The 288,358-nt window shown below is 43.4% G+C and overlaps 2 protein-coding genes across 3 annotated transcripts; one reads left to right on the forward strand and one right to left on the reverse strand.

Moving 5' to 3' along the window:
• The first annotated feature begins 54,786 nt into the window (after window positions 1-54,786).
• On the forward strand, window positions 54,787-121,727 carry CHD1 (chromodomain helicase DNA binding protein 1). 2 transcript variants are annotated; one of them, XM_056849246.1, is made up of 36 exons: window positions 54,787-54,914; window positions 71,926-72,127; window positions 73,395-73,502; window positions 79,060-79,127; window positions 80,889-81,038; window positions 85,719-85,987; window positions 87,909-88,134; window positions 89,994-90,094; window positions 90,472-90,650; window positions 91,105-91,232; window positions 91,946-92,162; window positions 93,149-93,238; window positions 93,880-94,070; window positions 97,415-97,603; window positions 97,752-97,914; window positions 99,172-99,324; window positions 99,440-99,511; window positions 99,851-100,000; window positions 102,195-102,343; window positions 103,334-103,430; window positions 103,516-103,611; window positions 105,088-105,264; window positions 105,399-105,556; window positions 106,346-106,387; window positions 108,924-109,054; window positions 110,345-110,483; window positions 110,962-111,112; window positions 112,184-112,306; window positions 112,581-112,712; window positions 113,753-114,010; window positions 114,208-114,348; window positions 115,153-115,331; window positions 118,355-118,451; window positions 118,637-118,691; window positions 119,822-120,032; window positions 120,766-121,727. In XM_056849246.1, exons 1-36 carry the CDS (start codon window positions 54,862-54,864, stop codon window positions 121,109-121,111), a joined length of 5,391 nt encoding a protein of 1,796 aa, XP_056705224.1. In that variant the 5' UTR covers window positions 54,787-54,861; the 3' UTR covers window positions 121,112-121,727. The 2 variants fall into 2 exon arrangements, with proteins under 2 accessions (XP_056705224.1, XP_056705225.1); XM_056849247.1 differs by having other exon boundaries at window positions 118,640-118,691.
• Window positions 121,728-130,471: 8,744 nt separating this feature from the next.
• RGMB (repulsive guidance molecule BMP co-receptor b) lies at window positions 130,472-163,847 on the reverse strand. The gene is made up of 3 exons (XM_056849002.1): window positions 163,514-163,847; window positions 153,014-153,522; window positions 130,472-131,687 (listed from the first exon to the last, which is right to left on the reverse strand). The coding sequence occupies exons 1-3, from the start codon at window positions 163,845-163,847 to the stop codon at window positions 131,025-131,027; spliced, it is 1,506 nt and encodes a 501-aa protein (XP_056704980.1). The 3' UTR covers window positions 130,472-131,024.
• Between the last annotated feature and the right edge of the window lie 124,511 nt (window positions 163,848-288,358).

Below are 288,358 nucleotides of genomic sequence, written 5' to 3' on the forward strand. Positions count from 1 at the left end.
ACTGGGGCGATGTAACCCAGAAGTGACATGGACTCTCTAGCAATCGCTTCCAAAAACTCTATGGTTTCCATAACGTTTGGGGGGAGTGTCCAAGAGTTCTGTCGAAAAAAATCATGTGGAAAAGTTATGTAACTAATCCCTTGTGTAGATGCTAATCCTTCAATTTGCAGTGTTACACGGAAAATGATTCCTCATTTTCAATGTGTCTTCTTCAAGGAACAATTGTAAATGTTATTTGGGATCATCTGCTAGAAGGGATATAAAGCATCATAAATATTCATAAAAACAAGCATAGTTCACATTTTGCAGTGATTTGGAATTTGACTGATTACCATATAAAAATAGGTTCACTTGAAACAGATTTCTTTCAAGTTAAGGATTGATATTTGGAACAACTCCTCTGGCAAAAAAAAATGTACAAGAACTGCTTCAAATTTCAGTGTCATCAGTTTCCGCTGAGTAAAAAGGCAAATATGTCCCCATTCAAAGAGGTCAATGAGGTGGTTTAGAAATAGTAAAGGATGCAAGATAATCAGATCCTGTGATGAATAATCACATAATTTGATGCCAAAAAGTCAAGTGTTTTGTAAGAACTTTGCTTTGATAAATTAAATAGGACAAAAAGTAACAAGTAAAACTTGCAAATTAAGGACATCATTCTTTTCCGTGGGGAGCCAGCCAGGCACCCAGAGTACCTATTTTTACAAGCAATTCAACTGACAGCTCTTCAAGTCAAACCACCCTGTAACAAAGGGTTACCCAGAAGTGGTGCCTGTTAACATTATCTTTTATTGAGATGGCATTAAAAATAGTTACTGGAAGTCACAGAGATGCGATTCAGTGAGTAGGTCCCAGATTCCCAAATTCAGCGCCCAGCATCTCTGCTTAAAAGGTCTCAGGTAGCAGATGCTGAAAAAGTAGCTGCGGCTAGCATAATTTTGGTAATTTTTACTCAATGTAGTGGATTTACAAGGAAGAATGGGGATGATAAAGGCTTCAAAATTGACACGGGCTGGTTGTTAATGTTGAACAATATCTGACAGTTTCTAAGGCCCAATTCATTTGATACTTGAGTGGCACAACTGCTTTCCTTGTGTTGCCAGTAAAATATATAGTAAATGATCCAATGGAAGGGCTGTCTGATGTGGTTACCGCCCTTGTCAATGACCGCTACCAGATCTAACAACAAATGGCCAAGAATGAATATAGACATGCAGAGGCAAGCAATGATCAGAGCAGTCACTCTGTGGGCACACAGTTGCGTGAGATATAAGATGATGGGGGAAAGGGGCAGGTTGGGACGTTAAAACAGCCCTGGAGCAAATGGAGGGAAGTGACTGGTAGTACCACAGGGTCTGCTTGGTTTGGACCTGAGCTGCAATTGTGATGACAGTGGGTATAGGCATGCCCAATTAATTGTCATTGTTGCTGTGGCCAGGATACAAACCAAACAAATCGAGCAGGGGAGGCTGCTGGCTGCCAGTGGCCCTTCGGGTAAGCAGCCCACTGAGATCCATGGAAAATGTGTCCTCTTTGCCAGGTGTGAACTGGCCCTTCACTCCTGGCAAAGAGGACACATTCTCCATGGTTGTGGCATAACAAATTATTATTTTTTTTAAAAAAATCTTTGTTCATGTTGTAAAACACAGAAAGTCAGCAAAAACAGGGAAAGGAAGTTGGACTTGGCTGACACATACCTGCTTACTTCTACCAGGCTCCAAGTTTGAACTTAGTTCAGAGTAAACTCAGCTTCTAGGACTAGGAGAGGCCTTTCTAGAAGAAAGCTAGTGGAGCATTGAACTATGACATTGGAAACCCAAGTTCCACTTTTACCATAAGGTGGCCTTAAACAAATCACGATTTCTCCGCTTAACCATTAAAAGGCTTACTTGTTTTTTATGCATCCCTACTGAATGTCTCTTGCCTTGAAACCCCTACAGGGTCACCATAAGTCAGCTGTGACTTGACGGCAAACACACACACACATCAGACCAAAATGTGACACACACTCTCTGAACTGCAAATCAAAGCAAATCCGAAATGTGGCTTCATGAAAGTCATTTTTGTGTGAACTGGTATAAGTTTGTCACGATTTTTGGTGCCTTATTTGATTTTCATATGTTTTCAATTTTTATTTTTAAAATGGCTAGGGACCTCAAAAGCTGGAAGTGGCCCAGGCCCTCTGGGACTCTTAGAGGGCCTGTAAACAGTCATCATAATGGAGCAGGCATGAATTACACAGGTCCATGCCAGGTCTGAATTTGACACTGTACTATGGATAAAAGCTACTCTCATAAAACTAAACATGTGTTCTGACAAAGCTTTATTCTTCTGATGATTTACATGGGCCCTCACCACACCTTCCTTTCTATTGCCATTTGGAGTGAATGGAGCACCAGTCATCCCTCTCATGCTTTTGTTGAATTCAAGGACAGCACATCTAATTTATGGCACTCCTTTAAAATATTTTATCTTTATGGGGCACTCCACTAGGACAACATAAAATAGAGAGTAATTTATTTCTCGGCAGTAGTTACAACAGCAAATGCCTTGATTGATGGGGTTGAATGCTGGGACAAGATATTTAGCAATCACTAGTGATCTTCATGAATAAAGTCCACTTATGGCTAAAGCAAACATTGCTATCCACTATAGTTATGCCTCCAAATGTATCACTCTAGTCCCAATGAAGTCAGCAAGTATCTAATATAATTTCTTGCAGAACTCCATCCAATGATCCATAAACAATGTGAAGCATGAAAGGTAGCCATGCAAAACCTTTCGTATTACCATACATAGACAGGAAGATTATCCGTAACTGTATGCGGACCACTATTTTTCTGTTCCGCAAGTCCAGAAGCAACAGATAGTTGTATACATTTGTATTATAATACAATTCTTCCTTTCTCTTTACAGGAAACCAGTTTCTCCATTTTACAGAAAAATGAAAGAAGAGAATGAAAGCCTTGTTTGGACTCTCATGTTTCCCCCCCTGCTACAGGAGGGTCTGTGGCTCAGTGGCAGAGCATCTGCTTAGTATGCAGAAGCTCACAGGTTCAATCTCCAGCATCTCCAGTTAAAAAGGACCAGGCAGTAGGTGATGAGAAAGACCACTGCCTGAGACACTGGAGACCCACTGCCAGACTGAGTAGACAATACTGACCTTGATGGACCTTGGTGGTCTGATTCCGTATGAGGCAGATTCATGTGTTCGTGCATTCAGTCATGTAGCCTTATATCTTGTTATATTGATTTAAAAAGTTAAAGGTCCCCTGTGCAAGCACTGGGTCATTCCTGACCCATGGGGTGACATCACATCCCGAAGTTTCCAAGGCAGACTTTGTTTGTAGGGTGGTTTGCCAGTGCCTTCCCCAGTCATCTTCTCTTTACCCCCAGCAAGCTGGGTACTCATTTCACTGACCTCGGAAGGATGGAAGGCTGAGTCAACCGTGAGCCAGCTACCTGAAACCGACTTCCGTCAGGATTGAACTCAGGTCGTGAGCAGAGCTTTTGACTGCCGTGCTGCAGCTTAACACTCTGCGCCACGGGGCTCCTTACTGCATTACCATAATCCTCACAAAACCCTCTTTCCATTGCAGATGAACTGTAAAGGGTCAGTGACCACAAAAGCCTTTCCCTCTCTGCTTTTGGTTTTTGCTACGCACGGCTTTAGTGAAGTTTTTTAAAAAATTTCCCCAGAGGTGATGGTTCTGTGTCCCAAAGTCACACCAAACATATAAAACTGGATTATAACCTCTGAAATGAAAACTTCATATCAAAGGTGATGCCAAGGATGATTCATGGGTTTCACTGCCCTCCCCCAACCGAGACAGCCTTAGGTTATGTTCCCAGCATATTCTTCAAACTGAAAGTCAGTAAGAAGGAATTAATCGGTGTCCCCAGTTTTTTTTTTGGGGGGGGGGTTTTGGAAGAGGCACACGTTTCTTAAAGATGTCTATTGATGACTTGAGTAAATATTAATGATGGGCAAATCTTAGGAGATTTGTGAGCTAGGTTTGGCCAGCTACACTAAGCTTAGCTAAAAGAGTATGCCTACTTTGATGTGGAAATCAGGCCGAAATCTCTGAACAGGCTAGCCAGAAATTAATGCTGATTTTTAGCTTCATTCACATCTGAGATACAATGAACATTGTCAAATTACTTTCCTTTTCTCATGGATACTGAAAATTCCAAAGAAATTCACTTTAAAAAAAACCCAGTTTATTTTTCAAATGACATTTGCTTCAGTACTGAATATTGAAGAATACAGAAATCTAGTGAGTACTTTCACATTATATATTTTTCAATCCAGTGATACCAATGAAGATTTCCCCAGCCCCCCCTCACTCTAGGCTAACTTTTGCCCCAGGATTATTATGGAAGAATTTAAGCCTGCCTGAATAGCTTGATCCCAAAGGCAAATCCTCACATTGCTGTTACTTATCCACATGGACATGGGAAAGTGTGTAAGGACATGGATGTTAAAATTACATAAAATGATCCCATGGCTTGATGAAGTGTGAAAGGCTGGATGCACCATTGTCTGTATTGGAGCCTCTGTACCATTTTCTTTTCCAAAAAAGTAATTCAGCAGAGGAAGGTGGGAAGCTGAGAAGCAGCAGAGGGCAAGAGGGGCCCTAAGCCTTTCCCTACTTCTATCTTCTCTTTGTCAGATACCTCAACCCCAAAATGCTTTCCCCCCCAGAGGGTGAAAACACATGTTTTTAACCTAAGCTGGAGCCATTTGAGAGAGCAATTTGGAATACTGTAGAAAACCAAGTGCTATAGAAAACCAGGAGCCATCAATTAGAAAGTAGTTGATCACACTAGCTCCTTGTGGGGAAACAAAAGTATTATCTCCAAAAGGAAGAATAGTATTGTTTCTGTTAATGACTATTAATGAAAGTTCAAATGTCATACTTAACATTTTGGCCCCAGAGTTATCGATGCCCTTGTCGATGGAGTGGCAAAATCCTCTTGCAGAATCACAATAAAAAAGACTGTCGTTCCAGAATTTGGAACAGAGCAGATCGCCATCATTTGATCCAGTTCGCCACCCACTATCGTAACGCCTTGTAGATAAGTATTCTGCAGATCCAACAAATAGTCCTTCAGGGTGTCCCACTGGGTTTTAATATCAGCCTTAGAAGCTTTAGGAGGAAGAGATCAATTGTACCAGCAGGATTGTCTTTGAATTGATGGAAATCTTGACTGCCATTGCCAAACTGGAAGGGCAAGATGGTTGGGTGGATGCTTTACCCAGTTTGTTGGAGGCAAAACAAATCCCTCTTTAATTTCACTGCAGGTAGATGAAAGAAGTTAAAACTGCCCAAGTCATAGGAATTGCTGAGCCAGGATTCCTAGTTGATTAAAAGAGAAAAAGTTCCAGGGTCAGAGATGTTCATTTTCCAGCTAGCTATATTCCAACTGAGAATCGTTAATTGTCTGAAATTGGCTCTAGATGTGGCTCTTATCTCAATCAGTCTAAATCAGTGATGGCGAACCTTTTAGAGACCGAGTGCCCAAACTGCAACCAAAAACCCACTTATTTATCGCCGAGTGCCAATGCGGCAATTTAACCTGAATACCACCCCCAGAGGGGGCCCAGAGGGAGAGGCTAGGGTTGCCAAGTTCCTCTTCGCCATGAATGGGAGGTTTTTGGGGTGGCGCCTGAGGAGGGCGGGGTTTGGGGAAGGACTTCAGTGCCATAGAGTCCAATTGCCAAAGTGGCAATTTTTTCCAGGGGAACTGATCTCTATTGGTTGGAGATCACCTGTAATAGCAGATCTCCAGCTAGTACCTGGAGATTGGCAACTAGTTCCTTAGTGTTTTCTCTCTACATATCAAGACAAATGGAAAGGTGTTTGGAGGATGGCTTGTGGGCACTTCAAAGGTGGAATAGGACTGCACGCCCCTCCGCCCGCACAGACCCAGAGGGTGCCGGAGAAGCCGCTGGAGGGAAAGAAGGAAGGAAGGAAGGAAAGAAGGGAAGGGAGGGGGAAAGGGAAGGAAGGGAGGGAGAGAAAGAAAGAAAGAAAGAAAAAAAGAGAGAGAGGGAGAAAGAAATGGGGCAAGGGAGAGAAAGAAAAGGACAGAGGGAGACAGAAAAAGAAAGAGGCCATTTATGCATGGGAGGTTTTGCCTTGGATTTGCCACTCGGTGGGGCGCGGCGGCAGGCTTGTGAGAGGCGAGCAGGGTGGGGCAGAGGGCGCCTCCTTCGCACCCACCGACCAGCCATGCCCCTCCGCCCGCACAGGCCCAGAGGGCGCCGGAGAAGCCGCCGGCCATGCCGAGTGTGAGTGCTCGGCTTCTGTTCCCCGCTCTCCTACCCGCCTGGCTGGCCGCGCACGCTCCAGCGGCGGCAATGGCGGCAGCTTCTGTGGGAGAGTCCGGGGGCCACCGCCAATCATGTCGGAGGTTCCCCACCCCTGGGCTACAGCCTCCCCCATCCGGGGTGGGGCAGAGCCGGAAAGGCCAGCGGCTTGGAGGAACCGTGCGTGCCGGCAGAAAGGGCTACGCGTGCCGGAAGTGGCACCCGTGCCATAGGTTCGCCAACACGGGTCTAAATAAATCAGTCTTCGCGGCCTCTTGAATAGGGATGGAAGCATTAGAAACTAGTGCTGTAATTTGGAACACTGAAAGTGGCTTTTTTTAACCCCCTCCCCCCAAAAAACACATATGCATTCAACATGTACTTGTCCATTCCAAGACAAAGCAAAACAAAAGGCGCACAAAGAATCTTCAAATATCTAAACAATATTTATTCGATGATCCTGACACGTTTCGCATCAAATCGCTTCCTCAGGGGATCAAACCTCGCTTTCAACAGCAGCTCAAAAAAAAAAATTGGTTGCTGTTTGAGAAACTTTTGAGCTGTTCTTGAAAGCAGGGTTTGATCCCCTGAGGAAACGTTTTGATGCAAAAACGTGTCGGGATCATCAAATAAATATTGTTTAAATATTTGAAGATTCTTTGTGCACCTTTTGTTTTGCGTTGTTTACACCTTTGCTGGTGCAGCCCATCTGTGCAGTTCTCCATTCTAAGACACACATTTGACAAATCTTTCTGCTGTTAATCCAGATAATGGGCTGGCTCTACTGATCATTTTTACTGATGGAAAGAGCAGATTTCTGTCAGCAGAAAGGGACTTTCTTGCCCCCCACCTCCCACTGCATCCCAAAATGCTCCCCAAAATCATGCCTGTGGGGCTCAGGGGACATTCAGGAATGGCATAAAGGGCAAATTGGAGGGCTGCTGTGGAAGGGGCAGCTTCCATTTTTGGAATTCCACCATTGGCTCCAACCAAATGTAGTACATTCAAACATTACAAAGACTACCTTTAGCCATTTCTGGCCATCTTGATTCTTTGGGCTGTTTATAAGCATGAAAGTGTTTCTGAAGGATGAAAGTGTTCACCAAAGTCCATTGTACTTCACAGACATGCCATGAACACGACCCCAGGCTAAGTACAACTCTTAGGAATAGGCTTTTTGATCAAGGAAAAGTAGTCTTCAACAGCTTAGAAGCAACTTTCTAACAGAATTCTTCTTTCATCATCTTAATTTAAAAGAGTTAAATTGGCCTGAGGCCAGGAGAGTAAAGAATTGCAGGGAGCAGAATACATGGTAACCACAAAACAACAAAATAAGAATCCCCTTCTGATATCAATAGGAACTCAATGTGCTTGCACAAGACAGAAGCTTGGTAAGAATTTCAGCTGAGAGAAACTGCACATTTTGACCTTGAAAAGACTAGTTTTTTTACTGTGCTAATTATACACATGCCTGCTGTCCTTGTGTGAAATGAATGTTAAGATAAACAATAATGGGTTTTGGAAACCACTAAAGCTTTTGACAAATGCTGTCCAAAAAAAAAAGGCAATGCCAAATCCTTGTTACCCATTGTTTGCATTTAAGGTGATTTTTACTCTTTCATTGTTTATACTACCATTTGGCATAATTTCCATGAATGGGATCCCTTTTATCACGTTCATAATTATTTCACTGTACAAACTCATGAGAAGCACCTCTTTTCTTCAGCTTGACATGCTGAATATATGTGGCTTTCATTGTTCTGTGCTCAACATGAAATGAGTAGAAGTCTACCACAGATGTTTCCAAGGGCATTGTTTTTTTGTTTTTTTTTAAAGGTTCTTTATTGAGAGAAAGAATTAAGACAAGACTATTTTCCCATGGATATTGCAGTGGTATAAAGGTAGAGCTAGATCGAAATTTTCCAATAAACTGAATTTATCAGCATTTCACATTACACTATTCAGATTTCAAATCTGAATTTTGAATTTGAAATCTCATTTCAAAATATATTAGATGGGTTGGTGTCTCTTCATAGTGTTGATTTTGTCAAGTATGTAGCGTGAAAGTGCACAAGCTGTCAACTACTACTACTCACAGTTGCATGATTTAAGAGTAGCAGTTCTCTTACAAAGGGATTTCAAAGGGAGACTAGAAAGAGAGACTGCTAAATTACAACTAATAATGAAGATCAAAACAATGCATTCTCCTGGATTGAATAGAGATCTGAGATTCCTGTCTCATTAACAATGCTAATTTCTCTACGCCTACTTACTCTCTGCATACCACATCTAATCCAATCACGCCTGCTAATGTCATTTACTTGCTTTTGACATTTAAATTGCCATTGTGTGACTAATTCACAGTTCTCTACTTAAGGATAAATGGATTCACATTCTTGCTATATATGAAGAAGTGAGCTGTAGCTCACAAAAGCTCATACCCTGCCAGAAATTTTGTTAGTCTTTAAGGTGCTACTGGACTCTTGCTCTCTTCTACTGCATGTAATGAATCAGTCATCCAATTGCTATAGGACACATTGTCTTTACGCTGGGAGTCCATTAATTGGTAATTAGTACTACTACTATTCAAGTTGTTCCTGGAGAAGGAGGAGGCAGTAGCAAGGGGCTAGGAGATGGAGTATGAGGGCTCCTATGTTATGTTTGTTTACCCATTTGTTTCTTTATGGGTTGTCTCTGGGGTTAACTGCATTGATCAGAATCATATATCAGTTCTAAGATCGTTATTTTAAAAGCCGCAGAAGCTGGTTTTGCTGGTGAGGGGCAGCACAGGTGGAGCAGGGAGCTCTTGCTCCTGCCCCCAGACATTTCCCTGATCCTAAAGAACCCACAGTGGGAAGTTATTCACATAAATCAGGAGTTGCACATGGAATAGTCCAAGCAGACTTGACACAGACTCCACTACGGTAATTCCTTCTCTGGGGCTTGTCTCCAAAGGTGATTGACTGGGAACACTCACCTCCTGATCCCTTAGGTAAAGGTAGACCCCTGTGAAAGCACCAGGTCATTCCTGACCCATGGGGTGACGTCACATCCAGACGTTTACTAGGCAGACTTTGTTTACGGGGTGGTTTGACAGTGCCGTCCCCAGTCATCTTCCCTTTACCCCCCAGCAAGCTGGGTACTCATTTTACCGACCTCAGAAGGATGGAAGGCTGAGTCAACCTTGAGCCAGCTACCTGAAACCAACTTCCGTCGGGATTGAACTCCAGTCGTGAGCAGAGCTTGGACTGCAGTACTGCAGCTTACCACTCTGCACCACGGGGCTCCTCCCTGATCCCTTGCAAGGATTCAAATGGAAAGGAGAAATTCCATTGCCTGGCAAATTCCATTGCCTGGGAATTGCCTAGGAGAATCAAAGAAAAACAAGATTCCTGCTACTGCTGACAGTAAGTACCTGAACATGAAACAGAACATGGATTTTTCATGGGTGCATTTGTCTTAATGGCTAAGAATCCTGGATTGATTCTGTAATGTCATGTTAATGACCCCAAACAGTGATTTTCATGTATATTTTCAGCTTGAGAATCATGGAATGCATACCCCTACCAGTCATGTCTATCTGTGTTTTACATTACATTACAGGGGTTTGATGAATTTCCTGGTTTTGCACCCTGTCTGGAAAAAGCGAATAGGCCACAATATGTGGCAGACAGACTGTGGATCAAACTACACATTATAATTTTTGACATGTTTTGTCTCAATTTCCCCACCTCACTTTGAATTAGTCATACATCGACTGCAAATTTCTTTTTAGGAACTCATTTCCCAAACATGTGGGGTCCCACTTCAGTTTGGGACCATGGCACAGGGGTCAAAGGGGTTTTTCCCATTCCTCTCCCTCCTGCACCCTTTACCCAACCACAAATGCTCCTATCACTCAGTACATGTGTAGCTTCCAAAGGGGTAAATAGGACCCCCAGGTCCATTACAGGTCAGGAAAATGGCATTAGGATGCAAACTGAAGCACCTTCTCTCTATGTACCATGTTCCTGATCCACATTGGGGCACCACACACTTAAGAGAGAAATTCCCAGGAACTCTCAGCTGATGTGTGAGTCATTCAAAGTCAGGTCAGACATAATATATTGAAAACTGTGGTGTGTAGTTTGGTCCTATGTTATACTGGTAAGTCACACAAGTTGTTCAAGACTGGCTTTAAAAGGAGTAGACAAGATGCTGATTCTTTACACCAGGTGACCTCAAGGCATTTTTGCATCCTTCTTCCCTTGTTCAGTCATTTTCACACGTAATGTGTGTGCAAGCAAGTATTCTTCTGATTGCAGTAAATAATAATTTGCCCCTGGATAATAGAAAGCGATATGGAAAGTCTCTGTCTGGTTTTCAAACTGAAATATAAAAGAAGAAAAGACACAGGGAAAAATATAGGGCATTTCCTCCAACTCTTTTCTTTATAATACTTTCTAAAAACTTTCCTTTCATCTCTCCCCCCAATTTTCCATGAAGCCAACATAAAAGGGCAACTTGCTCTGAAAATAATTATAACTGAAGTATCATCTGCAGGTAAAATCCACTTAATCCTCTATCAAGACCAAGATGCACTGACCTTAGTCACAGGGAAAAATGTTCTTCATGCTCCGTTATAAGAGCAAGAAGAATGCAGGGGCAGAGTTAATGAGGCAAAGGTATTCTAAACAGATAACTCATTACAAGCTTAGCCAGTGTCAACAACAAGAGAAGAGAGCTGGTCAGCTTCTGCTCAGAAGCAAACAGCACTAGGACTGATGCCTGATTAAAGAAATGTCATTCAACTAATGAATCTATTAAATCTGCACTCATTTGCATTTGAATACAACTGTTTTGAAGCAAAATACAAGTCATCTTTGTTTACTGCACGTATACATGTCTGGTTCACAGCATGCACCACTGTATTAGTTATTACATTTTCATCTTGTGCTTCCTCCAAGGAGCCGAGGGCTCCTCCCCCATTGCAACCTCAGAGCAACCCTGTGAGGCATGTTAGGCCGAAAGAAAATGACTGACCCATGGCAACTCAATGAGCTTCATGACAAGGTTTCTCTGGTCATAGTAGCCCGGTACGGACACACCCAACCATATATATTATATGATTTATAGATATTATTATAATCTTCAGTGAAAAGGGTCTGGTAGTAGATGATGTGAAAGCCCTCCAACTGAGACCCAAGAGATAGGGTTGCCAACTTCCAGGTACTAGCGGGAGATCTCCCGCTGTTACAACTGATCTCCAGCCCACAGAGATCAGTTCCGCTGGAGAAAATGACTGCTTTGGCTATTGGACTCTATGGCATTGAAGTCCCTCCCCAAACCCCACCCTCTTCAGTCTCCACCCCCAAAACCTCCCACTGGTGGTGAAGAAGGACCTGGCAACCCTACCGAGAAAGCCCCTGCCCATCTGAGCAGACAGTACTAACTTTGATGGACCAAGAATCTGATTCAATATAAGGCAGTTTCATGTGCTGGAAGAGGCAGGAAGAGCAACCGTTCCCTCCTCACTGCAGCCCACTGGCCTGTGTGGCCATTACTTCATGTGGGTCCCATGGCCATAAGAATCACCTTTCCTGGAGTTGGAAATGGCTGCTGGGGTGTGTAGAAAAGAGAGGATGATCTGTGATTGTCAATTGTTTCTGCTGATGGAATGCTAGATTCAACCCATGGACTAGATCGATGTTTTTAAAAGCTGAGTGGTTGACCATTATGCACCAAAATAGCTTAATCTCTCTTGAGAACTTTTGATATCTCCCTAGAAAGGCTTGCCTTAGGACCACTTCACCCTTTATGCAGTAATAAAGTTTTCCATATTACAGCTAGGGTTGCCAGTTTCCTCTTCACCAGCAGCGGGAGGTTTTTGGGGCGGACCCTAAGGAGGGTGGGGTTTGGGGTGGGAGGGACTTCAATACCATAGAATCTAATTGCCAAAGCGGCCATTTTCTCCAGGTGAACTGATCTCTACCGGCTGGACATTAGTTGTAATAGCAGGAGATCTCCTGCCACCACCTGGAGGTTGGCAACCCTAATTACACCAACATCACACTTACATTTCTTTCTTCAGTAATCACATACAGTATGAAGTGCAGACCCTAGGTTTTAAAGATACTAAGGAGTAGCAGTCAATCATACCTCCCAGTGTGCAGGGCCTGTGTCTACTTTTCACATTTTATGCAAGGGGAAATGTTGCAGAGGAAACCTAATGCCTATAAAGTTTGAATGGAGCGCTTTTCAGTTCTGTTTTTTAGCTCTCCTACCCCATATACTAGGGGAGCCCACACAGTTGTTTCAGTACACATGATTACCATTTTGTGTGATCAGAAACCCAAGTTTGTTGCAGGTACAAGTTTGTGTTTAGCAATGCTTGTGGGGGGGGGAGGTACACTGCCCTATTCATTCACAAAATAGTGATATTATGTAACAGGAGGACTATGAGCAGTGCACTTTTCTCATGCATGAGATACGAGTGCCAAAAACATCAAACTGAAAAAGTTTTTGGAGCTCATACTGTGGGAATTTCACTCCAGTAACACCATAGAGAGAAACTTCAAGGGGAGATTACAATGTGAGATTGCTGAATTTGAGGCTGAATAGGGATGTAGGATTATCTCACAACAGATGCTAATTATCTGCCCCACTGCATTTCTCCCCTGCTCTAATCAAGCTGATTATATTTTGCTGGTACCTTTGCATCCTGACTACCTTCTTTACAATACCGCTAGCACCTTTGGACTGGGATAAAAGGGCTCAGGGATCTTCATTCCTACTTGTATCTCATAAAGGGAGCTTTGACTCTTGAAAGCTTTGACCTGGAAATCTGGTTGGTCTCTAAGACACTACTGGACTTGACTCTAACCATAGAATGTGGTCATGGATGATTAAGGGTGATCACTCCTGCTTTCTCTATATAACTTCTGCTGTTTCCAAGGATGTATTCCTAGTTCTTTGTGATTCAAGCACCTGACCCCATCCCATATTATTTTCAAGACAAGATTCACGTCATTATCTTTCAGTGTATCCAGACTCTCCCAACCACACATTGCATTTATTCATTCTTTCACTCATGCCACTTTTTTGTTTTTTTGGGTAACAAACACTTATTAGCAAAAAGGCTTGATAGGTTAATGATACTTTGTTGAACAACCGGACATGATGTTATAACTTATAATTGGAATACAGTGACAGCTGTTCTGATCCTCTGAGATACATCCTAGGTTGCTGCTTTGAAGTTTATTCTATGTGTCAGCACCACCAAGCTCACTCAGTGGATAAAACACTGATAAGCAGTGGAATTGCTGCAACCGACACAGAGATATGTTGTAGGAAATAGAAGTACTGAAATCTTTGTTGCTATGACAACAAACCCCTGATTCCATTTCCAAGGGGAAACCATTTCCTAGGCGGAAACCCCCCCCCCCCGCCTCTCCAAACAAAAATAGCATATACTGTTTTGGGGATCAATACATTTCAAAAATATAGAGAAACTGGTGCCATCTCTATATATTAATACCTAAAAACAAGGTGATTTTTCTCTTAATTATTATGCAGATATCAGGTTATGACAGAAGCGTAGTAAGTTCACATGTGTTCAGAAGCTGTATTTGAACAGATTCATTTCAATGTACCTCTCGGTTCTCGTAAAAACCCAGATTATCACCAAAGCATGGAATTACCGATGCCGAAATAAGCCATAAACTATTGAGACAAACCCAGAGTTTATATTGAATTGTGCTAGATTTTTAGATATAGCCCTTAAAATTCGCAAAGATAAAGTGGTGATCTAAGTGAAGGGCTACCTAGTAAAGATAACTTTATTTAGGTGATTTGCTGGGCTTTATATGTGTATTTTATATTTATAGTCAGCTTCAAATTTTATTGTGGGATGTTGTATCCCATCCATTGCATTTGGATGGTGGACAGATATACCTGTATATTAGACTTTTTGCAACTTTGCTGGTTATGTACCGAATAAAGACTTGAATTGACAAAATTAGAAGAAAATACTATATTAGAATAAAATATTAAATTTGTCTTTTTTTTTATTTCCAAAAGCTAATTGCACTTTTCACTAGATCGTTTTAACATGGGGAATTTGCTAGGATGGGAATCCAATCATTGCTTCACACTCCAAGAAACAGGTGGCCTGTTTTGGCTCCCACTGGTCCAGCAAATGATCGGCATGGCTGAAACAGGATGTGCAGCTGGCTTTCCTGGATGTCCCATTTCGGAAGTGTTAGTGAAAAACACACACACACACACACCTGCCAGTGCAGGGCAGATTTTATTCAAATCAAATTCATGTAAATCACTAGTCAGGAAGATTTGCTTTCTGCACAGTTCATTCTGTTGGTTGTTCTAACCTTCATATAAATTCTTCACAACTCCGTTTTAGAATGCTATACGTTTTTAAACAGTGGTTCCTTTCAAAATAATTCTGTTTGAAAACAGATTGGTTTCACAACTATATTAGAAAGTAAATTATTGTTTGGCTGTTTCGTTTACCAAAGGTAATTGAGGCACATTCATGGAGTCATTGGGAGGCGCGCTGTCTCCAGTTCATCAGATTAATCGTTAATATTTGGATTATTTTCTCACTATATGCTGTATTAGGAGGAGAATATCCATCACTCAACTTTTAAATTGTTTTATTAGTTTCTTTCCGAGACTCCTCGTTTCTGACTGTGCAATAAAAGGCCAGAAGAAGAACTGTTCTGCATACTTTGAGAGCTCTTATGTGAAAGCAATGATACTGTGACTTGTATCAGGGTCCAGAAAAGTTGTAGAGACAAAGAGAGTAAAGCAAAATAGAGTAGGGAAGACATTATAAGCCTAGCAGTTTGATTACAATTTTTTTTCTATTTCGCACCCATTAAATAGGCCCGGGGTGGGGGGGGGGGAGGAATGATAGGACAGAATCGCAAGCTCGGTTTAATTACGGTACAAGAATACCCAAGTTCAGTAGATTCAGGACAATCTAAAGCAGGGGTGTCAAACTCAATTGTTACGAGGGCCAGATATGACATAAATGTCACTTTGTCAGTTTGGGCCATGCCTTGCCAGCCCAGATTGAGAATGGGGGGTGACTGCCTCAGCTGGCTCGTGGGCCGGATAAGAGCTTTCAAGGGGCCAGATCTGGCCCTCAGGCCTTATGTTTGACACCCCTGGTCTAAAGGAAGCACATCACCAAAGGCTTGTGAAATTTGCTGGTGCAGCATGTGGTGATAAGTCACTAATTTCATTGGCTTTAAAAATGGATTAGACAAGTTCATAGATGACATGTCCATCAATGGTTATCAGTTACAATGAATAAACGGAACCTCCATGTTCAGAGGCAGTATGCCAGTGTTTGGGGTGACCAGGGGGAGGGGACTTGAGCCTCCATGCTCTGCTTATAGGCCTTTTGGAGGCACCTGGTCAGCCATTTGTGTTGCCAACCTCCAGATGGTGGCTGGAGATCTCTCACTATTACTACTGATCTCCAGGCAAAAGAGATCAGTTCCCCTGGAGAAAATGGTGGCTTTGGCAATTGGACTCCATGGCATTGAAGTCTCTCCCTTCTTCAAACCCCGCCCTCCTCAGGCTCCACCCCCAAAATCTCCAGGTATTTCCCAACTTGGAGCTGGCAACCCTATCAGCCATTGATGGAAGCAGAATGCTGGAATAGATGCATCACTGTTCTGATCCAGAACTGCTGTTCTTATGGTCTAACATTCAAGTTATTTTTAGTATAAGTATTTTAATTTGGCCAACACAAACTCTCAATATGAGTTTCCTTTCCTCTCAGAACCCTCAGTCCACTGCCTGTTCTCTTTTGCAGCCTTTTGACCTAACCTTTCTAAAATTCCGCAGTTGAATTTTCAAGAAGTTAACGCAGGGTAAAATATAAGATTACCAAGAATTTTTCAATGCAAGTGACATGCCCTTTTCCCTTTCACTTCAGCCCTTTTATCCTTTTGCTTTCTATTGCCTTGCCCTTTATTCGTCTGTCAGGCAAAACTGCCTCAAACTCTCAATATTACTTGTAATGTACAGGAAATATTGTTGTGGGAAATGTATTAATTTCCATTTTGACTTAGTGGCACCTGAAAGGATCCCCAGTGAACTAGAATTGGAAGGTGCTCCAGCTAATTACAAGTAATTGGCTACAGGAACTGAATGTTTCACTCAGAAGGGAGGAATATGATACAATTTGAAGACAAATAGATAGGCTGCTTGGAGAGCATGATCATAAAGCATGGAACTGAGGACATCTACTGACAGCTGGAGAGAATGTTTTTTCCCTCAGTTAAACAGGGCCACCGGTGAGATAACAAAGAGTAAACCTCTATTGTCTGTTCATGATTTTTTTTGTCTACTTAAACCCATGATAAGATTCTCCAATGCTTACATTTGCTTTCCGGCCACCATTTTAGTATTCAAGCTGCAACTGCTTTATCTTTTTCCTCCCTCTTCTCTTTGATGGAGATGTGAAAAAGATCATTTTATTGCAGGTTTGTACTGAGAGAAGATATAAAAGTTCAGAAACGGAAGAGATTTCCTGATGGCCATGTTTATTTCATTTTCAGCGACATAAGGACTTGACCAATATGCCACAGATAATTCAGACTTCTACTATTTTCTAAATCCAGGAAATGCTGCAGCTCAGGACTCCATGGTGTGAAGCCGTCAGTCAGGGGCTGCTTCTCCACCTGGACATTCCATCAGTCTCCAGACTCTCCAGTACCAAGCTGACACTAAGGGGGTAGGTCAGGCTGTAGTTTATCGTTGTTTCCCCAGAGTTCCAGGTTCAAATACTTGATTACAGATTGGAGGTCTGCCTATCCCCTTTTCTTCTCCACCGGTCTAAATCAAGACTCTGCTCATACTCCCAGGCCAGGGTTCTTGCCTAGGGTTCTTTGACTGAGGCCTCCAGCTACTGAATCCCCTCCACAGGATTAGGCTTTAAGGCTATCAGGCCTCCAGAGAGTAATCTGTGGCTCTCTTAGCCAGGAATACCACCTCCTGACCTCACAGATTGTTTTAGCTTCCCATCTTCCTAATGTTTCCAGAAACTTCTCTTTCTTCTCTCACCTGCCTCCTGCTTTGGCCTTTTATTCTCCTTCTTCCTGACACACCCACTTCCTGACGTTCTTGGCCTACACCTGAGCAGGCTTTTATTACCAAGGAGGTCTCTACAGTTGAGATGTCAGCATGATATCAGTCAGGTAGGTCCCTGCTCTCTGAAATCTCTCAGTGGGGGCCAGGCCTGGGTTAACAACCCTAAATTAACCTAGCTTTGGCAATGCAATTCTCTGCTCGTTTCCTTGGGAGCAATCTATATGAAACTCAATGGGACTTGGTCTTAAGAAAACATGCATAGGATAAAGCTATTAACACACTTCTTCGCCATCCTCAAAACGAATGCCATGAACTGTGAGATGAATCCTATCGAGTATAAAATAGACTCTGGTAGATGAAGGAGAACTTTCCAATTGGCCTCCTCACACAGCAACCTGCTGTGCACCCCCCCCCCCCAAACATGCTGGGCAGTAGACATCTGAGAACAGCATGGAGAAAGTGATAGGGAAGTGAGAAAAATTGCCCCGCTTCTGTGGATGGAAGGACATTCCACAAATGAAACGGAGGTTAGGACTCAAGCCAGAACAACCATTGGGGTTTGTGTGCCAAGTGCACGCTGTTGCACATTTATGATTGAAAGCCTGATTAAGGCACAGCTGAGCCAAAGGAACATGTGGGGCTGCCAACAGGCTCATAGTGGCTCTCTTTTGAGCTGCCATATGATCACACAAATAGCTTCATGCCATCCCCCCATAGAGATGCCAGTTCATATAACCAACACCTCTGTGTGATCTTGGCCAGGCCAGTGCAACTCTACACTATTGTGTGGTAGCCAAAATGTCAGACTCAGGGGTTTGTCCTTAGCATCCCTCAAGCAAAACTCATTCAGGCAAAGGCCCTGAAGCAGTTTAGACTTTATTAGGAGCAAAATTAGACAAAGTAAGAAGCTGGCTGCCTCCTGGGCATACAAGACTACTAATGAGGAATCAGGGTGAGGATACATGGTTAAAATGCATTGCAGACTTCAAAGATGGACAGGCAAAGGTAAACAGGCAAGTAGACTCCATGATAAGCTTTCTCAGGGTAGGAAGACATAACATGGCTATGCAGCTGTGGTAGTTGTGGTAAACAGGATAGACCTACCATACTGGGCATAGCAAGCAGGATACAACTACTGTACAAAGGCATGAGAACCAGGAGCATGTGACCAGGGCCTAGACCCAAACTCTGGCCTGCTCGGATCAAGAGCCAGCAGGGAGCTGTGTCAGGCTAAGGCTGAGAGGTAAGGCCTGACACAAAAATTGTATGAAATGAGGCCTGTTTTATTCTGTGCACCATTTTCATCACCTAGTTAATCCCTTTAGGGTTGCCCATAGAGCTACATGTTGTTGTTTTAAAAAAATTAAAAATAGTTGGCAATCATTGCACAGAAAAGCTTAACAGTTCCTTCAGACCCAAGGCTTTGACCTGTTACTGTATTATATACTACAAGCAGGGGACCCACGAAAACTTGTGTGGGCATCTCATTTTCCCCAGCCCTTCCCTGAAAGCTCCCCATTTTCTTCTCTCATTTTCTTCTCTCTCCACCCACCAGCCAACCTACCTTTATCTGCCTCCACCTTTAACTTTCCTTCCTTTCTTCCCCCTGGAAGCCTCTCCCTGGGAAAACTCTGGCTGCACTGTAACAGCTCTCCCTAAGTACTGGCTGAGTCAAGCCCAGTTGTGCAGTGGGGAGAATGCAAAGGCACACCTATCTTTCCCATGCCCCCTCCCCACACAATTCTCTCTTTCCATCCTCCTGGCAATTAAGGTTCCCATTGGAAGGGAGCCTGCCTTGCAGCCCCGGGCTGGAGAAATGAAACCGGCAGCAGGGAGGGGGAGCTGAGACATCGGGGCTCCAGGGCCACGCAGAGCCGGGCTGCTGCTGCATGCCAGGCCTCGTGCTGAGGTGCTTGCCTCCTCCGGCCAATGGGAGCTCTCCTCTGAGGCTTAAATCAGCCAATGGGGAGTCGGCTTGGGCCGGAGACGGGTGTGGCAAGCCCCGGAGGTAGGGCTGTCGATTCAGTTCGTCCCAAACAGCCGAATTTCCCCCGATTCGGCAATTTTCAGTTCAGATGGAACCGAATTCAAAAAAAGGTGGGAAAATGACAAGCCAAATTCGGCGAGTTCGGGGCGCGCCGAATAAATTTGGCAAATTCAGGGGCTCAGAATCAGCAGCTTAACCATCAGTTAGTAAGCAGCATTCTCCCGTGGCCAATGGTGGCCAAGCTGGGTCTTCTGGCCAATCAGAGCAGGGATTCTCTTTTGAAATGGCCAGGAAAAGAGTCTAAAAACTGCCGTCCCTCCCCTCCTGTCCCGACTGTATTCATTGCCTTCCAATTTGGTGGCGGTGCTGCTGAGAGATCCGATTCCTGACTGGGCCAAGCTGCTGGTGCTTACCGGAATAGGATTGGGTTTACTTCTCCTCCGTGCTTCTGTTGGAAGACATCCACACAGTTTGATTTTGGGGTTTTTTCTCTATACCTTTTCTCCTGTGTGTGTGTGTGGGGGGGAAGCAGAGTCTGTGTGTGTGGGGGGGAGAAGTTTCTGTGGGGGGGGGGAGGCCAAAGGGGGCTTTTGCCCGTTCTGACAAGGGGTGTGTGCCCGCTTGCCTCTGCGGGAGTGTGTGTTCTGCTTTTAAAGTTTAAAGTTGAGTCTGTGCGGCGGCTAGCGAGTCTCTCTCCTCTCAGCACCTGAACCGCGCCTCCTCCTCGTTTTTTTTCCCATTTGGGGTTGAGCCGAGCCGTACTGGTTTGAGGGGGGGGCTTCGCCTGTTCTGCCCGCTTGTCTCTGCGGGAGTGTGTGCTGTGCTCTGCTTTTGTTTTTTGCCCCTAGCCTGGGGTTGAGTGCGACGGTGCGGCTTGTGTGAGTCTCTCCCCGGCGCCACTTGGCACCCGCGCCTCCTCCTCCTTGTTTTTTTCCCCGTTTGCGGACGAGCCGTACTGGTTTGAGAGGGGGGACCTTTATGGCTTTATTCCAATGAGGGAATGGAATAAAGATGCACATTAAGGATGGGGGGACCCCTTCCGGACCCCATAATTTCAGATCTCGTGACCCAATCTTTACAAAACTTGGGGGTTCTTGCAAAAAGGGTCCACCCAAGCTACGCTGAAATTTTGGGACCTCTACCTCCAAAAATGCTTGCCACGGAGCCGCAAAAAGCCACAACTGTGCTTTATGGCTTTATTCCAATGAGGGAATGGAATAAAGATTCACATTAAGGATGGGGGGACCCTTTCCGGGCCCCATAATTTCGGACCCATGACCCAATCTTCACAAAACTTGGGGGTTCTTGCAAGAAGGGTTCCCTCAAGCTACGCTGAAATTTTGGGACCTCTACCTCCAAACATGCCCCCCCCGGAGCCGTGGAAAGGCGCAAATGTGTTTTTAATGGCTTTAAACGGACGAATTTTTCCCCGAACTCTGAATCTCGTGCCGAATTCCATGGATCCGAATCGGGGGAGTTCGGGCTTCAGCATTTCCCAAATCAAAACGGGTCGAATTATGCCGAATCTGAATTTTACCGAATTTTTTTTTCAACAGCCCTACTCGGAGGTTCAGAGTGGGGTTTTTCACTCTGGTCTTCTCTGGGGGCTTAAAAAGAGCGCAACGTGCTCAGGCAAACCAGTCCACCCCTGGGTTTTGTCCCCACCCTCCCTCCCTATATATATATTGGATAATATATGTCATTCTTTTATTTGTCACAACTTGGGGCGGTATAGCATGGGGACTGCTGGCAGTTTATTGGGGGAAAGCGGCTTGCATGCCACTTTCTTCCATCCTGGGGACCCCAATAAGGGGTTTTGGGAAAGGCTGTAGGAAGATAGGTCCTGATGGAAGGGCAGGCAGCCTCTTCCCAAGTGGCGGGGGTATACCTAGTGGCTCACGCCCAGGTCACCATCCCGTAACCGCCACCCTTGTTGCCCACAGTGGAGCCGCTGTGGGCAGGCCAGTACGTTCTGCTGTATTGGGGTCAGCCACGTACCTGTCTCAGTCCCCATGTGGCGCCAAGGCTATTGCAGCTGCTTCCAATCGAGTTGTGGCAGCATAATTTCCAACAAACGTTTCTGAGTTATTCCAACAAAAGTTTCTGAGTTATTCTAATTGTTAAGAGTTAGCTAATGTTAATAATAATAATAATGTTAAATAAAGTAAAATTGTTGTAGCTGGTGTCGTCTGAAGTTTCTCCACAATGGGCCGTGGGGTGGCAATGCCATATCCTCATCTTTCCCTGTTCTCTTCTTTCCTTACCATCCTAACTTTTGTCTGCCCTCCATCCTAATCTATATTTATTATTTATTTACTTCATTTATATCCTGCCTTTCTTCACAATGGGAACTCAAAGCTCTTTACTGTTGTAATGAAAACAAGCAGCCTCAAAGAGGCAAGTTTCTGCTTTGCATGACCTTTAGTTTTGGCCCTGTGGGGCTCCTGTATGTGAGTGGCTGAGGGAGCTGATTGAGAGGCCAACTAAAAAAAGGCCAAGCTAGAGAGAGGGGGAGAAAGAGAGAGAAAGAGAGCTAAATCAAAAGCCTTCCTAAGTTGAAACAAAACTGATGTGTCCTGTTAACGACACTACATATGGCATCAAGGATAAACTGAAGGCATCTTGGCAAATGAGCGGCCACAGAAGAGTGTGCTTTAATTTTGTGCATATTCCTGAAACTGGGAGAAAATGGCTGCCACCATGGGGACTGTTTCACAATTTGATCAGCAGCAACAAACATGGGAGGAATACTGTGAAATTCTTGCTCATTTTTCACTGCAAATGATATCACGTATGAGGATAAAAAGTGAGCAATTCTGCTCAGCAGTGTGGGACCTTCCAATTATAGTTTAATGAGAAATCTCTTACTACCTGAAAAAAAACAGTGGTAAAACTTTTGGAGAGTTAGTCGATCTGTTGCAGAGCCATTTTAACTCTGCTCCTAGTAAGATATTGGAAAGTTTTAAATTTAATGCATGATTCAAAATGTTCAGGGAGTCTATAGGGGAGTTCGTAGCTGAACTGAGGAAGGCCTCTCAGAACTGCAATTATGGTGCCGTGTTGACACTGATGTTAAAGGATTGGTTAGTCTGTGGAGTAAATAGCAAGAAAATACAGAGGCCGCCACTGTCTAAATCTGCCTTAACCTTTGATTCTACATTCATGTTGGCCCTGTCTATGTGTTCTGTTCTGCCTGCCAGCTGGTGTCAGGTTACAGCATCTCTTTCACTCTCGAGGATAACAAAGCCAAAAGAATGCCCGGAAGTGAAGTCAATCAGTCAGGAGTCAGGGAAACCAGAGAAGTTGCAGAATTAATAGCCAGTCCAGGGGTCAAGGTACACAGAATCAATCAGGTGAGGTGTTGGCAAGTTCAGCCTCTATCAAACCACGCCTGATAGCTCCTGTCCGGAGGCTTTATAGCTACGCTGGGCCATGCCACTTGCCTCTCAGGAACAGTCCTGCTAACACTCATCCTCACTATCACTTTCCATCTGCAGCTAATGCTGAGCAGTCAGGCATGCACTAAGCCTTTGGGTCTGCAGTTCTAATCTCAGTCATCTTCTGTGGGATTCCAAGGGTGCTGGTGACCCTGGAGAGCTGGGGCCCGGGTGCTGGGCTACTGCCTCAGGGTCAGGGGGTGGAGGTGGCTCTGAGCTGACTGTCGGCTGCACCTCCAGGAGTGCCTGCACTTGGTCTCTCTACTAGTTGTATGTTGTCAGCTGTGGTTTTGTTGCACAGGGTCCCTCCTCCTCTGTGAAGTCCTCACTGTCACTGAGCTCAGGCTGGGTCATAGGGTTGCCAGGTCCCTCTTTGCAACTGGCGGGAGATTTTGGGGGCGGAGCCTGAAGAGGGTGGGGTTTGGGGAGGGGAGGGACTTCAATGCCATAGAGTTCAATTGCCAAAGTGGCCATTTTTCTCCAGGTGATCTGATCTCTATCGGCTGGAGATCAGTTGAATTAGCAGGAGATCTCCTGCTACTACCTGGCAGTTGGCAACCCTACTGGTCCATGACACAGAATCTGCAACTAAACATTTTACAGGATTTGCAGGCACTACCCCTATGATAGGGGAGAAGGACCTCATGCAAGGAATGCCTGGACAAGTTTTGAAAATTGTCTAAGAAATCCCAAAAGCAAAAGAAACTTAGGGAGAGCTGTTACTATTGTGCTGGATTCCATGCCTCCTCAACCTGTAGATTTCAAAATGCAAAATGTTACAGTTGTGGTCAGATTGACCACATTAGAAGAGTCTGTAGGCCAGTGAAAGCCAGACAGACATAGAGTGCTGCCACACAAAGTAATGTGAAACATCACTCCACATCTCACAGGATGTATGTATGAGAACAGGAAAGTCCTGTAAGTGCAGATGAAGAGGTGACATTTACAATATACAGTCTGACTGGAGCAAACCCTATTTGCATTACTTTAGATGTAAACAACAAGAAGGTATCCTTTGAATTGGACACAGGTTGCAGTGTAACTCTTACAATAAATACACACAAAGGTATCATCGCTTACCTTTCGGAGTCTCTTCTGCCCATGAGATTTTTCAGAGGACATTGGAAGAATTATTTCAAGAGATTCCTCATGCAATTGTTTGTATGTTTGTAAAGTGTAGTCAAGTCGCAGCCGACTCATGGCGACCCCTTTTTGGGGTTTTCATGGCAAGAGACTAACAGATGTGGTTTGCCAGTGCCTTCCTCTGCACAGCAACCCTGGTATTGGTGGTCTCCCATCCAAATACTAACCAGGGCTGACCCTGCTTAGCTTCTGAGTTCTGATGAGATCAGGCTAGCCTGGGCCATCCAGGTCAGGGCTGTAATTGTTTACTTGGATAATTGTTTACTTGGATAATATATTAGTCACTGGAACCACAACACATGAACCTTTACAAAATTTGGCTGAAGTTTTAAACCGACTGAAGGGGGCAGGATTGCACCTTAAGAGAAGTAAGTGTTGTTTTTTAAAACCAGAGGTGATCTATTTAGGATATAAAGTGGATGCTTGAGGGCTGCACCCTGTGATGGACAAAATCCAAGCGATTCGGAAAGCTCCCAGACCAAAGAGTGTTTCTGTGTTGAAAGCATATTAAGGATTGCTTAATTATTAGAGTAATTTTTTTTGCCTAACTAGTCAACACTTCTCTGGCCTCTTTACCCCTTACTTAAGTAGAGTCAAGTGGTACTGGAGAGCTTCTGAGGAACAGGTCTTTGAGAACTTAAAGCAACTCCTGCAGACTTCAGATGTGCTGGTTCATTATCAACTGGATAAAGCCTTGGTTTTGACCTGTGATGCTTCCCCTTTCGGGATTGGGGAAGTTCTAGCTCAATGGATGGAGGATGGGTCTGAGAAACCCATAGGATTTGTGTCACAAACCCTGTCCTCTGTGGAATACAATTATTCACAGCTGGATGAGCAAGGATTAGTGGCTATGTTTAGAGTTCAAAATTTTCAAAAATATATTTATGGGGAGAATTTTACAATTTGCACAGACCACAAAGCTCTGATTTTGTTATTTAATTAAATGAAAGCGGTATCATGGCAAAGGATCCAGAGATACACTGTCACTTTGTGAGCCCATGAATATAATATTGGGTATAGAGCTGGAAAAGAACTAGGCCATGCAGTTACCTTGAGCCACCTACCATTACCTGAAGTGCTTACAACTGTGCATGATGATAATCATGTCTTACTAATGGATTGCCTTGCCACTCTGCCAGTGACAGACAGACAGATAAAGTCAAGGACTGATACAGATCCCGTATTGGCCAAAGTCAAGGAATTTATATTGAGGGGATGGCCACATTTGTATATGCTGAAGAAATGATATTATTCTACCAATGTCAATGGGAACTGAGCATCTATGATGGAGGTATATTGTGTGGCGCCTATGTGGTGATTCCAAAACAAGGATGGGGGATCATATGATGAGACCTACACCTGCCCCGGAATCACTAAGATAAAAGGCTTAGCTAGAAGCTACCTGTGATGGCTGCGAAGGGACCATGAAATTGAGCACATGGAACAGGCTTGTGATGTGTGCCAAGAAATCTGTAAAATGCCTGCTGTGGCTACCCTCCATCCTTGGGAATGGTCAGATCAACCTTGGAGTTGATTACATGTAGACTATGCAGGTCTCTTTCTGCATAAGATGGTCCTCATATTGGTAGATCTGCTTTAAAATGGGTAGAGAATTATCCTATGTCTACATCAACTGTGTGTGTGTGTGTAAAGTGCCTTCAAGTCGCAGCTGACTTATGGCGACCCCTTTTGGGGTTTTCATGGCAAGAGACTAACAGAGGTGGTTTGCCAGTGCCTTCCTAGAATCATAGAATCATAGAGTTGGAAGGGACCACCAGGGCCATCAAGTCCAACCCCCTGCACAATGCAGGAAATTCACAACTACCTCCCCCCTCCACACCCCTAGTGACCAGAAGATGGCCAAGATGCCCTCCCTCTCATCATCTGCCTAAGGTCACAGAATCAGCATTGCTGACAGATGGCCATCTAACCTCTTCTTAAAAACCTCCAGGGAAGGAGAGCTTACCATCTCCCGAGGAAGCCTGTTCCACTGAGGAACCGCTCTGTTAGAAAATTCTTCCTAATGTCTAGACGGAAACTCTTTTGATTTAATTTCAACCCGTTGGTTCTGGTCCGACCTTCTTGAGCAACAGAAAACAACTTGGCACCCTCCTCTATATGACAGCCCTTTAAGTACTTGAACGTGGTTATCATATCCCCTCTCAGTCTTCTCCTCTTCAGGCTAAACATACCCAGCTCCTTCAACCTTTCCTCATAGGACTTGGTCTCCAGACCCCTCACCATCTTTGTTGCCCTCCTCTGGACACATTCCAGCTTGTCTACATCTTTCTTAAATTGTGGTGCCCAAAACTGAACACAGTACTCTAGTTGAGTACTGTGTTCTCTGCACAGCAACCCTGGTATTCCTTGGTGGTCTCCCATCCAAATACTAACCAGGGCTGACGCTGCTTAGCTTCTGAGATCTGACGAGATCAGGCTAGCCTGGGCCATCCAGGTCAGGGCCTACATCAACTAGCAAGCTACCATTGAAAAGTTAAGAATGTGTTTCAGTATGCATGGGCTATCTGAAACACTTGTGATGGTTATTGCAAGTTTTTTTTTTACCAGTCAACAATTCAAACAGTTTATGGAACAAAATGGCATTCAGCATGTTACATGTTCAGCAAAATGCACAGTGAAGTCTTTTAAAGATAGATTTCGTGGATACTGGGTGAAAGTCTCAGTATAAAGCTTACTCATTATTTGTTCAATTATAGAACTTTGCCGCATTCTACCACAGCTTTATCTCCAGTTGAAATGTTAATTGGCAGGAAATTTAGGTCCAGGTTCAATTTGTCACACCCATACCTGACGGGATTTATGCATCATAAAAAACAGAAATGGCAACAGGACAGACAAGCAAAATGATATTTTGTAATGATTGGAGATATAGAATCATTGTTTTGCTTGTATGTCTTGTTGCCATTTCTGTTGCTACTGTTTATGATGCATACATCCTGTCAGGTATGGGAATACCAGCGAGAACTCAATAAAATAATGAAGATATTACCAAAACATATACAGGAACAAATATATACGGCTATACCCCAAGAACCACAACCAGCCTAACCAGGCACTTTCTACCTCCTGCCAAAGAAACATAAACCTGGCAACCCTGGACATCCCATTGTCTCAAGTATAGGCACCATCAACGTAGGAATATCAGGATATATGGACTCCATCCTGAGACCATACATCATTAATACTCCCACCTATGTCCATGACACCACGGACTTCTGAAGGAAACAGCAGACCATTAACCATCGAGCCACCATGGGTGTTGAGTCTCTGTACACCAACAGCCCCCATGAGGATGGACTACAAGCCATTAGAAACACCGTTCTGACAACCCCACAGGAGATCTTGACACTGAACTCTGCAGGTTTGTTCTCACCCACAACTACTTCAGGTTTGGTGAGGACTTATACCTTCAAATCAATGGCACAGCCATGAGCACTTGCATGGCTCCACAGTATGGCAACATTTTCATGCCAGATCTAGAGCAATGTTTTCTGAACTCCTACCCACTGGCACCTCTCCTTTACTTGAGACTAATTGATGACATTTTTTTTTGTCTAGACTCATGGCAAAGAAGCCCTCAAAAGACTTCACCAGGCTTTCAACAACTTCTATTCCACCATCAATCTAACTATGAATTACTCTAAACAAGAAATAAGCTTCCTGGACACCACAGTACGTATATACGAGGGACACACAAGCACCACATTATACCGGAAACCAACAGATCGGCAAACATCTACATGCCTCCAGTTACCACCTCAACCATATCAAACAGTCTATTGTCTATAGCCAAGCTCTATGCTATAGTCGTATCTGCTCCAACCCCTCAGACAGGCATACTGAAAGATGATTGGAAAGGCCAGAATGATACCCAGGCACACAATGATAAACTACTTATCAGTAGCATGGACTCTGCCACCAAGGCCTGCAACAAACCAAGGTGCCCGCTTTGCTCTCATATAGATCCTAGCAACACCATCACTGGGCCCAGCAACATCAGCCATATTATCTCAGGTTCATATTCCTGTTCATTTTCTAATGTGATTTATGCCATCACATGCCAGCAATGCCCTTCCACCCTCTACATTGGACCAACAGGCCAGTCCCTGTGACAAAGATTAAATGGACCTAAGTCTGACATCAGAAACCACAACATTGAAAAACCAGTGGTGGGACATTTTAACCTTCCAGGACATTCTGTTGCTGATTTAAGAGTAGCAGTTCTCTTACAAAGGGGTTTCAAAGGGAGATTAGAAAGCGAGACTGCTGAATTACAACTAATAATGAAACTCAAGACAACGCATTCTCCTGGATTGAATAGAGATCTAGCATTCCTGTCTCATTACCGATGCTAATTTCTCCACGCCTACTATCGCTCTGCATATCACATCTAATCCAATCACGCCTGCTAATGTCATTTACTTGCTCTTGACATTTACATTGCCATTGCGTGTCTAATTCACTCTTCTCTACTTAAGGATAGATGGACTCACATTCTAGCTGTATCTGAAGAAGTGAGGTGTGGAAAGCTCACATCCTGCCAGAAATTTTGTTAGTCTTTAAGGTGCTAGTATACTATTATGACACTGTAGCAATTATAATATTTTTTAAAGCTGACAAAAAGACTACCAGTAGTATGGGGGCGGGGGGAGGATGAGAAGCAGACACCGATACCAAGGGAAAATGACACCAATGTAAGCAGGGAGGATAAAAAGACCACTTTTCTGCCCAGATGATGGGCAAACCTGCTTTAACTACAATCTTTCTGGAAATATTGTACTGAAGCAAACTTGGGAAAGATGGCAGAAAAGCAGAAGATAACCTGGAAGGTAGACAATGGCATAGTAATGTCACTCCTCACCGCCAAAGCCTTCAGTTTGGGAGGCCATTAAGAACAAAACGTCCATGTGGAAGCAGCCAAAGAACCAGCAAGCATCTCCCTTTTGAGTAAACTTAGGGTTTGTTGCTTTCAAGTGAGTGAAGGATCTGGGCCTCTGCAGTATGTGCATATAGATCTGGATATACTTATAAAGGGACATGTAATGAGATACCTCATTAATGAGATATTATGATGGCCAACATTGTAACAATCAAAAAGGGAGGATAGCTCCATTACTCCAACATATTAACTTGCTTGCACTGTCAGGCTTGTCATTGTATAAATGCCTTTTGATTTTGGGGAGTCATTGTCAGGCCCATTTTGTTAACTTATTCCATTAATATCTCTCTTTTTGTAGAACAAAGACTAATAGTTAATAGACCAAAAGAAGTATTTCACTCCTATTCCGATGAGTGGGGAATTGCTGAGGGTTACAACTTTTTTCTGAGTAGCTGTGACGGCAGGGAGCTGCTTTAACTACAATCTTTCTGGAAAGATTGTACTGAAGCAAACTTGGGAAAGATGGCAGAAAAGCAGAAGATAACCTGGAAGGTAGACAATGGCATAGCAATGTCACTCCTTTCCATCACGTCCCCAGTAGCAATGACCACGCAGTTTTGGTTATGGAGTGTTTGAAAATGGTCAATGAGGCTAAATATAAAATAGCCATGCTGGATAACATGAGGGGAAGGAGGGAAGGGGGGTAGCACAGGTATCTGAGATAATTTCTACTTCTCCCCCCCCCCGTCTTCCCATCTGCCCATTGGAATAAAGCCATTAAAAGGGATGTACTAAAATGAATGACAAGTCAGCCCATTGGAAGCAATGGGAGAGGCTGCCCAGCCCACTGAAGATAATGGGAGAGGGGAATGTCGGTTGACTTGCATTGACTCCACTGAAATACATTACAGGGGATGTACTAAAATGAATGACAGGCTAGCCCATTCGAAACAACAGGAGCGGCTACACAGCCCATTGGAAACAATAGGAAACATCCAGAGAGAGACTCACTGACCCACAGTTGACTCCACACGAAGTTGGCAACCGGTGAAAACAGTAGAAAGCACAGTCCCACACAGAGGCAATCAAGCCCACCCCCCAGCAGAACAGGTAAACCCACCCTCCTTTGGCTTCCCCCCTCTCTCTCTCTCTCACACACACACACACACAGAATCTTCCCCCCCACACACACATACACACACACAGGAAAAAAATATAGTGAATTATAGAGAAAAGCCTCCAAATGGGTCTTACTGTGGATGTCTTCTTCTCTTCTATCAGGAGCAGAGACTGGGAGGACTCAGGAGTAATCCTATCTAATACGATTCTAGTAGACTCACACACATACTCTCTGGCACGGGAGGTTTTGCCTTGGATTTGCCGCTCTCTAGATGCACATTAAGGATTGCCTGCTCCCATTCATTCCAATGGGTGGATTGGGGAGGGACCCCATAACTCGGGATTAATTGCCTTTTCTTTAGAAGAACTTATAAAGAGTAACTAGGTTGGCAAGTAAAGGGGTGTACCAATGTGGTAACTCTTTACAGCTAAGGGGAGCCAAAGCTCTGCTATAGAAGAATCTGCAGTAGCACACACTCAAGGTTACAGAAATGACTAGCTGTTCCTGTGGGAGACAGTGATGGATGGATTTTACTTCGAATGGCTCGCTAAGACCAGGAATCTTAGGGCGAAAACGCATGGTCGCTTTAGCCTCCTTTATTCCGTTTCAGCCAGGATCGAACGCATGCGTTTTTGCTGAACGTGCGTTCGATCCTGGCTGTGGGTGAAAAAGCATGGTCTCTTTAGCCTCCTTTCTTCCCTGTTTCAGCCAGGATCCAGCCAGGATCGAACACATGCGTTTTGCTGAACGTGCGTTCGATCCTAGCTAAATCCTGGATGAAACAGGGAATAAAGGAGGCTAAAACGACCATGCGTTTTCGCCCTTAGACTCCTGAAATAGTATTAGCTTGTCTCTCAGGATTTTCCCTCAGACCCCTCACAAGCCATGGACACACTGTTTCTCTAAGGTAACCTAACCTGCTTATCACAGGATACCTAACCCAATCCTGCCTCTCTATAGGCGCTTGAACCCTAACTACCTAGCTCTGTCCAGGTCTGAGCCCAGTGTTTTTTTGTAAAGAAAGGATGCTGGTATTTACCTGCCAGGTGGGAGGGGCATCTGGCCACATCCCCAGCTGTCAGTGGGCCCTCCATACCCTCAGTCCATTTGCCACCCACCTCCTTCTGGAATTTCCTGGCGTGCTACAGTGACAACGCTTTCTGTGCAGGCACCATGAAGTACTCCATGCCCATGGGGCCAGAAGTGTGCAACAGTGTGGAAGGTGACAGTGGCACATGAAAGCAACAAGGGAGTATACACCTGGGTGTATGTGAGTGATTATGCCTGTCTACATGACTGTGAGTGGCAGTGCATGTCTCTCCCATCTGCCGCCCAAGATGCCTCCCCTCCCCAGCTTTTCACCCAAGGTCAGGTTCTGCCAGTGGCTGGGCCGGGCCTAGGGTCGCCAGGTCCCTCTTCGCCACCAGTGGGAGGTTTATGGGGCGGAGACTGAGGAGGGAGGAGTTTGGGGAGGGGAGGGACTTCAATGGCAGAGTCCAATTGCCAAGGTGGCCATTTTCTCCAGGTGAACTCATCTCCACCGGCTGGAGATTAGTTGTAAATAGCAAGAGTTCTCCAGCTATTACCTGGAGGTTGGCAACCCTAGCCGGGCCGATTGATCAGGCATGGCTTGGCCTGTCTGTTTTGCTGGGGCCCAGGCTGATTGCTTGACAGCTGCACCTTGGCCTTCTCCATCCTTTCCAGGGCCCGTCATCTTCACATTGTTGTTATTGCTGATGACATCAGCAAGTGCAATGTAGATTGGCTGCCCTGCTACTTTCTTTGCCGGCCCACATGCTGCCTTGTCTGTCGGCCTCTGAACTGTGGCACCAGTTTCCACCAGCTAGAGAGGTTGCCAGTACACTGTACCAGGGTGTACCAGCAGAAAAGAAGTTTTGTCTGAGTCTTATTTATCTAGCTCTATTGATGTCTGAGTCCTAGGAGGAATTTTCCCATTATTAGCAATTTTGCCACTAATTTCCCCCCATTCTTCTCTCTCTCTCTTTGACAAATCCACAACCTTCCATTGGTCAAATATGCTAGAGATGTGCATACATAGCAGGGAATCAGGGGTTGGAGGTGATGCAGGGAGGGCAGAACTAGAAGACACCCATCATGCTCTGTCCCCCCCTTTTTTGCCACCAAGCTGCAGCCCACTTATGGAGACCCCAAAGGGTTTTCAAGGTAAGACACAATCAGGGTAGGGTTGCCAGCTCTGGGTTGGGAAACACCTGGAGATTTTGGGGGTGGAGCCTGAGGAGGGAGGGGTTTGGAGAGGGGAGGGACTTCAATGTCATAGAGTCCACTTGCTAAAGCGGCCATTTTTCTCCAGGTGAACTGATCTCTGTTGCCTGGAGATCAGTTGGAGGCTGGCAACCCTAAATCAGAGGTGGTTTTTCATTGCATGCTTAGCTTCAGAGATCTGCCAAGATCAGGCTAGCCTGGGCTATCCAGGTAAATGCACTTTCTTCCTACTAAATGTGAACAACTCAGCAAAAATCTGTTTTTGTAAGTGTGAGTAAAAATAAGACTCCTGATGCCTCTCAGATGTGGAGTTCAGAGGGGCCTCTTCTGCCCTGACTTCATCTGCAGCTCTTTCTCCTCTGTGTTATTGTCAAATATGATGTAAAATACTACAGTGATCACGGTTTTATAGGGCAGTTGCAGAACTTATCGTAAAATGGATTGGCAATGTTGGGTAAACAAGAATTAGCTTTCTCTTTACCACCCCACCCCACCCCCACATACACACCACCTCTTAAGTTGCGAATTAGTTTTCATTCTACTCTGCATACCAAAATTAATGAATAAAAACAAAAAATGATATTTGCCTATTCTGACACCAACAGATGAAGAATAATACAGTCATCATTTTTCCAGTCAATTTCTCACAACCACAAGACTACCCATATACATAAAACTCAGGACAGCTTTGAATGAACCTTCACCTAGCTATGGTTGTCAGATGCTCGCTCTGCCTTGAATGTTATCATCTTGCAGTGTTGACCTTTATGGCCAATAGCCATGGGTTCCACAGAATTCAAAAAGATATTTCTGATTTTAGATATTGTGTAATGATTGAACTCTGTGGACTGGGAAAGAGACACAAGGGGCAGGATTTATAGCCCCGTGAGTACAGGTGCTTCCTGTTTTCTTCTGTGAAGGATTCTACACAGCACGCAGAGAGTGCTGTTCTACAGAGCAGAACTAAGAACCGTCTGAACAGGAAGAGCTCCGAGGATGCTTGACAGCCACCAGATCACAACCATGGCTCTTCATTTGGAAATTTATGTATAATACCTTTAACTGTCAACATGCTTGGACAAACAAGTCCATTGAAACTATACAGATACAACCCACCTGCTTCCCATCTTATGATGCAAGGTTATACAGCAGCATGTTGAATAAAGGCTTCTAGAATAGATTTAATTACATTTACCATTTGTTTCCAGTGCTACCCTGATGGCCACCAAATATATTTCATTCCTTCCATCTTAGTTCTTTTTAGGTTGATTAAAATAATTCTGTTTTGGCATGCCATTGATTTCGTGGCTGTACTGCTTCTGAACTGTTTTAAGTTTTATTACTCCATAGATTTATATTGCTGCTAGCTGGGTTTAATTTCTGTCTTATTTAATTTTATTGTGATATATTATTATTTTAACTGCATTATTAGTATCATACAGTGCCTTGGAATCTTTGTTGAAAGAGAGGGTTAGAAATGTAAAAAATAAATAGTTATTAAGCATTTGCCTCTCAACCAGTTCTCAGATAGATCATTTTAGAAGTCATTATCTTCCCAGCAGGCTGCCTATCTGTGGTTTAGATGCTACATCTCCTTTGATCTCTGGCTATACCTTTGTCTGTGCCTTTGAGCTTTTTAAAAATTCCAGGCTAACAATTGGCAATATACCATCTGTTCAGAGCTACTGGAACCAGAAACATTAATGTCCATGCACCTGTTGGAAGAGCCGCAGTTTGAATATTTATATTTACTTTTATTTGAGTTGATTGTTCATGTGACGCTGCCCTGGTGAAATTGAGTCAATAATAACTCAGAGATTTGCCCAATTACTGCTTAATTGTAGCTATTATAAAATCAATAACTCTTGTATTTTGATCCTAAAATCTCACACCTGCAACAGTTATTTGCTGTACGTAGGGGCTCATTTTCTAGGTGAATGGAGATCTTTACTGTGTAAATCATTAATAATAGTGTTGGCTGCTGTTTAAAAGCTTCCGGCAAATCTGGAACTGCAGAGATGGAAACAAAAAGAACAGGCTGCAAATGAGGGCATACATATTTGTTTTCAGAAAAAATTAGATTTTGAGAAATAGGACTTAACATGGTGAAATTTTGCCTAACAAAATGGAGTGTATCTGCTCATTCATGCTATATACCCGTGAAGAGAAATTCAGACAAGTGTACCTGCTTCTATGCAGTGACATCATTATTAAAGACAAGAAAACACCAATCAAGTCTTTCCCCCAGCCTGTATAGGGTAGAAAGAGCTGCTTAATAGCCTATGTTTCAGGGGCATACAGAAAGCGGTACTGGGAATGGAATTCGGCAGAGCATTTCAGGTTCGAAGCCACACTGGTATTCTGCCTGGCACAAGGAGCAGAAAGCTGGGTTCTCTGTGGCAGCTGATTGCAGAGAAATCTGGAGCTGAACGAGTTTCTTAATGGCATCTGCTGTTTAAGATGTATGCAATTAGCATCAATCATTGGTTAAAGTTAATTAAAAATAAAACACAGAAACTGCTGGGGTGGGAGAAAGGATACCAATAATATAATTACCCTACTAGGAGGGGGGAAAGCATACTGGTGGGACCGAATGTGCTTTACTCAATTCCACTTGCTCCTCTTCTGAGATGACCACTAGTTTGAGTATTTTTCCTAAGGCTACACCAAAGAGAGTTGTAATGTCAGCATGGAGCCATGTGCAGACTCATTAGTATAATATTCTGACTAGCACAGAGCTCTAGCCAGCTAATCTATATCTTATGTGCAAAACAAAAATCCCATGTGCTTTAAATTAGTGGAGCAAGACCATGGCATTAACCTCTCACTTAGGAGCACAAATGACACACAATTATATTGATATAGTTCAGCTTAACCTAGCAATTAAACCTTAATGACCGAGACACGGGGGCGGGGTGGGGGGGACTTCCTGGGGTTTAATGGTAAATGAGTGGAATTCACCTCAGGTCAGCAGTTCTCTTCAGAATAGACCCCTCATTGAGGAAGCTGTTTGCCTTTTAAGAGGATCACACAACTTGGCCTTTTTTCTGTGGGAGTGCATGTTATTTTATGAGATGTGAAAGGAGGGTGGGAATCCATATTTATTCCAACAATTATTTAATGTTATAAATGTTCACTTTGAATCAGAGCTGCTATGTCACCGCTAATTCAGAGGTATGCACACTTGTTTGAAAGTACCAAGGAAGCAAGAGATGATGCAGCCAGCTATGTTCATTCCCACCCTGATCATTCCCGGGGGCCCTTCACTGCCTTGATCTACTTGCCATGGGCAAAACTGGAGACCTATTTGCAATGGCAAGTAGAGGAGAACGGTGGGTAAGGTCATTTGAAGAGGAACAGGGCATAGGGTTGCCAACCTCCAGGCGGTGGCTGGAGATCTCCTGCTATTACAGATCATCTCCAGGTGATAGAAATCAGTTCCCCTGGAGAAAATGGCTGCTTTGGCAATTGGACTCTATGGCATTGAAGTCCCTCCCCTCTCCAAACCCTGCCCTCCTCAGGCTCCACCCCAAAAATCTCCAGGTATTCCCCAACCCAGAGCTGGCAACCCTAACAGGGCAGGAGACATCATGGTAACATAATCTCTTACTTGCTTGTCACTTTTAAAAGAACTTAACAGCAGCTCTAATTGGTGACCTGGCAACCCTAATCAGAACAACCCATGGGAACCTTTCTCATTACATCAAGAGTGAAAAGCATTGGGGATCATTTGTTAAAATGCTCCATGGGGATTCCAGTGCCAAGTTCAAAGCATGAATGTTGTAGACATGGGAAAGCAGTCAGAAGGGCTGAGGGGGAGAAGCAGTTTGGCAATGCTGCTTTCTCCAAACCGAAAACCATGTTACGCCCATGGCATTGAAGGCTTTGCTTCTTATTTCATACAAATTAACTAGAAAAATGCCATAGGTCTTGTGGTAAGAAATATCAACACAAAAAGTGCTTATTAGCATGGCCCATCTACTACTAATACTGGGACTCATTAATAGATGAGGAGGAGGACAGCCTTGAAATAGGAAGCTCCACCAGTCCATACAACTCAACATCAGAAGAAGATCAGTTTAGGGCCTTCCTTTATGGAATCCCTCAGCAGGAAACTCCGATGACAACTCTACAGAAATTTCAAACCAAGTTGGAGAAGTAGAGCTGTCTCTTTCGAGATTCCAGGGCTTATCCTGTCTCCTCCCCATTACCTGCTGCTGATGCCATACAATGCACACAACACAGAATAGGAAATAGGCTCCAAGCAAAATCTGTACTCCATATCAGCAGCTGGGAGCCAGAACAAGCCTTTCTCTCTGTTATGCATAAAAACACTAAATACAGAACTGACCTTTGGTGGAGCAATGTCTTGGGTACTACCAACCTAAAGTACCTACATTTTAGAGACCCATTTGTCTTCCTTTTTATGCTTTACCAGCGGATTCACAAAGCCCTCAGAAACAATTCACACTCAGTTTTCCTTTTAATAGGCAAAGTAACAATGGTTAGGAAAGGATTAGGACTATGCTTTCTGAGGGATGAACCATTTTGTGAGAAATTGCTATATTCTTTGTAAGGAAATTCTTATTAGGGCCTTATGAGAATGAACAATTGTTGATTTAGGAGCATAAAATATTTGCTGTTAAATATGCATATTTGACAAACTTTAGGACACATGAGCTGATGAATTCCAGGAAAGAGGGGAAGGAAATAGGAGAAAACCTTCTTTGCCATGTGTGGCGAACCCCTTCCATTGATATTGAGAAGGGTGGAATAGCCATTCTGGCCATTTATGCAGGGCTGTTTCCCCGCAGTCATCCCTGCCGACTGCTCTGGTGCGTCGTTTTGATTATGTATGCCTTTCCCGACTGTCAGAGGTCGCTCTCCCCGTGTGTTTTGCCCGCATTTTCCAGATTCACAGCAAAAACGCGTGGGGAGAGTGAGGTGACCTCTGACAGTCCGAAAGGCACGTGTAATCAAAACAAAGCGCCGGAGCAGTCGGCAGGGTGACTGTGAGGGAAATAGCCCTGCATAAATGGCCTATGATAGAACAGGCTGCAGAGCTGGTCCACAGATCAATGGCAGTCTATAGTAACATGTATCCTGTGATGGATAAAGGGTTAAACAGAGAGACTTGGTAGCCAATGCCAGCAAGCAGTGGGCGGAGTCTGGAAAGCTGACAGGGTTCTTTTTGGGTGGAGAGAGGAGATCTTGAACAGTTGGCTCCTTGGAAGCATAGAGTTCTGAGCTCCTGATCTGTGTGGTGAAAATTATCCTAACCTCAACTGTGTGTCTGTGTAAAGTGCCTTCAAGTCGCAGCTGACTTATGGCGACCCCTTTTTGGAGTTGTCATGGCAAGAGACTAACAGAGGTAGTTTGCCAGTGCCTTCCTCTGCACAGCAACCCTGGTATTCCTTGGTGGTCTCCCATACAAATACTAACCAGGGCTGACCCTGCTTAGCTTCTGAGATCTGACAAGATCAGGCTAGCATGGGCCATCCAGGTCAGGGCTGTTCACATACTACCTACCAAACCTGAGTGGTGACAAGGGGAAGATTGTGGCAGTGTGTGATAGCCCTTTCTTCAGCCACTTGGTGGGAGGTGGCTTCTGAAACAGGGAGACTACTGACTCACTGGGCACTTTCACACAGCCCAAATAATGCACTCTCAATGCACTTTGAAGGTGGATTTTACAGTGTGAACTGGCAAAATCCACTTGCAAACGATCGTTAAGGCGCAGTGAAAGTGGATTGAAAGTGCATTATTTGGGCCGTGTGAAAGTGACAGTGTTTTGGGGGAGAGTGATTTGTTTCCACAGGAGGTGGGCAAATCTAAGGAATGGGAAAGGTTGTGGATGAACCTCCACTCACTGGAATCTTGTGTGTGCTAAGTTAGTTTGAGTCTACACCAAGTATTTTGAGTCTGTGAACATCTTGAATAACATCTAAGTATACTACTGGTAAAGCAGCAGTACTGCAGTCCAAACTCTGCTCACGACCTGAGTTCGATCCCAACAGAAGTTGGTTTCAGGTAGCCGGCTCAAGGTTGACTCAGCCTTCCATCCTTCCGAGGTCGGTCAAATGAGTACCCAGCTTGCTGGGGGTAAAGGGAAGATGACTGGGGAAGGCACTGGCAAACCACCCCGTAAACAAAGTCTGCCTAGAAAACGTCGGGATGTGACGTCACCCCATGGGTCAGGAATGACCCGGTGCTTGCACAGGCGACCTTTACCTTTTTATATTACTGAGTATTCTGAAGTAGCTGAACTGAGAACTAAGAACTGTGCCTTGAAACCAACTAAGATTGTGAACTGCCTGTAACCATTTAAGCTCTGTGCCTCTCTGAAAGAACAACCTACAATCTAAAAAACCTTTCCTGTAAATAATATACATTTTTTTATTCACCTTTTGAATTCAGCCTCTAAGCCTTTCTATTTCTACTGGGAGAAAGGTAGAGAAACTCTCCTCACAAAAGCAAGGGTGACTGTGGGGTAGAAAGAGTATTAAATCCTCCTCTCATCTACTGGTAACTGGGAGAAATTTGTGAGGGTACATAAAAGTGGGGAAACAAGTACAGAAACTCATTCCCCCCTCCCTCACATCTCCCCACAGTACTTATATTAAATAGTCTTGTGCGATTGTAACCCTGAATCCATTGTTTGTGTGGGGCTAAAGAGTTGGAGTATTCCATAAAAGGAAAAAATGGCACAACCTTCCCAGAGTGGTTGGAGGGCCTGAAGATGCAGGTAGCTTACATCAGAAGGACTCCAGCCTCGTTATAAAACTACTTATTAATATTCTAGGGCTACATGGAACTCCTGAAAAGAAAGAACAGACAACACACCAAGGCAGAGCAGATCTGCAAGTCTATACATCTTTAAGGGACTGGCTGGACAGAAGTCAGAAAAGACTGAGACCCTGGTCTGCTTGAGCACAACAGGTCTGAACTATTACATGTTAATTATTGTTTTACATACTTAATTGTTGTTCTATATATTATTTTTTTATGAAAAAAGGAAAGAACTAATTTGAAGTCTGCTTATTGTTATTTCTATAAATGTTAAGAGTCACAAGATGGAATCACACTGCCAAAGACATGAACTCCCTCAGTTCTTAATTGAAAAACATTATTTCTTTGATATCTCTCTTTGAATTAAAAATAATTGCACTATGGCCATTTATGCATGGGAAATTTTGCCTTGGATTTGTGGCTCTCTAGGTGCACATTTCCCCCATACAAATTCTCAAAACTCTGCATGGGGGCTTATTTTTGAGTTTTGATAATTCGGTTAGGAAAAAAGTGCATCTAGAGAGCAGCAAATCCAAGGCCAAACCTTCCATGCGTAAATGGCCTATGTTTCTTTGAATCGGCATATTCCCTTAATCCAATATTCACATTATTAATCAAAATCCACTGATTCCCTAAAGACCCACAGAATGATTGTGGTATAAGCTTTTGTGGCAGACCAGAGCCACTCTATGAAAACGTCTGCCATAAGAAGTGTTAGTCTTTAAGATGTCTCAAGACTGGCATAGCCAGTCCTCTGGAATCTCTTGTCTAAACTACATCCACACTCCTACTCCCCCCCCCCCCACTGCACATATTCATCAAGAGACCAGGAAACTAACGAGCAGTCCTTAGCATAATTACAACTTTCTAAGTAATGACTGTAATGGACAATGGTAATGGTCAATCAAGGTAACTATTAATGAACAGGTAATTGTCAATTAAGTTTCAAGAACATCTTGCTTTTATTCTATTTGTGAACATATATGGTTTGCACACACAGCTGATATTCTGCACTTATATACAACCATTTTATTCAGCAGCACTGGAGCATGTGAGAAGATTTCCCCTCTCACAGTTCTAGCTGATCTCAGTTATGCATTAGGGGGAAATTCCATTACATTTCTCCATTAGATGGAGCTAGATCTGCTACAACTCCAATGATAAAGCAACAAAAAGAATTATGTTTGAATACTGGTTTTATAAGCCACAACCCCTTAAATCATGAAATTACTTAGGAATTCATAACTTCAGTACGATTTGTGAATAGGGTTGTGCATATCAATACACCTGAACTGAAAATAAACCCAAAATTAGCAGTTTTGGTACTGAACACCAAAACCTGGGGATAAAGCCGAAGCTGAATAGGCAATTCCTGAAAAAGCCAAATAGGTATTCAGCTTTTCAGGTTCGGCTATTTGCTTTTGCTCAGAGGCATAGCTCTGTGCTTTCTCCCTTTTCTTTTTTTTACTGGTTTTGTTAGGTCGGAGTCGTGTAATCAGAGCCAATTTGGTCTGGCCAACTGACAGCAGTGAGCTGAAATTATTTGCACTTTAAAAGATGGGGCTCACCCAGTCCAGAGAACATTAGTTTCTGTCAGCTGCTTATGGCCCTTCTGAAGAAGACTCCCTCACCTGCATGGATGAGCAATCTCCTTAACATGAGCTGCCTTGGTCATGACTTTGGCTGGTTCTGATATCGTTTTCCCACACCGTAACCATCTCTTGGAATCTGATTTTTCTTGACCACAATAAAGGACTGCTCACAGGATGTCATTTGCCACCAAGAGATATGTTTTCCATGCCTTATTTCTCTTGCATTTAAGCCTTTTCCCTCTGTTTGGAAGCTCATTTGTCTGGACATCATGCAAAGTGACCCAGAAACGAAGGCAGACCCCAGACTTTGAGCTGCCAGCCTGGAATCTGCTCTTTCTGCCAGTCCTTGGCAATGCTGAACTTTTGAACCTGAAAACCTATGGACAGCTCGGCTTGCAAATGCCTGCAGGATGGGGGCGACCCCTTTGCGGGCCCATAAAATTGGACCCCCTGTCCCAAAGTTCACCAAACGTTGGTGACCAATGACCATCAAAGGAGAGTCCCTTGCAGTCATGCTGCCAATTTGGGGACTCTACCTCCAAAAATGTCTCCCAGGAGCTTTGAAAAAATCTCCATTGACTATAATGGGCCCGAATTTTTCAGGAAACCTGAAAATAAGCTGAATTCTGAAATTTACCAGTATGGGTATTCACCTTATTTTGGGTTTACCAAAAAATATCGGGCCCAATAAACCCAAAATTTACCAAACAAATATTTTTGCACTATTTGTGAACAGATGATTAATTTCAAGATCATAACATCAACAATTAAAATTTAAAAAAACTTTCTTTTAAAAAGTCAAAACAAAATTGCCTTATGAAGCCATGTTGAAAGGCAATTTGAAAATATAACAAATAACAAAGCAACATAACTTTCTGAAAGTTTGATAGAAATTAAGATAGGTGCATTGCAGTCATCAGTTGTCTCATAATAATTTACTAGACTACATGGGTATTTTGTGTCTCCAACATAAAATGAGATTAGAAACCAGGATACAGGATTCTTATCTTATATGTTCAATTGAAAAATGATTAAAGAATGGTTTTCTTAAATTACCAAATTCTAAGTCAGTTTTGTCACCTGAACTATTACTTCTTTAAATTTATTTTTGACACTTCTACTTTTGACAACAGTTCTAAAAGCATTAGTTAGACTGGTCAGTATAAGACACTTCGGCTGCATTCAGACACCACAACAAACCTGTCAAAAACTGGTTTAGGAAGGTTTCCCTCAACCTCCACTTTGCCATAAGGGTTAATCCCAGTTTAGAACCTGGTTTTAGTCCAGCTGTCTGCACCAGGATGTCACAGAAAACTGGAGCTTGACTGAAGCCTTCCCAAAGAAGCAAGATTTCAATCACACAATTGAATGAGCATAGTAACAAGCTGTGTTTGGGCCTGTCAGGAGGGCATGGGTTTGCCATGATGCCTAATATTTTTTTTCTTCCAGAAAACCTTAACTTCAAATTGTTCTTCTCAATACTATAGGCTGATCACCTTATAAGCACTGTAAGAGTATGCTTGATTAGACCAATGATCCTGCCATGGGGCAGTCCCTGGAGAACGGTCCTCCTCAGAGGAGGAACTCTACCAGGAGAATTCAGCCCCAATGGAGCTGCCTCTGACCTCGCAGCCTGAAGTGGGGCCTGATTCAGCACAGCCTGGAGAGGAGGCTGACAGCCCTGAAGCTGGTGACTCTCCAGAGCAGGCACAAGACTTACAGTCAGAAGTCACGGCAGAACCAACCCCGTCCTGCTCAGAGCCTGGACCCAGTGGCCCAGCTGTGAGCCCTCAAGCTACTAAGGCAGCAAAGGCTGACAGGTGGAGGCAGCAACAGAGAAAGGCACTGGTGGCTAAAAGACATAGTGCCCGGCTGGAAGCCTACCGGTGTGTGCTGGAACAGCAGCAGAACAGTGAGTCCTAGCAGGAGGAGGACTGACAGAAGCCAGATAAGCCTCAGCTGAACAGCCCAGGGTCGAGGAAGTAATGCAGTGCATACCTGAGCAACTGGCCGCCTCCCATGCCTGAACAATTCTCTGTGCCTTTAGACCTTGGACTGGCTGTTTGGACCTCTGACTCTCAGTGACCTTCGACCGGCTACCTGGACTATGAACTGTAATCCTGATTTGGCAAGTACTGGACTCTGACTTCCGGCTTTGACAAACGGACTCGTTCTTTGGACTCTGCTTTACCCTCTCCCTGCTGTTGCCAACCGCCTGGAGCAGTATCTCAGAGACATTGCAAGTGGAGACCTGAGCATTGGCAGCTAGCCAGCACAGATCTGCCTAGTCTAACATCTCATTTCCAACAGTGGCATGTTAGTTGTCACTGTGAAGTTGAGAACCAGGCCCCACTGGCAACAAACCTCAATCGCTGACTGCTCCCAACATTTTCCAATCAGAGGCAATACTGCCTCTGAACCCAGAGGTTCCATTCAGCTACCATGATAATAGCCAGCAATAGACTTATCTTCCATAAAGCTGTCCAAGCCCTTTTAAAATACACCTACTTCACATGGAGGCTGTGTAGGTGAGGTGCCAAAATCCCTCTGGGTATCATTGGCTTTGGCAGCCTGGAGCCATGTAGCTGAGTACTCTGTAAAAAGTGGGAGACACCCTGAAGTTCATGAGCAACTTTTCTTAAATGTACAACTTTGTAAGCATGGGCTTTTAATGATATCTTGTTGGCACAGATCAATGGGATAGTTTTTAGACCCATTACATAAAAACAGCAGCTTATTGTGAATAAGAACTGTAGCTGGAAACAAATCCAGACGGTGTGTATAGAGACTAATGCAGGTTTTTGCAACAAATACTATACTGCTTCCAACAGTAAAACGTACATCTACCACCCCCTCTGCATATTTGGCAACATTTTAATAGAGGTCAGTGTCAAGTGGCAGATTTAAACGCAAGTTTTTTTTTTAAAGGGTGCAATATTTTCATGTTCACATTTGCTATACTACTCTCATAGCAACTGTTGCCTCCTTGGTCACTTGCTGGAGACCGACTTCTCTTCTTCCTGTGGGGCAGCCATCAGAAGCCAGGTCCCAGTGGATGTGGGACCAGATGGGAGTTGGATTCTGCCCCCTGGCAGGGAAATTTTGTTTTGCTCCCGGTGAAGTTTTTTTAGGGGAAGAGGTTTGGGAGAAATCAGCTGGACGTCAGGTTGTTCTGATCTCCCATCCTGGAAACTTTTATTGCCTCTTGGACTTGTTGAGATGCAGCAAATTAGGGAAGGGGAGTCTGAAGCCCAGCTGATACCCTTTCTCATCTCCCCATCCCAAACAGATCCACAAAAGTAAGGTTATGCTTTCATGTCTCTGGTGGGCTAACCAGAAGAAAACATGGCTATATTGAAGGTGACAGAATAGGAACCACCCTCTCATCACTGCTACAATTTAAAAGTTGGGTGCACATCTTGGGTGGGTGGAGGAGACCGAACAGATGCAGAGTCAACATGAACAAGCTCATGAACCCCAAGTGACCCAGCCCAGGAAGTGAAAGCTGAAGTCAGAGTTCCCAGTCAGGAATGACATAATAAAAGAAGCATTCTTACAGTGAGGCTTCACAAGCATTGTTGACAAGTCCACAGAAAAGCCTCAATATTTTATTTGAAATAAAAGAGGAGACTAAGAAACCCTGCATATTAAAGGACCACTTTGAACAAAATCTCACAGAAATAAAAGGAAAAGATATTGAACTCTTTAAAAAGGAACACATATTGAAATATTCATGCATAGATTCAATAGAACACTTGCTCAGACAAAGCAAGCTGTCTTTGAAACCACCTACGGCATTGCTGAATGGAAGAATTCACATGTATTTGGAGTGGACCTTGTCAAGCCACATCTAATAGAAAAGCAGTGAGGCTCATCTTTGGGGAGCAACAAAAGGGAAAGACGGACCTGATTTGACCTTCTAGTAACACCATGCAAAGCTGAATCTTCGGTATTTTTGCAGATCCTCTTTTGCACAATTGGTTGTATATGTCTAGTACCTGAAAGGCAACCCTGTGAAAAAGAATTACCTGTTCTCTTAAACAGTGACCACAACTACCCACAGAAAATATGTCTTCAGGATAAGTTCATTGCCCACAAGGAGGTAGCATAGATGCTGACGGGGCACCATCGATGATTAGCATTCATTCTGGGTTCCAAGAGTTCAGAACGCAGGTTGCCCAGGATGGTATACCACACCCACTTCATGTTTCACATGTAATGCTTTGGTCATTAAAATTAATCTCCCTTAGCTCATCAATGTCTATTTTAAGGTCATTAAAACAGTTATTTACATATGTGTCCATGTCACAAACTCCAGAATTTTCAAAGTATTGTGTGAAGAGGTCAGAACCAAATTCAATGCAGTTCTGACTTTCAGTGGTTATCATGGGAGAAACTGTGTTGGATCTAACAGAATACAGATTAAGAATTTAACGTAACAATGACAGATTAAGGCTGGCCTATTTTGTAGATTTTTTTTCATAGAGATCAATCAGCTGAATCTCAGAGAATATGGAGAATATTCTCATAGTTTAAAATAAAGTCGCCAGCTTCCTCCAGCATCACCAGGGTAGGTCAGGCTGATGATATCTCCACGTTCTCAAAATTAATAATGAGGCCTGAGATGACAAAAGAGATGTATTCATTTATTGATAATATAGTTCAGATCCTACTTTCCATTGCACTGTCTGTCAGGCGATACTTCCGTTGCCTTAAACACCATGGGATGAACAGATAAATTCTGAAACTTTTTTTCAGTGGAGGAAGAATTCAAGTATGAGGTCATAACAGCAAAAATTGAATTCCTATTGAAATACACTGAAAGCAGACCATGCTAGAACTCTGCAGCTCAGCAACAAAGTAAAGAAGTTGTCTGAGGGTATCTCACAAAGGATGCTTGTAAGATCAGACCTTAAGACCATCGTCTAAGAATTCTGCCCTCTATCCTTTTAAATTTTGTAACATTGAGCCTGATGAAGAGTTATGGTGAGCTCAAAAGCTTGCACAGTGTTTTGTGCCAATTTGGTTCGTTCTAATAAAAGGTATTAGACAGATTTTGTTCTTGTCATAATTTTGACCAGGTAACCTTTTGGCAAAATACTCGAGGTGAAAATCCAATTCTCTCTGGCAGAGTTCTCAAAGTCTTCATTCTACTTGCCACCACGCATTACTGTGAGACTGGCTTTTCTACAGTGGTAGCCATTAGGGCTGTCGGTTCGGCCCGAACCGAAAAACATCCGAATTTCCCAATTCGGCGGTTTTTTGGTTCGTATTGAACCGAACTCAAAAAGGGGGGGAAACGGGGAGCCGAATTCGGCAAGTTCAGTGTGTTCCCGAATAAATTTGGCGAATTCGGGCCCTTTAAACAGATCTGTGCCTTCCAGCTGGAAGGTGCAGATCTGTTTCCCCCCACGCATGCCTTCAGAGAGCTTCCCTGAAGGCGCTTGGGGGGCCCTTTAAATAGATCTGTGCCTCCCGGCTGGGAGGCACAGATCTGTTCCACCACCACCCCCGCATGCCTTCAGGGAAGCCACCTGAAGGCGCGGGGGGGGGGATTTGTGCCTCCCAGCCGGGAGGCACAGATCTATTTAAAGGGCCCCCCGCACGCCTTCAGGGAAGTCCCGGGAAGAGGGGCGGGGGTCTTTAAACCCCTCTGCTCTGCCTGCGCAGACAGCGCAGAGGGGCTTGACAACCCACCACCCCTCTTCCTGGGACTTCCCGGGACTCCCGGGAAGAGGGGCCTTTAAACCCCTCTGCCCCCCCTACGCCTTCACGGGCTTCCCTGAAGGCGAGCGGGGGGCCTTTAAATAGATGTGCACCTCCCGGCCGGGAGGGACAGATCTATTCCAAGCCCCCCCCCCCCCCGCACGCCTTCAGGGGAGTCCCCTGAAGGCGCGCGGGGGGGGGAATTTTCCCCTGAACTCCGGATCTCGCCCGAATTTCGGGGATCCAAAGCGGGGGAGTTCGGACTTCGGCACAGCCCGAATCAAAACGGGCCGAATTTTGCCGAATCCGAATTATACCAAAAAAAAATTTCAACAGCCCTAGTAGCCATTAAAATCAAGGCAAGGAATAGATGGACTTTCACTCATGACTGCCAATGTATTCTAGCTGTGACAAAGTGCCACATCTCACCACTCATCAAAAAGCAATCACACAATACTTTCACTTACTTGTTCATGTGTCTGATCATAAGAATTAATCAACTTGGTTTAGCAACCTAAACGCTATTTTTATTAACAACTATCTTAAACAAATGTGGAAAATATAATTATTATTCTTTCTTGATTTTCCTTATTTGCCAATTATAAAGAGAAGCAGCTTATGATGGTGTTACAGTTCCCCAAAGATTAAGAACTAACTGGAATAAAATAGAGTGTTTTGGGCACAAGTCTTGCCTTACCCAGTATCTGACCATCAGTTCCTTAATGAAGGCCTTTCAGCAATTAATCACCATAAAAGGAACTAATATTGATCAATGGGAAAACTGGGAAATTTTGAGGAACACTGAAAAACTCTTCCTCACTCTCTCATCTTTCAGTATTTTTAATGTGTCCATCTATTTTTAAGAGAAGAGTGAATTAGACATATAATGGCAATGTAAATGTCAAAAGCAAGTAAATGACATTAGCAGGCTGGATTGGATTAGGTGTGATATGCAAAGGGCAAGTAGGCGTAGAGAAATTAGCATTGGTAATGAATCCCAGCTCTCAACTCAGTCCAGGAGAATGCATTGTCTTGAGCTTCATTATTATTTGTAATTCAACAGTCTCTAATCTCCCTTTGAAATCCCTTTGTTAGAGAACTGCTACTCTTAAATCAGCAACTGAATGTCCTGAAAGGTTAAAATGTTCCCCCACTGGTTTCTGAATGTTGTGGTTTCTGATGTCAGACTTATGTCCATTTAATCTTTGTCACAGGGACTGGCCTGTTTGTCCAATGTAGAGGGTAGAAGGGCATTGCTGGCATGTGATGGCATAAATCACATTAGAAGATGAACAGGAGTATGAACCTGAGATAGTCTGGCTGGCATTGCTGGGCCCAGTGATGGTGTTGGTAGGATCCATATGAGAGCAAAGTTGGCACCTTAATTTGTTGCAGGCCTTTGTACCAGAGTCCATGCTACTGTTAAGTAGTTTATCATTGCAGGTGAGAAGTTGTTTTAGGTTAGCAGGCTGTATGTAAGCAAGAAAGGGACAGAATGCCTTAGCGAGAGATGTGTCACAATCCAGCATTGGTTGCTGGTTGTTAATAATACTTTGGACTGGCTTGAGTTGTGAGCTGTATGTGACCACCAGAGGTGTTCTGCTGTTATTTTCCTTGGTCATGTCTTGCAGCAAGCTGTGCTTGGGTATCATTCTGGCCTTTCTAATAATCTTTCTTATCATATCAGCAGGATATAAATGCTTGCTGTAGGTCCTTTAAGTGTCAAATGGGAGCTAATCGGTCATCCTTATATGGTTCATTGTTAGAAGTGTGAGGAGGTTGCTCAGCAGTAGATTGTTGAAGCTGCGAGGAAGCTGTCTGTTCGAACATGTTCTGTTCTGTGGTGAAAGTATTCCTTCAAATGTAGTAGGAGGAAAAAGACCTCCAGGTCTCAACAGAGTAGTACTTTCTGTGTGGACTTAGTGGGGCAGAAGGATAGGCCTCTTGAAAGGACAGATTCCTCTGCCAAGCTGAGAGTATGCTGGTAAAGGGTGACAATATTGTTGGTGGCATTGTGACCAGTTGTGCCTTGCAAAAGGCTGGAATTTTTTTTGTCTTTCTACTTTTGTTGGGAAGTTTGTTGCATATTGTAGATATCTCATCTCCTGTTGTGAAATGTTTATAGAAAAGGTTGAGTCTAGGTTAGTGAGCTTTTCCTTGATCTGTTTCTGGTACAAGATGCTAACCAAATGTTTCAGTAGCTTCTTGGAGAATGTATGACACAAACCTTCACCATAGTTTGTGGGGTTATGTAGATTGTAGTGGATTCTTTATTCTTAGTCCCTTAGGTATAATGTTCAGTCTTCTGCGTTTGGTGAGAAAGATGATGTCTGTCTGTATCTGTGTAAGTCTCTTTACAAGGTTTATGGATTTCCATTCTGTGCAGCTAAATGTGGTGCCTTCCATGGAGATAGATCACAATGGGTAGCTGTGTTAGTCTGCCTGTATCAGTAGAAAAGAGCAAGAGTCCAGTAGCACCTTAAAGACTAACAAAATTTCTGGCAGGGTATGAACTTTCATGAGCCACAGCTCACTTTTTCAGATACCCTGCCAGAAATTTTGATAGTCTTTATGGTGCTACTGGACTCTTGTTCTTTTCTGCTGCTAGACAGACTAACACGGCTACCCATTGTGATCTGTCTACCAATATTCTTTTGAAATGAGTGAAATGAAAGACAAGCTTTTACTTGAAATGCATAGTATGAAATTGTTTGTGTAAGACAGTCTATAGCATGCCATAAAATAATGAATTCCAACGGATAATGCAGACATAGGGTTGGCTCCACACTAAAGTGGTAATTTCAGCTGATTCTCCATTCCTACTGCAGACCCCCTCATGGCATTTCACAGGATCACCTGTCCCCAGGAACAGCATTTAGTGAAGATCGGGGGGCTGCAGTGGAAAGGGGGAGGCAGGGCAATTCCATTCTGCTATTGGAATAATAGCCTGGATTTAACATATAACTTCATTTGTTTAAATATAAATAATTTTGGTAACAATTAATAGGCTATAATGTGTTTAATGGTAAACACATTATGAAAGAATTCAGTGTTTTTAATTGTTATAAAGTATAACTTAATATCCAAATTTATGTTGGTAGTCCTACCTACTGTGATTGTTTGAGAGTATTTCTGTCCAAATAATATACTTTATTTTGTTTACAATAGTACAAAATAAGATACAATGAGGTGACAGACCACTCAGTGGTAGAATGGACTATACCACTTCCCTAAATGTGACAAACCAACACATCATGATGGGCTACAGTAACATGGTGTAGTGGTTAAGAGCAGCGGACTCTAATTTGGAGAACCAGGTTCCATTCCCGACTCCTCCACGTGATGCCTGCTGGGTGACTTTGGGCCAGTTAAAGTTCTCTCCAAGCTCTCAGCCCACACAGAGGCAGGCAATGGAACTTCCAAACCTCTCTTGCCCTACGAGGTCGCCATAAATCAGCTGTGACTTGATGGCACTTTCCACCACCACAACACATCATGATAGGCTACAGTAGACTCTTTTTTCCTGATGTGTTAATTTTGTTTTATAAGTAGAGAGTTTTCACACGCGTAAGCATTAAAAGTACGACCCCTTCCTACATAGTCTGAATTGGTGCTACATATTCTACTACCCCAAAATTCTGCCATTTTATTTTGTATCATGTGAAGACCAGTCCCTAGGTTTGATACAACTATGAGGCAGATGAGGCAAAAGAATATCTTGTTTAAACTATGTTGAAACCTATACAAACAGCTACACACTTATTGTGTACACTGGAGATCTGTGTCCTTGTGGATATATTACACTGGCATGCTAAGCAGCCATAGGTGCTACGCATGGGTTATACCAGAGTAACTTTGCCTTAAAAATGCCATGTTTAAACAAAACCTTAGAGACACAGTAGACCACGTATAATTCAAGATCTTGATGTTTCTGAGGCAGCTGTTCTATAGTGTGGCCTGCAGCATGGCCTGGGAAATTGGCTGTCCCTGAAAGCATGTTGGTTTTCAGCCAGGCCAAATGGAATGCAACTTTCCCTGCATCTGTTAGTGAAGAACTGCTAAGCACAGATATCTGACGGATAACTAGAGGTAACTATCTAGATATCAGACAGAAAGAAATAGGAAAGGTGCTAGACCAAATAAAATATTTCCTATGATTGATTACTGTCTTTTGCCACCACTTGGGCAGGGGGAAAATCTTCTCTTGATTTAAGAAAATTATGAAAAAATTTCCTGTCTGGGAGGAAAAGATAAATTGAAACAGGAAATAAGTTTGTGTTGTGATCCTGAAAACCCTTAACACTTATTTCTTTTAACCCTCTGGTGGCATCATAGAGCCCACTCATCAGCGAGCACATAGAAGTTATGTGACATCACAGTCACATGACAGGAAGAGGAGGGTTCACAGTTAATATCTCACAGTTAAGCAAGGGGTCTGCACTGCAGGTATACAGAGCATTGGAGAACTGATTGGTAGGTGGCCAGTAAAAAGCTTTACAAGGAGGGGGTGGGGTATCTCTGGTTCTCTCCACCAAGTGGCTATGCCTGGCTGTTTCTCACAGCATGTGTGCAAAGAAAGGCAGGATGCCTGGTGCCCTCACTCTACACATATACACCAGTAGCTGGTCCCTTCCAAAAATCAGCTGCAACAACAAAAATGCAGCTGTATCCTGGATCAAATCCATCTGAGGTCATGACCCACAGGCTGAAGACCAAGGTAAGGGATCAACCACCAAAATACAAGTGTGTACTTAACAATGCTAACAGCACGCAGGCTACATTCTCAACCAGTTTTAAGTTTCCCAACATTAATCATAATTGCCTTGAAGTTAACCTTGTTTCATAACCTTACATAACACTCTATTACTCAATTCCTAGAGGAATACGGTGCTTGATTAGTAGAGTTTTTCCAGCATCAAAACTAGCTTACAAAGATTTCAAGTTGGAACATAAGCATTTTGGCTTTCAATCGCTTCCTTCAAATCCACACAATTTAAACTACTGATGATAGTGGACACAAAAATTTGTTTTGAAGCCTAAAAACAAAGATATATAAAAGGCTTGTTTCAGTTGGGCAAACCTGAAGGCCTATAAACTGGCCCTACACTTCCTCGGAGTAAAGAGTTGGAAGAGACTGGGGCCATTTATGAATGGGAGGTTTTGCCTTGGATTTGCAGCTCTCTAGATGCCCATTTTCCCCGCCCGAATGATCAAAACTCAAAAATAAGCCCCCATGCAGAGTTTTGAGAATTCGTATGGGAAAAATGTGCATCTACTAGAGCGCGGCAAAACCTCCCATGCATAAATGACCTTACTCTCAGGCAAATATGCACAGAACTGCAACCCTAAACTTCTGTTATCACAACGTCCCCATCGCTCACCCCCCAGCAAAAAGCATTCGTCTCACAAGAGGCAAAAATGGTTTCAGTGAACAAGATTTAGCTTGGAAAGAAGGCGGCTGAGGGGAGACATGAAAGAAGTCTATAAAATTATGCATGGTTTGGAGAGAGTGGACAGGGAGACGTTTTTTTCTTCCTCTCCCATAATACTAGAACGCGGGGTCATCTGCTGTAGCTGGAGGGTGATTCAAAACAGATAAAAGGAAAAATTTCTTCACGCAACGCAGAGTTAAATTGCGGAACTCCCTGCCCCCAAATGTGGTGATGGCTGCCAACCTGGAAGGCTTTAAGAGGGGAGTGGACATGGTCATGGAGGAAAGGGGTATTCATGGCTACTAGTCAAAATGGATACTAGTTATGATGCATACCTGTTCTCTCCAGGATCAGTCACAGCAGGCAGCCGTGTTAGTCTGTCTGCAGTAGTAGAAAAGAGCAAGAGTCCAGTAGCACCTTAAAGACTAACAAAAATATTTTCTGGCAGCTTTCGTGAGCCACAGCTCACTTCTTTAGAAAGCTCATACCCTGCCAGAAAATATTTTTGTTAGTCTTTAAGGTGCTACTGGACTCTTGCTCTTTACTACTTCTCCAGGATCAGAGGAGCATGCCTATTATCTTGGGTGCAGTGGAACACAGGCAGGATGGTGCTGCTGCCGTCGTCTTGTTTGGGGGCTTCCTGGAGGCACCTGGTTGGCCACTGTGTGAACAGACTGCTGGACTTGATGGGCCTTGGTCCAATCCAGCAGGGCTTTTCTCATGCTCTTAAGATGGGGGTGGGGGTCAGTTTCAGACCCGAAGGAAGAAAATAAAGAGGCATAAATAGTGTAAACGATTGATCTACAACCCACTCTATCAGGGTTGCGAAGAGACTTCCGGCAACATTCAGGAGAACCCGGCACCCGCTTCCCCTCGCCCCCGGGCTGCGGCCACCGACAGTCGAATCCCCACACGCGCCGTGGCCGCCGCCGACGCCGCCTCCACCCCCCGGGGCCTAACGCCACCACCTTAGTAGAAAAGGGCAAGAGTCCAGTAGCACCTTCCAGACTAACAAGGACGTTTCCTGGCAGGGTGTGAGCTTTCGCGAGCCACCGCTCCCTTCTTCAGGCGCCACTACCTTGGTCTCGCCGCCTCGCTCCTCGTCCCTCGCCCTCAGCCAGGCGGCTGCGCGCGCCCCAGCCTCGCTCGCTCGCTCCTCCTCCCCTCCCCTTCCCGCTCTGTCCCAGGGCTGACATCACGCCCGGGGTTTCCATCGGACGAGGGAGGGGGAGGAGGTTGGACTCGGTGATGGCGGCGGCCGGGAGGACTTAAAGCAACGGCGACGCGCGGCCGCTTACCTCGGGGTGGGCTTTTCTTTTTAAACCCGTGCTCCCCCCCCACCCCCACCTCTTCCCCCCCCCCGAGGGAGGCGGTTGAGATTTAATTTTCCCCGCAGTCGGCCGAGCGGGGTGAGGGGCAGAGCCGGCCGAGCGCGACATCCCGGCAGGCCCCGGAGCGGCTCCCTCCTCATCTCCAGCCCCCGAAGGCCCGGCTGCTGCAGCAGCGGCGCTCGCCGCGTTCTTCCTCTCGGGAAGGCCGAGGCAGCCGGGCAGGCCTGGCTGGCCGCGCTCAGGTAGGGGAGGCCTGCCGGAGACCGTGAAGGAGCCGGGGGAGGGAGCGAGCGAGCGAGGCCGTCCCGGCCGGCAGAACGCGGGGCTCGCCGCCGCCGCCGCGCTTTAGACTGCGTAGCCTGCCTGGGCGCCCCGTGCAGGCCTCGGCAGGGCGAGGGAAGGGCAAGGAGGGAGTGGGGGGGGGAGCGGGTTCTCCGGGCCGCGCGAGCAGGAAGCCGAGGCGCAGGCCCCGGCCTGGAAGGAGGGCGGAGGGAAAGCGGCGGAAGGGCCCGGCGGAGGCTGTGCTTTTTCGCTGGCCGTTGGGAAAGGGCGGCGGCGAGGGCACCGGCCGCGAGCGTGGGAAAGAAGCGCCGCTTTTGTTCAGCCCCCGGCGGGCCTCGCGCCTCCGGGTGAGCCGGCCACGCTTGCTCCTTGCACTCGGCTCCTCGTTGTTTTTTTTTTTTTTTTGCCGCTTCTCCCCCCCCCCCCGGCCATCTCCCTTTGTTTACCAGGAGGAGAGGCAGTGAGGAGACGCAGCGGGGCTTTCGCAAGCGGGCGAGGGAAGGACTGGGCTGGAGCCGTCCTGGGTGGCAGGATGGTGATACCCGATTAGAGGGGGGGGGAGGAAGACACCCTGCAAGGAGCTTCAGAGAGACCCCCACCACACTAAGGGGGAACCGAGGGGAGGGGAGAAAGCCCATTTGTTTTGGCACCCACTAAATCCACGAGGCCCGTTCCTCATTGGCTGACAGGCCAATCAGGGACTCTGTGCGGTGCCTTCCTGCTGCTCTTAACCGTGGCCCCGCCTTTTGCCTGTGGTTCCCTTAAAACACACACACACACACACACTTGCTCATAGCTCAGCTGACTGAGGCATGTGGGAATGCACTTTGGTGCTCTGGCATGCTTCTGTTTGTTTGGGCAACTTAGATGGCAAAGAGCCTGTTTCTTTTGATAAGCAGCTTTGGTTTCCGAATAGCGGAGCCGGCCTTAATGCCACTTTTTCCAAGGTATGTTATAGAAATCCTAGCCACGGCCTTTGATGATGCACTTGTTCTGGTTCGAAAGAGGACAAGTGAAACTCCCATTTTGTTCCAACTCAATCATGTGTGTGTTTACCTTATGGAAGCAAGCCCCACTGTGTTCAGTGTAAATAAACAACAGGATTTTAATGGGGCAGTTTTATTACATGTATTATATTACCATATGGGTCTATTCAATGGCACGTATATGGTTTATTAACATTGTGGGGGGGGGGGGCTGCTGTAGGAAGAAGACCCAAGACCCTTCATATAATTTATTCCTAGTTTCTGCAAAGATCATAAAATGACCTAAGTGTTATAAGTACATCTTATTATTTCTCCCCCTCCCTTTCTCTCTCTTTTTAAAGATAACTTGGACAAAAACTGCTGAACCCAGTGGAACAGGTTACATGTGAAATATCAAACGTGTGCAGGCGGAAAGGATTCTGTTGACATTTTATATCCAGCTTGAAAACTGGGGGGAAAAACTTTATTTATATTTTTATCTTGGTGAATTTTTACAATGAATGGACACAGTGATGAAGATAGTCCACGGAACAGCAGTGGAGAATCAAGGTAAGAACTTGTGTTTAAAGACGGTCTGAAATTTTACAATTTCTTACATTTTTGTGAACGTCAAATCTAAACCCCCCTCCCAAACTTAAATTATCTGTTTTGAAGTCTCAAACCACAACTATTTACCTGAAGAATGCAAATTCACTGACTTATTTACAGTGAGGATCTTAGTCCTTGTTGTAGTGGATTCTTTTTATTGTATTGCTTCAAATAATTTTTTTATTGAGAAATATTTTGTGGTGTATCTTCAGAGAACTTACTTGAGGTGGTTTGATGGTATGGATAAAGTTGTAATACCTCAGATCAAATCAGGTCTTCATTTTGATACAAGGTCAGCTCTGAATAAAAATTAAAAAGTTAAAATAATAAAGTATTCTTATGACTCTGGGAAGGATGGTTTGTAGAGGGGGAGGAAGAATCAGCAAGTCAATACCTCAATTCAAATATGCATGTCTTTGCAGCAGTGGTATACTGGTAGTCTAGGTGGGAAATTTGGTAAACCCTGCTGTGTGCATTTCTGCTGGCTCAGTGCTAATAAATTGTACAGGAGATGTTCTTGGTTTTTATTCCAGACAAAATATTGTTCCGTTGCTGCTGTCATCTCCCTTCATCTGACTCTTGTTTTCTGATGCAGCCATGCTTTATATCCTGCTTTGTATTATAGTTTGAGGAGAGGGATGTCCCCCCACATTTGCATGGGAGAAACAAGAAAAGGATGCATATATAGTAAAAACTAAAATCAGAGTAGCCAGTTCAGTTATGTTGTCCCCCCTTGACCCAGGTAAGATGTCTCTGGTCTAGGGTGTGTTATTGTATGTACAAAAAATAACCCTATATGTGGGCACTGACTGGTTAACTAAAATATTGGGGCTATCCTAGCTGAAATTGAATCCAGAAAAGATTGGGATAGTGCTGGCTGGGAAGACAAATTATTTGGGGGGATTATATGTATATTAATCTAGATGAGGTCAAACTCTCTAGTCAATTAAAACATTTAAGGTTACTCTTGGACTCATCTCTGGTTTATAAAAGGGGGTTGGAGCAATTACTAAGAATGCCTTTTCCCCACCTGTGCTTAATTTGAAATTTGTTGTCTTTGAATCTTGTGATTTAGCCATACTGATCTATGCTTCAATAATGGCAATATTTGGCTATTGCCATATGCTTTGTGTGGGGCTGTCTTTGAAGGTAGTCAGAAAACTTCAACCTGTGCAGAATACAGTAGCTCACCTTACAACTGGTACTGGGCAGCATTTGCATGTAACATCAGTTTTGCAAGCATTGTACTGGTTGCCCATCGGATTTTGGGCATAGTTCAAGAAGTTTCATGACTTGAATATATGAAGGACTGCCTGTCTGTATATAGGCCCATCTGCCACATCTCCTGTTGAAGGTTCCTTCCCTTAGGTGGCACTCCTAGTTTCCTTAAGATCTTTGGCCTTTTCTTTGATGGCATTCTTCTAACGGATTGTTTCTGATTAGGTCATAGTACTTCAGCAACTTTTTGAGTTTATTGTTCTGTTTCTAGCGTTATAGCAGTGTCTGTTTTATTTGGAACTTAAGAACATAAGAAAAGCCATTCTTGGTCAGACCAAGGCCTGTCATGTCCAGCAGGCTGTTCACACAGTGGCCAACAAGGTGCCTCTAGGAAGCCAACAAACAAGATAACCTTGATGAGCTTGTCGTTTTTTAATTATGTTCAGTGGTGGTTGTTTTTACTTACTTTGGAGGGTTACAGCATTTTTTAAGATTGTGTTTTTTTGCGGTTTAGTAGTAAGCCACTTTGAGCAGAGGCAAAAGTGGGATATACATTTTTAAAATTTTGACCCAGTTTCTGTGGATCCTGAGATCTGTGATGGCCAATACTTGTACCCTGGATCCTTGCGCATCCTGGCTGCTAGAATCATGTAATGACCACATCAACAACCCTTAGTATGTATTATAAACCAGTAATTAACTCAGGGCATCTTCCCTGGGTCACTTAAAGAGAGTTATCCATCCGCTACTTAAAAAACCCCCATCAATTCAGAAAAAATAATGTGGCCAATGATTGCCCAGTCTCTATCCTTTTTGGGCAGAGTGATTGAGAGCAGTAGGGGACCAATTCTGGAGTTTTCTTGGTTAACTCATCTGCTCTAGACCCTTTTCAGTCTGGCTTCAGGCCAGGGTAAGGGAAAGCGGTGGCTCTGCTAGCTTTAGTTGAAGACTTCCATCTGAGTGTAGACAAAGGGCAAGCCTCTTTGTTGCTCTTGTTGGATTTATCTACAGCCTTTGATGCAGTAGATCATGTCATCAGTTGTGGTGTGTGGAGGCAGAAGTCGGTGTCAGGATGTACATTGAACTGGTTACAGTCATTTCTAGTTGATGACTAGTTGTCATCAGTGTGGGATTTATTTTATGGGGTCCCACTGGGCTCCATGCTTTTCAATCTCTATGTAAAACCCTTAGGGCAAATCATTTGTAGTTTTAGGGTTGATTGCCATTCATATGCTGATGATACTCAGCTTTGTGCATCCTTATCTAAATCCCCTGGTGATGTGGTAGAGTGATTACTAGTTCTGACTGTGGTTAACTGGCTAAAAGTGAACAAATTGCAACCCAACCCTGGTTGGTAAGGCGAAGTTCTTGAAATACATTGTTCTCCCCACTTTTGATGGAGTTCAACTGACCCTTGCTGACTCAGTTAAAAGCCTGGGGGTTAGACTGGATCCAGCATTATTACTGGAGAAGTAAGTCAATACAGTTGCAAAAAATGCTTTCTACCAACTCTGCCTAGCCCATAAGATGCACCCTTACCTTGATACAGGTGACCTGGTCATCTGGATCCATGCCACTGTAACACCAAGACTAGACTATTGTAATGCACTGTACATTGATTTCCCCTCAAAATCAACTTGGAAACTCCAGCTGATCCAGAATGCTGCTGCTCAGCTATTGGTGGGAGCTAGACAGAGCATGCATATTGCGCCCGTTCTGCCAACCCAGTTCACCAGATTAGCCTCTGCCACTCATGTGGAGGAGTGGGGAATCGAACCTTGTTCTCCAGATCAGAGTCCACCGTTCCAAACCACTGCTCTTACCCACTACACCATGCTTTTATGGGGTGAGGCACTGATAATTGATAGGGCCCACCCTCAATAGATCAATGATGTGAACTGCAGGCTACATGAATAGTTGCCCTCTCACCTAGCCCTGCACCCCAAAAGCTTTGTGCTGTAGCACAATTGCCATATAGTGCTGACTGCTGAGCAGGAAGCTGTTAATACAAACCCAAACTTGAATTGTGAGGTGAATACTTACCCCTGGTGTATGGGAGATCTTGTCTAGAGGATTGAGGTTAAACACACTTTCCCCTAAACCTAATGTCAACTGCTATTCCAGGATACTTTAAACTTTGCAGTTGTAGAGAGGAATCAGTGAGGTTTGGAAGCAACACCTTCTCATCCTAATTACTTTCCCCTCTTCCTCTAGAACTCCTGTGATTTGTGATCTTAAAAGTTTATATCATCAAACAAATATTTCCTGTGTGCTTGGGGATTTTCCCAAATATGTAGAAACCTCTGTCTTGTGTATAAGTGGCTCAATTTTATTGCTATACTTATAAGGTCAGTATAAAGTTTTGAGGGCAGGCTGTTTTGTTTACAGAAAGCAGAGTACATTGGTAAGGAGAGTTACGGCCTCCCCCTTAGGGAGAGCATTTATCCACTTATAGTGGGAGGTATCCTGGTGGTTGGGCCACCCCTCCTTGGCAGGAGAAAAGGCCTGGGCTGGAAATGACATCTGGCAATACGTGACATCTCATCCACTCAAAAACCTGGATGTGACGTAAGATGCATTGGGCGATGCTCTGGCCATCCCTGAAAACTTCATGATATTTACCATGGAATTTTGGGGGATGGCCAGAGCATTGCCCAACAAACTTACATCACATCCAGATTTTGGGGTGGATGATATTAGCAGGCATTATGGGTTTAGGTGTGATATGCAGAGGTTAAGTAGGCATGGAGAAATCAGCATTGGCAGTGAGACAGGAATCCTAGATCTCTATTCAGTCCAGGAGAATGCATTGTCTTGAGCTTCATTATTGTAATTCAGCAGTCTGTCTAATCTCCCTTTGAAATCCCTTTGTAAAATAACTGTTACTCTTAAATCAGCAATTCAGTGTCCTGGAAGGTTAAAATGTCCCCCCGCTGGTTTTTGAATGTTGTGGTTTCTGATGTCAGATTTATGTCCATTTAATCTTGATCGCAGGGACTTGCGTGTTGGTCCAGTGTAAAAGGTAGAAGGCCGTTGCTGGCATGTGATGGTATAAATCACATTAGAAGATGAGCAGGAGTATGAACCTGAAATAGTATGGCTGATGCTGGGCCCAGTGATGGTGTTGCTAGGATCTATATGAGAGCAAAGCGGGCACCTTGGTTTGTTGCAGGCCTTGGTGGCAGAGTCCATGCTACTGTTAATCATTGTGGGTGAGAAGTTGTTTTAGGTTAGCAGGTTGTTTGTAAGCAAGAAAGGGTTGCCCCCCCCCCAGTGCCTTAGCAAGAGAATTGTCACAATCCAGCATTGGTTATAGGTCATCAATAATATGTTGGACTGGTTTGCATTGTGAGCTGTATGTGGCCACCAGAGATATTTTATTGTCAATTTCTTTGGGCTTGTCTTGTAGCAAGCTGTGCCTGGGTATCATTCTGACCTTTTCAATCATCGTTCAGTATCCCTGTCTGAGGGGTTGGAGCAGATACCACTATAGTGTAGAGCTTGGCTATAGACAACGGACTGTTTGATATGGTTGGGGTGGTAGTTGGAGGCATGTAAATATGTTTGCCAATCTGTTGGTTTCCGGTATAATGTGGTGCTTTTGTGTCCCTCGTATATCCGTATTGTGGCGTCCAGGAAGCTTATTTCTTGTTTAGAGTAATTTATAGTTAGATTGATGGTGGGAGGAAAGTTGTTGAAAGCCTGGTGAAATATTACGAGGGCTTCTTTGCCATGAGTCCAGATGAAGAAATCAGTGGATCTCAAGTAAAGGAGAGGTGCCAGTGGGTAGGAGTTCAGGAAATGCTGTTCTTGGGTGGATGTGTAAGCCTGGTTTCATTTCCAGTTATCGCCCCTGTCCAGAAACTGGCTTTGCCTAGATGTTTCTTGGTTTTTCAGACACATTGATTCAGGCTTTGGGCCTAGCAAAATCATTGAAGGCCTCTCCCTGGGAACTTGATGATTACATAGTTTGTAAGAGAGCGTGATAAGAGATGGAAGCTAGGCACAGGTGCAAGTGAGATCATTGAGACTTCACGTGCAGAAGACCAGGAGGGAGTTTTGCCTCTGTATTCCATCTGATTAGCACAAGGAACTCTGGATGGGAAACAGTGGCTTGTTCATTGTTCCTGTGTGCACAACCTCTTAACATTACCAGTGGTAAAGTATCCAGACGTGCCTTAGTAAAGGCCTTTCTATGCGCACAATTTTATACACCAGTAAAAATTGGCCAGGAGGATTAAAGGGAGGGGGGAAACTGCTTATGAAGAGAGGCTGTTCTCTGAGTTCCTAGTAATCCAGCATCCACTTGGACGCTTATATTCAACAATCTTTGTTTTATTGAATGTTTAGCGGCAGAGAAACCAATTCCTCTGAGAATCCACGTTTGGCCACTACATTCAGTATATGACTTCTCCATGAGTTAGTTTTCATCTCATCATAAGCCAAGGTATTAAACCCAGAAATGGACAGAAAATTTTCATCCAAAAATTAATAGCAACTTTATGGACTAGAGTCAATATTGGGAGCAAAGACAATTTGGATCTAACTATAACTGATACTATTGAATTAGGAACTGCTAATAACATGTGGGCAAATTTATTTTGAATACCTTCTAGTGGCTGTAAATTTCCAAAAACCCTGATTGGAGATCCATACAACAACTGAGAGAGAATTTTTGTTCTATAAATTTCCAATATTGGGGGCACCAAGCATCCTCTTTTTGTTCTATAAAAGCTGAGGAAGCTGTACACTAATCCAGTGAGAGCTTTAATCATATTCTGGCTATGGCAGATTATGTCCATATTTTAAGAGTTTCTAGACCAAATAGTCAATACTATTTAAAGTAAGCCTGCTAACTTTGTCCCAATAACTAAAGAATAGCAGCCAAATGTGACTTTCACTATGGCTACGTTCAGTCATCACAATAAAATAGTATTTAAACCTTGGTACATTTAAATTTTGGAGGACTTTCATTCGTAGGGTCGCCATGAGTCGAAAGCGACTTGGGCACTTAACACACACACACGATTAAACTCCAGGTTAGTGTGCTCTTTGATTGCAAGGATGCTAGACTAATTTTCTAAGCCATTGTTTGAATATAGCTTGATCAATCTATACTAACGTTTGCTGTGTATGAGTCCAGTAGCACCTTAGAGGCCAACAAGTTTTTCAGGGCATGAGCTTTCGAGAGTCAAAGCTCCCTGACGTCTCTGCCGAAGTGAGCTTTGCCTCTCAAAATCTTATACCCCAAAAATCTTGTTAGTCTTTAAGGCGCTACTGGATTCGTATCTAGTAAAGCTTCCTTTGTTTGACTCTCAAAAGCTCATGCTTTAAAAATGTTAGTCTCTAAGGGTGCTACTGAACTCGTATCTAGCTGTTCTACTGCAGACCAACACAACTACCCTCTGAAACCTGTCTGCTGTGGTAAATGAATGCAGAAATCCCAGTTTATTCCGTTTATCACATACAGAGAAGGAAGCACAGAGCAACTGAAAACCTTCCCACTCCATTTATTGTAGCCAGCAGATAGTAACTGGGCTGTGTGCGCAGTGAACCTTTGTTTCGTCAGCAGCCTGGAAATGCAAGGGATCTTAAGATAACATCTGGGGATTCTGCTCGGAGATGAGAAAGGAGGCAAGCAGCAGACTCTGGGATTTGCTGACTAATGGAGGTCAGTTTATATATGGTAGACTTACCAGCATCTTGGATGCACACTTCAATGTGGGGAGGGGGTTTGTGTGTGTCAGCGAAGCTGAGAGCAATACTGTAAGGGGCCTAAACTCTGTCAAGAGGCTAAACTCCTAGCAGACTTACTCAAGGCGGAATGGTCAGAGCTGAGACACCAGACGCATCTACCCCCTTCAGGGATCAACAGCCACATCAGAAGAGAAGGGACAGTTCCAATTGTAATGGTGGCAGAGGAATCGCCGAAGGGTAGCTACTGGGCCTGCATCAGTAATGGAAAAAAATGACAGTGGTGGAGGATCTTCCATAGGCAACGGCAGTGCCACCTCAGCTAACCCTAGCTAGTTCTGCACAGAAAAATTCAGTTATAAACCACTTCTGATACACTCTTACCTTGAAAGCCCTATGATGAGAAAATCCAAAATGAATATGATATAGTGCTGGAAGATGGAATCCCTAGGTCAGATGGCATTCCCATCAGCTACTGGGGAAGAGCAGAGAACAACTACAAGTAGCACTATTATTAATGACACAACTGGGCTAAAGCTGAAAGGATGTTCATGTTGTTGACGTGAATGGATGGAAAGGTAAAGTCCAAAGCTGTTCAATGCAAATAATAGGAACATGAGAAGTATGAAACGAGAAATGCAGCAAAATATTGTCGAAGGCTTTCACGGTCAGAGTTCATTGGTTCTTGTAGGTTATCCGGGCTGTGTAACCGTGGTTTTGGTATTTTCTTTCCTGACGTTTCGCCAGCAGCTGTGGCAGGCATCTTCAGAGGAGTAACTTCAGTGTTACTCCTGTCCTTCAGGAGTAACTGAAGGTGCCTGCCACAGCTGCTGGCGAAACGACAAGAAAGAAAATATCAAGACCACGGTTACACAGCCCGGATAACCTACAAGAACCAGAGAAATGCAACGTTTAAACATTTCAATCTTGGAAGTGAGTGAACTAAAGTGGACTGGATTAGGACATTTTCAGTCCGAAAATTACAAAATGCTTTACTCAGGGAATGACAAACACAGAAGAAATGGAGTTGCTGTAATAGTGAGGTAAGATGTAGCACAGGCAGTCGGGATATAATGCAAAGTCTGACCGAATAATAATCAGACTTCATGGAAATCCTATCAATATAACCATCATTCAAGTTTATGCCCCAACTACAGATACAGACGAAGAAAAAATTGAAAGGAGAGGAGGAAATTGATCATATACCGACTGATAGGTCTATGAGCATTGAATAAACGATCATACACCTAAACAAGGTGTGTTGATAATCATAGATGACTGGAACACACATGGAAACGGAAGATTTGGGCTAGGAGCACAAAATGAAGCTGGAGAGTGACATAGAATTCTGTGAAGATGACAATTTGCTCATTACAAACATGTTTCAGGCTACCAATTGTATACATGGACATCACCAGATGGTCAATAGAGAAATCAAACAGATTACGTCATTGGAAGCGGAAGATGGAGAAGCTCTATTCTTTCTGCCAAAACAAGACCAGGAGCCAGTTGTGGTACAGACAATGAATTGTTGATATTGAAAATTAGAATAAAGCTGAAGAAAATCACCAGAACATTCATAGTACCAAAATACAATCTAAGCAACATTCCTAAAGAGTTTAAAGACCTTGTAACGAACAGATTTGCATTACTAAATTCAGGTGAATGTGAACCAGAACTATGGGTTGAAAGCAGAGATATTATCAAGGAAGAATACCCAAAGATTATTGTAGCCAAAATAAATGAAAGGTCCCAATGGATGACTGAGGAAACTCCTAAAATTGCTAAAAATAAAGAAGCAACAGTAAAAGGTGACAGAAATAGATTCAAAAGTCTAAATGCAGCTTTCCAATAACTCGCACGTAGAGATAAAGATCACTATTATAATTAAACCTGTGTATAAAGAAATACAAGAGAACAACAACAGCAACAAAAGGAAGAACAAGAGATCTATTCCACAAGATCCAAGAAATCAAAGTGAAATTTAAAGCACGGTTAAGCATGCTGAAAAATCAACACATAAATACATTAACTGAACAGGACAAAATAAAGAAAAGGTGGGAACTATACACTGAAAAACTATACAAAAGAGATGAAAGGGTAACAGATTCCTTCCAAAAAGAATCTTTTGAAAAAGAACCTGCAATTTTAGAAAGTGGAGTGAAAGCGGCACTGAGAGCAATTGGGAGAAACCAATCACTAGGAGTAGAAGGGATATCAATAGAGCTATTCTAAGCCACAGAAACTGTCCATCAAAATCTAACAAGAATATGCCAACAACTATGGAAAACAAAACAATGGCCCACAGACTGGAAATGGTCAATTTACCTTCCAATTTTGAAAAAAGGAGATAGCAAAGACTGCAGCAACTATTAAATTATCTTTGGGTGAACAGGGAACTGGAAGCTCATAATGAAGTGCAGTGGGTGGGAATGTGAAATAAATTTATAGTTAGCAGATAGCAGTGAATTTCAATTAGAGATTTCTTATTGGCTGATACAACAATAAAAAAATGGCATCTTCTCATCTTGCCCCTCTCTACCTTCCCATTCTACCTTGCCTGCTGCCCCCTGCTCATCATCCTTCCCCCAACCTGTCTGGCTGTTTCTCCTCCCTTCCTTTGGCTTCCTTTATGCCCAGTTGTATGGGGTTGCTGGGCATGAAATATCACTCAGCATTTTTTTAAAGGTTTTTGGAAGCTTTTCAGTTTGTGGGAAGTTTTAAACACCCAATTTTAAAAATAAATATATTTGGGCTTTTTCTACAAAGCTAGGGATTCCCACAGGTTCGTAGAAACATCTCAGTTTTATCTATCTGGCCCCATTGTGTGATTTTTTTTTTGTAGTAGTAGTAGTTGTTCTGTTGTCTGGCTCCAAGTTCAGATTTAGATATATGAGACAACGTAAATAGCATTAAGATTTTAAACTGGTAATGACTGAGTAATTGGTTAAATCCAAACATGATAAGACCTTCAAAGTTAAAATTTATGTATTTATTCACTTGATTTATACCCTGCCTTTCTCCCCAGTGGGAACTCAAAGTGGCTCACATCATTCTCCTCTCCTCCATTAATTAATTCTGTTCATTCTGTTTCTCTTCTAGCAAGTGGGTATTTTTTTTTAAGTTAACAGACTTTAACATGGCAAGCAACAATCCACTTAATCTATATTGTTGTACCTGCTGATAAAAATTGCACATGAGAATAACTAAACATCTAGAACAGTGGTTCTCAACCTTCTTAATGCCGCGACCCTTTAATACAGTTCCTCATGTTGTGGTGACCCCCAACCATAAAATTATTTTTGTTGCTACTTCATACCTGTAATTTTCTATTGTTATGAATCGTAATGTAAATATCTGATATGCAGGATGTATTTTCATCACATAGGGAGACATTTTAGATGTTATGTTAGGTTTGCGTAAGGCAGCTAATTGTGTTCATGAACATTCAGCAATTCAGGGGAACCATATGCTCCGCCTGGGATCATTGGAGAAGCCAATACAGTAAATAGAAACAAAATACACCAGTAGGAAAGAAGCACCCAACCCAAATTCATTCACAATCAAAATCTCCCTGCCCTTGGAAGAAGTGAGCCATGAAGAAGGTGAGCTGTGACTCACGAAAGCCCATATACCCTGCCAGAAATATTGTTAGTCTTTAAGGTGCTAGATTCTTGCTCTTTTCTACTGCTACAGACAGACTATAAGACCCATCCCAATCTACTTGGAAGTTTTGCAAACGCACAAAGTTGCCTTCTACTGAATCAGATCCTCAGTATTGTCCACTCAGACTGGAAGCTGCTCTCCAGGGTCTTAGGTCAAGGCCTTTCACATCACCAAAATTCTGATCCTTTACCTCAGTTGTTTCCTAACTGTGCTCCATGGAGCACTTGGTGCTCCGCAAAACATCTCCTAGTACTCCGTGAAGAGACTGGAAAGAAAAATGCTACTGTCATTGCTAGGTGAAAATTAATGACTAATTTCTCTCCTGAAAAGTACTCCATGATGCAAAAGGTTTGGGAACCACTGCTTTAACTGAAGATGCCGGGGATTGAACCTGGGGCCCTCTGCATGCCAAGCAGGTGCTCTACCACTGAGCCATGTTTTGCTCTTCCTGAAGTACCGAGACTTTGAACAGAATGTCCTGAGGGGTTGCAACGTCCCCTTTTGTGAATGCTGCCATCGCCCCCCACCTCCAAAGACAGTTTTCAATGCAGAAACCGCTGCAGGGAAGAGAAGGCAGAAACCAAGCACAAAAGCTGAGCCCGACCTAAGCCTCTCTCACGGAGCCCACAACGGCTCCCCCTCAGACAAGAGACCCTGGGGAGGGGGAGGAAACGCCGGGCTCCAATTTGCCCATCTGAGCCACCTCAGAGGGCGAAACTCGTCCCCGGCATCCCCAGCGCAGAGCAGCCTCCGGTCCCCCACGCTGCGTGAGGAAGAAGCCACCGCAGCTCCCGCCAACTGCGCAGGAGGGGATGAGGGAGGGAAGGGGGGGAAGGAACGTTGGCCTCACGTGACGCGGCGTGGCCAATGGCGAAGTGGGTTTCGGGCCTGGTGGGGCGGGAGGGGGAAAGGGTGAGAGAGCAAGTTGCTGACTGAGGGGGCTTCCTCCCTTTCCTCGTCTGGGGAGCCTGAGAAGGGGGGGTGGGAAGGGAAAGAGCCCTGCGCGGGGTCTGAGGGAGTTTTCCGATGGTCTTAGGCGACCCCTGTGAAAGGGTCGTTTGACCCCAAAGGGGTCGCGACCCACAGGTTTAGAACCGCTGATCTAGAAAAATATGTAATATTTGTTGTAGTATTTTGTGTGGGTATGTGGGCTGTTTCCTATTGTATGCTGAGCTTAACTGTAATATTGTTCACTTGTTTTCCTATACCAGTCCATATTAATTAGAAAATGTATATGCTACTTCTCCAAAGAACTGTATCATAGTAACACACTTGCAGGGAGTAAGCCCCATCTGTGTCTGTTTATTCACAAATCTAGTACAGTAAGTGCGCTAGATTTGGGCTGTCTTGATTTATTTGGTTTGCTTGTAAATAGAACTTAACTAGCTATGTGGATTATTGGTTCTGTTTTTGTTGTATTCATTGTAAAGTAATGGGGAACTCATTTTTAGTAGCCTTGGATTTTTGCAGACTTGTTAAAAGGAGCATAATAGAAGGACAGACCCCTGGAAGAATGCTTAATAATCTCAAGTAAAGCCATCCCTTGCTTAGAGAAATTTGAACTAATTTGAGTTTTACTTAGGGATGCCAGACTCCAGGTAGGACCTGGGGTTCCCCTGGAATTACAGCTCATCTGCAGAGTGCAGAGATTAGTTCCTCTGCAGAAAATGGTTGCTTTGGAGGGTGGACTCTATGGCATCATACCCTACTGAGGTACCTGCCTTCCCTAGGCCCCAATCCCCAGGAGTTTCCCAAACCAGATCTTTCAACCCTACCACCCCATCCCCTGCCAGAAGGTATCTGGTGACCCTAGTTTTACTTGATTGGTCATTTTTAATTGTCTGATGACTAAAAGTAATACTATAGACAAACATACTTTTTTTAGATGATGGCACTCAAAATCTTAGTGGAGGAATCCCTTTCTATGCAATTTAGCTGCTTAATCAACTAAAACTTGGCGGTTTTAAATTTATTACGTGCTCATAAATCTGAAATAAAGCTATTTTGGACTTATTCTAGAAAATAGAATACAACAAGTGGAAACGCGCAAGGTCTTGCAGGAGGCATTTCATTTCCCCCTCCCCTACTATTTCCTTTTCCCTTTTCCTGAAAGCCCCTATAGCTTTCCTGAAAGCCCCATACCCTCTTCCCTTTCCTTGCCTCATTCTCTTCTCAGCCATTCACCAGCATAACTTTTATCTATCATTTTCAGCTATTATTATATTTTATTTACTTCCTTTATACCCTGCCTTTCTCCACAGTGAGAACCAAAGCAGATGACATTATTTGCCTCTCCTCCATTTTATCTGTACGACAACCCTGCGAGGTAGGTTGGCTGCTGTTGAACAGTAGCAAGCAGCCAGCCCTAGGTGAGTCATGGAAGTTGGGTGGTATCAAGTCACCCAGAGGTTGTTTCCAGATTTTCTGCAAACCAGGGACCCTTTTCAGGTTCATAGAAAGATCTGACTTGCCCTTTCACAGCTCCAGTCACTAGATTTAAGAACTTTGGCCGACTTTGTTGCTAGTATATAAGATTTGCTATTTGAGAACTTGTAAATCATTTTCAGTTAATTCAGAAAAACATGAACAGGACTGTCTTGGAGTCATGAACTCAGCTTTCCTTTCACATGGTCTTGCAGAAACTGCTTATGTTGCAACCACACCCTGTTACTGTGGAAAACATCCTTTTAAAAATATCCGTTTGCGTTCTTATTACAACATGTGGTGAGAATGTTTTTTTCTTGTATTATATACCTGTTATGAATTGAGTGGGCCAGAAAACTTACTGATTTAACAGTCTCAATAGTTTTAATTTAAAATTTTTTAAAGTTCGTATGTTTCAACTCTGTTTTTCTTTAGGCACAACAACTTAATCAGTTTGGTTAATTAAGGGAATTACATTTTTTATAACACTGATACTTAGATTATCTCTTAACTTAGAGAAATGTTCAGAAAAATAAAGATCTGAATCTTTATTTTTAAGATGAAATGTCTAGTATAGAAACTAATAGCACTGCTTTTTAATATTGTGCAATACTTTATCTAAAACACAAAATCCCTGTTGATATTTGTCGTAATAGAATAAGGTAGGTAGATACTTTTATGTTCTTGCAGTTTCTTCAGAAACTGTTGGCTTAAGTTGGGGAGCCACACTTTCTGCCTGGGTTTATTAGTCAGTTGTTATTTGTGTCACTGCTCCCCCTTCCCATTTGTTTCACATGGGGCTTTAGAGAAGGCAAGAAACTGCAATTATCTCGTTGCAAGAAGGGCCCACACTGTTTATTTCCTTATCTAAGTCTTCAGCATAGGCCAGAAGATCAGGAAGAAGGTGTTAGATATACTCCTCCTAGACCAGGGGTCTCAAAACTGCGGCTCCAGAGCCGCATGCGGCTCTTTGGCCCGTTGAGTTCGGCTCTCCGAACTTGGTTCGGAGCCCCTGCTCTTGTGCCCGCTGGCGCCGGCAGCCAGGCTGCGGAGCCGGCGCGCCTGAGAGAGAGAGAGAGAGAGAGTGGGTCTCCCTTTCCCTTGCCCTCAATGGTTGGGAGGCTAAAGCCTCCCCTCCCCTCTAGCCGCGCGATTGCTGGGCGGGCGGCTCGGTGGTTCCTGGCCCCCACCCCGCCTATCAGCTGTTGGGCGGGGCGGGCTTCCTTTGGTAGACCTGGCCTCCGGCTGAGTCCCATTGGGAGGCCATGTCTATCCACTGGCTTTCTTGGCGGTAGACCTGGACTCCGAGGAGGGGAAAAGTCCCCCTTCAGAGGCCAGGTCTACCAATTGGCTTCTATGGGCCTCTGGAGGCCAGGTCTACTGCCAAGAAAGCCAATGGGTAGACCTGGCCTCCAAATGGGACTCCGCCGGAGGCCAGGTCTACCAATAGGCTTTTATGGCGGTAGACGAGTACTCCGGATGGGGAGGGGGAAATGGCAGGGACTTACAATTAAATTTTTATCAATAAATAAGATCACTATTAAGTATGATATCAAGTTTTATTCAGTGTACCCATAGTTTAATTAAGACTTAAAACTTTAATTAAAGTTTATTAAGTTAATAAACAGTGTACCTACCTATATAGTTTAAGTTTAAGAAATTTGGCTCTCAAAAGAAATCTCAATCGTTGTACTGTTGATATTTGGCTCTTTTGACTAATGAGTTTGACGACCCCTGTCCTAGACTCTAGCTTTGGCTGAAGACTAAAAGAGCAAAACTCTTTCTACTGTCTTCCTCAAAGCCAGTGCAAAGGGAGACAGATCTGTCTACTTCCCCACACTGTGTGCTATTCAGTATGAACTTGAGGAAGGGATTCTTGCCCTTGGAGAGCTGGTAAGAGGAATTATAAAACCCTGCTTTAAATTTTAGCTTTGGTAGAAGAGAGGTGAACCTGCCCTCTGTAGGTAGAGGGCAGGTCGCTCAGTATCTAGCATGAAGGAAGACCCAGTGGAGGTGTGTACATTTCCAGCACAATGTGAAAAAGTGCAACCACTTACAGTGGGCAAAATGTAGGGAATGCTGAAAACTCACCCACTCACTTTCATTGCTCTGTGGCCTCTTGATTGGAACTGCAGTGAACTGAGCTAGACCAGTTTTGCCTGTTTTGGAAGAATGATTGAGTCCACACTTTGGAAAAAAGCTTAAAATTAACTGGGCTTTCAAAATATTGTCGAAGGCTTCCACGGTTAGAGTTCATTGGTTCTTGTAGGTTATCCGGGCTGTGTGACCGTGATCTTGGTATTTTCTTTCCTGACGTTTCGCCAGCAGCTGTGGCAGGCATCTTCAGAGGAGTAACACTGAAGGACAGTGTCTCTCAGTGTCAAGTGTGTAGGAAGAGTAATATATAGTCAGAAAGGGGTTGGGTTTGAGCTGAATCATTGTCCTGCAAAAAGTATCAAAGGTAATGTGCTAATCATTGTCCTGTAAGTATCAAGATAATGTGCTAATGAGGGTGTGGTATGTTAATATGGAACCATTGTATCCTGAAGTGATCTGTCAATGTGTGAAATCCAAAGCTAATCCGCATGGCTATTGTGGACTGTAGTCTTTGTTAGTCTGGAGGTTTTCAGGACAGGAAGCCAAAACTTATTCATTCTTAAACTTTCTTCTTTTCTGTTAAAGTTGTGCTGATGTTTATGAATTTCAATGGCTTCTCTGTGCAATCTGACAAAATAGTTGGTAGAATTGTCCAGTCTTTCAGTGTCTTGGAATAAGACCCTGTGTCCTGTTTGTGTCAGTCCATGTTCAGCCACTGCTGATTTCTCAGGTTGGCCAAGTCTGCAGTATCTTTCATGTTCTTTTATCCTTGTTTGTATGCTGCATTTTGTGGTCCCGATGTAAACTTGTCCACAACTGCAGGGTATACAATATACTCCTGCAGAGATGAGGGGGTCTCTTTTGTCTTTTGCTGATCATAGCATCTGTTGTATTTTCTTGGTGGGTTTAAACACTGTTTGTAGGTTATGATTGTTCAAACGTTTCTCCATTCTATCAGTGACTCCTTTAATAAATGGCAAGAATACCTTTCCTGTGGGAGACTGTTTTTCCTGAATTTTCTGATTTTTGTTTGGTTTAATGGCCCTTCTGATTTCATTTCTGGAATAGCCGTTTGCTAGCAGTGCGTGATTTAGATGATTAATTTCTTCCTTGAGAAACTGTGGTTCACAGATCCGTCTTGCATGGTCCATTAATGTTTTGATTATCCCTCTTTTCTACCGGGGGTGGTGGTTGGAGTTTTTGTGTAAGTAGCGATCTGTGTGAGTTGGTTTCCGGTAGACCTTGTGACCTAATGAAAGTTTGTTTTACGGATGACAAGGGTATCAAGAAATGGGAGTTTACCCTCAATTTCCTTTTCCATGGTAAACTGAATGTTTGGATGGATATTTCTCAAGGAAGAAATTAATCATTCCTGAAACGTCAAGAAAGAAAATACCAAGACCACGGTCACACAGCCCAGATAACCTACAAGAACCAATTAACTGGGCTGTTTCCCATTAAAAAAGCAACAACAGTGTGTCAAGCATAATTCTGAATCAAAGGGGGGGTGTCCCCTTATAGCTGTCATCATCAGTGAGGATCTATCACATTCCTTGGTCCCACATAATTGCTATGGTGCCCAATTGCTATACCGTCTTCCATCTTTGTAATTTTTGCTCGTATACGAAAAGCTTATTCATGACTCCTGAATATGGTGACTTGCATTTTGAGTGATTTATAGGAAGATCCCCAACTTGCAGGTGTCAGCATTATTACAAAAATTGAAAATCAACTAGTCATAATAGTGAGCAGGCAAATTCGGTTTCTTAAAAGCTAACATTGAGTGACTTATAAATGATGAATGGATATCTGGATTGGTTGCCATCTTTTTACAGCCTGTTTGATAACATTTGCTCTTAACTTGTAATTGCAGCCAGTCAGATGATGATTCTGGTTCAGCATCAGGTTCTGGATCTGGTTCAAGCTCTGGAAGCAGCAGCGATGGAAGTAGTAGCCAGTCAGGAAGCAGTGATTCGGACTCTGGTTCAGAGTCCGGCAGTCAATCAGAATCTGAGTCTGATGCCTCTAAGGAAAAGAAGGTCCAAGCTAAACCGCCAAAGGTTGATGGGGCTGAGGTAAAACTTCTGTATATTACTGATTCTTTATAACATGGATATTTTAAGTGGGTATCTGCTCAAATACTGTAAATTCTAAAACACTTTTCTAGAACTTGATAATGAAAAGTCTGAGTGTATCCCAAGAAACACCCTAAGTACATAAGTTAAGACTGTTCCCAGCTTGGGGTATCCAATAGCATATGTCTGTTTCTGTTTAATTCAAAATGTTCAGTAAAGAAGAACATTGCTAACTTGAGACCATACTTAGTGCTTTGCCTTACTAAACCATACACCAAGTTAAATTTACTGTGTCACTTTTTAGGGAGTTTGAGAGGGGCATGCCAGGAAAACAGCTGATTGGAAAGGGTTTTGTAAATACACAGAACTTCTTTATCGCAAGATAAATATGCCTGCATAAATTAGCTTGTGATAAACAAATTTCCTGTGTTTCTTTTAACTTTTAAAAATGTTAAAATAATTTTAGAGGGAGTGGGGGAATTCAGTTTGCTTGTACTTAGTCATTCACAAGTACCTTTTAACTTGTGGAAGAAGCTTTCAAAATTAAACAGTCATGTCCAGATCCTGTGAATGAGTAAGCTGCTTCTTAAAACATTTTTCTCATTCAAAATGTATAGTTATAAACAAATCTGAGAAGTTTTTCAATTTTTCCAATGGAAAATATAGGACATTTTGAAGAGTGGTGGAAAACATTCCTGTAATTTTTTTCTCCACCTTTTGGAATGAGTGGAATCTTTCCAACTCAAGATTTTACTCAAACTAAGGAGTATGAATTTTTTTTTAAAAAAAATCTACAGTGTTAGATCAGGATAATTCCGATATGTACTGTAGACATTTCCAATATATCTTCTGGAGATTTTACATCTCTATGTATCACCATTCAAGATCTGATCCAAACAGTAAATGTTTCTGTAACAAAAACTAAGGCTCTGAAATCTAGCTTAGGCGTGCTAGAACGCAGTGCTCACTGTTAAGTGATACCACAGCATGGTTAAGTAGCCCCCTGAAAGATGCCAGATATGGATTACTCTTTAAAGTTTTTTGTGTGCATTGCTGTGAAGGAAAATAAGTAGCTGCTAGGATTCTGTTTTGTGGTGTGTGTGATTTTTTTAAACAGGCTTGTGAGTAAAATCTGACCAGTGGTTTTGATAACATTTCTTATAAATTGTGGTAACAGATTGCTAGTTAATTTAGCAAAGTTAGAGGTATATTAAAATTGTCTGTGTTTTGTGTGTCTACATAATTTTTTGTCTAAATTGCTCTCCAGTTTTGGAAGTCAAACCCAAGTATTCTGGCTGTACAAAGATCTGCAATGCTCAGGAAACAGCAGCAGCAGCAGTCAAAAGCAGCATCCTCAAACAGCAGCTCTGAAGAGGTGAATAAGTAATCATAGATTCATTTTTAAATACAGATCTTTATTGGCTAGCATATTACTGTAAAGAAAAAAAATTTGATTAAAAGGTTTCTCTTACGTGATCAGTGATCTGTGAACCTAAATCGATTTTGGGTCTTGGGACAGGGACAATTGTTACATACATCACATATGTCAATATGCAAGAATTATATATATATATATATATAATGTATATATATATATATATATATATATATATATATATATGTGTGTGTGTGTGTGTGTGTGTGTGTGTATGTATATATGTATGTATGTATGTATATATATATATGTATATATATATGTATGTATGTATATATATATATACACACACACACACACACACACATATATATATATTATTTGACAATACATCCTATATATCAATCTTTGAATCAATAATTTTTTAAAAAAGTTATTAGGTGTATGTCTTTTATATTAAATACAATTAATTATAATTGACTTCCCCACTGACTTTTTCCCTCCCTACATTAATCTGGTATCTCCTTTGTATTAATATTTTCTAATCCTAATAGGTTATTATTTTAATGTTATATTTTCCCCTTATTTAATACATTTCGATAAGTAATATTAATATAATATTAATAATATAAGGAGAAAAAAGAAGAAATTATTAAAAAAATAAGAGGCAGAACAAAACACATTGACATAATTTTCTCCAGTCACTCATCTCTGTCAAATTATAATGGATTAGATCTTAAGAAATTTTATTTACCCCAAAATAAAAAATTAGTTTAATATTGTTATTCCTCTACTCCCCCCCTTTCCCATATTAAGAGTCAAATTGGTATTCTTCTGGCTTTCCTAGCCCTTCTTTTTGAACTTTTTCTTCTGTCTGGAGTTTCTGTTGCCATCTGTATGCTTTCTTGAAGTGGTCTCTTGTATATAACAATCTTCACCTATTGCTTCTTGGGCTATTGATGCTTCTTTTTGTATTCCTGTATTAGGGTCTGTCAACTCATTACCGTATTTTTCGCTCCATAGGACGCACCTTTCCATAAGACACACCTAGCTTTTAGAGGAGGAAAACAAGAAAAAAGCTTTTCCTCCTCTAAAAACTTGTGTTATGGAGCGAATGCCAGCTGGGCGCGTGTGCGTCTGGACGGCGCGAGCCTGTGTTCCCCACCCCGACGGCCAGCTGGGAGGCGGGCGGGGCCGCAAAGAGCGAGCTGGCGCACGCGCCCAGACAGCTCTGTGCGGCCCCGCCTGCCTCCCAGCTGGCCGTCGGGACGGGGAACGCTGGCTTGCGCCGTCCCGACACGCACGTGCCCAGCCGGCTCTGTGCGCCCCACCCGCCTTCCAGCTGGCGGGGCGCAAAGCGCCTGCTGGGCGTGTGCACGTCCGGATGGCGCGAGCTGGCGTTCCCCGCCCCGACGGCCAGCTGGGAGGTGGGCGGGGCCGCACAGAGCCGGCTGGGCACGTGCGCTGGCTCGCTCTGTGCGGCCCCGCCCGCCTCCCAGCTGGCCGTCGGGGTGGGGAACGCTGGCTCGCGCCATCCCGACGCGCATGCGCCCAGCCGGCATTCGCTCCATAAGACGTATGGACATTTCCCCTCACTTTTGAGGAGGAAAAAAGTGCGTCTTATGGAGCAAAAAATACGGTATTTATTGTCAAAAAGTTTTTAATATCTTCCTAGGAGTTGACAGCATGTTTAACCTGTTTGTAGGTGAAGGTAAGTCCTTGTGGTAGCAACCAGCTATATTTTATTCCCTTGTTTCTTAATATCTCATTAAGGTCTTTATAGATGTTTCTCTTTGCAATCAAGTGACGAGGGATGTCTTTGAGAATTATTAACAATGTATCATCTACACATAGATGGTTCTCCAAATGTATTTTCATAATGATGCTTTTCATCCTGATGTCAAAGAAGGAGATCAAGATCTCTCCGGCTGTTGTTTTCTGTACTCGCGTTGACAAGGGGATTATGTATATTTTATTTATTGCTTGGTTTAATTCTCGTTCATTTAAATGAAATATATCAGCCAGTGATTTTATGATGGTGTCTCTGGTGTCCCCAAGTCTTTCGGGCAGATTACGTATATGCAGGTTGGATTCTCTCAGTTTCAGATCCAAAACAGCTAGTTGGTCCTTCGCTCGCTCTTCCTGAAGTCGTATTGCTTCAGTTTGTTGTGCTTGAGATTTCATGTCCATTTTAACTTCTTTCAATTCTCCAGTGATGTTTTTAACTGTGTGTTCCATCTTGTTCATGCCATTTTTCATTACTGTAATTTGATCTTTTATTTCCTTGATCTCGTTTATTATGCCATCAAATTTTTGAGTGATAATTAAAGTCATTTGTATAGCTGACTGTTGTATAGAAAACTTCAAACTTCTTCTTAAATAATTCCGTTTGCGTGGCTAACATTTCTTGTATCTTTTGATGATTACTTTCCATGACTGTCTGTGGCTTTTGTATTTTCCAGACTAGTAAGTTTAATATAAGCAGGCAGCTCCGTGCAAGACAGCTACTAAGTTGTTAAAAGGCTCTGGCTCGGCTTTAAAACTTATTCCAGGAACTGTACAAGGAGTTGTAAGGCAGTGGACTTTCCGTCGCTCCCACTCTATGATTAAAGAGGGTAGGGTTTATTTTGCTGCTACACTGAGTGGGGCACATCCAGCCCAACAGCCCGCTATAATTTCCTGTCTTCCTAGAAAGACCACTTCCTGAATGAAAATGTGGCTGGAGGACTCTCCTAAGGTAAAGGAATGGAGAATCAAAAGTGAAGGATTTCTCCTCCCCCCTTCTACACCGCAGCCACTGATTGGTAGCTATTTATGCCACTCAGTTCTTTCCGATTGTTTTGTTTGCCTGCTAGTTCAGTTTATAGTTTCAGTAACCTTTTTAGTCGGAAGGTCACTTAAAATCCTGGGCGAAGGGGTATAGAGTCTCTAGCCGATTTTGAGAAATTCCAGTCGTTCAAAATCAGATTAGTAGACAAAGGGAGTTCATGTAACTTACTCGGATGTTGGAAGTCGGGGTTCTCTGTTGTTAGATTGTTCAATGTTCAGTTAAAGATAGAGGAGATCGAAGCCTATTTCCATGAAACGTTCATGGCGATGGAATTCCTCCTCGGCCGGCGGGACTTCATCCAACCCTCCTCCGCAACAAGTTGCTCTTGTGGGAGGGGGGTGGGAGTCAAACCGCTCTTCTTCGGCAGCAGGGGGTTGCCTGCTTTCCGATCCACCATTTATGATCGGAATCGGGGCTTTTAAAGGGGGCCCCGGCTCAGAATGCCTCTTGGTTCCCTCGAGAGATCTCGGGGGACATGGCGCTCGGATCAGCTCACTACCGGAAGTCTATATGCAAGAATTCTTGAGATTCTAATGTACTACTTGGTCCAGTATGGGGACATCAGATTCAAATGAGAAATCAGACTTCCAAGCAGATATTAACTGGCCATATCTGTAATTATGTACAAAAAAGTTTTGATGGATGTGCAATTCAAACTGTTCAGCTGCACCAGCACAGCTTCAAATGCACAGTCCTCCCCCACCTGAGTACCCATCTGAAGCCTGTCCCTGTCCTCTAAGCCAACTCCCTGACCTCCAGAATCATTTGCTATGTCAAAACAGTTGCCACCTCCCCTTCCTGTCAGAATATTCCTATCATTGCCTAGAAACTATCACACTGTTTCACCTTAGCTGCAAAGGCTGACCAGTTCCAGATTACATATTTTCTATACTCCTTAACACCTATGCTACGAATTTAAATGGAGTGGAGGAAAGGCTATAACTGGTATGCAGTAGCAGCCAAAGCTAGACCGGCTCCTTTGCCCTACTAGCACAATTTCTTCCTAGCTCTGAAGATGATTTAGTAACTCACAGGGAGTACGATTGGGTGCAGTGAGCCAGAATGCCTGATAAGTCAAGTCAAGGTACGAGGCCATCTTATCTAGCTACATGGATCCATGCTATTCTTACCTTGAAGCTAGACTACTGTAATGCACTCCACATGGGTCTTCCCTTAAAGACGACCCAGAAATTCCAGTGTGCAGAATGCTGCAGCCCCGTCACCATTGTACACCAGGTGAGGCACACATGTCATCCCATTCAGTAGGCATTAAAATTAATTACCAAGATAAATTCAAGGTTCTGATTATCACATATGAAGCCCTGGATGAACTTGGACCCACGTACTCACAAGACTGCCTCTCCCCACTATACTCCTTTGCAACAGCTTTGCTCATCTGAGCAAAACTTTCTAAAGGTGCTGCCCCTGCTTGTGCATTCTCAATGATGGTTCCTACCTTATGGAAAGGCTTGCCTAGGAGATCAGGAATGCTTCCACACTTCTTTCATTCCACAGAATATTCAAACCGGTAATTTTCAAGAGGCCATTTTAAAAAGCATATTAGATCTGTAGTGGAAGGCACCTTTATCATGAAATACTCAACTAGAATGATTATTTCCGTTATCACCCACTTTTCCTGTGTTGTCTTTACCTTGTAATCCACTTTCTGTATTATTTATAAATAGTTCATTGTTAGTATTGTTCTCTAATTTTGGAATCCTGGTCCTATTGCATGGTTCATTAGTGGTCTCGTGCTGTCTCTGTTTATATCCTGTAATCCACCTTGAGTCTCAGTGGAATATAAAGTATATAAAATAAAAATAAATAAACAGTACTTGATGTTATTGAAATAACAGCTTTTAAGAAGTATTGAGAGTGTAGTCACCATCTCTTTGTTGCCTGTGTTTGATCAATGCAACAGTTCTGCAAGCCCATTCCACTAACATACCAAGGTATCTCTTGCAACATGATTTTCATCTTTCTGTGCTATTCAGCTGTGAGATCTTTGCCACAAATCCTACTCTGTATAGTTGTCTTTTGCTTTCCTCAGTGGTGCAGTTCAGTGCTGCCCATCCGCTTAAACTGGGTGACCCACTCCGGGTGAGGAGAATTCCTCTGTGCCAATGAAAGAGGCTGTGGAAGTTGTTTTAGAAGAAGCCAACACATTCTGTGTTATACTTTAACAATTTTTAGAGTGTTAAATTAGTTTAATTAGAGAAAACACAATTTCAGTTTTCATTTAGGATAGTATATGGCATTGAATGAGTATTAATTTGTATACATTATTTGTTAAAAATAAATTCTGTTACTGAAGAAAACGTTCAGTCTTCTTGGTGCAAATTTAAGATATTCCTTACAGGTAGCTAGAAATTTCTAGGATTGTGTTTTTTAAGGGAAAACTTTCAGTTTTTGATAAACCCATTCACTTCTGTCATGCAGTGGATTTTATATTGAATGTTTCTTAAAAGTTATTTCACTTTTCCCAAGCTCTGTCCCTTTTTCAATGTGCAGGAAATTATGGTTCATAAAGATACCATAATCTTCTTTTGTTCTACATATATAGGTAGAATTGATATATTCAGGATTTTATCAGATGTATTTCAGTTGCCTGCTATTATTGTATTAAAGCACCTTTCAGTAAACAAGAGTACTCTGTAGTACTGAATTGGGAAAGCACTACTGAGAATTAAAATGTATCTAATATATATATATTGATTTTCAATGCAGGACTCGTCAAGTAGTGAAGACTCTGTAGATGACTCATCCAGTGACATCAAAAGGAAAAAACATAAAGAGTAAGACATTAAATTAAAAATAGAAAACCAAAATGTTTAGCATTTTCTTGCAAACCTTATTATTCCTAGTTCAGATCTGTTTTTCTCATTAGTATTTGACAAAAAAATTTTGCCTTTGTATCTGAAGTGGTATTTTTATTTTTAATTGTATATGTGCGTTACTTAGTGGCTTGTCAGGGTTTCTACAGTTAAGTCCTTTGCAAATAAAGCAAATTTAGGAGAGTAAATGGCTAGAAAATATCCCTTTCCAGCAACTTAAAAGAGCATTAAGCACAATCTATTGAGATAATTTCCTCCACAGATTTTGAGCAGCCTTGGTAGTCAGCCAACAGTGGTTATATGGACCCGGTCCTTCATACACCAAGGGAGGTGGCTCTTATATGATGTCACACTGAGGTAGGCAGGTGCTCCAAGTGCCTATGAAGACTCCCCCTTCCTGGACCAACCTTGGGGGATGGGTGGGAACGGCTGTGCTTGCCCCTTGAAAGCACAGGTTGAAGTGGATAAGACTCAGATGGCCTCTTGAGCCCAAAGCTGGGGGTAGGGGACACCTCTGAAGTCACATTTTTTTCCAAAGTGTTCCAAGTGGCCTTGAAAGTACAGTACAACAGAGACAAGCCCTGACTCTCCTCTTAAGTGTAAAATGGGGGTCCACAACTTGGTACCCTTTGTCTGGTGCTCGCCAAGTGTTTTGTGAAAATGGGTGGGGCCAGGTAGGGCTTTTGCCTACCAAGGCTTCTGATTGACTATTGGAGATTTGATTGGCTGTGCAACTTCTTTTAAATGTTGCTTTGGCAGCAGCTGCCACCACAGTGCAAGGATCTGCACTGCTACTGAAGTTAAGCTATTGCAATGATTTTGTGGCTCTCTCCACCTCCTGTGGCAACAGTTTTGTTGCTGTGCCCACCATGCTGTGTCAGAATTCCAAACTTGCTAGCAGGCTTAAAAAGGCTGGGGACTCGTGGTGTAAACATTGGTTGGAAGTAGTAGATTCCTGCAGTCATGTTGCCATTCTAAGGTACCTCCAAAGTGCAGCACAGTATGGACAAACTCCAGCCTTCTTCCCAAGCATGGCCCTGGGAGAGGACAATTATCCCTGTTGTCTGGAGGCTTTTTATGAAAGAAAAGTGCACCCCCAGAGCACAGCACAATGGTGAGAATGACTCCTTGTCCCCAAGGTTGGAAGGTGAGAGGAAGATTTACCTTGGCAAGTGCAATGAGCATGTTTATGCATCCTTGCAGCTCTTACTAAATTGAGTGGAAATTGTGGAAGATCAGATGGTGCTCTTCAGCATCTCCTTACTACTTACCGTAACTGGGGTTTTACACAGGAGAGTTTCCCAGTAGATTTTGTCTTCTAACTTGTAGATCAAATTTAGTTTGGAAAATTTATAAATCCTGATGTTCCGGTGGGTGAAACATTTTAAACAGGTGGCATATGAATGCTCCCAAATGTTTTATGAATACTTGTCAGAATTTTTAGTGCTCATTTCAGTTAAGCTAATTTATATATATATATTGGATACTATAAATATTTTGTATCCTTTTTCTATAAATTCTTCCATTTTTAAATTACGCTTCTAAATTGAAGCATTCTAAATTATGCTTCTAAATTGAAGAATAAATTCTTCTAAATTGTTACTTCAAAATGTTTTAGAATAGTGATACCTTTTTTAACATCAAGCAGCATTGTGCTTGATAGCAATATTATTATTCTGTCAGTTTAGCTATATTATCTTTTCATTCTTCAAATTTGTGTAGTGAAGACTGGCAAATGTCTGGGTCAGGATCTGTATCTGGAACTGCTTCAGATTCCGATTTGGAGGAAGGCAGAAATAAAAGTACGTGCGACGAGAGCGAATCTGACTATGAGCCAAAAAACAAAGTAAAGAGCAGGAAGCCTCCAAGCAGGTATGGCACAAGTATTTTGGAATGTAAAAATATCTTACTTAGGATGAAACTATGAATATTCTCCCTACTTTTTGCCATCGCATGATCCAAACAGTGAGTGTACTCTGCGTACTCTAGAAGGCTGTGGGTTCTTCAAAAGAAAGGCTTGGCTGGGGCAGACTGGAAGGAAAGGCATTCTGTTTCTTCCACAGATCCAGCATTTCTCCTGCCACCACTGTCAGCAGTCACCAGTTCAGTGTCTGGTCTGCTTGCCTGATTTAGGCCAGAGTTTGCCTTTGTTTGCAGGCCAGGCTGAAGAAAGATGATTTCGAAACCCACAGAACCTTGTTGGGCCAAATTTCTTTCAAGCACATAATCCCTGTGTGCCAAGGATGGGCAGAGTTAGCTTCTCAACTGACTGTAATCTCTCTCGCCCATGCACTGAAGATAGCAAAGAACGGCAGGAAATTGCAGGAGGGGTATGTAGTACCTGGAATTTGGCTTAGACAACTGTGTGTAATGAACAAAGATTACTCAGTAGCAGAATCACTGGAGAACAAATAGAGATTTCACTAGTAAGCCAATTCTGTTTTACAGTATTCAAAATGTACTAGTAATTTCAGTCAGCAGCTTGTTTCATTCCTTGTGAGATACTGAAGTAATTATGACCAGTGTGGGAAGTATGGGGTTATGTTGGCAATAAATTGGCTAGGGTGAAAGGGCTCTGTAGCCTCTGAGTTTATTTGCAGAAAGTCTGTAAAAATCTTAACTGCACAGCAACTCTTGGGGTTCTGAGCACAATTATTGGTCACTTATTCCAGTCCCAGAGGCGGATCTACTGTGAAACTAATGAAGCTTAAGCTTCAGGGCCCCCAATCCTGGAGGGCCCCCCGAAGCAACTTCCTTTTAACGAGTGAATTTCTCTACAAAATCGATGGAGTTTTTTAGTGGTAGAATCATAAGCCAATGGGTTGAAGAACTTAATATTGACTTTAGAACATGCTCTTATACTAGGCTGACCATACCTACCGTTTTGAATAGGAAAGTCCCGTTTTTGTTGTATTTCCTGGCCGTCCAATCTTTTTAATTAAAATGTCTATTTTGTCCCGTTTTGAATAAACCAAGCCAGTTTTGTTGCCTCGCCCTCACCATGCAGTTTTTTTACACTTGGAAGGAAAAGGCACAACTTTCCAGTTATGGGTGGAAGCAAAACGTGGCCTGTCAATCAACATGTTCCCACCCGCTGTGCTGTTGTGAGCCTCTGAAGCAGCATGCCAAAAATGCACAAGACTTGCCTTCCCCTCCCCTCTGGCTACCTCGGGATCATTGCAGCTACTTTCTGAGAGTGGGTGAAAGCAAGGAGGTGAAGGTGGGATGCACTAAAACGAAAGACAGGCTAGCCAATTAGAAATAATGGGAGAGGCTGCACAGCCCATTGAAGATAATGGGAGCCTGGATTGCCAATTGGCTTGCATGAGCTCCATTGAAATACATTACAGCACAAAAAGAGTTGCAAAGAAAATGTGGAATGGATTTTCCAGTAAGGTCCTTAAACCCAGATACACTACTCTGGGACTGGAATGACAGCCCATGGGACTAGCACTCTGGGATCAGAATGACAGCCCCGAGAGTGGAATGACAGCCCCTGGGATGAGCAGATGTGTTCTAGAACTGGATTGACAGCCCCTGGGACAAACAGAAGTGTTCTGGGACTGGAATGACATCCCCCAAGATGGAATGACAGCCCCTGGGACTAGCACAAGTGTTCTGGGACTGGAATGACAGCCCCCTCCCAGAGTGAAATGACAGCCCCTGGGACTAGCAGAAGTGTTCTGGGACTGGATTGACAGCCCCAGGGGTGGAATACATGGGTCACAAAATGCCTCGGCTACACCAGCAGTTTTAGTTGTGGTTTTCCACGTTAAGGTGCCTAATTCTGCTGTTACTTGAACATTCAGAATACAGTTGATCATGTTCCATGTTCTGCTTCAAATTCCTTATTGCACATAAGAACAACATTAGAAAAGCCATGCTGGATCAGACTTGCCCATCAAGTCCAGCAGTCTGTTCACACAGTGGCCAACTGGGTGCCTCTAGGAAACCCACAAACAAGATGATACCTCAGCATTCTCCTGCTTGTGTTCCAATGCACCTGATATAATAGGCATGCTCATCTGATCCTGGAGAGAATAGGTATGCATCATGACCAGTATCCATTTTAACTAATAGCCATGAATACCCCTCTCCTCCATGAACATGTCCACTCCCCTCTTAAAGCCTTCCAAGTTGGTAGCCATCACCACATCCTGGGGCAGGGAGTTCCACAATTCAACTGTGCAGTGTTTGAAGATAAACTTCCTTTTATCAGTTTTGAATCTCTCACCCTCCAGCTTCAGCAGATGACCCCACATCCTAGTATTATGAGAGAGGGAGAAAAGCTTCTCCCTGTCCACTCTCCCTGTACCATTCATAATTTTTTAGACCTCTATCCTGTCTCCCCCTTAACTGCCTTCTTTCCAAGCTAAACAGCCCTAAGCTTTTTAACCACTCCTTATAGAGCAGTTGCTCTAGTCCCCCGATCATTTTAGTTGCTCTTTTCTGCACTTTCTCAAGCTCTGCAATATCCTTTCTTAGGTGTGGTGACCAGAACTGTACACAGGATTCCAAGTGTGGTCTCACCATAGATTTGTACAGGGGCAGTATGATATCAGCAGTGCATTAATATTTATCATGTTGCTGTAAAATTATATACAATTATTACAATTAAATACTTTTATTTACTAGAATGGATATTTTCTATATTTTCCTATTGCACATTACTTTTTTGAATATGGCATCCATGTACCCGTGTTCCTATTGCTGTATAGTTGGGACATATTGAGAAAACATGGCCATACTGAGAAAATATGGGACATATTGAGAAAACAGAGCATAAAAAATATTTTCATTTAAGCTCTTGGTTTGAGAAATATAGTGATTAGCTAAAACAACTAAAATATAGTGAAATATAGTATAAAATAACAGTATTATTTTTAAATTTCTCAATTTGATTGAGTCCCCCTCTACGTCTGCCTAATGTTTTGTATGGGTTCTGTCACTGAAGAAGCTCAATATGTTTGGGTACTAAAACTTTTTTTTATCATCTTGCTTTTTCATGATTACAGAATATTACATAACCCCTGTCCCGTTTTTGCCATCCCAATGTCCCGTTTTTGTCTCAAGGAAATATGGTCAGCTTCAAAATGTCCCTGTAATTGGTCAAATTTCAAAATTTCCTTGGGAGCTTGCAGTGCTTGAACCCCCAGCTGTAAGGGCTCACTGAGCTCACCAGAATCTATTCATAGCCTACATTTTGGCAGCTGGATCCTCAAATCCTTTGTTGGGGCACAGCTTAATAACTCTATAGCTCAGCCCTTAGGCTAGAGCCAATCAGAACCATAAAAAGACATCTGAATTCTCAATTCAGGCTGCATTCATCTTGCTTGTGCATTTTAACTCCAAAAGATCAGATTTTCACCTCTTTATCCCTCTGATGACCCCCTCCCTATTATTATTATTTATTAGTTAAATTTGTAGCCCACCCTCATTCCCGGTCAAAACCGGGCTCAGGGTGGGTGTCATGATCCTAGGCCTTAAGTGCAGCCTATAGGCCCTAGGGAGGCCTATATTAAAGTAGTTACCAGGCCTACATCTCCCAGGTACCCTCTGGCCGTTGTGATTGGTGGAAGAGGATTTGGAGGGAAGGCTAGGGCCAATCGGGTAAGGGAGTGGTGCCTGGGAAGAAGGAATAAAATGCCTTGCCTGAAAAGGGTGGGGGTTCACTCCTAGGGAGAGGCTGCTGCAGATGGAGGGATCCCTCCTCCAGGAAGGGGTGAGTTAGCCTGAGGCCTAGTGCCAGGAGATGGCTAGGGACAGTAAAGATAGATGTGTTAGGGTTTTTATTTGTTTGATTGCCTGCCTTTACTGGTTTCGTCGTCCTATTGTGGCTTGAGTTATCATTATTAGACCTTTTTAATAAACTGTTTGTTACTCTGCCCTGGGTCCTCATGCCTCATTTGGTCACCTAGAAAGTATACCCTGTTGGGAGAAGAAACAGCCAGGGGCAGGCAGAGTGCTCTGGGCCTTCTTGAGTTAGGCTCACACCAGAGTGGTGGCAGCTACTGAAGATCCCCATTCCTCTCTCTTATCTGACAGCAGGTAACAACAATCATAATAAAATCATATATCTAAAATTCATAACTAATCAATAAAATTCATAAAACCATTCAATACAGTTAACAAGATGGTATTCATATAATTACAGGGCCATTGGAGGCCCAGCCAAGCAGCCAGATCCTCATGTCAGAAGCCCCGAGGGAGAGGAGAGGGAGGCCAGTAATGATGACAACCTGTGGTTGCCCTCAATTGTAGGCCTGGTGGAATAGCTCTGTTTTACAGGCCTTGCAGAACTTCTGAAGGGCCCATAGGGCCCTGATGTTACTTGGAAGAACATTCCATCAGGCTGGGGCCAGGGCCTTGTTGGATGTTGTCCTATTTTTGCTGGTTGCGAAGGGGCCCCCATAACAGTTCAAGCTTCAGGGCCCCCATAATGTAGATCCGCCACTGTCCAGGACACTTACTGGTGAGTGTTTTTAAAGCTCTCTTTCTTTCTGTCTCTCTCTCTCTCTCTTTCTCTTTTGGGGGGTATCCTTAATGCTTAAGAATAAAACAAAAAAGTAGTAAAAAAAGCACTGGGCAGAAAAAAAGACAACTTGAATCATCAGACGATGATGATGATGATGATGACGATTATGATAAAAGAGGATCTCGCCGCCAGGCAACAGTAAATATTAGTTACAAGGAAGCTGAAGAAGCAAAGACAGATTCCGATGACTTGCTGGAAGTCTGTGGAGAAGATGTCCCCCAACCTGAAGAAGATGAGTTTGAAACTATAGAAAAATTCATGGACAGCCGTATTGGACGAAAAGGAGGTAAACTTTATTTAGATTTATAAACTTTCAACAAAACACAAGAATTTTAAAAAATGTGACTACAAATGTTAGTAGGATATGAATGGAAGAAGGAAGATTCTCAAATTTTTGATTAGGATCTTTAGTTGTCTAAAGTTTGCTAGAACTTGCATCCTTATACTGCAGCCAGCCACATTAACAGGCTATAGCTGCATTCAGATATAACAACAAGTTGATGTTAAACCAGATGCTGTCATTAAGCATGATATTTGAATCCAGATGTATAGATGAACGAAAGTTGGCTTTCTCCATACAAACTAGAAGTCTAAACCTGTAGTAAACCTTCTTTTAAAATTCTGGTTTGTGAAGGGTAAACAGCTAGTTTCCAACCGAACTTTTCTGTTAGTAAGTTCCAAAAATTCCAAACTTTTCTGTGTGAGAAAGAAGGAACACCCAGCTGATCAGTAAACTTAATATCGGATTATTGTAACATCTGAATGTAGCCTTGTCTATTCATAATTCTAGGTTTTAACGCTCAAAACTTGCATTTTGAACTAGAAAGGACACAGGTTGCCTAATGCTTTAAAAGCAAGCTTGACTTCCAAACTGGGTTTTTTTTTTTTTTTTTTTTTGCAAACACCCAAATTCATTGCCCTCTGTGATGATATTATTGAATCATCTGCAAGTTTCCCCTGCTAGGTGGCCAAGGCTAATGTGTTCAGTTGGGCTTGCCAGCCTTTGGGGCATTTGTGCTACTCTCACTGGATGGGCCTATCCATTTAGCCATTAAGTTTTCTTGCCAGGCCTTATGTTTGACACCCCTGGATTAGAGGATAGATAAGCTGTGAGCCTCCCTGAGCTTGCAGGCCTTGCATCAGTGATGGAAGTAAAGAGCCATCCTCTCCAGCAACCTGCCATTCTTCTCCACAGTCTCTGCACTCTCATTCCAGGAGTTCTGCAGCTGCTGGGAGGACAGCAAGCTGGCTGCAGAAAAAGAGTAAAACCACCACCAGGAAAAGAACAAGTTGTCCCAGGGAGTGTGTGTATTGCACTCCCATTCCCCCTTGGCCAGGTTGCTCTCCAGCTTGGCATTCTCATTCCCCCACCTGACCTACTGTGCCTCATGTTGAGGAGTAAGTGTGAAAGTTGAGAGGGTAAGCCCTTCATGGCTGGATAAGGTTAAACAGCGATAGGGACAGACAACTCTGTATGTGCAAACGTTCTCTGATAAATTTTTAAAAAGTTATGGTTGTGTTCGTGAGTTATGCCTTATTCTAGTTATGCCTTATTGTATGTGTGGTGGCATGGTGCGTAAGGCACATACAGTAGTCATGTGGCTGTTTTGGTTGACAGTAATTGTGAATGTCGCTCTCTGCGAGCCACAGAGAGAGTACCACTGACCTAAAGCCTTGATTGAGTTGACTGAAAAGGGTCAAGTATGCATCGTTACCTCCCCTTAATATACAGAGGTGAGAAGAACAAATTAAATAAACTTCCAAAACTCTTTACTTCTCTGAAGCTGGTATAGTGATTAAATATCATTCTTTTAAATATATTTCAAAAGGGTTTGTTTTGCTGTTTAACTTCATTGATGCATATGCTGCAGCTTTATTGAATATTTAATAAAACAATACAGAATTTAGGTTACACTATATTTTTAAATTGACACAGCAATAATGAATTCTAGCACCACTTCATCAAGAGCTTAAAAAGTTTGTATCTTCTGAAAACAATTCAGCTTGTCCCCTTGAAAACCTTTAGGTTGGAAGTAGAGGATAGAAACTCTAAATAAATGTGTCTAAACAAGAAGGAAAACCACATAGCCCACATATATGAGGAATTTTTGATCCCCACAGGTGTGGGGTTGTTAAATCTGTCAATGGCTATTACATAGATGTATGTAGTAATGTAGCTGATGCTTTTGCTGTGTTGTCCTTTTCAGCTACAGGTGCTACAACCACCATCTATGCAGTTGAAGCTGATGGAGATCCAAATGGAGGGTTTGATAAATCAAAAGAACCTGGTGAAATGCAGTATTTGATTAAATGGAAAGGTTGGTCTCACATCCATAACACCTGGGAAACTGAAGAAACCCTGAAGCAACAGAATGTTAGAGGAATGAAAAAGCTGGACAACTATAAGAAAAAGGACCAGGAAACAAAACGATGGTGAATGTTGTCTATAGTAAAATTCTATTCTGGGGGGAAAGAGGTAGGTAGGTAGATAGGTAGGGTCGTTAGCATACTATCTATCTATGCAAGAGCATAACTGCAAAATGCAGATGTGATTCATGTTACTTTTTCTGATTTCAGTGCTGTTGATTCTCAGTTTCAGAGCATCTCTGGCTGTTGAATATTCAGCCCTATGTAGGAAGTTTATTAGCTTATATGTTACTTTTCAGTGTTAGAATGAATTTGTATACATAGCTTAGGTAAAGCACGGGGATTATAATGGCTTGAGTTTATCTTTATGCTTTGCATGGGAGTATGTATCCATGATAATTTGTAAATATTTTCTTAAACGTAAACTATTAAATTGATTTCTAACAGTTACTTTTCTTAAATATCATGTCCTTGAATAATCTGTAGAACATTCCAGCACTTCAGTTTATCCATCCTTCTGATTGTTATTTTCATAGAGCTAAATAGACAAGATGGCTATGTATGTAGAGCAAGTGAAGTGAGAATAATTGGGATTCTACGTTATTTCTTTTCCCACTCAAAACAATTCTGGTAGTAATTTGGATTTATGTGATCAACTTATATTTTACTGTGCTCTAAAATCAGAATTGTTATCAATTCTGATTTTAGAGCATAGTAAAATGTTACTGCCACTATAGATTGGATCAATAGAGATATAACCCAGCATTCTGCCTTGTTAACCGCCCACACTTGGTGATTCAGAGAAAAATGATTGATTTATAAGCAGTTTAATCTACTGGCTAATTCTGCTTCTGAAAACCAAATGGCCTAGGAAATTGAGAGATGACATGTTCCTTGACACTGATGTATGTCTGTGCTGAGCCAAAAATATGCAACTCCAATGATAATTGTACCATAACATATAAATACTGGCATAACCAGACATTTTATGGCCATGTTTTCTACCCATAATTGACAACAAGTCTATGTTTTATTTATTTTCATTTATCATCTGCTTTTCGCACTGGCACAAGGCAGATTACAAATATGATAAAACTAATCAGTCAGTCATTAAACCAATTACATTTGGATTAGCAAATACAATGACATTTGAGTCTGACAGCAAAGATTCCTACTAAAACAACATAATGCAATGGGGTTGAAGAATTAGAAGGGGGAAATAACACTTTATCCCTAATAAAAGTAATCTCCTGAGCTCATCCATTACATTACACCTCTATTCCTACACGAATATCCTCCCGAACAATTCCATTTTACACATTTTGCAAAATGATAGAGGTGTAGGGGCCTTCCTAATAATTCAGGCAGAATGTCCCATAATGTGGGGGCTATCACAGAGAATTATTATGAATGGTGGTATGCTATTTAAACGTTTAGCCTAGAGAGATTAATCTGTAACATGGACAACTACTTGGGTTTTTGAAGCAAAGAGATGCTCAAAAGACATAATTGTGGCTGAGCTCTCTTTGTAGTAATGGTCACATGGGCGCAGATCTTATCCTACTGGAGATCACTGGCTAGATTTCACACATATTTCTCTATGTGTGGGAGTAGGAATGCTATTTTAACTTTCAACTATCCTTTCATGTCATTTTGAATCCTTCTGCAAAGGGGCCTCTGACCTTCAGGAGCAGCATTTCAGGCAGCACAAAAGGAGGTGATAGGAAGGGGGAGGGAGGGGGAAAACAGTTTATGTATGGTCTGTTGTACACCAGCTGCTTGAAACTACAGTTTTAGGGGAGGGGGATAATTCTATTTTGGAAACAATGTTTGTAAACAGTCTTCCTCTAATGTTTCTGTTAGACTCTATAAATTATGTAACTCCTATGATAATATGATAGAAATTGTTTGTAATTACTTTACAGGTTAAAAAATGCTTCTCCAGAAGATGTTGAATATTACAACTGTCAGCAAGAACTCACAGATGATTTACACAAGCAGTATCAAATCGTAGAGAGAATAATTGGTAGGTGACAGATTTTTGGAACTGATGAGGATTCAGCATACCAGCATAGTTCGTTTATAGTTTTCTTTATTGGTAATATGCTGGAAGTAGTTTGCAGTTTATACGCTTTTTATAAATTATAAAATACATTTAAACTCATTTCCAGAGACATAGCCCTGTTAGTCTGTTGCAGCAAAGTTCAGCAGAAGTCCACTGGCACTTTAAAAAGCTTTTGTGAGTCAGAGTTCTAGATATATGTGGATGATCAGGACATATTCAGCAGTTCTTTAATATATAAAGTGCTGTCTTAGTCATACTGCTCCCTAATCCAAACATAATGAATGTTTATAGTTCAGTTATTTGTTAACGACTGTTTCATTTTTAAATTTATTTCACAGCCCATTCTAATCAGAAGTCCGCAGCAGGCTATCCAGATTATTATTGCAAGTGGCAGGGTCTCCCTTACTCAGAGTGCAGCTGGGAAGATGGTGCTCTTATTGCAAAAAAATTCCAGCCATGCATTGATGAGTATTTTAGCAGAAATCAGTCCAAGACTACTCCTTTTAAAGACTGTAAGGTAAGTGCAGTTTCATTTTTTTTAATCTTTATGAACATTGAGGCCAACTTCTCAAACAATATGTCAGGAAGTAAACCTGTATCTGGACACACTGCACATGAGTCAATCTTTGTGGACTGAATATTCGTCCATTCTGCCCCGGCCCCTCTCCCCCCCGCCCTGTGCATAGGATAAGGATTCTAGCCTAGCTTCTCCCTGACATTTTTATGTACAGGGATTTGTTTTTGTATGGACAAGCACTCAGTCATATGTTACCCTATCTGTACCCTCAAATCATGCAGCCCAGACACAGGTTTACTGCTTCATCTGTGAGAACTAGGCCACAGGTAACACAAAATATAAATTTTAAGAGTTTCAGTAATTTAAAAGGGGTTTCCAGAAGCATCAGTCTATTTTTCTTTGTAACTGTAATTACAGTTAGCAGTAAAACCAACCTACTTTCCCCTTTTACCAGGTTTTAAAGCAGAGGCCGAGATTTGTTGCCCTAAAGAAGCAACCATCTTATATTGGAGAACACGATGGTTTAGAGCTAAGAGATTATCAGCTAAATGGGCTGAACTGGTTGGCTCACTCCTGGTGCAAGTAAGTACAGAAGACCATACTAATGACAGTATTAAAAGAACTAGATATACCTATCAGCACTTCTTTCAGTGAAAGAAATCTGTGAATTATATTTTAGAGAAAAAATTATTTTCAATAATAAGTGACAGTCCTTTATGTACGTCCACTGCAAGCTGTGTAGAACTTAAAAAATTGACACCAGTGCTTTGAAGTAGATGTAAAAATGAATTGTAAGCCTGTGACGTTGAATTAAAACTAGTGTTTGTGTAAAGTGCATCAAGTCACAGCCGACATATGGCAACCCCAGCAAGGGGCTTTCAAGGCAAGTGAGAAGCAGAGATGGTTTGCCATTGCCTTCCTCTGCAGAGTCTTCCCTGGTGGTCTCCCTTCCAAATACTGACCCTGCTTAGCTTCTGAGATCTGATGAGATCAGGCTATACTATGCTGCCTTTCCTCTCAAAGCTCGTATAATATGCTAAAAGCCCTTCAGTAAGTGAGCAGCATGTTCTGAACCAGCTAAAGTTCTCAAGAACTTTTAAAATTAAGCCCCACACAGCACATTTCAACACACCTGTCAGTAAGTTACCAGGGCATGTGTAACAGTGGCTAGGTCATACTTCTGTAGAAGTCACACAGTAGGGATACTAGCCCAAGTTTGAGTGTATGTGTGAACTTACTTATATAATTTGTATTTATATATGTCGTGTTTGCATGTTTTATTCATCACTTTGCAGGGGGAACAGTTGCATTCTTGCAGATGAAATGGGCCTAGGCAAAACAATACAAACGATCTCTTTTCTGAATTATTTGTTTCATGAACATCAGTTGTATGGCCCTTTCTTGCTGGTAGTACCACTTTCCACGTTGACTTCTTGGCAAAGAGAAATCCAGATATGGGCTCCTCTGATGAATGCAGTAGTTTATTTAGGGGATATTACTAGCAGAAATGTGGTAAGTATATATGAAATAAAAGACTAAAAACAATGTGTGTATACTTGATATTCTTGATAGGTGCCCTGAATTGGTAGCATATAGATGCAGTGGTAGGGGAACTGAGATTTATTCACATTTTAGATTAGTGTAAAATGTTGTAATGGGCTTGTTTGTTTAATATCTGATGTTTTTCTGTTTTTTGTTACTTTAAGCAATAATTGTTTTATCAAAGGAAGTTGACAAAATTTAGTTCGTATTGCCTAGTATTTTCATATTTGGTTGAATAAGGAAAAATCTAAATATTCATCTGAAATACTAAGCAAAATTATACTCCATAGTTTTGTTATTGTTTAATTCATGCCCCAGGTTAGGCTATACAAAGAAAGAGAATTTAAACATGCATTAAAATAAAATCTTTGCTGCAGTTAAGGACAGTCTATAAGGGAGACGGGGTGACTGAAGGAATGGAAGAGGCTATGCATGTATGGCATGTATTGCCTGTACCCAAAGCCGGTCCAGCCCTTTTTCACTCATAGTAGCTTCAAGGAACCAGAAAACCTGTGCTGGATAAAAGGAGGTTGATTTGATTTAGATAGGCATGATAGTCTATTGGTGTCCAGTGGCACCTTAAAAGACTAACAACATTTATTCTAGTATGAGCTTTCGTGAGACAGCTTTCTTATACAGGTACAACAGGAGAAAGAAACCCCTTTGCCTCAGTTTTACAGAAGATTCTAAAAGGGGACAGGGAAAGAGGGAGGAATTGAACAGAGATCCCCTTTGGTTTTAGTACAGTTTTGTAGTACTGCACAATGAAAATGCAGTATACCACTAAGGGTATTGCACCCCTTACACACATACACCACTGTCACGTTGATGAGCACTTAATACATTACCATGTATGCATGCTAATATTCAGCAGCTGAAGACACTAGATATATTAGGCACTATGTAGAAATATTTGTGAACTGCATAACCTACTATCTCATGAACTTTATTTGTAGATAAGAACACATGAATGGATGCATCTACAGACCAAACGATTAAAATTTAATATCCTTCTCACAACCTATGAAATATTGCTGAAGGATAAGGTAAGTAAGCTGACTGCCAATCACTTCCAAAGGTTAAAGGACAGTATTCAAGCCTTTCAGTGCTTGTCCTTTCAATGAAAGAAAACTGTGAATTCTATTATAGAAAAAAAATGATTTTTCAATAGTTTTCTTTTGTGGAAATGGGTGGAAAGTTTGTAATAGTTCAAGGACCAAGTGGAAGAGACCCATAATTGGATCTTCTCAGTGTGCTAGATGGTTAAGAGTTGCTGCTAATAATGGGACTCAGTTCAAATTGAGGGTGGGGTGAGATGTAAAAGTACTGCATGGTTCTGATGCTTGAAACACTTCTCCAGTCTTTCCCATTCTCGCTCTGGAGGAGGAGGTCATCTGCAAGATGGGTGTATCATTAGCCATGGAATGTGGGGAAAATAAGGTGGGCATATGGGCAGGTACCAATTTCAGTTTAGCAAAGCTATACAATTCTACTTTGCAGCCCTTATCCAAGCTGGCATGTGCCCGGTCAGCTATTGCCCTTTTACAATGCTTGGAAGATTGTAGATCTCCCAGTGTTTTGATTCTAAGTGTTACTATTACTGCAGCATAATTTGATTTAAACTGCCTTGTTAAATGCTTTCTCTTTGAAGCAGACTGTCATTAATACGTTCCTTTTTTTTCAAAAGTCATTCCTTGGTGGTCTGAACTGGGCATTTATAGGAGTGGATGAAGCCCATCGATTAAAAAATGACGATTCCCTCCTGTACAAGACATTGATAGACTTTAAATCCAATCATCGCCTCCTTATTACTGGTACACCTCTGCAAAACTCTCTGAAAGAGCTTTGGTCCTTACTTCACTTCATCATGCCAGAAAAGTAAGTAATCCTAATATGGCTAAACACACAGTTGTATTTTCATGATCACATCCTAGAATTTCCTTCCGCTAAGCGAAGAGTCTTGTTCTGGAGGAAAAGACCTTTCTACTTAGTAGAAAGAAGCTTAGGTTCATTGTGTACCTGTGTAGTCCCACATGGGTTACTGCACACATGCAGGCCTTCTGCAGAGAGATTTTGAAGCTTAAAAACTCTAGAGGGTGCTCCTTCCTCCCTCTTCCGTGCGGCTTTCCCACCTTTTCAAGCCTAAAAGGAGTGGGTGCAATGCCCTTCCCTCAGTTCTCTCTCTGCAGCTGTGGAGAGAGGTCCTTCCTTTGGAAGCTCTGTTTGCGGAAAATTGCGGCCTTTGGGCTTTTTTTGGCCTCCAGCATACCATTTTCACTACAAAAGTGAATTAAGATCAAGCAGCCTCAAACAATATGGCCCAAAAAGCTCTTTTTTAAAAAATGCATGTCTTGCAGGGCAAAAAGTCCCTATATGGTTGACCATACTGTGTGTCTACTATGCCTTGGTGAAGAGCACGTATCTTGAGGGGCTTGGTATATAGACATTTCACTCACAAAGCGAGCCATGACAGCATCATGGTTGAAAGCTCTTGTATGGAAAAAAACTTGGTCTAGCGCTGCTTCCAACAACAGTTGGAGCATGACGCCAAGACTGAATCCAGAGAGATGGAGCTGATCATCATTGGTTCTAACAAATCTGAGACTGGTTTCAGAGGCCTTGGCTCTGGCCACAGCGCTGAAAAAAGTGTGGTCCACTACCACCCCAGCATCTCCCAGGAAAAGTGCTTCAGAGTCTCCTCATAAAAAGGCTCGTAACAAGTACAAGCATATAATAAAAAGCATCATTGAAGTAATCCAAGTCATCTTCCTCCTCCCATCGTAAGTCCATGGTTCTGACATGGCCGTCCCTCAAACCCGTTGCTGAAACCACCGATTCTGTGAACCCCTTCACCTTCGAGCCACTCTCACGTTGGCTCTGTCAGTGCCAGAAGCTGAACCTATAAATTCTGGACCATCCTGTCATCAACCCTTGTTGTCCAGTCGATTGGAACTGGAACGACAGTCAGACCTGACAGTGCACTCCACCATTTCTTCCTTGAAACCTCTGTTAGAGGGTCTGTACTTTGCATACGATGATGACGATAACTTGGACCCATATGCCTCTCTCAGTTCTGGTCCAACCAGTGTCATGCAAGATTCCCCCAATAACATTCAGAGGGTACCCTGATTCTCTGATGGCACTGGGATTGGACTTTCAATCCTATTGTCACTACAATCAGTCATTGTATAATGAGCAGGACTTTGACTTTGCCTCAGAACTATCCCCCGAGGACCAGTTTCTGGAGCCATCCATTTATTCCCCTACTGATGACTTTAGGCTCTATAGCAAGTAACAATCTGCATGGCAAGATGACTCAAAATCAACGTCTCCTGTGCCTCCCCCAAGGGCCACAGATCTGGTTTTCAAGGTGATGCATCCCGTTGGTTCTGTCACCTTTCCTGTCATGAAAGGAGTGTTAGAAGTAACTGCAGGGCCCTGGCTTAAACCTACCTGAGTGCCACCATCAGCCAACGGAGCCCCTCACTGGTGCTGGCCAAACTGATGGGCAAGCCCTTTGAACCTATGGCCACATGCTCATTCTGACTGCTTTCTGTGAAAACTATATTCTTGATAGCCATAACTTCAGCCAGGAGAGCCAGTGAACTCCAGGCCCTCTGTTAAGCCCCCCCCCCAAAAAAAAACATGTTCAATTTGAAAGTAATTTTGCAGCTACCTCTTGAATTCTGGCCCAAGATAGTTTAAAATTTCACCTAAATCAAGATATCATCCTGCCGGTATTTCTTCCAAAGGCCACAGGGCTTTACTGTTCTACCTGGACAGAACCAAGCAATTATTCCATGGACATTGACGCCAGGAAAGATGCGGCAGTTGGAAAGGAGGTACTCCAAGCAATATTCAAGTAAGAGCTCACACCCACTTTTCAAGACTTGGTAAATCAGATTGCTTCTCTCCCATATGGGACTGCACAGGTACCACGGACATGAAAACAGGGTTGCACTTACCTGTAACTGTTGTCCATTGAGTGGTCGCCTGTGCAATCATGCATCCTCCCTTCTGTCCCGCTGAGAACTCTAAAACTAGCTCTGTTCAACAGGGGCAGTGAGGAACTGAGGGAAGGGCATTCTGCCCCCTCCTTTTATGCTGGAAAAGTAGGAAAGCAGCGTGGAAGAGAGGAAAAGAGTATTGTCTATAGTTTTTGAGCTTCCGAATCTCTACAGCAGGCCTGCACATGTGCAATACCTCATGTGTGATTGCACAGGTGACCACTTGATGAACACAAGTAAGTGCAGCCCTGTTACCCAACCTATTGTGAGGCCTACATTATTGGTACCGTCTCTCTTGCTCTGTTTTCGATGATGACATTAAATACAGTTTATTCTCTGCATTTCCTTGTTTCAGTTTTTGATATTCTGAGACCGACATCAAGACTGTTATGAAATCACTGTCTTTACCTTACTGTTAGTGCATTTACCAGTTACTCTTTGAGAAAATTAATAATAGCTACAATTAGCCTAGCTGGTTTGACAGTATAAAATTAAAATGAGTAACATATGTTAGCATTGCCTATTGCAAAGATAGCTACCTGAAAATATCGTTCTGTTGGAAATCGTTCTCCTACCTTCTTAATACACTTGTTTTGTATAGTAACTGGATGGGGAGCATTAAGGCCTAGTATCTTCACTGCAGACTGCACAGTTGCAAAAGGAAAAAAATTCAAGGCCAACCATAACTGCCAGATTTTGAAATAAATCCTTAGGACTAATGCTCCTGTAGAACATTACTGTTAAATAATGTGTTGCTAAAAAGATCTCATTTAAACCATTATATGCTTGCAAGGGAAAAGTGAGTGTTACAGGCCCGAATTATCTTTCTGGATATTGCCAATTTCCTATTCCATAGGCACCATGGCATCAGTCTCCGGCATCCAAATGGCACAAGGGTGATAGCTACCCCCTGTTTGTTCTTTGTATTTGGTAGCTGGAGATATGCTTATGTATGGACATTTCTTGTAATTTTTTTAACCATACTGTGAATCACCTCTGCCCCACAGTATGCGTGTAATCATAGTTGAGCCATCTGTTTACCTGTTAGCTTGATAGAACACAGAAGCAAACTTTTTTTTAAGTCTAGATATTTCTTGGGTTTGTATTTTAACTTTCAGAATTTAATACATCACAGTGAAGCTTCTTATTGGTAATACAGAATGTATGCTTATATTTTAAATCTTACAATTTAGAATTTTATGTTTTATATTGAAGGTTTTCTTCTTGGGAAGATTTCGAAGAGGAACATGGTAAAGGGAGAGAATTTGGCTATGCAAGTCTTCATAAAGAACTTGAACCATTTCTGTTGAGGAGAGTTAAGAAAGATGTAGAAAAATCTCTGCCTGCCAAAGTTGAACAAATTTTAAGAATGGAGATGAGTGCATTGCAAAAGCAGTACTACAAGTAAGTAATGTACTGGGAAGCCACTACCGAATGCATGGATTGATATGAGTGCCATCTGCAATAAAGTGTTTCCTTCCTATCTGTTGCTTGTTTTTGTTTCATGTTTTCAACAGTCTGATTGTTGACAACACATATTTTTATATCATAGGTGGATTTTAACAAGGAACTACAAAGCCCTAAGTAAAGGTTCAAAGGGCAGTACCTCAGGCTTTCTGAATATCATGATGGAACTAAAAAAGTGTTGTAATCATTGCTACCTCATTAAGCCACCAGATGATAATGAATTCTATAATAAACAGGAGGCCTTACAGGTAAATATTCATTTATCCTTATTAAACCAATTTATATGTGCCTAGCATATAATTTTTTGTATTAGTTTTCTGTTGCTTATTGCCTGTTAATTAGTTGTCTGAGATACTGATCTCAGTAACTATAGTATAACAGTACAGAATACTTGATTTCAAAACAATATTGTGAATATGTAGTATGGCTTCTTGAATTCTAGAATGTCCCTGATGCTGGATGACTGCCAAGTTAAAGGCAAGATCCATCTCTGTTCTCCAGTTTTAATTTGTACTCTCTTCCAAAACAAAAACTAAAACCGTTGACCCAACAATACCTTTGCCTAATTTTGATCCAGCAATACCTTTGCACCAAATTTGCAGCATAGCTGCAGGTGAATCTCCTTACACTAACCCCTGAGTTTGGTGAAGATTGGATCAGGGGGTCCAATGTTATTCTCTCCACTTTTCCTCCATTGGAAACAATAGAGGATGGATGGGGGCACCCTCTTTGGGGGCCCATACAATTGGACCCCCTGACCCAATCTTTACCAAACTTGGGGGGTCTCCTAGAGAGAGTCACCTGCAGCTATGCTGCAAATTTGGTGCCTCTACCTCCCAAGAGCCCCACAAAGATTCCTGAAAATTTTCAAATATCTGGGAGGGAAAGCAAAAAAAAAAGTGGAGATTCGGCTTTTTCAGATGTTCCAAAAATTTACGGGTCCGTTAAACCAGAATCCAACCCCCCCCCCCAAAAAAAATTGGGGGGAACACACTCCTACACATGACCAGAAACACACTTTATTAAATAATGATGCTGAGTCTAGAAAGCAATAATAATCCAAGAAAATTATCAGAAAATCTCAGGGCTACCTCTTACATTGAGTTCAACTAACTTTCTTACAGTCATGACATCAGAGAATACTAGTGCTGAAAGGGGTGGGAAGGGATAAATAAAATGAACAACTCCTACCTCTTTGTGTTTTATACTATAATCTGTTGCCTGCTTGTGTACACGGTTGCTGTTGCTCAGTTAATTACTTGGATTGCAAAACTGTAACATACAGAAGTCACTATCTGTCTTCCTAAAAGAAACAGGTTAACCTTAGACATGTGATCTTTAATTGTGTATTGAAGCAATTACAGCTTTCTAACTTCAACAAATGCTTGATTTATGTTTTCAGACTTTGAACTGCTGCTCATTCCTTTAACATTCATTAACAACACACCCTGCTGTTGTGGCAGTACAATGGTTATGTTTCTAAAGTCGTTCTTTCTTTCTTAAAGAATTTAATCCGGAGTAGTGGGAAGCTAATTCTTCTAGACAAGCTGCTGATTCGCTTAAGGGAACGTGGCAGCCGAGTGCTTATATTCTCTCAGATGGTGCGGATGCTGGACATCCTAGCTGAATATTTGAAATATCGCCAGTTTCCCTTTCAAGTAAGATTTGAGTTTTTAAACTGTGAGACTGCTCATATATTTATTCCTGTTAATGGCAAATGTAGGGTACACACTTGAGTAATCTCAGTCTAACTCTACTTTTCCCCCCACACAGAGACTAGATGGGTCCATAAAAGGGGAACTAAGGAAGCAAGCCCTGGATCATTTTAACGCAGAAGGTTCTGAGGTATCCCTCTTTTGTTTGTTTTTAGGGAATGTACTATTTTTCTATTCAGGGAATGAAATTTACTCTCTTGTTACATATAGCTATAACAAAAGCCTCCATGGTAACATCTGTAACTTCAGATTGCAAGGGAACTTACACTATCACTTCAACTTTAAGCAATTGATACTTGCATTGAAGACAAACATATTAATGTACATGAATTACTAAGAACCGGTTGATGGAATTCATCTTTTTCTTAAGTGATTTAAACAAGTACCTTGCCCACAACATCAAAACATTATTTTCTGATGTACCTCTTGCAGTTTTTGTTTTAAATCCATTCCTTTGTCTATATTTCAGGATTTCTGCTTTTTACTTTCTACTAGAGCTGGAGGTCTAGGTATAAATTTGGCATCTGCTGATACTGTAGTTATATTTGATTCTGACTGGAACCCTCAGAATGATCTGCAAGCACAGGCTAGAGCTCATAGGATTGGACAAAAGAAACAGGTATGTATGTTTTAACTTTGGACTCTAATCTGGTAATTGGATGTTCCACAGCGGGAGTAATTTGCTTCTTATGCTGTCCAGTTCTGTTTGGAACAAGACTCCTTCTCTCTTTAGATTTGCTTATTTAACTGTTAATGATACCCATGAAACCTATGAAAAGAAATTTAATTGCTAAATTCTCAAAGTGATAATCGGAGCATTGACAGTTTATATTTCAGTTCTGTGAAACATAAATTTTTTAACAAGTGATTTCCTGTTACAATGATAGTTGAAAAAACTGGGTGGAGTTTTATAGCTATATTAAGTTAACTTATATCCAAGTTTTTTTTTTATAGCTATATTTAACTGAAAGATTCAGCTTTTCAGTATGAAGAATGGAAAGTTCCCTTACATCAGTGATAACTCAGTGGCTTGGGAGCCACATGTTGCTCTTTGACAATCCACCTGTGGCTCTTCTGATCACTGTTCCCCAATGTGGCGCCTGTACCATATTTTAGGGAAGTGGGTCAGGCACTTGTCTGGTGAGGCTTGTGGTTGGTAGGTCATTTCCACTTTGAAATAGCTGCTGCCAGAGGAACGGGTAAGCTGCAAGCATACCAGGTATGGGAGTAAATGTGGCTCTTTTGGTTAATGGTACCGTATATACTCGCGTTTAAGCCGAGTTTTTCAGCCCCAAAAATGGGCTGAAAAAGCCGGCCTCGGCTTATATGCGGGTCAATACCGGGGGAGGGAGGGGGGAAACTTACCGCCGTTGCCGCCGCCGCCGGGCCCGTGCCGCTTCCTGCCGCCGGGAGCGGCCTGGGGCAGCCTCCTGCAGCCGCAGGAAGGCTGGCCCGCCCCCCCCGTCCCCGCCGCCATTTTTCCCGGGCGGGAGGGGCCTTGGGCAGCCATCCTGCGGCTGCAGGAGGCTGCCCAAGGCCCCCCCCCGCCGCCATTTTTTTCGGGCGGGAGGGGCCTTGGGCAGCCTCCTGCAGCCGCAGGATAGCTGCCCAAGGCCCCCCCGCCCCCGCCGCCATTTTTCCCGGGCGGGAGGGGCCTTGGGCAGCCTCCTGCAGCCGCAGGAAGGCTGCTCCGGGTCCCCCTGGGCCTCGCTGCCGCTTCCTCCCGCCGGGAGCGGCCTGGGGCAGCCTCCTGCAGCCTCAGGAAGGCTGCCCAGGCCCCCCCGGGCCGCGCCGCCGCCAGACCCTCGCCGCTGGAGAGCCCTGTCAGGTAAGCCTGCGGGGGGGGGGGAGGGGTTATAAGCCGACCCTCGGCTTATACGCGGGTGCCTAATTTTTCCCCATTTTTGGGGAGAAATTAGGCACCTCGGCTTATACGCGGGTCGGCTTATACATGGGTATATACGGTAAATATGAATGTAGCTGTTCACAAGACGCAGAGTGAGTGCCACTGCCCTACATCCAAAGGCCAGCATAAAGGTGGAATGTAACTACAAGTATGTCAACACATTTTTATATACTATGGCTGCAATGTAGTAATAGGTACTTACACATATTCCTACCCCTGCAGAGAAAAAGGAGAAGCTGCAGATGAAACACACAGCAAGCATCCTGAGAAGAGTGGCAGGTATTTACCTAGCCACTGAATCCTGGAGTCTCTCCTTCAGTGTATTCAGTCTCCCTTCTCCCAGTAATTACATAGGGCAGGGTGTTTCTGTGTCCAGCACAGTGTTTCTGTGGCCAGAAGGATTTCCATCTGTGGAGCGTGACTTTCTCACCTTTTGAAATGCTGTTCCTGAGGAGCATTTTGAGTAGCTGTAGTGGGAGGGGAGAAGTGAGAAAGTCATTCTCCACAGGCAGAAATCTGTTCCCAAGTGTATGTTCTTGTGGCTGCTCTGGGGTGCAGAATGCACTTAGCAAAGGAGGTTCTCCATGATTCAACAGATAAGCCTTACCTCCTGCTTTGCTTGGGTTCTTTACTCCGTGAGTTACATGGCTATCGCAGCTATCCTGATTCTATGAAGTTGGGCACAGCTATGGTTCCTTGTCGGAGGGTTGCAGCTCCTGACACTATTCCAGAACTGAAAGCAAAGATATTTCAGTTGTTGGATCCAGATGCTTGTTTGAATATTGAAATGCATCTAAGGATTGATCCAGTTACAGATTGACAGCCCTATTCCCAGTCTTAATAAAACTGCACACTTATTATTTTTGTTACTTTAAATGTTTTTGTTTGTTTCTTCTCTTATGCATAGGTTAACATTTATCGGCTAGTCACTAAGGGATCAGTTGAGGAAGAGATCCTGGAAAGAGCCAAGAAAAAGATGGTTTTAGATCATCTAGTGATACAGAGAATGGACACTACAGGAAAGACTGTGCTGCATACAGGTTCTGCTCCTTCTAGGTACATTATTTGGAATGATCTGTCTGCATCTGAAAGGGAGGTCCCTGTATACAAACCAGTAACCCTGAGCACTTTGGATGGGCTCTATAGGCAAATCAAGGCCTTTTACTGGGTAGTTTTCCAAAGACTGAGAAGAATAGGGCAAATTAAATAACCCCCATGCCAAATCTGGATACTAGTAGCTTCTGGTTGTTTGGACTAAATCTCCTGGCTTCTGAAGCTAGTACTTATTGAGGAAGAGATTTGATGGTTAGTGGTTGGCTTGCCAGCAGCTTTCCTGTGCTATTTTCTGCCATCCTGTAGATTCTACAACACATGCTTCACCTTTTCCTGGAATAATGAGTCTTTGCTTACCACATATATGCTAAAAACATCTTGCTGTTTGCAAACTTTACTCATCCTAGCAGCTGTTTGATGTTTGATATCAGACAAGCAGCTTTGGCATGAGACAAATGAAAGTACCAGGTAACAAGAACATTAATAAGAGTCAGCATGCTTGTGATAACAGAGGCACTGGGCTGAAAAGCAAGAGATGTGAGTGAGAGAAGTAAGCAATTAAATAAAGAAGGAATCCAGGAAAGGAAAACACACCATGGTTCTGCGTGCTATTGATAGGAAGAGAGTGGACAAGCAAGAGTGTCTTGAAGACTCAGGAAGGGTGGGCCAAGGAACAGAGTAGGGTTGCCAGATCCAAAACAAGCAGAGGCTTCTATAACTTTTAAATTGTATAGGAAGAAGTATTCTGCTAGGGAGGACTTTTCTGGTTACTGCAGTATTTGCTTTGGTGACTGGAAGGATCCAGGGCATAATTGGGGACAAAGCAGATACATTTCCAACTAGCCACCTCTTTGTCGTCTTATCTGACAAAGAAAATGAACTGTTACAGTGAATTGGATATGCACTACAAAGCCCTTTAGGTGGATAGGATTATTATTTGACTAAAGGAGTCCTGTTAAGAGTAAAAATGAAAACTGTTCCCTTCCATTTTAGTTCTGCTCCTTTTAACAAAGAGGAACTGTCAGCTATCTTAAAGTTTGGTGCTGAGGAACTTTTTAAAGAACCTGAAGGTGAAGAACAGGAGCCACAGGTACAGAGAGTGCGTCATCTATACATTTGCTTTACTTGTCCTTTCACATTAGCAGTTGTAACGATATCTTTTTATTTTGTTACAGGAAATGGATATAGATGAAATTTTGAAGAGGGCTGAAACCCGGGAAAATGAATGTGGCCCGTTAAGTGTGGGAGATGAGTTGCTTTCCCAGTTTAAGGTACCACACTTTTTTATTTTACAAAGCAGATCAAGCATATAGATCACTGGTTCCCAACCAGGGGTCCATGGACCCCCATGGGTCCGCGACAACTAAATTAAGGTCCGCGAAACAAAGTTATAAATCCATAATACATTAATATTTTCAATTAAAAGTTCTCTATTATAAAAATATATTCAAATATTATTCTAAGTTTAATGTTTAACTAACAGTTATGATTAAAGTTTATTTTCAAATTCTCTGAATTTTTATTTTGAACCTTGGGGTCCCTGCACCGAACAAAAAAGTCCTAGTGGTCCCTGGTCAAAAAAAGGTTGGGAACCACTGACACCCCTCAATCTTATACATTCCCCCCTTGCCTACCCCAAGCATTCTTCTGCTTATTTGTTGGTGTAGGTAGGCTGATGATGGCTCATAGTTCTGTTTTTCCTTAATACGTTTAAAAAATGGAAAGATGTTGAAATTATTTTAGAGGCTGTGCCTAATGTGATATCCTCCATCCTATTTCAGCATTAGAAATCTGAGGATGTTTGCTTCTTCAGGAAGCAAATACTGTAGAAACTCATTACTCCAGTAGTTAGGTGAATATGACTGTAGGAAAATCTTAATCTACAAAGCTTTAGGCCAGGACTTCTTAACACTGACAAGAAGAATGTAGTGTGTTTTGTCAGAAGTGCACAATTACACATATTAAATAACAGATTATCAAATTTCTTGATGGTATCAGTATGTTAGTAGCTGTGTCCTGTTCAGAAGGAAGGATCTTGTTGCTTTCCTCAACAATATATCTCAGTTGTATCTCAATTGCATCACGGTAAGTACAGTGTAGGGTGGAAAGGGATTGCTTTTAGAATATTCTGGGCCTTTACCAGCTATGCATTATGACAGCTTCATGGGGGCCTGTTTTTCCCCATATTTCTCCATATTGCCATCTTGCTACCAGTTTCACCACTTCTGATCCAAAGCTTCAAAATATTTAGGGTAGATTTATCAAGATTTTGTTTTTTCTTAAGAGAATGAAACTGCAGTTTTCCACAGGATTTCTGCTGACACTCTTATTTGGTCAAAGGCTATAGGAATTATTCCCATACTATGAACAGAACAAGTTCCAGAGTTGTCAGTAATTTCAATGATTCTGGCAACCATGGAGCATACCATGTTTACAGCCCTTTAAGTACATCTTAAAAGTTTGATTAGAACAGTTAGAATGAGAAATAGTATTTTCCCCTCTTTAAAAAAAACAAAACAGAGTTTAACAAAAACTGTTCTGAATGATATTCGAAAAAATCAACTGCAGAAGTTATATCCATAGGCTGGAAATTGTACTCTTTGTTTGGTTGTATACGGGATCACTATTGCGACAGATGTGTGTCAAGTGTATTAAGCAAGGGGAATTTATTTGATTTTGCTTACGCATTACTCTGTCATGATAGTTGCATTTGTAACTATTTCTGGCAAAACCAAATGTTTTGATAGGTGGCCAATTTCTCCAATATGGATGAAGATGACATTGAACTGGAGCCTGAACAAAACTCAAGGAACTGGGAGGAAATAATTCCAGAGGTCCACCGACGAAGATTAGAAGAAGAAGAAAGACAAAAGGAACTGGAAGAAATTTATATGCTTCCAAGAATGAGAAACTGTGCAAAACAGGTAAGCTTTACCTTTTTAAGAGGTCTTCTTCCAAATCTTATTGGGACTAGATCAAATTACATTTAAAATGCTGGAAATGTTTAACGTCAAATTTGGGCCCTTAATTTTTATATTCTTTGTTTTTTAATCTATAGATCAGCTTTAATGGAAGTGAAGGGAGACGTAGGAGTAGAAGATATTCTGGATCAGATAGTGACTCTATCTCAGATAGAAAACGTCCCAAAAAACGTGGAAGACCACGAACTATTCCACGGGAAAATATCAAGGGATTTAGTGATGCTGAGATTAGGAGGTAAGAACCAAAAGGAAAAGATTTACATGTGGAAATAAGCAAAATAAGTTTCATTGGACTGTTATCAAAAAGTATTTAGGAACAAAATGCTCCTAAATAACCCAAAATCTCAAAATTATTTCTTATTAGTGTGTATTTTAGTTTATTTTATGTTTGTTTTAGTTCAGTGTTTATATTTTCTTTTCATTTAAAGGAAGATCTCTTGATAATGGTATTGTATTGAATATTAATTTGGATGGGTTTATGTTACACTGAAGAGAGCTACTGGAATAAGTTGGTTCCATGCTTGTTTAAATACAAGTACGGTGGTGAAAACTGATTTGTGTACGTGTTTGTTTTCTGCTATTCCAATAACTCTTTTTGGGTGCTAAAACAGGTGTTTCTAGAGGCAGTTCTCGGGGAGAGGGGAGTTATTGTTGTGGTGGGTTTTGGAATTGCCAGAATAATACTGTTTCGTATTTTAAATAGTAAGCGCTACTAAACACAGATCCAGGTTGATGGTTTTCCTAATTCAAAAGAATCTGTCTTGATTTTTCATTACCTCATTTTTACAACATGAAATATCAGTTTTTGAAACTTATGTAAATCTGTATAAACCTGTGACAGATCGTATGACCGGGTGTATGTTTAACTTCTGATATTTTGTCAAAAGAAAAAGTCTGCCACAATTTTAATTACAACAGTATGTTGCTTATTTTGTTTGTACACTATGCATATTCTATAGACATGTCTTAAATGAGAAATGATAGTTAAAACTTGCTGTTAACGTATCCAATTCTTTTCTGTTAGATTTATCAAGAGTTACAAGAAATTTGGGGGTCCTCTTGAAAGGTAAGCCTACCAGAGAGCCAGGACGTTTACTTTTTCACTGTACTGAAATATTAAACTGAAACTCAATATAATTATTACTGAGGTTCTGGTGGTTAGCAGCGGGGGTCTGAGGTGTAAAACTGCTCCAGATAGGGCTGCACTCCTTTTGAAAGAGCAAGATCATAGCTTGGGGAAGTTGGATCCATGCCTATGGTGGGAGACTTGGGTCTCATCTGTGCATACAGCTCCTTAACCAACTTGGCTGGTTCATTAGCTGTGACCCTTCCTGAAAAAACCTGGTTATCCCCATGCTGTGATCTCTAGTGATGTGTAAATCAAAAATTATTGTTTTAATTCCAAATCAGGAGGTTGGAAGGGGCATGGTTATTGTTTCCTTAAATATCAGGAATAGTGTTATAATTCTGAAAAGTCACATTGGGAAAACGTTCTGGTTTAATAAATGTCAGAATACCACCCCCAATTTAGTGAAAGCAATAATTGTGTCATTTCTGGAAAAAATTAAAACAATAACTTTTGAAGTAATTTTCCTCTCCTGAGGGAATAGGGAGGGAGTTTTAAAGTTTAAAGTGCTGAAATGTTGCAGACCAGCTGAAGGCCAGGGCATGCTTCCGCCCCCTCCTTTCTTCCCTACTTTTGCTGCTTTCCCATAATTTCCAGTTCCCATATTATCAGGAGTGGAAATATCAGAATCGTAGAGGACCTTTTGCAAAGTCGAATATTGTTGATCCGATACCAGAAATATCAGGCATTTTATAGTATTGGTAATATCCCATTGGGCACCCCTAGTGATCACATCCAGATTAGACTAGAGCAGTGAGCTTTAGGCTGCATCTGAGGGCTGGTTGGAAACAGCTGCTGGTCCAGAATGCAACAACAAGCCTGCTGACTGGAGTAGGGAATGTCTCATCCATTTTGAAAGAGCTTGACTAGCTTTCAAGTGCTTGCCACTTCTTTCCCGCTAAAGCCCTTGTTTGAGAACAAGGGCCATCTATTCCCATTTGAAAATGCCTGATTTTAAGATGATGCTCTGCATTATCTAGTTGTGTCCACCTTCTCGGGTAGGGTGGGTGGCTACTGGAGGCCAGATTGGTAGTTGCTGTGGCATCCTCCATAATTCCTTACATGAGATGCATTTGGGGAGAGGTAAGGGAACAGAGTATTCTTTTTCCCTTGCCCACTTTAATACTTGTTGCCTGTATTTTAATTGCCACTTATTTGTGTTTGCTGAGAATCAGCATAACACAGTAATATGGTGCTAAATTTGAAATTATTTTAGTGAATGATCACTGAAACTATATTTAGTTGTTGTTTTCCTATCAATATATCTATTTCTCAACATGGTCAAATCTGCAGTCACTTAAATCTGCTAATTGGGGTGATGTACAGACTTCTGCAAACTTTGAGGGGAGGGGGAGAATCCCTAGGTCAGAAACCTAAAGAAAAATCAAAGTGGGCAAAATCACCCAGAACAGAGGAGCATTTGCACATGCACACACAATGCATCTCTGTTTGAGCCACAGTCAATGCCTTCCTCTCTCCCCCTTTCTCTGAGTGGGGGGAGGAGGAGAAGCTGCTCACCGCAAGGCCAAGATCCAGCCGTCTGCTGGGTCAGGCGGTGTTGCCACTTCTCCCTCATCCCCTGGCAGGCCTGCATCTGAGCAACCTGTGGGTGGAGCTAAAATGCTGAGCACCTCCTGAGAATCTGAGGCAGCTCTGCTGCCATGGCGGGCATGGGACAGAGGGGGTTATGTGGAGCGGTGAGGAGGTTGCCTGTCTGTATGCAACCTGTCGACGGGCAGGGCAGTGAGATCAGACTGAAGAAAGAGGGAGCAGCAGAAGGGTAAGAGGACTTAGGAACCAATTTTGGGGTAAGGGGGAGGGAGTATAGTGTGAGAAGAAAAAGATGGGAGGAGGAGGCAGGAGTGGAAGGAAAGAGATGCACAAAGGTGGTGGGGCAACATCAGAAGCCAGAGGAGAAAGCAGAGACCAGTAAGGCAATTTTTCTCTCATGTATAATTATATTCATAGAATAAATAACCATTTAATGCTTCTCGTTTTGTATTGATTCTGCTTCCTATATCTACCTAGAACCAATTGGAGATTATTACTTAGTTCCTTAGTTTGGTTTTACTAATCTGTTGAAGTCAGTAAACAGAATGAGCTAATATATAGTCCCTTAGCAAAAGAATATATGAGCTCAGACACAGAAGATGATTACTTATTTTATTTAATGGGGGTGGGGGAGCTTCTGCCAGAACAAACGAGCAGGAAACAGGAAGCCACTAACCAAGAAGTGCTCTTGGCCAGAACACTAAGAGAGGCAAAGGGGCACCAAGTACTCTTGTAAGCACTCTGCATCCACTGCCACCTGTATTAGCAACCAGGGAGGGACCCTGTTCAATTCTACAGCAAGTGAATAAAGATGTGCCTTGGCTGCATGTTTCCACATTGAGTTATACAAATAACCCAGCATTGATGTTTTTCTGTTTTTGATTTCCGTTTCTGATTTTGATTTTGTCATTGTGTTCTGTTACAGGTTGGATGCAATAGCTAGAGATGCTGAACTAGTAGATAAGTCTGAGACAGACCTTAGACGGCTTGGAGAGCTAGTGCATAATGGATGCATCAAGGCTTTAAAGGATAGCTCGTCTGGACAAGAAAGAGCAGGTATAGCTTGCGTGAAACAATCAGAAGAACTACAACAGATATTGAGAGCGACAAGAAAAGAATTTGACCAGGATTTTTTCTGTCCACACATGCAATGGCCACTTTTGGCATTCCGCTGAGTGAACAAACATAGCATCTTAGATATAGCTGGTACCAACTGCACTTTTGCCAGCCATTTCTATGAGCCATACCCATATGTAATCATTGTCTATATCAGTGCATAATTAGGGACAGTTTGGACTAGTTGTGCAGATAAAAATGTTTTGTGAATTAGCCCTAGAAGTCTGAAAGGATCAGGCAACTTCCTCAGCAGCTTCCATCCCACTGCACTAATTGTCTCAGGGTGGAGAAGCTTCCTTAGTAGTCTGGAATTCTATATAAAACATGGTATGTCCTGCTGTTTACAATATCATGCAAAATAAAACTTGCATGTCATTAAAGGCAAACGTAGGCCAAGCAGGAGACAGCGCAAGATGTACTTTGCGCCACAGATCACAAAGTACCATTTCTTAGTTTGGTGGTAACTTATTGGGTTAGATACTGTTATTGCTCACAATATATGAGAGAGGTACAAATTTCATTTTATTGAACTGTTTAAACCTATTTGGCCATGTAGGCAGCTCTTGCTACCTTGTTAGAATCTGGTAGAAAATTGTCACACATTCTTACAGTTCACTTACCGTATTTTTCGCTCCATAAGACGCACTTTTTTCCTCCTCAAAAGTGAGGGGAAATGTCTGTGCGTCTTATGGAGTGAATGTGTGTCTTACCATCCGGGACTCCCAGAGCCGGGCGGAGGGACCCCATCCCCTCCCGCCCGCTGGCTGGGCACGCTGGAACGACGCGTGCCAGCGTTCCCCGCCCTGATGGCCAGCTGGGAGGCGGTCGGGGCACACAGAGCCGGCTGGGCGCGCTGGAACGACGCGAGCCGGCGTTCCCCGCCTCGATGGCGCGCTGGGAGGCGGGCGGGGCGCACAGAGCTGGGCGTGTCGGGAGAGCGTGAGTCGGCGTTCCCCACCCCGACGGCCAGCTGGGAGGCGGGTGGGCCCTCACAGAGCCCACTGGGCGCGTCAGGACGGCGCGAGCCGGCGTTCCCCGATCCGACGGCCAGCTGGGGGGGGGGGGCGTCTTATGGTCAGGTGCGTCTTATGGAGCGAAAAATACGGTACTTTGATTGCCACTTCCTTACTGTGATCAAATATATCCTGTTCCTTGATACTTTGGGTTGTTTTGGAGCAACTGGGTATAAAACAAATGGAATATTTATCTGTACTGTATTCTTGTTTTAAGGGGGCAGACTTGGCAAAGTTAAAGGCCCAACTTTCCGAATATCAGGAGTCCAGGTAAACGCAAAACTAGTCATCTCACACGAAGAAGAACTAGCACCATTGCATAAATCCATTCCTTCAGATCCGGAGGAAAGGAAAAGGTTAGTTGATGACTTTTTGGTTTATGATATATGATAGAGCCCTGTTAGAACAGTGTATAATAAATTAAAATGTTTCACCTACAGATAGCTAGTGTAACGTAGTAGTTCAGAGTGTTGGTCTAGGCCTGAGGGGAGCCAGGTTCAAATTTTTGTTTGCCATGAAATTGATTGGGTGGCCTTGGACCTGTCACTCTTTCTCAGCTGAACCCAACTTACAGGGTTAGCATAAAATGGAGGAAGGGAGAATAATGTGTGCTGCCTTGAACTCTTGGGAGGAAGGATGAGATAACAATGAGCTAAAAAGTCCGTTGCCCCTCAATTTTGCCCCAACATATTCCTGAACTAGCCCCTGGTTGTTGCCACACTACCTAAACTTGTAGAGATCATTCAATATTTTGTAATTCTGTAGACCCTATTCTGCATCTTTTTAATAACTAGTGGTAAAAGCTAATGAGCTTGTGCTCTAATTTTCATTTAGATACACCATACCTTGTCATACTAAGGCAGCTCATTTTGATATAGACTGGGGTAAAGAAGATGACTCCAATCTTCTAATAGGCATCTATGAATATGGATATGGTAGCTGGGAAATGATAAAAATGGATCCCGATCTCAACTTGACACACAAGGTAAGTCCTATTTTCCATCTCTCCACCATACTGCTACTCAGGAGATGATTGTGGAAAGATCACTGGAGTATCACTGTACTTTGTGAGGTTAATATAAATGCTATGTCCCCTTAAGGCACATTTTCTGGACTCTTTTCCTCCTCCCTTCGTTAGTATTTCTGTGATTTGAAAAGTGTTGCAGTCTTTTATTTCTTTAGAAGTTTTGTCCCTCTTCAGTGATGAATTATGCACTGAAAGGGACCCTCCTGTTTGAGGCAGGAGTGAGTCATGTAATAGAGACCAGGCCAGCCAGTGATAAGTGACAAAAACTACAATAAATAGACAAAACTTTAAACACAATCAAAACTAACACATAAAGCCAAGAAGTCTAATATCGTCAATGCACAAAAAAGCAGAGAACAAGAAATCTTAAAACCAACTAACCATCCCATGTATAATAAATCAGATAGTATAAAATACTGGAACACAGAGGGAGAACATGAAAGAAGAATAAAAAAAATTATCAACAGGAATGTTTGAAAAGTGCCAAAAATGTAGGTGATTCTTTGTTGGATGAATGGATGCAGCTGGGTACCACAACTGAGAAGGCTGTCCCTTGTCGTTGCACTCCTCACGTCAGAACGTTGACACAGCCAAAGTATACCATCCAAAGAAGACATCAACAAACAGCAGGTTCATAAGGGTCCTTTATGTACCCGGGTCGGAGACATTTTAGGGCTTTAAAGGTCACGGTGAGCACTCCGACTTGGAACTGAAAGCCAGTTCTTGTAGAACTGGTGAGAACCACCACATTTTGTACCCAATGAATCTTTCTAAGCACAGTTACCCAAAACAATCTCTGTGTCAGGCTTGTCATGTAGTAACCTCCCCTACATATGAAACTTAGAACACATGTTCTGGGGCCAAGTCTATAAGAGGCACTCCAAAATAGAATATAGCTGGGTTTCAAGCACCTAGTTGTAGAATTAAATTGGACTTAAATTCAACAGCCTTCCCTAGTCTGTTACTATTTAACAAGGTGATGAAACTTTGCATATCCTTCAAAGAAAGCTTTTGAAATTGCATTTTCAGATTCTACCAGATGATCCAGATAAAAAACCCCAGGCCAAGCAGTTGCAGACTCGTGCAGACTACCTCATAAAATTACTCAATAAGGATCTTGCGAGGAAGGAAGCACAAAGACTTTCTGGAGCAGTAAGTAATTGCATTGTCAGAAGAAACTAATTGCAGTATTTCCTGCGACTTCATCTTATCTAGATCTAGTATATCTGTACCGTGCTTACTCCATCTTGCAATTAAATGCAAGGCTGTATTGACATAAATATATCAAATCATAATTTTTTATAAAATGGTTTTTTTTATTCTTTCTGCTTGTGTATGTAACTTAACTGGAAAAATAACTTGAGAAAGAAGCATCAGTCAAGACTATTTTAAAATAATTTGACATGCTGAATTTATTGTTAATCAGGGAGGCTCAAAGAGGCGAAAGATGAGGCTCAAGAAGAACAAAATGGTAAAAACAAAAATGAAAGAGGAGATAAAAAGTGATTCTTCACCACCTCCCTCAGATAAATCTGAAGAAGAAGAGGAGGACAGCAAGGTAAACACCTCATAGTTGTATCTGTAAAAATCAGAATGACAGTGTTGGTATTTTTGCCTGTGAAACATTTTGAAGTTTTGTCACCCAGATAATGTCCATATCGCGAACTGAGGACAAAGGCACAAAGAATAACAGATTACCAAAAGCTGTTTAGGGACTTCTTGCCTGAAGTGTGATTTCAGTTAGTGACATCCTGATTTATAGCGCAGATGCTGAAGCTTGATTGATTATCAGCTCTCTGATCTGAAACCGCCATGTATAGAAAGAAGGCAAAACATCATTGCTTAGGCAAATTACGTTTTACCCCCACTCATTTTATTGCATTACATAAGCTTCCTATTAGAAATATTTTTTTAGAGTTATTCATGCTGGAGATACTGCCAGTTTGCATTTCTGTAGAACTTTTTGCCTAGTACGTGTGATAGCACTTGGCAAATTTGCCAATCTAAATGTTGTCATAACTTACCAGTGCTGACCAGAATTGAAAATGAATTTAGATTTTAAAATGGAATGCCTCTTCTCCAATCAGTGAGTGAGAAGATATCCTTGTCTCTGGGTTTTGCCTTCTTGCTCCGTGGGCAAGGCATGTGCAGTTTTTTTGCAAAGGGGACAGTATGTCCAGTTGCGGGTAGGACAGACTGATATGCTGAGAGGGCTATGCCGAGATGAGTCCATCTTCTCTGAAGCTTGGCAAGAGTCGAGCTGGGGAGGTGGAGTACCTCCTTGGGTTGTGGAAGCCTTTTTTTTAAAAAAAAAAATGCATATGCCCTGCCCATGGAACAAGGAGGAGGCACAACCCACACAAGGATATCTTCCCATCCACTGATGAGAAGAAGCCTTCATGGTAAGCTCAATGTTGCATTCTCACCCCTCCCTCAATACACAGTAATGGTTCATCAGAGAAGAATGAATAGATACTAGTGTGCAGTCTGCAAATTGATGGAACAGTAGTTCAGAAGAAGTGACAATGAGTCCACAGTTTCTAACTTGAGACATAATTTGTTTCTATCTGAACTTTGCATTGTGCTTGTATATTATAGGATGAGGTGGCTTCAGTAAAACATCCAAATAAAAAGATAAAAACGGAAAAAGAAAATGAAGAAAATCCTGATGCAGATCTTGGCATGAAAAGGGAGACAGATGAAAAAAGAGAGACAAAGGAAAACAAGAGGGATCTTAAAAGGGAGAAAAAAGAAAAAGAGGACAAGAAAGAATTAAGGGAAAAAGACATTAAAGAAAAGAGGGAAAGCAAAGTAAAAGATTACAGTCATAGAGAAAAAGCAGCAAAGGAAGAAAGGGTAATTGAGTTCTTCCAGCCACTCACCTGTGGCACATTTGATTGTAATACCTCTATTTTATACCTCACTTTGCATAAAGGGGTGATAAAATCTGTACACAAATCGCTTTGTTCCTGTTTTCTTGTTAAAATTACTTTGTGTCCTTGTTTATGGCACAGTCTATTTAGGAATTGTTTTCTTTTCTTTTTAATTTATAGACAAATGAGTCCAAATCTGATAGCAAAGATAAACCCAAGAAAACCCCATCTCCTGACACTCCTGTTCATATAACAGCAAGTAGCGAGCCAGTTCCTATATCAGAAGAATCTGAAGAGCTGGATCAGAAGACATTCAGTATAGTAAGATTTGTTCTTTGCTGCTAATTAAGATTTACCAACACTTTGTGCTTAGGTAGCACTAGCTAACTGAAGGTATTATGAAAAATGTGATTCGCCATCTGTTGCATCAGGAAAGGGATCAGCAACTTGCAGCTCCTAGCCAAAATCTTGCCCTGGAAGGGAACTGCCTGGCCTCTCAATAGGCCACAAAAGAGTGATGGAAGAATGGCAGCTGCAAACTATACTTGGCAGCAGGGCACTTGATATGAGGCTTTGGCATTCCACGCCCATTTTGGTTTGACACCAGCCTTTCAGGAAGCTCGTTGCCGTATAATGTACAATAAGTGGCATGGCTGTTTGTTGAGCAAATTTCATATTTATTTAGCAAATTGTAGGTGTATTCTGAGGAAAACAATATAGTACTGGGTTTGTTTCCCCACTCCTACACATGAAGCTAGCTAGGTGACCTTAGACTAGTCACAGTTTTCTGAACTCTCTCACCCCACCTACCTCACAAGGTGTCTGTTGTGGGGAAGGGAAGGAGATTGTAAGCCGGTTTGATTCTCCTTAAAAGGTAGCGAAAGTCAGCATATAACAACCAACTCTTCTTCTATTCAACAAAGAATTTTTTTGAGCAATTAAGCCTGTTATTCTGTACATTTCCAAAATGGAATTTAATTACATTTCTAGATCAAACAGGCTATAAAAGGAGGTCAAAGTTTTATCATGGTCTTCAGGTTTCCTCTGTAAATATTGCCTTATTGATAGATAAATTATAGCATTTCATTCTCTGAATTGTATGGTACTGTTTCATTATTTTTACAGTGCAAAGAAAGAATGAGGCCTGTCAAAGCAGCTCTAAAGCAGCTGGATAGACCTGAGAAAGGTCTTTCAGAAAGAGAACAGTTGGAACATACTAGACAGTGTCTTATCAAAATTGGGGATCATATAACCGAGTGTTTAAAAGAATACACAAATCCTGAGCAAATCAAACAGTGGAGAAAGTAAGTATCCTCCAAAGGAGGGGGGAAAGAAATGTTAAAGAGTTTTTGGTTTTTAAACACTATTTATTAGTAATATTGTGGATAATAACTATAACATTAACAGTAATAGCACATTATAAAACTATGAACAAAACAGTTACGAAAGAAGGACTAATAATAATAGTTACCAGTGGTGTTCCAAAAAAGGCATACTTGGATCAATGGGTTTTATGTAATCAGTTCTTTAATTTTCAAAGAGGTTAAGCAAAGTTAATATGTATTCCATGTTTCTGCTCATTCTGGCGCACTAAGAGTTATGTTCATTAAGAGTTTCTAATAGCAACCGTGAACCAAAACTGTGCATTGCATAGAGGTCCGTGGAGGGAGAAGGATGGGGCAGAGGCTCTGAGGCAGTAAAAAAGCTACACATGCATTGTGCCCAACTCAAGATTCCACACTCCATTGTGTGCTGTTCCTTGGGGAGGGCAAGGTGTCTTGTTTTTTATTGGCAATGTTCTCTTGAATATTAAAAAATGTTTAGAAAAGATTCAGGATAGATTCATACAGATTTGTTTTTCTGCCTCAGGGAACAAGCCTGTATGATGCAGGCATCTAGCTTGCTGCATGTGGTGGAAGTGCTGCCTGGCAAGTTTTTTAATGCCCAGGTTGTGCCTTTATTTAAATAGTCTTTTGGTTAGGGCCTTTTTTTTTTTTTTTTACAGGGGTGGGGCAGTATACCTAGAAGGCAGGCACAGTGCTGAAGAGAAATTGTGCCTATTGACCATATAGAAGTGTTCTGTGAGGGTGTATCTCAGAATGAAGGAGGAATGACATTTTGAAGAGGAAGTTGTGCTACTGTGTCGTAATGCAGTCTGTACATTCACCACCAGATGGGGGTTGCCCGTTAAATCACTATGGTCATCCTCTTCCAAATTCGGTGAATATATGTTCGAAATGTAATGAGACAGCTTTATTATCTAGGCCAGGGATCGGCAAACTCATTAGTCAAAAGAGCCAAATATCAACAGTACAACGATTGAGATTTCTTTTGAGAGCCAAATTTCTTAAACTTAAACTATATAGGTAGGTACACTGTTTATTAACTTAATAAACTTTAATTAAAGTTTTAAGTCTTAATTAAACTATAGGTACACTGAATAAAACTTGATATCATACTTAATAGTGATCTTATTTATTGATAAAAATTAAATTGTAAGTCCCTGCCATTTCCCCCTCCCCGTCTGGAGGCCTGGTCTACCGCCATAAAAGCCTATTGGTAGACCTGGCCTCCGGAGGCCCATGGAAGCCAATTAGTAGACCTGGCCTCTGAAGGGGGACTTTTTCCCCTGCTCGGAGTCCAGGTCTACCGACAAGAAAGCCAGTGGGTAGACATGGCCTCTGAGGAGGGAAAAAAGTAAGTAAGGGATCCATAAAATTAAATCATTACAATGACTGACAAACACTACATTTTCCCCATCTGCATTCTCAATAAGCCCCCCTGCAGAGTTTTGAGTTGTGCATCTGAGTGGAAAATCCAAGGCAAAACCTCCCAATGGCCAATAAATGGCCAATAACCCCCATGCAGAGTTTTGAGAATCTGGATAGAGAAAATGTGCATCTGAGTGGCAAATCCAAGGCAAAACCTCCCATTCACTGGCAGGGCGAAGGTCTCGCCTGTCCGTGCCGACCTCCGAGCCACGGCCCCTCCCAAGAAGCCGGCTCCGCTATCTATCTCCCCCCCCCCCCCGGTCAGCCAAAGGTCCACCCACGCTCAGCCAGGGATGAGGATTTTGTCCCGAGTCGGCAGACTTACTGGCCGACGCAGGATGACAAACCGACGACTCCGACAACTCTTCCACCCCTCGCAGACAACGAGAGGAGCTGAGGGAGGGGGGCGGGCTCCCAGCGGAACAGCCGGTCGGGAAAGAGGCGCGGGCAGCCGGGGAAGCAGGAGGCGGGGCAGGGAAACCGCCCGGCGCACCCCGCCTAACAGCTGGGCAGGCGGAGCCCCACCAGCCTCGAGATGGCCCAGCGCAAGGCGGAGCCTGCCTCTCCCCACCCCCTTGCAGCAGCAGCCTGGGCGGCCGGCCGCCGCCTCTCCCCACTGCCTCTGATCCCTCCCCGCCGGAGAGAGAAAGAGGGGGGGAGGAGGGGAGGCCAGGGGAGGGGGGCGCCGCCTCCTGCTCGCCTGCTGGCTCCTCCCGCCTGGGGCGCTCTGGAGCCCGGCGGGAGCGTGACACCTCTGCCTGGCTGGGCTCAAGGATGTGGAGGAGCCGCATCAGCCGACGGACGAGGGGGTGGGGAGGCGGAGAGCTGCACTCAATGGGCCAAAGAGCCGCGTGCAGCTCGGGAGCCGCGGTTTGCTGACCACTGATCTAGTCAGCAGGCCTATTTAAAACAAAACTTAGGAATTGACAGTTCTTTCAGCAACCAGGATCTAGTCCTAGAGGCTACAATCAAAAAGACGGCCACTTTTTCAGTAATATGTATATGCTGCTCAGCAAGAATGGTAACTAGCTGTTGAGCTGAATGACCTCTTACCATAACTAAGAGTGGAGCAATGAGCATACTCTAACTCTTTTATAATAATTACAAAAGATTACATGGGATACTGTCTCTACCTCCCCTATAGCACAAGGGCATGGTTGATCATTTGAAGGGATGTGAAGATGGAAAAGCTGTCCTGTAAATAGCTTGCACATCTCTTAAATACTGGAAAGTGTAGATCCAAAGTTAAAGGTCTGCATGCTACAGAATACATACTCTAATTAGTCTATATCGCAAATTCTTTGAAATGTTATGGTCATAAAAGATCTCACAGAACTGCTGGATATATAATTTCCTGTGTGTGTGTGTTTAATGTAGTTATTGCAAAATTCAATATAGAAATTTTATTTTTGGTTTTTAATGTTTCATAATGGACCCCACCATAATTAATCCAAATTGCGGTGTGTCATTGCATCCACACAATGGAGAACCAAGTATTTGCATTAACATTTGAAAAGACTAAAAAACTAAATCACTTTTTTTCTTTCCAATTCTAGAAACTTGTGGATTTTTGTTTCTAAATTTACAGAATTTGATGCCAGAAAACTACACAAATTGTATAAACATGCAATTAAGAAACGCCAAGAAACTCAGGTAATGGTTTATGTGTTACATGCTCTTAATCTGGATTAGTGGATTGCAGCAAATAAACAATTACTGTTGAATATTTCTAATAAATATTTAAGTGGTTATTAAACTCTCATCAAGCAAGATTTATTTGAAGTTGTAATGTTGCAAAAATGAAAACTGAATAATAATTTCCCCTTTTTTTCTTTCAGCAGTACAGTGACCAAAACAGCAGCAGCGTGAATACGCATTTGCTAAGAAATCCTGGTAAGAACCTCTTGCAGAGAGTGTTTTCAGATGTTTGAAGAAATCCTATGCACTTTGAAATAAGAAATAACATGAAATGAAATAAATAATAAAATAAGCCGCCTTGAGCCAAGAGGAGAGGCGGGTATAAATACCTTAATAAATAAAATAGAGTGAGTGTGTGTTCCATGTAGAGATTGTATGTAGTATTCTATTTCTACAAACCTGGGTAAGTGTATCTGTGAACAACACCAGTCAGTATACTATCAAGGTATAATAGTTTTCTGGTGCCTTAGTGCAAAGAAACAAGTAATTTTTGAAGCAACAAGTTTTAGAAGTATTTTGTAGGTTTTTTTCAATAATTAAGAATGCATAGAAAAAACATACTAGGTCAGCTCCATCCTGGACAGGTGCATTCAGATTGATTCAGATTTATTAAGTCTGAACGCACCTGTCCGGGGAGGAGCTGACCTAGTTCAACAGACAGTTATTCAGGAGTATTTAATAGATCTCTGCAGCCCCTCAAGGGACAGATTCCTTCTCTCTCCAGTGTCCAAGAAATCAGAATGATGCTTATGTTCCAGGCAATCAGTCGCCTGCTAGAGATGCAAGCAATAGAGCCAGAGCTGTAGAAGGAAAGATTTTCCAGTACTTATTCTAGCTTATTTGTTGTGCTCGAGAAAAAGAGCTACTGGACAGCAGTTCTGGACTTAGAGCATCTCAACACATTAGGAGGCAATTTCATGCGGAGGCCCTTGAAGAAGGGGCTTTCTAGACTCCATAGACCTCGAGGCTTACATTGATGTCACCATTTACCTGTCTTCCAGACAATACCTCCCATTCAGTCTCTCCGCCTCACAGGTCTTCACCAAGCTGATGGTTGCGTGTCACCCACATGCTAGGTTTTTTTTAAAAAACCTTGTAGTAAATTTTGTCCTACATCTTTGCACTGAAAATCTCATCCCCACTAGGTTTTTTTTTATTATGAAGCTGTCTGATTGTTCTTGTTCCTTTGTATATATTTTAGTGTTGTAAATTAGACTGCTTAGTTTACATAAATGTCATATTTGTTTATTTTTTTTAAAAGAGGCTAGTCATTTATGTTGTCTAAATGTCTGCAGTGAACAAACCTGTATTTTTTATGCAAGCAGATGTGGAACGACTGAAAGAAAACACAAATCATGATGAAAGCAGCAGAGACAGTTATTCCTCTGACAGACACTTATCACAGTATCATGATCATCACAAAGACAGACTTCATGGCGATGCCTACAAAAAAAGTGACTCTAGGAAAAGGCCATATTCTGCCTTCAGCAATGGAAAAGATCATAGGGATTGGGATCACTACAAACAGGATAACCGGTGAGTTCACTTGTCATTCTCCTATGTATCTGTCCTTACCCCATAATCCCCGTCCAACATTTCTCCTCAATAAGATGTAATTAATTTTGAGTTCATAAAACATTGGCCTTAAGAAGGGCAGCATAAGAGGAGTTTATTGTCTTACTGTTTCCTGCTTCACCCCCAAAGATTTTAGAGCAGAGAAGGGGTTTCACAAGTGTTCTGAAGCTGTGTTAGGCTTTCAGCTTAGCTTCAGGCCATTAATATTAGATCATGAACACAACGGTCACCTAAGCAGTGTCACTCCCTTTTAAGTCCATTGGAATCAATGCACGTAGAAGGGGTAACTCTGCTTAGGATGCACTGTAGATGATGGAATAGTAGTATTGTGCTGGACACACAGCTCAGGCCAAGCTCTGCAAACGATATGTCTGGTCATTCAGGTAGTAGGAGTAATAGTTGTGTAATAAAAAGAAGCTGGGTATATAGACAAGGAGGCATGGTCCTTACAAGTCACAGCAAGAAATCTGTGCTTGGTACAGTGCCCAGTAGTGGCAAGCAGAAGCCAAGAATGTGTATTTAAATCCCATTCCTGGAAGGTGTTGCCATTTTTGCTTCCCTCTACATATCGAACAACATAGCCTTACTTTTAAGGAACTATGTAAATTATTATTAAATTAAATTATTGGTGCAGTTCTTATGAAATACTGTTTTAAGCTTGCTTTCTCTAGTATTATTTTCTTATTTTTTTCAGATACTACAGTGATGGTAAACACAGAAAGCTAGATGACCACAGGAACAGAGATCACAGGTCTAATTTGGAAGGAAGTTTAAAAGACAGTCGATCGCATTCAGATCATCGGATACACTTAGATCATCGGTCCAGTTCAGACTACAGTCATCATAAATCTTCAAGAGACTATAGATACCATTCAGACTGGCAAATGGACCACAGAGCTTCTAGTAGTGGCCCCAGATCACCACTAGATCAAAGATCTCCTTATGATTCAAGATCTCCCTTAGGACATAGATCTCCTTTTGAACATTCAACTGATCACAAAAGTACTCCTGAACACATGTGGAATAGCAGGAAAACATAGCGAAAACTAACAATTTCTGGACTTTTTTTTTTAGCCATACACAATAAATTAACACAATTGCCTTACATGACTTGAAAGACATGGACCGGATGTGCTATCAGTAGCAGTATTGTTACTACTTTCCAGTATGCTAGTTCTATTATCCCAACAGAAGAAGAAATATTTTTGTATTTAAAGTTTTAATGCTGCACTGTGCTGCAAATGTTGCCGCACATTTTTTTAAAGAATTTAAAGATGTTTACTTTTTACAGGGACCTCAACACTGCCCCACTCAGACTGGATCTTAATCTGAACTCTTGTCAAAGTGGTTTTATCTTGAATGCAAGTTAAATTATGTTTGTAGATGAGCATTCACACATTATTAACCTGTGATCATATTCCAGGAAGGAATCAAGAGGATTAAAAAAAAAAAAAGACTCAAGGACTTTGTTAACTTTCCAAAGCTACTTGTTTACATTGTACACTGCAACCACCTTGCCGCTTTTCATCACAAGCTTGAATATTTAAATTCTGTTCCTAGATAATTGTAAAATAGCCAGGCGTTCTCCAGGTTGATCAGCTGTAATGCCTTTTTACAAAATGGCTGTAAATTATTGTAAATTAATTAAATGAGTTTTCCCCCTCAGACTTTTCTAATTTGATTGCCTTAATCAAATTTAAAAAATATTATTTTAAAAATAACTGATGGATGTGGTGCTCATATCATAAAAAAGGAACTTCTTTTCCCTTTCTGTTAGCAAATTTAATTTATTTTAAACTGAATTACTAATAAACTGAAATTATGTTCCTGTGAAGTATATACATATATATATTGGTATTGTATTTAAAAATTTACCTTCTGGTACTACTGGAGTTTAGTAATACAAACATCTTGCGAAATGAGCATGGGTTTAAAGATTTCCACATGAACAGTAATATGTCTTTATAGAGTCACACACTCTGCAGAGTCATGAAGTATTCTTTAATAAAGATAGAACTGTTAGAAGGCTTTCTCTTCTGATAGTTCCCCAAGGTCACTCACGAAAGGACAACTTGTTCAGTACTGAATGTCAACGTAAAATGTTCCATAAATGGAGGGCTGCATTTAATTTATATATGTTGACACCTGCATCATAATTTGACCTATCTTCTCTGAATATTTAAAATAATTTATGAGTACAACAGTGTTTGTCAAGAGATGTGAGGCCCTGGAAGAAAAATGGAAAAATTCAAGGTGGGGGGGGGGGAGCCCCTTTTTTCTATTTCTTTTTCAGTGGAAACTTCTCGAATTTAATCTTGGCAGAAATTAATATTCTAGAATGTGTTTAATGATAATACATTATTGAAGAGTTTGGTGATTTCAGTGTTACGAAGTTTAGCTTAATATCCAAACATGCTAGCAGTCCTATTGTGACTCTGAGAGAATTTGCCCAAATAATAATTATTTTGTTTACTACAGAATTTGTTTTCTCCCTTCAACTTTTTTCTTTCCTCTCAAAATGGCAAAAAATAAAGATACATGTGCTAAGGATAGTATAAGATGCAGTACTGGAATCAAAACTATTGGATACACTTGATCTTTTTCTCATAGAAAATGAAGAGATTTATACTTTTAAATTCTGAAAATATGCCAAATAGTACATTTTTATACGCTAAGGTACAAATGAAGCATTTATGTTGTTCAGTAAAAGTAGTTTAGGTGTGACAGGAAAGCAAGTACTACATATATATATTTTTTTTCAAAATTTCACTGTTCTTCCAGGGGAGAACAGTAGCTTAAAATTCCCTGTAGCTTAAAAAAATTCCAGAAATTGTATATCTATATGGTTATGATATGACCAGAGAAACTGACTATAAAAACAGTATGCAGTTATTGTAATTATGAGCTTGTACTGCATTGAAGTACTTTATTACTTGATGAGCACAGCTGTTTTTCTAGTGATGCTGAAATTCACAATCTTGTTTTAGAACATGGATTTGTATAGTTCATAAAGCTGAAGTGTGTACAAGTTACCTACTTTATGATACCAGTCAAGGTTCTGTGCATGTACAGATTATGTTTACACTTTAAGTCCTGGGGACACGTTGCAGTATCGTTCAATACCAAGTGTCAGAGTTGTAGTGGGAGAGGGGTGTGCAAAGGAACGAACTCTACTATCTCTAGAAGATGCTTTTACGATATTTTCCTATATGTATATCTGTCCTGTATGCATATCTGCCAATGCAAACAGCATCCTGTGTGATTCAGTAATTTAGCTGCACAGAAAGTTTGCATCATGATTGCCATATATTAACTTTAGGGTTACCAGCCTCCAGGAGAGACCTGGAGTTCTGGAATTATAACTGATCTCCAGACTAGAGAGATCAGTTCCCCTGGAAGAAATCGCAGCTTAGCAGGGCAGAGTCTATGGCATTGCATCCCACTAAGCTCCCTCCCCAAATTCTGCCATCCTTGGGCACCACCACCTGATCGGCAGAAATTTCCTAAATCAGAGTTGGCAAACCTACTTAACATTTTAAATATAGATAGTCCCCCCCCCCAAAAGCCCCAAGTTATGGATAGATTCTTCTCTGAAATAAAGGCCATTTATGCTGGGCTGTTTCCCTCGCGGTCACCCCACCAACTGCTTCAGGGCTTCCTTTTGATTTTGCATGCCTTTCCTGACCATCAGAGGTTGCCTCGCGCTCCCCACGCATTTTGCTTGCAATTTCCAGATTTTGGCTAAAACAGCATCTGAAAAACAAAGGCAAATCACATGGAGTCACGCGGGGAGAGTGAGGCGACCTCTGATGGTCAGGAAAGGCATGCAAAATCCAAAGGAAGCCCTGAAGCAGTCAGAGGGGTGACCGCGAGGGAAACAGCCCTGCATAAATGGCCAAAGGCTCACTGGTTACATTGAAGTTAACATTAACTTTCTTGTGATTTTCTGTGCCATGTGAGGAAATGTGAGGAGTGCTAGTTAAGTGGAATTGGAGCATAGCATGCCTCAAATAAGAGATTTACAGTATGAGCCTGAACAGGGGGCCACTTATTGGCAGCCAGTTGCAATGGTGGGAATTAAACATTGGTCAGCTGCTTGGAAAAGAAGCCCGGTGGCCCAGAGTGGTAAGCTGCAGTACTGTAGTCAAAGCTCTGCTTACGACCTGAGTTCGATCCCAATAGAAGTTGGTTTCAGGTAGCTGGCTCAAGGTTGACTCAGCCTTCCATCCTTCCGAGGTTGGTTCAACGAGTACTCAGCTTGCTGGGGTGAAGTGTAGATGACTGGGGAAGGCAATGGCAAATCACCCTGTAAACATAGTTTGCCTGGTAAACGTCATAATGTGACATCACCCCATGGGTCAGTAATGACCCGGTGCTTGCACTGGACTTCAAAGTGGCTTTAAACAAGGCCATTGCCATGGCTGCTGCCTGAGCTGCACCTCTGACCTCTTCTTTGGAGGGGAGTTTAGACAAGGCTGGAAAAAAAGGTCAGCATCCAAGCCTCAAGCCATTGTAACTACAGGGCTTTCTCCAAGGCTGTCTTTGACACTGGCTTCTTAGTCTCTGGGATTCACTGGAGCCATCCCTGCAAGGCTCAGTGTTTCACGCCTGGTAGAAATTCCAAGATGGTAAAGATTGGGGCCCAGCAGAAGCTGTTACAGCCAACTAAAACTAGGGAAGGGGGGGAGACAGAAGATACAGATGAAAAAGAAGGTTCTGAGCAGAAAAGAAAATGAGTGCAGCTGCTCAGTAGAGCAGGCTCACAACGTCCTGTCTGTTTGCCAGACGGGGCCAAACTGGGATCCTCCTGGAGTCAGGAATAAGCTCACAACCTTGCCTGCATCCAGGAGGAAGGTGCTTCTCCCAACAGTCTAGACTGCAGCACCCTAAGAACTGGAGAAGATAGAAATTCAGGTGGCAGCAGATGAACGGGGCAAGTCCTAGTTGCAGTTTTCCAATTTGTCAAACCAAGATAAGTCTCAGCTGGAGCATAGAATAGCATCCCATCCAGCATCTCTGGAGAGGCCTTCTGAAAGAGATAATTGAGGCAGCTTTCATTAAGCAGAGCCCAAAGGGAAAAATCTAACCTTTCTGCAGCGTAGATAAATGAGCAGGTATTAATGAACAGGTCATGTAAATAAGGTATCAGACCCTGCGTTGACATTGCCCAGGGACACTTTGTCACAGCTACATGTGTTTGGTTAGGGAATCTGCCATTTAATTTCAACTGACCTGTGAGTGTATGGTAAATATTACTAAGATATTCTTGCTTTAATCATCTTTATAATGTAGGCAAACAAAGCTTTGCAGACAAATGAAGTGCCTGGAACCAACAAGTGGTGAAAGGTAAATTGATTCTCATTTGGTCCTTTTATTTTTTCTGAAGAAAGGTGTCAGTTATTCAGATGACGAACAATAAAAATATCAGCAAAATAACACTTCTCAGTAAATGTGGTTAGGTTGAGCTACAAGATCCTGCTGATTTCTATGGTATTTGTTTTCCTAGTCAGTGTCCATACATTACAACTTTTCAGCCCAGTCCTACTCATCTTGACGAGAAGTGTCCCATTATTTTTCAAGTACGTGTAAACAGACTTAAACAGGTGTACATTCCACTGACTTCAGTGAACAGATGAGTAATCCTAGAAGCAGCATTTACTTGGTGTCTATGGCAGCTGTAGTATGCCATCTTTGTATACTCTGCCGGATTCCCTCTGCCGGATGAAGGGTTTAGCACCGATCAAGAGTTTGTAAAATCCTTAGCTATGTACTAGTTAATGGAAAAATCTAGACTGCAGAATTGTTTCGATGGGATCAACATGGACACTGGGATTTTCATGTATTATGTAGGGAAAAAAGCTTTTAAGGAATTGTAGAGATAGATAATTTGGGTTTCCCCCCTTACTACTAATCTCAAAGATTCTCTCACAAAGGGTTAAGCACACTGTCTTCTGCCATAGCCCTTTTAACTGACTTCCAACTGCTTTCACTATTCCCCATTTCTTAGGGCATGCTCAATTAGCAGGCTGATTATCTAGACTTCTTTTTGTTACTTTACAAAGTTGTATTGTCTGTGGTATTTGGGAAGTCCCTTGAACACAAGAGAAACCTTTTCTGAAGGTAGCCTCGTTTTGCAATTTTACTGTTCTACTGTTATTAGTGGTGCTGGATATGGGAGAGCTTGATTCAGGGGACCCATTCAAGCTTGAAGTTTACAGGAATTTTGACCAAGAATAGCAACTCCTGAGTTGCTATGAGCACCTGTTTCCAGCTGCTCTGTAATCACTTGTTCCCATGACCCAATTTAATTATCCACTATAAAGAATGTGGATTAAAACATCCACAATTGGTCATGTAGCCGTATTAGGTAGAGTGTTCAGAGTGGTCTCTATTTTCCATAGTCCTCAATGAATATATATTTAGAAAGGAACTCAGTTCTTTTCTGTTCCCTCTCTGCCACATCAAGCTGCCTTATTCTGTATCAGACCACTGACCAGAGGGTGTGTTATGTATTCTTGAGTGGCAAAGGGTCTCAAGGGGAGGTCTTTCGCATCATCTACTACCGTTCTTTCAACTGGAGGTGCTGGGGATTGAAAGTAGCACCTTCTGCATGCCAAGCAGAGGATAGGTCTGAGTTGCTTTAGGTCTGAGTTGCTACTAGTCATTTTACTCACTTGTTGGGAGAAGCCATCTTTCCTTTTGTGCATCCTGAATCTACTGCCCATCAACTTTATTGGATACCCTCTGTACCTGAAATATTGGGGGGGGTGATGTGTAAGAGTGTGTGTGTGTGTGTGAATGTAGATTTTACTGCATTAGTCTTCAGACTTTCTATTGGGAAGCTCTTGTTTTTCTATCAGCATCTTGGGAAGTAAATAATGTAAATGAACTTTAAAAAAACTTTATTGGATACCCTCAAATTTACTATTTTGGAAGTGGTAGAAAGTTCTTAGTCCCCTTTCTACACTGCATATTTTTATAAATCCCTTTCATATGCTCCCCTTAGTAATCTTTTTTAAACCATAAAGTCTCAAACTCATCTGCCTTTACTCATAGCAAAGTGTAAGGGTACCAATGATGTGGCCAGAGGAAGTTTACTTAAAATGATTTTTATTCATCCTTTTGAGAGTAGCAAACATTACTGCTGGAAATCTACTATTCTATACCAAAGACTTGGAGTCACATATTGTTTCCATAGAACTTTATACTACCATATTGTTGATGTAAGGTGATACCTGTGGCTTTCAGCAGAACATGCTCAAAAGCTCTCCTAAAACAGTACACAATGATGGGAAGGAAAGGCATTTCCCTTCGAACTCTGCAAACAAACAACGAACTAGAAACCTGCCCAAGTTTGAAGAGGCCACAATTTGCATACAGAAGGCTCAATTCAACATGGCCTCTTTAGTTTGGAGACATATGAAATGACTTCAGTATTGCATTGCTTAAAGTAACCACGTTGATGCAGAAATGAAGTCACTGTCTTCCAGTGTTGACAACACACTGATGTAGGCTCTGGTGTTTCCTGCTACTACTCACCTTGTGTGATCTCACATTGTAGCCTCTGGCAACATGCAAGGGCCAAAAGGTTCCTGGTGTAAAGAATATTCAGGCCTAGCAAGCCATTCAAGCTTGTGTGAAGTGCATTACCAGTCTTCCTTCTGCTGTCTGCAAGCATCCACCAGGGGTCAGTAATAGCACATCGAACATTCCACAGCATGGTATGTAACTTTATTCTTCTATCATAATAATTTAAAGTATTTATACACCACACAGTCACTTTTTTAAAAAAAACACAAACTTATACTTATTAGTTTATCCATGAACCACATCTAAAAGGGCTTTGCAAAAGACTGGGCACACTGTGGGGATTTTCAAGCATAAAAATAAGTTTGAAGCCTTCTAAGAGACAGCCATTTGGAGTGTCTGTGAAAACCAGCGTTCCCTCTAAGTGTAAGCTTTCCCCAGGGACCTCTCACTAGCTTCAAAATATCCATATGTTTGGCATTAACTAAAGCTCTCTTGGCTGTGGAGGACTTAACAGCCAACATGTGCAAATAACATTTTTCTCCAGAAATCCCACAGCAGGAACAACAGAATTTAAAGAGAGAGACACTCCAGGTATTCTAACATTTCTGAAATATTACTTATCGCTGGGCTTCATGATTTAGATATTAGAGTACATATATACTCACAAGGCTTGGGAACACAGGAAATTAGTTAGCACAGAGATGTTTACAGTGAGCTCCCACTGCAGTTGCAACTCTAGGCTTGTCTACAGAATTCTTCCACAAATACCTTTCCACTTGGCACACTAAATGGTAAAATCCAACGACTCTAAAACTAACAACATGTTCTTCTCCGTACAAGATGGGAGCACTGGGGAAGGGGGGGGAGAGAGGAGGTTGTTATTTTTCCTTGCCCCAAATTCTATGCTGCTCTAACAGTGAATTAAAGCCGTTCTTTTAAAGATGTAAAGGTTGCATAAATTAATTGAGTCAACAAGGATAGAAACAAACAGCAAACACTCTGAGACACAGTATACTCTGAGCTTGCATACCACCCAGAAATTTCACCTGCACTTATAGCGTAGGCAGTACAGAGTTCCACTACAACAACGATCAATGTTATCAAATTGGTCACCGAGCGTTTGCTGTATCAATTTTGGCTGGTGGTATCTCAGACCTATAAGGAAAGTCTATATTGTTTCCATATTTTAGATGGGGGCTCTGAAACAAAGATTTACCTCAAGCCGTCGATAAGAGTCTACGGCTACACCAGGTCTCACTAACCCAATCTTCAAGCCAGACCGCGTGTATGTGTAAGACATGCTGACTTCCCCAGCAATCTGTGTGGCAGATCAAGGAAATTCTGGAATTGACAAAAATGGCACAGCCCGTACAGGCCTAAGACTGCGATCCTGATGGGGCGGGGGGAGCCAAAGCTCCTTAGGAGCTAGTGTGACCCTGCGCTGGCACAAGTGCCTATTTAACTTGGGATAAGGGGCACTTACGCCATTACGGGTGGCACCAAGCCAGCATTGGGAAGCGACACAGCGGCGAAGGACTAGGGCGCCAATGCTGCCTCCTGGCAGCGTTCCAATGGCACAAGTCCCCACGCCGACATTCTGGGAGGCATTCCTGAGGGCAGAGCTGCCTTTAGGCAGATTCCTAACCCCTTTCACCCTAGGAACGCCCCATCGTGCTGCAGCGTTGCACCTTTTTTGGTGGCATAGCTTCACTGTAGTCAATGGGGGCATTTTCCTTTTAAAAATAATTTTAACACAATTTTTAAAAGGTCCTTGGTTCAATAACTGGCATCAATTAAAAGGATCTCAGGGAGGAAAAAAACCTCTGCCAAATCAACCAAACTAGGCTAGATGGACCAAGAGTCTGACTTGGTATAAGCCAGCTTTGTATATTCACAAAATGGTGCTTTTTATAGCTGCAGTAGGAATAATGGACGTTCCCATAGCCTTATTACCTTTAGCAGTAGTCTCAGCTACACCAATCATCTGGTGTAGAGTTTGGCATCACGATCCTACATAATTTTGCAACCTACATGAACAACGCAGCATGGTGTTGACATTTCTGATCTCGGGGGATCTCCAGTGTGTCAAAGCAAGCCTCCCCAGGTAAAAGGAAAGCACAGATTCCCCTCCCCCTCCAGGTATAATTAAGAACAAATAAAACCTGGCTAAGCCAGCAGAACACACTTTCAAGTGTGGGGTAAGCAAATCACAAGAAGAGCAAAATCGAGGTACACATCAATTCCTATAGCACATGGGAGGGAGCTTTGGCCACACACACAAAACCACTGCAAGAATATGACCTTCCCGTGTTGCACTCATGAAACCTGCTAAAGATTGGACTGGAACCAATGATGGAGCAACCTAAGCCTCATCTTTGTAACTGCTTCCTGATGAAAGCTATTGTCCCTGTTCCAAATACTAACATGTGCCGAACAGACTGCTGGTTTCCTAATATTCTGCCTCTCTCTAGACAAGAAAATAAGATTAAAGCTCAGAAATAGAATTTAGAGGGTTAGTTTCTTTTTTTTTTTTAGGTAGACAAAGTTTCCACATTTTGGAGTGGGGGAAATCAAGCTGAGTCAGCCTGACAGGACCTACCACAACTGCAAGGGTACACATTTACTACGAACATCTTGAAGACAATCATATTTATATATATTTCTATCAGAGATGGAATCCAAAACCATAACAAATTTGGCTCACACTCATATACACTGGAAGGAAAGAAGACAATTTTCTACACACATGTGCCCTTCATAATCAAATACAAGACTTATGTCTTGTGTATTAGAACCCAGATACAAATTGTCACATGGAAGTGGTCCTTAGAAAAGAAAGCAAAGACCATCTGCATCAAGAACAAAATGATCTAATTATGAGGGACAATGCAAATTCCTTCTGCTCCTATGAAACAAAAGGCTACATGTCCAGGGGCCAAATGAAGAATCAGCTCTTCCTGGACCTATTCCCATCCAGTTTATTGCCTTGCCTTAACTGGTTCAAGGAAAGGTCAAGATAGAGGGGGAAAGCAATCACAAAAGATTCTAAGCATGTTAGTTGAGCTAAAAGTAATACTTAGAGGGAGCACTGGGTATGATATATGTACATGTGGATATATGCTTTACATATTACCTAGATACACATAAATATTTAATATATAAAAAATAAAGTGCTTTCTATTGCGTCCTGATGAAAGGACATTATAAAACATTTCACCAACTGCAAAGCAAAAAAAATTATTACAATCAAACGAATATTACATCCAACATACATGAAAAAGGTAACAATATTTACATTCTGCTGGGTGTCCCAGGACAAAAGCATCCCTTCATATACATGGTATATACATTATATACTCTTTACTCAATATATTATGACAATATATATTTTAAAACCTTTGTTCTTGACACACAAAAAAACCCCTACAAAAACACAACAAGATTCAAACACACAAGTCCAAGACTAAGAGACAACCCGTTCCCCAGGCCAATGCTCCCACTGCTGGGGAAGATGTGCCATCGCTCTTTCCTGGGGTGTAGCGCCTCAACATCCTGCAAGGCACTATGGGCAGCTGCTGTGAAGTTAGCGTCACCCGTGGTGAGCAAATCAAACACACAGGAGTGAAAATAGATGTCCTTCACCAGCATCTTCTCATGGCATTTGGTGGAAGCGTTCTCCAGTGTGTACATATTCCGGGTCTGACTCGACGCGCCATGCGTGAGGGCCTGCGCCATCACCGGTAAAGGCAGGTGCCCACTGTTGTCGATCCGTTCACTTGACGGGCAGCCATTCACGCAGAGCTGTAGGTCCTGGCTCTCTTCATAAGCCATGACAAGCTCTTCCGGCATGCGTATAGCCAGTGTTAAGTAACGTCCTAGCTGGCGCACAAACACAGTGGTCCCAATGTACTTGGCATGCATCTCCACATATCTGCTGCTCACTCTCTCCACAATGCGCAAGCTCTTGGTGTCGCCATCGCCGCCGCTCGTTGTGCCATCTACAAAAGCTGCTGGTAAGTCGTCAGTCACTGCCTGATACACCTTCTGATCGGTGCAGTCTTGGTAAGATTTAAATATAATGGTTATCTGTAGAGAAGAAAAGGGCAGAGAATGGAGTTAGAGCAACAGTACTCTATATATCACAGCTCTCAGTTGTGTGCCCCAGGAGTTTGTGAATTCTCGATACCTAAAATATTGCCCGGGGCTACAACTAAACTTCTACATTCAGAGGCAATAAGCCTCTTAATGCCTCAATGCCAGCGCCAGGAGGCAGCAGCGGAGGAAGGCCTTGGACTCATTGCCCTTCTTGTTTGGCCCTCCAGGATAACTGATAGACCTCTGGACTAGATGGACCTCTGATTGGATTTAGCAGGGATCTTGTTACCCTCTTAACTTCATCTGCTAAGACATGACTAGTAAAACACAGCAGAAAACTTAAATGTACAGCTCTCAGACCTTTGTCTGGGAATTTTAAAAGACCCAAACGTCCACAGTGCAGGTTCACAAAATTCCATCTATGGATTATCTAGTACTCTTCAAGAAACACCTCCTAGATCCTAGAAGTCATATGCAGGCTTATGTGAAGGATTTCAGAAGTCAGATTCCCAAAGCTTGGCCTCCCATGCTACCAAGTCACACTTACTCAAAAACAGGACAGTTCGGACACGTAGAAGTACAACACAGGAGATTTGCCATATTTATTGTTTTCAGTTTACTTGCCAGTTAACCAACCGTGCAATGATGGAAGCACATTCAGAATTATTGCAGAATACTTAACAGAGGGATAAATTCCTTTCAAACAAGTGATCCTGTGCCAATGAGAACATCACTCCAATATGGACACAGGAAGATATATCAACACCACTTTACTGCTATCCCAACATGCTCAGACTCATTTCTGGGCATGCTGGGATGATAGGACATATTATCCTGAGGACATCAATCGCTCATGTGGTGAGAAATTGCAGTTATTGTGTGGAAGTACTCTTACAGAATAAGAGTTCCCTGTTAAACAGTAAAAGCTCTATTTAAGCACTTACCTTGGAAAAGAGTTTTTGCCTTTTTTACAGCAGCCGCACACTGGGTTGACATCTTCATTGAGCTATCCACTACCACCCCAAGATCCCTTTCTTGGTCTGTCGCTGCCAGCACGGATCCCATCAGTGTATATGTGAAGTTGGGATTTTTTGCCCCAATATGCATCACTTTACCTTACGCCTAGAATCCTGGTCTGTGGTGGGCACAGGGACTACTCTGGTCGCAGCTGTGCCTACAGGGGAGGGGCTGTGGATCAGTTTGTACAGCATCTGCTTGGCATGCAGAAGGTCCCAGGTTTAATCCCTGGCATCTCCAGTTCAAAGGACTAGGCAAGTAGGTGATGTGAAAGGCCTCTTCCTGAGGCCCTGGAGAGCCACTGGCCAGTCTGAGTAGACAATACTGACTTTGATGGACCAAGGGTCTGGTTCAGTATAAGGCCACTTAACGTGTTCATTTGTACATCTGTATGTTGCAAGAAGCCACAGTTACTTTTGAACTGTGATTATCTGGGCCCGGCGTGGGGAGCAGCCAACTGTATGCACAACTCTTGCAACAAGCCCGAATGGTACACACCCCAGGCTTAATACTAGCTCAAAGTAAGGTCTGTATTAGCCTGGTGCACTGAAGTACGCAATTCTAGCAGCTGAGGTGAGACAGGAAACCCCACCTTGGGCCTTCATTTCAGGTTAATGCACAACAGCTTTGCAGAATGAGGGCCCAAAGTCGAAACTGGCATATCAGACGTTGCATGCCAGAGAAGGAGTCAACGCTGTGACCCACAGTTTTTCCCCTACCTATCCCCCAACTTTTTATAATGTCACCCTTACCTAAAGACCCAACTTCTTTCCTTTATCCCTTAGAAGCTCCTTGATCCATTGATCTTGAGCAGCGTACTGTAAATCTAATGTTTGAGGCATATAAGGACTGAAATAAATCTTGCCACGGACAATGTAGCCTTGGGATCACTGTCACTTAATAAAGGCAATATGTCAGAGACAGTGGTATTAGATTTATATGTTAAAAGGGGAGAGATATAACGTGATCAAAGTTCCTCATAAAAGAGGCATTCCAAAAGGGCATGAGCTAATGAATCAATAGAGCCAGAAGAGCAAGGACAGGCCCTGTCTGGGTATGGTATATTCAAAACCCTGCCCTGCATAACCATAGAGGGGTTAGCATTCAGTATAGCTAAACAGAAGGCTCTAGAAAGACGAGGAGTTGTCAAATAATAAGTATAAGCGGTCAAACCAAGTGGTGGTGGTATTCCGAAAAACTGAAATGAACAAATGCGGCGAGCACGAAAAGCAGTGCTGTTATAATCAAGCTCTTTAATGCGCTTTTTCATTTTGGCGACAGATCCAGTTTCCCCAAAATCTAATATCCTGCGAGAAGCCCAACAATGACGATTTCTCATCAAAGATTGTTTCCCCAGCCCCAACTTCTGCAACCACACGCCAGAATTCTTAATCCTTATCAGCACCTCTGGGGTTCCAATCCAATAACCATGCCAGCCAGAAATGAATGAAGAACTCGTATATTGCAGGAGCACCTCTATCATTTAAGACTTTTTTGAAAGCTGGGTTTCTCCCCCCCCACACACACACACACACACGATACCTCATTATTAATTGCTTGTGCCCAGCCCTCTCCTCCAGCAGGCACTGTGACAAACTCATCAGGCTACCTCCTACAAACCTGTACAGAAGACATAATGAAAAAGAACAGACCCTCTAAACTTCCATGTCAGCAAGGGTGAATCATTCTTTAATTACCTTTGTCACCCTGGACACGTGGCAATGCTGAGCACAGTTTTAACAACCCTCGGCCCATACACCTGGCAGTGCCGGGCTCTCTCCCACCCACTCACTGCTTTCTCCAGCCCCAACCCTCCCCCCCCCCAACTCACACGAAGACCCCTAATTATTTTAGCTCCATGGGCTCCCAGTGGTGCAAGCCTGACTGGAATTTTCCAACCGTTTCCTCCGTTTAATCGCTCAGACGGCTAACTCAGGGCCAGCTGCAGTCAAGCAATCTGTTAAAAGCATCGCCGGGGGCCACAGCTGGGACTGCGGGCCTCTGAGGGGGAGAAATCTACTTGTATGTCCTCTGGCTTTGAGAAATGCTCAACCCTTTTCTTTTCTTTTTTTTTATTCTACTGGAGAAAACCACCATTCCTCTTCAGAATCAATCATGTGAGGGTTACGAGACTCAACTGAGCCTGAGGGAAGACATTCTGGAGGTTGCCTCACAAGCAATTTGTTGTGTAGACACACACACACACACACACACACTTAAATGAAGGGGGAAAGGCTTGACATGCAGCCTTCTACAGGCCAGGAAACAGATAGATCTAGCAGTACAAATCGGCATGAAGCTGGAACCACTCTGAAGGCACACCAGTGTCACTCAGTTAGGGAAAGTTATTTGACAGCCTAGCTGAAATAGGAGTTCTGGGCAAGTCTGCTCATGTCTAACCCAGAGATTAACTATACAAATTACCCCTAATGAGACACAGAACTCTTCCCCCCTCCTCTTCCCCCACACCAGTGCCGTCTTCACTTTGCAAGTGCAATAAACCTGACACCGTCCATGATGAAGAGGAACATTTCTCCAAGAAACATTCTCTCCGGGTTTCCCGGAGTGGTTTCTTCAGTTCTGTCAATTAGACAGCCAGCTCCATCACTGGAAGGATCTGCGGTTTTAGACGCAGGATTTTAAAAAAGAAAAGTTAGATGCAAAGTACTACGGGGAGAAGAGAACAGTGTCTTCTGCTACCTTTGGGATTCGGCTCACTCATAACACAGCAAGCGCAAACCTGTATAAGGCCCAGGGTTACATGATGGAGGATGCGATGAAGCATTCCCGTTGATGCCCCCAAATTCTAATCTCATGCTAGATTTCTCAACAAAGACGACAAAGGCAACAAAGATGAGGAAAGGTTGAAGCAGCTGGGTATGTTTAGCCTGAAAAGGAGAAGACAGAGGGGATATGATAACTATCTTCAAGTACTTGAAGGGCTGTCATATAGAGGATGGTGCCGAGTTGTTTTCTGTTGCCCCAGAAGGTCGGACCACAACCAATGGGTTAAAATAAAATCAGTAGAGTTTCTGTCTAGACATTAGGAAGAATTTTTTAACAGTTTGAGCGGTTCCTAAGTGGAACAGGCTTCCTCAGGAGGTGGTAAGCTCTCCTTCCCTGGAGGTTTTTAAGAAGAGGCTAGATGGCCATCTGTCAGCAATGCTGATTCTATGAACTTAGGCAGTTCATGAGAGAGAGGGCATCTTGGCCATCTTCTGGACACTGGGTGTGTGTGGGGGAAGTAGCTGTGAATTTCTTGCATTGTGCAGGGGGTTGGACTAGATGACCCTGGCGGTCCCTTCCAACTCTATGATTCTATGACACTACAGTTCCTCCCAAAGGCAGTGTGAGAATCTGATTATCCAAGCAAGCTGAACTGGAAAGACGACACCAAAGATCAGCAAAGGATCGTGTCCACAAAAGGCCATATCACCCTACATCATTGCTTTCTTGTTGCTATGAGCGCAGCTCTTCTACACAGACTACACAATAACCTATTAAAATGCAATGAACTTTCCAAGACTAGTATTAAGTGAAGTAGCATTAAAAAACTGGATGCATTATGCAAGACAAATTTACAAACAATAATGCAGTATTATGTGAAGTGTGCCAGCACCACCAGTTAAGAGAGTGTTCTGCCTTCAGCACAGCCCTGTTTGTTTTCTTGAATATATTAGTAAGCTGCAAGGAGGAAGAATTTTGCAAAACCGCTAAGAAAGAAAGGTATATTTGCTTCTGCTGGTGGTATAGCTTTTTAACAGCTCATCACAGAACCCTCAAGGCTTTACATATAATTATGACATGAAATTGTGGTCCTTCAGGGAGTAAAAGTTACAACTACCCTGTCAAACAGCTACACCTGTACTCTGCAGGGGCCCGTGCAAACAGGCACACAACCAAATCATGCTTGTGGATACAGGGGGTAATGCCTGTACATGTATGAAGAGGACAAGACAGAGGGGATATGATAACCATCTTAAGAACATAAGAAAGGCCCTGCTGAATCAGATCAAGTCCAGCAGTCTGTTCACAGTGGCCAACCAGGGGCCTCTAGGAAGCCCATAAACAAGAAAACTGCAGCAGCACCATCTTCAAGTACTTGAAAGGCTGTCATATAGAGGATGGTGCCAAGTTGTTTTCTGTTGCCCCGGAAGGTCAGACCAGAAACAACGTGTTAAAATTAAATTAGAAGAGTTTCCACCTAGACATTAGGAAGAATTTTCTAACAGTTTGAGCAGTTCCTCAGTGGAACAGGCTTCCTCGGGAGGTGGTGAGCTCTCCTTTCCTGGAGGTTTTTAAGAAGAGGCTGGATGGCCATCTGTCAGCAATGCTGATTCTATAACCTTAGGCAGTTCATGAGGTGGGGGGGCATCTTGACCATCTTCTGGGCATGGAGTAGGGGTCACTGGGGTGTGTGGGGGATGTAGTTGTGAAATTCCTGCATTGTGCAGGGGGTTGAACTAGATGACCCTGGTGGTCCCTTCCAACTCTATGATTCGGTTTTTCTTACAACCTTAACAGCTGTAATAGTTAAAAGAACCAGAACAACACATTAACAACAGTGGTACAGGTAGGGCATCCCTTATCCGGACATCCCATATCTGGACCGATCCAAACACTAGAACCTTCGAGCCGGCATGCAGGCAGATCCACGCTGCCTGCTTTCAATGTTTCCTCCACCTCAAAACATAATATACAGTGTACACTGCACTGCAGGTGGAGACTGAAAGCCTATGGACTGGTCATTTTAGCTGGAGATCCCAGCGATTGAACCTGGGACCTTCTGCATGTCAAACAGATACTCTACCGAGCCATGGCCACACTTAAGACACTCGGTTTTCAAAAAAGAAGGTTGCCTATAGCAGGATATGAATTTATCCTTGTAAAATGTTTCAGTGCTATTTTGGGCTTGTTTACTTATAAATACACTAAAAATACTGCTTTGTTTCTTGCTAGGAAATCAAAACCAAGCCTTAAACCATTGCTCCAAAAGAAGTTTTAGAAGACACATACTAATTTCCAGCAGAGCCCCACAACAGCTCTAGATCAGGGGTCCCCAACCTTTGGAACTTTGAGAGGGGGTGGTGAGACCACCCCAAAATGGCTGCCCCAGGAGGTAGAGCCAAATGCACAATACCTCCCCTCCTCACTTGGCAAAAGAATTGCATAGCAACAACACCAAACACATAAAACTGCCTTATTCAGAGTCTAGCCATTGTTCTGTCAAGGTTAGTACTATCTGTATTTTAGTTGGAAGCATGGTCCAACCATTGGAAACAGGAAAATCTAAAGATGAAGGTGGTGGGCTCCTGAACACCCATCACCCCCTCATGTAACATCCTGGACTCTGTAGCGTCAAGAAAACTCCCTCCCTGCTTTGCGAAGGAGCTCATCGTAAATCAGTCAGGCCTGAAGCAGGAATGGAACCACACAACTGGCTAAGGAAAAACTGGGTGCATACCAGTCATCCTGATCCTCCAGTGGCTGTAAATGCTATTGCGGCCACAGAAAACTCTTTCATTTGAATGAGGGCAGCCAATAACAAGCTCTGTCTTACAATGGCCCCACTAACTTTCAGAAAAGCTTGGGGGGGTACCAAGAGAAGGAGCAGCGGGCGCCATGGCACTCATAGGCACCACATTGGGGAACCCTACTCTAGCTGGAGCTATTATGTATCTGTGGTGCAAACTACTCTGCACCATTACAGATAAATGGAGCTGCAATGGCTGTTCTTAGGTGTCTCCTTCAGGACAATCCTGTGTAAACTACATGCTGGGTCACTGTGTCAATTACTGTCCCTTACAAGGTCTCTTGTAACAAAACATTCCAAGACACCACCTTCACCCCCTGAGTATGTTCATGGACATGTGTTTTTAAAGTCTCTGGACCTCCAAGCACCATCCGTATTGCTTACTTGTTTCTCTGACCTAATCCATAAACTGCAATAACTTACTCTGGCACATTTGCTCTGTACCACACCATTTATTATTAATAGGTAATATTGCTGTGCATTTAAAACATCAATGCCTTTGTTAAACATTTCAGCTTTTCCCACTCCACTCCCACCAACTCTTCCTTCCAAACTACTTTGGCTCTGCTCATTTATTTTTAATACTTCCACTCTACTTCATCCTCCAAGCTCACCAGTAAAGCACACCAGCTATAAATCCCTATCTCCAGAGATGGCTATAGAACACAGGTGTCTGTGTTGTAGGGTAAAATACAAAATTCAAACCTATGTTTCATATGGATCTAATGGGTGGCCTTGGACAACCTAATCCACATAAGCAGAGTCTGTCTATCACTGACCATTAAGCAATTCAGAAACACCTCAAATGATCCACCCCAGCAATTTACAATTTGCAAGCACATGGCATTTTAGTCAGGCTACATCAAGATCACCCACAGACAATGAATTCCATTTTTACAGTGTCCCGAAATCCAACAGCCTGCCCTTTCAACTTACTTAAACACTCTACGACATCACAGCAGCTACGCCAATGGCAACTACGTGCTCGTACGTGCTCAGTTATTGTCCTACAAGAGAATCAGTTACTGAAAAAAGATGGCTGGGAAATAGCTGTACACTGGGCTTAAGTCTGGGGTCTAGACCAATTCTATTTGCTAACATCGTTGCCTTGCTGGCCACTGCACCTCTATAATTCTTTCCCAAACAGTTGGTGTGTAAGATAGAAGAGGAGGCAAGACAAAAGAGGAATAATTGCACAAAGAATTATGCAAATTCCTTTCAGTGGTATTTCCCGGATTGTGTCCCAACACTTTTGCTAATGCAAGTTCTTGTCTGCAAGTGCAACTGACATACAAGCAAAATACAATCTAAGAACAGGTCTGTCTAGCTGGCATCTCTATAGATCTTTTCAAAACATAGTTGCACAGATTGCTGAATTGGCAGTTTGAATCAACAGACAGTACACTACTCAGTATTTCTGCTTCTTGCATTTTCTGATATAGAAAAAGCAACTGCATTTGATGACACCGTTGGGCGCGTGCGGGGGGGGGGGGTCAGAATCTACCAATACATTGAACAGAATGGAGTTATCTGGATTTAGCAGCACCCAAGATGGATTGTTCAGGTTTTTGAGAAGGGGGAAATTGGGCAAGTGTGAAAAGAAACAAGATCCCCCAAACAAAATGTAGTGATTCATTGTACACAGGTGCAAGCAGTTAAAAAACAGCAGCCAGCATTTCAAGTGACACAAGACAACCTTTCCATCGCTCCCAGTTTCCCCTTAGAGGAAGTGAAACTAACATAATGCAGGCAACAAAGACATCACTACCAGCCTGGAGGCTAATCTTTCTTCATTATTCCATCAGTGGCTGAGAAAAGTCCCTTGACATGCAGGGACCAGGCAGAGGATGAAAATATCACATTAACTGTTTATGATATTTCAAAAGGATCTAGACAATGCCAAGTAATTCCTCCAAAGCCATGCTGATGTGGAAGACCAGAGCTGTCAGCAGACTGCAATGCACCAAGGAACACATGAAGCGGCCATACACTGTATCAGACCATTGGTCTATCAAAGGCAGTATGGCCTACTCAAACAGGCAGAGGCTCTACCTACCACTGAATCCTCTTTTAACTGGAGATGCAAAGAACTGAACTTGGGACCTTCTCACTCTACCACTGAGCCAACAACCCCTAGTGTCTCAACTAGGGGGAGGCGTCCAAGCAGCCAGGCTACCTATCTGTGCTGCTAGCGAGCTGTAGTCACTGCCTCACAGAGAAAAATCTGAGTCTCATGGCCACCATCTAAGCTGCAGAACCAACTCTGCTTTCTCAGCCGATCTCCAGGGCCAATCCCTTTGCACCAAGCACAGTAATTCTCTAGGCTCACAGCTCGCTTCTCAGTCTGAGGAACCCATCTCTGGGTGGGGGACTCCTAGTCCAGCCCCTCCTGGCTTCCTGCACCCTGCATGTTAAATTGAATTAGGCCTTTGGGCTGACCACATCTCTGCCTCTGGGCCTCACCTGACATTTAGAACTTGACTGCTGCCTGGATTCCCCTCAGCAGCTGTACTTGGCACCAGTGAGTTGGTAGCCTGGCCTGGACCGAAGTCTGGACTTTGGTGAAGTCTACATGTACAGTCTAGCTCAGCAAGGATCCGTCTGCAAATCTGCCAGGTCAATTACTGCTGCGGTTTCAGCCTCACTAGGACAAGGGAAGCTTAAAATTAACCTTAGGGTCAGGAAGCAATTTTCCTCCACGCCAGATTGGCCAGAGATCCTGGAGGTTTTTTTTTGGGGGGGGGCATCTTCTAGGCATGGAGCAGAGGTTACTGGGGTGTGTGGGTGGGTGGGTGGGGAGGTAGTTGTGTATTTCCTGCATTGTGCAGGGGTTTGGACTAGATGGCCCTGGTGGTCCCTTCCAACTCTACGATTCTAACCATTAAGGTTGGTCCAGCTGCAAAGAAGTATAAGTAGAGGCAAGGGTAGATTCTGAAGGCAGCCAATGGAAAGGCATCCCTTTGGTCTCAGTGTCGAAGAAAAAGCAGAGGATATAATTTGGATGAACTGGCAAGCAATACAATGTCTCAGGCACAAGGAAGAACCCCAAAGGAATGACCGGCATATGTGCGCTAGAGTTGCATTCCTGACCTGGGGCTCATCATGAGAAACACCAGAGATGCCATCAGTATTCTTCCAAGGGGACTCCCCCTGCCCCTACCACAACAGGCAAACAGACTCATGGCCCCTAGTCTTCAGTAAGAAGAGCAAGGCCCCTTCTGCAGCACCCTACAGGTTTTCATGCCTCAAAGTAAGCCTCCAGCTTCAAACCAGCCAAAGCAATCACTTAGTGAGGCGGTGGCTCCTGGCATGCAGGGTAGAGCCCATCAGCAAGATTGACTTGGTGTTTGGCAAGAAGAGGATAAGGCCTTTGTTCCAGGAGTGCAAGTCAATGCTTGCTCTCCTCAAGAGACAGGGTTGGACTGTTAAGACAGCTAAAGGGGCTGCAAGGCCAGTTTGATGGTGCTACACAAGGCACTCTCCCGCACAGACTCTTTCCCTGGCTGCTCACCTTAAAGCATAGACCCCCTTTGTGCGTATTTCATCAAAGCTCTATGGCACTAATTACTCATGTTCCAGTCGGAGTTTTCAGTTCAAAGGGATGGGGGAATGACTTTGCCCGAGGTCATTCCAATCATGTGCTTCACCCAACAAAAGTTGTTGACTCCTGTGCTTTGGTGAGTGGGGACACTAGAACCAGTGCAGCAAGCCTACAAAGATTAAAGTAGGTGTACAGGACTAAAAACTATTTTACGGCCCTGCTTAGATGGTCAGCTGGATTACGAGGAACCCACAAGAGGTAGTACAATGCATCAGAAGTGGCATATTCCATGCAAAGGAAAAGAAAGACATTCCACAAACAATATGCAATACTGAGAAAAGTGACAACTTCCACAAACTGAACTTGACTGCCCCCACCACCTCGCAGGTAATTTTCAAAAGCCTGCTTTACTCATTCGTGCATTTGCATTAGAAGGGTCAGGAGAATGCCACATGCATTAGTCCCACATGTGGCATTGTATTAGTCCCACAACGCTCTTTCCAACCAGGGATTCTTCATTTGCTCTACCACTACAGCCAGAACCATAAATGGCAATTGCTGCTAGAACCGAACACGAACCACTAATCCTGGTTACATCCAAAATTTAAAATGGGGAGAAGTGAAATCTTCCAGTCCACAGCCACCAAAACCCCTAGGGAAAACTCTGCATACTTGTAGTAGAGTGATATTTCAGGAATAACAGAAATAGATGTCAGATACCATGTTTGTAGAACTGTGAACCCAACAAAAACTTGTACAGATATCCAAGTGTGGTAACTGGCAATTCAGCAACTATTTTTTTTTTTTACAGTCAATGGAAGATATCCTAGTCTGTAACAGGAAAGCACAAAACACCCCTCCCACAGTGAGGTCCAGGCCCCATTTGGCCAGGTGACACCAAAGCTGTAATAAACATTTGCTAGGATGAAACCTTCCTTCCATCTGCCTTACATTTGGATTGCACGCAGTTGCACAGAGGTCAAATTCATCCTTGCTCAGAGCCCCATCCATGGAAACTTGGTAAGTTCATTCCTCTAGAGTTACAAAACAATTTCAAGGATGTGTAGAACACAAATACATGGAGAGTTCAGTAAAGTAATTACCATGTCAGTGTAACCAAGAACTAACTAAAACACAGCAAAAAATCCACCTGCGAAACAGGAGTCCTACTCAGTGATCACTGTCTCTGTTACTGTACTAACCATACTAAAGGTAAAGGTCCCCTGTTCAAGCACCGGGTTATTCCTGACCCAAGGGGTGACATCACATCCCGACATTTGCTAGGCAGACTTTGTTTACGGGGTGGTTTGCCAGTGCCTTCCCCAGTCATCTTCCCTTTACCCCCAGTAAGCTGGGTACTCGTTTTACCGACCTCGGAAGGATGGACGGCTGAGTCAACCTTGAGCCGGCTACCTGAAACCAACTTCCGTCGGGACCGAACTTAGGTCGTGAGCAGAGCTTGGACTGCAGTACTGCAGCTTACCACTCTGTGCCACGGGGCTCTTACTAACCATACTAACCCCTGAATAAATATGGGTGCAGATGAGTTCCCTAAATGGTCACTGTATTTGGTTCTACCATTTCCACTCCCCATGCACTTTCTTTATTAAAAAAGCTAATAAAGGGTTGGGGGGGCAGAGTATCCTTCCCTCCTTTAATGATCAGATTCTCAGTTAATGTAGTAAAGAAATCTGCTGCTTCCATAATTTCAACTGAAGTCACAGAACATGCAAGTGCATAGAGAATAATTCATTTAGTACACAATACTCTAAACATCCCATCAGACAGTTAAGTGATATCATCTTCCTTGGGAATATGTGGACAGTTAGAGATTTTAATAAGTCATCACTGGAGATCCACAACATTTAAGGCATTCTGTTTGTTACAGTCTTGAAAGTAACTCCAGTAAGACCCCGAAACTCAGCACCTGCACCTTGTACATTTTAATCTCACCCTTCCTGCAAGGGTCTCAGAACAGCATCCATCATTTTCCCTTTCTCATTTTGTCCTCACAACAACTATGTGAAGTTAGGTTGCAACTGGCTCAAGATCACCCGGAAAGCTATGTGGCAGAGTAGGAAATCTGAACACGAATCCCCAAATCCTGGTTTGACACTAACCCGGCACAAGACTGGTTCCCCAACATTAGTCCACTCCGATCAAAAGAAGCACCTCACTCAATCCTCTTTTGTTTCTTATCAAGCATGCACATCAAGAGGTGTGTAACTTGGAAGGTTCTGAACAGCATTCTGAAGTCTCACTGGGCCAGGCACAAAGTATTATCACTTGTTCTTGGATCTCTTTAGCCAAGACCAGCACAGGTACAATAACCAAGGAACCCTGAACTTGCTAGCACAAAGCTGACTTCGAAGCTTCCTCAGAAGAGGAAGTTTTACCTATCAGAAGCTGCATAAAGTCTGAAACTAACCCAGAAAGGTAAATCTAACCTATAATGTCAAACCTTTTCCACCTAGCACAGAAAAGTGAGTTTAACACAGAAGTCAAAGGCCAACATGGTGTAGTGGTTAAGAGTGGGAGACTCTAATCTGGAGAACTGGGTTTGAATCTCGCTCCTCCACATATATCTTGCTGGGTGACCTCGGGCCAGTCTCAGTTCTCTCAGAACTCTCTCAGCCCCAACTGCTTCACAAGGTGCCTGTCATGGGGGGAAGGAAAGGTGATTGTAAGCAGCTTTGAGACTCCTTAACAGCAGAGAAAAGTGGGGTAGAAAACCCAACTCCTTCATCAAACAACACATTAAAGCCTTCAAGAGTACATCCTGCCCAGCTTCCCTGACAGCAGGGATGTTGTCTGAATTCCCACAAAGGTCTTCTGATAAAAGCTTAACTGCCTGGCAATGGAAGTAAAACCTCAAGGCATGCGAAGCTTCCAGGACCATCTCCAGTGCCAAGAAGGCTCTTTTCAGACATCCTTCAGTGAAAGCCTCTTTACACACAGACCATTAGTTGCTTCTGCCCATTTTAACATCCCTGTGGATACAGACAGGCAGCTCAGATCAATCAGATGAGAGGCATTTTTTCTTCATTGCTGTTAAGAGGAAGGGTGTAGAGCACAACACTTTTCTCAAAGGTTGTGGCTTTGGTGAGGAAGAAATGCAACTCCACATAAGCAAAAAAATTACTCACTAGGCATCTGATTTAGTCTTAGGCAAGTCAATCATTCCAACCTTTGCATTCATTCACTAAGAAAACAAGTGTCGGAAAACGGAACCTTGGCTTACCTGTGAAGGTTCCTTCTACACTGAGGGAGGAGTACATCTTCATCAGTGGGTTTTGTCGTTCCTATGCTCAGGGAGGCAGGATCCGAAAAACCTTTGCTTCCTGTCACATGTGCTAGGACCACCCTCTGATATCCAGTTAGAGGACTTCCATAGCAGAATTTTTAAAAACAGATAGATGTGCACCCAAAAGAACAAGGAGCAGCCACTGCAAAAAACACAGCTTACAATCATGAATTAGTAACAAGTAGAACATGAAAATACTTTATTCTAATTCCCCTTATTATTCCTATATATAACGTATTGTTTTCCCAATTTTTTTTAAAATTCAGCTTTATCTGGACACTTGACATTCTTCATCTTGATCCATTCTTCACCCTGGGAGGGCAAGATGTACTCCTCCCTCAGTGTAGAAGGAACCTTCACAGGTAAGCCAAGGTTCCGTTCTCCCACTGAATTCGGAGTACATCTTCATCAGCTGGATCTTCAAAAGCTGACGTTCACTGCGAGGGAGTCTTCACTGATCATTTGATACAACATTCTGGAGGACTCTCCTGCCAAATGCCACGTCGGATGAAGAATAGGCATTTATCTTGTAGTGTCTTATGAATGTAGAAGGGCTCAACCAGGTCGCAGCCTTACAGATTTCTTCCACGGATGCATGGCCATCAAATGCTGCTGAAGTAGCGGCACTGCGGACTGAGTGAGTGGTAATTCCTAATGGCACTGGTATGTTGCTAAGTTGATAGCACAGCTGGATACACTGTTTGATGCACTTGCTGATAGCTGCCATTGACATTCTGCAACCTTTATTGGGTGATGAAATAGGAACGAATAAAGACTCCGAGCGCCGGAAAGGTTCCGTCCTTCTTAAAAAGATGCGTAAAGCTCTTTTCACGTCCAGAGTGTGCCAGTTCTTCTCCTTTGGATGAGAAGGGTGAGGGCAAAAGGATGGAAGATGGAGTTTCTGTTGTCTATGGAATTTAGAATTTACCTTTGGGATAAAGGCCGGATCTGGACGTAGTACTACTTTATCCACGTGGAAGACGCAGAGGCTTTTTCTAGATGACAAAGCCGCCAGTTCCGACACCCTTCTAGCTGATGTAACAGCCGTGAGGAAGAGAACTTTCATCCTAAGGTGCCCCAGGGAAGCCTCCCATAAGGGTTCAAATGGGTGTCGAGTCAGAGCCTGGAGTACTTTGTGAAGTCTCAAAGTCAGAAATCTATGAATTGTCGAAGGAGAGATGGCCGAGGCTCCTTTCAAGAAATTGACTATGTGGGGATGCCTTGACGTTGGGTAGCCACCCAGTTGGGGAACAACCGTCGTGATCGCCGTCACCTGTCGTTTGAGAGTAGATGCCTTCAGCCCTTGAGCTAATCCCTCCTGGAGAAAGTCAAGCAAGTTGCCAGTAGAAATGGTCACTGGATCAGTATGTTTTCTCTCGCACCATCTAGCGAAGGCCTTCCAGGAAAAATCATATATGCACCTGGTGGATTGTTTCCTGGCTTCCAACATGGTGTCGACAACCTCTGAGGTATAGCCCGTCTCTAGCAACCTTGACCTTTCAAGAGCCAGGCGGTCAGCTTTAACCAGGCTGGATCTGGGTGTACTAAGGGGCTCTATTGGAGAAGGTCCTGGACTGGAGGTAGGGACCATCGCTCCTGGATTGATAGCTCTCTCAGTGTCGCGAACCAAGGTCATCAGGGCCATCGAGGGGCTATGAAGATGACCAGGGCCCTCTCTTGTCTGATTTTTTGTAGAGCTTTGGAGATCACTGGTAGAGGTGGAAATGCATAAAGGAGACCCCGTGGCCACGGCGACAACAGTGCGTCTATTCCGTCTGCCCTTGGATGCATAAATCTTGACAGGAACCTTGGGAGCTGGTGATTTTTGCCTGTTGCGAAGAGGTCCATGATGGGTCTTTCAAATTTCTCCGTTATTTGAAGGAAGGTCTCTCTCAAGGACCACTCCCCCTCGTCCACCTGCTGTCGGCTGAGCCAATCTGCCAGCTCGTTTAGTACTCCTTTTATGTGCTCTGCCCTGATGGACGCCAAGTGAGCCTCTGCCCAATTCAGAATTGTTATGGCTTCTGTGTGAAGGGAGGAGGAACAAGACCCACCTTGGTTGTTTACGTAAGCTTTTGTTGAGACATTGTCCGTTCTCAGCAGGACGTGACTGTTCTCGATTCTTGGCTGAAACTCTATCAAGGCTTTCCAGATTGCCCGTAACTCCAGCCGATTTATGTGGAGGTGACTCTCTTCCGGTGTCCAACAACCCTGTGCTACTTGTTGCTGCAGAATCGCCCCCCAGCTTTCCAAGCTGGCATCGGTGAAAATCTGGATCGTGGAGATCGGGAGATAGTTCTGGCCCTTGGCTAGGTTGTGGGACATGGTCCACCACCTTAAGCTGTCCTTCCCTTGTCTCGGGACAGTGAGGCATGGGTTCCTCTTTTGAGTTATCTGCAGTTGAAATGGCTTGAGAAACTATTGCAGGTCCCTCATGTGGAGGCGAGCCCATGGCACAATCCCTATGCATGTCACCATTTTCCCCTGCAGTCTGACTAAGGACGACAGGCCGGAGGATTTGGAAAGAATCACTGTCCTTGTCAACTTGACAATGGAGGAAATCTTGTCTGGCGGAAGGAAGACTGCATTCTGATTCGTGTCTATGAACACCCCCAGGTGATGGATGAACTGGGACGGAGAAAGGGTGCGCTTGATCTGGTTTACCAGGAAACCGTGAAGTTCTAGAGCCCGGAGGACGGTCTCCGTGTGCTGTAAGGACAGTTGTTCTGAAGGAGCGCTCACCAGGATATCGTCTAAATATGGGAAGATGTGGATCCCTACCTCTCTCAGGTGAGCCACCAACGTCACCAGGACCTTGGTAAAGACCCTCGGGGCCGATGAGAGACCAAACAGGAGGGCCCAAAACTGATAGTGATCAAGGTTGTACGCAAAGCGGGGAAACTTTCGGTGCTCGGGGTAGATGGGGATGTGTAAATACGCTTCCGTCAGGTCTATCGATGTCAGAAACGCTTGGGGACGGAGTGCCTCTATGATGGACCTGAGTGTCTCCATCCTGAAACATTTGAGCCGGATAAATTTGTTGACGTGCTTTAGATTTAGGATTGCGCGCCAATCTCCATTTCTCTTCGGAACAGTAAAGAAAACAGGAGTATACCCCAGCGCACTATTCTGTCTGGGGGACTGGTTCAATTGCCCTGATTTAAAGCAGGAGGTCTATGGCTGCTTGATCGCGGGCCAGCTTGTCCGGTTTGGAAGAGGAGGGGGAGAGAAAGAAGCGGTTTGGGGGAGATTTGCGTAGTTCTAGGCTGTATCCCTCGTGAATCTTCTGCACCCAAGTGTCTGGGTGAAGGGAGTCCCAGGTATTGGCAAAAAGCTGGAGTCTTCCCCCCACCAAACTGTACCAGCAGTCATTGTTTCCCAGGTTTCTCACTAAATCTGTTGGACTTGTCCAAGTGTTGTTGTGGCTGGAATCCCTTGTTAAACCTGGGGCCCTTGCGAAAGGATCCCCTTCCAGAATTCCAGTTGTTCCTTCTGTTGTCCGCTCTGCCCCTTTGCCAGGGTGTGAGAGGTTCGGAAGGGACAAAAGGAAGAAAAGTAAGAGGTCTTACCTTCTTTCCTTATTTTGGCAAGGCCTTTTTTGTCTTTCGTCTCGACTAGTATGTCCTCTAGTTTAGAGCCAAAGAGACGATCACCCTCGAATGGGTATCCCAACAGGATGGATTTGGAACTGAAGTCAGCTGACCAGGACCGGAGCCAAAGTGCCCTCCTAGAAATAGAGGAAACTGCCAGTGCCCTGGCCGACATAGTCATGGAATCAAGAGTGGCGTCCGCCATAAAATGTACTGCTTTCAGAACTGTTAAGACCACTCAGAACCCTCTTATTGTCTTGTGGAGTCAGGTCATTTTTCTGATCCACATGATGGATGCCAGAGCCACCAATGCTGCCGTAGCTGATGCTTGTATGGATACGGCCGAAGCCTCATGGGCCTTTTTGATAGCATAATCAGCTTTTCTATCTAGAGGGTCCCTGATGTTGCCAGACCCATCCTCAGAAAGTAAGCCAGTGGATTGCAGAGCGGCGACTGGTGCTTCAACTAAGGGAACCTGAAGGAGGTTAAAAGCTCGGGACTCTAGATTATACATTCTTCTAACAGCAGTGGGGAGCTGTCTGTTAGAGAGAGGCTTCTCCCATTCATTTTTGAGAAGGTCCTCAAAGTATTCAGGAAAAGGCACAGCCCGGGTATGGGTCCTCAGTCTGGTGAAGAATTCCTTCATGCCCCTAAAATTAGCCTTACTTTTGGAAGCCTCTGAGTCCTCATTCTCATGAAGATCTACGGCTGCCAATACCTTGCTCAGGAACGCCTGATAATCTTCCCCAGCAAATAAACAGGATTGTTGTTCCTGATTTTGAGTCTCCTCCCCATCCTTGTCTTCTCCTGAAGAGAACTTGCCCTCTTCTCTATCGCTAGAAGAGGGAGAAGGGGACCTGTTCCTGCCGGAAAAGGACAATGGTGCCTGCCTTGCTGCCTTAGTTGGCCAGGCATGGCGTGTGTCGCTGGAGCATTCCCCACGTTCTGACTCAGAGTGGATGGAAGCCCTGGAACCTGGGGATGAGGCTCTGGATCTTGTGACGCCCCCACAAGAATGGTCGCTAATTTGGGAAAACTCCTCTCTCAATGCCTGCCGCAATAAATTTATCAGAGTTGCCCTCTCCCCCTTCCGCAATTAAAAAATGAACATTTTCAACATTACCCGGGGTAGTCCCAGTCGCATGAACTCCAGAGGAGCCGGCATCACTGGGATCAAGTTCGCCCTCGTAACCTCTAGAGGCTGAACAGGGAGTTGCGGCTGCCATCTTGTCCATGCACGTCTTTTTCGCGCTGTTTTGAATGTCTCCCGGCTGGAGGCTCTGTTTTTGTGCCACCGCCTGCAAATCGGGCCGATTCGCCCATTTTCCCCCTTCACAGCTCTTGGACGCCGCCAGGGAAAGCTGTCGGGGGGGAAGGAGTCCTTCAACTTGCTCCTCGTCTCCTGACATTAATTCCTCTGAAGCCCTATCTCCACTCTCAGACATATTGTAAACAGAGGAGGGGGGAGGGGGGGAGACAGAGGCAAAGACGAGGGGAAACAGAAGATACAAGAGGAAAAGGCTGCTGGATGCACACAGACCAAGATTAGGACTAAGAAAAAACACAGATAAAGTTAGACAGGGATAATTATTGAACTGCAAAGGCTAGGAAAGGCTTGCTACAGAGCTAACCACCAATGCTGCTTCTCCCTCTAAGGCAGGAAGAGAACTGGATATCAGAGGGCAGTCCTAGCACATGTGACAGGAAGCAAAGTTTTTTGAATCCTGCCTCCCTGACCATAGGAACGAAAAAACCCGCTGATGAAGATGTACTCCGAGCTCAGTGGGAGAACGACACAAATATTGTTTGGCGACTAGTCAAAAATGTCAAACAGTAACCCATAAAAATAGCTTTAGAACTAGGAACAGTACCTTTAAAAATGTTTCACACCCTTCACATCCACAGCTATTATATCAGCAGCATGCATGCACACTCACTTGTGTGCACGCGCACACACACACACCATGATGTCCTGGCAAACAACTGCACAAGTTTGAGAGAGTGGGATGGCCAAACTGATATGGGCTAAGAGCCACTTCAAAACATTATGCTACAGCCATACCCACGCAAACACTCACGAGGGAGCTTCACCTACCTAGCAAAACTTCATAAACTAGATTGTACATCTTAGACACGCAGAAGGCTATATCAAAATACAGAAGTGTTAGCTGTTCCCAAGGCCTGAGCACTAAGATGGGACTGCAGAAAGGTGTGTGGGTTAGAATTTTAGGTATGGACGACAGTGCAAAGATGTCCCAGAGTTTGAGGTTTTGCAATTTGTCCAGTTTAGAAAGCTATGATCTACAGCTGCTCAGTTCTTTCTCTCTGATCACTTGCCTTTTGACAATAATTCAAGGCTCGAAGACAACAAAATATCCTTTTTAAACCAGTGGCGTGGCAATACAAAGACTTTAGATTTACAATATTATAAAAGATCTCTTCAACACAGTGTCCCTAACATTAAGTTCTCTTTCTCATTCACAGGACTTATATGACACTTTTAATCTGGCACTCCTGGCACTTTAGAACATTTGAGAAGCCACAGGTTTCTCATAGGCAGCAAAATGTGTTGGGGGTTGTTTTTAAACAAAAACCTAAAGCCCAGCTTTTAGATGCTAAGAACTCTGGGAAAGTGATCATTAATTTTCATTAAATCACCAGACTCGCTTAAGTAGAATAATGATTCTTAGATGCCTGGGGAGGGGGAAACCCTAGAACCAAATTATTGAATAATATTATTTTTCTTCAAAATGCTTGACACTCATTTTAAAGGTAGGCCTTTTCTCAGAATGTTTTGGATTGAGGCAGCATTATACTGCTCAGGAGCCTCTTTTTTCCAGAAAACACGTCCTTATTTTTATTTTTTGTTTCTCCTTAACTTAAATCTCAGGGAAGTTAACAGCTTTTCTTTAACGAAGACATCCACACAAGAAGCTTGCAAGACAAGTCACTATTATTGGAAAACGTCTAAAATCATTTAATGAGAACTCAAAAACAGACCTTCAAGGCCTACTGTTGTCAACTGAATACAACACTCTCTCTCTCATTGTTTTTATATAAAATACGGACCAAAACCATATTTGAATGAAGAAAGATATCACCCCACCAACTAAAAAATGTAACTCAAACCACTGTCAAATATAGTAACCCAAACCATCTATTTCCCCCAATTTTTTCGCTAACTGTAACCAAGACTCCAATGTAGTTCCCTTTTAGATAGGAATATTCTCATACAAATAGGGTAGTGCTTTCAACCATATGAAAATGTGCAATTGAAACCAAAGGTTTAAGTGGTTTTTTATCCTTAGAATCCCCATGGTCTAGCGACAGGTTTTAAATTTACAGAGCAACTCTGGCTTTCTTAACAGTTAAGACTTAACTAATCTGTGTTAATGTTATCTCAATTTTGTACAGAAAGAACACTATGCTGGAACAGACCAAGGGCAGCCTAGTCCACTGTTCCTTACAAGAATCCCAAGTAAACAGCAGGTACAATTATCTACCTTCCACCCACTCCTGATCTAGACAATGCACAAAGAAAACCATTTTTCCCTACAATACAATGCCTTCCAAGGTGACAGCAAACGGTGGTTGTATTCTCCCCCTGAGCTTTCATAAGGGTTCACATATACTATCCATTACTCAACAAATTCTATCCTTCAAAATGCCCACCTAAGGTTCTATGTCTATCCAAGCTATCGAAGCACCCTTCAGTGTAGCTGATCCGTTGCTGCACTGGTTCTTGTGTTTCACAGCACTTCTCGCCTTTCCAGAGTCTCATGTCCTATCACTATCTCCTAGCTCAGGTCCAGCCCCTCCAGCGATTTCTCCCCAAATCTGTTTCCTTCCTTTGTGGAGATCAAATCTGAAAACTAACTACCCACTAGCTAACACCTGTATGCTTGCTATTACCACTCTATCTCTCCCAGGCATGCTTTTTCCACTCCCATCCCCCAGTGTCACACCACCAGACTGACTGATAAGCAATGACCACCGGGGATTGGGTAGTTGTCCTGGGCATGCCCACCTTTCTCTTCGTATCAACCATTAAACTATAGTTTGGAAACAGAGAAACACTTGAGTGCCAGTGTGTTTGGTGAAGTAACAGAACTGTTTTGTTTGGGGGATACAACTTTCTGGAACAGATGTTTGAAAGCAGCAAGATGCTGCCCGAGACTGATCAGTTGTGTTCTTGACATGTAGAAATCACTTGCTTTGGATTGTGCTTGATTTACCATTCTTGGGAATCAAAAGGATTTCCTATATAAAACATTTCTGCACTTTGAAATTATAGACACATTTCTGAAAGGGGTGTGTGTGTGATTTAAGTACCTTATTGGTTGCAGTAGCACTGGATCCTGGGACTACAGGCACGTTCGTCACTTGCACTGACAAGTAGTTGTTGTCTATGAGAGGCCAGGCCCCTTCCACTTTACATGTCTGAAAGTGATCCCTAAAAGTCCGCAGATGTGGATCTCCAAACAAGCCACAGAAAAGGTAAGTTGGAGGTGCTTGTTCTCCTCCTCGATGTTCTCTGGCTCCCTGGCGGCCATTGTAATTACAAGGGTCATGGGTAACCTCCGGATTTGTAGAGGACGTTGGACCATCCTTGGAACAGTTCCTCTGACTCATGAGATCGCTGATCCCCAACACAGCAGAATGGTAGACCAGGTTTCCACGGCAGACTTTGGAATTGCGGTAGGTGCAAGCAGAGTACGCCCGCAGTGCTTTGCAGAATTCCAAATCAAAGCCATCAACGGCAGAGTTTAGGTGAGCTGTTAGCGATACAAAGTCCGTGGTGCACTTCTGGATTCGACATGGTGTTTGCGCCTGGCAATCCCCTAAGCACAAGAACAGAAGAAGAAACGTCATTTGGCATAATGAACCTCTCTCAGGCATGAAAAGAGCCCATTTTTTTAAGTTAACCAAACGTGGTGTCAGATTGCTAGACACCCATTGATTGGAGTCAATTTCCTTCCAATGAAGGCATGTTCCAGATGAGGTTCATGATCAACAAGCAGCTTGACCAAACTGACAGCTACTATGTAAGACAATTACCCAATCCCGTATCCATTTGCTCATAACTAAGGCCCCACTGAGTAGCATAACATTTTTCAGTAAGCATTCCTTGTACTGCAACCAAAGGTGGCTTATAGTCGATATTATAAACATCTAATGCAACTTTACTAATCTTATTTTTTAAAAATCAGTACTTTTAAAACTTATTAGATATGTGGTCACAAAATCTCTCCGCTCATATCGGTGTGTAGTCTGTGCACTCCCCACCCCCCCAGATAAAAACCCATTATTTCGTTATACCCAGGAACCCCCATCATTAAGAGTGATGGGGGTTTGTTGTACATCCTATGCATATGTTTATACTCCCCTAATACTGGGAGCTCTTCTTTGTGCATCTGTGTGATGGGGGGAGGGGAAATCTCAGTATAATCATAAGTCACACCCTTCTAAACCCCCCCAAAGTAAACAGATTTAGAAAGGTGTGATTCTGCTTAGGACTCCACTACTAGAAGCTTTATTCTACTTGCAGATCTCCGGTTTATAAGCCACCTGGCATTTTGTAAAGAATGGGTGACAAAGTAAAAGGATAGAGGAGGGGAAAGGCATAGAAACTGCACACTGGATAGTAAGGCAGAAGGCAAAGGAGAGTGAAAGAACAGCAATCATAGGAGAAGCAAAGAGGATCTTAAACCATACACCCTTGGGTTTGGGCCTTCACACATATGCTCCATTCTTCTAAGCCTCACTGCAAATCAACTAGGCTACTTAAAAAAAGAAAATGGACATTTGCAGAATCGTGTTCACCAGGTGTCCTACTAGGAGCCCACTTATGTTCACCTAGCATTCCTTACATTGTTCCTCCCTCATGGTTGAGCACTATGAGGTGGAACAAACTCGGCTCTGGGGGCTCCTGCTCCTCTACTATGGAATGGCCTTCTGGAGATTGCATGCCAAACACCTATTTAATTCTGAGGAGGACCTGCAAGGCAACAGTGCACGTTTCAAGACTGTGGTATGCCGTTGGGTCTTGAGCAACTTTGAACATGATTACTGATGTTGTTTAGGTTGTCCGCCACCATGACCCTTGTTGAAAAGGCAGATTAAAACAAACTCATAATGATCCTCCGGATATATAGGAAACATTCTGCAAACCTCAAAGGAAGTGAAAGGAGCAAAAAAAAAAAAATAACACCGTTGCATGCATTTTTTCAGAACAGGAAACTGCAGGGATGGATATGTGGCTAGCTTTCCTTCCTGGCTGAAACCAGAATGCTTTCTGGAAGATGAGATTTCACCCCTCCCCACTGCCCTAATTACTTAAAGACACCCTTAATATTTGTTAAGTACAGAAATTGCATATTGAAACTATGCCTTGTAGCCTGAGGGGGAAACAGACCCATGAAACACAGGTGGTAGATTTGCAAACCCGTTCACATAAAACCGCAGCCTCGACTAAATTCATACAACATCACTATTGGCTGGGCTCAATCGGTGGTTGTAACGTGCCTCAATTTTTCCACAGACTGATGCAGATAGAACTAGAAATGAAGGAACAGCACACTTTCGCCTAAGCGTACAGAGCCCAACACAAAGCCCAGGAATGTCAAGAGATCTGGGCAAGAGCCCCGTCTCCTTACTTAACTGTCCTTCCCGCCTGCCCCTGCAGAGAGCAAGCAAGTGGACCACAGCCAACAAAGTGAGAAGCTGGAGAAGGCACAGCACAGTCACCTTTCGGAAGGTTCTGCTGCTCCCTTTCAAAATGGTTACTGGGGATTTTACATTGGGGGTTACCGCACTTGTATTCCCAGCGATGTATTAAGAGTTTGAAAACGTTATAAAAAATACTGTTCGCACTTTGTTTGGCCCTTTTAGCTGTGAAGACGTTTTCCAACCATTTATAAGCCGTGGTATCCAAAAACCCTTTTAAAGCGATGTTTTTTACAATGTTTTCAAACTCTCAATACATTGCTGGGAATACAAAGTGCGGTACCCCCCATTCTGTCAACAATGATGTGCCTAGCAACTTACAAAAGGTGGATCTATAGCCATTGCATGGGTTCTCATGGGATCTCTTAAATTGTGTTTGCAGAAGTTTAAAATGTCTTTAAGACTTTTAGAGCTTTAAGACTTTTCGATTTAATATAGGATATACTTTTCGTGGCTCTCTTTCCAATCGCCCCACCAAAATCAACAAGAATGAAAATTATTTAACCTGGACTAGACAGCACCTCTGTATTCTGAAAAGTAAGAATTCTAACAACTCTAAACCAAAAAGCATTGATGTTCTCTTGTTGCAAATGGACAATCTCAAAAATGTTCTTCAGTACCTTTGAATCAGAACTGAGTACAGTGACTAAAGAAGTTGACACAAACCCTACAGGATTTTTTTTTAAGACAACTACTTCAGAATGAAGGCAACCTTCTTCACCTGAGGAATTATCAGCTATAGTGCGTTTTGACACCCACGACTTTTGTTTGGGGGGTGGGGTAGTAAGAAGGGCTAACCACCAATAGCAAAAATTAAAAACGGCTAATACTCCAAGCAACACATGATCTAAGGGGAGGATCTAAGTTCCCAATTTCTCATCTCCACAACAAGAGAGCAATAGCTTTCCGCATCCTTGGTCAGAACGGAGGGGAAGAGAACAGCATTTCACATACAAAAGCTTCCCATTTTTAAAACATGATCGAAAAATCTAGCCGTATTCAATCACCAGTGCAAAGAGCATAAAATTTATTACATTGCTTACTTTAAAAGTATGCATTTTAAGCTACACGGCACATTTGCTCATGTGACACTGGAGCACTTCCAAGTAGTATTGTAGTGCATTTTGCCCTAAAAGCTCCACTCTTGCCTGCCAGAACTATTTTTAACCCAGACAACATCATGGCTATGCTAAATTAATAGGCAGTCCAAGGATTTCACATTGGGAGCATGCTTCTCAATGTAAGAGAGCATTGTTTCTTGCCAGGTGTAAAGATCAGTTATGTTCTTTTTTGTCAATAGTTTTTAAACTGTAACCCACGAGAAGAGTAGGTGTCTGTGTTTGAGGTAAACTAAGCACAAGCACACACACCCATCCCATTTCAAATGCAGCCTTTGCGCCAATCCTCCCCTCCCTCCTGCAATCATTTCCCCCTTTTAATTGACTAGTTTCCATGGAGACTAGAAAGCAACGGCAGCTTTCAAGCTCAGATTAAGCACAAAAATGCACAAGGGAATTAAAAATTATGGCAATCAGGGTACCTGGGCAATGGTATCTTCTGCGTTCGTGAAAAAATTATCAGAATTATCAGATACTTATACTAGGATGTGTGAGCTGGTCCCAGAAATAGCCAGTCTCTTATTGCAGAGACCATAAAGACCCAGTGAAGTTCAGTGACTTTTAGGGAACTATGCTAGAAAAAATGAACCAAAATAATCTGGTCTTGTCCTTTTATACAGCAGGTTGCCCTTATCTCTCAGAATAATGTACATTTCTAGGTTTCTGGCCAGAAAAGGGGAGGGGAAGGAGCATATACTAACAGGCCATCCTATGTGCGTTTACTTGGAGGTATGACCTACTGAACTCAGTGGAACTTACTTCTAAGACGTGTACCTGGGATTGCAGCACTGGGACAAAATCTTGAACACCGAGGGAAAGCAACGAATTGGTTCTCACCTCAGAAATGCACACCCAACACCAAATCTTTAGCAACTGATATCAGAGATTCAAACCCTGGTTTGGCCATCCCGAGTCTAAGAGTAAGACTGTATCGACTTAAGTTGATGTAAAGTGTTTAGGTGGGTTTTTCAAAATTTAACACCATTAGCACAAACAGAAACAAAATAACTGATATCAACTTAGCTAGTTTTCCAAAGACTCGTAGTAGTATCTATTTTTTACCTAATTTCCCAAAGACTCATATTGGTATTAAATTTTTACCTGCTGCTGAGAAACCAGAGTTTTAAAACTGCACAAGTGAGAAAATAAGTAGCGTGGGTGTAATAAAACATATGGTGAGCCATCTGCAAGGGAGGGAAAAAAGCACTCAACTGAATCCCCTGCAATATGCTACAACAAATCACTCCCTTTCAGAGAGACACTATGACCACAACAGGAAAAAAGTGTATAAATTGTTTTAACAATTCTTGCTGTGTGCCTAGTAAGAATTACAAAAAAATATATTAACAACCACTTTTACATTGCTTTTAGACGTTCATAGCCTTGGTGATCTGGAGACGGGCCACGGCTCAGTGGAAGAGCATCTGCTTGGCAGGCAGAAGGTCCCAGGTTCAATCCCTGGCATCTCCAGTTAAAGGGACTAGGCAAGTAGGTGATGTGAAAGACCTCTGCCTGAGATCCCAGAGAGCCGCAGCCAGTCTGAGTAAATAATACAGACTTTGATGGACCTTGATGGTCTGATTTCGTATAAGGCAGCTTCATGTGATCTTGCACCTACTTGGCTAGAGCTTCGGGCTAAATCTGGGAGATCAAGATTGGAATCCCCATTCTGCCAAGGAAGCTTGCTGGGTGACCTTGGGTCAGTCACAAGCTCTCAGCCTAACATACCTCACAGAGTTGTGGTAAAACAGAGAAGAGAACGTTGTAAGCTGCTTTGGGTTCCCATTGGGAGGAAAGGTGGGGTATAAATGAAGTAAAGAAATATATAAATAGCACTAGTAAAAATTCCATCAAGAGCAGTTTTTAAATGTCTTTTAAAAGTTCACAGCCTTGATTGTAGTATCTCACATGTATTTCAAGGTAGCAGTTGGCAATTCAGTATCATACGTGCTTCAGTTACATTATAAGCACTTAAAATCGAAGACAGGCTGCATTTGCAGCCTTCAGACTTGCAGGAGCCCAGGCAATGTGAAGCACAACAGCATACAAACATCCACAATATGGAGGCAGGTAACTACGAATGAGGACATCTAATGTCAAGGAGAGTGACTGTGTGTGAACAACAAAGAAAGCAGGAGCTCCTTTTTTCATTCCCCCTACGCATCCATTCATTTTGGTGAACTTGCCAGACAGAAAAGCATATTTATGATATTGAGGTCAGGACCAAATATTGCAATAACTTCCCCATATAAGCAAATCAGCATTGTAACAGAATCCCACGTTAACTAGAACTAAATCAGTCTGTACAGATGTGCTGAATGAACCATCTGCTGACCAGAACAACTTCAGTCAAGTCTGACTCCTATCCAGAACTGAACACCACCATCACCACAGTGGTTTTGATTCCATGATAAAAATATATTTAAGAGTAACTCAAGCTATATTTACTCTTGATTAGCAAAGGAACTCAGCTAAATTGTTGCAAATAACCAGTCTGGCCTGTAGGAGTGCCTAATCTTTTATCAGATTATAGCAGGGGTGGGGAACGTTAGGCCTGGGGGCCGTTTAAGGCCAGCGAAATCATTTGGTCTGGCCCTTCGTGGGTCCTGGCAGATCTGTAGCTCAGAAGGATCTAAGACTGGTGATCTGCCCCCTGCCGCAGACAGGAATACAATCTATTCAAGGCAGATGAGTTTGTTTTGCCAAGAAAAGGAACCCTTTTCCCCCTTGGAGAAGAGTCATTAGCTATGGAGCTGCTAGGACCACCCTTTCCCACCCGGGCCATGGAGAAACATATTCCCTCTGTACTACAAGAGGGCTTGGAGCGGAAGTGGCGACAATGGAGGGGTTAAAGGGGGCAGGGCCAGAATGTGCAGGGGGGGAGTTCTTAGCCAGTGCGTCCTCATTTCATCCCTACAGGTGGAGGTAGCACAAGCTGGCTGTAGAATCCAGCCCTGACCATGAGCAACTCTGGCGTGCAGCTGGACCGCTACGCCCAGCTGGAGCAACAGACCATCCTGTGCCACCAGGTGGGTGAGTGCGCCACTAGTTGGATGCCTGTCTGCTTGCACGCGCCGGGGGGGGGGGGTCATCTGGGGCAGCTTCCAGCTTGGGGTTTGGTCGGCTAATTTTTAAGATGATAATTTTGTATGGCCCGCAACTGATGTTATAAATATCCAAACAGCCCTTGGCGGAAAAAAGGTTCCCCACCCCTGGATTATAGTCTGTCCTAGTTCCAAACACTTAGACTTTATATTGAAATCACTGGATTTAGGCATGGAATATTTGCTAGCTGCTTTTACACTATTACTTAGATAAACAAGACATAGTTTTTACATCCTATGCAAATCAAAAACTAAAAACCTTCACTTTTTTGCCTCCTTGCAGAATTCTATAGGACTCATTATTTCAATTTGGAGAATGCCTTCTGCGCAAGCCCTTCTGCCCTGGATGGGCAATGCACAGAGATACCACACCACAGTTTCCTAAATTTTAGTTTTGGGGTGGTTAGCAATGCTCTGGCATTACTTGCTCTAGAACTAATTTTCCAAACAATAACAGAAGCTCTACATATTATCAATGGCTCCTGAATATTTAATAAAGAAAACTACTGAGTTCCTTTGCTGTTTGTTCAAGACTGACTTGTTAGCACTGCCTGCACCCCTTCTGTAAATAAAGCAAACCTCATGCATTTTACCGCACACACAAAAATCACAAGCAAATACAGTGGGTTCATCTTCAAGGAGAATTACTTCTCTTAAGGATCACAAGGTGGCGGGGGGGGGGGAGAAACCCCAAACTCACATACTGGAAGATGAAGTGTCAACTCTTGCACCTTAGCCATTCCAATGGGGGGAGGGGAGAGTACATATACTCTGCGAAAGTTTGGATTTTAATTTCAAATTGTTAAACTGCTAAAAGTTAACAAAAGGGGGCTTGGCAAGAAATGCAGTCTGTACCGTTTTGCATTTCATTGCCTTTTAACCCCATTGCTATAGGGTCCCCCCACTTATGCCCTTATGTATATATGCCAACTGATGTCATGTCACACATCTGATGGCGCAGGCATTAATATGTGAAAACTTATACCACAAAACTTTAAAATCTCACAAGAACCTCTAGGTTTTTCCTGCCACAAACTAGCACCTCCCTAAGAGTTAACCAGGAGCCCCGTGGCTCAGAGTAAAATGAGTACCCAGCTTGCTGGGGGCAAAGAATAGACTGAAAAAGCCAATGGCAAACCACCCTGTAAAAACAGTCTGCCTAGTAAACACCAGGATGTGACGTCACCCCATGTGTTAGTAGTGACCCGGTGTTTGCACAGGGGACTACCTTTACCTTTTTAAGAGTTAACCAAATCATTGCTCTTAAGATATTGATCCAAGTTGGAATCATCTTAGCCTGTTTGTGAACTGCAAGTAACCCTCACGTGTGTTTTTGGCCAGTCTTGCAAGATCTTCACCCAGCTGATTTTTTAAAATAGCATCTTAAGACTGTGAGACAGAATTCTAAACATGCTTTGATATGTAATTGGCACCACTCTCCATGACTGTGCAAGGGAGAGGGAGACGTTAACCAAACCCTTTAAATGTATATCAGTAATCTGAAGGGTAGCCCTGTTAGTCTGCTGTAGAAATATTAAACAGCAGCCCAGCAGCAACTTAAAGACCAACAAGAATTATTCCAGCATAAGCTTTCATGAGTTGGAGCTCCCCTTTATCAGATGCATTGGAGAGCAGGTCCCAAACAGCCACAACGTATGCATAACTTAACACCTTTTCCTAGCACCCCTCTTCCGTCTGGTAACAACTGCTTGAGAGACACGATAAATTTCCCAAAGCATGCAGATACAGGAAATGTTTTTATCTGCAGAACTTCTGCTTATATCATGAAGAAATCTAAAAAGCTGATTAGTTAGGGGAAAAATAATTGGCAACCCTTCCGTATAAGATACCTAATATCAGGGTGTTTTATATTCAGGAATCATTGCTTCACATAGAAATCTCTTCTGCCCCTTGATAGAGGAAGATTGGCTACGATGGCAGAATTCCAGCTCTCTCTTCCCTCTTATCAACGGATCTTGTTTTTAGCCTCTAACCGATGCATTAAAAAGACGGATTTTTATCCAACAGTTTGCCTGGATTGCGAGTGCCTTGCCAAACTTCCCTTGGGAAAGGAAAGGAAGAAGGCCGGAGCTTCTCCCCCCCACACACACCCTTCAGAGCCAGAGCGAACAATGGCCAAAAGAAACACCGGCCATTGATGCACGGGAGGTTTTGCCTTGGATTTGCAGCTCTCTAGATGCCCGTTTAAAAGAGCCCCGTGGGGCAGAGTAGTAAGCTGCAGTACTGCAGTCCAAGCTCTGCTCACGACCAGAGTTCGATCCCAACGGAAGTCGGTTTCAGGTAGCCGGCTCAAGGTTGACTCAGCCTTCCATCCTTCCGAGGTCGGTCAAATGAGTACCCAGCTTGCTGGGTAAAGGGAAGATGACTGGGGAAGGCAACGGCAAACCACCCCGCAAACAAAGTCTGACTAGAAAATGTCAGGATGTGACATCACCCCATGGGTCAAGAATGACCCGGTGCTTGCCCGGGGGACCTTTCCCTTTAGATGCCCATTTTCCCCATCTGAATCCTCAAAACTCTGCCTGGGGGGGCTGATTGCTGAGTTCTGAGAATCCGGAAGGGGGAAAATGCGCACCTAAAGCGTGGCCAATCCAAGGCAAAACCTCCCGTGCGTCCAAAAAAACAACCCTCAACTACCCTGGCATCAGGACGAGTCGCTCGCAGCCGACCGACAGCGGGATCTCGCCGAAGCCAACAGGGCGACAAGCCCCATCAAGCCCTGCCGAAGAGCGGTGGGAGGAAAAGAAAAGGAGGCTTCCCAACCACGCAAGGCAAGTGCAAGAATCCCGTTTGCGCAGGAGAGGCAGGCAGGCAGGCAGCTCGCCCGGCCTCGCCCGCGCCTCCCAAGAGCCTCCAACGCCAGCTGCAGACTGGCAAGGGGCCGGGCTCCCTTCCTGCCCCGAGGAGGCGGCGGCAGGAGGAGGAGGAGAAACCTGATCTCGGCGCTGACTTGGTAAACAGCGCGGCAGGCCGGGAGAGAGAGGAGAGGAGAGGAGAGGAGAGGAGGGGGGGCGGTGCCAATCAAGCGCGCCCAGACGCCGCAGCCCCCTCCCCAGAGCGGGGCCCGACTCCGCGCCCCTTGCACGGCTGGACGGGAGAGCGGCGCTGGGCTTCCTCGAGGGGAGGGGGGGAGGGAGGAGGGAGGGGGGAGGGGGGGAGGCGGGTGCCGACGGTCCCCCAGGTTTGCAACCACAGAAACCAGCGGCGCTTGGAGAGGAGCCTGGGGCCGCCGGCAAGGCCGTCCTCGCCAGCCTCCGAAGGGAAGCCTCTTCCCCCCCCCCCCCACGCCGGCCGTTCACACACGGCCCGAAGCCCTCTCGCTCCCCAGGAAGCCGGCCGGGGGCGTGAAGGCCGCCTGGGGGGCGTCCCCCGAGAAAGCTTGCCCAGCCCGCCCCGATGCCGTCGGGGCATCGCTCGCACCCACCCCAGGGTTGCCCATGACCAGGCACAAGCTGGAGATCTCCTGCTATTACAACTGATCTCCAGCCGACAGACCCGTTAGCAAAAGTTTATACAATTTATTTTTGGACGGGAGAGGGGGGGGGAAGTCAATTTATTGTTAATTTGGTAGTATTCGTTGTTTTTAGTATTATTGCTATTCTTTAATACTGGATATTGTTTTGTACGTTGATGTGTCAAATAAGAAAGTAAAAAATTATTATTTTTTTAAAAAAACATCTCCAGCCGATAGAGCTCAATCCACCTGGAGAAAATAGCTGTTTGGGCTATTGGACTCTACGGCACTGAAGTCCCTCCCCTCCTCCGGCTCCGCCCCAAAACCTCCCGCCGGTTGCGAAAAGGGGCCTGGCAACCCTCGCCCACGACCCCCTCCTTCCCGCCCGGAAAGGGGGCGCCGGCGGTACCTGCGTGGAGTAGCAGCCCGAGGCTGAAGAGGACGGCCAGGGCAGGCAGCGGCGGGGGGCGGCGGCGGCGGCGCTCTCGCTCGGCCCTGGCGGCGCAGGAAGGGGCCGCTCGCCCCATGCCCGTCCATGCAGCTCGGCGGGGCTCCAGCGGCGGGGCGGCGGGGGGGCTGCAGCTGCACGGGCCTCCGCGCTTCCTCTTCTTCCTCCTGCCGTCAGTCCCGCGGTGGGAAGAGGCCGCCGGGCCGGGCGGGGACAGCAGGCGCGGCCGAGGGCAGCATCGCCGGGGAGGGAAGGGGGAAAGAAGCACAAAGCGGGTGAGCGGCGGCACCAGCATCCGGGGCGGCGCTCCCCGCCCGACGCCGGCCTCGCTCGGGGCACAGCGGAGCACACCGCCCGCCCGACCGACCGCCACCCCCAGCGCTGGAAGCAATCTCGGCTCCGCACACGCTGCTGCCTCTCGCGACCGTCTCTCCCCCCCCCCCCTCCTCCTCCTCCTCCGGTTCCTTCCCAGAGCCCGACCCTCCTCCCGGCGCGCTCTCATTGGCTCAGCCAGCCCGTCCAACAAGACAAAGGCAGCCCTCATAGGAGGCCGGAGCTTACCCTCCTCCCCCCCCCCACCAATTCCTGGAGTCGATTTGCAAGGAGCCTGCCGCGGAGGTGTTTACAGCTTGCAAGGGCCGATTGCACATGTGGCCATTTATTCACGGAAGGTTTTGCATTGGGTTTGCCACTCTTTAGAGGCACCTTTTCCCCACCCAGATCCTCAAAACTCAACAATAAGCCGCCAGGCAGAGTTTTGAGAATTCAGATGGGGAAAACGTGCATCTATAGAGTGGCAAATCCAAGGCAAAACCTTCCATGAATAAATGGAGGATCTGGGTGGGGAAAAAGTGCATCTAAAGAGTGGCAAATGTTTGTGTGTATGTGTTTTTTTTTTTAAGTTAAAGGGGGAGGGGGCAGCAAAATCTCCCTGCTCTCGATGCCTTCCCTACAAGGCCGGCCCACTCGTGCGCCCCGAAGACTTCTTTCCCCGTAAAGCACCGACGCGCCGCTTCGCCTCCAGCCCACCAGCTCCGAGCCAGCCCGTGCTGTTGTTCCGAAGTCACGTGACCGAGCTCGCTCGGGCTCCCTTCTTCTCGGCCGAGCAGCCAATCGCGGCCCCGCCCGGGAACTCCCGACTCGGAACGGCGGCCCCAGTTCCGCGTTCCGAATCGGAATGCTGCTCCAGGGTTCCAAGCGGCGTGATTGGCTGCGGCGGGAGGATTCTGCCCGAGGAGCGCGCTCTCGGCTTCCAAGCTCGGGCGAAAACACACGGTTGCGCGTTCGATCCTGGCTGAATCCTGGCTGGAACAGGGAAGAAAGGAGGCGAAAGCGACCGTGCGTTAATTACAAACGGCTCTTTATTGGACTCCCTTCGAGGAAAGCCCCAATTTGAAAGCTGCAGCCCTCGCTAATGAGTCGAAAATGGATAGGAGCGTGTTGCAACTTGCTTATAGGAATCAGGTCGATGATTAGGATAGCTCAACCCGGCAAGTCAGGCGCTTCCCGGACTCGGGGAAAGCGCGGGTTCTTAAAAGTGGGTATGTGACTCGTATTCACTCACTAGCTGCAAGCGGGCCTGCGCTATAATCGCGAAGAAAATAGGCCGTTTATGCACGGGAGGTTTTGCCTTGGATTTGCTGCTCTGTAGATGCACTTTTCCCCCCATCCGAATTCTCAAAACTCAAAAATAAACCCCCGTGCAGAGTTTTGAGAATTCAGATGGGGGGGGAGTGCATCTAGAGAGCATCGAATCCAAGGCAAAATCTCCCATGCATAAGTGGCCTTAGTCACTGGTCTAAAAAAAAAAGAAAAGGTAAAGATCCCTTAGTCAAGCACCGGTCATTCCAGACCCATGGGGTGACGTCACATCCCAACGTTTACCAGGCAGACCGCACTTGTATTCCCAGCGATGTATTAAGAGTTTGAAAACGTTATAAAAAATACTGTTCGCACTTTGTGTGGCCCCTTTAGCTGTGAAGACGTCTTCCAACCATTTATAAGCCGTGGTATCCAAAAACCCTTTTTATAACATTTTCAAACTCTTAATACATCGCTGGGAATACAAAGTTTGTGTACGGGTGGTTTGCCAGTGCCTTCCCCAGAGTCACTGGTAGGGTTGCCAACCTCCAGATAGTGGCTGGAGCTCTCCCACTATTACAATTGATCGCCAGCCGATAGAGATCAGCTCACCTGGAGAAAATGGCCGCTTTGGCAATTGGACTCTATGGCATTGAAGTCCCGCCCCTCTCCAAACCCCGCCCTCCTCAGGCTCCACCCCAAAAACCTCCCACAGGTGGTGAAGAGGGGACCTGGCAACCCTAGTCACTGGTCTACTGCTGAGCAGATTCACTTGGAAGGAGGCCGCCCTCTGTTCAGTGGAATGTGCTTGGAAGTGCCAGTGGTAACAAGCAAGTTAGCGGGCAGCGCAAGCCTAAGCAGGTCTCTTCAGTGTTACTGACTACCAGGAAAGTGTTTTTGGGATTGCCCTGTAAAAGCAGGTTAAAATTACTTTAGGATTAACCGAGCTGTGGTAAATTGGGCTGGCAAGGGGAGAGCTGTCTTCACAGCGGACTGAGGAATGCAAGGCTATCAACCAATACCGGATGAGCTCTGTTCCTTAATCTACCCCTGGGCAGCCTGCAGTGTACTAATAAGGACGCTTTCACACATGCCAAATAATGCACTTTCAATGCACTTTGAAGCTGGATTTTACTGTGTGAACTGGCAAAATCCACATGCAAACCATCGTTAAAGTGTACTGAAAGTGGATTGAAAGTGCATTATTTGGTAGGTGTGAAAGTGCCCTAAATGGCTTCCAGGGAGCCTGCGGAAGGGGGGGGATACACACAGCCTTGGGGCAGGAAGGCTAACAGCCTCCAATTTCCTTATCTGTGAGTGTAAAGTGGAATCTAATCTTTCTGAATTGTTTTAACACTTGGATACACTTTCCTGTTCCTCAGCTCTGGCAAGAGGCTCTCTCCTTGGGGCGGTCAGGGAAGAGGCTGCATTAACCCCCTTCTTCCCAAACTGTCAATCTGATGCTTGGGGAAAATAGGCAAAATCGAAGTGTGGCGATTGGCACCAGGCGGCTTGAGAATAAGAAACCTGAAGAGTTTTTACACAGTTGGTTTCTCAACAGTTCCCCCCCTTTTTTTCAAGATATATTGACTAAACAGTCATCTGGAACCAGTATTCCTCAGTCTATCAAAAGGAAAAAAGGCTTCATTCAAAATTATTCCCTCCCCCAAAAAAAGTGCCCTAAATGTCCATTAATGTAATGCTCAGGTAATTTACGCTGATTTTTAAAAATTAAATGGCAGCTATACTATCTAAAAACTGAACTTAGTACAGTGTGCATAAATCAGTTTCGAGAGCAGAGCAAGTCCTACTGAATTTAAGGACACAAAACAGCCCTATCTGGTATCTTGATCCTAGTGTAAAGATCAGGGAAACTTGTTTTGCAGGGCAAGCCTAAAGCACATTTTCTTTGAGTTTGTACTGTAACCATGTACAGGCCTCAGATTGAGGTCAGTTCACAATAAGTCTTGTCTGGGCAAGGGGTTAACGTATTCTTAACTGCAACCTGACCCCTACAAATTCACACCAGGAAAAGCTTCACTTGTTTCAAGCAGGGATGGGAGAAGTGGTAACAACCTTCCTTTTATGTGTGAATGTCCTTGGGGACACACTGGTGTGGACGGTCTAGGTATTAATAGAGCAGTTGTGGTCAGGAGCAGTTCCTGCAAACCTGAAGGGTACCTGATGCTCCTGTAATAACTACTGGTTCGACCCATTTACTTCTAGAATAAGGGCTGACTCACATATGCCCATTCATCACATTGATGGCAGCATCAGAAGAAGAACTGGATGTGTGAATGAAGCAATTCCAGTTACCAACACTACCTTAAACTCAATGGGTTGGATGCAATCAACTTTTCTGCTAATCAAAAAGGAAGGGTTGTTTGTTTTTAAGAAAGAAGGCTATACTGAGAATCATTGACCTACATTTACAAAAGCTTCTCAGTGAAGTCATTTCTACCTTCAGCTAAGGGCCAAGCTTGCACATGTGAACCAGATCTAAACCATTTGTATTTGAACAGATAATCATAGTATTCACAAACTAGATCCAATTACCAAATTTCCTAAATCCATCCAAGTCAGTGAGCATAGAGGGTGTAATTCTGTTTAAGACTGCACTGTAAATTAGTTGATATCTTAAGTATACCCACTTTGGACTTAGACCCATAGACCAGTCAAGTCTCCATCCATCTCCTATAAGTACTATTTATTAAAGACTTCACACCTTGTTCTAGATCTTCACTTGCCCTGAACCAATTACTTAGTTCTACAGTATGATGGTTAAGGGGGTGGGGGAGGTTGCCTTTGTTAACAGAAGGCTTATTTCCCTTAGCAGTTACACCTTTTCTTAATTTTTTGTTTGACTGGATTAAAATTAAGAGTTTGAAATAGTATGAGAAATGCACCAAAGTTAAAAAATATATATAATTCAGTGGAAATCCCTCAGCACTTCAGATTTAGCAGCCATGGTATAAGGGTACACAGTTATGCTGCTGCCCTGATTTGGATAGCCCCAGGCTAGCCTGATCTCATAGGATCTCAGAAGCTAAGCAGGGTTCGCTCTAGTTAGTATTTAGATGGGCAACCTTCAAGGAACCCCAGGGTCGTGACCCGAAGCCAGGGAGTGGCAAACCACCTCCAAACGTCTCTTGCCTTGAAAACCCCATGAGCTCACCATAAGTCAGCTGTGAGTTGATGGCACCCCCCCCCCCAAAAAAAGTATCGTGCTGAAATTCATGTTACAGACTGGGAATTCTGTAGCAGTAAGAAAAATACAGAAAGATCTTATTATAATCTTTCATCTTTATAAATGCCAGTTTCCAATACTTAGCCCTTTCCCCGATATTCTCTATGAAAACCACTACTGAAGGCAACATTCACAGCAAGCAAGAGTCAGGAGCTTGGAGCGCTGTTCTATGACGGCCCTCCCACTGCAGAGGGCATTCTTGAGTTACTATCAACATTCAAGTCGTGAAATGTTACAGCTTTCATTAAAAGAAGCTACATTTCATCCAAGGTGTTTTTATTGTTTGGTTGTAAAGATGGGGGAAGGGGGCTTGAGCTTTCTGATCTTTTCCATTTGCATCTTTTACAACAACGTAATGGTTGCCAGTAGCCATAAGAGGCTGAATGTGCTTTTTAAAGTGTGTGCTTTAACATAGCAACTGGAGATCGTGTAACATCCCCCCCTACACCCACCCCACTATCTCCAATCAACTTTCCTATCTACTATGACTGAGGGCTGGGATCTTATTTTTGAAATGCTGACATGCAGCCATGGATTGATGAGCTTGTGAAAGGGTCAGCAAAACCATACAGCCAAGGATCCTCTGTACTTTGACAGATTAATCAATAGTGCTACTAAACGCTCACCTCCAACAGTATACAAAAGACACAGAATCCAGGGATTTTTCATGGAAATATTTGTTCCATTGACAGCATGATTGCTAACTCACTAGGCAGTGTTATGTTTAGACATGAACTGTATATTTCTTTAAGGTTGATAAAGCAAGACAATAGGAGGTTCAAGCAAGGTTTAAGATGCAATCCATACCTTGACTTGTACACATTCTAAAGACTTCATTTGTAACTTGAATGAAAATAAACATTCAGAAACAGCTAATTAGTTAAGTTTTGTCTTTCTGAACTGAAGAATCTCTTTTGGCTTGGTGGAAGCCACTTGCCAAAGGCATAATGATCCCAGCCTGGCCCATTTGGAAGACACTCTGGCTCATTTCAATAACAAGCAACTTCTTCTATGTTTAACGGGGTTTAGGATCAGAAGCCTGTAACCAGTTTAAGCTGGGAATAGGTTCCCTTGAAAACAATGGGAGCTCCAAGCATTCAGTAGAAATCCCTCAGCCCTTCAGATTTAGCAGCCATGGTGTAAAGGTACTCAGTTATGCTGCTGCCCTGATCTGGATAATCCCAGGGTAGCCTGATCTCATCAGATCTTAGAAGCTAAGCATGGTTGCCCCTGGTTTGTATTTAGATGGGCAACCTCCAAGGAGATGCCAGCTGGTTTTAAAAGGGAACGTCTCCCATCCTGGCTACGATCTCCACTCTCTAACCTGGGGGACCTCAACCGTTGAACTCAATGGGACTCAGGACCAGGTTGTTACTTTGGACAAAGGCATGGTGCCAAAGTGTGTATTGGGGGGGGGGGGAGAGCGCGGAAGAAGAGTTAGTGTCTCCCAGCTTACAATCACCTTCCCTTCCCCACAACAGACACCCTGTGAGGTAGGTGGAGCTGAGAGAGCTGGAAGAGAGCGGTGACTAGCCCAAGGTCACCCAGCTGGCTTCATGTGTAGGAGTGGGGAAACAAATCCAGTTCACCAGATGAGCGTCCCCCGCTCATGTGGAGGAGCGGGGAATGGGACCGGTTCTCCAGATCGCTCCAAACCACCACTCTTAACCACCACACCACGCTGGTGGTTTATAAGGAACTGAGGCTGTCGTGTTTTGGTCATGTCATGAGACGACAAGAATCACTGGAAAAGGCAGTCATGCTAGGAAAGGTTGAGGGCAGCAGGAAAAGAGGAAGACCCAATAAGAGATGGATGGGCTCAATAAAGGAAGCCACAGACTTCAATTTGCAGGATCTGAGCAAGGCTGTCAAAGACAGGACATTTTGGAGGACTTTCATTCATAGGGTCGCCATGACGGCACTTAACACACACAGCAGGTTTAAAGCAAGCGGTGGGTTTCTTGGAGCCAGAAGGTACCCCCCTCCCTCCCGGTCGATACGGTTTCCGTCGGCAGAAAGCCTCGCCCAGAGGAACACCCTGCAAGACTGGGGACTGGGGATCCGCGCCAGCACAGGCGGACCGAGCCGGCGCGGGGGCTGGGACCCCGGCCCTCCCGGTCGGCGCGCCGCCCTCTCGCGCCCCCGCCTGGCCTCCGGGCCCTTCCCCGGCGCAATCAGCGCCCGCTCAGTCCGGCCCGGGAATGCCTGGGCACTTACATCATCTTTAACCCTTCCGGCGCCGATCGGGCCGCGAGGCCGGTCAGTCCCGCATGGCGGAGGCCGGGGCGCTGGGCGAGTCAGGACCTGGGCGGCAACGGGGAGAAGGAGGTGAAGGGCGAAACCTTAAGGGGGAAAAAAGGGGGGGGGTTTCCTCGCCGGCCGGGAAGGAAGCGAGGCGATCCCGGGGGTTGCAGCGGCGGGCTGGGAAACCAATGCAGAGAGGAGCAGGTGCCAAACGCGTTTGAGCGCCACCGGCCAGAGCAGGCAGGGGAAGCGGTGCGCTTCCTGCCCATTCATCTCAGGAAACCGGCGCGCTCGGCCCTGCGGAGGAGAGTTAACCTCTTAGGAGCCCGACGGCTTTCAGCTGCTGGGCCCGCTCCTGAACACGTTTCACGTCCTTTTCTGGGTTTTTTTTTTATATACATATAAATATTTTTATTGATTTTCAATAATAAATAGGGGTACAGAAGGGAAAAAAGGAAAAGGGAAAAAAAAAACATTACATCAATGTTGTTCAACATTGGTATGCCTAGTACTACCCCCTTGTAGAATATAGTAATACATTAACTTACTAGCAGAGTGGATTTGATCTCCAATTGAATCCTTTTCTGGTTTTTTAAACGCCGGCGAACGGGAGCGCGGGGACGGCTGTCCGCTCTCCGGCCCACAGCTCGGCGGCTCTGGGGCCGACCTGGGGAAACCGCCCCCCCCAACTCCAGAGGAGGGCAACGAAGATCGCGAGGGGTCTGGAGCGTTTCCCTCTAGAGATTAGGCAGAGTTTTCTAACAGAGCGGTTCCTCGGTGGAACGAACAGGCTTCCTCGGGAGGTGGTGAGCTCTCCTTCCCTGGGGGGTTTTAAGCAGAGGCTAGACGGCCTTCTGCCCTGACCTGGATGGCCCAGGCGAGCCTGATCTGGTCAGATCTCGGAAGCTAAGCAGGGTCAGCAGGTTAGTATTTGGATGGGAGACCACCAAGGGATACCAGGGTTGCTGTGCAGACGAAGGCACTGGCAAACCACCTCTGTTAGTCAAGTTGGCTGCGACTTGACGGCACTTTACACACACAGAGATGGCCTTCTGTCAGCAATGCTGATTCTATAACCTTAGGCAGATGATGAGAGTGAAGGCATCTTGGCCATCTTCTGGGCATGGAGTAGGGGTCACTGGGTGTGTGTGTGTGGGGGAGGTAGTTGTGAATTTCCTGCATTGTGCAGGGGGTTGGACTAGGTGACCCTGGTGGTCCCTTCCAACTCTCTCTCTCTGTGTGTAAATTGCCGTCAAGTCGCAGCCGAATTATGGCGACCCCTTTTTGGGGTTTTCATGGCAAGAGACATTCAGAGATGGTTTGCCAGTGCCTTCCTCTACACAGCAGCCTTGGTGTTCCTGGGGGGTCTCCCATCCAAATACTAACCAGGGCTGACCCTGCTTAGCTTCTGAGCCCTGCTTAGCTTCACTGCGCCCAGCTCAGTGAAACCCTGAAAGGGATCGTCAGGCCAGGCTTCGTACACGCGTTCTCCCTGCTCTGGAGAACCCGAGGACAATTTCCCTTGCCAGTAAAGAGCCCCATTGAAATCTACAGGGCTTCTCCTTGCTTTCAAGGAAATGTGGTTTTGGAGCTTTAGTCAGAAGAGCCTCCCTGGGTGCCAGGTACCCCTATTCCCTCCAGTATCAGAGGAGGAGCATGCCTATTATATTAGGTGCTTTGGAACTCAGGCAGGACAATGATGCTGCACTTGTCTTGTTTGGGGGCTTCCTAGGGACACCTGGTTGGCCACCGTGGGGACAGACTGCTGGACTTGATGGGCCTGGGTCTGATCCAGCACATGGCTTTTCCTATGTTCTTGTGAGGAACAGTTTAAAGAGCGCAGCCGAAGGCACGCACCGATCCTAGGCTGGCTTCCAAACAAAGGTGGTTGCCGGAGAGCAACGGCCCGGCCCCCTTTCCGCCAGTTCCCTCCCGTCGCCCTGGGGCTCAACCACAACGCGCTGTAAACTGAAAGCCACGAGGGTGACTTCCAAGCCAGCGTTTGGGATGAGGGGAGCAAGCCCAAACGGGTCTCCTCAGAAGTAAGTCCCGGGTCATTCCACGGGGCTTACTCCCAGGAAAGGGTCACTCCTGGCTTTGCACTGTAGGAGCACAGGCACTATACACACACCCATCGAAGGGAGGGGCCGTGGTTCAGCGGTAGAGCATCTCTGCATGCGGAAGGTCCCAGGTTCAATCCCCAACATCTCCAATTAAAGGGACTGGGCAGGTAGGTGATGGGGAAGACCCTGCCTGAGACCCTGCCGGTCTGAGTAGACAATACTGACTTGGATGGACCAAGGGTCTGATTCAGTAGAAGGCAGCTTCATGTGTGAAAGGGCCGCTGTCGGACTTCTGGAGAGCCGTTCGCCCCGTCGCGCTCCTCTCCCCCCTCTGACTCGGGCGCTGCGATGGTCCCCAGCAATGAACAGACGGCGTGCTCCTGCTCGGAAAAACCGCCTCTGCATGTTGGGACCGGCTCCCTGCGACCAGGAGGAATCCCTTCCTCCCCCGGTGCCGGGGATCCTAAGCCCGCCGCTTCCCGGGGAGCAAGCCCCGTGGTGTCCAGTAGGACTTCTTTCTGGACAAGAGGAGGCTCGCACATGGGCTCGCCCATCGGGGACCAGAACCAACGGGTTGAAATTAAATCAAAAGAGGGTCCGTCTAGACATTAGGGAGGATTTTCTAACCGTTAGAGCGGTTCCTCGGTGGAACAGGCTTCCTCTGGAGGTGGGGAGCTCTCCTTCCCTGGGGGGTTTTAAGCAGAGGCTAGATGGCCATCTGTCAGCAGCAGTGCTGATTCTGTGAATTTAGGCAGATCATGAGAAGGAGGGCATCTTGGCCATCTTCTGGGTCACTGGGGTGTGTACGTGTGCGGGAGAGGGAGTTGTGAAATTCCTGCACTGATGAGGGGGTTGGACTAGATGACCCTGGCGGTCCCTTCCAACTCTTTGATTCTAATGCACGCTACTTGGGAGGGACTCCTTCAGGATCTGGGCTTAAAAAAGCACCGGCGGCCGGAGGAGCCGCGCAACGAGGCTGACACTGCGAACCGTGCCGGGATCGAGCGCCTTTCCCGCCCGCGCGGGAGCTCCAGGGCCTCGGTCCGCCCCAAGGCGAACTCCCGCCTCGAGTGATTTTCCAGTTGACATTGATGCCCGGGAGCTTTTGCCTCGGATCAGCCGCTCTCTAGATGCACGTTTCCCCCCATCCAGATTCTCCAAACTCGGCACGGGGGCTGGTTGCTGAGTTTGGAGCATTGGGATGGGGAAAACGCGCATCCAGAGAGGGGCAGATCCGAGGCAAAAGCTCCCGGGCATCAACGGCCGGAGTGTGCGGAGGCCGAGCCGCTTCCCCCTCGCGGAGAAGCCGGGGGCAGAGCGAAGGAAACCCGCCACCCTCCTCCTCCTCCTGCCGCGAGGAAGCACCCGACTCACCGCCCGCATCGCCTGGCCGGTTTCATCGCGGACGTTTGCCCGGCCGGGGCCGCCGTCGGGGCCGCTCCCGGAGGGGCCCCGGAGCAGCAAGCCGAGGGGGCGAGCGCCGCCGCCCCTGCAGCAGCCGCCGCCGCTTGCTCGCCCGCCCCGCTTGGAGCGCCAGCTCTCGGCGAACAAATGAGGCGGGGGAGCCTCGACGGCCGCCCAGCGCCTGGCCGCTTGCTCGCTCGCCCGCCTCCCTCCCTCCCTCCCTCCCTCCCCCCCTCCCCGGCCGCCCCTCCCCCCGGGAAGAAACCGCTGGAATGTACCTGCACATCTGGACGATCAGCTGGCGATCCCGTCTGGTCCCCGCCTCAGCCGCGATACAAAGGGAGCTTTCTCTGCTGGCCTCGTACGACTGGGGGGGGAGGGGGAATCCCCTCCCGCGCTCATCTCTTTGGCGGATCTCTGAGCGCCCCAACGCGACGGAGCCGCTCCGGTTTGGAACTCTCCCCCCCCCCACCCACCCACACACACACACACACCCGTTTGGCTTTGATCGCTGCCTTATCCTGAATCCGACCCTGGGTCCATCGAAGTCGGCATTGTCTGCTCAGGCCGGCAGCGGCTCTCCAGGGTCTCAGGCAGGGGTATTTCCCATCACCTACTTGCCTGGATGGCCCAGGCTCGCCTGATCTCGTCAGATCTCAGAAGCTAAGCAGGGTCGGCCCAGGTTAGTATTTGGATGGAAGACCACCAAGGGATACCAGGGTTGCTGTGCAGAAGGCACTGGCAAACAACCCCAGTTAACCTCTTGCCATGAAAACCCCCGAGGCTGCGACTTGATGGCACTTCACACACACATACTTGCCTGGCCCCTTTAACTGGAGATGCCGGGGATTGAACCTGGGACCTTCCGCACGCCGAGCAGATGCTCTGCCACTGAGCCACAGCCCCTCCCCTACAGGACCTGCATCTCCCACCACCGGCCTGTGGGCGACTTTCGCTGCCAGAGGTGCGCTGTGCCCAGCCGGCTGATGCGGGAAGCCTTTCTCCCACCCCGTCCCTTTGTTAGCAGCCCAAGCGTCTCCTCCTGCGAGGCCACCTTCCCGCAAAAGAACTTCCTCTGGAAAGGGGCGATCCCGGAGGCCGTCGAGGAACATCGGATCTTCTGCGGAAAGTCCAGCCAGGGGTTTGCTCGCGGTGCCTTTTCCCCAGTCGAAGGTCACGGGCAATTACGCCGAGCGCTTGTTCCCACGTGCGTCCCGTCGCTGGGAGTCGAAATCAAAGTCTCTCTCTCCCCCCCCCCCCAGATTCTTTCCCTTCGCTTATTATTTCTATATCTGTAGGCACAATGAATCCTTTCCGGAGCTCTGCGTAGCCTTCGAGGGCACCCCGCCAGCGTCCCTTCGGAGGCCCACCCAGTCCACACGCCTCTTAACCACGATACTGGAGCAGATTTGAGGTACCCCGGGACGCAGCTCGGCTTTGCGCCAAGATCTTGGGCAGCACCTGCTACCGTGAGCCTTGCAAGGGAACGTACTGAACCTGGGACCTTCTGCAGGCAGCCGCCCGCAGCTCTTCTGTTGGGCATCCTAAAGGGTGTTGGTGAACAAAGAGCCAGTTATGCTCGGGCACCAACATGCCTGGAAGCTCCCAGAACGAGCTTTCAGGTATGCTGTGCTTCCTTCCACAGTCAGCAGACCAAGCCCCAATGTTTGGGAGTGATCCAGAGTTTCTCAACCTGGGTTCCCTGGAATCTTAGGGTTCCCGAGAAATCACTAGGGGTTCTGCCAGAAATAGTGATGAATAGGCTAATCATATGTAAGTCATATGTTATCATATGTAGGAGTTCCCTGAGTCATGAATATTCTTTCAAGAAGAAGAAGAGTTGGTTTTTATATGCCAGCTTTCTCTGCCACTTAAGAGAGAATCAAACTGGCTTACAACCACCTTCCCTCCCCCCTCCCCACAACAGACACCCTGTGAGGTAGGTGGGGCTGAGAGAGTTCTAAGAGAGCTGTGACTAGCCTAAGGTCACCCAGCTGGCTTCATGTGTAGGAGTGGGGAAACCATCCCGGTTCACTAGATTAGCCTCTGCCACTCATGTGAAGGAGTGGGGAATCAAACCCAGTTCTCCAGATTAGAGTCCACCGCTCCAAACCACTGCTCTTAACCACTACACCACTCTGGCTCAAGGGTTCCACAAGGGTAAAAAGGTTGAGAAAGGCTGTAGACTCATGGCTCGGCAGAACAGGGCTTATTCGGAGATGGTCCACAGTGAAACGGCTTTCTGGCCATTACTCCGCAGGCATTTGAGGCAGGGCAAACCTTCCCGCTGTGGCCTGATTGCCTAGCTATTTCACAAAGGCGTCTTAAGCTCCTTATGACCAGCCCCTTTTGAAACAGCTGGAATCCGTACGTGGTTTTCAAAGGCCACCCCTGGCCCAGACAGATTGCTTGGCAAATGGGGATTTAGGATTTAGCAAGGCATGTAGGCGGGTCACTGCCTTTCCCAAGGTGCAGCTGGCGGATCAGCCCAAAGTGCAGAAAGGCACACAGATGGTACCTAGACGTTAAAAATTACTTGGTGATTTTTTAAAATGTATGTATGGGGATCCAAGGTGTGTATGGAGAACTGCCTTGCACTTTGCTAAATGTTTTATAAATGAATGATCATGACTGCTTCCTCTGGGCTTCCTAGCAAAAGGGCCAAAGCCCTTCCTTCTTTTCACATCCTCTTAGAATCCTCTGCTTTCTGCTTGAGAAGGCTGGGACAGAAATAAGGGCGGATACATTTGAAGCAGTTGGGAAGAAAGGAACAGGATCTTCAGCTGCCAAAGTAATAATGAGATTCCAGGAACTTAACTCTTCCCCCCTCCCCTCTCACCCCTCCATTGCAGCTGCAGTTCAAGATTTTCTCTTGTTGGTAATTTAACATTAGTTTCTAAAAAGACACACACCCCATTTCCTGCTTTAGTAATTCTGAGAAGCCGTGTGACTGAAAAGCGGCACACAAATATTGTCAACGTATCACTTGCCTTCTAGGTGAGCTGATCTACAGTTCCTCACTATCCAAGGCATTTCAGGGTTTCCACATTAGCCTGTGGGGGCCTGGGAAAAGCAGCTATAAGTTAATTTCCCAGATTTTATGTGGAATAAAAGCAGTAGAAGTCATTTTCTCCAGTATTTTCAATGCACCTTACATCTCTGTTCTTCTGCCTTTTCGTTTGCACTTCATCACTGTCTGAATGGGAAATTCAGCCTGAACCAGCAAGCTGTAGTGGTTGCAGTATTGGACTAGGATTTGAGAGACCCAGGTTCAAATCGCCATGAAGCTCACCTGGGGCTAGTCATATACTCTCACCTGAATATACTTCACAGCATTGTTGGGAGGATAGAATGGAAAGGGTTTTTGGGGGGGAGAGAACATTGTTGTTAGCTGCTTTGGGTCCCCTACAGGAGAGAAAAGCAGGGTGCGTAGATCAAAATAAATCAATCTTATGTCCAGGGTTATCCTGTATCCTCACTCGCCCAACTGTTTTGATTGGCTCACTTACTTGAGCCATCTGGATTATTTTTGACTGATGCTTTTCTCAAGGGAACTCTAATATGACTTTGTATCTTTGAATTGTTGCCAGCTTTCTTTTCCTGTCAGAGTTTCTTCTTGCACTCTTAACAGATGTAGTACAACCAATTGTGTCATTACTTCTCCAAAATGGACCAAGAAGGCGCCCCACTTTTGTTCTCTTTTCAGAAAAGAAGACATGCATTTTAGCAGCATGGAGATTAAAAAAAAAAAAAAAAGCAAGCAACAACCCTAAACTAGAATCTCACTTTTCAATTTGCAATTCTAAATGTACTCATTATAGCAGAAGTCCTATTGAAGTCAATAGTACATATCTTTAGTAGGAATGACAGAGAGGTTTCTGTTTGGGAAGTTTAATATAGGATACCAATCTGGATCCTTGATTGATTTTGCCTGGCTTTTGTCCCCCAATTTTGTAGGGTGCCACCACAGGTTTCAATATGAATGTAGTTGGATGCTATCCACTGAATATGCTGAAAGAGAGCTTTATATTTTTAAAAAATACCAAAATAAGGGCTATTATTGATGCACATGCTTGGCAGATGGAATGCCAGAGGTTTCCATACTGCTTTTAAACTGCTCCTCCCATCTGAATCAGTCAAGGTAGAAATGGGGGGGGGGGGAGCTACTATCAACCAGAGAGGAGGAGCTTTAGCTTCCAAGCAGAGCTGTTTCTTTAGTATTCAGAGAGTCAAAGGGGAACAGAGGCTGGGCAAAGAAGCCAGTGGGTGGGAAGACAGCAGCGCTCTTTCTGGTGCGTGCTGCAGATGCACTTAAATCAGCAGCACACTAAAAGGCGCAACTCTGCAGGTGCCCAATTGATCAATCTGCAGATCACTGAAAGTCTCTTACTCTCAGGAACCAGCAGCAAAAGCATGGTATGGAACAAACAAAAACAGAAAGCGACATTTTCCATCTGGACACATGAATCTCAACAACTACTCTCTCCTCGTCCTAGGGATTGCATGCCCATTCCATGTTACTTCTAGAGTACTGCGGCAAGAGATAATTATTTGGTTGACTACTAGATCATTTTAAGATCCATTGGGGTGGAATGGACAGGTTTTTGTGACGCTCAGTGGGTGGCCCCAGATCTTTCAGCTGAGCTCATCTTAAAGAATTGGTGTGAAGATAAAATGAGATATCCATATGCACACAGCAACTCTTCTTGTGTAAATACACACTGCCAGCCATTCCAAACAGCTGGTGCAGCCACAGCTGAGGAGAAAGAAGAGATTCTTTGGACATGGGATGCAGATGTAGGGGAGGCAAGCAGATACATATACTTTTAGTACATTTTTATACCCCCCTTGGAACTTGGAGCAAGGCATGTCATTCTCTTGTCCTTTTTTTCTTTGTTTCCCCCTGTTCTTAGACGGAGGACTTGAACAATAAAACCATAAGACTTAATTAAGACTCATCTCTAAAAAACCCTCCCTTCGACTCTTCTCTGCAGCCTCCAAAAATCGGGCAACAAAATAAGTACGCTGAGGATCAGAGTCCTGTAAGAGGAACTGAAACGTTTGCTCTAAAGGTGCTTGAGAAAATGTGGACCTTTTGTTATGGTATAATCCATTTTAGCCTAAGTTGGTACATGTAAGGACAATGCAAAAGGAGATGTACCAAGGAGTCCACTCACTGAAGACGGCAGGGACACAGCCAGTCTGAAAAAGGGATCTTTAGCATTTGGTGCAGCAAAACCATGAAAAAGGGGTGATTAAATCTTGAATGCATAGAGATTCTACATAACTTTGGACTAACAAGAGAATCCAGATAGGAAGGAAGATTACCCTTAGATAACAGGCCCAGGGCATGCGGAGAACATGTCCTCCGAGCAGCAAAATGAGTGTAACTCTTATCTCTAGCATGGATCAGTTTGGCCATATGTTTTTTACATTGATCTACAGAAGAAGAGTAAAGGTCTTCCACCTTCATATTTACAAGTGATAGCTTCTGTTCAAAATGCTGGAGCCAGGGAGCCTTATAAGAGTCCTTGAGGGTTAAGCTTACCAAGCTACCCTTTGGGGCCTCAAAAAATAGATGAAACCAAAAATTAAAGGCACGTACCCAGGCTCAAGCTTCTATTGAGCTAAGACCAAACTCATAACGAAGGGCTGATGATGATATCTTCTTCTCCATTTTATCCTCCCAGCAACCCAGGGAAGTAGGTTAAGCTGAGCAAGAAGAACTGGCGGAAGGTCACTCATCGGGCTTCCTGGCAGAGTAGGGATTTGAACCCGGGTCTCCCATATCCTAATCCAACTCCTTAACCACTACACTACATTGGCTGTCAGTGCAGCTGATCACAAGCTGGCCTGTATATCCCATGCTAGTTTCTTGAATATATGAATAGAATATTTCCGGTTTGGGCCAGGGAGAGTGGCGTAATAAGTGGAAATAATAACAATGAATATAAAAAGAATAAAGGGACAGCATTAGATAACAGAACTTTTTTGCTACTTTTTTGCCCAGGGAGAATCTTTCTCTGGGGCCCGGCGGTTCTCAGCACTCCTTTTGAATTAAAGAATTAAAGCTCTAAGCTAGGGTCTGTTCCTGCATCACATGGCAAAGGATTCCCTAAATCAGGGGTGGGGAATGTCAGGCCCGGACCGTTTAAGGCCCGCAAAATCATTTGGTCTGGCCCTTCGTGGGTCCTGGCAGATCTCTAGCTCAGAAGGATCTAAGACTGGCGATCTGCCACCTTCTGCAGACAGGAATAGGATCTATTCAAGGCGGATGTGAGTTTGTTTTGCTGAGAAAAGGAACCTTTTTTTCCCTTGCAGAAGAGTGGTTAGCTATGGAGCTGCTAGGACTGCCCAAGAAACTTTGTTAACCCTTTCCCACCCAGGCCGTGGAGAAACGTATTCCTTCTGTACTACAAGAGGGCTGGGGGTGGAAGTGGCGACAATGGAGGGGTTAAAGGGGGCAGGGCCAGAATGCACTGGGGAGGGGGGGAGGAGTTCTTAGCCAGTGTGTCCTCATTTCACCCCTGCAGGCAGAGGTAGGAGCTGGCTGTAGAATCTGGCCCTGACCATGCGGAGCAGAAGCAACTCCAGTGTGTGGCTGGATGGCTATGCCTGGCTGGTGCAACAGACCATCCTGTGCCACCAGGTGGGCAAGTGTGCCACTGGTTGGATGCCTGACTGCTTGTCCGCACTGGGGGGGATCATCTGGGGCAGCTGCCTGATTGGGGCTTGGTTGGCTAATTTTTAAGTTGATAATTTTGTATGGCTGACGAATGATGTTATAAATATCAAAATGGCCCTTGGCGGAAAAAAGGTTCCTCACCCCTGCCCTAAATTGTGTGATGTTGTACTTCCTTGTATTTATTCTGAATCTACTGCCGTCCAATTTTATTTGGATGACCCGAATAATCATGGGATTAGCTCAGATTTTAGTCCTCCCCCATATTAGGCCATCTTTATGAGTCTTCTGCTGCACTGTTAGTTTCAAACTTGTAGGAAAAGAAACTTGTATGCAAGCACGCATCAGTATTTAAGGGCATTAGGCAAAGCCGTGCATGGTAGCTCCTGTAGCCCAGCAGACGGCTCAGGTGTCAAGGGGTGTAAGGCCCTCCTACTCTTGAGCATCCCCTCCTGTGCACTGGCTGCAAAAGAAGACCCAATAGTACCGTATGCTCTTTGAGTGAAGAGAGCTTTATTTGAACAGCTCTGCTTTGAGGCTGCTGGAATACTGGACTTTAATCTGCCTGGCTGAAAATTCACGGCAGCAATCAGGAGAGCCGCAGCTTTGATTAAAAATCCTGAAGGGAACTTTCATGTCTTTCTCTCCTCCTTCTTCCTCCCCTTTCATAAGTGTAAAGATGATCTGGCATATAAAATAATGATGAGGAAGAGTTCAAAGCCATCTCAGAAAGCTCGCCCATGAGGCCGTATTCGAATGCAGTTCCAGCCTTTTCCCTCCTTCCTTTCCTCTGTCGAGTCTTTGCCTGGGAAAGAAAGCGTTCTAGTGAGGCTAGGCTGGCCCTTTCCTTCTCTCGAGGAACGTTAGGCGGAATGTCTAAGTACTTAGCTTGTTAGGATGAAAATAAACACGGTAATGAAATAAACACATTGTAATTCAGCCCCAAATAGGCCCCTTCAGTTCATCATCGACACAGGGGACCTTGGCTTTGGCAGCCGCTCCACTTCTTGATGTTTGTCTAATTTCCAGACTTTTCTGACACTTCTAAGAATGATCCCTCGTGGAGTTCCCTTAGGGTTTGAGCAACTGGAGGCACAGCAACAGAGAGGATGCTGTGAAACCGGTCCATCTCTTTGTCTGCCCTTCCGAGATGAAACTCCCAAACATTCCACGCTGACATTAGCATTAGTATAATAAAGAAGCTTCCCTGCGCTCTTCTGTACACAACCATCTGGAGGAGCAAATAGACAGTTACTCCTGCAAATGGGTATTCTTGGTTCTGTGTTGCAATGTATAGAATGTAAGGGTTTATTTATTTGTTCATATCCTGACTTTCTGTTAAAAAAGAAGAAGAAGCAGGCACACGGAGTGGCTCACAAATACAAAACAGTGCAACAGAAATCAAGCAAATAGTCAAGTCAGTTATCAACAAAACAGCACCAGCTCTTCCTAAAGTCTTGAGCAGCTACAGGGTAGAGTTGAACAGAGGGGGAAGCTCCACCTTTGGTGGAAAGCTTTTAAAGTTTTATTGAAAACATTTTAATTCTGCATTTCCACCCAATTTAGAGTCCCCCAAGGTAACAATCAGTTCAAAACACAGACATTAAAAATATAAACAGGACATCATTAAGGGAAAGCCAAACAAAAGAAAAAGGTCTTGCCTACCGGCAGAAGACAGTGATAGAGGGGACAAACAAATCTCCCTCAGGAGGAAATTCCACAATTTTGGTGCCATGACTGAGAAGGCCTTTACTTGAGTGGCCTCAGATGATGGGGGCACTCTAAGCAGCACCCCCAAAGAAGACCATAATTGTTGGGTAGATTCATATGGGAGTAGGAGGTCCTTAGGGTACACTGGGCCCAAGACACATACGGCTTTAAAGTTCAATATCAGCACCTTAAATTAGACTTAGAAGAAATGGGAAGCCAATATAAATGGAACAAGACTGGCGTGGTCTGGTACCTACCACCTGCTCCAGTCAACATTCTGGCCATGGCACTCTGTACCAACTGTAGTTTGAAGACATTCTTCAAGGTCAGCCCCACATAGAATGTAATGCAGTGATCAAAACCAGATGTTACTAGGGCAGACCCCACAGTGGCAAGATCTTTCTTTACCCAGGAAAGGCTGCAGTTGACTCACCAACAAAAGCTGGCCAAAGGCATTCCTGCCCACTCTTGTCCCCTGGTTGTCCAGTAGCTTCCTCAAGCTACCAAACTGTCCCTTAGGGAGAATACTTCCCCATCCAGAACGGGAGACACCTCGATTCTCAGGCCAGTCCTTCCACCACCAGTACTACCTTCTTCTTATGGGATTAAACTTCAGTGTATTAGCTCTCATTCATCCATAAACTGCCTTCAGGCATTGGTTCATGGTTCTTACAGCCTCCCTGGAATCAGCTGGAAGGGCGAGATAGAGCTAAGTATAATCCACATATTGGGGACACTCCAGCCAAAATCTCTGAATAGTTTCACCCAGCCATTTCATGTAGATGTTAAAAAGCATTGGGAACAAGACAGAATGCCAGAGCCAATGGACTGAACAGCCTTCTGAAACCTACCTTCCATGTTTCAAATTCCCTAGGGTAAATGTAAGTTTCAGTACTGAAGAAGTCAGCTTTGTATCTAGTGATGATCCAGCTTCTAAGCAGTCCCCTATGTATTACTTGCTCGTCCCTTCCAAGCCACATAGCAGGAAGTGGCTAGCCGGGGCATCACATTTTGAATCTTAGATAAGTTAACACTTTGCAGTGTGTGTCTGGTGTGTGAGTCATGGTGCATGGCACGAGAACTTGCCATGTGGATGTTTGAGGAACACGAAGTCCAAAGACCCCTGGGGTCTTTGGATACAGGTTGTGCATTTTAATCTAAACAGACGTACTAAAGATGTTTCTCTTTTGCCTCTAAGTTGGAAGGTGAGATGCATATGAGCATGGGCAGTACTAATGAATCATGAAACAATTCTGTTTTCTCTTGGTGAGAGCATCTGCATTTTTATGTATGCGTGGGTGATACATGAGACAGGAGATAGAGTTCCAACAACCGCTTTATTAACATTCTAGAACCAGAACTCTGCAAACTGAGTTGAATTGCTTGGAACTGAACTGCAAGTGCACAACACCCCGGCTTATATGCCAATCCCAACCACCTGGAGCCATGCCCCCAAGTCCACGATTGGCTGGTTGTAGTCCATTGTCCAATGGGAACCCAGGTCTGTGATTGAGGGGCAACAGCCCATTGTCCAATCAGAATTACAGGCGAAGGAGCCTGGAGAGAATAGCAAGCTCAACAGGAGCCTTGCTTCCACTGCATAAATAACATGCATCATATTGTAAGTAGATCCGACAAGATGAAAGGTATGTTGGGTAACTTCTTTGAGAGCCATCCATGTTTACTTTTGCCTTCTTTTCCAAACTACACTGCACACGTTCGTGATGCCGGAGACACCTGGAAAGATTGATAGAGTACTCAGATGCGGACCCCTCCCTCTCCAATTTGTGAATGTCAGATAAGCAATGAATATTAATACTTTTGTGCAACAATGTTAGCATTTCATTAATTTCAACTCAAATAGTCCATTATGCCTTTTGATAGGGCAGAGACGTCTCATGGGTCACCTATTCTATTCCCCTAGGGCAGAATAATTTGACTGCTATTAAACTTTTAAAAATTGATGGGTATCAAGTGTAACCTTGAAACATACGAACAGATAACTATTCTACAGCAGCCCTTGGCAAGTGGCTCGGTTTTCAAATAAATTCCTAGTTTTCCTTCTCAACTATATTGTCAGAAATTCTCTCTTGATGCCACTACCTCATGGGAATAATTCATCATTTCTTGGTTGAATCTGGATATAATTTTCAAACTAATTTAGTGAGAGAACTAATGTGGTGGTGAACTGGGAGGTACCGGGTTCCAATTTCAGCCCAGCCATTAACTCACAGGCTGGCCTTAGGTATTTAAAATATATCTGTCCTGGGAACTTTTAGCGTCTATGGTCTTCAGATGATACATTACTTTCTCAGGCCCAATATGTATAATGCATAGATTAGTGTGGAGCTATTGCCCTGATCTCTTTTCTACTGGAAAGGCAGCCTAAAAATCTGTAAATAAATTCAATGCACTCATGAAGCAAAAGGTGTTCACTACACGGCCAACATCTGGTTGACCACCTAGTATGAGCAGTGGTGCAGCAGAAGCCTGTAAACTCTTGTAGGATGCTAGATTTGTGAAACAAAGTGGTGTCAAGCAACAGCATGAAATAGCTGAAGTTGGCTTTTGCAGAGTAGTCAGGGAACTGTTTCAGGGCTATTCCTCTCTGAAAATTTAACAAAGCAGTAATGAAACATGAATGTATTCATAGAGCACAGTCACTTGGAGAACTTGTAACTATTTGCAATAACAAAAGAGGAGGTTGGCTAATATACTCATCAAATCAATAAAGCTTGAGCTTCTCTTAAACAATATAGTGGCTGATTTGATAGAAGCAGCAGTTGAGCATCATATTACACTGATGAAGCTGTGGGTGACCTTCAGATAACTCCGAAAATGACAAAGAGGGGACCTGCAAGGACTTTCCAGGGCATCTCATTATCCCCTCCCCCAACATTTCCCTCTTTCTCTTCCCCTGGCAGCTTCTTCCCCGGAAAACTCTGGCCCAGTTATGTGGTGCTGGCCACTGGTCTATGCCAAGCCCAGTTGTGCAGTGGGGAACCTTCAAGGACTTGTGGGGGACACCTTAGTTTCCCCTATAACCCACTCCCCACACTAGTTCCTCTCTTCCTCCTCCTGGTAGCCCCCATATCCTCACCTTCCTTGTTTCCTTCTGTCCTTTCCACCCACTAAGCAACCTACCTGTTATCTGCCTCCATCTTTAGCTATATTTATTATTTATTTACTTCATATATACCTCCATTTTTTCCACAATGCAGACGCAAAGCAGGCTTGCATTAATCTCTCCTCCTCTATTTTATCCTTATGACAACCCTGTGATTTAAGTTAGGCTGAGAATGTATAACTGACCTAAGGTCAACCAGTGAGCTTCCAAAGCTGCGTGGGGAATCACACCTGGTTCTCCCAGATCCTACTCTGAAACTCTAACCACTATACCACACTGGCTTTTGTGGGGTAGCTGCTGAACATAGCAAGAAGTTGGGCCTGGATGAATCACAGAAGTTGTGTGGTAGCATGTTGCTACTGGGCCTGAACCCAGTGAGTATCCCTCTAAGGCCAAAATAGGCATGAAAAGGTTCGTTCTCCTTCCCCCACCCTTTACTAACAGAAACCAAGGCTTAAATGTAGTTGTCTAGCAATGGCCACTGAGAACATTCATTTCTTAAAGCTACAGGCACAGCTTTCATTATTAGGGTTTATTTTAACCACCAATGTATTTTTTTAAAAAAGATTTCTGATTTTTTTCCCTGCAAACTTGGTACACTTTTCAGGTTTGTTGAAAGATCCGCCTTATCTGTCCTTGGCTGCAAATACCGGATTTAAGAATCCACAGATTTAGTGGTGTTACCCGGAGTTAAACTTCACTTCAATTAAGCACAGTTCCATGTAGGGTAAAGGCTGAATTTGTCTTGTGTACTATAGCACTAGCAGGAGACAGTTGCCCAATACCCCCTCTTTTTCCTTTGTCAAAATTGCAGATTTGTTTGATCAAGTATTGGTTTCATTAGTTTTATTTATTTATTTGAGTGTTTTGAGGCTGTTTTTCTCTCCAGAGGGATCCAGAAAGTCTTATGAATTTCCAAATCTAGGCTGGCCCAAGTCTGGGAAGCTGATTTTCATGTGTCTTGGGTTGTAAGCCCCAGACCAAGGGCCAGGGGTCCTTTGACTCTATCTCTTTGGCTTGTTCCTCTGCCCTCCACTAAACACCTGCAGAAAGAGAAGGAAAAAGGTCAGGACAGATGGATCTGAGCTGCTGTTACACCACTGCAGAAGGCCAGCAGAATCTTCTTCAGTTTTCTCCCCTGCCAGAAATGCCTCTGGCTTAACCCCATACTCTGGGTTTTTAAAATACTTGTTTCATAGTAAGTAGATTTAGATTGATTTGGATGTATTTTAAGAACATTTTCCCCTGCAACTGTTTGTTACATTTTTGGGTTCATTTCATTGTCCTCAGAGTTGCATTGCAGTCTGATTTGTTTCCAAGCTAACAGCAGGATTCAACAAAGGAGGGATACCTTAGTTAATTTAGAACATTACTCTAGTTAGTGATAGCCAGCCTTTTTTTCAAATGCATAGATTCCGAAAATAAATGGGGTTCAGTGCATCTGTGTTAGGTTCATTTAAATGCAGAAAGCTTGTTGCGGCCCCAGCCTGATGGGGGGGGTGGACGCGAGGGGCCCGTGGTCCCCAGGGGCTAACCCTGCCCCTGGTGTTGAAGAGTTTGATCTTACCAATGATGACAAATACACGATGGCTGGAGTAAACAGGCCACAACTTTATTGATTACAGCGTTAGGCAATGGCAAGCATGAAGGGCGGGATCCAGGGATCAGCTGACCCGACCGTCAGCTGATCGCACCCTGCGCCCAACCCGCCTGCTGGGCGCAGCCTGGGATGGCAGTCTGCTGGGACCCACCACGTGGGCGGCAGCCAACTGTGTGGTCCGCTGCCACTTAAGAGGAGGCCAAAACCGCAGCCCCCGAGACAGGCTTAACATTCCTGGCCTCCCCCAAAACCCCTTATTAGGGTCCCCAGAAGGGAAGCGGGGCACGCAGGCCGTATTTTCCCCGAACTGGATCCGGCCCCATGCCCAAACCGCCACAAGAGGCGACCGGAGATGCCTGCCCCATTTCTCCGGGCATCTCCCGCCAACGCCTAATGCTGCAACCCCACTGCGGCGCTGCCGTGTGTTTCTTAGCCATGGCTCGCTGGGGATGTGCACAGCCGGCACCCCCGCTCCAACTGTCGCATAATTGGAATGGCCTGGAGTGGGCAGGCCTCTGAAATGGAATTTCTTTTCTCAATCCAATTTTTTCTCTCTCACCAAGCTCCTAATTGTGAATACGAACTTGCAAGTTACTGTTGCACTGTCAATCAGGGAAAATTAATAGGGAAACAGTAGCACCCAAATAAGCTTTATGGTTAAGACAATGGTAACAAGTACAGTCCTCAGAAGTGGTCTCCCGCCAAAGCAATGCAGATTAGTTATGGATAGCTAGCACAGTAATAAAATATGAATGCAGGGGATTGTCTCAGAATCCGTGAAGATTTTTTTCTGCATGTACTTCAGCAAATAGCCCAAAATTTTAGCAAAGGGAAAAGGGGGATCAGACCAAGAAAAAAGGAGCATAGGACTGAGATGTTATTGGAACTTTGTGTTATATCAGCTCTTTTGTTTACCAACTTTTGTGATAGCAATATGGATCAAATCTACTCTATCTTGGTAGACCATGGAATGCAGGAATGGGATGAGCCCCATACCAATCAAACAGAAAGACTGGGGTATATAAATGGTAATTGACACACACACATAGGGCTGTCAAAAAAAAAAATTCGGTACAGTTCGGATTCGGCCGAATTTGGCCCTTGTGGGTTCGGTACGTGCCGAAGTCCGAACTCCCCCACTTCGGATCCGTTCAATTCGGCGGGAATTCAAAGTTCGGAAAAAAATTCGGCCGAATAAAGCCATTAAAAACACAATCGCGCCTTTCCGCGGCTCTGGGGGGGGCATTTTTGGGGTTAGAGGTCCCAAACTTTTGGCAGAGCTTCAAAGGACGTTTATTGAAAGACTCCCCAAGTTTTGTAAAGATTGGGTCAGGGGGGGCTGAGATATGGGCCCTGAAAGGGGTCCCCTCCACCCTTAATGTGCATCTCTCAGCAGAGCTTGTTGCCCACGCACAAAGCTCCCAGCCCCGACAACAGCTGAGAAATTAGCAAAACAACTGCAAACACAACCTTGTTAAACAACACCTTTGCAACACACAACTGAAACCTCCCCCCTCAAACCAGGGTGCGAGAGACTCGAAGGGGAACACACACCCCAGGCAGAACCGACGAAAGCCCCCTTTGGCTTCCCCCCCACCAACAGAAACTGCTCCCTCCCCACACACACACAGACTCTGCTTTCCCCCCCCCACACACACACATACACAGGAGAAAAATTATAGATTAAAGCCCCCAAAGGGGTCTTACTGTGGCTGTCTTCTGTTCCATCAAGAGGGGCTGAAGAGAGGACTTGTAATCCAAGATGATTCCAATTAGGCACGGAACGTTTTGCTCTGGAGAAGATGCACAGGATCTGATCCATTCATCCCAATAGGGGAAAGGGGAAAGGGGAAAGCCCATATCTCGGGACCCCCTGACCCAATGTTCACAAAACTTGGGGGGTATCTTAAGAACACTGGTCTGAAACTCCACTCAAAGTTTGGGATCTGCACCCCCAAAAATGCGCCCCCTGCAGCCATGGAAAGAAAAAGGGGGGGAGGCGATATTTCTGCCCCCACTGAACCCATCTTTACAAAACTTGGGTAGTATCTTAAGAATAATTCACTGAAGCTATGCTAAAAGTTTGGGGGCTATATCCCCAAAAAGCACCCCCTGCAGCCACATAAATGGAAAAAGGGGGGAGGGAAAAGGGGGAGAGCCCATATCTCGAGACCCCCTGACCCAATGTTTACAAAACTTGGGGGATATCTTAAGAACACTGGTCTGAAACGCCGCTCAAAGTTTGGGATCTGTACCCCCAAAAATGCACCCCCTGCAGCCATGGAAAGAAAAAGGGGGAGCCCATATCTCGGGACCCCCTGACCCAATGTTCACAAAACCTGGGGGGTATCTTAAGAACACTGGTCTGAAACTCTGCTCAAAGTTTGGGATCTGCACCCCCAAAAATGTGCCCCCTGCAGCCATGGAAAGAGAAAATGGGGGAGGCGATATTTCTGCCCCCACTGAACCCATCTTTACAAAACTTGGGTAGTATCTTAAGAATAATTCACTGAAGCTATGCTAAAAGTTTGGGGGCTATATCCCCAAAAAAGCGCCCCCTGCAGCCACATAAATGGAAAAAGGGGGGGAGGGAAAAGGGGGAGAGCCCATGTCTCGAGACCCCCCGACCCAATGTTTACAAAACTTTGGGGGTATCTTAAGAACACTGGTATGAAACTCCGCTCAAAGTTTGGGATCTGTACCCCCCAAAATGCACCCCCTGCAGCCATGGAAAGAAAAAGGGGGGGAGCCCATATCTCGGGACCCCCTGACCCAATGTTTACAAAACTTGGGGGGTACCTTAAGAAGCTTCATCTGAAGCTCCAGTGAAAGTTTTGTGTCTGTACCCCAAAAAATACGCCCCCTGCAGCCGCAGAAAGGAGCGAATGTGCACAAGCACCCCCCACACACACACGAGGATTTCGCTCTCTCTCTCTCTCTCTCTCCCTGGCCGGGCCGCACATCAGCTGATTCCTCCAGTACTCAATCCTGACTGATTGGCCAGAAGAAGACCCAGCTTGCCCACCGATTGGCCGGGGGAGGAGAATGCTGCTTACTGACGGTTATGCTGCTTACTGACGGCCGAATTTGCCGAATTTATTCACGAACTCCTGAACTCGCTGAATTCGGCCCCCCCGGTTGCCCGTCAGTTTTGAGTTCGGTTCCTCCCGAACTAAAAACCACCGAATCAGGGCAAATTCGGCTGATTTTCAGTTCGGGCCGAACCGAATTGACTGCCCTACTGTGATATACAATAGTGTACTAAAGGAGGCATGAATGAGAAATCTACACTAATGTGTGCTCAAACCCAGACCATGGCCTATCATATTCTTGCAAACCATGAAAGAGCACCTTCACTTCATTTCAGAGGACACCCCATTCTGCATTGAGGAAGGAGTGTAAAATGGTTTGAGTTCAAATGGCTGTAGTGTTTTTTATCTTGATGATTTACTGTTGTGTATATTTTTAATGCATTTGCAACGTTGCTCTTGCTCTGTTCGCAGCCCTGAGTCCAAGGAGATAAGGGGATCTAACACTGCATGCCTAGTAAGCAGAATTACACCCTTCTTAGTCCATTGAAGTAACTTTGCTTAGGATGGCACTGTATCAAATAGTTAAATAAATAAAAAATAAATTGGTGGTATGGATGGCAGATCTAGCCATGAGAAGGACTGAATGGGAGAACTTTGTATTGAATACCCAGCAAATCACCTCTTGTCTTGCCAAAACAAGCCTGAATTAGCTGTCATAGTTAAATTTACCAATGAAACACTATTGATAAACCCTTCAGATATGTAGCATCAACTTCCATGCAGATTTTTTTTTTTTGCAGCGGAGACAATTCTGTAACCTACGAAATCCCTGGTTCTTCTGCCAGACACCAAGTGTAGAGAAATCAAATAAGGTAAATGCAAGTGCGTACAAGTCCCATCTTCAAGTGGCTTACTCCTAAGTATGTGTGTAAAAAATTTCAGCCTAAATGTATAAAAGTCCAGCATGTGGCTAACTGCTTCAGTTCCAGGGACTTCAGTTTCCCTTTTAGCCAGGGTTGCCAGCTCTGGGTTGGGAAATACCTGGAGATTTTGGGGGTAGAACCTGAGGAAGGAGGGGTTTGGATAGGGGAGGGACTTCAATGCCAAAGTCCAATTGCCAAAGCGGCCATTTTCTCCAGGTGAGCTGATCTCTATCGGCTGGAGATCAGTTGTAATAGCAGGAGATCTCCAGCCACCACCTGGAGGCTGGCAACCCTACTTATAGCCAACTCCTATCTATACATGTTCACTAAGAAATAAGGCATGATGGGTGTGGTGGGGTTTAGTTCCACCTACTTTCCATTCTGAGTAGCAGTCACAACAACTTAGAAGCTGTGTTTTTGGTACAGGATCCCAGCATCGCCTGTTAATGTCCAAGGACAAATGACTTGCATTATGATTCACCCACCCTTGGATCGAGTCTCAAACCTTATTTCTTCCAGCAATCCTGATTTTCTTGAAACGTCCCTCCCCCAACCATGCTGCTGTAACCACTGTTATGTTATCTAGCTCATAAAGAAGTTCCTAGCTCATAAAGGAGGTTCATAAAAGCAAATTTATTAATAAAAATGTTTGTTCTAGAATAATAGTCTAGGGACACCATGATTCTCTGCCCCCCTTTCTGTTTTAATGAGCATGTCTCGGCAGCCCAGCACTGCAAAATAATCAGCGACAAAGTGTTGGTTCAAGCTCAGGTATGTGCATTAATACCAAGCGCAGGGTGTTGCTGTGTGGGGAATCAATTAATAATTCATAAAGCTGGGCATAATCAGAAGCTTGTTATATTTTTGCGTGTGGGAGAATGTGTATGTGAGAGAGAATATATCTAGACACACTCTCGTACACACAGCCACGCAGACTCATACATAACAGTAATGGCAAATTAAGCCCTGCAATAGAACGGAAACTCTCAGATGCTAAATGGAAGGATAAGAAACAAAAGGGAACCCTTGTCAGGTTCTGAACACAAGGATGATGGGAAAACTCCTAGCCCTTTATCAACCACCTGCTGTTCTTGGAACAGAGGCCAATAGGAAAAAGAATGAACACAACACAATTGAAGCCCTGTTCACATGTTACAGTGAATGCACATACAACTGGCATGCAAGTTCAGCCGTACACGCATTGAATGTAACACACATATAAAGAAAAATCAAGTGCCCACTGTAATATGTGAACAGGGCTTGAATTGTCTCTCTTCAATTTGACAAATCAGTTTAGTTTTTTAGTTTTTAACCGTCTTGGTATAAATTTCCCTAGAAGGGGGGAAAAGGACTATTTGTAGTTTTCTTATTTCATAGCACTTTATGTGGTGTAAAATACATAGAAACCACCAACAAGGTTTTCCTAAAATCTTTAGCATCCTAAGCTTAGGGACAGCTTTAAATACGTATTGACCTCACTCAAATCCAAATGGTTAATAGTAGCAAGTATCAAGTCTTTTCCAAGTGCTTTATATGAATAATCTCAGTAATCTTTACAAAAGACATAGAAGGTAGGCCAGAGCTGTCATCTTTTTAATGCAGGTGTGGGGTGGAATCTGAGGTCTAAAACTCATGGTCGCTTTAGCCTCCTTTATTCCCTGTTTCAGCCAGGATTCAGCCAGGAACGAACGCACGTTTGGCGAAATGCATGCGTTCGATCCTGGCTGAATCGTGGCTGAAATAGGGAATAAAGGAGGCTAAAGTGACCGTGTATTTTCGCCCTGAGAGAGAAGGAGCTCATTGTCACAGAAAGGTTTGAGGGCGATGTATGGAGGCAGCACTAGAACAATAAACCATCAGACTTTGCTGTGCTAAAGTCATGTCATAAGTACCTTTAAAATTCTGTTTGGACACACAGGTATTATCTAGATAATTTAAAATTTGCAATCCAGTATGTGTGGTTTGGCATTTTTAGCTTTCTGTTATTTAAGCGGAATGACGGCTGATTTGCTTATCATGATTCGCAGGAGACTGCAACAGCCAGGGATGATGTGCATGTGGAAAATAGCAAGCACAGATCAAGTACTACAGAGAGATAGCATGCGGAACCACCTGAAGTGTCAAAGCAGCCCATTTCTGCATGTGAATTATTCAGCGATGAAACCCTCTTCACTGACACTAGGCCTGTACAGAGTAAAGGAAAGTGGGGATTTTCAAAATCTGGATCTCTTAATAGCTATGGTAAGTGTTCCCATGCAATTCCTTGATGTACTTCTCTTGGAAGGAGGCTGGTGCACCAAAGAGGTTCAGGTTAGACCACAGTATTTGGGCTGCGGCCAGGAGCACATAACATCAGATGAGAAATGGCACTGCAGAGCCGGTGCGTTTGTGAGAGGTGCTCCATTAACCCAGAAGGAACTGGAGAACAGGCAAGAAGAAAGGCTATTTCATTGTTTTATGCTGCGTTGGGCTATTCTTTCTTCTCCTTCACACTAAGAGTACCAGACTAAGCCAAAATAATGAGAGGAGGTTGCTGGATGACGTACAACCCGAGCTTAGTTTCTGGGAAGAAAGTATAGGGAGGCTGAGGAGAGAGGCTGAAAAAGCACCGGATTAACATACTGACTGTTGAATCAGTTCAGTTCTTATTTTAAAAGGGATCTTACTATCTTAATTATGCTAAAATCAAGAGTACCCAGCTTGCTGGGGGTAAAGGGAAGATGACTGGGGAAGGCACTGGCAAACTACCCCATAAACAAAGTCTGCCTAGTAAACGTCGGGATGTGACATCACCCCATGGGTCAGGAATGACCCGGTCCTTGCACAGGGGACCTTTACCTTTTTAAAACCAAGAGAATGAATTGTACAGAACTTTTTCACGAACAGTGGCATTTTCTTCTTATGAAAGGAGTGTTCTGCTGCTACGAGAGTCTTCTGCTAGCACTGGATGAAAGTACCACAGGTGGTAGAAACCTGTTTTTGGCAAAAGGGTTCATGCCAATAAATGGATTATGGATGGGCAACAGTTAAAAGAAGTATCTTATTTTAAATATTTATTGTTGGCATTATAGCAATCTAACTCTGGAACAACAACCTATATTATTTAAGCCAAACAGATTATTGAAAAGGCCATTCTTAGGGTTGTTTTATCATCTCTTACAAAGATCAGATCAAGAAAGGATAATAAATATTACTAGTGGGCAGATACAGATATAACATCCTCAAGGACAAAGGTATCTTTGCAGTTATTACAACAAAATTACAACTATCTGTTCAGACATTAGTTCCTAGTAGGTCCTTTTAAAAACATCCTGGATCAGTACATTTAATAAATGTATTGGATCAATGCTAAAGTTGTACTTAGTGTTAAGGTTATGTCGAGAGGTTATATTAAGAGAGTGAAGATGGAGATGTTAGATTTGTGGTTAGATTTACCCTTCTTCAGTGATTTGAAATTTTGCATTTAAGATGTTTTTATTTTATTTTACCATTTTAGTCTTGATTTGTATTTGATATAGTATTGTTTGCTATGGCTTGTGAGCCAGCTAATATTTACTGATTTATCCAAAGTCTTTTCTTATCGCAGTGGTAAAAACAAGTTAGGGCTGATCTCATTATATAATACCAACAATAAACATAATTTCCACTTTGAAACACTCTAATCTTATCCGTTTACATTATTACTTGGCTCAATGATGAAGTGAAGGTTATCCAAGAAATTAAAATGTTTCTCTTTGAATATGCCATACTCAGGGGTGCTATCCTTTGCTGAGTAGGCTGCTGAAGGGGGAAAAAATCTCTGAAATTCCCACTTGCAACTACTTAGAAGAGTCTCTTTGAAGATTTTCCATTTTGAATAATTTGTCTTAATGGGGATTTTAAAGGACGTGGACATTTATGATCTGAAAAGTGTCTGAAACATTTTGGAGCAGAAACAGTATGAACATATCCCTTGAGGATGAAGAGTTTCTGCTTGAAAGAAAGAGTCTTTCAAGTTGGGAGCACTGGTTGGCTTCATCAAAGACAAACTCACCCTGTAATCCTTTTCCAAATGGGAAGTATTCATAAAAAAACATGCAGCAATGTCATGCCAAATGGAAGATTTGGCAGCTTTCAGTATTACAGTCAAAGCTGTCTCTCTCTGGCTGAAAAGTTAAGTAAGATGTTTCTTTGGGGGAGAGGGTTTTTGTTAGTTTTGTTGTTGTTATACTTGATAAAGGAGAAAAACCGCTAGCTTACAGTGTAAGATGGAAAGTTATAAAGTTCTCTGTAACCCACAAGAGATGATACTCTTTATTGGATCAAGAAGTTGTTGAAATAGCTAGCAACCTTTCAAACCTCAGAGGTTCTTCACCTACGCCGAGATTCACAGCAAAAAACAGGCAGTAGTAATATGACTAGCTTTCTGTTTATTCTGCTTTGAAGAAGGGAAAGGGAGATCAGAACAGTCTGTTATCATAGACTAGGAACCTTGCTTGAAGCATCTATCCTATTGTGAAACCAACCATGGACATGTCTGTGGCTAGCTATAAAATATTTACTAATTGAAGAGATTGTCTATGTTGGAATAAGTAGTGTCTGGTGTACACAAATAAAAGAAGAAGACCCTGCAGGGGGAAGCAAGAGGAAAGCACAGTTACATAGGATAGTGAGGTCATCACCTTCTTTCCTGATAAGTGTCATTCCTTGTCTGTCTCTAGATCAGTGGTTCCCGAACTTTTCAGGCCACCACCCCCTCAGTTCCACAAACTTAACCCCAGCGCCCCCTACCCTATCCTATAAAAAACATTATTCAAAATAGGGGTTTGCATGACACACTAAAGAAGATCAGAACAATAAAATTTCAAAACACTAACAATTAATTGCACATCTATTCAAAATCAAATTAAAACTTTTTAGTTGAAATGTATTCAACAAAACTGATGAACTTGATCCAGTGGTACCAGCTCTTCAAAGTCTGGAAAAAAATTCTGATAGTTCCCACCAGATTTGCCGGCATGGTGCCATAGTTTGATCTATTGTAAATGAGTGAACAACATAGTTGAAGGGGCCCACCTCTAGTGCCCCCTGCTGCTCCCTTGCCTCCTAGTGCCCCCCTAGATAATCCCACCACTCCCAGGAGGTGGTACTGCCCACTTTGGGAACCACTGCTCTAGATTGTACTTTTAGGGTAATATCCTGCTTCTTCTCGGAAGTTCCACAACTCTCCATCTTTCTGTCGCAGCTAGTGGTGTAGCTAGGAATCCGTCTCTATCTCTACTCTGTACTATCGAGTATTTAATTCTTGAATAAAGCTTTCTCTACACTTTGATCAGTTTGTGCACCTCTGTTGTGTTAATCCCCCAGCCAACAGTCTATGAGATCTGCTTTGAATGTCTAAAACCAGTATGATTTAAGAAATGATTACCTTGATTGCCTTGCTTCTGTTTACTTTAGGGCTGCTGGGATATCTATGATGGGCCATCCTATGTTGTGCCCTTTTATTTATTATTTAGGAAATGTACATGCCACCTCTTCAGACCTTGACTTGAGGAATGAGCCTGACTTCTTGCATCTTGCTATATCTCAGTGCTACCAATGGGGTTCCAGAGACAGATATGCCCACCCAATTGTTCAAGCTTTCCAAACCAAAAGGAAAAACCACTTTCCACTAAAGTCTTCCTCTGTGTCTTGTTTCTTTCCAGTTGTATAGAACATTTGTGAAACGGGATAGATAATGAAGGAAATAACAGGCAGTTACCAAGCAGTACAACCTGTGCTCTGGATATTAATTGGGAAAGCAGATATATGTTAGGGTGTTTTTTGGAGAATTCAATCATTTGTAGTTAGCAGCAGATAAAGCTGTAAATATGTACATTTATTTATTTAAAATATTTATTAGCCTTCTACCTTATAGGAACTCAAGGTGGCTTACAATGTAAATAATAATAAAATACATAAAATACCCCCAAAACACTAGTTAAAATCAACAATTTCAAACTGTTGGTAGGTGAGCTTATGCAACCATAAGAAACAGATTTTGACAGTCATTACTATAACTCTTAGCAAAAGGCCAAAGTAACTTTTGTTTGATTCAGACAGAGTGTACCTTGATGGGTCCTCTTGGAAGAGAAAACACCCGCAAGCATTATCATATGTTGCTAGGATCAGACATGAGCCTGTTAGACAGAGTTCAGACACACTGGGGCTATCTTTGCTACCTTCCATTAAATCAGTTAACAGCTTTTTGACCCTGATTTTTATGTGTGGGCATGTTTGGAAATCTTGAATCCCATTGATCAAGTCAGAGTGAATGCTCAGGCAAAAGCAGCTGAGAGGATGCAGGCTCTTAGGCACTCTAATCCTCTTCTGTCTTTTTTTTTTTTTTTTTTGCAAGGCAAAACAGGAAAAGAAATTATGGCTGAATTTTCTTGCATTAGCGACCTGTGGGCCACTTTTGATGTTACAAGTTTCAAGAATGCAACATCTAAAGGAGATAAGTTCTAAACGTACTTTTGTCTACCTGCTTAAAAAAACAAAAACAATTTCTCTCTCTTCCAAGGAAAGGAATATGTGATAGCCATTAGCTCATAGTTCTTCGAAGGAGAACAGAGGAGTAAAAACACTGGTATATTGCATAGTAAGTAACAAAGCAACAGATAATTATTTTGATTTGTAGAAACAAATGGCTGTGAACACATTCTATACATCTCCCCTAGAAAATAATGCATGCTATAGGAGCCCCTTGGCACAGAGTGGTAAGCTGCAGTATTGCAGTCAAAAGCTCTGCTCACGACCTGAGTTCAATCCCAATGGAAGTCGGTTTCAGGTAGCCGGCTCAAGGTTGACTCAGCCTTCCATCCTTCCGAGGTCGGTCAAATGAGTACCAGGCTTGCTGGGGGTAAAGGGAAGATGACTGGGAAAGGCAATAACAAACCACCTTGTAAACATAGTAAACGTCGGGATGTGATGTCACCCCATGGATCAGTAATGACCCAGTGCTTGCACAGGGGACTACCTTTACCTTTTTTATATATATATAGGAATAGTAATCATGGTGGCATATAATGCAAAGTAGTCCTTCCTTTAGATATGTACTGGTCATTGATGCTGTACCACAATGCATCTTCCATCATATTCACCTGCCAGGGCAGGAAAAAAAGCACTAATACTAGATAGTCCAGGCTGGCCTGATCTCATCAGCTAAGCGGGGTCAGTCCTGGTTAGTACTTTGATGAGAGACCACCAAGAAAATCCAGGGTTGCTACACAGAGGCAGGCAATGGCAAGCCACCTCTGAAAGTCTCTTGTCTAGAAAACTCTATGAGGTCACTAGAATTCAGCTGCAACTTGATGGCAATAAAATAAAATAAAACAGTGCCTTAGGGTTAGCACTGTCACCCTGTGTGCTTGCTTTTGGACCCTTGTTATGCTTGCTTGCTTTGACCTGGATGGCCCAGGCTAGCCCAATCTCCTCAGATCTTGGAAGCTATGCAGGGTTGGCCCTGGTTAGTATTTGGGTGGGAGACCACCAAGGAATACCAGGGTCACTACATAGAGGCAGGTGGTGGTAAACCACCTCTGAAAGTCTCTTGCCTTGAAAACCCTACAGGGTTGCCATAAGTCGGCTGTGACTTGAGGGCATTTTACACCACCACCAATGCTTGCTGAGATTGGTCTACAGACATCATAACATCTCCAGTTTCTTTTGAAGGAAACAAGCCTTGTCAGTATTGTCCTGAATTTTTCACTGCTCAGGAATGGAAAGATGAAAGGTATCTTGGCATCTTGGGCTGAAATCATAGGAACACTTCCCTGAAAGTAAGCCCCACGGAATACAATTTGACTTACTTCCGATTAGACCTGCCCAGATTGCCCTGCCACTTCATATTATCCTCAGTGGTGTCCTATTATTATGTGCTGGGTATAAATATGCATATTGTGTACCTGCAAGAGTTCTGCGCTTTTCTTCTTTTCTTTCAGAGCTGCCAGACTGTTTCTATGCATGCATTCCAAAACTGAGGCTTATCTTCAGAGCACTGGGGACAAACCTGTGGCTAGCAACATAGCATTAGTGAAGCTCCACATAGATGCTGCCTCCTCCAAGAAGCCCATGGGGAAATAATTTGTTTAGAACATTCATGTTGTCTCTGTTAAAAGGCCTGGTATTATCAGGCCCATCATATGGAAGAACTCATTAATAAGTAAATGTCCACCATGGAATACACTTGGATGGGATGTTTTTAAAATGGCTTTTGGCAGCAAACCATATTCCATAAATAGGGGCTTTGAAAATGAGAAGACCTCATCTTGTGTTGCTCATGGTGAAAGACAGTAGAAAAGAAGAATGCTAATCCATGTTTTGGACCCAACTGTTTCATTTGGAGTGATCAGCATGTTATAGAGGGGTCCATTTAATTTTTCAATCCAGCTTTCTTCCAACGAGCTCAGAGCAACATGAATGGTCCCATCTCCTCTACCTCTTTTATCTTGTGAGGTAGGTTAAACTGAGAGATACTGCTGGGCCAGGATTGCCCAATGATATTCATTTGAACCGAGCTCCTAGACCAGCATTCTAACCACTGCCTTTAATTGCCTTTAATTTTGGGCTGCATGTTTTTGACCAGTAGCCCATGCCAAAGCCTTACATAGCTTAGGGCCTGGGTTGCACATGGACATCATTTGATTTTTTTACATTCAGTGACTATACTCTTGGTGACTAGCAGCTGAACTGAAATACATTGTGCTTCAAGTGGTGTGAATTATAGGCACCATAAACCATTGTGGTTTTTAAAAAATGCCCCATGGTAAGTATTATGTCTTGGGAGGAGGTGCGAATGTCAAGGCCTACTGACCTGCAGTGATCTCTTACACCCCCTAAATCCATTGAAGTCACTGGGCTTAAAAAGGTCTAACGGCCTTGGACTGCACTGTTGGCTGCCACTATGAGAGACGGATTTAAGATTCAAGGCAAGGTTTGGAAGCAGCATGAGGGAATGAGCAGGGAGACAGAAATGTTGGAGTAACATGTACCCCTTGGTTTCCAGTTTGATTTGAGAAATTCATCGATCTGCTTGCTGGGTTGGGCTGGCCCTGTTCCCAGCATAGGGTTGTCAGGTCCCCTTCTCCCTCAGTGGGAGGTTTTGGGGGGCTGGGGCAATTGCACATGTGTGCGGCTGTGAGCCACACAATCATGTCAGGTTTACCTCTAGAAGCGCCGCATTGCCTCAACCGCTTTAGCTCTCAAACCCCCAAAACACTGGTGTTTTGGGGGTTTGAGTGCTAAAGTGGCCGCAGTGATGCAGCACTTCTGGGGGTAAGCCTGGAAGAGATGTGATCATGTCATGTTTGGCCGTGCATACAATCCCTGCTCTTGAGCAGCTGGGTGGATTGGTGGGCAATTGCCTGCAGAAACCACCCACCTGCAGAAGCAACCCTATCCTAGCAACTGTAGTAACATAACCCCCCCCCAAAGTGACTTGATATGTTGTGAGGTTGTAGTGTTGCCAACCTCCAGGTGGTGGCTAGAGATCTCCAGCTATTACAACTGATCTTCAGGCGACAGAGATCAGGTCATCTGGAGAAAATGGCCGCTTTGAAAGGTGGACTCTACGGCATTATACTCCATTGAAGCTCCTCCCCAAACCCTGCCCTCTTCAGGCTCCACCCCCAAAATATCCAGGTATTTCCCAGCCTGCAGCTGGCAATCCTATTCAGCTGTGAATGGTGTGAACATTGTAAGCTTAGCAATACAAAGATACAACCTCGCACTGTTGATACTATGCCTGTGGTGTGATAGACAAGCTCTAGTTCTGCAGTTGTGCCAATGTCTATTTACAGCATAGACATACAGTATGAAGCCAATCAGATTGGGAAGAGCCAAAGAATAGGAGAAGGTTTCATTTCAGTGAGGTGACTTTGAGCTTTCAAAGTCACTTCAGTGACTTTGAGCTGCTCAGTCTTCATGATAAAATTACACTGTGCCCAATCTGTATGTTGTCATAGTGCTCTCAGAGGAAAATGCATGCACACATACTCTTTTTTTGTGTGTGCATGAGTATCTATGAAGGCAAATAGAAATTGCTTGTTGTTGGAGATGGAGACCCACCACATAATAGCTTTATCATTCCATATTTATTGGGGACGGTGAAGAGCTACTGCCTAAAAGCTTAGATTGCACCTTCCATGCACTGAGCAGGTAACCTGAAGCACTGGTCACAAATACCAACCACACTTTGTGACTCCACAGAGTGCACATTAGAAAGGTTTGCAGTAATGCACTAACGGTGCAGTGTTATGCAATTATACCCTTCTGGCTCATTCACTTCAATGGGCTTACACAGGTGTAACTCCATTTAGGATTGTACTGCAAATGATAGGCTAACCTCCTGTTGGGTGACTGAGATGGAAGGCACAAAAGACAGAACCTACCCAAGTGCAAAGATTTATTTTTTTATTATTTACATTTATATCCTGCTCTCATTCCCAGCAAGCCGGGTTCAGGGCGGCTCACAACATAATTATAAAAACATCAATTAAAATCTATATTAAAACATACTTTAAAATTCATACTTCGTATTATAATAAAACAAGATGGCGTTAATTTCAGCTACTGGGCAGTCCTAATAGCAGTGAGCCCCGAACCAGTTGGGGGGAGGATGGAGAGGCCAGCAATTTGTAATAATGAAAAGGCTTGTGGCTGCCCTTAGGTGTAGGCCTGGTGGAACAGTTCTTTTTGCAGGCCCTGTGGAATTTATTTAGGTCCCAGAGGGCCCTGGTGTTACTCGGCAGACTGTTCCACCAGGCCAGGGCCAGGGCTGAGAAAGCCCTGGCCCTTGTCAAGGACAGCTGCACACTTTGCTGGGTGGGGACCACCAGCAATTTGTTGTTCCCTGAGCACAAAGCTCTCTGGGGGATATGCCAGGAGAGGTGGTCCCGTATGTATGACGGTCCCAGACCGTGTAAGGCTTTAAAGGTCAAAACCAGCACCTTGAGCCTGATCCTATGCTCCAGTTGGAGCCAGTGCAGTTGTTTCAGCGCTGGAGTTATGTGCTCTCACAGGGAGGCCCCAGGAAGGAGCCTCGCCACAGCATTTTGCACCAGCTGGAGCCTCCTGATCAGTCCCAAGGGCAGCCCTATGTAGAGTGAGGTACAATAGTCTAGCCTACAGGTGACCGTTGCATGGATCACTGTGGCTAGATTGGGGTGGGAGAGGTAGGGCACCAGCTGCCACGCCAGGCGGAGATGGAAAAAGGCTGCCTTGACCATGGCTGTGACCTGGGCTTCCATAGGTCTTTGCTGAGCCAAGCACTTCTGTGGGGGTGCTGGTGACAGCAGCCCCATAGGTACCTCTTGGCTCACTCCTAGCTTGTAGTGATGCCTCTTCTTCCCTGGTTGTCACTAGAAGCAGTACAGGAGGGGGGCAGCAGGTGAGAATACATTGATTGTTACTGCCAATATGATTGGATCCTGGCTGCCAGTCGCCCTCCAGGGCAACTGCCCACTGGGCATGTTCCCAGGAAGTTCAAGGTCCAGTCCTTCCTGAATGGCCTATCTATACCCACTTTACTCCACATAGGGACCCAAAGTGGCTTACAACAGCATTCTCTCCTCCTCCATCTTATCCTCACAGCAAAAACATGTACTATTGAATTGTAAACAGTTTGCCAAAACAACCCTCTTTAATTTACCAAGTCTACTTTCCCCAAACCTCTTAATTTTACAGTGATTACCTAGTTAATTTGTCAAATCCTCAAATTCAGTTTCTTTCTCTCCCCCCTCTAATTATAATTCTTGCCAGTTAATCTTCTGTTCAAATTAAGACTCCCCAAATCCATCATCTATCCCACCTGCTTCATTCTTAGTTTTTGCTGGCAGGCTGCCCATTCCAGGCAGGTAGCAAAATCAGAAGGCATATTTCACCCTCAAATGAACCTCAATGGGTCATGGTGGATTATGCTGTGCAGGCCTGCTCTTGGTTGTCCTATAGTGCAACTGCTATGCTCCTATGGGGATGTAGAACTGAATTATCTTCTGCTCTGAAAGCCACCCAGAAGTGGGATGACTGCCAGTATGGTGTAGTAGTTAGTTAGAATTAAGATAGAGATCAGTTCACCTGGAGAAAATGGCCTCTTTGGCAATGAAGTCCCTCCCCTCCCCAAACCCTGCCCTCTTCAGGCTCCGCCCCAAAAATCTCCTGCCAGTTGCAAAGAGGGACCTGGCAACCCTAGTTCAAATCCCCACTCAACCATGAAAGCTATACTGTGATTTTTGGTCAGCCACTCTCTCAGCCCAATACACCTTATAGAGTTGTTGTGTAGATAAAATGGAGTAGACAAGATCAGTGTATTGTAGCCTTGTGGGAAGAGTTGGATAAAAATGCTGTATCTAGATTTCAGATGTACGCTTAAACAGCCAAAATGTTTGACAGCTATTGTAATTGTAACTTGCTTGCCTAAGGGTGTCTCTTCAGGAAACAGCTCCCATCCTACAAAGTGAGTACCTGGAAATAGAGAGTAATATAATAGGCGATATAATAGGGAGTTGTTATCCCATTTGCACAACTACCTATACATTATTAATGCTGCTGGGAAGAGAACAGGGAAAGAGATCCACTGTAGTATCATAAGCACCTTCAGGGAACTCTCAGTTAGTGTGAATTCCTACAAGAACTCCTGAGGATCCCAATTATATCTCTTCATGTAGATCATGTCTGGGTCTGCCTAACCATAAGATTAAACCATCATACAACCCAGACTTATAATTAGGACTAAAGATGGAGAGCTCGACAAATACATCTCATTTGCCAAAATGTGTTATTTTACATATTCATATCGTTATAGACTTGTTTCATTTTCATTTGGCAGAGTTCTCTCTTTTTTGTGCCTTGTGCCACAGGACAACAATAAAGTGTCATATGCAACTGGATAATTTAGGATTACTTACATGTTTATATCCATTCTGAAGCCTAGTCTTGAATGATAAAAATACGGATGATTTGGTTCCCAAAATGTTGAATTATTTATGAAATTCATAGATGATAGGTAACGTTGCTAGACTCCCCCCCCCCAATATGTAAAATCTGGCATCTCAGTCAGATTTGCAAAGAACTTGGTTAGACTTATGTGGGGGCCGTTAATATAGTCAGAATTAAGAAGGAATTCTAAAATATAATAAAGCTGTCATATACAAAATCCAGTTTGGCCTTTCATCTCCTCATTTATGGGTCTACTAGGAATTATAAATCACAATACAAATGATAACTTTTATATTGTTGGGAAATCTGGAGGATTATGGGATGCTTTCATTTATTTAAAATATTCACAACAACAGTTCTTGAGGTTACTCACAATGAATTATAACATGTAATCAAACCAACACAATTATTAGAATAAGAACCGATGGCATTAAAGTCTCAGTGGCAAGTGCTAATCAAGTAACAAAATTGTAAACAGTGGCAGAAAATGTGGTTCAGCGGTAGAGAATCTGCTTTGCTTGTAGAAGGGCCAAGGTTCGGTTCCCAGCACTTCCAGTTACTATTCCTTCTTCAAGAGCCCTTGCGGTGTAGTGGTTAACAGCGGTGGTTTGGAGCAGTGGACTCTGATCTGGAGAACCAGGTTTGATTCCCCACTTCTACACATGAAGCCAGCTGGGTTACTTTGGTTTTCTTAGAGCTCTCTCAGCCCCACCTACCTCACAGGGTGTCTGTTGTGGGGAGGGGAAGGGAAGGAGATTGTAAGCCAATTTGATTCTTCTTTAAGTGGTAGAGAAAGTCGGCATATAAAAACCAACTCTTTTTCTTCTTCTCCTTCTCCTCCTCCTCCTCCTGATTGCATCTGGCATAACGGAAGAAATAAAGGATAATTAACACTATAGCCACCAAAACGCAATTTGAAGTAGGCTTTTGAACCATGGCTTGGAGACACCAGCCATAGTTTGCCTGATTCAGATATCGCAGCAAATCAGGGGATAAGGGAGCATGCAAGCCTGCAGCATATTCCTGTTCCTGGAAAATGAGGATTGCGTGAACTAAGCAATGATATGAACTTTCCCTATGTAACAGCATCACGTGGGATAATGAGAATATAAACATTCTTCCTGCACAGTTATGTAGCCTTTTTCCAAATGAAATCAAAGAACCCTGTGTAAATCAATGAGATTAAGACCAGATGCCAAGAAACATGGACTTGGATCTATGGGAGAAAACACATGGTCGCTTTAGCCTCCTTTATTCCCTGTTTCAGCCAGGATTCAGCCAGGATCAAATGCACGTTCGGTGAAATGGATGCGTTTGATCCTGGCTGAATCCTGGCTGAAATTGCATACATTTCAGTAGCTAATGAAATTAACAAAATGGGTATGGCGCCTCATAAAGACACAATAAAATGAACTTGCTCTGTGTTTTGATTTAAATAGGAGCAGTCTGCATATAAGATTCTCAGGTGAAAACAGAAGTCTCCAGTGGCAGGTACGGGCTGTCGTTAATTAAACGGATGCTGTTAAATTCTCGTACATACCTACAAGCTAAATGTTAGAAACCAGATCCATTAAAACCAGAAGCAATTTTCCTTTCTGTGAATGGATTCTCTCACACACAGCCTGTTAAAGATACCATGTTTTTAAACATTTAAAGTATCGCCCAGATCAGAAGGTAAGCACAGGCGCAGGAGACTACGGCAGGAAACCTCATTCTTTTCTCAGCATCTCCTGCGAACCTTTGCACTGCAAGCTTAGTGAACGTGGCATCAATCTCGGAAGGGCTCAGGAGTTTTGTAATATTTCTCTGCGTGCATGGTTAGTGTTTTGCTGTGTTTCCATGTTCAAGAATTTGTTGGAGCATAGAAAGCCACTCCTTAGTTGGTCAGCTGTGCATCTGGACTGTAGCCTTATGGTTCTCAAGAGAGCATTTCTTGCAGCTGCAGCAATCCTTCATTATGAAATACTGGGAAAATGCTAACAATTCATGCATGCCATTGCATAAACAGGACTGGGTGAATTCTATGTCAAATCCTTCCACTTCAATAATGACAAAACCAACAACACAGATTCTGGCTCAAAGACGGCTACCCTAATTCCTCAAGAGGAAGAAATCTCCTAGGAAAAGCCATTTTGAGCATAGGACACTATAGACCCTTTAACTGCTGAACCAGTTTTCTCAGAACTGTGGCTATTGGCCAGGCCTACCCATGCAGAACTATGAGATGGGAGTCTGGGACCATCCACAAATTGTAGACATGTATTACTTCAGACCCCTGGGAGGGATGCCATTTTTAATGCTTCCCCATGTAAAAGCATTCCTCACAAAGGAAAAAAAATACTAGTGCATCAAGAGGAAAGATTTTAGATCTTTTGCATTCTGCATGTAGATAATTGTATGTTGCTCATACCTGTGCCTTCCTTGCTATTTGCAGCTTTCACTGGTGGTTACCTTCATGGTGTTCATCAGATTCATGCAAATTACTATAGAAAAGTTCCACATTTTTGCTTATTGAAGTGGGGATTTAAACCTTCCTCCAGCACTATTTTTTATATCAGTCATCCTTCTAGAGCTGCTATTCCTCCCATGGGAAAACTTGCAGTTACCGATGTGATGTTTGTATGTTACTTCCACAGAACAAATAGCAGCTCTGCGAAGGAAGGGGGGGGGGGTGATTGGCATCAGGAAACCAGAGGGTGAGAAATGGGTTAAACTTCCTCCGTCCTCCTCCTAGCCTCATTCCAAATTGTCACCCAGTAGCTATTCACACACAGAAATCTGTGGAAGATTCATTCAGACATTCTTCAGACCATATCTTTTGGATCCTTGCAGCCTATTACTCTTATATGATGCAGTATCTCTATGGACACAAAGGATGCTTGTAGCCTTTAAGTCAGATTTATTGAAACATAAACTTTTGTGAGTTGTGGTCCACTTCCTCAGAGATTCTCTGACAGATTGTTGGATTAGAATTTATCAGAGGGTTTAATTGTATTAACCAGATCCAGTACCTTTTCTTTTAGCTTCAACATGTGTTAAATTGTTTAACATAACTGAACTGTATATGTTAACACCAATTGTAGTGGTCATGAATGTCCTAGTCTGGCATATCTGCTATACAAGACTGCTTCTCTCCTTCCCCTAGACTAATAAAAATGGCCACTAGAAACTCTAATTATATTGGATCTATTCCAAAATTATTTCATATTTGAAATGTTTTGCCACAGGATTAAAAGTTCATTCCTTTCCCAATACCTCATAATAGCACATATCCCTGCATTAATAAACGTAGAGGGTTAGATGGCGAATAATTTTCTGATAGGGTTGCCAACCTCCAGGTACTAAAGTAGCAAGAAATCTTATTGGTGCTTACACATATGACATCAACAATACAAGAGTGAAAGATACATATAAGAACAGTCAAAGTTATATACAGTATGTACAATCTAAATAGGGTGCAGTCTCAGTGCACCAATTGCCATGTTCTTTCAAGTGAATGTTGTATTTTCTTCAAAAAGTCCAATAGTAGGTACTATCCCAAAAGCACACTTTTTGGGAAAAGGTGGGGGACAGCCGTTTCAAATCTTTTCTTCAGCCCCAAACCTAAATTAAATAAAGCATACAGTGTTGCATCTAGTATACATCTCAAAAGTAAGCTGTTTATATATCAATACACTATGCAATACTTACAGTAAACATATCCAAATCGTACCCAATAGTCAAATCTTTCACTCTGTTCTCAGTTCCCTGAGGGATACTCTAAAGTGAAGCCACTCTGGCCATTGGACTCTATGGCATTGAAGTCCCTCCCCTCCCTAAACCCCACCCTCCTTAGGCTCCACCCCAAAAACCTCCTGCTGGTGGCGAAGAAGGACCTGGCAACCCTATCTTCTGATGATGGAAGAGATTTGTGCTGATTCCCCTCCTTCTTATTGCAGATCCCCATGCTATAATTGAGAGTCTCCTGATTTCCAGGAGCACAGCAGGCTATAGTAGGAAGTAGACTTTGGGACAGATTCATTCTACAAGTTCAACTTTGTGCCTGTGATCCTTTGGATCTAGTCGCACACTGAGGTCTTTACTCGGTATTGTAAGGTTTGTGTTATGAATATTTCTGTTTGATGTTTTCCTACAAAAGGATATTTGGAGAGTCTGTGTACATCTTCATAGTTCTTTATAGTCTCACCTTTCTCTTTAATATATATTTTCTTTCTGTGTTTAGTAGAATTGACAGAAGATCTATTAAATATTTACTATGCTTTGCTTCCTGGGTCTTCTACATGCACGTCAGTGGCATGCCCTTCTTTAAACTTTGTTACAGCAGCTGTCTTATTTTTGAAGGCTGATCATCAGCTCATTAGCCCAAGCTGCAATTAAGCCTTCTAAGAAATGTCCTACCCCTATTATTTATATGTAAACAGATTTGCCTTTCTGAAACCTGAGTTTTTCTCATGATTAGAAATAAAACATAAATGTAAATAAGCCAGTGGCAAGAGGGAAGGCCACCACACCTAAAAAAGGATATTACAGAGCTTGAGAAGTTGCAGAAAAGAGCAACCAGAATGATTAGGGGACTGGAGCAACTGTCCTTAGGGGAGCGGTTAAGATGCTTAGGGCTGTTTAGCTTGGAAAGAAGGCGGCTGAGGGAAGACATGATAGAGGTCTATAAAATTATGCATGGTTTGGAGAGAGTGGACAAGGAGAGGTTTTTCTCCCTCTCCCATAATACTAGAACGCTGGGTCATCTGCTAAAGCTGGAGGGTGAGAGATTCAAAACAGATAAAAGGAAGTATTTTTTCACACAACGCATAGTTCAACTGTGGAGCTCCCTGCCCCAGGATGTGGTGATGGCTGCCAGCTTGGAGGGCTTTAAGAGGGGAGTGGACATATTCATGGAGGAGAGGGGTATTCATGGCTATTAGTTAGAATGGATACTAGTCATGCTGCATACCTATTCTCTCTAGTATTAGAGGAGCATGCCTATTATTTTGGGTGCTGTGGAACTCAGGCAGGATGGTGCTGCTGCACTCGTCTTGTTAGTGGCTTCCTAGAGGCACCTGGTTGGCCACTGTGTGAACAGACTGCTGGACTTGATGGGCCTTGGTCTAATCCAGCAGGGCCTTTCTTATGTTCTTATAGTATAGCCCGATCTAATCAGATCTTGGAAGCTAAGCAGACAGTACTTGGAAGGAAGACCACTCTGCAAAGGAAAGTAATGGCCTAGCCACAGGCACTGAGGGAATCAGTTTGTTAAAGTTCCAGGCACTCCTTTTATCATTTTGGATTTTTAAGATTTCACATTTTCCTGCAAACCGGGGGCCCTTTTTGCAGAAAGATCTGACTTGCTCATTCACAGCTCCAGTCACCAGATTTAAGAGTCCTCAGATTTGGCCGACTTCATTATTTGAATATGAGATATATTGGTATACTTATTGTGATAAGATAGAGTTGATAGTGGTGGGCAAAGCTAATGTTCTAGAGGGAATTGTGCTGCCTACTTTAGACAAGGTGAGCCACACTATTGACAGACTTGATTAAAAGTTTGGCAGTCTTGTTAGACCTTGTCCTTCTGTTGGAAAAACAAGGTGATATGGTAGCTACAAGTGCTCTTTCCCCAATGACATCCAGCCCAGAAGCTATCCTCCCTCTTAAAATCAACTGAACAACAGAGCCATCCTGAACAGAGTTACACCTTTCTAAGTCCCTGGGCTTAGATGGATGTAACTTTTCTTTGATGGTACTGTAAGTCATCCTGATCCATGTGACTCTATATTTGAAGGTAGATTATTGCAATAGGCTCTGCATGAGGCTGCCTTTGAAGACAACTTGGAAACATCAATTGATACAAAATCTATCAGACAGTCATACACTGACTAAATGTTTAGCTGAGTTTCTTTTTTTTAAAATGACCCGCCTCATTTGACTCCGTTGGTTTTAACTGGGTCCTATGTCATCCACCATTACTATTCATTTTATTCTCATTTTAAATTATAGCACCTGAGTTTTAGGCTGCTTTTTTGTTGATGTTTAAAATATGCATAGCTTGCTTCTCCAATCAAATATCTGTGAGGCAGTTTACAACAACAAGGATTCTAAAAATAATAAAATCAAAAGATGTAAGGATAAAAAGAGCAGCAACACCAGAACCCCCCCCCACAGGAGCAGTACAACAGGTACAATACAACAATTTAAAACAGCAGTAGATCAAGAAAGGTTCCCTCTCCTCTTTTGTCATATCTTTCAATCAGCTCATACTCATTGTTTCTCCGCAGCTCTTACTTATAGCTGGAGTTCAGTATACAGAAGAGAGACTTATGTTTAGGGCTGCCAATCTCCAGGTGGTGGCTGAAGATCTTCAGCTATTACAACTGATCTCCAGGAGATAGAAATCAGTTCTCCTGGAAAAAATGGCTGCTTTGGCAATTGGGCTCTATGACACTGAAGTCCCTCCCCTCTCCAAACCCTACTCTCCTCAGACTCCCCCCCCCCAATCTCCAGGTATTTCCCAACCTGGAGATGGCAACCCTACTTATGTTATTTATTAACTTCATTTATACCCCATATTTATCCTCAATGGGGACTCAAAGCAGCTTACATTGTTCTCCTGCCCTCTGATTTATCCCCACAACAACCCTATGAGGTAGGCTAGGCTGAGGTTGTGTGACTGGCCTGAGGTTACCCAGCAAGCTTCCGTGACAGAGTGGGGTATTTAGACTGATTCTCCCAGATTGGAGTCCCTCACTCCAACTACTACACCACAGAGGCTCACATAGAAATTTTAAGAATAAACAATGCTATTCTTGGTCAGAATGGTTGTCTTACAGGACAGAAGCAAACAAGTTTTGGTTACCTTTACCCTCTTGTTGCCTAAATCTTTCCAGAAGACCAATGACTGTGTCGCATGTCACACCTGTGCATGCACAATGTGAGCAGTGTGGCACCATAATATCAGCAGTACCTGAAAGACCTGTCTGGGGCTACTGTTATCTGAACAAGAAGGTTAAAAAACATTTTGCCTTTCGAAAAGGAAATAAAAATTCATTGTCCTTATCATGCTTTAGCAGATTTTTTAGAATGTATTAGTGCTACTCGCAATGTGGCAACAGCAACCAAGTTAGATATAGTGTTCTCCTATAGTCGTAATTGGCTGATAAAGCTTTTGAAGTGAGCCTCCTGATAAGAAGCTGAGCCAGTTAATTTCTCCCTGGCCTATCACAAATTTCGGCAAAAGTGCCAGTGGTGAGGTCTGAATCTTCTACGATTGTTCTCACTGCGGAACTTGCTGTTCAGAGTCAAGCAACTCAATCTGAATTAAAACATCAGCCTAAGTAAGCACCACAAATGTGCTCATCCAAGCTAAAGAGCAGTTTGTGTTAAATCTGATGTGTTACCACAAAGCAGCTCTGTCATGTACTTCACCCAGGCATCACTGATTCGACATTGTATTGAATAGCACATTACCGAACTCCTAGTTGGCAGCGAGAGGAAGCTTCTGACGCTAAAGAATAAAGAAATACTGTGTTCCCCCCCATTTGCCTTCAAATTACCAGTTTTAGAATTAAAGTTAATGACAAGAATCAAGGAATTAATGGCCTTTTTAGACTCCGCTCACTTTACAGGCAGTACTTCATCGGTTCAAAAATTTATCAGGGCTGGTTCAGCCCATGAAGTGAACCACTTGCTCTGGGTGACGGATTCCAGAGAGGTCATTTTAACTTTGCTGTGTGTATGAAAATGTGAAGGGTCATCACCGAATGCTGCAAAGATCACAAAATCATCAAAAGAGCAAGTGAGATTGCCTTGCCAGTACATGTGATTGAGAAGGATTTACCACCAGAATTCTTCGCACTGCAACAAGTTCTAGAGAGACTCAGTACATAAATTTCAGGCATTGCCGTTGCATATTCAGATGCAGAATGATTCCTCTGTAATTCTTGGAATCATTCTTGTGTCCTTATTACAGAGCTGTTTAAAATAATCTTGCCATCTGTTTAATCTGCCTCTTTCACTCTTGACTCCTGTGTCTACCTACTGGAAAATACAGAACATAAGAAACCACTTCTTCAGCATTTCTTTTTCCCCTAAAACCATTTCCCTATTCCCACCTTCAGGTATCTTCTGTGTGGCCCAGTTGTATTTTTATTTAAAAAGTTGTTCTCAATGGTTTCTCGGCATTTGAGGCATTTACTAAACTGTTTTTAATTATTTTACTTTTATATTCATTCTTCTGTCTCAGTTTCAAGATTTTTTTTGCATTTTTTTAAAAAAGACAAAACATTCACCAGCTGATCAGCACCTAACCTTATTTTGGGCTTGTTTCTAAATTTTCTTTAAGTAAACTACTTCATATGTGTCAGTTTAGTCCAAAAGGCTTGTTCCATTTTATGGTTGTGCAGTTTCCCCCACTTTTTGCTCTGCAAAGTGGAGATAATTGACCTTTTGATCTTGCTTTCAAGAGCAATTCTGATATTCCTCTAGGTCAGGGGTGTCAAACTCATTTGTTACGAGGGCCAAATATGACATAAATGCCACTTGGTAGGGCCGGGTCTTACCTCACCAGCTCAGATCGGGACGGGGGGTGGGGGGTGGGGCTCGGCTAGCCCATGGGCCGGATAAGAGCTTTCAAGAGGCCAGATCTGGCCCGTGGGCCGCATGTTTGACACCCCTGCTCTAGGTCTTTCACAGTGCAATCCTGTGCTGAGTGACTCCATTCTAAACCTATTGTTTCCATTAGTCCATGTTATTCAGGCTACTACACCATCAATGATGAGCCCCATGGCACAGAGTCGGTTTCAGGTAGCCGGCTCAAGGTTGACTCAGCCTTCCATCCTTCCGAGATTGGTGAAATGAGTACCCAGCTTGCTGGGGTAAAGGGAAGATGACTGGGGAAGGCACTGGCAAACAAAGTCTGCCTTGGAAATGTCGGGCTGTGACGTCACCCCATGGGTCAGGAATGACCCGGTGCTTGCACAGGTGACCTTTACCTTTACCTTTTACACCATCAAGCCATGACACTGATGGAGACTGTAAAATTTGGTGTTGCAAATGTAAAATGATGCAAAAAGAGTCTGAAACAAACTTTAAAATGGAAAGAAACAAAAATTAGTCCCATTAACTTTAGCAAGGCTATGCCAGCAAAATTGCTGGCATAGTAATGCCACAGTGTGAGCGGGTGTTCCCGAGGTGAAAGGGGTTTGGAAGTTGACTAATGTCAGCTCTGCCCCCAGGGACACCCCGGGAATGCCTCCCAGGATGCTGGCGCAGAGAGATACGCTGGGACAATGCTGCACCATCTTCCCAACACCGCGCTGCCGTGTTGCTCTCCGGGGCTGGTGTAAGTGCCCCCATGTCGGCATGTGCACCCCTTATCATGGAGCAAAGTGGCACTCACGCTGGTGCAGGGTTATGCTGGCTCATATGGAGCTTTGCCCCCCCTTCAGGATTGCACACTTAAACTTGAAAGACAACTGCAGAAGGCTCCAATTTGGATCAGGGCTTTGGCACTGGAGGAAGGGACTGTTTAACCCTTTCTACCGATGCCATTTCCCAAACAGAACCCCCTTGCCCCAAATACTTGCTATTAGTCCCAAAAGAAAGAAAACAGGCACAATGTCTTGTTTTCTCTCCAGGATCTAAGAACAGATGGGGGGAGGGATATCCTACTAAGGAGCAAGAAAGGGATAACCTGCTCCTTGTCCTATATCATCTAGACCAGTCCTCCAAGATGAAGGCTAAGCAGACTTAAGCCGTTGCATGCCCACTGACCAACAGACTTAAAAGAGTATAACTCTGCTTAGGATGGCACTGTCAGTCCCTCAAAGTTTTGAAAGAGGCTTGTTGAAGTGTTTTTATTCTTCCTATTCTTCAGACCCGAACATCACATTTCTGCTCTGTTAATCCTGTTTTTCCAACTTAAAAAAAAAGAAATAACATTGCTGTAATGGTTGTATTTCCCCCCATTTATTCTTGTGTTATTGCCAGAAGCAAAATAGAGTACATTTTAAAATCAATAAATATTCATGTATACACTAATCAGGCCTCAGACAAAAGGCACAGTCTTTCCTTTCTTATCCCAAGCCCAAACTTTTAAACAATTCTTTCCTATACCTTCTTGCTTTTTTTGCCCTTGGCACTAAAGTTTGGTATGGCCACTATCATGCCCAGTTGTGGTGTTTTATCCTCCTCCCTTTTGTAAAGCCTTGTAAAACGTCTCCAGCATTTTATCAGTGGCGGCATTTATGAGCCTCAGATCACTGTTAATGTTCCTCCTCCCATCCAAATTTTTAACATCACCTGGCAAGACCTCCAATGCTACACTGTCATTTCCCCTAAAATCAATGCCGTCCAATTAATGTCAGACAGCAGAAATCAAATTAATGAAATGGATGGTTGGAAAGGAGAACTCAAGCCAGCAACTTTAGGTGACTGCGTTGTTGTAACCATAGAAACGGGGCTCATTTTGTAGTATAGATGTCTTCTAACTACACATCACACAGCAAGTGGTAAGGATGGGAGAGGATGTGCCATTTTATCATATTAAGTTGTTTCATAATCTTCCTTTAAGGGGCTGGCGGGTTATGAAAATTCCCCATTTGCTTATTTTCCTTATGTAAAACTAAACAATACAGCAACAAGTCTATGTCTAGAATCTTTTCTCCATAACGATGTCTATATATGGCTTATGTGTCTGTATCATAGCAATTAATTTGAGTAAAAGAAAAGCGGCTCTGATTGTTGAAACACAAAATTCTAGATTTTGAGATTTTATCATCACGTCGCTGATCTGGAGGCGGGGGGAGGTCTTATAGTTCTTTCTCCTCCTGTTTAAAGATGTGTTTTTTCAGGCTGCTGTATTGTAAATGGTGGTTCCCCCTATTTTAATGATAATGGAAACAGAAGGATAGAAACAAGAAATGAGGAACACTGCTTTTATGCCTGAGCGAAGATAAATTGATTGAAAGCCAAGCTTCCAGAGCCAAGATTTTAAAAAGATGATGGCTTAGTTACCTGTGTCCATGTTTAATATACAGCGTGTCATTAAATAATCTACTACCTAAGGCCCACCAATTAATATCTTCTTCAGAGACCATACTCTGAATGCTCCCACCTTCTGAGGATGGCTACCAGGGATGGGGCCTTTTCTGTGGTGGTGCCTTGATTTGGAATTAATTTCCGGTGGCTGCTTGCCTGGGGCTGAGACTGCATTTTTGCAGTGTCTACTGACAACTGCCCCCCCCCCGCTTAAATTGTGTGCTTGATTTCCCCCCTGAAACGACTCTTACTTTTCATTCTGTTCTTGCTGCTATGAACGTGTAGATAGATGTCTTTTGAACTTATTTTAAGGCTGTTTTTATTCTTTTACGGTGCTTGTTTTATTGCTGGTTATAATTTTTTTATGATCTATTGGTTGCAGTGAAATTGTTAATTTTTTCACTTGTCAGAAGCTGCCTTAGGAGCCCACAGTGATAGGAGTATAGCGAGGATGAGCTTTAATAAATTAATAACAGGTCTAGATACTGTTAGGGAGACTGGAGAAGCCTAGCAAAGGAATATGTTCTACCCTTATACCCACCCAGATGTAGCTAATAATGCAGTTTTAACCAGAGCAGTACAGATCCAGAAGCCGCAGGGAATGAAATTTTTGTTAGCCCTTAAATGTGTGACTCCATCAAGCAGGGCTTTCCTGTATTTCATCACTTATAATCTCCTATTTAATTGAGATAATTCTCTAATCAGATTCCCATCAAAATTACTTCCCAGCTTTGTGCTTTTAACTTACGGCTCAGACAAAAAGGCTTGTTTTAAGTTCTTCCAGCTGTTCAAATATTTCCTATCAAACAGTCCTCGGGGATTATTTTAAAAGGTAAACAAATGTCATTAATAGGATTAATTAATGGTACTTTAAATCCTGTGTTCACATTAGAGTATTTATACCATTTTAGGCAAGACTACATCAAAATGATGACTCTTCCTTTAAAATTGTGATTCTAGATTATCATTAATATTAATTATTATATTAGTTGTGATATAATATTATCAATATAGATTACTAGGGTAATGATGAATAGTTCTAAAGCATTTTCTTGGTTAGTTTTATAGTCAACTTCCTTTTTTTTCAACTTCCTTTTTCCTCCTTAATTGATTTATCATAGCTATTGTTACATGTTGTGCTGTGGGTGTATGAGGAACACAAGCAATAAGCAACATCATGTGGGGAGGGGCTGTGGCTCAGTGGTAGAGCCTCGCTTGGCATGCAGAAGGTCCCAGGTTCAAGCCCTGGCATCTTCAGATAAAGGTACCAGGCAGCTAGGTGATGTGAAAGACCTTTGCCTGAGGCCCCGGAGAGCTGCTACTGGTCTGAGCAGACAATACTGACTTTGATGGACCCAGGGTCTGATTCAGTATAAGCAGCTTCATGTGTTCATGCCTGATGCTGGACATGGTATTTGTGTGTGTTGTGTGTTAAATGCCGTCAAGTCGCTTCCGACTCATGGCGACCCTATGAATAAAAGTGCTCCAAAATGTCCCATCTTTGACAGCCTTGCTCAGATCTTGCAAATTGAAGGCTGTGGCTTCCTTTATTGAATCAGTCCATCTCTTGTTGAGTCTTCCTCTTTTCCAGGACATGGTATTTAAAGGTTGTCTAAATTGCACGTCAACTTTCTTATGATCTGACTCTAGAAGCCCTTTGCTAGCTGAAAAGTGAATGCAAAAGGAAGCTTGCTGGAACCTCAGGTATGAGGATGATGTCAGATTGCAGGTTGCGTTGGAGAGAACATGCAATGTGATACCCGGATAATCTTGGCCTGGAATACAGCATGAACTTCAAGGGTGGGAGGCTTTGCTGGGGGCTGTGGTCAGGGCATCTCGCTAAAGTTCAAATAATCAGGATGAAGGAAAGAAAGGTCTGCTTGCAACAGCAGATCAGTCAGCCTGTTTGTTGCATTGGGAAGGGAAACACTGGTAGTGCTGATGCTTGACGTGGCTGGTCATGACCCAGGGCCACGATAAGGAACACTCCACAGAATGTGGCCCTGGCAAGTAAAAATTGTGCATTTCTATTTCCACCAGACTCAACCTAGATTTCAAACCTTGCAGAATCTGGTTTGATTATCACTGTCTCTGACATGATTAAATGTTATGCTAATCCTCATCATATCCATCCATCAGGACATATCCAAGGGAAGTGGCTTCAGAATGTCTCTGATTCATTCATTTGGTCCTTTGTTGAAAGGAATCCTGATTGCAGAAAAAAAAGGCAGTGATCTTCAAACATACAGTTTCCTTTCTTTCCTGTGTCATGATGACCGATTAATTCTGGCATTGTTCAGAATGTCTTTGAATGAAGCTGTTGCTTCAGCACTGAAGTAAAGTTAGCGAGTGAACGACAACAAGAAAACCACTTATGGTTGATAGCCATAGCAATTTGCATATCCTTTGAGTGCTACTGATACTTTTGCACATCTTTTCTTGAATAAACAGGAGTTTTATGGCACCTTGAAGAATAACATAAATGTTTGTGCCCAAGTGCTAGAATAAAATATTGTGCCTCAACAATAAAATAAAATAGTGCCTCAACAAACTGTATCCCTCAGCAGAGTTACACTGATCATGCCACCAGAGAACTGCAGAGTGTTCATACCAATCACATTGCAGGCTAGCGGGCTTGGGAAGGGTTCTAATTCTATATGGACACTGGCATGAGTATTCCGTACTCCACTGCTAGGCAAATGTTTCACTTGCACACTAGCATGCAGCCTGGGAGCGACAGGAAAATGTTATCATTATACACTAGGGTTGCTAAGTCCCTCTTCACCACCGGCGGGAGGTTTTTGGGGTGGAGCCTGAGGAGGGCGGGGTTTGGGGAGGAAAGTCCAATTTCCAAAGCAGCCATTTTCTCCAAGTAGGGTTGCCAGGTCCCTCTTCACCACCAGCGGGAGATTTTTGGGGTGGAGCCTGATGAGGGCATGGTTTGGGGAGGGGAGGGACTTCAATGCCATAGAGGCCAATTGCCAAAGCGGCCATTTTTCTCCAGGTGAACTGATCGCTATCGGCTGGAGATCAGTTGTATCAGCAGGCGAGCTCCTGCTACTACCTGGCAGTTTGCAACCCTATCTCCAGGTAAACTGATCCCTATTGGCTGGAGATCAGTTGTAATATCAGGAGATCTCCAGCTAGTACCTGAAGGTTGGCAACCCTACTATACACCCCTATAGATAGGCAGTACTGCTATTGGGGTGAACAAGCAGGGAAACGTTTTGCTTGTATCACACGGAGAAGACAGAGGCAAATGTTACATTTGTCCCTGTCTGCTGACTTCTCTCAATAGTATGTGTTCATTGTAATCAGTTATTCACACACACACACACACAGAAAAAAAGAGAGAGACTCTACAGCATTTATTAAGTGAAGAATTCCCAGACCCTCAATTAACTGAATTCAAAATGTAGTTCTGCCCTTAGAGAAAGAGAAAGGACATAAAACTCACACATGATGTCATGGATTGGGTAGTGTGGTAGTTATCGAGCAACATCCTCACCCAATATTGTTCCTTGAATGCTTGATATGGAACTATTGTTTATACATCGTGTGTGCCATGCTACCTGCAAGTGTGGTGCAGTGGTTACAGTATCAGAGTTGGACCAATGGAACCCTAATTCATATTTTCACTCAGCCATGAGTAGGGTTGCCAGCTCCGGGTTGGGAAATACCTGGAGATTTGGAGGGGTGGAGTTAGAGGAGGCCGGGGTTTGGAGAGGGGAGGGATTTCAATACCATACAGGCCAATTGCCAAAGTGGCCATTTTCTCTAGGGAAACTGATTTCTATTGCCTGGACATCAGTCGTAATAGCAGGAGATCTCCAGCCATCACCTGGAGGTTGGCAACCCCAGCCATGAGGCTCATTGGGTGATCTTAGATCTATCTTTCATCCTAACCTGAGAACGTTTTTGTGAGGATTAACTGGAAGAGGGAAGGACCATATATGCTACTCTGAGCTCCTCAAAGGAAGGGTAAGATGAAAAGGTAATACATTAAGTCACATATTTATGTATTTGTTTATTTTTAATTCATTTATACCCTGTCTTTTTCTCCAATGGAGACCCAAAGAGGCTTATGTCATTCTCCTTTCCTGCATTTTATCCTAACAACAACCCTGTGCAGTAGGCTGGGCTGAGAGAGTGTGACTGGCCCAAGATCACCTAGCGAGCTTCCATGGCATGAGTGGGGATTTGAACCTGGGTCTTCCAGACACTAGTCCAACACTCTTAACCACTACACCACACTGGCTCATTTTCTCTCCTTCTATTTCTTTGTAATAGGTGAAATTACTCCAGTGTCATTTGGAAATACTGATCAAACTTGAGGAGCATGTGCATGTGCATATTAGCTGATTCACCGGTTTAATCTGTATAGATTGCTGAATTTCTTTTTTATGCATGCACGCACACAATGTTAATGGGTTTTAGTCATACATGCATAGTTTTTAACACAGTGTTGCCTGGCCCAAGCTTCTGGGATGGGATGGAGAGCAAACTGACTGAATGAATAAATTTCATTCCCACAATGGAGGGAAGTAAGCTGTGGGTTCCTACAAGGATCAGTCACGGGGCCGGTACTACTTAATTTGTTCAGAAATATTCTGGAACTAGGGGTGGGCAGTGTAGTGGCCTAGTTTGCAGATGACACAACATTATTCAGGATGGTGAAAACCAAGGATGACTGAGATTCTGATTCTAATTTATTAATACGGTATATGCCCATAAAACAATACATAGATTTAAGATAAAAGCAATAAACACTTAACTGTATCAAAAATAGAACAATTCCAGTCTTAAAATAAAACATTAATTGTAACATTTTAAGGTTCTGAACTATTAACTATACTCAACCTTGCAAGGTGGACTTTGATCACTATTGAACAAAATTTAGCTACCTGCTTTAACCTCTGAGAGTTCCCTTCCCATGTGTGTGTGTAAAGTGCCGTCAAGTCGCAGCCGACTTATGGCGACCCCTTTTTCCCCATAAAAGGATCTTAATTCTTGCTTCTTCAGATCTGACTGCAGTTTTACTAAAAAGGGGAAAAATCAGCTTATGGCGGTCCTCCTCATAGAAGGTACACCTGAACAAGACATGCCCTACAATCTCAATTTCTCCTGATTTGCATGGACACCCCCATTTGGTTCTTGGTAGCTTCTTATACCTTCCTTCCAGAATTGCTGAAGGTAAGTTGGAGCATCTTGCAAGTGTTAAAGCTTTCCTTTGCTTATTTATCTCTACATAGGACAGATATTCCACTGATGCCAGAATATTTCTATTTCTAACTGGAGTCAAGTAAGCCGGGGAACTCATAAGCTCTAGCTGTCATTCCGTATCATAGATCCTTTGCCTAATTATCTGCCTTGCCTGCTCTCTATTTAACTCCAACAAGGATTGAGGATGACTGTGAAGATTTCCAGGAGGATCTCCAGATACAATGTGGCAGATGAAGTTCAATGTTGGTAAGTGTAAGGTAACAAAAAAAATCCCAGCTTCAAGTGTACGATAATGGGGTCTGAACTTACTGACAGGGGAAAAAGATCTTGGGGTTGTAATAGATAGCCCAGTATGCTGCAGCAGTGAAAAAGGCAAACTGTATGCTGGTGATTATGGATCTATGGCGACCACTCAGGAATACTCTGACTAGCAGCAGCTCTCCAGGGTCTCAAGCAGAGGTATTTCACATCACCTACTGCCTGATCATTTTACAGTCACCATATCTCAAAAGGACATCACAGAGTTTGAAAAAGTACAGAAGAGAGCAACCAAGATGATTAGGGGGCTGGAACTAGGGCTGTCGATTCGGCAATTTCTAGTTCGGATGGAACCGAATTTAAAAAAGGCGGGAAAACAACAAGCCGAATTCGATGAGTTCAGGGCGATCACCGAATAAATTCGGCAAATTTGGGGGCTCCGAATCAGCAGCATAACTGTCAGTTACTAAGCAACTAGCAGCATTCTCCCGCAGCCAATGGTGGCCAAGCCGGGTCTTCTTCTGGCCAATCAGTCGCAGTTGAGTGCATGAGCCCAGCTGCTGCGCGGCCCGGGGAGAGAAAGAGAGAGTGTCTGTTTGTGTGTGTGAGAGATCCCCATAGGGGGGTGCGTGTACACATTCGCGCCCTTCCGCGGCTCTGGGGGGCATGTTTGGAGGTAGAGGTCCCAAAAGTTCAGTGTAGCTTCAGGGGACCCTTCTTGCAAGAACCCCCAAGTTTTGTAAAGATTGGGTCAGGGGGTCCTGAGATATGGGGCTCGGAAGGGGTCCCCCCAAATCACCAATTGGAATAAAGGCATTAAAAACACATTCACGCCTTTTCGCGGCTCTGGGGGAAGCATGTTTGGAGGTAGAGGTCCCAAAATTTCAGCGTGGCTTGAGGGGACCCTTCTTGCAAAAACCCACAAGTTTTGTAAAGATTGGGTCAGGGGGTCCCGAGATATGGGGCCCAGAAGGGGTCCCCCCAAAAATCGCCAATTGGAATAAAGGCATTAAAAACACATTCACACCTTTCCGTGGCTCCGGGGGGGGGCATTTTGGTGGTAGAGGCCCCAAACCTTCAGCTTAGCTTGAGGTGACCCTTCTTGCAAGAACCCCCAAGTTTGGTGACAATTGGGTCAGGGCCCCCGAGTTATGGGGCCCGGAAGGGGTCCCCCACCCATCTGCCCATTACAGCCTTTAAAAACAGATTTGCATTGGGCCGTACCATTACCCCGGCCCGAGGGTCTGACTAAAAGGCAATTAATCCCGAGTTATGGGGTCCCCCCCATCCACCCATTGGAGTGAATGGGAGCAGGCAATCCTTAATGTGCATCTAGAGAGCGGCAAATCCAAGGCAAAACCTCCCATGCCAGAGAGTATGTGTGTGTGAGTCTGCTAGAATTGTATTGGATTACTCCTGAGTCCTGACTCCCAGTCCCTGCTCCTGATAGAAGAGGACATCCACAGTAAGACTCATTTGGGGGCTTTTCTCTATAATTCTCTATAATTTTCCCCTGTGTGTGTGTATGTGGGGGGGGAAGCCAAAGGGGGTGGGTTTACCTGTTCTGGGGGGTGGGCTTGATTGCCTCTGTGTGGGACTGTGCTTTCTACTGTTTTCACCGGTTGCCGACTTCATGAGGAGTTAACTGTGGGTCAGTAAGTCTCTTGCTGGTTCTTATTGTTTCCAATGGGCTGTGCAGCCACTCCTGTTGTTTCGAATGGGCTAGCCTGTCATTCGTTTTAGTACATCCCCTGTAATGTATTTCAGTGGAGTCAATGCAAGTCAACCAACATTCCCCTCTCCCATTATCTTCAATGGGCTGGGCAGCCTCTCCCATTGCTTCCAATGGGCTGACTTCTCATTCGTTATTGTACATCCCTTTTAATGACTTTATTCCAATGGGCAGATGGGGGGACCCCTTCCGGGCCCCATAACTCGGGACCCCCTGACCCAATCTTCACAAAACTTGGGGTTTTTTGCAAGAAGGGTCCCCTCAAGCTACACTGAAATTTTGGGACCTCTACCTCCAAACATGCCCCTCAAAGCCGCGGAAAGGTGAGAATGTGTTTTTAATGCCTTTATTCCTGTGGGTGATTTTTGGGGGGACACCTTCTGGGCCCCATATCTCGGGACCCCCTGACCCAATCTTTACAAAACTTGTGGGTTCTTGCAAGAAGGGTACCCTCAAGCTACGCTGAAATTTTGGGGCCTCTACCTCTAAAAATGCCCCCCTGGAGCCACAGAAAGTCTCGAATGTGTTTTTAATGGCTTTAAATGGCCAATTTTCCCCCCGAACTCCGAATCTCACGCCAAATTCCACAGATCTTAATTGGGGGGAGTTTGGACTTCGGCCCATCAAAATGGGCCAAATTTTGCCAAATCCGAATTTTACCGATTTTTTTTTCAACAGCCCTAGTTGGAACACCTTCTCTATGAGGAAAAGCTAAGAGACAAGTAAGGGGGGGGGCATGATAGAGGTTTATAAAATTATGCAGGGGGTAAGGAGAGTTGACAAGGAGAACTTTTTCTTCTTCTCGCAAAATACTATAACTCAAGGGCATCCAATGAAGCTGATGGGCAGTAAATTCAGGATGGAGAAAAGAAAATACTTCTTTGCACAGTGAATGATTAAAATGTGGAATTCAAAGGATGTAGTGATGGCTACAGGCATAGATAGCTTTAAAAGGGGATTGGGCAGATTCATGGTGGATAGATCTTTCAATAGCTACTAGCCATAGGGACTAAAGGGAACCTCTGCATTAAGAGGCAGTACATTTCTGAATACCAGTGTCGGAAGGCAACATCAAGGTAAGGCCTCAGCCTTTATGTCTTATTGTTGGATCTCCAGAGGAATTGGTTGGCCACTGTGTCAGACAGGAAGGCGGTCTAGATGGAACACTGGTCTGATCCAGCAGGGCTCTTCTTATGTTCTTATAACTTTATAAAATGTGGAGGGGAAAAATGAATTGATGCATTGATGTATTGTTTACTTTATTTAAAACTGACAAAAATAACCTCATACAATTACTACTTATGCAGATTGCTATGTCATTAGCTGAAATTGCCAGAAAATTAGAGTCACAAAGTCTTTTATCCAACATTGGCAGGCACATTTAAGCATAATGATAGGTTGTACCACTAAGAACTGCAGGTGAGGGGATCATAGAATTGGAAGGGGCCATGCAGGCTATCTAGTCCAACTCCCTGCTCAATGCAGCATTAGCCTAGAGCATCCTTGACAATTGTTCATCCAGCCACTGCTTGAAGCCTGCCAGTGAGGGGGATCTCACCACCTCCCTAGGCAGCTGATTCCACTGCTGAACTACTTTTACTGTAAAACAATATCTTAATGTCCAGCCTTTCTGTCCATAATTTAAACCCATTATTGCGAGTCCTATTCTTGGATGCCAACAGGAACAGCTTCCTGCCCTCCCTTAGATCTCATATAAGTAATCTTCTGGAAGGCTCATAACCGAGACATTGGGTGAGACTCCATGTGGAAAGGGGACATCACTTATGAATGTTTGGAAAAACTGGTAGTGTATCTCATTAGAACCCCTGATCTGGATGGCCCAGGCTAGCCTCATCTTGTCAGATCTCTAGAAGCTAAGCAGGGTCAGCCCTGGTTAGTACCACCAAGCAAGTCCAGGGTTGCTAAGTCGAGGCAGGCAATGGCAAGCCTCTGAACGTCTCTTGCCTTGAAAACCCCATGGGGTTGTCAGAAGTTGGTTGCATCAACAAGCACACAAACTGTTGGCAAACATTTGGGGGGGGGGAAAGTAAACTCTACCATTTGCTGTTCCTTTCTGTATTCCTTTGTGATGGTAATGGCTGCCAATCTCTTTGGATAGGGAAGTTTTTGTTCATGCATAATTTTACAAAGCATCGCAAGTATTGTAGTTCACGCACATGTGTTTTTCGTGTTTTAAGAATTAAATAAACAATTTAAATACCAGTTGGCACAAAATGCCACAGCTTGGTCATTATGAGAAGTTAGGTGGCGCATACATATTACATCTTATGGGAATGTTTAGTCTGGAGAAGAGGAGGTTGAGGGGGGACACGATTGCTCTCTTTAAGTATTTGAAGGGCTGTCACTTAGAGGAGGGCAGGGTGCTGTTCCTGTTGGCAGCAGAGGATAGGACTCACAATAATGGGTTTAAATTGCACGTGGAGAGGTACCAGCTGGATATTAGGGAAATGTTTTTTACAGTAAGAGTGGTTCGACAGGGGAATCAGCTTCCTAGGGAGGTAGCGAGCTCCTCCTCACTGGCAGTCTTTAAGCACAGGCTGGGCAATCACTTGTCAGGGATGCTCTAGGCTGATCCTACACTGAGCAGGGGGTTGGACTAGATGGCCTGTATCTGTAACTGCAAGACTGCCCTCTCCTCCTATGATCCACCACAACCGCTTTGCTCATCTGAACAGGGCCTTCCGCAGGTGCCATCTTGCTAATGGGCAAGATCAACAACTGCCTGTACATGTACATTCTGTGTTATGACTCCTGTCCTGTGGAATGGCCAGCCTGAGGAGGCCAGGAAGGCTCCCAAGCTTCTGTCTTTCCACAGACTAAGCAAAACAGTATTGTTCAGGAGGGCATTTTTTATAAAGGAAACCAGGCTATATTATAACAAAATGGCCCAAGAAGGTGTTTTTATATAGTGAATGAGACTGCGAATTATACAGTGTATTTTGTGTTTGCTGCATATATTATCCTTCTGTCACTGCATTTTTTTTACACTTATGTGACAGTATTTCCAGCATTGTTTAATATATTATGTCTAATACTTTTTGCTTTGTTTCAAATTTCTGTAAGCCTACTCTAATTGCATTGCTTATTAGATACCACATTCTATTGAATGCATTGCATCATAGAATCACAGAGTTGGAAGGGACCATACAAGCCATCTAGTTCAGCCCCCTGTTCAATGCAGGATCAGCTTAGAGCATCCCTGACAAGTGCTTGTCCAGCCTGTGCCTGAAGACTGCCAATGAGGGGAACTCACCACCTCCATAGGCAGCTGATTCCACTGCTGAATTACTTTTACTGTAAAAAAAAACAACCTATGTCCAGCCTTTCCATCCATAATTTAAACCCATTATTGCGAGTCCTATCCTCTGCTGCCAACAGGAACAGCTCCCTGCACTCCCCTAAGCGACAGCCCTTCAAATACTCAAAGAGAGCAATAATGACTTGCATGACTGAATGTACTTCTGTGAAAAGCTCCCCCCCCCACAGAAAACAAGATGTAGGGAGAAGGGCTCTAGTTGGTGTAGTCTTCCCCCTGACGTGCTAAGTTTCCATATGAGGGAAGTATATTTGTATGGGGGAACATTCAGTGATACAAGCCTTCCCCTTTAGCCCCTGCACTGTTTTATCATCTCAGTGAGAGTTAACTCTTAATCATACATATTGAAAATTAGCTGATCATGGTCCTCAAGACAAATGTCTTCTCCTCAACCATTTTTGACAGCTGCTCTGACAAACTGTCAGCTCCAGTTACAAGATTCCAAGTAAAATAAAACAACAGTATAAAAATAAGGAAAACAACAGAACATGAAACAATAGCCAGACCGAATCCCCCAAGAGGTACATATCCGCCCAAACAATGATTCCTTACGCAGGTCTGTGGAATCTCAAAGCCATAAAGAAAAGAGGTCTTTCTTTTTGTTCAGAGATTTTCTTTTTTAGCTATTTTCTTGTAAAGTTGCCTTACATGATGAGTCCATTGTAGATGAGTGCTATGGGGATTGCTAGAGAATGGAATGGGAAGGAGCTGTCTGCATTTACAAGAATAGTTCATATTTCATTTTGACAAGGCAAATGAGAAGATTCTGACAAAAGACACTTTGAAGGAATCCCAAAAGGGGCTTGCCTTAGTGTTGGATTTCTCTGAGAACCACAAATACTAGCACCTTTTTTTTTTAAAAGAAAAAATTCCACATCAAATAGATGATTTATTTTATTATTGCTGTTAGTAATCAGACAGATAATACTGCTTGCAGTATGTCTAGAATATGTATGGGGACAGAATGGATATTACTTTTCAGTGCTCACTCATTCCTACTTTACTCTTCCTGCCCCAATATCATTAATCCTATGACAAACCCTAACAGAAGGAGAGGTAGCACTCAGCAGTGCCCTATTAATACTAAACTTTTGCATGGGAGTTTGTCTCATTTTTTTTAATTAATGCAATGGGAACTGTTTCATTATTGGGTTGTTCAATGTAGTTTTGTTTCATTGTTGTTTCTTTCCTTATTATTATTTTGTTTTCATAATTCTATTTGCTATTTCCCATTGCTTTCAGTGGAGACCCCCTCCTTCCCCAGGTCTGTAACGTCATGGTTTTCTATCTAAATTGGACATAACTCAAAGAGTATTCCCCTACAACAGCTAGAACAAAGCCCCCCCCACCTTTAGAGGCAATGAAAGACACCAATTCTTAACATTAAGGTCTATGGAAACACTGGAAAGATTTCGAACAATAACACAGACAACACTGCAGCCACTTAGCTAGAAGAACAGTAGCACAAGAAAGAGGCAAACTGACAAGGCAAGGGCATTTGGTGGCACAAGGAGGGTAAGGCATCGGGGGGGGGGGCAGGCAGAAACAGGAGGACCTTGGAGTAGATTTGCTTGGATGGGAGATAAGGTTTGGAGAGCGTCAGAAAAACAGGGGAATGCAGACTTAAAAGGAAAATTTGGCAGAGAAAGGCAGGCATTGGGAGGAGAGCGGTCCCACTATGGTTCCAACCTCCAGGTGGGGCCTGGAGTTCTCCTGGAATAACAACTGATCTCGAGACCACAAAGATCAGTTCCATGGAGAAAATGTCTGCTTTGGAGGCAGGACTCTATGGCATTATATCTATGCTGAACTCCCTCCCTTCCCCAAACTCTCCAAGCATCACCCCCAAATCTCCAGGAATTTCTCATGCTGCAGTTGGCAATGCTATGTCTCCCCCCATATAATTCAGGACTGGAATACCTCACATATTTCAGTAGTCAATCAAGAAATCCCAGAGCCCCCCCCCCCTTTTTGGGCTTTTTTTGGGTCCATTATACCCTATGGGAAATCTTCACAGGACTCAGTGGGTGGGGTATTTTTTAAGATAGAGGCCTAACATTTGCTGCATAGCTGCAGGTGACTCTCCCTAGAAGAACCCTCAAGTTTTGTAAAGATTGGGTAAGGGGGTCCAATTGTATGGCCCCTCAAAGAGGGTGCCCCCAGCCATTCTCTGCTGTTTCCAACGGAGGAAACAATGGAGGCCCATAACACTGGAAGCCCTCACCCAATCTTTACCAAACTTGGGGGTTCTTGTACGGAGAGTCACCAGCAGTTATGCTGTAAATTTGGTGACTCTACCTTAAAAAAAACAGGCCTTCCAGAGCACCACAAAGGCTCCACATATGGTATAATGGAGCCAAGCTCCTTAAAAATTAAAAAAAAACATAGCTCTAGATTAGTCAATAGGAAATCTTTTTTAGGGCTTGGGGGGTATTTTTAAGGTAGAGCCACCAGATTCAGAAGGTCTTGATCAGGGTATTCAAATTGCAGCCATATCTTTCCCTCCTAGATTACATAGACTATGTGCAGTTGGATATACTGTGAAAAGAATGTGAACAACCTGCAGATTTTTACAGCGTTGTCTGCCAGCACTTCCCAACAGCTTCTGACAGGAAAACAAACAAACAAACAAACAAACAAAAAACCTAGAACTTTTCCAGTGAATGAATCTATTTGAATTCCATTCCTAACGTGAACCAAATCAAATTTAAAGTTCTCAGGACCAGTTTAAAATGTTTCTATTTTCCTGCTTTATTTTCTTCGTTTGGCAATCAAATAGCCTTCAGAACAACTCCCAGTAAGTGCTTATCAGGATAGATGGGCTGATAACAGAATAAAGGGGTAGAGAGCAATGCCCATAAAATGGAGGCTGAATGGTCATGGCAACGTCAGACAGCAGAAATGCAAAGGAAAGGAGAAAAAATGGACTAGTTGTTAGGAGTGGCTCACGCTTGCTACAGGAATATTGGTGTGAAACTGCTTTCCCCTGGCAAATTATCTTGCCCTACACATAATGTTACATTATATGCTTCATTCCAGATGTCTACAGAACTTCCATAAAACTAAAATGTATCAATATATCTAAATCAGAACAATGGCTCCAGAGTGTGGATCAAGAAATAAATGCCCACCGAAATCTCACAAGACCAGTGGTAATTTTGGGTGATTGTTACAGAGGCGTATTACAGAGGCAACATTAGAGGCTTCCATGCCATGATTATTTTCAGGGAAAGTTGGTGGCAGTAGTGGGGGGGGGGGAGAAACTGAGAAAGGGAAAAAAGATGAGAGGGAAGGAAGCATGGAAAGAGAAGAAGCTAAAACTAAAGGGGAGAGAATAGAGAAAGGTAACTGGGTGGGAGAGAAGAAGGTGGGAGTTCTGTCAGGGAAGGGAAAACTGAAAATTGAGGGAAACAGATAAAGGGAGGTTGGTGGATGGAGAGAAGGAAGCAGAGAAAGGGGGAGATTATGGGGCAACTGGGGAAGGTAACGAAAAAATGTGGGAAGGGGGTTCCAAGGGAGAAATGGTATCCCCATGAGAGATCCCCAATTATTACAGTATAATTTCCTTCAAAGAACCAACAAGTCCAATATAGGTTTTATAATAGCTGAGTAACTATTTGTCATTCTTGTAATCAAACATGATAACATGAGAAGAGTGGAGAAGGTTGACAGTGAAATGAAGAAGCCAACAGGATAAATCAAACTATTAGAAAAGGCCAGGAGAGGGGATAACTCTGACCATGCCAGGAGAGGAAAGGAGAAAATAGATTAGAGAGGATCTTAGGAAAGGATCAAAGAGCTACTCTAAACTCACATCTGGAAACAGTAGGAGTCCCCCAACCTAGCTGAGCCTATGGGCTTTTTTGAGAAAGGATAGTTGATACAATCACAACATGACTACCACAGGATGAGGCCAATCACAAATCCCTGGAAGGCTGAACCAAATGCTGGGAGGTTCCAAACCAAATGTCCTCCTACTTTGGAGGCTGCTGCTTCTGAATGGGCACTCTTTGATGACTGAAAGGGGATGCTGACTGAAAGGGGATAGTCAGTATCAGCTGTTTGTTTGGGGGAAGAGATGCTGTCTGGTTTCAGTTTCCAAAGAAAGGGGAAGGGTTGCTTCTTGTATCCTATCTGAGGATTAATGGATTGGTGCAATAAATGTCCCAAACTCCTTCTGAACTGGTTGGCAGCTGGACAATAGCAGTTTTCTTACTAGGCATACTAGTTGCTTGATCTTTGAGACTTATTAATAGATTGTGAACCAGGTCATTCTACGTCTTGGAGGAAGAGCCTTGGAAAGTATGGGTATGCAAATAAGGGCGGGTGCTAAGCCTGAAATGAGCAAAAAGTTTTTGTCTGCATCCAGTAGCACTGGCAATGTGGTAGGGTGGGTGATTTGTGTGCAACTTCCTCCAACCATTCATTGTTGAATTGAGCAAAGGGTGAGAGCCAGCGTAGTGGTTAAGAGTGGTGGTTTGGAATGGTGGACTCTAATCTGGAGAACCAGGTTTGATTCCCCACTCCTCCACATGAACGGTGGGTGCTAATCTGGTGAACTGGGTTGGTTTCCCCACTCCTACTCAGGAAGCCAGCTGGGTGACCGTGGGCTAGACACAGCTCTCTTAGAGCTCTCTCAGCCCCACCTACCTCACAGGGTGTCTGTGGTAGGGAGGGAAGGTGATTGTAAGCCTTAAGTGTTTAATTCTCCCTTAAGTGGTAGAGAAAGTCAGCATATAAAAACCAACTCTTCTTCTTCTCTCATTCCCTATCTCATTTGAGACAGTAGTGTACTGACACAACCTGGTGGACTTCCTTGCTTTCCATAGCATTTCTGTGGCTATGTGCATTGGGCTTTGAGGTAGTATAGAGAAAGGGTGAGAAATCCCCCCATCCTCCTACCCACATGTGTAATTGTAGTGAAAAATTCCTTATATGGTGAGCTGAACTATAGTACTGGTGGAGGGAGGAGTGGTGTATCCTAGGAGAAGGGAAATGTATCCTTGTCCTGCTGGGTGCTGGTTCAGCTCATGGTCACACATAGTGAGCCAATTTTTCTTCCATATGCTTTTTCTTTTATATCTCTATGTGACAAGAGCGTAGAGACTTACTTTGTTAAAAAAAAAATGAAAGCTGGGAATTCAGAGAACTTGCTTAAACTATAATGACAACACTACAGCATTGTATCAATATTTGGGGGGGTGCTTTAAAAATGGAAATAATTTGTCTTGGGGGGGGAGGAAGTAGTTTAATGATGATGACAGTCCACTCATTGAAAAGTGAGTAGGAGGTGCGTGCGACAAAGAAAACTGAAAGAAACATTACGCACCCAAAAAACCCCAACTCGAAACTGGGTTCCAGAAAAACATTGGGGTAAAAGTGATTTCAGAAGAGCTGGAAACAAAGGGGGAACAACAACAAAAACTTGAAGTGAAATACATGCATAAATCAGGGGGAAAACTGAAGAAGGATGTGGCCAGAACCAATGAAAAAATGCCTTGTGGAAAAGCCCAAGGTGAAATTTCACAGCCACAATGAAATAATACTATACCATCACAGTTACTGGACTACAAAACTGTTCAACAGTTATTCAATGTGGATGGAGAACAGATGAACAAAGGAGAGATTGAGCTCATGTGTAATCACAGCTGTTGATTTTGGTATGTTCACCTATCAACCATGTTTGCTATGAAATTCATGGAACTTTTAAAAGGGTTTCCAATCCCTATGATTGTATGGAAGAACATTGCCCATTCAAGCTTAAAAATGAAAACGTTCTTTGTGAGTCTTCCAGTAATCAGAGGTAGTGTTTGTTCTGCACCTTACCTTCCTTCACCCCTCTTTCTTGGTACCAGAGGCCTTTCCCTTGACCATTTATTGAGCTTCCCTAAAGCCACAGCATTTGGTTCCTCTCCACAGTCCAGACCCTGACCCCTAATTCCCAATTACTGCAAAATCAAAAAAACAGATTTTACAACTGGAGTGAGCTAGGAAGGTAAAACACATTTGTACACATCTGCTTTATTTGTACAACTGAGCAAAGAATCCTTGGATCTTCTGGTTAAAAGTTTAGAAGCACAGAAATCTCGGCCACTCCTGATGGAGAGGTGAAATCTGAAGTCTCAAATTACTGTGCAAAGTCTGGCGAGCTTTTAAACATCAGCCGCCGTGAAGGCCCTACAGTGTCTTTGAATACAGTGTACAAATAAATCTTTCAGAAATGCAGAGTGTGCTTTGACAAGGGGGTTGCTAAGGTTTTGATAATGGAACTAATCACACTCTTCTGGCTTGAGTGTGACACGCTAGCAATGATGGCACTAATAGCTTATTGACCAGCTCTGACTGAGTGGCTCGCAAAGCATCATTTAATCGCAGCAGAATAGCAATTCAGGCTACAGAACAAAGGTCAATGACTAATTCATACTCTAGAACTCCCCCCCCCCCCAAAAAAAGGCACAAAGCAAAATGTTAACAGATCTGCTCCATTATGCCTGGATGCTTAAAAAAAAAAACCCACTCTCATAATACTTTCTATACAATAAGAGTTATTAAAGCCAATCATTTCCATTCTATCGCTCAATAAAGCTCAACATTTTCAACAGGAGCTGCACAATGAGAAACAAGCTCCCTGAAATACCTGCTTGTGATTATTGTATTGTATAAGCTCGGGACATTGTTTGGGACATCTGAGTGTACAATGCAGAGGGACCTGACAGTTAGAAAGCAGGCCTTTCTACTGACCTGAAAACCTGCTCCTTCATACAGAACCAAAAGGTAGAAATAACCATTTCTTATAGCTCAAACCTATCAATCGGCATGACAATTTTCATGCTGGCAAATGCACTATTAGCCTTTGGAATAGTGTTGCCAACCCTAGGTTGGGAAATTACTGGAGATTTGAGGGCAAAACCTGGGGAGGATAAAGTTTGGGGAGGGGAGGGACCTCAGCAGAGGCTCCACCTCCAAAATTGCCATTTTCTCCAGGCAAACTAATCTTTGTAGTCTGGAGATCAATTGTAATTTTGGAATTTTGTCAGCCTCTCCTGGAGGCTGACAACTCTACTTTGGAATCTCCATTGTCTATTAAGGGAAAACTGGTGCAGGGTTGTAAACCTATAGGATGTTGCTTAAAAAAGAGAGAATGCTGACCTAGTAGTACCACTTTTCAGTGCTGGAGTTCCTGCTCATCTATAAAGAACAGGGTTGCCAGCCTCCAGGTGGTGGCTGGAGATCTGCTATTACAACTGATCTCCAGGAGATAGAGATCAGTTCACCTGGAAAAAATGGCCACTTTGGCAACTGGACTCTATGGCATTGAAGTCCCTCCCCTCCCCAAACCCCGCCCTCAGGCTCCACCCCCAAAATCTCCCACTGGTGGCGAAGAGGGACCTGGCAACCCTAATAAAGAATCATTTGAGATTTTGGTAGGGAAGGGTAGGAGATTTCATTAGTCAGCTGATGGCAGCATTCAGAAGTCCAAAGTCCTGTTTTTGGGTTTATTTTACTTAAAAATTTTATTTAATCTCCGAGTTGAAAGGGACCACCAGGGTCATCTAGTCCAAACTCCTGCCAATGCAGGAACTACAATTATAATATTCTCGACAAGTAGGTATCCAATCAATATTTAAATACTTCAAACAATGAGGGAGACTTTTCCAATGTCAAACACACCTCGCTGTCAGGAAATTCTTCCTCATATTTAGATGAAACCTCCTTTGCTGTAGTTTATATTCATTAGTCTAAGTCCTGTGTTTCACACGAAACGGCTTGAAGTGCCTCTAGAGGAGATTGTCTGTCTTGTTTTTCTGTATATGGATTCTCCAGATGAAACTGCACCATATCATTCTTGAAATCATCAAAGACATTTAACATAGGCAACCAGCCATCATTAAATACTCTGTTTTTATTTTTGTCATAATTGTGTATCGTTTAGTGTGTTAGTACCATAGAGATAGTTGCATAGGGATACACGGGTGTATAGGTTTTGATTAGTGCTATTTGTTAATAAAGTGTTATATTGCTTTTTGAGTAGCCATACTATGTGAGTTTGTTACTTGACTCCCAGAAGGTAGGCAGGGTTACAGAAAGGGCACAGGAGTGCATTTGGCCTGTCAATAAAGGTTGGCAGAACTATACAACAAGCATGGAGGCTCACTTTTGGCACTCTAAAGAAGCTTTAGGCAAAGTAACCAAGGGAAGCAAAGGCACTTCTGTTTATATATAGGAACAAGGAAGCCACCCAGAAGCCCCACAATAGTTGGTGGAAACAATGAAAAACTTATAAGTAACACCCTCTTCTGTCGCAAAAAAATTGTTTGACTGTGATGGGTGGAAAGTTTCCCATCAGTTTCATTATCTCCCTCCCTCTCAGTCTTCACTCAACAATGTAAATCGCATAGCCCCATGCCAGAATAAAGAATTGAAATAATTAATTTTCATGTTTCTTTTTATTATAACGATAACAACAAATTAGACATTGTCATTTTAATTAGTTAATAAATGAATGTACATCTGTATTGGATAATCCGTTCACAATACTCCCCCTCCCCCCCCCCTTTTGCTGCATTTGTTCAGTCATTTCTAATAGTTTTCGTGTACAGTTCTATTTTGGTAAAAACCCAATGATGCATATTATTCCGAGAGATAGTCACAAGATAGAATAATCTTCTGTCAGCAGCAATTATTTTTCCAAATCATGTTATCAGACCAGGGTGGACTAATTAATGAATGAATAAAAATTCAAGTTGCCTTATATTGACTCCATTTCTTTCCTTCTGTTATATTTTTGTGGGGTTTTTGCAAGCTGTTTTACATCCCCAGTGGGGAGAAATGCAATTCAGTGATACTTAAATAAACAAATAGACCACTGAGCAGCACAATTGTTGTTCCTGCACCAGATTCCAATGAGTATAGCCATCCTTCAGTGTGCTGCACATCCGGTTTTAGGTACGTTTAGTCATTATCATCAACAAAACATCAGCATCTTCAACTCTCACTGTGAATTCATAGGTCAGAGTTCTGAATTAATTGGTGACATTAGGCAGCATGACAACATTTCTTTGTTCTTCAGATATCATTTATTAACAAGTGGGATCTTTAGGCTTTTAACCGCATAGATTAGGCAACAGAAGGCCAGCCTTTATTGTCCTGTATTCTGCAGTCAGGACCAGTCAGGTCTCCTTTAGTGGTAGTGCTCTCAGGCTTGGGGCGAAAACGCATGGTCGCTTTAGCCTCCTTTATTCCCTGTTTCAGCCAGGATCGAACGCATGCATTTTCGCTGAATGTGTGTTCTATCCTGGCTGAATCCTGGCTGAAACAGGGAATAAAGGAGGCTAAAGAGACCATGTGTTTTCGCCCTTGGATAGCGAAGCTTGAGCATCAACAGGAGCTGGAGGCAAGGAGCTGGAACAGGGACACAGGCTTATGCCTAGTAGACCAGTGGATTCACCAAGCTTTCCCTTCCTGCGCAAGTCTTAAACAGGCTGAGAAGACATCAGTTCTACCTGCTGTGGAAGCAGCACCTAGAACTCATTCATCCAGACTTAAGTGGGGCCAGAATCCTGCAAAGAATTACATCCACCATGATCTGGCCCAGGAACACGGGTTGCTGGCTTGGCACTGCATCTTTTCTGGACTATCTCGGCAAAAGCCCTCTGCCTTTGCCTCTCCTGCAGGGTGGAGGTAGATTCTGGTGGGCTTGAGGACCGAATCCTAGACTGACGCTTAGTTGCCCCAGGACCTGGGGGGACAGAAGGAAGTTCTGGTGGAGAAGCTCCTTTCTCAGGCTCCTTAGAGGACAGCTCTGGAGCATGTGTGCCAGGGGTATCTGCCCTGCAGGGTCTTGCAAAGTTTCCTGCTCTCCTCCAGGCCATGTCTCTGGCTCCTCAGACTCATCAAAGGCATTGGAGTCAGAGTCCAGGGTCAGTTCAACGGGGTAATGACCTTTATATTATACTAGAGGAAGTGTCTCTGCTTGCTGCACTCATCAACCCCATAGCTCTCTGTGTTCACAATATTTATTGATAGTTTGAATACTGAATGAGCAGTTCTGCCTCTTGCCCAAAGTGTTACAGCAATAACTGATGAAGCAATAGCAAGATTGATCATTTTTGTGTGTGTGTGTGAACTGTAGCCAAAATTTGATTTATAACAAGCATTATACCCAGGCTTTCTTCCCAATGGGACTCCAAACTGCTTACATCATTCTCCTCTCTTCCATTTTATCCTCACAACAAGCCCATGAGGTAGGTCTGGTTGAGAGTGTATGGATGGTCCAAGGTCATCTAGCAAACTTCTGTTTCAGATTGGGGTTTTCATGGGGCTGGGGATTCACACCTACTACCACGCATTTAACCAGTACAGGTTCTTATAGCTCAAGGAATTTCCTAACCCCTCTTTTGTTTCTGTAAAGGAGGGAATATTTTCCACCCCGTACTGCTTCCACTTTCCTGACTTCTTGTGAGTAAATGTTTATTCAAAACATTTTAATGCCACCTTTCCGCCTGATCAAGGTTCCCAAGGTGGCAAAAATAAAAACGTTACAATATTTGAACAATTAAAATAACATTTAAAATCATAAAATAATTCAATAAGATACCAACTGAGGTAGACAGACTAATGTCCCGGGGAGGGAGTTCCAGAGTTGTGATGCCACAACCTAGAAAGCCCTTTCTTGGGTTGCCACTAGGGATGTGCATTCGGCTAAAGCCGAACTGGAACCCCCCCCCCAATACCTTATTGGTATTGGGGGGGGGGTTATGGGAGAAAATGGTGACAATTAAAGGGAGCTGAAAAGCGGATCCTGAATAATGCTGAATTTTTTCAGCATTATTTGAGGCTGCTTTGCCCCCCCCCCCAGTTTTTCCGCTCCCTCTCTCCTTCCCTTTCCCCCTTACTTACCTCCTGGCTGAGTACTTGCTGCCGCTGCCTCCAAAGTCCACATGGACTTCGAAGGTGGTGGCGACAGTGAAGAACTGAATGCTGGGCTTAGCCGAACCCAGTGTTCAGTTCTGCACCACTACTGCCACCTCCAAAGTCCACATGGATTTCAGATGTGGCAGCGGTGCAGAACTGAACACTTGACCCAGCATTCAGTTCACCACTGCCACCTCCAAAGTTGACATGGACTTCAGAGGCAAGCCCAGCATTCAACACTGAGCTCAGCGTTCAGCTCTGCGATGAGTATTTTTCAGGTTTAATAAACCCAAAAAATGTCAATTATCTGAAAAAAGCTGATATAAGGATTTGGATTTTTTGGAATTTTTTTTGAATTTTTTTGGATTTATTAAACGCAAACCAAAAAAATACCCCTCCCCCCCAAATAGTGCACAGGCAACACCAATCTAGGCTCAGATGGCAGGGGCAACCAAAGCAAGATCTCCAAAGAAGACTGGAGTGAACTGGTAGGTTCATTTGGGAGAAGATGGTCCTTAAGTTATGTTGGTCTCTGGTGTACAGGGCTTTAAAGGTCCTTACCAGCACCGTGAATTGAGCCTGAAAGTAAATTGGAAGCTTGTGTAGGTGGAGGAAGACTGGAGTGATGTGGTGCATATGACCCATTCCAGTCAACACTCTGACTGCAGCATTCTGTATCACCTGTAGCTTCCAGACAGTCTTCAAGGGCAGCCACATGTGCATTTACTTCCATTCTGCGCAAGTCTTTACTTCCATTGCAAATAGAAGACAGATGATATGGAGCTAATCTGGGCCAAGATGTTTCAATACCCTTCATTTTTGGCATTGCAAGTCCCATTATCATCCTGAAGTAGGTGGCCGATTTTGAGGTTCCTGGCTTTATTTTCTGATTAGTTATGCCTACCAAAATCAGCCAACCTTAGCTTACACAGCAAATAGCAGGGCGGTGGGGGGGGGGCATATCTGAAGATAATGTGGGCCAGGATGTTCCATTTGTTGTTGCCACTGCATCTCCCAGAATCATTCTGAAGCTGGTGGCCAGTTTGAAATGCCTAGCTTTATTATCTGATGAGTTATGCCTGCCACAAACAGACAGATGGATGGACAGACAGATGTCTTCTTTTATTATTATAGAAGAGGTAAGTTTGATCAAAGTGATCATGAAACACAGCTTTCGATTCCCACATATTTTGAGCTTACAATAGAACATCACACCCAGTCCTCTGAGGTAAAATCCCAGTCAAGCAAACTGATTTTTTTCTTCTTTTTTTGCAATTAAAACCTACTTTTTCCCAAGGTTGACAGACAAGGTGGAAAATAAATGCCCTTGAGCTAAAATGGAATAATAGGTTTCTTAAGTCTGGAATCTGGGGATGTGTAATGGAAGAGCTGACACAACAGTAATGAGTGATGGTGAATGGTGGCATTGTAATAATTGGCAGCTTGGAATGGCCAAAGCCATTTACCTGAATTATTTATGCAAAAAACTGACAGGAATTTCATAAGAGCAAATAAGGGGAGTCCAGAGGGGGCCATTTACATGATGCAATCACACGTCTGATTGACTGGAGGGCCCCATCTGCAGATGATGCTTTAAATGCCCATGGGATGGGTTTATTCGTGACAAGCACACACTTATTGTTGCACCCTCATCAATGCTTGATTATTCGGCCATCATCTGGGTCTCACTCTTTGCAGAAAGTGATCTTACATTAATAAGAGTGACTCAGTGCATTTTATTAAAAAATCAGCAGCATGTATATGTGAAGGATCCTATTAGACTAGGAAATTATCCTCCTTTCTTTTTCACAATAGTCTTATCTTGAGTGACATTGTCACTCCTCTCTCAAGGGGAACATCCACATTTTCTTCGGCTGCAAAGGCGCAAGCCGCCTAAATAGGAATCCAATTTTACCCCTCCAGCCATAATAGATGGAGGAACTAGCATTCGATGCAAAACTAAAGTGGGCCAGCCATTTTATTCAAAGAGCTTCATCAGGTTCAGGAGGAGGGATGGCAAACAGCCCTATGAATTGTGTTTGCTGCTAGACAAATTTCAATACTATCAGTGATATGCTCATTTTTCCCCACTGCTTGGATTGTTTGCTGTTTGTCTGACACAACACAAAAATCGTAATGATGGTTTTAAACCAGTGGATGACTGAATATGGTGTGAATTTTAAACCTGCTGGTAGGCAGTACACATTTCAGAAGGAAGAAACATTCACTGCCTCAATGGCAAATGGTTTCCTCAATGGTGGAATTGAATTTCAGGAGCTCAGTGGGGGACATTTAAAGAAGTTTGTGATGATATTTCAGTTTGATGATAGGAAATGTTTAAATTTGTCTAAGTTTAATTCTTGACCTTTAAAAAAATCACGTTTCTCATCCTTTGCTCAACTATCCCTTTTTATATATACATCAGGTCATAGCATTTAATTGTAAACATAGGAACATTGGGTCTCAAAACCTTGAAATGACTGATATAAGAGAGACATCTGTTTTACTACCATACAAGTGTTGTTGATGTTTTTATAGTAGAGCACAATGAAATCAACAAGGAACTGGTAAAAGGGTCCAAACTGCATTGCATTCTGAGCTATTGAAGAACAGGAATTGGATTCAGGTCTCCCATCTCTTCCAGGCAAATGACCAATACTGTTAGAGTTAATCATGTTAACCTTCAGATGAGTAGGAAGCTGCACTGCGAGCACATGGATGGTTGCACATGTATCATTCCAGATTGGGACCTTGGTTGGTTTATCATATAATACAATATCCAATCCATGAATAATGTTAATAGATAAAGCACTGTAAATGTGCCTTTGTGTTCCCAGAATATAGAGCCAGTTGTGGTATAGTGGTTAAGGTGTTGGACTAGAACCTGGGAAATCCAGGTTCAAATCCCCACTCACTCAAGGAAACTTGCTGCGTCTCCTTGATCCAGTTACAGACTCTCAGTCTTGACCCTGGCTAGTATTTGGATGGGAGACCTCCAAGGAATACCAGGGTCATAATGCCTCTGGGCAGGCAATGGCAAACCACCTCCAAATGGCTCTTACCTTGAAAACCCTATGGGGTCACCATAGGTCAGCTGTGCCTTCACAGCAACAAAATAAAATACATGTTGGTTAACATTAGTTAATTTTTTGGAATCTTTTTTTGGGGAATGGGGGGGGGGGCTTTAGATGGAGATATATTCTGGTTGTAAAGATAATTAATTTTTTCCAGTAAGGCTGGTTGTATCTTTCCCCCCTTCGTTCTCCTTGGCACTGGTTTCATGAGATGTGTTCTCTGGATTAGGTTTTCTACTATTCACTCTGGAATAAACTTCCCACATCATCCTGAATTTTTTTCTCTTGGAATAAACAGTGTTTTAAAATATGTGTCACAGAATTGGTTGCCAAAAGAAGTGTGAAGGGTTCCAATTCATTGCTATTATGATGTTTTGAAAAAGATTGTCCAGGCATCTGGAATGCAAGGTGAGGATCTTTCATCACCCATTAAAGTTTTACATGCTCATAAGGAAATGAGCACTTTAAATTTGCTGACATGGTTGAATCAGAAAAGTCTTGTTTTGGAAACCAACCCTGTTAAATGTAACATGGCCTCTGTTGGCTTATAAACAAATATGGAAAAAAAATTCTAGCTAAGAAGCTGGAAATTCAAACATTTGTTGACAATACAAACTTCATGGAATTGTATGAAAACAAGTCTTTCATACTGCAATTCTAAAGTTCCTCTACAATCTGCTTTGGATGGCAACTGAGTTCTATGATAGTGTAACTCAGATATGCTATCATAGCACCCCCCATCAACACCATGTCGATGTAAACCTGGTACTGGCACAGCTACACCAGTGTAGGGGCCAGATATGGACAGCATCAAGGGTGTCAACATCCAACGTGCCCACATCAACTCCTAAGCAACTAGAACCCCTAGCCAGCAAAAATGCTTGTGCATGTATCAACAGCTCCACTGAAATCAGTGGGAGTGAAAAGCAAATCCTTTCACCTGTCTCACAGCCCAATTTCTGGCTGAACACCAGCCACTCCAAGCACTGCTACTACTGCTGCCACCATTCCCCCCACCCCAAGAACCAGAGCCCATGGAGCAGCACCAAGAGAAACTGCAGACAGAGTTCCAAATCAACTTCCAACAAGAATGTACTTCACACTGGATACTGCATAAAACTTTTTTTAATGGGATCTGACATTCTTTAGCTTCTTCCTGTTGTTCTTGTAAGTTCCCCTCCTTCTTTGTTAATGTCCTGGACAACTCCTGCAAACTGTTAAGCCTGACTTCCGTCAGTTCTTTATGTTTGTGCATGGCTGAGAATATTTTCATTTATGGCATATTCTATATTTCGTGTTTACTTGAGTCAATTTAGGAGCTATAAATCAGCACAGTAGTCTGTATGTCTCAGTGCAGGCTCTGTCTAAAGAGTGAGCAGGTCATCCATTGAAAACAAAAGTTGAATGACTCTTCCTTCCCAGTGAGACTAATCCACATGAATCCTAACCAAGGTTTCACACCCTGCAGAACATCAAAGCTTCCTAAAGAGAAGATGTCAACTTGGGGATTAAGGGCAAGCACGTGTTGCCTTTGATTTTACCCAAGAGTCACTACCTACGGAAGCCAATTTTAACACCTGTGTTAGAACGAAAATCAGTCCAGGGACCTAAAGGACCTGCTCAGCTGTACACTTTGAAGTGGTAGCTTTTTCTTGGTGGTGTCTTTTTACGGGGAACCAGGAATTATAAATGAAGGTCTAGGAATGGCATAACACTGCTGACCTGGGATACAATTACAAAGAATGGAAGTCAATCAGTATGGGGTCCCTCATCCATCCCAACTAATAAAGTGACTGAAAAAGGCAGAGTAAAGGTTATTGATTGCAAATGATTGAAATCCTGTCCTTGTCTTTATAATTCCCCAGTATACTCCACAGACTAGGTAACTATTCCAGGTTTGTTTGTTTTTAACAATTGCTAGATGTGGTCAAAGGCAAAAAACGTATACATTCAAAATGTGCATATCCATATGATTGATAGAAATTGTTGGTCCAAGCCTGAGTCCATGCATAACTGGATAATTTAATATTTATATTGCTCTATAGCAATGTTCACACAGGGATTTCCTGTGTGGACAAGACAATCCAGTTTGCAAATGATAACTCAACATTTTTGTTGAGCTCATACCATGATTGCATTACAGTAACCCAGCCAGAAGTATCAGGATGTAAGAATGCTAGTGTATCAAAAAGGGTTTAGAACAGACCTGAGAATATGGTAATAGGTCTGAGAGGAAGTGAGGTACAGTCAGAAATCTACTAGTCAAGATGTGACCCGAAGAACACCCATTCATTAATACAGTAAATACAGGACTTCAAATATGAACCAAGTTATTTCTGACATTCTGAAGTAGCTGGAATACTTTGATTTTGACAATTATTCAGTTATCCATTCCAAATCTATATACAACTCTGAATGAACTTGAATAGCTCAAACATATACAATGTTTGTTTGGAAGTCAGCCTCACTGTGTCCCATGGATTTTGTTCCTAGCTAAGTTTGCAAAGGACTGCTGCCTTAAACATAAATGAGTACATTGAGGAAGCAAATCATGTCTTTACATATAATGCGGGCAGGTCTTCCAGTGAGAACAGGGATGAAAAATCAAACACTTCTTTGGCTTTAAAAATTAAATTACTTTTAGTTTTTTCCTATTACTATTCTTTCCCCCATTAATTCAGATAGGATTTTCATAGCTATGTAGTCATAGCCTTATGAATGATTCATCTCATTTTTAGATTGTGCTGCAACATTTCTCCTAAAACATAGTTTCATTTATACCTCATCTTTCTCTGCAGTGGGGACCCAAAACACCTTACATTAGCCTCCTTGTCCTTGCCTCGATTTTATCTTCACAACAAACCTGTGAGGTAGGTTTGGCTGAGAGTGTGTGACTGGCCCATGGTTACTCAGCAAGCTTTCATGGCAGAATAGGTATTGGAACTCAGGACTCCCAACTACTTGTCCAGCACTCTGATCTCTATATCACACTTGCTTGGACTAGTCACTAAAGCTGGTTTAATATGAACATCTAAGTGGAACTGAGTAAACTTTTAGATTGAAAAGCCTGAACAACTGCTTGAATTCTGACATTCTTTCTAAATAGTTAAGGATGTAACTATTCAAATGATGTGATAGCCAAGGCCTTCTGTACAGAACTGCTCCTTGAATCAGTCATATTATGGTAAATAGCTCTATGGCTAAATTTACATCCTATTGAGTCTATTTTAAAATTCTCGTTGATTTTAATAGAACTGGATTGCATCCTTTGAAAGACAGACAGTACAGGTTTTCAGATGCCACTGCCCAGTTTCTCAAACAACGAACAAGACATTTGCTTCCAAAACTAATATTATGATTGTTTCTGCAGATAGTTTTCCACAGCTAGTACTGAAGAACTGTTTACAGTTTAAATTAAACTTTGACCTTCCATCTTGGGTACCCTGCCAATCTAAACCTTTCCACAGGAAATAGGAATCCATGTTATACAGGCAAGCTGCAACTTCTCCCTAGACCTGTCCACTGGCACTTACGGTACAACTGCTTAATGAATTTAAAGTGCTTTCAAATGATGTAATCTATTATGTATTTACTAGCACTGCTGCTGATAAAAAGAAAAGGGAACATACAATGAAAGCCAGTTAAGTAATTTTCACAAGTCTTTTCAAAGTAGTTAAAACATTCGTGGATTAAAAAATAAAGAACAGTTGAGACTCCCTAATGCTGAGTCACACCTTGGTTCTTGTGGCTTGGTATTGTCACCTCTGACAGCAGCTCTAGAGTTCAGGAAAGGGAAAGTCTTTCTCAACACCTGGCACCTGGGATCCTTTAAGTGGAGATGCCAGGGTCTGAACCTTGTAAAGGAAATGTATATACACAACAGTTCTGAATATCTTGATTCAGAAGTGAGGTCTCTAGAGCACATGGAGGCAGTGAAGACTATGTGTGATTCCTTATTTTAAGGGAAGCTACCTCAATTTTTCTTTTTTTTAAAAAAGCTCTGAAGTTAAGCACTTTTCAGTCTCAATTAGGGCAGTGCATATTGAGACACCCCAACCCAAAATAAACCCGAAATTAGCAATTTCAGCAATATTTGGGTTTTGTTTCAGCTGAATATCAAAAGCTGGGAATCTACCCAAAGCCGAATAGGTGATTTGCCTTTGCTCAGATGCACGACTGGTTCTGATATCACGCCCCCCATGAAAACCTGCTCTCAAACTGACAGTTGCCCCGAATAGTGGCTTCATTCCCCTACATTGTGACCATTTCTTGAAATCAGATTTTTGATAACTATAATAAAGGAAAGTTCACAGGAAGTCATTTGCCACCAAAATAAATGTTTTCTGTGCCTTATTTTTCTTGTATGTAAGCCATTTCCTTCAGTTTGGAAGCCAATTTGCATGGACATCATGCTATGCACCCCAGATACAAATGGAGCCCCCAGACTTTGAGGTGCCAGCCTGCCAATCAGCTCTTTCTGCTAGTCCTCGGCAATGCTGACCTTCTGAACCTGAAAACCGATTGACCTTGGCTCACAAATGCCTGGAGGATGGGGCGTCCCCTTTACGGGCCCATAAAATTGGACCTCCTGTACCCAACTTCACCAAACTTTGGTGTCTGACATCCATCAAAGGAAAGTTCCTTGCAGCTATGCTGCAAGTTTGGTGACTCTACTTCCAAAAATGCCCCCACAGGAGCTTCGAAAACAATTCCCGTTGACTAAAATGGGTCTAATTTTTTTTCAGTAAACCCAGAAATAAAGCCAAATACCCCTTTGCCGGTATGGGTATTTGGCTTTTCCCAGGTTTACCGAAAACATTTGGGCCCAATAAACCCAAACCTGAAATTGACCGAATTTTATTTTGCATGACCCTAGTCTCAATTATTTCAATGATATATTTGTCCACATGCTGAATGTTTAAAAGTTGTGTTCAGCTTTGCCTGGAATGTGCTCAAAAGCGACACTTCTACTTGGGAGTAAGCCCTATTGTGTGTAGTGGAGTTTGTTTTAAAGTAAAGTTGCATAACTGACCAAATACCTCAAGCACAGTGCTTTTCAATGCTCTCAGCTGTGAGTCCTCAAGTGATGTTGCACTATCAGTGAACATAAATGCATGAACTAACCCTTATTAGGACCAAACTAGATGGGATAGTGATGTCATTAACATGTCAGCCCCTTTCACATATAAGGGAAGAGCTGGGGGAAGAGTTACCAATAAAAATAGCATGTGGGAGAGTGCTGCTTGCCTTACCTTTCCTCAGTCTTTTATTTCCCAAGTCTCTCATCCTGGCTCCAATACTGGAAATGAGCTGGGAAAGTGCTTGGAGCAACAGATGTACAGAAGGAAGCTTCAGGGTATCTCTTCCATGGGTTCCATTTGCTGTGAAAGTAAGACTCCCCACATGATATGAGAATGGGACAGATGCACAGGGAAAAAAAGATGCATCACATATACAGTAGAGGTAAGCAGTCTGAGGGAATTTGATATTATAAATGGGAAACTGGGGTGGTAAGTTATACATGGTTTCTATCCGTATTCCTGGATGAATTGCCTCTGCCTCTTGACATTTTCTCCTCATTGAAAGCACTGCCCTGATAGCACTTGTAATGAAATTCTTGGTAGCTATTTTGGAAATAAAATCCAGATTGCACCATTGTTCAAATACTTTCCATTCTATGTGCAATCTCCTTCAAAACATAGCTCCATGTTGATAAAAAATTTTAAATGCTAGTCAGCTAATGATGTATGATCGTACAAGTCAATGCTGCATAGCCAATGCTGCGAAGTTAGGAACACAAACCGAATGTTGTCCTTACTTACTTTTTGTCCCTCGTTTATGTAACCATCTCCTACAGGATGCATTTTCATGCTTAAGGGTTAAGTGAAAAGGAGAAAGCCAATTAACATCTAGGTTTTTATTTGGTAGGTACAACAAATCTTTCTTAAACCAAATTTATCTATCTAGAGCAGTCAGTCACTCAAATGCATTTAAATGCTCATTCTGAGTACTAAACATGCTACTGAATGGCTTTAATTTTAGAGAACCAGTGAATAATATACTGAATACTAATAGACTGAAATAAATTCAGAAGACCAAATGGTACATTTTATACACTTCAAATATTTTGATCTTTGAAACCCATGTGACTTCAAGGTCATATTCCAGGAAATATTTCTCCCTCTGATTCCTAAACTGAAATGTATTTTAGCATGTATTTTATCAATAGTTCCTACTCCTTTTATAATCTATTGTTAGAAACTGACCATTTTTAAAAGAAATGATACAGCAGCCTTCGAATTAAATCCCCTCCTTTAAGTCTATCTTCAATAAAGAACACTGCTACTTATGGTGCCCTCATGCTGAACTTCATTCTAAACAAGCTCTTTAAAATGCTGTTACACTCAGCAGGTTTGCTTCCCAAGCAAATGACAGCGAGACTGAGATAGGAGTTTTTTAAAAAAATGCCCGCACTGGTCTTTTCATTAGCATCTTATTGCTTGGAGAGAGCCAGATGGTTTCAACAGAGCTGAAACAAGCCATTTGCCAGACATGTTTTGTCAAGTTGTTCATGCTAACAGTGTATGATAAACTCCTTGCAATTATTGTGGATATAACAAACAATAATTTGGGGGTACAGTGGTCAAAAATCAAGAGGGTCAACGCAATAAGCCTTTCAGAATCTTCTTCCACTGAATTTAATTATCCAGCGGTGGCGACTGACAATACAAAAGCCTTTTGCAAACGTCTCTAACCACCATGTCTATCTGACCTTCAGGCAATATTTTAAATACTGCTCTTTTAACACAAAACATTCATTTTCCTGGGTACGATCAATAGTAACTCTACCAAGTTGGGCTGACAGTAATTCACAAGACTACTTCGCCATTAAAAACTGCAAAGAAAAGTCACACTGCAGCCACCTTTTCATGTAGTAAAAGACCACTGGGTTCTGTTCAGACATTACATAGAAACACGAGAGAGTTCATGATGAACTCAAACCTGGTTTATTCTCAGTTTACGCATTGCTTTGCTTTTCTCCTTGTACATGCAGCCACAATACAACATTTCCTCATTTAGGCAATGTTTGATTTAGCTCCAATTTATTGTGACATCCAAATTAGTGATTCTAAGATTGGGGACTTACTAAAATGGAGCTGTTTCTGGGTGAGAGTTCCCTGGCCATTTCTGTTCCACCACTAGGGTTGCCAGGTCCCTCTTCATCATTGGCAGGAGGTTTTTGGGGTGGAGCCTAAGGAGGGGAGGGACTTCAATGCCATAGAGTCCAACTGCCAAAGCGGCCATTTTCTCCAGGTGAACTGATGCAGGAGATCTCCAGCTACTACCTGGAGGTTGGCAACCCTACTGCCCACCCCTATTCCCCCTGCTGCACAAGGAGTGGGGTTGCTGCACTGGCTAGGTGTTGGAGGGGGATAATGTAGGCTCTCCTGTGTCGCCCTGCCTCCTTCATCTATTTAAGGCTAGCTCACCTGACCTCTCAGCCTGTTCGACAGCAACACTGGATTTTTTCAACAGGTTAGACAGCCACAGGTTAGAATCATGGTTATTGGGAAAGAAAAACAAACAATATGTTAAGGTGTCCAAATTCAGATTTCTTAACAAACTGGATTTATACAGAAGATTTGGTAGGGAGTCTTCTGCCATAGATCTGTGAATGATGAAAGGCAAGAAGAGAATGCCAGAGGGAAAGATGGTTTGTTTGAGATGCCTAAATGCAGACCATGTGATGTGTTCAACATGGGGGATTAAGGTATATGATTTGTTTCTATGAACATTATTGTTCATGTGAGCATAACCATGATGATGCTATTGGGTCTCTGTGATCCAGTAGTCTGTAACCTTCTATCATGGTTTGGCATATTCTACAATAGGTTCAACACCTATAGTTGCACATGGGTTTAATCCCCCCTCCCTGTTTCTTACTTCTTCTCTCATCATGCATTATCATTGTGCATGTAGAATGTGAGAGAGACAAAAGGCCAAACAGCAAAGAATAACCAGAACACCAAACCAAACAAAATAAAAACACTGTAGTTATTGTGCTTGTGGCGTATATGATGCACAAAACTGTTTCACACATGTTCTGGATATGTTGGGTATACTCAAAGAGGCACCCAAGAGGGACACCTCAGGCTTCACATTGGTTAGAGACCTATTCACATGCATGTAGGCCCATATATTTAATGTCCTGCAGTGTTTTTGCCATACATTGATTAGAGCTGATGCTCAGCTTTTTAAATTCATTTTTAAAATACCTGATTCTGATGGTTACAGAAAAAAGGCTGAAAGCACATAAAAAGGAACATTTGATGAGGATGTGAGATTAAAGTATCTCTGGGGTATTTTATGAAGATATATGTTTGATCTTCACATCATTTTTATAGTGGCATGAAAACTATTTTATTATATTTATTTTCAGCTGCTCAAATTGTTTTTATTCTCTGGCTGAATTTTTAAATTAACGACTTTTATGGTAGTAGAAAAGGGAAAGAGTCCAGTAGCACCTTAAAGACTAACAAAAATATTTTCTGGTAGGGTATGAACTTTCATGAGCCACAGCTCACTTCTTCAGACTTTTATGGTGTATTATGTTTTATTATGTTTTACTTTGTAAGTTGCCTCAAGCAGGTTTTCTGGAGAAGTGGTAGATAGATGGATAAATAGATAAGGCTTGCCGGGTTGCCCGCCATGGTGGGCAACTGCCTGCCCCCACTGGTCCTCCCCTGCATTGCACATTCTTACAGTGAGAGAAAATGGGGGGGGGGGATAATATGCAGACATGACAATGACACTTCCATGACACTCTAGGAATTCCCCCAATCTCTACAGTCTTTACCATAGAGGCTCCCTCTCCGTATACCCCACCCCCATGCGTCTGGGATTTCCAGGCACAGGCCTTGCAACCCTAAGACGGATGGATGGATGGATGGATGGATGGATAGATAGATAGATGGATAGATGGATAGATGGATAGATGGATAGATGGATAGATGGATAGATGGATAGATAGATAGATAGATGGATGAATCTGGAATGGCAAAGGAAAAAATCAGTCTAAAAGTCAGTTAGGAATAGGTGTATACATGGAACCAATAACAGGCTACAGAAATAGAAAACTAAAAAAAAAGGCAAAATAATGTAGATATGCTTATCATACGCACCCTGTTCCAGAAACTGTAACTAATGGAAGGTCTTTATAATATGGAAGGATATCCCAAGCTTCTCACAATGCCATCCTAGGTAGAATATCAATGGGCATAGAAGGTGTAGCTCTACTTAGGATGGCAAAATTAGAATCTTGCTGTTTTTCTTGGCAAAAGTTTTATTAGGATGCATTCCCCTTTTATCCTTACTTCATTTAGAATAGAAATTTGGCTTTTCCGATCCCAGAGACGGTTTAATACCAATTATATTTGTTGTTCAGCAATAAATCCCATTTATTTCTTATGTACTGAATCCACCAGTAGCTCTTTTATTTGCTTTTACGCTCTCGGTTTTCACTGGCTATTTTTTAATGGTTTGTTAATTTTAATGATGTTCTGTTTTCATTATTTTGTCTGGTTTTATTTTATGAGCGGCCTCAGGCAAGTCACTGAAGAGGTGGCATAAAACCCTTCTAAATAAATAATAAAATAAAATATACAGACCTTAAACTGATTCCAGAGAATGGGATGCTCCCAAAGGGCTGGCAACTGGGGTGCTTTCAAGCTTTTCGAGGCAAAGGCTACCATGGGGGTATGTGGGGTGGTGGTGGTGGAATCATTTCCGTTTTTGCTTCAGGCACTATAACTGGCAGTAGACTGCATTGGTTTAATTTGTCCACCTGTTCTGTACTATTGTTCAGCCTCTTTGGGACAGCGACTACCGGGTATTTTGTGTTTGTGCTGGGAACAGAAACTGGAAGCCACTTTCTGAGGAGTTCTCAAAGCGGACGCTGTCCTTGAGATAATCTGGCATTAGAAATAGAAAGGACCACTGGAATGTTGTAAAGTGATGCGCCAGCTGATCATTCTTCAGGGGATTCTAGCAATATTAGTTTTCTGCACATCCACCAGTAAGGCTGTGCTAATAAGTAGCCTGATGACAACTGAGGAATCTCCTTCTCTGGAGACTCGAGGAGAAACATTCTCCCTCACAATACCCCTCTCCTCAGTTGTATAGCTATCATATGTCTGGTCACGCCAGTTCTTCCAGACTAGTAGGATCTGGTACCACTGCCTCCACTTTAATTGCCTTACCTATCCCTGTAGAACCAACGTCTTATGTTCCCTTTCGTTTCCTATCCTTTGGTCTTCTGGCCAGGTGGCAAAGGCCTTTCCATGTTCGCTTTGTAAGGATGAAGGGGGAGTTGAATTTATACTGTTTCCTTGAATGTTTTTCTTCAAAGGACAATATGAGGGAACTGCTATGGGGAATAAGGGGTTGATTCATGTAATTGTTATGGTGCAGGCCTGTTCCCACAAAGCCTTAAACTGCTTTTGAAAGAAACAGAAACTAGTTGGAAGATTCACTCCAACGTCAGTTTATTTGTTTAGCCATTTGTACTTCACTTTTGTCCTCAATGAGGACCCGGCTTATAAAATGCGGTTTATGCAAACAAACAAACAAAAGTACTGCTGTAAACTACATTCTGGACTGATTACGGATCCACTGGGCCAGCTTATTCAGGGCCACAAGTGACAAACCACAGGCTAAGAGCAAAGGGGCCAAGAACCCTTTGATTCCTTCCCTTTGGCTTTTGCCTCTAACCATACCATACTTTAGTATAGAAAGGGAAAACAGACACTCCGCTTGGATCTTATACATCTGGCAGACAGGTTCTTTAGTTCCCCTTCTTTTCCTTCCTCTCCTTCTCTCTTTTCCTATTCTTTGCTTCTTCTGCTTTGTCTTAACATTGAAAATAGATGCAGGGGCAAGATTTTATCATGTTCTGCTTATTCACCATCAAGACACAATGAAAGATTCCTAAGACTCTTATCAGTTCAGCTGGTCAGATTAACCTTGTCTAACTTGAAACTAGTATTTGTCTATGGCACAAAAACCCACTAATGCTGTTGACAGTATAATTTAACCCTTTGCCTGATGAGATGACTTGCCTAAGGTTGCCAACCTCCACGTGGGACCTGGGAATCCCCTGGCATTACAGCTCATCTCCAGGCTACAGAGATCAGTTCCCCTGAGGAAAATGGATGCTTTGAAGAATGGACTCTATGGCATTGTACCCCACTGAGGTCCCTGTCCTCCCCAGGTCTCACCCACAAATTTCCAGGAGTTCACCAACCTGAGCTGGCAACCCTAGCCCCCACCCATGCCAGCAGGTAGGATGAACCTGGCAATCGTATTTGGGCTCACCCTGCTCCACCCCTAGGGATGCCAGCCTCCAGGCGGTAGATGGAGATCTCCTATTATTACAACTGATCTCCAGGTAACAGAAATCAGTTCACCTGGAGAAAATGGCCACTTTAAAAGGTGGACTGTATGTCGTTATATACCATTGAAGTTGCTCCCCTCTCCAAACCCCGCCCTCCTCAGGCTCAACCCCCAAAATCTCCAGGTAATTCAGGCAAAACCAGAGCTGGCAATCCTATTCACTTCCCTAGCCTCATGTAAAGGAGCTTGCTTCCAGCCTGATTGGGCCTAGTGAGGCTGTAACCGCTGGTGCTCTTCTCCACCCCACCAGCTGCTCTCCCCTGAACCTTTCCTCCCTGTCTGGGCCTTCCCTGTATCAAGTCCGGTCCCACCCTGCTTTGTTTACTGTTGCCACACCACCAGGATCGTTGGGGCCTAGCTAAGGCCTTGGCATGTTCCTGGGTGGCTCCCTTGGCTGGACAGCTTCCAACCAAGTTGGTAAATAGAGGGCTGCTCCCTCCAGACAATTGTCCTCTAAAAAGCCAGAACAATTGCCTGTTTTGTCAGAAAGCCTGCCATCTTGTCCTTTTCCTTTATCCCTTAGAAGCTTCTTGATCCATTGATCTTGAGCAGCATATATCTAATGTTTGAGGGATATAAGGACTGAAATAAATCTTGCCACTGACAATGTAGCCTTGGGATCACTGTCACTTAGTAAAAAAAAAGTCAGACACAGAGGCATTAGATTTATATGTTAAAAGGGGAGAGATATATCGTGATCAAAGTTCCTCATAAAAGCGGCATTCCAAGAGGGCGTGAGCTAATGAATCAATAGAGGCAGAAGAGCAAGGACAGGTCCTGTCTTGGTATGGCATATTCAAAATCCTGCCCTGCATAACCATAGAGGGTTAGCATTCAGTCTAGCTAAACAGAAGGCTCTAGAAAGATGAGAAGTTGTCAAATAATAAGTATAAGCAGGCAAACCGCGGGTGGTGGTATTCTGAAGAACTGGGATGAACGAACGCGGCGAGCATGAAAAGCAGTGCTGTTATAATCAAGCTCTTTACTGTCCAAGATGAAGGCAGATCTAAGCAAAAGAGTTCATTTACAGTTAAAGAGTACGTGAACTCTCAGTAAACTTGCAAACTCTGCAAGTAAAGAGGAGTGATATCATTGCTGCTGCATCAAAAGGTTTCTATCCAGGTTTAAATAACTTAAACAAAAAGGGGAACCACCCTGTAAACAAAGTCTGCCTAGTAAACGTCGGGATGTGACATCACCCCATGGGTCAGGAATGACCCGGTGCTTACGCAGGGGACCTTTACCTTTACCTTTTACCTGCGCTTTTTAGCTTGTCCTTTTTGCAAACCAGATTTTGGGGGAAAAAAGATTCTTGGTCAAGCCTGCTGGTCAGAAGACAATGCTTATTTTCCTTTTTACTCAGGGCACTGAATTGAGCTGACACAAGCTAACTATCATCAAATGAGCAGCAGTGCTCAAGCAGCTGGTCAGATTAACCTTGTTGAGTTGCAAGCTCGCATGTCTGTGTGGCACAAGCAGCCGCTACTGTTGTTGATTAAGGAAATGCCAAGGAGAAGACGGTCAAGACTGCAGAATGATGGTGTGGGTGATTTTTAAAAGAAAGGGATGGCAGGGTCACCATGTTCTCAAATCTCTGGCCAAAGTCTTGGCACAAACGCATCTGGCATGAAACAGACATGCATCTTACCACACCAATCGCACGAGCTCTACTGAAATTCACCAACCCACAAGCAATTCCCTGGTGTGAATGTGATGAAAGAGGACTAAATATATGTCTTATTCAATCATTAAATGTTACCGTAACCTTGTTTTCTGAACATTGTTCTTTCAAAAAGGGTTTACTTGCTTAAAAAGGGGGAAATGCTTATTTTTTCAGAATTTCCCTCAGACTTATTTATCCTCCATCTACCTATGAACTGTTCTCCTGTGATATTTTATTACTTTAATGACTTTTTCAAATCCACCCTGTGGAATGTCAAAGTCCCTGCATGCCAGCTAAGGTGAGAGAACAATGTCACATTGGTTCCAACTCCTCTGTTTAAATGGCTTGGAAGTGGAGTAACCACCATTTTGAGATTATTGATATTAATTAACTGCAACAGCAGACATTTGCCTGTGTCTCTGAGTCCATGATTCTTCAGCAATTTCTTTCATTGAACTGAATCAGTGCATTAAAAAATGTTGCCTCAGGACCAAACTAGACACAATTAAAAAATTGTAAATAGCAGCTGATTAAGAGTGGAAGTTTAACCCTTTCTTTCCATACTATTTTCACTGTCTTCATCACCCCTTCCCCATTCCTGGTTTGACTCACAAGGAAAATATACCAGGATCTGTCAACCACTTGTCTTTGACACAGACATTATTTTATTCTTTAAGAGCAAATTATTTTATTCTTGAAGAGCAAATGGAGCACTGGACAGTGTGAAACCATTTTCTTGAATAGTTAAAACAGCCTTGTTTTTCTTTCTGATCCTCCACCCCCTGTGATCTTCTGCTACTTTCTACCTTACTGCTGCTGACTTTTAAGACATTCTGTAAATAGCTTCTATCATCTTCTTTGGAAACCAAGATGAGATACTCATTTATGAAGTCATGTAGATTTTCTCATGACTCCCAATTATAAATAATTTCATTTTGGTTCCTCAACTACATTTCTTCCTTAAGGGCATTTTGATGTTGCCTTGAATATCCACAGCATTTGTAACTGAGCTGGATCAGCAGAACTAGTAGCTTCTTGCAGTGGTTTTGTTCCCTTGAGGCGCATAACTGTACATCCATCCTTATCAGTTTGGAACAGACTTTTCATTCCCATACTGCATACATAATATCCTGTATACTATAACGTAATTCCTTCAGTGTCTCTAGTTAATATTCGATGATACTCAGCCTGGTCCATTTTCCAGAGCAATTTGATGCTGTATCCGAGTGAGCTTGGATTAACTTTGAATGCTTTAATGAACGTGATACCATCCAACTCAATACGCAAATATACTTGACCACCTCAGTGAAGCATGAACAATGGAACGACAATCATACTCATGCAGCAGAACACTATGCATGTGCATCTAGTTGCATCTGAATGCTAGAAATGCATGCCAAAAATCCACAGCTAATTGAAAGCCGTGTGGATTAATGGCATGGGAAAGGGAATCTTGGGAACATGTCTTTCACTTGAATGAGATCTAGGCTGAGCTGCTGTTTCCCTTTTTGCTGAAGTTATTTAAACCTGGATACAAACATTTTGATGCTAGCCATAGCATAGCATAGCAGCAGCAATGATATCACTTCTCTTTACTTGCAGAGTTTGTAGTTTTACTGAGAGTTCACATACTCTTTAACTGTAAATGAACTCTTTTGCTTAGATCTACCTTCATCTTGGACAGTTAGTTGAAACAGTTTTTTAAAAAGTTTGATTAATTGGTTTTTAATAGAGGTTAAGAGTTAAGATTGGCCTTAGCTGTTGAGAGAGACTGTTGACTTAGTGGAAAGGTGTCCTGGGATCCACCCTAAGGACTATGTCTTTAATTCAAAACCACGACCAGTTAAAAGAAGGCCTTTCTCAACAAGTACATAAAGGAATATAGTATCAAGAGGATTGGGATTTCATGTTAGAGAATGTCTTTAAGTGCCATTTGGTTCACTCCATAAATGAATTATAATGATGACAGTCGGAAGCCCAGAAAGCATTGCTGAAAGCAGGGGAAATATTTTATCTTTAATGATTTTGATTATCTGGTCAAGTACATCAATACTGGGTGCAAATTGACTTCTTAACACTTCTGTGGGCACTTTCAGAAGAGGCCTTCTTTACAGAAGTAATGATTTGTTCCAGAACCAACCTATTTTGTAACCTAGTTTCATTGACAGTATTTTTTCTCTCTTCCTGGATGTGATTCACAAACCACTCAAGGCAGCTTAAATGCACTTAAACCTGCAAATGTGTGCCGTCCCAGCTGTGATCCATAGAGCACTTACACCAGAATTCTTGCTCTTAAACCAGCTTAGTCTAATTGACTTCAATGAAACTGAACAGCTTAACTAAAGGTTCTCACCTGTTTTTGTTTCTTTTTTTTTCCTGGCAAGGTTTCTGTTCAGTAAGGTTTAAGAGCTGTATGACAAGAAAAAATTTAACAGGTAAAGCATTCCCCATCGCTGATTCTCTTAAAGGACTACCTGAAGTGTAAATGTAAACAACAAAAACACGGAAAGCCTGCCACAGGAAAGGGTACACTCTTATACAGACAGTACCACCCGAATGTCATGCTAGGAAAAGTTGAGGTCAGCAGGAAAACAGGAAGACCCAGCAAGAGATGGATTGACTCAATAAAGGAAGCCACAGCCTTCAATTTGCAAGATCTGAACAAGGCTGTCAAAGATAGGACATTTTGGAAGACTTTCATTCATAGGGTCGCCATGAGTCGGAGCGACTTGACGGCAGTTAACACACACACACACACCACCCGAATGACTTGTGAACCATATTTGGTTAAAGAGAAGGCTAATTGTAATAGGTAGGAGCCCCGTGGCACAGAGTGGTAAGCTGCAGTACTGCAGTCCAAGCTCTACTCACGACCTGAGTTCGATCCCAATGGAAGTTGGTTTCAGGTAGCTGGCTCAAGGTTGACTCAGTCTTCCATCCTTCCAAGGTTGGTAAAATGAGTACCCAGCTTGCTGGAGGTAAAGGGAAGATGACTGTGGAAGGCACTGGCAAACCACCCCGTAAACAAAGTTTACCTAGTAAACATAGGGATGTGACGTCACCCCATAGGTCAGGAATGACCCGGTGCTTGCACAGGGGACCTTTACCTTTAGTTGTAATAGGACTATTGATTGCACATGACTACATTAGCTTACAGTACATTTTGGAAACTACAGCTTCTCATCTGACAAAGGATCTGTTAAGTCCGCGTGGGGAGGACACACAAGGTCGGAGACGGAGTTCCAACAACAACCTCTTTATTGTGAACGAGAACAGAACTGGAATACAGCGGACTGGCCCCCGCTTATATGCCCCTTTGGTCACCTGCGGCCACTCCCCCCAGTCTGTGATTGGAGGGGTCACAACCCCTAGTGACCAATGGCACATACAGTTTTAGGAGCCTCGGAGAACCCCAAGCTCGGCGGGGTTTCTCCTGCCTACTGGCAACATACATAGATGCTCAGCCACTCTTGAGGGTCAGCTCATTAAACCATGTGGATGGGAGACTTGGCAGGAATCGTCTTCCCTGACACTTGCTTTAAGCAGAACTTGAGTTTGTAGGGGTTTGATCTGCTCATGCAAAAGTAAAGGAGCTTGATTCTTGCTTAGTTTCCTTCCTTGATGTAGCCCTCAGTTTCCTTCCATGATGCAGTACACAGTTTTTGTGAGAAATACTTGTGTATACTGCTTTGAGTGCGACCCCAAGAACTAGCCTTTTCAAGATCTTTATAAAGCAGAACTTGAGTTTGTAGGGGTTGATCTGCTCATGCAAAAGTAAAGGAGCTTGATTCTTGCTTAGTTTCCTTCCTTGATGTAGCCCTCAGTTTCCTTCCATGATGCAGTACACAGTTTTTGTGAGAAATACTTGTGTATGCTGCTTTGAGTGCGACCCCAAGAACTAGCCTTTTCAAGATCTTTATAAAAAAGTGCCTCACTTGGGTCTTCAGTTTGGGTACTGAGGTTGTACCCTTTCCGTGTGTATGAGTGTTCACCATTAGTTAGTAAGTGTTCTCTCCCAGTTGGAAACAATAAGAAGACCTCTTGTTGAAGCCTACCAGGGTCTCCTGTCCTGCTACAAAGCTGGATTGAAGGGTGAGCTGGAAGCAGGATTCCTAAGCTCATCCCTACTCAACATGCCTCAAAGGATACTCCATTGCTGGTGAATCCCTCAGTCCTCAGCAGCAGCTCTTTAGGAGATACAGGAGGCATCTGTGAGAAGGGAGCTAAAAAAATACAAATGTGGATAAAAATTGTTTCCTTAAAATCATTTTGTTCATCGGAGCATTGAATCTAACTCAATGTGTGCATGTTTTTTTAAAACTAGGTTCCAAACTGACAACGTGAACAAATGTGACAGACTGCTATTACTCATTTAACATTTACACAGCACCATCAGTGTGCAATAGAACCTTCAAACAACATCTGTGAGCAGCAAATGTTTGTCAGCAGCAATGGAGATTGGTCAATACTTCCAGAATGTCTTTTATGGTCCAGTACTGTCATAGGCTGCTCTAGCAGCGAAAGTTTTATAAGATCCGGCTGCCTATTTGTAGAAAGCGGAAAGCATATCAGGTTGCTACAACCGATGATAGAAACACACCATTTCTTTCTAAGCAAATAATTAATAGGCATAGGCCTATTTTAATTGCCTGACCTTTGAACAAATAAACATTTATAGATAGTTTTATTTCTGATTTATTGTTTAATTTAAATAAGTTAAATAGTGGCTTTTAGCTAGCTTGACACCTTTGTTTCAGTTATGAAACTGCAAAATTTAAATGAACAAAAAAGCTCAAAATAATAATTGAGTATTTTGAGCTTTTTTGTTCATTTAGATTTTGCAGTTTCATAACTGATACATAACTGATAGATTTTCATAACTGATAGATTTTGCAGTTTCATAACTGATAATATAGTTAAATATTAACTATGTTAGACCTAGTAGAGAAGAAATGCAATGTTGTTTTTCATCATTTTGCAGAAATGTATGTTGAGAAACCCAAGGTAATACTGGTGGCTAGAAGCCACTAGGCAGGGGTGTCGAACTCAATTGTTATGAGTAAGGTTGTGCAAAAAAAAAAAAAAAAAAATAAGTAAATTTTGGGTTTGGGTTTATTGGGCCCAATTTTTTTCGGGTAAAGCTGGATTAAGTCAAATACCCATGCTGGTAAATTTTGGTATTTGGCTTATTTCCGGGTTTACTGAAAAAGTCAGGCCCATTATAGTATATTGAGATATTTGCAAAGCTCCTGTGGGGGCATTTTTGGAGATAGAGTCTCCAAATTTGCATCATAGCTGCAAGGGACTCTCCACAGATGGCCACCAAAGTTTGGTGAACTTTGGGACAGGGGGTCCAATTTTATGGGCCTGCAAAGGGCTCGCCCCCATCCTCCAGGCATTTGCGCGTTGAGCTGTCCACCGTTTTTCAGGTTCAGAAGTTCAGCCGAGAACTGGTGGAAAAAGCAATTGACAGGCTGGCACCTCAAAGTCTGGGGCTCCCTTTGTATCTGGGATGCTTAGCATGATGTCCATGCAAATTAGCTTCCAAACTGAGGAAAACTGCTTAAATGCAAGACATATAAGGCACTGAAAACATTTCTTTTGGTGGCAAATGACATCCTGTGAACAGTCCTTTATTACGGTAATCAAAATCTGATTTCAAGAGATGGTCATGGTGCAGGGAAATGAAGCCTCTACTTGGGGTGACCTTCAGTTTGAGTACAGGTTTTCAGGGGGGGTTGATGTCGGAGCCAGCCAAAGTAATGACCATGGGGGCTGTCTGAAGGAGATTGCTCATCTGTGTGGATTAGCAGCTGGTGGTTAGCAGCTGTTGAAGCCGGTTCTTTTTAGTTGGAGGGTATATCCCTCCAAATGAGACATGTTGAACTCCATCTTTTAAAACACCTTTATGCTTGATCCAGATCAATTCACTGAAAGGTTGGTCAGACCAAGTTGGCTCTGATTACACAACCCTGACCTCAAAAGGGCCCCAACTATGAGACCCTAACAAAACCAGTCAAAAAAAGAAAGAAAAAGGAGAGAATGCAGAGAGCTGTGCCTCTAAGCAAAGGCGAATAGCTTTTTCAGGAATTGCCTATTCAGCTTTGGGCAGACCACCAGGTTTTGGTGTTTGGTAAACGCAAAGCCCGAAAATGACCAAAACAGATAAGTTTGGGTTTATTTTTGGTTTGGGTTTATTGATATGCACAACCCTAGTTATGAGGGCTAGATATGACATAAATATCACTTGGTCAGACTGAGCTATGCCTCGCCAGCCCAGATGGAGGGGGGGGTGGCTGCCTTGGCTGGTTCGCGGGCTGGATAAAAACTCTCAAGGGGCCAGATCTGGCCCACGGGCCTCATGTTTGATACCCCTGCACCAAGGAATCGAAATGCAATGTTTCAGACTGTACCCTCTAGCAAAGGGAACAATATTTTCCTGTGAAAGAAGGTCTCAAGGAGAAAAGCATCTGATTGAAAACCACCCCAAATTTCTCTTCACATGCTGATAATATTTTAGCCAAGTGGTTGCTGTTTTTGTTTTGTTTTTTTGCTAGAAAGTTGGCTGGGGGGGGGTAAACCCAGTGACCCCTAGTCTGAGAACCAGACAGACTCATAACAGACAGGTGTATATTAGACTTCTGACAGTGCCTAGACTGATAAAACAAATGTTACCATTAAGTAGCAACAAAAGAAATATCTCAGAGAGTAACGAAGAAGTAATCTCATCCTTATTTCCTTCACAATAAGAGTTTGTTCCCATAGATACACCACTTAAGGGGAAAGAAAAAAGAGAAGATCATCTCTTGATCACGTTCTTTCATTCGCAGGAAAGTTCCAATGTTTTCTTTTTTATTCTTCATGTTCACCTATTTTGATGATAAAAAGTTAAATATTTTCTACCCTATCTGCCCCACTCTTTATGGAAGATTATAAGCATGATTCCAAATTACAGTAAAACCCAATAATTGTGATCTTCTAAAACATCTAAAACATCAAGGTATACATATTTTCCATTTATGTTTTGTTTCATTTAAAATAAAAATACTTTATATTGACATCATTAATTTTCATTTGGAATGACACCCCCTTTGCTTCTCCACCCTCCTCTCCTTTTCTTTTCTTCCCATCAACATCTAGAGTCTAACCACCTGATACCAACCTGAAAACACATAATGTTTTCCCTGAGGATGACCCCCAGGTCAGGTGCAGAGACATGGGTGCTGATGTTCTGTACTTCCCAGGTGCAGGCAGGTACAATTCAAATTGGGACTCTGGTATGGGGTGGCTTTAGACCTTCCCCCCTCACCATTTTCTGACCTGAAACAGCCCAGGGTGGCACTATGTCCCCCCCCCAGGGACTACAGTCACTCATGAGGCTGCCTTATGCTTAATCAAGCCTAACATCTATCAAGATCAGCATTATCTACCCCAACTTGCTACAGCTTCACAGGGTCTCTGGTCGAGGTCTTCCACTACTACATTATGCTACCTTATGCTTTTATCGGAAGATATCAAGGACTTGAACTTGTTATCTTCTGCATGCAAACTAACTGCTCTACCACTGACTCATGGCCCCATCTCAATATGAATTTGCAATCCAAATTGGGCCCATGCACACCTGGGAAGTGTGGTACTTCAAAATACACCTCTCTTTCCTATCCAGGGATATTCTGAGGAGTCCATATCCATAATGAGGACTGTCGGTCAGATACATGCTTGACAATTCTTAACTGGGAACTTTATTCCCAGGTCCATGGTGTTCCGTTCTGGTTGGGGCCATGGCACATAGGGAGAAGGGGCCTATTCCTTGCCACTCATGTTATTTTCCCAATGTGAAATGACCCTAGGAGAGCACTGTTTTCACCTGTGGGTAAAATTTGTGTACCCCCTCAGTATACATGGAGGCCCCAATGGGGTGAAGCCTGTTCTCTCTTTGTGATGCAGTTTTGATCTGATTCTTTTGTTCCTGGGAGTGGACTTCCCAGTTAGGAAATCAGGACCTGGGGGGGGGGAGCATAATGTGAACTGAGGCTGCAGCTGTTTGAGAAGCGTCAGCCAGTTAGGTTGCGTACTGGCCCACCATACTAGCCAATGGGTGGCTGGGAGAATCTGTGTGTCATACCACCTTCCCTGGTGCCTTAGACCAGTGTTCCCCAAACCCCGGGCCGCGGACCAGTGCCGGTCCGTGGATCAATCGGCACCGGGCCGCCCGAGGAACTTCAAATCATTTCACTGTGGCGGGCGGCCGAGGCGCAGAGCATTGCGCCCTCCCAAGCCTGCCCATTGTGTGACAATAGCAAATGAAAATTCGCTATTGTTACACTGATGCTCCTCCTGGCCAATCAGGGAGCGGGTCCTCCCGCTTCCTGATTGGCCGAAAGGCAAACCTCACGCCATTGGCCGAGGAGGAGGCGCCACGGGAGGACTGAGGACTCGAGGTCGGAGACGCGGGGACTGAAGAGAAGCTGCCGTGAGGTAAGTGCACGGAGGGGGGGGACTCAGCACTATCAAACGGAAAGAGGAGCAGCAGTGGTTTTATTAGAATGCCCTCTCATTCACCCAGGCCTATTGCACTTATTTAGGTCAACAACTCCTGGGTCGAATGTGTTTGTGCGGGTTCAGGCATAAGTGCACGGAGGGGGGGGCGGGGGTTCTCTGCTATTGAGGAGACTCAGCACTATGGTGCGATGATCTCTGTATTGAAAGGGGGAATGCTGGGGCATCTCTGTATTGAAAGGGGCACGCTGGCATCTCTGTATTAAAAGGGGCACGCTGGCATCTCTGTATTAAAAGGGGCACGCTGGCATCTCTGTATTGAAAGGGGGAATGCTGGCATCTCTGCATTGAAAGGGGGAATGCTGGCATCTCTGTATTGAAAGGGGGAACAGTCATCTTTTGTGATTTATATATATATTTCACAGTTATTTTGATACACTGGTAATATATTTTAAAACACTGATCACATTTTTGCGTTGATAGTTTTTTGATTTACATTCGGATTTAGGTGACATCTGGAGCTGAGCGGTTGCAAGCAGCAGTGGAGTGAAGAGAAAGAGAAGTTATCACTCTTAAATAAATCACTTTATATTCATTTTTTGGTGTAGCTGTATTTTATTTTGAAGGCATGTTTAAATACAATTAAATTTAAATTATTAAATCAAAACAAGCGGGCCACGGAAAAATCATCAAACATTTACTGGTCCGCGGCGATAAAAAGGTTGGGGAGCACTGCCTTAGACCATTTTCTTTACACTTTCAAGGTAATGTGCCTTACAGTGCATTCCTGAGCTGCTGGCATCCGGGGACGGTGGGAAGTGCCGCTGCAGCGCTTCCTAAGCAGTTCCACAGCAGCCAGCAGCTCGAAAAAAACCTTTGAAAGGCTCTTTTTCTCTTAAAATGGGGCTTTTCACCCCATTGAGAAAAGCAAGGCTGTGCCTGTTAAAAAACAGGCACAGCCTCGCTCTTCTCACCGCCAACATACCCAGGGCAAAAGGGGACAGGAGGCTGCCTAACGGCAGCTCCTCCCCCTGGCACACCCTGGGAACACCTCCCAGGACGCCTGGACGCCCCCCGGAATGCTGGCATGGGACTTTACGCTGGTGGGACATCGGCAGAAGGCCCCGCTGGTGTCCTGGGGTGGCACTGCCATGGCAGTGCCCGGAGACTGGCGTCCAGGCCTCCCTGCCAGAATTGGGGCCACTAACACCAGCATGAGTAGCCCGGACTCCGGCACGGGGGCCCCTAATGCCGGCACAGCCACTTCCTTGCCTCCTAAGGGCCTTCGCCCTCAAAGATCAGGAATGCGCTGTTAGTGTATCCTATCTGCAAGGTGCCTGCCTAAATGGTTAGATACAAAGGGAAGGAACAGAAAGAACGAAGCCCCTATGCATTGGAACAACACTTTGTCCCTGTTCTTTGATCCCAAATGAAAACATAACCAACAGGTTGTTTTCATTTCATTTTTTTCACTAGTCAGGTGGCGGCAGCGGCGGCGGGGGGATACACATACCTACATTCCAAACAAAATAGCAGCAAATCCAATTTGAACTATAGCAGCAGATTTCATTATGAGGTGTTGTTAAACATTTGAAACATGAGGAGCTATTGGCAATTTATTTTGTTTTTGTTTACTTGTTACACTAGAAAAGCTCTAGTGTCATGAATGGTATTAATACTGATCTATTGCTTTGGTGGATCATTGCTCTCATGTTTACTCTCTACAATTATGTGGCCATTCAGCCTCTTTCAGCTCCCTCTTCCTCCCATGACAATGACAAAAATCCCTCCTAGTTACTTATTCAAAACCCACAAGCCTCCTGCCCATCATTAGTTCCATTGATTTTAGTTGAGCATCCAGATGGGGTAGGGGGAAAAATCCCTCATTAGATCAAAAGGAGGGTAGAAAAACAGGCACAGTGCAGTTGCATTGATGTTTCTCATTTGATCACTCGAGGGACATTAGGAAATATTGTTACATCTGTTAGATGACCTTTACACTTACCGATTCTGTTTTATTAAGACATTGTTAGAATTTTGCCTGCCTACATCAAATGGTTGCAGGCCGGGATAAACAACTTCATTTGGCTAGTATGCACACTGGACATACAACATAACACAGATAGCACTGACTAGTATGTACTAACTGGGAATAAAGTACAAGACAATAACCAACAAAGGCAATTTGACTAGATGCAGTTGATTGATTCTGTAGAAGAAAGATCCCATTTCAACTTTGAGATTGCCAAGTGGCCAGAATAAAACCAGTTTAGCGTGCTCTTGTGACTTTCTAACAACCCAGTCTGAAGATCACCAGGTAAAAACTTTCAGTGGTTATAGCTGCACGATATCACTTGCCAATGTCTGCAAATCAAGCTTCTTTTCAAGGTGCAGAAGCCAAGAGCCAGAAAATGTTGGCAACCTCTTCATCCTTGAAGACAGTATAGGTTGGATTCAAAGGAGGATTTTCATGGGTGGAAGAAGGAACCTTTTTTTTTTGCCAGTTACTCCCTCCCTGTAAAAGATCAGATTCACCGTTGTGAGGTGCTGCTAGATTCCATATTTGCTATGGATACACAAGTGGTATTCATAGTGTAAAGTGACTTCTACCAGCTTTAGTTTGGTAGAAGACAGTCCCCCTTAAGAAAAAGATTATATTGCTACAGTTGTCTGAGCTTTAATAATGTTCAGGGTAGGCTACGGTAATGTTATATGGGTGTGACCGACCTCTAAAAAATCTGCATGAACTGTCATTGAGCCATACTGAGTACAGTTTGCCAATGCACCGGCTTTCAGTTTGTTTCTTGGCATAATTCATAGATTTGCTGCTGAAGTAAATGATCTGGGACCAGGGAATCTGAAGGACTACACTCTTCCATATGAATCTGCCCATAAATTGGAATCTTAAATGGAGGTTCTTCTCCAGGTGCTCTTAATTCTGGAATTTAAGTAGATACCTATAACAAACAGGGTCCTTTCTTTGCTTCCACCCTGACTATGGCATTCCTTCCCAAAGAATTTTCTCTAGCCCCACATTTCTCCTCCTCTAGACCACATTGGTCCTACTTGTCTTTAGTGATTAAGTGTGAATATATAGTTCTTATTAGTTTTAGTTTTATTGCTGCTGTTTTATTGTTGCTGAATTTTATTATTGTCTGAGATATTTGAAGCTTGCATAGATTTTAGCATATTTTAAACTACTTTGACTGTCCCATTGTGGCAGAAAGGCAATATATAATTTAAAAATAATAACATCATTTTAACAACTAGAAGATCCTTCAGCATCTGTATTTCCCGGTTAAGAAAGCCATAACAATCAAATGCAGAAGCTTCTGTCTAGCTAGTGCCATGAAACCAAATCACAAGGGGAATAAAATAATGAACCCAGATTTCCCAGTGTTCATGCTACAAACATTATGAACCAGGAGAAGTAGTAGATAAATCCCCCCCAAATGCTAACTAACAAAGTTGTAAATAATGAATTGATTCCAATTCAACCTCAGTGGAGTTTGCTTATCACAAACTCCAATTCGAAAAAGGGGAACAAAACACTTTTCTAAACTTTAACTTTATAGATACTATAGAAGCTCATGTAGTGTATTGATTAATGTGGTGGACTAGGGTCTGGATGATCCAGGTTCCAATCCCCACTCTACTGTGATGTTTGCTGTGACCTTGGACCAATCACTGTCTCTCAGAATAACCTGTTTCTCACAGACATTGTGAGAAAAATATGGAGGGGGGAGAAGATATAAGCTGCCCTGAGCTCCTTGGAAGACAGGTGGGATAAAAATTTAGTTAAAGATAATAAATGCATTGTAAAAAGTTAGAAATGTGAAAAATAAATAAAAATAAATAAATACAATATGTAAGATGCCCCGCCTGGACAGGCGCCGCTCCAAGGACCGGGGTAGCCGGTGGAGGGGAGGGCTGTGGGGCTTCCTCAGCCTCAGACCATTCCGAGGGGGAGTCGGAACTTTCTTCCCCCTTGGATGAAGCCAATGTCGTGGCCCAGAAGCTCAGGCAGTATGGCCAATGCTGACTCTCTCCTCCCTGGCCTCAGCCTCCGGTCCCAGCTCCGCCCCCTGCTCCCACCTCCCAGGCCCCACCCCCAAATCCATATAAGGGGCGAGAGAGGCTTGTGTCAGCCCTCTCTAAACCCCAGCCCCGTACGCCCCGTCCTCCCTGGCCCCACCTAGGGCGTGCTTGCCCGCTTCACAGCTGGCTATCAGGCCTTTGAAGCGGCCGTGGCAGGATGCCGCTCGCCAGCCGGCTTCCTCCCGGCTTCTGGATTGCCCCATCTTCGCTGGCCGTCAGCTGGGCTGTCTTCGGGGTGTCTGCTCCCCCACCACTGGAGACCCTGCGGGTGAAAGGTAGGGTGTGGGCGGCGGCTCCCGGTCGTCCCTGGTGGTGGCGGCGACTCCTCGCCCCCTCCGCCAGAAGTGCTGCGGCAGAGGTGTGCCGGCGAGCGGGGAGGGGGATGGGTGGGGTGGACCCTCCTCCCACCGGCTGGACCCCTTCCCCTTTTCCTTCCCTGTTGGTGTGGGGGTTGGCCTCTGCAGAGGAATGGAAGGGCCCGAGGCAGCCCTTGGAGGCCCGGGCTCGGGACACATTATTATTCATGCTTTCTAGAGAACCCTGGGAACTTTTGGTCTCTGAGTCTCTGGGGAGTGGGAATTTCTATTAGAGAACTATCAGCATCATCACCTCTCTGGATTCATTGCAGGAAGTCCTGACAGAAACAAATTTGTAATGTGGGTAAACTCAGAGGCTTCAGGAGTGAAATGGGCTTGCCACACCCCTCAGCTAGGTGTTTCAAAGGCACTGGAAGATAAGAATGTAAGGGTACAATACAGCGTAAGGCAAACTGAAGCATGACTGCAATGGGTTTAAGTGTGCTAAGCTCTGTTTCGAATCATAGCCATTATTCTGGGAGGAAAAATACAGTTGCGTGGGACAAGCAAGTGGTGGGTAAGCAATAGGGCTGCACATATCGGTAAACCCAAGCTGAAAATAAACCCCAAATTAGCTGTTTTGGCGATATTTGAGTTTATTTTTTGCCGAATACAAAACCTGGGAAGCCCGAAGCCGAATACGCGATTCCCAAAAACCCAAACAGATATTTGGCTTTTCTAGGTTTCGGCTATTTGCCTTTGCTCAGATGCATGGCTCTGTGCCTTCTCCCATTTTTCTACCTTTGACTGGTTTTGTTAGGATGGTTCTGTTAGGACCCCATAGTTGGGGCCCTTTTGAGGTAGGGTTGTGTAATTGGAACCAACTTGATCTGGCCAACTTTCCAGATACATCACCCAACAGAAGACTAGTCTGCATAGTAGAAGAGTCATATACCCTCCAACTAAAAGCACCAGCTTTAACAGCTGCTGATTGGGCTTCTGAAAAAGACTCCCTCACCTGTGCAGATGAGCAATCTCCTTCAGTAGAGCCACCTTTTTTGAGACTTCAACTGGCTCCGATATCACCCCCCCCCCATAAAAACCTGCTCTCAAACTGAAGGTCACCCTGAGTAGTGGCTTCGTTTTCCTGCACCATGACCATCTCTTGAAATTGACGATTATATTAAATGACTGTTCACAGGAAGTCATTTGCCACCAAAAATATTTTCTGTGCCTTATTTTTCTTGCATTTAAGTCTTTTTATTCAGTTTGGAAGCTAATTTGCATGGATATCATGCTATGCGCCCTAGATATGAATGGAGCCCCCAGCCTGCTAATTGGCTCTTTCCGCCAGTCCTCAGCAATGCTGACCTTCTGAACCTGAAAAACAATTGACAGATCAGCTCTCACAAATGCCTGCAGGATGGGAGTGAGCCCTTTGTGGGCCCATAAAAGTGGACCCCCTGTCCCAAACTTCAACAAACTTCAGTGTCCATATAAGAAGAGTCCCTTGCAGCTATGCTGCAAATTTGGTGACTCTACCTCCAAAAACACCCCCAGGCTTGAAAAAAATTCCATAGATTATAATGGACCTGGATTTTGGGGGAAAACCCGGAAATTAAGCCGAATACCCATTTACAGGTATGGGTATTCAGTTTATTTCAGGTTTACCCCCCCCCCAAATTGGGCCCAATAAACCCTAACTAAAAATTTACCGAATTTATTTTTTTGCACAGCCCTAGTAAGCAAGCTTGAGCAACATTGTCTGACCCATACCCCCGCATACTGGCAAGCAGCTGTGATGCCTTGTTGCTGCTCGTTCGTCCTTTCCCATGGAGCAAAGGTGGTGGTGGCTGCCCACCCTTTGGGGGCACCATTTGCGATGTTGCTTCTGTCAAGTGAGAAAGGTAGGAGAGTCACATCTGATCCTTTGGCAGCAACGACTGCCCATCCATTTGCTTGCATTTGTGGGGAGGCTGAAGGTGATCATTGAGCCAACCTGGTAGCATCTTCCTGATGCCTCCCCCAACCTGACGCCGATTCTGATTCAAGCCTCTGAATCTCATTTCACGGATATTATGATGCAGCTTAGTTTACTGCCTAACCAAGGAATGTCTAATGTTTTAGAATGATGCTTCTTTCATGATCCATTATCCAAAACTCTTGTAATATATCCCTGATGGACAACATCATCATTTATATACTAAAATCCACAGCTCAGTAAATAATGTGAAAAATGAAATTTAAAAAAATCTTTTTTTTTTAGTTTTTATTGTGTTTTAAGGAATACAGAAGGGAAAGAAGGGGAAGGGGAAAAGATTTTTATCCGTTTGCAGTAAACAATATTGTCTCAATCATTAATATACACACATAGTACCAAAATTATACTTATTACTGCTGATTCAGAATATTAGTTTCTATTCTATTTTTGCTATTCTATTCTATTTTTATGTATATTAGACAGATGGTCTAAATAAGATAGTATTAAAGATAAACCGTGGTCAATTTCTCTAAAGATAATCATCGTTAAAGTGTTTATACATAAAGAGAACTTTTGCTCACATAATAAGGAAAAGATTAAGCTAGAGTTAAATATTTGAAGACATATAGATATACCATGGTAACCATTTCTCATTAAATTGTTCAACATTTTGCGTGTCGTATAAGTTCATCAAGTAAGTCATCTTAGCCATATTTCATATACAAGCATCTTTTCTTTCCATTAATCTATTTCTGGTACAGCCCTTTGTTTCCATCTCCTTGCAAGAACTTGATGGTGCTTTGCTATAAAAACAGGTGCGAGGCATCCAGAAAGGAGGGAGAAAGTCCTCCAGAGAAAGAAATGTGGCCTGAAAGCATATGTTATTTTTATCAACAATTAAAAACAAAACGGCAGCCTACCTCTATAAACACTTGGATTTGTTCCAGCAGAAACAAATCCAGCTAACTGTGCTTTGGGTATCAGTCTCTTGCTAAACCAGGTGCTCTTAGGGGGAAGAAGGAAGTGTTTACCATATAGGCTAAGCAGGAGAATTCTCTTTTGTGTTTTTATTGGGCTAGACGTGCACCCATGTGTCTACATTTAAAGTCTGTCCTCATAGACAGGAAAATGTGGCAAGGGTAAAATAAAGAATAAATAAAACAGTTGGCCACCCAAAACCCAAATTGAAATAAACTTTTTAGAAGATTTTTTCTTTAGGTGTAACCTGATGTTCTGGCAGCTGTAGACAAAACAGAGAAGCATGGAACCTGGTGGTGGGCCTAGCACTGCCTTCTACAGCCTGAAACAAGAATAGCTCTAGAATTGTACAGTCAAGCTTTTTTAGAATGGAGCTTTTTCTGTCATGAAGATATTTGCCACTAGTGGCAAGGTTAGCATGCCTGCACATATGTACATAGCTGCTAAGCACATTTCAGCTCTAGGTTGGAACAAATCATGTTAGATCCAGACAAGGTTTTTGCTCACACTTATTACCCCCCCCCCAAAAAAAATTGGCTTTGTTCATGGAAGTCCCATGACCTCAAGCATGAGTTTGATTCTCCACTCCTCCACATGAGCAGCGGACTGATGAACTGGGTTGGTTTCCCCACTCCTGCACGTGAAACCTGCTGAGTGACCTTGGGCCAGTCACAGTTCTCTCAGAACTCTCTCAACCCCACCTACCTCACAAGGTGCACTTTTACACATGTCGAATATTATACTTTCAGTGCACTTTCAAAGCACTTTGAGCTGGATTTTACTGTGTGAAATGGCAAAAACCCTAATGGGTGACAGCACTGGCATGCACCCCCACTTAGGCCAAGCCTCATTTCATTTAGCAATTAATTCACTTATGCTGGATTTAATTTCTAATTGCCCAGCAGATGCCCAGAAAATTCAGCTGACTTAATTTTGAAACAAAACTAATGGGTTCCATTGATTCCTAAATTTGATCTTGATACGAATTGCATGCATGTCAGTAGGACAGAATGGTACAACCCTCCTTACTACCTGCATGGGCATGCTGGTCCCGATCCAGCTAAAGTTTGTCCTATTAAAAGTAGTGGAAGTTAAATTAGTTTTGACTAATTTGCTTCATTGGTTTCAAGGGCCTTTAAATGCCATCCTAAATCCCTTGACTTCAATGGCTTTAGCAGGGTGTACCTCTGCTTGGGATGGCACTGTTGATCTTGCTGAATCAGGGTCTATCTGACTGGTTCCTTACATGTTTGTATGTATGGTAAGTAAAAGGGGTTGAAGGAGCAGTTTTTCAGCTTTGTGGTGCTCTTAGATACAGCTTTAAATCCCAAATGATATCTGTAGCACAAAGTGCACCCAACTTTACTTGCAATCCCAACTTTACTTGCTATTCCAGCTGCAGCCTTTCTTGAAAAGGGAAGACCTTGTCACAGTTATCTGTGCTCCAGTCATGTCAAAATGAAATTATTGTAGTGTATTGTATTTGGGTTCCCACTGATGTTCTCTCAGAAGTTGCACGGACAGCCCAGTCCTAAAGGGGGGTACTTACGTTGTGCTCGGGGACAGCATTGCCTCCAGAACAACTTGCTGCAGCACAGTGGGGAATTAAAAATTGATTTTCCCCCAAGCCCCATGAAACTCTCCATCGAGTTTCACAGGGCTACACCTGCCTTTTAGCAGGTATAACTCCATGCCAGCTAAAGGGGGCATTCTGGCATGGAGATTTGGAAGCTGCCTAAAGGCAGTGCGGCCCCTGGGAACACCCCAGGAACACCCCCCCCCCCCGGATGCTGGCATGAACACTTGCGGCAGACAAATACTGTCGGAGAGGCAGCACCAGCGGCCGAGGCTGGACACCCTTAAGGTAAAGGTAACGGTCCCCTGTGCAAGCACCGGGTCATTCCTGACCCATGGGGTGATGTCACATCCCGACGTTTCCTAGGCAGACTTTGTTTATGGGGTGGTTTGCCAGTGCCTTCCCCAGTCATCTCCCCTTTACCCCCAGCAAGCTGGGTACTCATTTGACCGACCTCGGAAGGATGGAAGGCTGAGTCAACCTTGAGCTGGCTACCTGAAACCAACTTCCATTGGGATCAAACTCAGGTCTTGACCAGAGCTTTTGACTGCAGTACTGCAGCTTACCATTCTGCGCCACAGGACACCCCTACACCAGTATAAATGCTCAAACGCCAGCGTTCATGCTAGTTAGGATGGCACAAGTGGCACTTACACCAGTGTAGGGGTCACACCACCTCCTCAGCAGCTTTGCCCACCTTCAGGATTGCTCGGGTAGTCTATGAACAGGGACATGTTGCAGTGAATGTCTCCTATCCATGGCATAAGATCTGTATTAGCTTCCATTCTGTATCTCAGTGGAATTCAAACTGCTAATTTTAACCTTTAAAACAATGATTCTTGGATATATGAAATATCACTTTCTTCTGTAGAAATGTATTAGGTCATCTAAGACTCTCAGTTCCTGCATCATTGGAGGTAAGAGAGGCAGAGACTGCAGAAAGGGCATTTCCAGTTGTAGCACCACATCTATAGAGTGCTCTCTCCAGATGTTTTGGTGAGTACTTTTATGCATTTAGGCTTTTATGCATTTAGGCACCAGGTGAACCCTGTTTTATTTTTCTCTGTTTGGAATCGATTGTTAGGCTTGACTTGCCTGCTGCTATTCTGGTCTATTGATTTCATTTGAGGTTGGATAATTTTACTGTGATTATTTTATTATCATATTATTCTTTTAGCATTTTTGGATACTTTAGGAATAAATAATAAGCTGATAAATAAGTTAGCCTTTTGCAAAATAGTTGTATTATAGAAAATACATTTTAGGAGCTCACCTATCAGCTATGGAGCCACAGTTATTTACAGTTGTGTATGCCAGTCAGTGCTTAGTTAATGCTTAAAATAATCAAAAGTGGAGTATACATATTAATATGACAGAAGTCCAATGTCTCCTTAAAGACTAAGAACATTTTTTCCAGCATGAGCTTTCAAAAGTTAGAGCTTACTTCTTCAGATGATATTCCACATTTTTATAGGGAAAAGTACAGAATGTGCATACATTTCACACACGCTCTGTTTTATTTTGCTACAGTGAACTCACCTGGCTATACTTCTTGAATTAAATTCATATAGAAATTTTCTCTTTGAAATTGCATTAGTCAAAAACAATCGACACTGACTAAATCTGGAAGTAAAAGTCTCGCAATTAAAATTTCAACTGTTTTCTATTTATTGATCTGATTTTATTTAGTTGTTTTACCCCATTCTTTCCCAAGACCAGAGAAAGTTACACCCCCCTACATAAAAATTTCTAAATCTTAGATTAAAGAACATCCCCCCAATTCTGTGAGAATAGAAAATACTCCATTTTAAATGCTATTGAAATGGATCCCTATGAATAGGGTGTATATCAACAGCACGACTGAAGGACTAGGCTATAAATCCTTGTCTGGAAGATAATTTCCACAAAGTGCATTATAACTACTGGCCATTTGTTATTTGGATATTTGATCTTCAGTGGTTAATTTTGATTGGAATTGTGAGTCACATGGGATGCTTTTGCTTACTTGTGGGGTCAAGAGTCAGGTTTCCAGTGAGAAACTCTCACTTGCACCAAATATGGCTTTAAAAAACAACCTTGAGATTCTGTTAATGCTCACTGTTTCTATAGCATACCAAGCAGTTTCAAAATACATGGAAAGAAACCATATTCAGACAGTTGTTAGTGAAACAAGCTGTGTTAATTCATTTTAAGGATCAAAAAGGGAAAGGGATGTTTACAGCACATTTCTGGTAGCCGTTAGATGACTTTAGCCTTCAATGAAACATGGACCATTGCGGCTCTATGAATGGTCCTCCAATACATGCCTGCAATTACACAAAGAGCCTCTCATTCTTTAAAGTGTACAACAGGCTTATACAAGAGCCCTATGAATATAGGTATTGTATTGGTGCAAATACTAGTTAATTGCCTTTTGATGGGGCTGCTGTTCTTTTCGGCAGCACTCAAAGTATCTGTGATTTCTATATTTCTTTAAGAAATGCCGTGAAGGCCATTAAAGAAATGTGGCGTGCTTCATATTCAGACTGGTGTCACTTCTTAGGGGAGTACTGTTATCGGAATAGCCCAAAGTGCTAGAATGAATAATGCATTAGCCCTCTGTAGCCTCTGATTTCCAGGGAACCGGAGAGTGAACAATTGTTTAGTCTCTGTGCCCCCTTCTCTCAGCCTAGTGAGAACAAACTGGCCTTTGCCCCCCCCTTGCACTCAGCTATTACCTTCCCACCCCAAGCTATTCAGCCTGAAAGAGCACTGTACTCGCGGCATTCCCTGTTTTCACCTTCACCCACTCTCCATGGCACAGCTGGGGAGGCCCAGCGCAAAGCTCCCCTCAGAAGACCACACAAAGAGCTAACTACTGTGTTGCAGCTGTGACAAACCAGCCATTCTTCCCCAGCCACCTAAGCCACATACTCCACAGGCCAAAAACAGATGCATTTAAGCTGAGCTCGAGGGGGAAGAAATCTGGCACAGTCCTTTGAATCCGATCTGTATTCAGAGGCGTTCAGGCCTTCCAGCGTTGTGTTCAGAGTGAAGCAAGTCCTTTTGTGTGTGTGTGTGTATGTGGACAACGGGGTCTTCTTGCCTTCCAGCAGTCAGAGAAGCACATGCTGAATGGATGACACAAAACAAATCCCGTCATGGACTTATACTCAGTTCCTGAATGTGTTACCCCCCTCCCTCTTCTTGTATCACAGGAAATCTGGGTGTATATCAGCCCGCCCAATGGAGGCAATGCATGTATTTTTCTTACTTATTCAGCAATCGTTCAATTTCCCACCCTGTTCACACAAATGCCCCCAGAGAGAGGTGACTTTAACCATTTAATCTATATAGGCCTAGTGAGCTGTGAAACAACATGCTGCTGTACATCATTACCTGGGGAATATTAGCTGCACTCGTTGGCTGGCAGGGTTGAGAGAATACATTTGGCTCAGCCTCTACAAAAACAAGCAAAACAACTACTCTTACAAGGTGCATAGTTGCTTCGTAAGAAGCGAGGTGTTTAGAGGATCTCTTACTATTAGGGTGGCCAGCCTCCAGGTGGTGGCTGGAGAGCTCCTGCTATTACAACTGATCTCCAGCCAATAGAGATCAGCACACCTGGAGAAAATGGTCACTTCGGTAATTGCACTTTGGAAACAATGCATTGTTTCCTGGGACTTTAAATGCTCTTTGGGAAAGTGTGAAAGGTCTGTCCTTTTTAGCCAATCTGTATAAACAAGAAGGAAATTAACACTCCACTAATTATATCAAAATCTTTATGATTTAACATTCAAGCTAGTTGCTATCACTTTAAGAAATCACACTCCATTTACAGAGTAGTCTGTAACAACTGCTTTAAAAATCAGTAATGATGAAAGAGCTAGGCAGAAACCAGGTGGTTATTTACTACAAGGAAAGCACAAGATCACCTTGAAAGATGGCTGAAAGCAGGGAGAAAAATATTGGTGAGAACAAAGCTGTCATTTTTTTTCAGACTTAAAACCAATTTATATTGAACATATTGACAGGTGTTGCAAATATTCGCTTCATGAACAAGAAAGCAAATCAATAACTGTTTGAGAGTGGAAAGAGTGGAATATTTGGCTGATCCTCTCGTAGATGGGGCAGCAGTGCTTGGGAGCATGTTTTCTCCTCAATGTCTGTATGGGCCTCAAATAGGCCTTATTCTTGGCATTGACTGCAGCCTGTGTGTACATGTATTAGTGTCCTCTCCCAGTTGGAAGCAAGTGTGTGTGTGTGTGTGTTAAGTGCCATCAAGTCGCTTCCGACTCATGGCGACCCTAAGAATGAAAGTCCTCCAAAATGTCCTGTCTTTGACAGCCTTGCTGAGATCTTGCAAATTGAAGGCTGTGGCTTCCTTTATTGAGTCAATGCATCTCTTGTTGGGTCTTCCACTTTTCCTGCTGCCTTCAACTTTTCCTAGCATGACTGTCTATGACATGACATGGAAGCAAGAGACCAGTTGTTAAAGCTATCAAAGTCTTCTGTATGCTGTCTACAGAACAAGACTAAGGGGTCACCTAAATCAGGCACCTCCAATGTCGTGCCCATGGGTGTCATGGCACCCGCCAACACCTATTGTAGTGGTTGCCTACAGATTTTTCTGCAAACCTGGAGCATTTCTTAGGCTTGTAGAAAAATCTGTCTTGTCTGTTCATGGCTCAGATCTTTGGATTTAACTCAACAGAGATCGGGCCAGATTGATAATTAGGCGTATTGATATAAAAAGAAATTAAATAGGGAATACTTGCTCGAAGCTACTCTGAGTAGCTGCCACACATCAAAGCGGTCGTGTGGCCAATGCAGTGTAATAAGAAGGAGTGATTTGTAAAGGTCAGGCTTGTTTGTAATTAGATATAATGACTGAACTAGTCTAAAGGTTCACCTTGTCTAAATATTATCAATGTAGGTGTCTTCCACCCTTCTTTATTTTTGTAAAGTGGATCATTAGACTTTACTACCTGGATGAATGGTTTTCCCCCCTTCTTCATCTTTCACTGGCACATCAGCTGAGATATCTATAATTTAAGCTGTCATCTTCAACATTTAGCATTCACCATCTCATGTTCCAGTTTGACTGACTGAATATTTTTTACTATAAGTTCATCGCAAAGCACATAACATAAAGTGCACCCACAACAAGGTTTCAGAACATCCAAATACTGCCTATGTTTTTGGCTGCCCCACCAACAACCGTTTCCTGAAAAATAAGAGGCTACCAAGGCAGAACAAATCTTTGCATAGGTTTCTGTCAAGAAGCACCTGGTAAGATGCTGGCAGTGGTAAGTTGTGTTTGTATGGGGGACAAAGGGGCATCTGGGTGGAGTTGTGAAAAGACTTTTTGGTGCAAGGGATCGTGTGGAGGTGTGTGTGCTTTCCTCAATAGGCATGCTTTAGGAACACAAACTGCCTCATTTGTGTCTTAAGCACAGTCCCCTTATGGTCATGACAAATGCACAACATTCTGTCATAGGGCAGATGGCTTTAAGAACAAAAAAAGATCCATTAGCAATATTCCTTGTTTGGTTGTCTACATCTAGGATAGTTTTGGGGGAAATCTCCTTACTTTAGTCAGCAGACCTAACTAAATCCTTTCAGTGGGTTAGGTCCTACCAGCTTTTCAGCTGAATTCTGCCCAATTCCCCCTCCTCACTGCGGCACTTGTCCTGCATGACTTTTGTCCAAGTGGGTCCCAGGATTCCTGGCATAGGCATTTCAGTTTTCAAAAGGGGCCCCCTCCTGCCTTTTTACCCAGAAAAAATGCTGGTAGAATCCAAGCCATGGTTTATATTTCACAAGTTTCTGTCTTTTTGTTTAAGAAACGAAGATCCAATTTGAAATGTCAGTCAATCTGTGCCGGTTTATTATTAATAGTGTTCATTATTGCCATGCATTTGGGAAATTGCAAAGTTGGATCACCTTTTTCATCCAAGTTTGAACCGACACTCAACTCTTTTGATTATTTGGTCTGAGATCTTGTGTGATTCTATTTTAATTAGGGAGCTGCAACAGCATGCATAGTATATTCGGTATTCAAGTCTAAAAAAAAATGATAAAACTGTTCTGAGCCCTCCTCTGTGCTATTTTATTACCGTAGAAATTTGTTCCAGAAACAAACATCTGGATGCTGATTCCAGTACATAATTTGCTAAGCAATTTATTTGTTTATCAGAGCAGCTTACACCATCCTCATCTTTTCTATTTTATCCTCACAACAACCTTGTGAGGTAGGTTTGGCTGAGAGTTTGTGACTGGCCCAAGGTCATCCAGCAAGCTTCCATGGTAGTGTCGGGCTTTAAGCCTAGGTCACCCAAATCCTAGTCTGATACTTTAACCACCACACCATAGCAATTAGGTCACACTGGTCCAGTTAGCTAAGCCTACCTCATAAGGTTGTTGTGAAGATAAAATGGAAGAGGGAAGAACCATTTATGCTGCTCTGAGTGGGATGGAGGAAGGGTAAATTTAAAATGTGAAAGGTAGATAATACAGTACATCAGGGTTCCCCCGACATGGTGCCCTCCAACACTTTTTCTGGTGCCTAACAAGTGTTTTTAGGAAGTGGTTGGGCCCAGGTAGGACTTTTACCCAGCAAGGCTTCTGATTGACATTTTAAAATGTTGCATTGGCAGCAGCTGTCACTGCATCACAAGGATCTATATCGGGGTGGGGAACCTTTTTTCTGCCAAGGGCCATTTGGATATTTATAACATCATTCGTGGGCCATACAAAATTATCAACTTAAAAATTAGCCTGCTATATTTGGTCAAACATTTAGCCAAGAGGCACGACCGGAGACGGCTCCGAGTGTCTGCCACGTAGTTTTTCCACGGCCCGTGTGGGAAAGGGTTAACACAGTTTCTTGGGCGGTCGTAGCAGCTCCATAGCTAACGACTCTTCTGCAAGTGGGGGGGAAGGTTCCTTTTCTCGGCAAAACAAACTCACATCTGCCTTGAATAGAGGCTATTCCTGTCCGCGGGAGGGGGGCAGATCGCCAGATCCTTCTGAGCTAGAGATCTGCCAGGACCCACGAAGGGCCAGACCAAGTGATTTCGCAGGCCTTAAACAGCCCCTGGGCCTGACGTTCCCCACCCCTGATCTATATTGTGTTATTGAAGGTAAGCTGTGGCAATCATTTTGTGGCTGGCTCCACCTCCTGCAGCAGCCGTTTTGTGGCCGTCATTTTGTTGATACATCCACCGTGCCTTGTCAGAATTCCAAATGTGCCCGCAGGCTCAAAAAGGTTGGGGGTAAAAAGGGCCGTCAAGTCACAGCTGACTTATGGTGACCCCATAGGGTTTCCGAGGCAAGAGACTTTCAGAGCATTGCCTGCCTCTGCGTGGGCTGAGAGAGTTCCGAGAGAATTGTGACTGGCCCAAGGTCACCCTACAGGCTTCATGTGGAGGAGTGGAGAATCGAACCAGGTTCTCCAGATTAGAGTCTGCCGTTCTTAACCACTACATCACACTGCCTCTCAAAAAGGTTGGGGACCCCTGCAATACATAGTTTGAGTTTTTCTAACTGCTTTTCCCATAATATTGTGCAAAACCTTATTTAGGTTGTTTTTTAAGAACAAGGTTAAGCTAGCTCAGAGACTGAGATTTTAAGATCTCCTACGTTTGATGTGCTTCAAAACAATTTAAACTTGACATTACATTTTCTACTGTTGGAAATGTAAGAATCTGAAAAGTGAAAGCTCTGAACAGCTTAGGATCAGGATACTTGAAGGGTTATCTGACCCTGTCCAGGAGCTGAGGTCACCACAAGATACCCAGGTCCTCATACTGTCAATAAAAGAATGGAGATGGGTCAGCGTGTAGAACAGGGCATTTTCTGTGATGTCACCCAGATCTGGGAAATTCTGATTTCAGGAATTTTGCCTCACCCTCTCACTTCTGGCCTTCCAGAAACCAGTTAACTTTGTCTTACATTGGATCGTTTTCTTTAAGCTGTTAGTTTTTTGTGTTTTTGTTTTTAGCTCTGTGTTTATAGGCTTATGATTTTATTACTGATAGGCTTATGATTTTATGCTTCGATGGTTTTACTGCATGCTGTTTTATCGGTCTTATTTGTTCCTGCGCTATGAAGTGGTTTATGATTTTAAAAAATAGTTTTAACTGCTGTTTGTGTAACTGTAGCCGCTGGTTTTGTTGTTTTATTTGTTTATAATCGTATTACTTGCCTTGAATGCTAGTTTAGAAACAGAAAAGTGAGGTGGAAGATCTCTAAAACACACAAAATATTATACTAACAGGATCCCATCTATTCATTTTCAGGAAGTACCTGCTCCGTTTCAGTCATAATTAAAACCAGCCTGTCCTTTAGGGTGAAACAAGCAGAATTTGATAGATGAAGGAACTGTGAGATATTATCTTGGCTCTCTGAATTAGGGAGGCCAAGACCATTTCTCAGTTAAAAATAAACCAGTCATTTGAAAACAAAACACTGATACAAAGGAGACATTGCCTAAATTTTGAAACAATACCTAATTAAAGCAATAAGGTTACTGAGCTACATTATGATTCTAGTGTGATTCTACTGATGGGCTATTACCCAGATGCTCTCACCTTCAAACATTAATTGAAGTTATGGCAGAGGTGGAAAATGAATACTCAATCTTTCATTTTTTTAAAATTTCGACAGTTTTTTTCCAGTAAGGTGCTCTTATGAGATCATAATCCAGATAACCACAAAATTAAGACCAATAAACGGAACTGTTTATAAGGAATGGTGGCATGGCTCAGCGGTAGAACTGCTTTGCATACAGAAGCCCCCCAGGTTCAATCCCTGGCACCATTCATTAAAAAGATTAGGCAGTAGGTGATGTGAAAGACCTCAGCCTAGATACCCTTGAGAGCCCATATGTAAAACTGCTGCTCAACAGACTAGATAATACTGACCTTGATGGACCAATAGGCTGATACAGTACTGACCTTGATACTAGACCAATGGTCTGGCCCATTTAAGTCAGCTTCATGTGCGTGCATCTCCTGCTTCTTTTGGGGAGAAAGCCGTGGCTCAGTGAACAGAACCTCTGAACTGCATGCAGAATTTCCCAGGTTCAATCCCCAGCATCTCCAGTGAAAAGTAAAGATGCTCAAAACCCTGCAGATTTGGCTTGTATCATAATCACCAGATTTAGATAGACCCCAGATTGTGTGTTTGGATTGTGTGATCGCTGTGCCTTTCGTCAGAGTTTGCTGGGTGGCTGCACCTCTAGGTTTAGCACAATAGCACATGTGAGAGAGCAAAGGAACGTGGGAGTTGTGTTTTCTCCATGGCTGCTTTAACCCCAAGGATTTTCTTCCCATTTATTTATTTACATTATTTGTAGTCTGCCTTTCTCACTTGGACTCAAGGTGGATTACCCCAAAAATTAGCAGAAAAGGCTTAAAGCAAGGTCTTTACCCCAAGGAGTTTACAATCCAGATTTAGACAGTGTGAGAAAGAACACACACACATACAGAGAGAAGGGGTCGAAAGCCTTCAGTTATTGGAAAGAAGAACCTCCATGGGCAGACAGCACCTGTTGCAAGCACAAAATGCAGCCTCTAGCGTAAGAAAACACTCTCCTCCTAAATCTAGTATGGAGAAGAGTGCATTAATTTTACCTCTCCCCTGACATTCTTCTGGGTCAATCTAGGGTTGCCAACCTGCAGGTACTTAAAGAAAAACACAAGCACTGATGGCGACAACATATCAACATTACACTTTATCTATATATGCCTATTGTTGAGAATGCTATAAGCCTTCCAAATGAATGTAAGGTGATACTATTCACTGGCAACTGGTATGTATTTTTACTCCTTGTTGTTGTTTTAAATGCATAAAGTTTAATCAGTTACATGCTATTACAGCTAGATTAAGTCTCGTTACATTTAATTATTATTTATTAATACAGAGATAAGCATCCATCTCATTCCTTCTGACAGCCCGATGGACAAAGCTTCGGCGAAATAGGAATTTTACCGGAACCCTATCTCGGGCCATAACAAAATTCACAAAAGGGAAATATATCCTATTGATGAAAAGGGCATTTTACTAATAGCCCTGCTTGTGAAATAAATCGGGAAGGATCTATCAAACACGACCTTCATTTTTAAAAAGCCAAGAATCGGCTCGCAACTTCTTTTGCCTTAATGATACTGAATCAGCGCACGGCTTTTCTAGCCTGCAAGTGACGCTCAACACACATCGGGATATTTTTACCCGGTGGAGTTCTTCATAACAGCATCGGGACTTAATTGTGTTCTGCTTTATGGATTAAAATTCAGTTTATGTAACTGGAAGAATTGTAAATATAGATAAAGTGTAATGTTGATATGTTAAGTAGCCATCAGTGCTTGTGTTTTTCTTTAAACTGTTAATTAAGCACGAGGAATTTTTTGAAACCTGCAGGTACTAGCTGGCGATCTCCTGCTATTACAACTGATCTCCAGCCGATAGAGATCAGTTCACCTGGAGAAAATGTCCGCTTTGGCAATTGGACTCTATGGCATTAAAGTCTCTCCCCTTTCCAAACTCTGCCCTCTTCAGGTTCTGCCCCAAAAACCTCCCGCCGGTGGCAAAGAGGAACCTGTCAACCCTCGTTCAATCCTTTGTGCAAGGAAAGGACAAACTCCTGGAAATCTCTCTGACTCACTGAAGCATTTGAAGGACACTGACATACAGAAAGCTGAAGTCTACTCTATAGTTTATCACGTGTCCTTGAATTCGGGGCCCTCGCTTGTCCCCCAGGGAGCAATTGTGGGGGTGGGGGTGAATATTTTTAATCTCTTTTCTTTTTCCCTTGCACGGTTTATGCAGCCAGGCAGATTCCCTTAGCATCTCCACAAAGCAAGTTTGCCAGAAACCTTTATGACTCATAGTGAAAGCCATGAAACACAAAGACTATATCATTCCTCTGTTACTGGAGTTCACTTTTTCCCGCACCCCCTTTCTTTCACTTAGGTTGTGGCTGCTCTGTCTGTTAATTATGCCCAAAGATCATGGAAATAATATTGCTAGTAGAAATAAAAGCAACTGCACAGCTGCTAACCAGTTGGTGAAGCATTCACAATGCTTGGCCAGGCCAGCAAAGTAATCCTGGGATTGCCTCACTCTAGTTGCTTCCCATCAAATTAGGTAACGTCTCCTCAGGAACTCTGTTGTGGTGAAGATCACAACTACCCTAGTTAAATAGGTGATGTGATAGCCCTGAAGCCCTGGATAGCCTATATGGAAAGCTGCTGGTAGTCAGAATAGTCAATACTGGCCTTGATGGTCTATGGTTGGATTCAGTATAAGGTAGAGTCAGGTGTTCATGACCTGGAAAGTGTGGGGTTGAATTAAGGTTACTTCCAGGTTTATCTGTCGATTCAAATTAAATTTTCTTTTGAGCTCATATATACATGTATGTACATTTTTCACTGACAGAGGGATGTGCATACTACCTCTGCCAAATTATTATACTTGAGGTAGCATGAGGTCATGGTTGAATGCTGATCTGGAGTAGGTGTTTCATATATGCAAGTCATCATTACCTAAATTGTGTTCAGTTGAATGTACATAAAGGGGAGCAGTGTTACACCTATGGACCCACCCTAGACCTCAGCATGGTCCACTGAACCTGCACAAATACCTGTATATGTTCCTTGAAATATCTAGAGCATGCAGGTTGAGGCTTTGCAGGTAGATAATGTATGCACGCAGGCTCTGTGCACAGGCTCAGCTGATGTCTGGGAAGAGGCACTCGGCACAGTCCCACAGCACCAGCCCCCCAACTGTTTGCCAAACACAATTCATCTTCTGAACTGGGCTTACATGTCGCCACCACTGAACTCTGAACAGAAATATGTTCACTCATTCATAAATGACTTGTATCACATACCACTAGGGTTGCCAGCTCCAGGTTGGGAAATACCTGGAGATTTTTTAGTACAGAGTCTGAGGAAGGCAGGTTGTGGGCAGGGGAGGGACTTCAATGCCATAGAGGCCAATTGCCGAAGCGGCCATTTTCTTCAGGTGAACTTATCGCTATCAGCTAGAGATCAGTTGTAATAGCAGGAGAGCTCCAGCCACCACCTGGAGGTTGGCAACCCTACATACCACAGACAGAGCTTTCCGTATTGCCTCCCATGACCTCAAACACAGCATTTCTCAATTTCTCAGCATTTCTCAATTTCTCACAGTACGTCATCATAGACGCCCTGGGAGCAATCCTGAGCAGGTCTAGTAAGAATCCTACTCCTGTCTATTCAATGAGACTTACTCCCAGGAGAGTTTTCTTACTTTAAGTGAGGCATTGTTGACTGATAGATGTGCATGCATGAACCAGCCTTTACCTTCTTCTGCTAAGGACTGAAGATTCTCAACAGACATTTCAGGACTGCTGTTCACACTTTTAAATGGCTAAAAAAATGTTAGAAGCGGACCTTTCTTCATAATAATATTGTATCTACTTTATAAGAAGAAGAAGAAGATGGAAATTCAACCCAAGTTCCATTTCTCTTAAAATTGACTGATACTAATCTCCTTTCATTTATATGCACAAAACTAGTATTCCCCTAACCCCCATTTCTGCACTTATCTTAGTATTTTTCAACCATTCCAGCACATTAGGAAACAATTTTTTTTTCACTGCCTTGCTATTAGAAATAATGATGCTACAGTCAAAAGATTTGCGGGAAATGCTCCAGCCATGGGTTGAATAGAATCTTCTAAATAATCACATGGTTGGTTTATAAGCTGCAATTCTATGCTGAATTTCTGTCACATCCAGCCAATATTTCTAATCATTTCACGCTCTCAGCAGATATTTGGAAAGTCGACGTAATGATATTCTTTTGAGCCTTTGTTTCATAAAGAACTATGTTGACCTTACTTAGAATCTATGGAATCCAATATTACTGACATACAACCTTGCAGTGTTTCTTCTCTCTTTCTTTCAAATATAAGGTGAAATTAGAACAATGTGGTTTATATAACAACTGAAGAGCTGCTTGGTCCAGCTGCCCAAAAGTTCATGGAGTCCAGCTGTCATAAAACTCAGATCTGTCTTGCCATCAGAGATGTATTGTCTCTGCATACAGAAACTCCACTTCCTAACTTCCATGGCTAATAATTTGGTAGTAATACTGAATGGTTAGACAGCTGAATGCCAATTCTACTGAAGCCAAAGCCCATCAGTTTAGGTGGTCAATTGATTGTTTGTATTGTTTCTAAAATTAATCTCTTAACTTTGGTGATGTAAGGCATTCTAAGTTCTTCATTTCTCTTTCAGCCCATTCCTGAAGGCGGGCTGGGGGGGGAGGCAATTAGGCAGAGGCCAGGAGTGGCTTCCTGGCTGCCGGAAATAAAATAAAAGGAATGAAAATATAAAAGAAGGAAAATGCCCCCATTGAAAACAGTGAGGCTACGCCACCAAAAAAGGTGGCGTAGTGAAGCTGTAGCATGAAGTGGCGTTCCCGGGGTGAAAGGGGTTAGGAAGCTGCCTAAAGGCAGCTCCACCCCCAGGACTGCCTCCTAGGATGCTGGTGCAGGGGCTTGTGGCTCTGGAACGCTGCCAGGAGGCAGCGCCTGTGCCCGAGCTGTGATGTGGTGTCCCAGTGCCAGCCTGGATGCCATCCGTGATGGCGTGCCCCTTATCCCAGATTAAAAGGGCACTTATGCCGGCACAGGGTCATGCCTGCTACTAAAGAGCTTTGCCCCGCTTCAGGGTGCAGCCTTAGGGCGAAAACACATGGTTGCTTTATCCTCCTTTAATCCCTGTTTTAGCCAAGGTCGAACGCACATTAAGTGAAACGCATGTGTTCGATCCTGGCTGAATCCTGGCTGAAACAGGGATTAAAGGAGGATAAAGCGACCGTGCGTTTTCGCCCTTAGTCTTCAAAGGGAGCCAAATGCTCCAAAATGGTCCAGAATCCCACAAAGCATTCTGTTGATTTTGCTCATTGTTAGTTCAGGTCACCATTTCTTCATTTAATATGGAACCATATCACTTGGCAAGATGTCCAATTCTAATTAAATCTGCATTTAATTGATTCTGCATTTTCTAATTTAACAATAAAACAGAGAAAAATCTGAACAGTTAAGCAAGAAAAGCTTGTTTATATCTAGTAAGTATTCTTTTTCTCCTTTAGTGTCAAGGACAATTCTCCTCAGTCATAGCTGCCCCATTGACTGTACTGTTCCTCTTCATTTTCTTTTAAATGCTGAGCACTCTTTTGACTACCCAAGGATGACAGATTGACTCTTGCAGCATTGAAGAGCCTTAATGTAATGTCCAGTCACTGGGAAAGTTACGCAGAAGAACTGGCTCTACAGATGAGGAGCAATATTGCAGCAGCATGACTAGAATTGACAATTGCCTGCCTTTTAAAGCCTGAGCTTTCAAAAGCTTCCCCTAGCAGAGTCACTGTAATGCCTTGTTGAAATGATGTAAATTTCTGAGTTCCATGACGAAGGAAGTCACAGTGCATTCCTGAGATGTGCTGGCGGCCGGGACCAAAGGCCTTTGGAGGCCAGCGAAGGCCTGTGCCGGCACAATGGCCCACAGCGCCAGCGTCCGGGTGGAGCACATCGGCGTTTGTGGCCCCAGCACCGGCGTGCAGGGCTGGACGCTGGTTGCCAGCTGCTGCCATGGCAGCACCGGGCCCGAACGCCGATGGAGCCTGCTGCCGGTGGCCAGACGCTGGCAAAGGCCGCATTGTGGTCCTGGGAGGCATTCCCGGGACGTCCTGGCATCCCAAGAGGCATTCCCGGGGCGTCACAGTGCCAGTTGGGGGAGTGGGCCCGCTGTTAGGCAGCCTCCTGAGCCGTTACAGCTCGGGAACACCCCCTCTTTAGGCGGCATATCTCCCTCGCAACCCTATGAGCCTCCCTTGCAACCCTATGATCCTCTGCATTGCCTCCTAAGCCCGGCGCAGGTATTCCGGTCAGGAATGTGCTGTGAGTCTCTCTTTCGGAGCTGAAACTTTCATATTCTATTTGAGATCAACTTTTGGTGCCTTGTCTGTAGGCAAATGGCCTCCAAAGGATTTCAAGTGTAAACTCTAGAGACAGCACAGAATTAAAAATTCTGTATACCTTATAGAAGAGGGGAGGGAAAGGACCCATTAATTATGAAATACAAGTATGTTGGACAGATCACACTAACATGAAACTTGAAAATGCAGACCATAGTGTTTATTTATTTAAAATCTTCATCCTCTACACTTTCAGTTGATTGATTCCCTAGCCTAACAACTAACAGCGCCTCATCTGACACAAAGTGTATATACCTTCAGCTGCCAAATGAAAACCATTTTATTCTCCCTAATATGTTAGACCACATATTAATTTTTAACTACCACATGCATATGAATGTTTCCCAACAATGTAGTTTTAGGTTTATAATGTTGGATCGTAGGACACTGATTTTATATTTTATATTTTTTTATTGTTCTTTTAGTCTGTTGTAGAGTCATAAGAACATAAGAAAAGACCAAGGCCCATCAAGTCCAGCAGTCTGTTCACACAGTGGCCAAGCAGGTGCCTCTAGGAAGCCCACAAAGAAGATGACTGCAGCAGAATCCTTCCTGTGTTCCACGGCACCTAATATAATATTCCTCTGGTACTGTAGAGAATAGGCATGCATCATGACTACTATTCATTTTGACTGGTAGCCATGGATAGCCCTGCCCTCCATGAACATGTCCACTCCCCTCTTAAAGCCTTCCAAATTGGCAGCCATCACTACATCCTGGGGCAGAGAGTTCCACAACTTAACTATGCGCTGTGTGAAGAAATACTTCCTTTTATCTGTTTTGAATCTCTCACCTTCCAGCTTGAGCAGTTGATTCTGCGTTCTAGTATTTATGAGAGGGGGAGAAAAGCTTCTCCCTGTCCACTCTCTCCATACCATGCATAATTTTATAGACCTCTATCATATCTCCCCTTAACCGCCTTCTTTTCAAGCTAAACAGCTCTAAGTGTTTTAACTGCTCTTCATAGGGCAGTTGCTCTAATCCCCTGATCATTTTGGTTGCTCTTTTCTGCACCTTCTCAAGCTCTGCAATAGCCTTTTATAGGTGTGGTGACCAGAATTGTTCACAGTATTCCAAGTGTGGTCTCGCAATAGATTTGTACAAGGGCAGTATGATAGCAGCAGTTTTATTATCTATTCCTTGCCTAATTATGGCCAGCATGGAATTTGCCTTTTTCACAGCAGCCACGCACAGGGTTGACATTTGCATCGAGCCATCCACTAACACCCCAGGATCCCTTTATTGGTCTGTCGCTGCCAGCACAGATCCCATCATTGTATATGTGAAGTTCAGATTTTTTGCGTCAATATGCATCACTTTATACTTGCTCACATTGAATCACATTTGCCATTTTAATGCCCATTCCTCCAGTTTTTTCAGCCAGGAAGTCTCTGAGGAGGCGGTACAACTTCGCTGCTCTCAGCCACAGCGTTTCTACCCCTCCCCTTAGGAATGGGCTGCCCATGTTATACAATAGGATTCAATTATTAACTTATTAGGAATGTGATCTTTTTTGTTTTTTCATGGGATCCTGCTTTATTTGTTAGGGCATAAACTAATGTTTGTAACTGTAGCAGCTAACGTCATCCTATAGGATTGGTTGTTCATCTTTATTACTTTATAATTATAATACAGTATATTTCAAAAACACAGTCATACATAATTAAAACTGAACCACAAGTTTTCCAGATAAAAGAACAAAGTGCATTTTCAGAGTACATTATGTCTGTTTTTTCTTTAATTGTATTTATTTGAATTCTCAGTACCTTGCAAATTTAGAAGTTTGCATTATCTTTTCAAGTCATTATTGGAAAATCATCAGAGTCCTACTGTATATCTCTGTTTCATTAAAACACAGATAGGATGTGTATTTGACTTAGGCCAAGGTTTTAAATAATAGGAACATGATGGGAAAGGGGAAGTTTGTAAGGGTAATTGACCCCACATCAGGAATGAAGGTGCCAGACTCATTGTAAGTGGATTAAACTAGGGCTTTATTATCATTAGCAGATAATCTACATAATTTAAAACACTTTTTGCCTTTAATAATGTATTTGCCCTTATTTATGGACAAATGAGCAGGCTATCAGCATTTGGGCAAAACTACCTGGTTCTCATGAACTCATGAAGCTCCTTATACTGAATATAATCCATCAAGGTCAGTATTGTCTACTCAGACTGGCAGCAGCTCTCCAGGGTCTCAGGTAGAGGTCTTTCCCAACATCTCCTACCTGGCCCTTTTAATTGCAGATGCTGGGAATTGAACCTGGGACCTTCTGCACACCAAGCAGAGACTCAGCAGTTCTCCATGAAAACATCAATAGGGGTCTGGGTTTATAATTATTTTGTTTAGATGCCAGGGTGCCAGGAATTCAGAGCTGACACCAGGCAAATTCCTTTAAAAAAATTCAGAAACCTGTATCCCAAGAAATTCCTGATAATGTGAATGTGTAACACTTCCATATATACCAAGTCAAAATGGTTTAGATACCAAGTAGGGTTGCCAGGTCCCTCTTTGCCACCGGGGGGAGGTTTTTGGGGAGGAACCTGAGGAAGGGGGGGTTTGGGGAGGGGGGGACTTCAATGCCATAGAGTCCAATTGCCAAAGCGGCCATTTTCTCCAGGTGAACTGATCTCTATCGGTGGGAGATCAGTTGTAATAGCAGGAGATCTCCAGCTAGTACCTGAAGGTTGGCAACCCTAATACCAAGTCAAAATGGAAACAGCCTAGGAGAGAGATATTCCCCGAGGCCGGCTTTGGCCGGGGAATGAGGGCAGGGTACAAATCTAATAAAAATAAATAAATAAAAATAGGAATGAGAAAAAATTAACTGAACACACTATAAGCGCCTAAAAACATTCATTCCCACCCTCAAATCACACAGATAGATAGTGCCAGATAACAGCCTTCGTCCAGCTGCTATGTGCCTCAATGATCTTGCAGAGTTTAGACTCAATCATATTGTTCCTTTCCTGACCTCTCCCTCCCTGGTTGGAAATCAACTTCCTTGTTTGGAAGGCTTTAGGCAGTTAGACGACAAAGAGGGGGGAAAGGCTAAGAGCCAAATGAAGTAGCCACCCATCCAAAGTGGCTCAAAGCTTTCAGGCTGACTGTAC

Source organism: Euleptes europaea, chromosome 4 (assembly GCF_029931775.1).
Source record: "Euleptes europaea isolate rEulEur1 chromosome 4, rEulEur1.hap1, whole genome shotgun sequence".
NCBI classification, from domain to species: Eukaryota; Metazoa; Chordata; class Lepidosauria; order Squamata; family Sphaerodactylidae; genus Euleptes; species Euleptes europaea.

Coding starts and splice junctions, on each gene's coding strand:
- RGMB (XM_056849002.1), bottom strand. CDS start 163,847: ATGCTGGTGCCGCCGCTCACCCGCTTTGTGCTTCTTTCCCCCTTCCCT. Junction 153,523..163,513: donor CGGGCTGCTACTCCACGCAG/GTACCGCCGGCG, acceptor TCTTGTGCTTAG/GGGATTGCCAGGCGCAAACA. Junction 131,688..153,013: donor GTGCTACTGCAACCAATAAG/GTACTTAAATCA, acceptor TCTTCTCTACAG/ATAACCATTATATTTAAATC.
- CHD1 (XM_056849246.1), top strand. CDS start 54,862: ATGAATGGACACAGTGATGAAGATAGTCCACGGAACAGCAGTGGAGAA. Junction 81,039..85,718: donor AGCAGGAAGCCTCCAAGCAG/GTATGGCACAAG, acceptor TTAATGCTTAAG/AATAAAACAAAAAAGTAGTA. Junction 112,713..113,752: donor AAGAAGAGGAGGACAGCAAG/GTAAACACCTCA, acceptor TGTATATTATAG/GATGAGGTGGCTTCAGTAAA.